This window comes from Daucus carota, chromosome 8, assembly GCF_001625215.2.
Source record: "Daucus carota subsp. sativus chromosome 8, DH1 v3.0, whole genome shotgun sequence".
Taxonomy (NCBI): Eukaryota; Viridiplantae; Streptophyta; class Magnoliopsida; order Apiales; family Apiaceae; genus Daucus; species Daucus carota.
Window position 1 is genome coordinate 22,915,202 of NC_030388.2, and position 236,370 is coordinate 23,151,571.

General features: G+C 35.2%; 28 protein-coding genes and 1 non-coding gene across 51 annotated transcripts; 15 read left to right on the forward strand and 14 right to left on the reverse strand.

The window, feature by feature from the left end:
* Positions 1 to 2,348: 2,348 nt before the first annotated feature.
* Positions 2,349 to 3,464, forward strand: LOC108198374 (glutathione S-transferase T3-like). The gene has a single exon (XM_017366127.1). The coding sequence runs from the start codon at positions 2,349 to 2,351 to the stop codon at positions 3,462 to 3,464; it is 1,116 nt and encodes a 371-aa protein (XP_017221616.1).
* A 276-nt stretch (positions 3,465 to 3,740) lies between these two features.
* LOC108198375 (uncharacterized) lies at positions 3,741 to 5,130 on the forward strand. Its single transcript, XM_017366128.2, has one exon. It carries the CDS (start codon positions 3,741 to 3,743, stop codon positions 5,031 to 5,033), a length of 1,293 nt encoding a protein of 430 aa, XP_017221617.1. The 3' UTR covers positions 5,034 to 5,130.
* Positions 5,131 to 14,463: 9,333 nt separating this feature from the next.
* LOC108197426 (E3 ubiquitin-protein ligase RDUF2) lies at positions 14,464 to 16,126 on the reverse strand. The gene has a single exon (XM_064083313.1). It carries the CDS (start codon positions 15,955 to 15,957, stop codon positions 14,866 to 14,868), a length of 1,092 nt encoding a protein of 363 aa, XP_063939383.1. The 5' UTR covers positions 15,958 to 16,126; the 3' UTR covers positions 14,464 to 14,865.
* Positions 16,127 to 26,246: 10,120 nt separating this feature from the next.
* Positions 26,247 to 34,397, forward strand: LOC108199187 (pumilio homolog 1). Its single transcript, XM_017366922.2, has 9 exons — positions 26,247 to 27,125; positions 28,254 to 29,749; positions 29,847 to 29,988; positions 30,126 to 30,233; positions 30,786 to 30,998; positions 31,114 to 31,224; positions 31,991 to 32,185; positions 33,288 to 33,462; positions 33,892 to 34,397. Exons 1-9 carry the CDS (start codon positions 26,574 to 26,576, stop codon positions 33,957 to 33,959), a joined length of 3,060 nt encoding a protein of 1,019 aa, XP_017222411.1. The 5' UTR covers positions 26,247 to 26,573; the 3' UTR covers positions 33,960 to 34,397.
* Positions 34,398 to 35,446: 1,049 nt separating this feature from the next.
* LOC108199191 (small ribosomal subunit protein uS10m-like) lies at positions 35,447 to 38,539 on the forward strand. Its single transcript, XM_017366926.2, has 2 exons — positions 35,447 to 35,697; positions 35,877 to 38,539. The coding sequence occupies exons 1-2, from the start codon at positions 35,547 to 35,549 to the stop codon at positions 36,452 to 36,454; spliced, it is 729 nt and encodes a 242-aa protein (XP_017222415.2). The 5' UTR covers positions 35,447 to 35,546; the 3' UTR covers positions 36,455 to 38,539.
* On the reverse strand, positions 37,013 to 38,992 carry LOC108203664 (S-norcoclaurine synthase 1-like). Its single transcript, XM_017372677.2, has 4 exons — positions 38,612 to 38,992; positions 38,288 to 38,535; positions 37,870 to 38,194; positions 37,013 to 37,381 (listed from the first exon to the last, which is right to left on the reverse strand). The coding sequence occupies exons 1-4, from the start codon at positions 38,885 to 38,887 to the stop codon at positions 37,127 to 37,129; spliced, it is 1,104 nt and encodes a 367-aa protein (XP_017228166.1). The 5' UTR covers positions 38,888 to 38,992; the 3' UTR covers positions 37,013 to 37,126.
* A 1,553-nt stretch (positions 38,993 to 40,545) lies between these two features.
* Positions 40,546 to 51,178, reverse strand: LOC108199190 (thaumatin-like protein). Of its 4 annotated transcripts, XM_064082899.1 has the most exons (4): positions 51,047 to 51,178; positions 50,751 to 50,942; positions 41,508 to 44,540; positions 40,546 to 41,421 (listed from the first exon to the last, which is right to left on the reverse strand). In XM_064082899.1, the coding sequence occupies exons 3-4, from the start codon at positions 41,575 to 41,577 to the stop codon at positions 40,748 to 40,750; spliced, it is 744 nt and encodes a 247-aa protein (XP_063938969.1). In that variant the 5' UTR covers positions 41,578 to 44,540; positions 50,751 to 50,942; positions 51,047 to 51,178; the 3' UTR covers positions 40,546 to 40,747. The 4 variants fall into 4 exon arrangements, with proteins under 4 accessions (XP_063938969.1, XP_063938968.1, XP_017222414.1 ...); XM_064082898.1 differs by lacking the exons at positions 50,751 to 50,942; positions 51,047 to 51,178 and adding an exon at positions 45,969 to 46,106 and having other exon boundaries at positions 41,508 to 44,168; XM_017366925.2 differs by lacking the exons at positions 50,751 to 50,942; positions 51,047 to 51,178 and having other exon boundaries at positions 41,508 to 42,733; positions 43,603 to 45,921.
* LOC108199189 (uncharacterized) lies at positions 46,285 to 50,042 on the forward strand. Of its 2 annotated transcripts, XM_017366924.2 has the most exons (5): positions 46,285 to 46,390; positions 46,486 to 48,364; positions 49,156 to 49,357; positions 49,439 to 49,635; positions 49,719 to 50,042. In XM_017366924.2, exons 2-5 carry the CDS (start codon positions 46,588 to 46,590, stop codon positions 49,808 to 49,810), a joined length of 2,268 nt encoding a protein of 755 aa, XP_017222413.1. In that variant the 5' UTR covers positions 46,285 to 46,390; positions 46,486 to 46,587; the 3' UTR covers positions 49,811 to 50,042. The 2 variants fall into 2 exon arrangements, with proteins under 2 accessions (XP_017222413.1, XP_017222412.1); XM_017366923.2 differs by having other exon boundaries at positions 46,301 to 48,364.
* Positions 50,186 to 50,258, forward strand: TRNAK-CUU (transfer RNA lysine (anticodon CUU)). The gene has a single exon. It is a non-coding gene; the product is annotated as a tRNA-Lys (tRNA).
* A 589-nt stretch (positions 51,179 to 51,767) lies between the features above and the next one.
* On the forward strand, positions 51,768 to 52,834 carry LOC108199107 (LOB domain-containing protein 33). The gene is made up of 2 exons (XM_017366851.2): positions 51,768 to 52,131; positions 52,222 to 52,834. Exons 1-2 carry the CDS (start codon positions 51,853 to 51,855, stop codon positions 52,588 to 52,590), a joined length of 648 nt encoding a protein of 215 aa, XP_017222340.1. The 5' UTR covers positions 51,768 to 51,852; the 3' UTR covers positions 52,591 to 52,834.
* A 1,925-nt stretch (positions 52,835 to 54,759) lies between these two features.
* LOC108198377 (probable transcriptional regulator RABBIT EARS) lies at positions 54,760 to 55,296 on the reverse strand. The gene has a single exon (XM_017366131.1). It carries the CDS (start codon positions 55,294 to 55,296, stop codon positions 54,760 to 54,762), a length of 537 nt encoding a protein of 178 aa, XP_017221620.1.
* Positions 55,297 to 81,468: 26,172 nt separating this feature from the next.
* On the forward strand, positions 81,469 to 83,980 carry LOC108200052 (protein phosphatase 2C 37). The gene is made up of 4 exons (XM_017368110.2): positions 81,469 to 82,021; positions 82,133 to 82,453; positions 82,546 to 82,651; positions 82,987 to 83,980. Exons 1-4 carry the CDS (start codon positions 81,608 to 81,610, stop codon positions 83,319 to 83,321), a joined length of 1,176 nt encoding a protein of 391 aa, XP_017223599.1. The 5' UTR covers positions 81,469 to 81,607; the 3' UTR covers positions 83,322 to 83,980.
* A 7,373-nt stretch (positions 83,981 to 91,353) lies between these two features.
* On the reverse strand, positions 91,354 to 97,224 carry LOC108199702 (probable methyltransferase PMT11). Its single transcript, XM_017367644.2, has 9 exons — positions 96,469 to 97,224; positions 96,080 to 96,229; positions 95,723 to 95,993; positions 95,170 to 95,280; positions 94,179 to 94,338; positions 93,116 to 93,373; positions 92,834 to 92,956; positions 92,273 to 92,350; positions 91,354 to 92,025 (listed from the first exon to the last, which is right to left on the reverse strand). Exons 1-9 carry the CDS (start codon positions 97,141 to 97,143, stop codon positions 91,824 to 91,826), a joined length of 2,028 nt encoding a protein of 675 aa, XP_017223133.1. The 5' UTR covers positions 97,144 to 97,224; the 3' UTR covers positions 91,354 to 91,823.
* Positions 97,225 to 98,384: 1,160 nt separating this feature from the next.
* LOC108199557 (phosphopantothenate--cysteine ligase 1) lies at positions 98,385 to 108,143 on the reverse strand. Of its 13 annotated transcripts, none has more exons than XM_064082704.1 (13): positions 107,820 to 108,143; positions 106,896 to 106,962; positions 106,518 to 106,614; positions 103,593 to 103,632; positions 101,450 to 101,606; positions 101,216 to 101,339; positions 101,083 to 101,127; positions 100,813 to 100,898; positions 100,065 to 100,117; positions 99,902 to 99,961; positions 99,709 to 99,810; positions 99,037 to 99,156; positions 98,385 to 98,940 (listed from the first exon to the last, which is right to left on the reverse strand). In XM_064082704.1, exons 5-13 carry the CDS (start codon positions 101,598 to 101,600, stop codon positions 98,695 to 98,697), a joined length of 987 nt encoding a protein of 328 aa, XP_063938774.1. In that variant the 5' UTR covers positions 101,601 to 101,606; positions 103,593 to 103,632; positions 106,518 to 106,614; positions 106,896 to 106,962; positions 107,820 to 108,143; the 3' UTR covers positions 98,385 to 98,694. The 13 variants fall into 13 exon arrangements, with proteins under 13 accessions (XP_063938774.1, XP_063938773.1, XP_017222915.1 ...); XM_064082703.1 differs by having other exon boundaries at positions 106,889 to 106,962; XM_017367426.2 differs by lacking the exon at positions 106,896 to 106,962.
* A 5,169-nt stretch (positions 108,144 to 113,312) lies between these two features.
* Positions 113,313 to 149,088, forward strand: LOC108199522 (calcium-transporting ATPase 3, endoplasmic reticulum-type). Its single transcript, XM_017367362.2, has 34 exons — positions 113,313 to 113,560; positions 114,045 to 114,095; positions 114,368 to 114,401; positions 116,088 to 116,105; positions 116,468 to 116,604; positions 117,371 to 117,445; positions 117,985 to 118,030; positions 125,016 to 125,075; positions 125,188 to 125,268; positions 126,918 to 127,003; positions 127,653 to 127,754; positions 127,848 to 127,901; positions 128,214 to 128,315; positions 128,878 to 128,936; positions 129,384 to 129,528; positions 131,035 to 131,142; positions 134,108 to 134,260; positions 134,390 to 134,494; positions 135,709 to 135,905; positions 136,788 to 136,899; positions 138,707 to 138,805; positions 138,905 to 139,050; positions 139,672 to 139,729; positions 140,718 to 140,810; positions 141,364 to 141,414; positions 141,526 to 141,657; positions 142,643 to 142,744; positions 143,952 to 144,006; positions 144,209 to 144,294; positions 145,194 to 145,342; positions 145,971 to 146,076; positions 146,301 to 146,354; positions 147,221 to 147,266; positions 148,565 to 149,088. The coding sequence occupies exons 1-34, from the start codon at positions 113,528 to 113,530 to the stop codon at positions 148,627 to 148,629; spliced, it is 3,000 nt and encodes a 999-aa protein (XP_017222851.1). The 5' UTR covers positions 113,313 to 113,527; the 3' UTR covers positions 148,630 to 149,088.
* Positions 149,089 to 153,362: 4,274 nt separating this feature from the next.
* On the forward strand, positions 153,363 to 157,646 carry LOC108199899 (mannose-1-phosphate guanylyltransferase 1). Its single transcript, XM_064082959.1, has 5 exons — positions 153,363 to 153,686; positions 155,895 to 156,026; positions 156,263 to 156,325; positions 156,414 to 156,653; positions 156,751 to 157,646. Exons 2-5 carry the CDS (start codon positions 155,916 to 155,918, stop codon positions 157,420 to 157,422), a joined length of 1,086 nt encoding a protein of 361 aa, XP_063939029.1. The 5' UTR covers positions 153,363 to 153,686; positions 155,895 to 155,915; the 3' UTR covers positions 157,423 to 157,646.
* A 2,091-nt stretch (positions 157,647 to 159,737) lies between these two features.
* LOC108197271 (short-chain dehydrogenase TIC 32, chloroplastic) lies at positions 159,738 to 162,287 on the reverse strand. Its single transcript, XM_017364847.2, has 7 exons — positions 162,069 to 162,287; positions 161,157 to 161,388; positions 160,944 to 161,026; positions 160,683 to 160,839; positions 160,488 to 160,578; positions 160,271 to 160,358; positions 159,738 to 160,180 (listed from the first exon to the last, which is right to left on the reverse strand). The coding sequence occupies exons 1-7, from the start codon at positions 162,169 to 162,171 to the stop codon at positions 159,966 to 159,968; spliced, it is 969 nt and encodes a 322-aa protein (XP_017220336.1). The 5' UTR covers positions 162,172 to 162,287; the 3' UTR covers positions 159,738 to 159,965.
* Positions 162,288 to 168,044: 5,757 nt separating this feature from the next.
* Positions 168,045 to 169,873, forward strand: LOC108197296 (uncharacterized protein At2g39795, mitochondrial). The gene is made up of 3 exons (XM_017364874.2): positions 168,045 to 168,413; positions 169,078 to 169,418; positions 169,530 to 169,873. The coding sequence occupies exons 1-3, from the start codon at positions 168,138 to 168,140 to the stop codon at positions 169,687 to 169,689; spliced, it is 777 nt and encodes a 258-aa protein (XP_017220363.1). The 5' UTR covers positions 168,045 to 168,137; the 3' UTR covers positions 169,690 to 169,873.
* Positions 169,874 to 170,373: 500 nt separating this feature from the next.
* LOC108199525 (delta-1-pyrroline-5-carboxylate synthase) lies at positions 170,374 to 180,772 on the reverse strand. 2 transcript variants are annotated; one of them, XM_017367367.2, is made up of 20 exons: positions 180,409 to 180,772; positions 180,047 to 180,118; positions 179,843 to 179,946; positions 179,419 to 179,521; positions 179,109 to 179,270; positions 178,497 to 178,774; positions 177,254 to 177,404; positions 176,896 to 177,060; positions 176,647 to 176,724; positions 175,895 to 175,984; positions 175,122 to 175,208; positions 174,930 to 175,016; positions 174,741 to 174,837; positions 174,534 to 174,637; positions 174,301 to 174,376; positions 172,260 to 172,410; positions 172,073 to 172,141; positions 171,809 to 171,875; positions 171,659 to 171,729; positions 170,374 to 170,838 (listed from the first exon to the last, which is right to left on the reverse strand). In XM_017367367.2, exons 1-20 carry the CDS (start codon positions 180,466 to 180,468, stop codon positions 170,757 to 170,759), a joined length of 2,154 nt encoding a protein of 717 aa, XP_017222856.1. In that variant the 5' UTR covers positions 180,469 to 180,772; the 3' UTR covers positions 170,374 to 170,756. The 2 variants fall into 2 exon arrangements, with proteins under 2 accessions (XP_017222856.1, XP_063939525.1); XM_064083455.1 differs by lacking the exons at positions 180,047 to 180,118; positions 180,409 to 180,772 and having other exon boundaries at positions 170,521 to 170,838; positions 179,826 to 179,951.
* A 2,396-nt stretch (positions 180,773 to 183,168) lies between these two features.
* Positions 183,169 to 188,495, reverse strand: LOC108197132 (uncharacterized). Of its 2 annotated transcripts, XR_001801936.2 has the most exons (7): positions 188,247 to 188,495; positions 187,283 to 187,322; positions 187,110 to 187,190; positions 185,535 to 185,697; positions 184,812 to 185,085; positions 183,551 to 183,821; positions 183,169 to 183,486 (listed from the first exon to the last, which is right to left on the reverse strand). XR_001801936.2 is itself a non-coding variant. In XM_017364644.2 (6 exons), exons 1-6 carry the CDS (start codon positions 188,304 to 188,306, stop codon positions 183,630 to 183,632), a joined length of 810 nt encoding a protein of 269 aa, XP_017220133.1. In that variant the 5' UTR covers positions 188,307 to 188,458; the 3' UTR covers positions 183,169 to 183,629. The 2 variants fall into 2 exon arrangements, 1 of the variants encoding a protein (XP_017220133.1); XM_017364644.2 differs by having other exon boundaries at positions 183,169 to 183,821; positions 188,247 to 188,458.
* Positions 188,496 to 190,019: 1,524 nt separating this feature from the next.
* On the reverse strand, positions 190,020 to 202,060 carry LOC135148200 (uncharacterized). 3 transcript variants are annotated; one of them, XM_064082405.1, is made up of 5 exons: positions 201,137 to 202,058; positions 200,996 to 201,037; positions 200,861 to 200,890; positions 194,997 to 195,040; positions 190,020 to 190,293 (listed from the first exon to the last, which is right to left on the reverse strand). In XM_064082405.1, the coding sequence occupies exons 1-4, from the start codon at positions 201,972 to 201,974 to the stop codon at positions 195,018 to 195,020; spliced, it is 933 nt and encodes a 310-aa protein (XP_063938475.1). In that variant the 5' UTR covers positions 201,975 to 202,058; the 3' UTR covers positions 190,020 to 190,293; positions 194,997 to 195,017. The 3 variants fall into 3 exon arrangements, with proteins under 3 accessions (XP_063938475.1, XP_063938473.1, XP_063938474.1); XM_064082403.1 differs by lacking the exon at positions 194,997 to 195,040 and having other exon boundaries at positions 190,021 to 190,293; positions 201,137 to 202,060; XM_064082404.1 differs by lacking the exon at positions 190,020 to 190,293 and having other exon boundaries at positions 194,849 to 195,040.
* Positions 192,726 to 193,281, forward strand: LOC108198986 (17.1 kDa class II heat shock protein-like). Its single transcript, XM_017366757.2, has one exon. It carries the CDS (start codon positions 192,727 to 192,729, stop codon positions 193,279 to 193,281), a length of 555 nt encoding a protein of 184 aa, XP_017222246.2. The 5' UTR covers position 192,726.
* LOC135148201 (rust resistance kinase Lr10-like) lies at positions 195,062 to 195,809 on the reverse strand. Its single transcript, XM_064082406.1, has one exon. It carries the CDS (start codon positions 195,795 to 195,797, stop codon positions 195,231 to 195,233), a length of 567 nt encoding a protein of 188 aa, XP_063938476.1. The 5' UTR covers positions 195,798 to 195,809; the 3' UTR covers positions 195,062 to 195,230.
* On the reverse strand, positions 200,244 to 200,813 carry LOC135148314 (rust resistance kinase Lr10-like; the record flags this gene model as incomplete). The annotated part of the gene is made up of 1 exon (XM_064082958.1): positions 200,244 to 200,813. A coding segment is annotated over one exon (570 nt), but the record flags the coding sequence as incomplete, so codon positions are not given.
* A 357-nt stretch (positions 202,061 to 202,417) lies between the features above and the next one.
* LOC108199372 (rust resistance kinase Lr10) lies at positions 202,418 to 205,096 on the forward strand. The gene is made up of 3 exons (XM_017367156.2): positions 202,418 to 203,361; positions 203,484 to 203,513; positions 203,819 to 205,096. The coding sequence occupies exons 1-3, from the start codon at positions 202,485 to 202,487 to the stop codon at positions 204,922 to 204,924; spliced, it is 2,013 nt and encodes a 670-aa protein (XP_017222645.1). The 5' UTR covers positions 202,418 to 202,484; the 3' UTR covers positions 204,925 to 205,096.
* Positions 205,097 to 206,167: 1,071 nt separating this feature from the next.
* LOC108199375 (delta(12)-fatty-acid desaturase FAD2) lies at positions 206,168 to 207,619 on the reverse strand. Its single transcript, XM_017367160.2, has one exon. It carries the CDS (start codon positions 207,554 to 207,556, stop codon positions 206,327 to 206,329), a length of 1,230 nt encoding a protein of 409 aa, XP_017222649.2. The 5' UTR covers positions 207,557 to 207,619; the 3' UTR covers positions 206,168 to 206,326.
* A 1,161-nt stretch (positions 207,620 to 208,780) lies between these two features.
* Positions 208,781 to 210,087, reverse strand: LOC108199376 (heat shock 22 kDa protein, mitochondrial). The gene is made up of 2 exons (XM_017367161.2): positions 209,824 to 210,087; positions 208,781 to 209,641 (listed from the first exon to the last, which is right to left on the reverse strand). Exons 1-2 carry the CDS (start codon positions 209,975 to 209,977, stop codon positions 209,100 to 209,102), a joined length of 696 nt encoding a protein of 231 aa, XP_017222650.1. The 5' UTR covers positions 209,978 to 210,087; the 3' UTR covers positions 208,781 to 209,099.
* Positions 210,006 to 212,969, forward strand: LOC108198379 (uncharacterized). 3 transcript variants are annotated; one of them, XM_064083279.1, is made up of 12 exons: positions 210,006 to 210,556; positions 210,666 to 210,723; positions 210,816 to 210,941; positions 211,050 to 211,141; positions 211,234 to 211,285; positions 211,432 to 211,506; positions 211,581 to 211,769; positions 211,847 to 211,903; positions 212,038 to 212,226; positions 212,335 to 212,391; positions 212,475 to 212,531; positions 212,614 to 212,969. In XM_064083279.1, exons 1-12 carry the CDS (start codon positions 210,548 to 210,550, stop codon positions 212,967 to 212,969), a joined length of 1,317 nt encoding a protein of 438 aa, XP_063939349.1. In that variant the 5' UTR covers positions 210,006 to 210,547. The 3 variants fall into 3 exon arrangements, with proteins under 3 accessions (XP_063939349.1, XP_063939347.1, XP_063939348.1); XM_064083277.1 differs by having other exon boundaries at positions 210,816 to 211,141; XM_064083278.1 differs by lacking the exon at positions 212,475 to 212,531 and having other exon boundaries at positions 210,816 to 211,141.
* A 74-nt stretch (positions 212,970 to 213,043) lies between these two features.
* LOC135148359 (uncharacterized) lies at positions 213,044 to 217,367 on the forward strand. The gene is made up of 5 exons (XM_064083275.1): positions 213,044 to 213,524; positions 213,602 to 214,060; positions 214,147 to 214,399; positions 214,497 to 215,512; positions 215,591 to 217,367. The coding sequence occupies exons 1-5, from the start codon at positions 213,044 to 213,046 to the stop codon at positions 217,222 to 217,224; spliced, it is 3,843 nt and encodes a 1,280-aa protein (XP_063939345.1). The 3' UTR covers positions 217,225 to 217,367.
* Positions 217,368 to 236,370: the final 19,003 nt, after the last annotated feature.

A 236,370-nucleotide genomic window follows, 5' to 3' on the forward strand; every position in this document is an offset into this window, starting at 1 on the left:
TCGTGCTTTGAATCATTTGCATCCAGATTTTTATTTTCATTTTTCCACTCATGAATTATAGTCCAATTTTACAATTTTATATATTAATATTGGTATTGTATCGAGATGTTTATAATATAAATTTATTTTTATTCTATAAATATTAATTTTAAATCATTAATATAATTTTTATAAGTTGCCTCAAATTTATTTTATTTTATAAATATTAATATTAAATTGTTAATATAATTTTTTATAACCCGCCGCAACGCGCGGCTTCTCAACTAGTTTGAATAAACAGAAGATGAGATCCGTAATATTAATCAACTACTAAAGTTCAAGTATTTGGACTATCAAATTTTTAACATTTTAAATTTAATATATAATATAAATTTAAACATCAAACGTTTTATTTACTTATAAGCATATATTAAAAATATTAATTCACTACTCTGTGATTTATTTGTCATGTTCATTTATTTGAATGCTTTCTATATAATATCAGAGTTTGAAATTTTCTTTTTAAATAAAAAATGAGAATACTATTATTTTATTCAATTTATCAATTTATTGGCCTTATATGTTTATACATTAAAATTTGAATTTATTCACTTAATTTTATTTCTTTGGTGACACATACGGGTACACCAATATAAGTTATACCTTGTATAATAAAATTATGTATAAATATTTAAATATTCCATATTAATCTTGTGAGAAGTTAAATATGCATATTTTCGCCCAAACCTCTTAGATATTTTGCGTCATTTAAAAAAATAAAAATAAATTTTGATGCATGGCTTGTTTAATGTTCCCACACTTCACATGTGAGTAGTGAGTGCAAGATCTACTGGTTACAAACTTGATCATTCTTGTCTTCACTCCTGTCTTGTGAAAAGAATCCGTCAAGTAATTCAATTAAAACATGTTATTTATATAATAAATGAGGCAAAACATCACGCCAAGGGCCCTAACCTTAATTATTGAATCATTGAAATCATGGGTATAGGATTCTATTGTCAATGCTCATGCTCATCCTGTGCCCATGGACCCATTTCTGTTGTCACTCACCAAACCAAACCAAGGGCATGAACCTGTCGACCATCATCTACTACAAAAATGGGAGAGTAAAGCTCGGAATCAGAATTTCGAAACATCCGAGTCAGGATATTTAATTTCCACAATTTTATCAAATACCCAAAAATAGTAGAACTAAAAAAATAAAGGGTCCGTTTGGTTGAGAGAAGCAGAAGCTGCTTCTGGTTTCTACTTCTCTTGACCCGTTTGTGTAAAGAATTAGAAGCATTTTTAAGAAGCTGAGAAGAATAGTTTCTGCTTTTTTTCCAAACAATTTATTAACTTATTTACTTCTCACTTCTACTTCACTTCTTTATTATAAGTAAGAAATTACTTTTTTTAAGCTAACCCAAACGGTCCCAAAATTTACTCACTTTTTAAAGACGAGAAATATTATACTAAATTTGGATTTTAGCTGATCGGTCGAGATTTGAGTTCAGTTTATGACATTAAGTTAGCCCCTCTCTAGTTGGTCTACTGGGCATCAATAACAATGTTCATTCATACTACCCCGTAAGATTTTTTGTTTTTACCTAGCTCCCGAATGTTACTACTCGGTTAACATTAGTACTTGTAGTAAAAGAAGAATGACCAGAGTGGTCAGTGGAGAAAGGAGGAAAATAAATGTCAGTTACTACATTACTAATGAAGGGTGTGTTTGTTTATGAAGTTGGTTTCAATTGACATATTGAGGAAGCTGTTGGCCTCTATGTTCTCTGTACTCAAAGTGGGGCTGTGTCCTAAAAGATGCAAGAGAGAAGGCCAGTGGTTGTCCTGTCACATGGCAGGTACCTATCAAACAAGAAACTTATTTTATCTCTTTTCTTGGACGCAAGCATTTTCTTCACTATATTATCAACACATTATGCATAATAATAGATATCCTGCAAGACTGCAGCTTCATTTCATTTAACCCCGCAGAGATCATACTTAGACCATCTACAATGCAGGGACACATTGTGCCTCGGGGCATGCAAAAAAGAAGTGGGCACCTCATATACACATGTTTAGCATTGGAGAGAAGTTAAAAAAAGCGGCCATGGACAGCATGGTGTCCCTGGACAACTTCTGTAAAACCTGCTTATTTATATTATTTTATTACAAAAACTGAAAAATGCTGCAGCTACTTTATACACATACATCAACAATTGAAATGAGGAAACGGTAATATTAACGTTACGAATGTAACGTTAATATATTAACGGTAAGATTTTTTTTTTATAAATACCTAAAAATTCACATTTTATTATTCACACTCTTACTTCTTGAAAAATTAAAATTTCTCTCAAAAGATGAATCCAAATAATCCCCCACCTCCAAATTCTACAAATCCGAACCCTCAATTTCCATATCCATATCCAAATTCTTATTTCCCAAATCCACAAAATTTTAATTCTCAAACCCCAAATTCTCAATACCCATTTCCACATTCTCAAAATTCTCAATATCCATTTTCATATCCTCAAAATTCTCCATATCAGTATCCATTTCCTACATTTTCAAATTCACAATTTGAAACTCAACAATCACCTCCTAATTTCGAAAATTCTCCACACTCACAAGTGCCCGCCTTTAATAATAGAAATTTTATTGATCTAAATGATGATTTTGAGGAAACTGAAGAAGTACGAGAAATTACTGGACAGTGGAAGTGGGCTGAAGATAAGCTTTTAATAAGTGCATGGTTGAATGTGTCAATTGATCCCCTAGTGGGCACTGATCAAAAAGCCGACGCATTTTGGGACCGAATTCAACAATATTGCGAGGAAGATAATCCCGGTGTCATCAAGAGAGGAGCTGCAGCTATGAGAAAAAGGTGGCAACGCATAAATGAAGGTGCTCAGAAATTTGGATCATGTTATGAAGACGCTTATAAGAAAATGGGGAGTGGTGCAAATTTGGATGACGTAAATGAGAAAGCTCATATTTTGCATTCTGCCAAATACAAAAAGAAGTCTAACTTTGATAAGCATTGGTTTGAGCTTCGTAGACAACCCAAGTGGAGAACTCCTTCAACCACTGACAGTTCGAAAAGAACTAAAATAAGCAGCTCTGGAGCTTACTCATCATCGGGAAATAACGATACACCAACAAGTGAGAATGTTGCTGAATCTCCTGTTCGTCCTAAAGGTAGGGAAGCGGCTAAAAGAAAGGGAAAGGGAAAGGCAAGAGCGGTACAAGCGTCCGATGAGTGGGAAGAATTACGAGCTAGTACATGTCGAAAGCTAAATCTAATGGAAGCAATAAATGAAACTCGTCAAAAGGAAATTGAGACTCGAGAAAAAGAGATTGAGGCAAAGCAAACTGAAATGGATTTACAAGTCATTTTGGCAGATACTACTAAAATGAATGATATTCAGCGGATGGCTCATTCAAAATTGCTTGAAAAAATTATGGCAAGGAACTAGTTTGTTTTTATTTGTTTGTAATGTAGCCGTTGGAGGCTAGTGTTTGTTTTCATTTGTTTGTAATATAGCCGTTGGAGTCTAGTGTTTGTTTTCATTTGTTTGTAATATAGCCGTTGGAGTCTAGTGTTTGTTTTCATTTGTTTGTAATATAGCCGTTGGAGTCTAGTGTTTGTTTTCATTTGTTTGTAATGTAGCCGTTGGAGGCTAGTGTTAGAATATATTCGTTTTTTTCTTCTATATAAACTACTTGTGTTAGTTTGTTCAATTCACTTTACAATGGATCAAACACCTTCACTAGAAAAGTTTACTGAAGAATTCATCGATGAGTTTTGTTTCGATGATGCTGAAGACAATCGTCGTCTTGAGTTGTATCATGAAATATACGGACAGAGCTCACGATCCAAGCCTCGAAAAAGTATATTCAGAGACCGTGAATCAGGTCATCAGCGTCTCATGAATGATTACTTTTCACCGAATCCAGTATATCCTGAACAAATCTTCCGCCGAAGATTTCGTATGGGAAGACATGTTTTTCTGCGTATTGTGGATGCTCTTTCAAATTCTGATCCATACTTTCAACAAAGAATCGATGCAGTGGGAAGAAAAGGCTTATCACCTTTACAAAAATGCACTGCAGCAATACGTATGTTGGCGTATGGAGTATCTGCTGACGCTGTTGATGATTATGTTCGTATTGGAGAGACTACGGCGATTGAATGCTTAAAGAAATTTGTCTCTAATATCATTATGATATTTGAGAGTGAATACTTGCGCAAGCCGAACTCCAATGATGTAGAACGTCTACTACAGATGGGCGAGGCTCGTGGATTTCCTGGTATGATGGGCAGCATTGACTGCATGCACTGGCAGTGGAAAAATTGTCCTAAAGCGTGGAAGGGAATGTTCATGAGTGGTCACAAAGGAGTTGCAACAATTTTACTAGAAGCTGTTGCTTCATCTGATCTATGGATATGGCATGCATTTTTTGGAGTTGCTGGATCAAATAATGACATAAATGTATTAGACCGATCACCAGTATTTGATGAAGTGTTACAAGGTCGTGCTCCAGAGGTAAATTATACTATCAATGGGAACAATTATAATATGGGCTACTACTTGACAGATGGAATATATCCTGAATGGGCAACATTTGTGAAAACAATATCACGTCCACAAGGTGAGAAAAGAAAATTATTTTCGAAATATCAAGAAAGTCAGCGAAAAGATGTTGAACGAGCGTTTGGTGTGTTGCAGTCTCGTTTCGCAATTGTTCGTGGTCCTTCACGTTTTTGGGACAAAGCGGATCTTGGGAGAATTATGAGAGCATGCATCATAATACATAACATGATTGTTGAAGACGAGAGGGACACGTACGCCACTCAATTTGGTCCTTTACCAACTTATGATGATGCAACAAATGGCTTAATGCAACCAAATTTAGGTGAAGAACCTTTTATCCCGTATGAAACGTATATTCAAAATATCATACAGCTGCGTGATAAACGGACACATCGTCAGCTCCAAAATGACTTGATTGAGCATATCTCGCAGTTTCACAACAATCGTTAATTTTTATATTGTAATTTTTAAATTTAATGCTTTCCTGTGTGATGTTTATGTAACATTTTATCATTTAAGTTTTTAATAATATGATGCATTTTAATTACATGATATGTTTTTTATTTTAATAAAATTTTTTAAAAAATAAACACAGAATATGAGAATTAGAAAAATTAAGTTAAATTGTAACGACATAGCATACGTAAATTTACTACAAATATGAGACAATAAAATAATTAAAATGGGTCCTACAAAAATAAAGCAAATGGGCTGTACATTGCATGAGCTTGGATAGTTTTGGACGGTGGACAGTTTTGTGATGAGGTGGTATCCAAATGGGGCCCATTGAAGAAAAACTTGTCCACAGCATTGTGGATGGTCTTACTACATTGATTTCTGCAATTAGTCACAGGTACTGCTGGCCAAATGAGAGGTTTCGAACCACTCGTGCAGAACCAGACTGTTAATTATTCGTTTAAATTTAATCAAGTAGCGGTTTGAACCGGTCCGGCCCGAATTGTTAAAAATAACGAATCGAATACAGGTCGTTAAGTTTAAAATCACAATCGCCCGCAAATCCGACAAGTTGGGCATATTTGGGAATCAACAAATTATTCGTGAATTATTCAGCCCGCGAATCAACTCCTGTTGTTCGGTTACGTGCTTGTTTTTCGGTGCACCATGGTTAACGTGTGTTAACACTTGTTTGAATTTATTTATTTGATTTTTATAATTAAATTAATGTAACGATGCGGTCTGTTCCATTTTTTTAAAGAGGATAATGGTCAGTCAAAGGTTGTCCTCTACTCATTCGAACTGTTGCCAAGTCGACCCAGGTCGATTGCCCTAGTGGCCAAGACCAGTTACAAAGACCAAGTCCACCACAACGTTATCTTCTTATCACTCGTTGTAACTGGCAACGCTTCTTTTATATGAATACGTTTATTCGCTATAATGCCGTTGTAACTGGCAACGCTTCTTTTATATGAATACGTTTATCCACAATAATGTTCATGTTATTCGTTATACTTAGTAATAATTTTATTATACGAATACAATTATTCAGTGCAACGCTTTTTTATCCGTTATAATAATAACACTTATGAACAAAACTTGTGATTTTTTTTAATCTTATCACGCTTTTTATTCGCAGAAAAATATGTCACAAACTGACCCAATTGTTGATGAATTATTGGCGATTCATTATAAAGGACCCTGTCTAGATTGTTATTATCGGTTATAACTAGTAACGCTTCTTTTATATGAATACAAGAATACTCCGTCCGTTCCTTAGTTGTTTACACGAGGCGACGGGGGCGCAACATGTACTTTAATGCTTTCATAAAATATAATTTGACAAATTATTTTGAATTTTATTTTTTTGACTAAAAGTTTAATATTTTTATTTTTGGGAAAAAATTTAAAATAATTTATGAAATTCTATTTTATATATATTTTAAAGTACGTGTTAAACAATGTAAAAAGACCGTAAAAAAAAGAGGGATAAAGGAAGTAACACTTTCTTTTGTATCTATACAATTATCCGTGTAAAGTTTTTTTACCCATTATATATAGTAACACTTTGATTTATATGAACAAAATCTATGATTCTTTTTAATCTTATCAAATTTTTTATTCTTCAAAATATGTCATACATTGACCTAATTATAAACGAGTGAGCTCTGCAATATTTAATCATGAGAGACATAGTCTACAACATTTACGTTTTTATTATCCGTTATAACTAGTAACATTTTTATTTATGTGAATACGCTTGTTTAATATAATGTTTGTATATCCGTTATAAGTAGTAATATTTTCTTTCTATATGGATACGATCACTCATTATAACATTTTTTTTACCCGTTACAAATAACAACACTAAATTTATATGAACGAAACTTGTGAATATATTCGTCATCCCACTTCTAATATAATTCACAAAAAATATATCACGAACTGACCCAATTATGAATTAGTTTATGTTACTATGTTTATATGATCACCAGAATGCAGAAACAATACAAAGAGGAAGAGAGAAATGTAAAAAAATCATAAAGAAATGAGAGGAACAAATGAAGCAACACTTTTTTGTATATGTATACAATTATCTGGTGTAAAGTTTTTTACCCATTATAGATAGCAACACTTGATTGATATGAATAAAATCTATAAATTTTTTTTTTAATCCTATCTCATTTTTTATTCGCCAAAATATGTCACATATTGACCCAATTATAAATGTGTGAGATCTGCAATTAGTCATATGAGACATAGTCTACGACATTTACGTTTATTATCGGTTATAACTAGTAACGCTTCTTTTACATGAACATGCTCGTTCAATATAACGTCTATACATCCGTTATAACTAGTAATTTTTTTTTATATGAAAACGATTACTAATTGTAACGTTCTTTTATCCGTTATAAATAACAACACTAAATTTATAAGAACGCTTGTGAATTTTTTCGTTATCACACTTTTAATTCACGAATAATATATCACGAACTGATCCAATTATAAATGAGTTTATGTTACTATATATGTTTATATGATCGCCAGAATGCAGAAACAATACAGAGAGGAAGAGTGTAGAAAGTGATAGCTCCAGAAGTTGAGTAAATATTCATTCCATTGTAATAAATAAAACATACATATCTCCTCATTAATGAAATTGAAAACCGAACTAACTATATACTCCCTGTCCCATTTTAACTGATGTTTGACTTTTTGACACGTATATTGAGATGCAAAAAACCTATATCTACACTTAATAAAAAAATTCAATTTTTATATCAAATTAAAGTTTAGATTCTAAACTTTTATTTGATATAAATTATACAAAGAATAATTATGTTTAGATATGATTTTTTTAACACCTTAAAATACGTATAAAAAAGTCAAAAGCAGTTAAAATGGGACGGAGGGAGTATAAACACTGTCCGTATGTATGCATCCTTTTAACTCAGAACAGATTCTGTTAATACATTTCCTCAAATGTCCATGACAATTCATATTACTTTAATCTTCAACTTCATAACCTGCTATTTCAGTTTTAACCTCTCTCACTGGAACTTTAACAGTGACATCACTCTTACAGGCTCAGTGAGATTTACTTTACTTGCATTTAGTGCCTGCCTTTATTCTTAAGTGATCAACCCATTTATTGTGTTATTTATTTATGTAGAAAAAAACTGACATTTTATTTAAGTTTCATTGGGATTTGTAGTGCTAACTCTCTCCGCATGATTCTGAGTTCATCACTTCAAGCAACAAAAACACATTTTCCTGGTTAAAAGATCTAAACCCTTTATTTGTTTGATTTATAATTTATAGTATAACTTTATATAAGAAAAATATCGGGTCATTCTGAGCTCAACCAGTGTTCTGAAGATCTCCGATTAATTTTGATTATTTTTTTAAGGTATTTTTACGCGGCATGGATTGGTCGATTGACTAATCTTGGCTTGTTAACCCGCCGATCGATTTATCGACTACACTATGATTTAATTGAAAATTAATTCATAAAATCTACTACAAATCCTGAATTCATATATCAACTGATCCGTTCTGATTTTTGATTTTTATAACCATGAATTTCAATCTATAAAATTATTCGAGTTGATTAAATAAAAGAAAGGGAGTGCTAGTAAATAGAAAAAGGTGAGTCTGCTGTAAACATACAAGGCCCCAGCCCCCAGGTGATAACCACTGCCATACGTACCCATCTACTTTAAACTTCTCTTTTCTCTTATAAATACTCCCCCTTACTCATTTCATCTCTCTCAGTCTCTTTCCTCACAATTATCATCTTCAACAAACCCAATCACACAGAACCACAGTTTAACTCTCTCTCTCTCTCACCTTTGTGTAGTCCCAAAAAGAAACCCAAAAGTTGCTCGAGATTTTACTCCAACATGGCTGCAACAACAGCTCCTAGTGTGCCTAGTACAAGTGGTGGAGGATCAAGAAACACAGAGCTCTGTCTAGATGAGAAGTGGAAGCTCTCCAAGAAAGAAGGCTCATTCTCCTCAAGAAACTCAGCATCCATGAACCAATCCAGCTCAAGAACTCATCACTCATCTTCTAGAAGAAGATGTGCATTCACAAGAAAGTGTGCTAGGCTTGTCAAAGAACAGAGAGCCAGATTCTACATCATGAGGCGCTGTGTCACCATGCTCATCTGCTGGCGTGACAATTTCTCTGATTCCTGATCTTTTTCAACTTTTTTCGAGATTTTATCTTGTGGGTCAGTTTTTTTTTTCTTGGTTAGGAGGATTCAAGAAGACCCTTTATATGTAAATACATATGTGATATGGCTATAGATTTTTGTTTTTTGAGGTCTAAATCTCTGTAAGAGACACAGATTCTTTATGTTTATGTAGGATTTATTAATGTTATGAAATACAAACATCAACTCAATATATAGGTGATGCCTTTATAAATTTCAGTCTTGATGATTGACTTGAATTGATGGTGCTTCTTGAAATCTCTCCGGGAGAGATAGGGAGAGAGAGAGAGAGAGATTCCCATTGAAGCATAGCAGTGGGCAGTGCAGCACTGTGTGGATCCGGTGTGCTAGCCTGACACTAATCTTATTTTATTACAATAATTTACTATAGATTATCTTGTAGCTCTAAATTTTTTACCATTTTTTATTACTAGCGTAGAGTAGTTCAAAATATGTGGCAGTCTCGCAAAACTGGATCAACGTGGGAGAGAGAATTGACAACTTTACTTTCGTTTCTTCTTATACTAATGCCACTTAATAAAGATGCGATTTTTATATGTTACCATTACTGCTGATCAGTGATCAGTATTATATTGATTTGATTTCAACGGTGGTCATTTTAAGTTGAAAAAATTTGGGATAGTGGTGCATATGACTTTATTGTGTAAAATGTACGAGAATGGATTTTAATAGTTACCAAGAGAAAGTAAAAGGTTAAAAGTTTTACCAGGTTTTCTGCAACTAGTACCATCACTTTCATTAAACAGATTCCACAGCTGTACGTATATATCACAAGATTCACCGCGGTTAAAGTTCACTCTACCCGGTGTAACACCTCCACCTCTCGTTTAACTTATAAGTTACTTATAAACGGAAAAATCTAGCACCTTTTTGGCAACCAATATTTTCATAAAATAAGTCGTTCTTTTATTTAAAAAAAATTTTGTTTTAGAGTTATTTTGGATGTAGATGTTAAAGAAGTGTTTCATATTCGTTATTTGACAAAAATATAAAGACTTATTTTAGAAAAAAGTAAACTATTTTTTTATAAATAAGCTCTTGTTTTTGGAAAATAAGATTAACCTAATTGCATGTTAGTATTTTTGAAAAACTACTTATAAGTCATGGCCAAATAGTCATCGTACAAACTCGATTGCGAGATATTATGGGGCTGTTTGGCTGAACTTAAAAGAATTGATTTTTTATTGCTTAAACTATAGAAGTGAATTATAAGTGAAAAGTTGGCTTAAATTTATAAGTTATTATTAGCTGTTTTTAACCAGATCGAACCTAATTGGTTGTCACTTCCAATTATTTCACAAAATATTTACTGAAATGTAAAATTTACTGGAAAATATTGTTGGATGAGGATATGGATGAAGTCTGCAAGGGCAAGGAAAAAAAGACCATATGGCAGCTGCTACAACTGTTGCTTAAAATCTTTGACCACAACAGCTGCTGGACCACTCTCAGGCTTTGACTCTTTCCGTGGAGTGGAGTGGAGGCCATAACTTTGGGCTTTTTCACACTGCTGTGCTGCTCACTCTTTTTCACTTGTGAATAGGACTGGGTAAAACATAAAGTAAGGTTAAAGGCAAGTATGAGATTGATGGCCTCTGCTTTTCATACTTAATTCTTTTTGCTATTATTCAATTCTTGACCATTTTTATGTTTTCTAATTACCTGGATTACGGACTACTAATCAAACGGTGCAAGTCTAGTTTTATTTTATATTTCTCTATTTTCACACGAAGTAATATACAAAATTTCTCTTTGACCATTTAGGTGAGTTTAAAATAAGCTCTTCTTGATAAAGTAAAGAGTTGAAGTAGAAACAAGTTAAGAATTATAAGTGATTAAAGTGTTTAGGAAATAAGTAGAAGTTACGAAACAAAACTTTTTATAAATAATTTTTAACTTTACGGTACGAATAAGTGGTTATAACTTATAGAGTCCGACCAAACACTCCCAAAATAATAAATCATCCTCCCAGCATATATTGATGTTCTATCGATATTTAGAAGTGACACGTATTCAGAACTTAGAAGTATAGGTTAAAAATAAAATTCATGAGTAGCAATTTTTTTTATGTTTAGACGAGCTCAGATATTGAATTTGCCAACAAAATTGAGAATTTTCAACCATCAATCAAATAAGAATAAAGAACGGTTAAGATATCATCTGACTCATATATCATGCGTTAGTGTTTCGATTATGACATTAATCACTACTCTTATGATTGTTTTCACAAAGCGTGATTCTAATTGGGATCAGTGTAAGGGGTAATCTGTGTTTAAGAATTAAGAGATCCTCCTCAACATTTGTGCTCGATGTAGTTGGATTGTGTGGGTCATTGTGGCAATAATGGTAAATCGAATTAGATTTTGGGTGCCATATTTTCAATAATTGGATTTGCTTTAAACTGTTGAACTTGATTATTTTTCTCCTCGCAATCGACAGGTATATCACGCTGATATAAAGTTTGTGCATTAATCATTTCTAACCTTATCATTGCTAGGGCGTGCTTTTTCATTTTGATTTATTAGACTTCTATTCTACTGTAGCCAGATCTTCGTTCCCTCCCCGTTTTTCTTGGAATACCATCGCGATTTTACGAAGTGGCTGTTTGGCGGGGCTTTTAAGCCATGCTTCTGGACTTTTAAGTTAGAAGCACTTATTTCGTACCGTTTGTGTAAAAAATCGAGAAGCACTTATAAAAAGCTACGATTCCTAGCTTTTGTTTCATGACTTCTGCTTTTTTCCCAAACACTTTAATCACTTATAAGTCTTAACTAACTTCTAACTTCTACTTCACTTTTTTATTTTAAGCAAGAAGCACTTATTTTAAGCTCACCCAAACGGCCCCGAAATCTCACTCATTTATTGATGATGCAGATCTTGTAATTTGTTGTGATTATAAGGGGCTAGGTAGAAGCAAGAATCTAGGTTCCTAGAATGTCGAAGTTACCATGTCAAACTTGAAATTTAATGTAGACGTTCATCTGAAGTTGTTTACATAAGTGAGTTGCATGAAAAGCAAAAACGACTCTCGACATCATCTGGTGTCCGAAAAAGAGTTTTATGCATTTCGGGTAAAAACGTAAACAGAAATAAACATATTCAGTATATTTTACTCGAAATATCAAAATAAGAAGACTTTAAAATGCGTGTTACCGAGCACAATTGGATAACCCATGTGGTGGGTTTATCCTCTGTTGTCTCCGAAAATCCGGGTTCGACTCTGGCTCATCCGAATAGTATTAGAATGTGTTACCGTTACCACTAACCACTAAAACGCTAAAGTCTTGCAACACTATGGGTAAACCTATATGAAGGCTCTGCTTGCGTTGCAGAAAACATAAAAGCCAAAATAAATGCATTTTGTACTGAAAGCAGTCCAAAAAAACCATAAATACTCATCTTGACAAGTGCTAGGGTCAAATTCTCATATCTAATCTATAAGCACAAACTTTAATGCTCCTGTAAGGATAGTTCGAAATATTGTTCAGTAACTTATTTTTTAAGTACGTGTCAAGCAGTGCACGACAAAATTGAATGAGACAAAGAGAGTAAAAGGTAGTAAATATGTAATCTATACTATATTATTAAAACTAGACATACAAAAGGTAGTCCAGTACGGTGCATCATAAATATTGGATCACTTAAATCAAATTAATGAGAACCGTAATATTGAATTATATATATTTCACTAAAATGCTACTAAAGTTCTGATGTTCAAATTTCGTCAATAACATAATAATATATTAGAGGTGCCTCGCTTTCCCACCACTAATCACGGCCTTTTGAGTGCTGGAACATTTTCTAGTACGGGAGCTGATTCACTACATTAAGTTACACGGGAGAATCTGCTTTGAGAAATTGGCAAGAGTCAAAAAGGAAAGAACATAGGACGATTAAAGAGGGTCTCTATATTTTATAGTGAGGATTAGCGCTGTGTTAAAGATAACTTTTTTCTATATGCCACCAAGCACCAAATGGGACACATTTGGAGCTTAGGGGGATACCTGTCTCTCAGCTAGAACCACGGTTAACTAACAACAAAGGGTGAGCCGTAAAGAAAACGCATACTCAGTGAATGAGGTGGCCACACTATCCCATAGGTCTGCTCCAGCTCTTTTATCCCTCGTCCTAAGTCCATCTAAAACATGTACCATGTCCCATTGGTTTCAGAATTCAGAATGTACCAGTAACTAACAATATTTCCATCATGTTCAGCTGTGGCATGGCCTTATTCTACTCAACTACCACCATCGATTTAATCCCACCTTCAATTAATTCTCTGAAATTAATGTCTATTTACACTTACTTGAACATATGAATGATCTCTTCACAATGATACCACTCATCTTACAACTAAACTATTGATTTCAATTAACCAGTTAACTATCATTATATAATAGTAGACACCAGGAGAATTATTTTTTTAATATTCTCTCTCTTGAAGCAGAAAAGCAATTAGGTATATTTATCTTCAATCGCCTTATCTTCAAGTCTCTTCTCTCTAATTATGTTTCTTTCACTAAATTATTGCTAATACTAATCTACAACTTAGGGTATTTCAAAAATTTGACTTGTGCCATTCGCAAAAATTCATTACTATCGGAATTATTGTAACATCACAAGAAGTAAAGAGCACAACAGTGCCATTATGAATTCCCCATTAAATTATCGTGATTCAAGTTTCACCATGTTTGATCCAAATAGTCCCATAAAGATTCAACATGAGCTTTTATAATTCCTATATTTGCCCAAGCATTCATTTGATCTATTTTCAACTATCAATTATATGCAAATTAATTTAAGTTCCTTCATCAGTTTATACCTAGACACACAACAAGAATGTAATGACGTAACAGATTAACCATAAAGAAACATTTCTAGGATATTAAGGTACTTTGTGCCTACATATTCGAACATAAGAATATGAATACTATCTACTTTGTCAAAACATAATCCAAAAGGGCAATCTTAAATAATACCATAAGGTGTGATATTAAGCAATATGCTTCAACAATTAAGAGGGGTGTATAGTGCATACCTGAGGTACAAGATCTAATAAAGATGCACATGGGAGCACAGATCGTTTATTAAAGCAACTTGCAAAATCATATGGCATATTCACCAGCATATTCTCTAAAAGCCGTCATACGTAAATTTTCCCGGTTTACTTGGATAAAGAGGATATGGCATAAAATAATGAAACTTTACAAATTCAAAATCCGTAAAAACATCTTGCAAGGAAAAACTAAACATAGCTAACTACAAGTGGATAAACAGATTACAATCTAAGAAACCCTTCAGAAATGTCATATTTGCGCATTCTCAGTGTAAAAGAATCTGTGTACCTTATACTTCAAAGAAGTCAGCTCAGATAGTAATAAGGCTCTACCTTTTCAGCTAACCTTCTGCACAATAAGGTGCCGTAATATAATGAATTATTCCAGGGGAGTTCTGTTCATCAAGATTAAGTCGTCCTCTTTATTATGTACAAGATCCACAATCATGTATGTCTCCCAAAAACATAGAATGTTCATCTTTCTGAAAAGACAATTACTAGCATATTACACAAACATACTTGTATTCATGTTATCGTCGATCAAAAGGCATGTGTCTAGGTGAAGAAGAGTTGCTAAATACCGACGTCACCGAATTACTCCTAACATTCACCCTAGAATCAGAACTTGAACTAGCATCCAATGATCTTGAACCGCCAAAACAACTAAACAAATTCCCTAAAACTCGCCTGAACCCACCTCTTTCCCTACTCACATTCCCTCTAGAAGCCCAGGAAATCCTCCTCGGAGCCCCATTATTATTAAACCCGCCGTCCATCTCTGTAAACACAACAGGTAATTCTCGTTCACCTCTCCTACCACCTGAAAACCTCCCCACAGCAAATCCACCTCCCGGCAACCTCCATATCGTCAACCCAATACTTTCATCTTCATTATTCTGCTCCACATTTTCCTCATTCTCAACTCCACTAGACTCAATAGGCAATTCATATCGACAAACAGGACAAGAATTACGAATAGACAACCAAGGCACAATACAATCATAATGATAAATGTGCTTACAAGGCATTTCTCGAGCTTCGGTCCCAAACTCAAACAATTCAGTACAAACAGCACAATGCAGCTCACTACAAACATGATCATCACCAATCACCACACTGGGCATCGACTCAATCGCCACTTTCGAAGCCGGTGGATGATCAATCCTCCCAACTCCATTCGCTTCAATTTGCGATAGCTGATCCAACAACCGATCGAACCCCGAACCCAACAAAGACCCCGACACACTATTCGGCAACGGCCTCAAACCCGACCCGGCACCATCATCATAATACAACTCAAAACCCGACCCGGACACGGATCCGGAACCCGACCCGGAATCACCCATTTGCTCAGACCCATCACTATTTCCACGAAGAACAATGACAGGATTGAACGGAGACCGGTCGTCGCCGGTGCGGCGACTTCGGCGGATCGCCGGCGTGGAATTCTGATCTAAATTGGCGCGATTTCCGATCATGAACAAGCGGTTTCGGTTCGGGTTATCGATGGACTCCACAAACCCGGCGTTACAATCGGGGCAAGAGAGATTATTAAGAGATTGTTGATTTAAAACCCTAACGTATCGGCTGCATCTGTAGCACCAGTGAGAAGAAGAAGGCATGTTTGTGTGTGTGAAATGCAAACCGTAGAAATTTGTGTGTATATAGTGCGTGTAGATCTAGAGAGTTTAAAGATAGAAGTACAACTAGTGCGTGTGTGTGTCTGAAAATGAAAACTAAATTTTACAAGTAACTTGTGTGTGTGGTGTTTGATTGAGAATGTGAATTTGGGCAGGTCGAGGGGACTGAGCAAAAAATAGAATATAAATTAAAAAAATTTAAAACCGCATCGAACGGTGTCAAATCGAATCTGAAACTGAAATCGGAATTAAAAATTTAATTGTTCGATTCCGGTTATAATTAGAAATCTAGCCGAAAAAATTGTGTTGGTCTAATTTTTAAAATTAATATTATATATTTTATTATTTATAATTTATATAGAATGGCGATTGTGGCGGGGTCGCGGTAAAGAACGTTCATCCGGCGATTCAATCGGACCAAGAGCGGGGCGACCGTTGTGACGGAGCCGCGGCGGAAGACGTTCACTCGGCGATTCAATGAGAGCAAGAGCGGGGCGGTGAATTAATCCGACGATTATGTTGATGAAACTGTGAAAAAGGAGAAGAAGATAGAGAGGGAGGTGGAGAGATAAGTAATAAAGAAATGAAAAAGTGAATTAAAGAAAGTAGAATATTTGCAAATTTTAAAAAATTTTATATTTGAAAGATTTTAGAGAGAGTAGTACTCCCTTTGTTTTCTATCATTTGACGTTTTGACTTTCGGCACACATTTTTAAGTCATTTGACCGATAGTTAAAAATATTATTTTTGATTTATATTTTTTGTGATATAAATCAATACCTTCCATTTCATGCAAATTAATCACTCAACTTTACATCACCATTTTAATATTACACTAATATCACACTAATGATATAGTTTAAATGTATAGCAAATTAATCACTCAACTTTGTATCTATTTTCAATTAGGTCAACGGTTAATTTTAAATTTATAACTTTCAAAATTATGATTTGCATCTTAAATTTCTATCTTAAATTATGGTTTTAAAACTTCTATTTCTTCTCTCAAAAAAAAAAAAAAACTTCTATTTCTAATAACTTTCAAATTTAACTGATAATAAATCATGTAAAATATAATGTTAGAAAATTTGATTTCTCTCTCCGCCTCAACATTCTTTACTGGTTACTCCCTCCGTCCCTAAATACTTTTCCTGTTTGTACTTTTCACGTTTGCCAACACACATTTTTGATCGTTAATATCTTTCATTTCGTAGTAGCATTAAATATAAAAATTTCACCGTATTAAAGTACTCGTGAATACGAATCTAACAAGATCACTCATGACTATATTTAGTTTTATAGATTAGATGTAAATTAGTAATTTGTCTCATGTTATGAACAGTACCGACATCATAAACAAGAAAAGAAAAAAGAAACGGAGGGAGTATCGATTTTCTGTTGGCTCAGTTGGAAGGGAGAAGAAGAGGAGAGGAGAGGTAGAGCTGACAATTTCGGGTTTCGGATCGGGTTCGGGTCGGGTTGACTGTTGTGGGTCAAAAATTTTACTCAATCCGAACCCGATCTGAAATTTTAATGGGTCAGAATACCCAACCCCAACCCGAACCCGACCCGCACTACCCGCGAGTAACCCGAACTCGATCCGAAAAATAATATTAATTTATAAATATATTTTATAAATAATAAATAATTATTATTTTAATTGAAATAAATTAATTTTTATTAAATTAAATAATTTTTTATTAAATTTAACAGATAAATATTATAAAAATAATATAAATATATATAATATTTAATTATATATTACTTATCGGGTAATTTCGGGTCAATTTCGGGTAACCCGAATTCGACCCGTTTTTTCTGGGTTGATTTTGGGTCAACCCGAATTCGACCCGAACCCGAAAAACTCCAACCTGAATTCGTATTTTACGAGTCAAATTCGTGTCGGGTTGTCGGGTCGGGTCCAATATTGTCACACCTACCTCCTAAGGAGAGGGGGGCGGAAGGCTGTTGGTCGAAGGAGACAGGAGGTGATTGAAATCGACGAAGGGGAACGAAGGTAAGATAATTAATAGCGGTGAAATATTTTTAATATACAATGTCCCAGTTGAAAGTTATATCGAATTAAATAATTCGTCTGAAATATTTTTTGGATTGACGGCCCAAATAAATAATTTACTATATTACATTGATGGTTTAGTTATTTTTATTTTTTTTGACAAATGCAAGAAGATTTCATTAACTTGAATATAATACAGTCGGGACAAATCCCCAACTGCCGATACAACCAGGTGGTAAAACAAATAACATACTAAAAACAATTAGATGATTTGTTTCCTGATCGTTTAACACATAGAATTTAAAAATTCTTGAAACTAAAAACGAAATCAAAGACATCCCAAGTGATCCAAACTGCACCAACATCTCTCGAAATAGTACCATCGCAATTGACCATATCACGTAAAACCCATTGTTAGCCCAATGTTCAGAAACACCAATCGCATGAATTGAGATTGGAGAAACGGCACCACAGCTATCTACGTGCCGGACACCAGCTATAGACATGCCGAAGGCACCCCAGCTATCTACATGCCGGATACCAGCTATAGACATGCCGAAAGTGTAACCCCGTGAAGAATGAACAATCTTTTATTGTGAAAGGTGAGCTCTTACAATAATCACCACCGTCTCAGAATCAATACAGTCTTTGCAGATCACCAAAAATATCAATAAACTCGTTCTCAATATATCCAACATCAAATGAACCCAATCACAATTAGACAAAAACATAACAAAACACTCCAAAAGGAGAGACAAGACACACACTCCAAGAGGAGAGACACACAAACACCCAAAAGATTAGGTTTTATTGAAAGGAAATTAACGAGAATAAAGGAAAAATGAAGGGGTTGGGGCTTTCCACCGGAGAAAACCAGTGGAAGCCCCTTAATTTACTTGAAAATGCACAAACCCTAGATGAGAGGGAGAGAGGAGGGAGGCGGCTAAACCCTAGATGGTTTAGTTATTTAATCACATGGATAGACATTCAAAGTGCACGTTAGCGTTGAAGATAAGTTTGCATTGAGCAGATTGCAGATTAGTTGAACTTGATTTTGGGTATTTAGATTCTGCAGCGTGGCATTCGAGGAACTTAATTTAATGGTGTAGATTTGTCGACACAATTCACAGGCTCAACTAATACTCCCTCCGTCCCACCGGGTTGTTAACGTTCACTGTTTGCACGCATTTTGAGGCTTTTATAAAGTATAGTTCTATAATGTTTTTTAATTTATTTTTTTTCTGAATAAAAGTTTAAACATCAAACTTTTATTCAGAATTTTTTTTATAAAAAAAAACCTCATACAACTATATTTTATAGAAGTCTTAAAAAGCGTGTCATGTTAACAATTCAACGGGACGGAGGGAGTACTAAACATAAGATATTGGCAAATGGCAAGGTAGGTAACAATAATAGTGGTGAGAGCGGTGCAATTTTAATTTGATAAAGCAAAGAGAAAAATTCATCTTAATCGAAATTTATTTTTCTTTCAAAAGTAACACCAAAATATTTATCTTTAAGAATAATTTAGATTTTGTTTTCTATCATTTTCTGTTTTCTGTATTCAGAACTAACTATTTATTATTTTTATATTTAAAGACTGTTATCTTAGTATATATATTCTTAAAAAATTTTAGAAATAAAATCAAATATTAAAATATCTTTTAAAATTATTCTTTTGTCTTTTCAAAAAAATAATTTAATTACGAAATCAAATAATTAATATACTAATATATGTTTTTCTATAACTAAATTAATATCAAAATTTTAGTGAATATTTAATTTTTGAAAAAAAGAACGAGCATAAAGTGAGCCCTCAAGGTTGGTTGGAAATCAAAACAGAGTTTTCCCAATGCTAGGCTTCTATGCTTGACAAGGTGACGACGTGACGCTCGCACATATGAAAGTTTTCTATTTCGCCGAATTGTACAATTAAGTTAACCAATTTTAATTAAGTTAACAATTTTACTAAACACTAGCTTATAGCCCGTGCAAGACACAAGAGCTTTTTAATTATTTATAAATTTTTTAAATATATTTTAAATGGTGCGAAAAAAATTAATTTATAAATAATAAATCAAAATTTTCAATAAAATAAATTTTGAAATTATGATTTGTTTATAAGTTAGAACTGTTGTAAATACATCATCACAACCATTAATGACTTCAAATAAACTATTGTAATCAAGTCATTCCTTGTCTCGTATGTATCATGTCAAAGGTATTAAATTCTTTCTATCAAATTGTAATAAAATTTTGAGTTGAATATGTGAGGCCAACTTCTATTAGATTATATTTATAAATATATTTTATATTAAAATTATTATAATGTGATTTAAATATTTTTCTAAATTATGGTTCTAGATTAAAACTGATAAATATAATTTGTTTTGAATTAAGAAAAGGAATCATAAACATGCAATAAGAAGGTTGTTTTGGATTAAGAAAAAGTTTTTGTATTCGTTCCTCACATAAACCCGACTTATTAGTTTTAAAATATATATTTTATAAAAAATTATGACGGTGCGATTTATATATATATATATATATATTATATAGGCTCATGATCAAATAGAAACCACTTTTAAAATAAAAACTAGAAACCAATACAAGTTAGTGATATTCGCAGTACAATTTAATGATATTCTCTTTAGGATTTAGTGATCTGTGTTGCAAGAATTAGTGAAAACTTGCAGAACAGCCCGGAATCTCCATATATGTTCCAAAAACTGCTCAAATCTCCAGATCTGTTCACGTTTTCGATTCAGATGGTAGTGACGGTGGTGGAGATGGTGGAGGTGAAGGTGGAGATGGAGGAAGGATGATTGTAGCGAAAGTGTGGGTGGCTTGAAGTAGGTGGTTGGAGCTTTGCCGGAATAGTGGCGGCTCCGCCGCGTTTTGAAGTTGAGCCGAGGTGGAAAAAGAAGTATGAACGGGGCTGAAGAAGGTTGAAGCAGCGACCAAGACGGGGTTGGTGAAGATGGAGGTGGAGATTGTGTTGTCAGAGAAATAATGTAGGTGGAGATGGAGGGGGCGGGCGGCATAGAGGTGGTGGTGGTTATAGAGGAGGTGAGACGGAGGTGGTGGCAGTGGCGGATGTGGAGGTGGGGTTGGTGAAGATGGAGATGGAGATGGGGTTGTTTAAGAATTTAGTGGTATATGCTTTAGGATTTAGTGATATTTCAGTTTGGTTTTTAGTTTCTAGGCTAAGGAGGTTTCTATTGGAGTAAAACTCTATATATATTTTGAAACAGATGGTGCGATATAATTCTACAAATAAAACTGGTAGGAAATATTTATTTTACATTAAAGACAGAATTTGTTTTGAATTCAGAAAAGGAATCATAAACATGCAAATAGCTATCAGTTGCCTTACAGAACAAAAGTTAATTTTGTCTTAATTTAACGGTGCTTATTTGTTCAATATACGATCCAACGGATGATAAGCTTTTGGACCATGGAACCATGCGACCAAATTATCTCCCTTACGCTTATTATATATAAGTATATAATATGCAATGTTATGCAATTAAGTTAACATGTTTCATGTGTTTATTGTACTAGACGAAACTTGTAACACCTTTTTTTATAATCCTAAATTTTAAAAAAAATTAATCATCACATTTTTTTATAGATATGTAATTTTTAATTTTTATTTAATATTATTTTTTAAATATCCGAATTAGACCCGAACCCTAACCGAAACCCGAAAAAACCCTACGAATCGGATCTGGATCTTCATTTTCCAGATCCGGACCCGGACCGGAACTGACCCGAAATATAATAGATCGGGTCGGAATCTAAAGAAACCCGACCCGACCCGTTGCCAACCCTATTTAATGCGTAATATGAATTCAAGATGTGCGTTTGATATTGCAGCTTAATTAATTTGCTAACAATTATAATATTATATTATAAGAGTAGAGTTTGCTGTTTTGAGAGTCGACTTCCAAAATTAGGGTTCTAATTAGTCATCACTTTTTTTCTCTTCCACCTTCATCCTCTTTATTAATTAATCATCTTCCTTTTTTCATCTTCCGTCTTCTATCTTATTTATTGATTTTATTGATAAAATCATGATCTAACCCTTTTTGGGTGAGTCCTTGGTCAGTGCCTTGTCATCAAGGTTGTTAGTCGTGCTCATCTTTTTGGGATGTTTGTGTTTGTTTTGATATTTTGGTGTGTTTTGTTATGGGTTTCGATAACGCTTGTAAAAAAATTTTACATGGTACTTTGGGTGATCCGTAATGCTTGTATCAAATATGGCACGGTGGTGAATATCGTGAGAGCTCATCTTTCAAGATAAAAAATTGTTCATGTTTTAAGGTCATTTATTGATTCAATATCAGTTAATGTAACCGATAATTTTGAATATTACACTACAGATACAGATACTGTTACGTCCCTAGCTGATGTAAGCTCAATATTCGATTGTATATTTAGATATTCAAATATTTTAGTTATGATAAAATAGAACTCTACAGTTCTGAGGGGTAGTTAGTCTCTGGAGCGGGACGGGTCGTAATCAGAATCGAGTTTAAGGTATTATTTTTGATATGAATATGTTTAGTCGAGTGTTGTAACTTGTGATGAATGTGTACTTTCAAATATTATTTTGTTATTGATTCAATTATGTATTTTTAGATGAAAAAGCAAATACTTTTATTATTATTACCAACATTTATTTGTACATATGAATATTATTTTTATTATTAATATTTTTCGATGAATAAAAAAAATCATTAATAATGATACTCATACCCACATCTCACCCTATGTTTCGAGAAAAGTTCTAACCAAACACTAGGGGTGTATTTAACTAGGATTTCAATGAATTGTTTTTAATTTGTGAATTTCACTGAATTGTATTTGATTTTAATCTGGTGCGGATTCTTAATAAAATATCGTAGAATTGACATAGATTTTTTAGGATCTAAGTATAATGTTTCGAAATCTTATGAATTTTGGCTAGATTTCAAAAAACTTATAATACAATGAACAATCCTGCAAAATTCATCAATATATATATATAAAGGAGGATGCGAGCATCTCTAGAATTGTTCGATTCAGTCTTCTGATTTTTCTTAAATTTCAGAGAGAAAATATAATTATAATTCAGAAAATTAGGTTCAAGAATTCTAAAGGTAATATGACTCTTTTCTTATTAAATTCTAAAGGTAATACTCTAGAATCTAGAAAAAGAGTTCTAAACGTAATACAATTCTTTTTCTTATTTAGGAATCATAAGGTAATACAATTCTTATTGTTAATTGTATATTAATATAGAAATTATTAAAAAATTACAATTCTAAAAAATCTAGAAATCCATTTAATTTTTCCTAATTTTTTGTTTGTAAATTAATATACAAATTATTAAAGAAGTACAGTTCTTATTATAAGTAATCCACTAAATAGATCATCGTACATGTTACAAAAACTCATGTACATAAATGCTACCGCAATTTTAATAGAGGATGCAGGGCGGTGACGTGATGTCTCTAGAATTGTTTGATTCGGTGTTATATTTTTTTTTAAATTTTGAATAGAAAATAAAATTATAATCTAAAAATTATGTTCAAGTATTGTATAGATAAAAAGATTGCAAAGATAGTACAACTCTTTTAACTATTTAGGAATCATAAAAAAGTAGAATTATATTTATTCAAAATAACAATTATTGAACAAATATAATTGAAAAATACAATTCTTATTTTCAAAAGTTATAAAATTTATAATCTTATTTTATTAATTTTTTTCAAATTATATATCTAAAAATAAAAACCAGCATCTTCCATAATCTTAAATTGTCTAAACATGTTTGTAGCACTAAATTCACGTCGTTCCATCGTGACTAAAAAGATAACATCTCTATCATGAAAACATTCTTTTGAGATCTCCGCAACCTCATTCAAATAGTATGCATGGACTTACGACCGGTCTCAACAATAGTTCGATTCAGTCTTATAATTTTATTGAATTTTGAACAATAATTTTTTTTTCTTATAATTTCTTAAATTTTGGATTGAAAATATAATTATAATTTAAAAAATCAAGTTCAAGGATTCCAAAAGATAATACAATTTTTTTTTGATTCTAAAAGTAATACAATTCTTTTTTTATTTAGGAATCCTAAAAGGAATAGGGTTATATTTATATAAATTAACAATCATAGATAAAATACAATTTATATTTAATACTTGGAAAGTAATACGTACAATTTTTATTTTCGATTTAGTCTTATAATTTTCTTAAATTTCGAGTAGAAATAAGGATTGTAAAGATAATAATCATTAAAAAACTAATAGCAAAAAATTAGAACCATAAAAAAATAATAAATTTTAACTAATAAATAGAAATCATAAAATAAAAATAATTAATAAAATAAAATAGGATATATAAAATAGGAATCATATATTGATTTTATGATAATGTAAATGATTCTTGATTAGTATTGTATTTGACGGGCACGGGAGGCGGCCCAAACTAATTATTATCTAAAGAATAATAATTTTTCAATTAGTATTATGTTTGAAGTGAAAGTCGCTAAAATAATTTTTTTATCTATGTTATAATATTTTTTTTGTTAAAACAGGACCACGACTCAAAATAATTTTTATCTAATTATAATATTTAATTTTATCATAATTAGGATAATTTTTATATTTATTAAACTAACGATCATAGATAAAATACAATTTATATTTAAGATTTGTAAGGTAATAAATACAATTTTAGTTTCGATTTGGTCTTATAATTTTGTTAAATTTCAAGTAGAAAATAAAGGATTGTAATGATAATAATCATTAAAAAAACTAATAGCAAAAAAATTAGAACAATAAAAGAATAATAATTTTTAATTAATAAAAAGTAATCATAAAATGAAAATAATGAATAAAATAAAATAGGAATTATATATTATTTTTATGATAATGTAAATGATTCTTGATTAGTATTGTGTTTGACGGGAACGGGAAGCGGCCTAACCTAAATTTTATCTAAATAATAATAATTTTTCTATTAGTATTGTGTTTGACGGAAAAGTGGCTGAAATAATTTTTTATCTATGTTATAATATTTTTTTTGTTAAAACCGGACCACGATTCAAAATAATTTTTATCCAGTTATAGTCTTTAATTTTATCATAATTAGAATAATTTTTATTAGTATTGTGTTTGACAGTAAGGAGACTCAAACTAATATTCAAATTATAATGTTTTGTTATTAGTATTGTGTTTGACAAGAGAGCGGCTCAAACTAATTTTGATCTAAATTATAATATTTAATTTTATCGTAAAAATATTAATTATGGATTAATATTGTCTTTGACGGAAGGGCGGTTCAAACTAATTTTGTTATTAGTATTGTGTTTGACTGGATGACCACTTTAATAAATTTTTATAGTAATTATAATATTTTTTTTATTAGTGATATGTTTAACCGGAAGATGACTCAAAATAATTTTCATGTTATTATAATATTAATTCATATTAAAATTTATACAAAATTTATAACGCCGCCGCGAAGCGCGGCTTTATTCGCTAGTTATTTTATGAAGTTCAAAAAATCTATAAGTATTTGAATACTATCAAATTTTAATGGAATTTAAACAATCCCAATAGAATACTATTGGATTTTAAAACATAATTTAAAATCCTAATTGAATACTACAATATTTTGTAGAATAATTTTAAATCCCAACTGAATATTACAAAATTCTATTATATTTTTTTAAATCCGAGTTGAATATCCTCGAATTTTATGAATGAATTTTTTTCTTCTTAAATTCTCAATTAAATACATCCCGTAGATATGATTTCTTTGATTTCATATTCATTTTTTACTTCCGATACCAACCAACCAAATCACCCCAATATATGTTTTAAAATATTTATTATAAAAAAGGATGCATTTTTATAACACAACAAAAATACAAAATTGAAACAATATTTTATTTAGATGGCAACAAGAAAGGTATGAATCTAAATGATTCCAATTTAGCAAAACATAAAATCAAGAGTTAATTAGTGCCCCGTTTGTATAGTACTAAAATTAAAAATAACTAAAAGAATCTCAAAAAGGGAACGATATCCAAACCCATTAAAACAGCGTATCCTTGAAATAAAACCCTAACACAGTCCTGTAAGAACAATCACCTCTAACTCCATCTCTACCGTCCATATTATCAATCCAACGGTCCAGATCTCTTCTCAGATCACGCTTATCAGTCTCTGTCCTGAGCTCACTCCTCTTTTTCACACACACTCGCACACTCTTAACTCTTTTCTCTATATAAAAATGTCATCTTCAGTCGCCGATCATCGAGTATCCTCATCGCAAAATTAATGATATTACACACAAAATCAGCTGTATCTATATGTTTATGACACATTGTATCGATTCATGTATTTTGATCGGTGAACTAAGTGATTAAAGCTTAAAGTTTTGATTTTGATCGGTGAATTAAGTGATTTGAGGTTAAAGTTTTGATTTTGATCGGTGAATCAAGTGATTTGAGGTTAAAGTTTCGATCTTTGATCGATTTCTGTTAAATTTGAGGTGTTTGTGTTTGGGTTTAGGTGAAATGATTACGGATAGTTATTCGAAGATGATGTCGGATATCGGAATGCGATCGATGATGCAGAATGAGGATTTAGGGTTTATGTTGAGGAATCAGGAGATTAGTGATAGGGAAAGAGATAGAGAGATAGATTTGAGTATGTATCGAAGCGGTTCAGCTCCGCCGACGGTCGAAGGATCGTTGAATGCTGTAGGTGGATTGTTGAGTGGTGGCGGCAGTGGTGTTAGTGAGGAGGAAATTAGGTCTGATCCGGCTTACATTTCGTATTATTATGCGAATGTGAATATGAACCCTAGGTTGCCGCCGCCTTTGTTGTCGAAAGAGGATGGGAGGTTTGCGCAGCGGATGCAGGGGGCTGGGAGTTCAGCTGCTATAGGTGATAGGAGGAAGATTGGGAGGGAGGATGGTGGTGATGGGAGTAGGTCGTTGTTTTCGGTGCAGATGGAGAAAGGACAGCAGCAAGGGAGTAATGGAGAGTGGAGTGGTGATGGACTTATCGGATTGCCTGGTTTGGGATTAGGTGGCCGGCAGAAGAGTATTGCTGAACTTATTCAGGTGAATTTAGTTGGTAGTAATGAATTCTTTTATTTGTGATTTGTTTCGTTATGTTTATTTATGTTATACACTGTTATCGATTTGTAACGTTGCTGATTGTTTGCGTGTTGGATTGAATTTATTACTAAGCAGTGTTGATGTATTTTGGATCTGTCATACATTATGGTTTTGTTCTTCAGCAGGAAAGTGTGGACTGTTAAGTTCATCTTCCTTTAAGTTATTACTTACACATATAACATATGTATATATTATTTTGATTGAGATTAAAAGGAATATTCTTTACTGCTACTAATGTGATCTTTTCCTGATTTTCTTAAATAACCTGTTATAGATGTTTTTGATTCAAATGTTCATCATTGATGGTTGATCTTGTTTATTTTAATTGTTACTTGTTAGTTTGAATTTAATACTTAGCTTTGTTCATACTTTCGCTACATATTGAGTATATCAAATCCATGATATGTTATGTGCGAGTTTTGTTTGTGCTTAGCGGAATAGTGTGGTTTTTTGAGTTCCTTTTCTCTCAATTACTACTTACTAGTTTCTTAATGTAACATTTTTTATGTAAAGGTATATTTGAGATTAAAAAAAATTAATTTTCCATGACCGAGTTTTTACAAATTCAGTACTAAGACTCTAACTGGTCGTACTACACAATTAATATATTACTATCTAATTATATTCATTGTCAGGTTGTGGATGTTGCATAGATTTTGGGGCCTATAGGGTGGCTGTTTATATTGTTTTCTCCTATCCCTTTAGTTAAACATAAACTTTGAATCAGTTGGGATGATTTAGTTAATCAGATATGGGACTAATTAAACTTCAGTCCAAAATTGTTTATCTGTTTTTGCTGTAGAAACCATGGATTGAATTATTGTTTCTTGTAAATTCTGTTTGACAACTCCTCTTTCTACCACTCTCCATTTTTGTTATTTCATATTAAAAAGTTGTTTGTCATATGCTTTTATGGGATGCTTTACTTCTCTTTTGTCTCTCCATAACATCTTTACTTTCACCACCCTTGAAATTAACATGCTCTTCCATTCACAAGTTTAAAATCACTACAGTTTGCATATTATTATATACTTGAGGTTCCTTTAATCAAGAGGTTAAATCTTCATGCAGGATGATACTACTCATCAGACATCTGCTTCGGGGCACCCTTCTCGTCCAACAAGCCGTAATGCTTTTGACAATGGTGTTGAACCTTCTGAATCTCACTTTGCACAGTTTAAGCAGGACTTGGCTTCACTGGATGCTGTGCATGCTTCTGCAAACATTCAAGGCCTGTCTTCTACTCAGAATGTTAATTCCTCGGTTTCACATACTTATGCTGCTGCATTAGGTGCTTCCTTGTCAAGAAGTACGACTCCAGATCCGCAGCTTTTAGCTAGAGCTCCTAGTCCTCGAATCCCTTCTGCTAGAGGAGGCAGAAGCTCTCTGGATTTACAAAATGTTAATGGGTCAATTTCATTCAATGGTGCATCTGGGCGTGTGAGTCAGCAAGCAGATCTGGTTGCTGCTTTGTCAGAAATAACTCTATCAAACAACCTTCTGGATGAAGAGAACCATGCCAGGTCTAGAATTCAGCAAGAGATCGATGACCATCAAAATTTATTCCATCTGCAGGGTGATCAGTACAATAATAAACAACATCCATACTTAAACAGGTCCGAACCTGGGCATTTGCAATCTATATCCCAGTCAGGCAAAGGATCTTATGGCTATGGGGTAAGGGCGGAACTGAACAACTCTTCTTTATTATCTGATGTGCAAGTCAATCTTCACAAGCCTTCGCTGGCATCTGCAAACTCTTACTTGAAAGGGCCATCCACACCAACACACAATAGTGGAGGAAGTTCACCTTCTCAATATCGTAATGTTGGTAGTCCGAATTCATCATTTTTAAACTATGGTCTAAATGGGCACAACATCAATCCTGGATCGCCGTCCATGCTTGGAAATCAGTTTGCAAGTGGAAGTTTGCCACCTTTGTTCGAAAATGTTGCAGCTGCTACAGCTATGGGGGACTCCAGAAGAATGGGTGGCTTGGCCCTGGGGCCCAATTTAATAGCTGCGGCAGCAGAGTTGCAGAACCTCAGCAGAGCTGGAAATCAAAATGCATTGAATGGTCTTCAGGTTCCACTTGTAGACCCATTATATCTTCAGTACTTGCAATCAAATGAGTTTGCTGCTGGCGAGGGTTTGAATAATTACATGGATCTTGCTGGAATCCAGAAAGCCTACTTAGGGGGTGTCCTTTCACCCCCCAAATCACAATATGGTCTTCCTTACCTCGGAAGTCCATCCAGTCTGACTCATGGTTACTATGGTAACCAAGCATATGGACTCGGAATGTCATATCCTGGCAGCCCATTAGGTGGCTCCCTTCTACCAAACTCTCCCTTCGGACCAGGTAGTCCTATCAGACATGGCGACAGGAGCCTTCGCTTTCCCTCAGGAATAAGAAACTTTGGTGGGGGTGTAATGGGACCGTGGCACCCCGAAGCTGGTGGTATGTTAGATGAAACTTTTGCATCCTCTCTCCTGGATGAGTTCAAGAACAACAAGGCTAGGTGTTTTGAGCTTTCGGAAATTGCCGGGCATGTTGTGGAATTCAGGTATATCTCATTGTATGCTTTGAAGGTGATGCAATTGTATATATGTATATTTATGCTTTCTTCAGAGGGTCATTGGTTCTTAAAATTGTCTGAGCAGTGCGGATCAGTATGGGAGTCGCTTCATACAACAGAAACTTGAAACTGCCACAAGTGAGGAGAAGAACATGGTTTTTGATGAAATCACGCCACAAGCACTTTCACTGATGACTGATGTGTTTGGCAATTATGTCATTCAGAAGGTAACTTGCTTGCATAGTAATTTGCAAGTATTTTTTTTCTTCGTTTAGTTAATTTTTTATGTTTCCTTAATAATGTACCTAAAACAATCATCATTAAGTTTCAGCCTTAGTTGCAATTTTCTCCTTTTTTGATCTAGTTTTTCGAACATGGAACTGCAACACAAATAAGAGAACTGGCTGATCAACTCAATGGGCATGTTTTGAACCTCAGCCTTCAAATGTATGGTTGCCGAGTGATTCAGAAGGTAAATATACTTTGCAACGTAATCAACATTGGTCTAATATATGTTTCATTTTGGGACGTGGCTCTTGGGTTTCATATCATTATCTGCTAGCCTTTTTCATACACTAAATACAGCAGAATGCATAGGAATTCAGATACATAGCATATGGTGATAATCCTGAGAGGAATTTCATCCTCTCTAATATTTAGTGGATTGGTTTTATGTATTTCATTGAAAATATTACAAAACTATATCTCAACTGCAGACTATATTATTTACTTGCTAAGCTTCTAAGATTTATGAGCTTAGTAGAAAGGGGTGACTTTTAATATACTTTTAGGAGGTCTTTGCAGAAGGAAACTAACCAGTTAACTTCTATGTCAAAGATATGTAATCTATAAGCAGAGATATAACTATATCTACCACTTGCAATAGTTGGATTATCATCACTCATGTCGAAGGTTCTGAATACTGTTTTTTGTGAAAAATGTTCACTATGCTTAAACTTTTGTTTTGGTTTTAATTTGTCAATAGTTTTTCTGCTATGTGTGTAACCTTGCTGTATTTATCCAGGCCATTGAAGTTGTTGATCTGGACCAGCAAACTAAAATGGTTGCAGAACTTGATGGCCACATCATGCGCTGTGTACGAGATCAGAATGGAAATCATGTTATTCAGAAATGTATTGAATGCATCCCTGAAGATGCAATTCAGTTTATCATTTCTATATTTTATGATCAAGTGGTGACATTGTCCACCCATCCTTATGGTTGCCGTGTAATACAGGTATTTAAGCAAAACTTATCATAGCCACCTTTTTCATCAACTTTGAAATGCTTGAAACATGCAAATATGTGTATAAGTGTATTTGACTGTGTATATGTTTATTTTCATGTGACAGAGGGTTCTGGAGCATTGCAGTGACCCAAAAACTCAACAGGTAGTGATGGACGAAATTATGCGGTCTGTCTGCATGCTGGCTCAAGATCAGTATGGAAATTACGTTGTTCAGGTTTGTAAGCTTTTCAATAAACATTCCTTTTTCTTTCAGTTATTATTATTATTAATATATTTCTAAATGATATTGTAATCTTCGTATTTTAAATTTCAAATTGGCTATATGGAGTTCTTTTAAGAAAGAAAGTATGAGTATGCAAATTCTTGTTCACTCTACTAGATGCTAGCATATTTAGTCAACTTCTTCCAGCTCTTGTTTTTGTGGTGCATATGCAAACCACTCGAATTAGTTTTATTGCTGCAAAATATGTACAGTAATATTTACAAAGCAGTATTCTACTACAATGATTCTATTGACTAAAAAGTACCGTAGTTAGTCTTATGTTCCTCCCTTTACTTCTTGTGATTGCCCTTTAAACTAGGTATCTGGATTTGTGTTGTCTGCACATTCTACTTTAGTATTTCGGTTGTTGGCAATGTTTTATTAGATTTGTTTATCCATGGAACTTGCAGTATTTCCGTAGTTAGTCTTATGGAGCACCTTTCCTTGTTGATGGTTTTCTATTTTGCAGCGTATGGTTAGTGATGTATATTTGTTTCTCAAAGTAGTGAGTCATAAGATTTCTTTGTCCCAAGTCACGTATGCTTCTGGTTCAATACTATACTGGCGTTTAGCAGCTTGATTGTTCATCTTTGGCTGCTACGACATGCATGCAAGATATTACCACTGTATTGCATTGTTTTTGTTTCAATTTGTTTGTCATAAAGCTGTGGTGCAACCTCGTCTGTATGCTGACTAGTCTTTGTGATTCCCTTGGCAGCATGTGCTGGAGCATGGGAAGCCTCATGAACGTACTTGTATAATTAATAAATTGATAGGCCAGATAGTTCAGATGAGCCAGCAGAAATTTGCTTCCAATGTTGTGGAAAAGTGTTTGACTTTTGGTACTCCAGAAGAGCGCCAATCCCTAGTTGACGAGATGCTGGGAACCACTGATGAAAATGAGCCTCTCCAGGTTCGATCAGTTTCTCATTTCACTTATATAGTTAAAGAAGCTCAATCTAAGACTCGTTTTTTAATCTAGTACACGTAACATTCCTATTTCCTGGTGATCCTTTTCTACCTCTGGAATTTTCTTTGACTTGGAATAACATATCTACAGACTACAGTAATTGAGTTAATCTACCAGTTTCTGAATTTTTTCGCATGTACTGTAAAGCATCTTTTTTGTGCTTCTGTTGTCGTGGTATATTCCTGGTTTATTGTGTCATTGAACTTGATTTTGCAACATTTATAGAAATGTAGCGACATGCAATTAATTAAAGGAGTTTTTTTTTCGGGACAAACCAATCAACTAAAGGAGTTGCTCTGCATTTTTGTTCTTTTTACGTCAGTGCGAGGCAATATTCTACCGGCTCACCAAGTGAAGTTTATAAAATTTATTGGAACCTGTATCACTCTAGCTGATGATTTATGTATAGTGCACTAGAGAGAAGTTGGTTTTTTGTTGGGTCACTTGGATGCTCCTTTTTCACATGATGTGCAAGTATATCTGTATGAAGTGTAAATTAATGGTGTTTACAATTTAAGGAACACTATAAAAGTCATAGGTGTCCTGGAAACGACTGTAAAGTGTATTGTTCGTATATTATGACATTTAGAATCAAGCTTATTCATAATTTCGTACTAGGAACCCCAGTTTGGGGTTTGCACTGAGTGTCATGCTTTCCCTTATCACAAGTCCATACAGGAGAAATAATTAATCACATTTACAGAACGAAAAGTGTATCATTTGTATATTATGACATTTAGAATTAAGCTTATTCATTCTAGGAAACCCAGTTTGGAGTTTGCTAAACACCTTAGCACTGAGTGTCTTGCACTCGTGCTTTCCCTTATCGCCAGTCCATACAGGAGCAATAAAATAATCCATCACATCTACAAACTAAAAATAAGGATGGCACTATTCTCTGAATCATATATACATAAATAACTACAGGTAATGTTTTTGTTTGAAGTAGAGCTATAGTATTGGCAAGCTCTCTCATAGCTCCTGTTATATAATGACTTTAGTTATATATCTGAGATCTAATTATGTTTGCCATTTCTGACTTCAGGCAATGATGAAAGATCAGTTTGCAAACTACGTTGTACAGAAAGTGCTGGAGACTTGTGATGACCAGCAGCTTGAGCTTATACTTAACCGTATTAAGGTTCATCTTAATGCACTGAAAAAATATACATACGGAAAACATATAGTTGCGCGTGTAGAGAAACTCGTTGCTGCTGGAGGTATTTTAAATATCCCTTGATCCTACTTTTACTTTTTATACGTTTTTCTATGAGTTGGTCTTAATGAGCTGAAATTATTCAACTTGTCATATATAACAAAAATGTAAACTGTGCCTCGTATCTTGATCTTGTGTTAATAATTGCTTATAATCTGTATATACAGAATTGTATAATTTTACAAAGTTATGAAATTTGATATAATTATCTCCCACTTATTTACAATTTGTCATGCATAATGGTTGTATAACAATATTTTGATGGCTGAATTGTGAGTGGTTTATTGCATCATCAATAGAGTACAAAGAAATTTTTAGGGGTGATTATTATCCAGAATTTCTTGTTGTTGGTAAACTTGAGTCGGTTATGTATTTTACCCTTTCATATCTACTGCAAGACTTTTGACCCGTTTTAAAATTTAAAATCTTGCAGAAAGGAGAATTGGCGTGCTGGCTTCATATTCTGCTGCTGCCGCCGCAGCCGCCGCAGCCGCTACCTAGCCTACAAAGAAGCTGTACAGCTAACTTGGTTTAATATAATTGCCTTTCTAGTCTATGTTTTCACGTTTAGCTGTGTATTGGCTCAATTTATCTGTTTATTAAGATAAATAAGAGCCAGTTGCAAATAAAATCTGTTCTTTGTAAAATGTACATTGTTAGTTTTGAGGATATACCTAGAATCAGGGTGGCTTAGCTGAGGCTAAGATGGTGAAACACACCCAATGCCCCTGCAGAGGAGATTTAAAAAAGGGTCACTGTACACAGTGGTGTAAGAAAGTGGGAGAAAGATGTAGAAGTTTGTCATCGTGACTGTACAAATGTTGTTGGGTGCATAGCATAGCCTTTGATGTTTAGAAGTGGCCAGAATTTTTCCTTAATATATGTATGAATTTGTTTAAGTTTCCCTTAATTATAGAACCTTTTCCGGTTTTCCCTGAATGCCTTGATATTTCTGGCAATTGCCTGCTTGGTTGATTTACTGTCTATGGTTTGTTTCAGAGCTTGTGTTTTATTTCAAATTTTGGAACTGAATTCCAAATTCCATCATTACAAGCAGCCTTAAGTTGTTTTTGTTTGTCGTTTTTAAAGTTGCTCATGTCGGTGGAAAAGAAAGTTTCTTACAAAATGATGGAAAGGGACTAATTTTAGGCAGCAGACTTGATATAATTCAAATTCTGGAGTACTACTCTATGATATACAACTGTTTTCCTGAATCCAAGATTCATAAAAGAGATGCGCGGCATAATTTTCACAGATGACTCAGATTCAAAATCGAGTCGACTCGAATTCTTCGCAAGCGACTCGAACTCGGCTCGAATAGGGGATATTTGTTTATTTTAACGATCAAACTCTACTCGTTATTTATGATTTTTGACGAACTCAAGTTTGAACAATAAGAATTATTTGTTTCTTTTAACTATCAAACTCGACTCGTTTTTACTTCAACACGATTCAATTATGATTTTAGAAATAAATAAATAAAATGTCTCCCAATATCATTTAGTAACACCTGATAATTTACCGTTTTTAATTTGGGAATAAAACGCTAGATCGTGCAACGTTTGGTAATTTAACCCCAACAAAACGCTACACGAAGGAGCGTTCTGTTAGGATTTACCTAACGCTAGACGATATAGCGTCACAAAACGCTAGACGATGTAGCGTTTTATATGATTATCTAAAACACACGATGTAGTATTAATAACGGATATCTTGGATGATTTTTTCAGATACAGAGAGGGAAAAACATTGGCCCTGTTTGTTTCCGAGAAGCAGAAGCAGCTTCTGACTTTTGCTTCTCTTAAACCGTTTGTGTAAATAAGTAGAATCACTTTTAAGAAACTGAGAATGCTAGCTTTTCTCCCGGAGCTTCTGTTTTTTTTCCAAACACTTTATTAACTTATTTACTTTTAACTTTTAATCTGCCTCTATAATTTAAGTAATGAATCACTTTTTTTAAGTTTCCCCAAACAGCTCCATTGTTTAACTAAAGAGGACCTTTAATCCTTCATGTATCATCGGATGAATCTTCACAAATCAAAAGTAACATAAACCCTATACCACATTTCTAATTGCTACTGATCTGCAATGGCTGCTACCTCCTCGCTGAAGAAAATGTGGGCTTCTTCAACCCTCCTCGCTAAAACCCAATTCGCTTCTTCGCTAGCTGCCGCCTCTCCCTCTACACTCTTTACCACCAGCAATCTCTCCCCCATTCGCCGCGCCTTTCCTCTCTCAGGTTGTCATCTACCTCTCTCTCTCTCTCAGTCTCTCTTCCTTCCTCTCCCTCTCTCTGTATTTTCATCTTCAGTTTGGTGCTAATTATTCCTATACATATATTTTTCACTCTTCAAGGTATTGAAATTACATTTAGATTTAATCTGATTTGTGCTCTTTTCATTTGATTGATTGAAAAAGATGTGTTTGATCTGATTTCTGCGCCGACCAAGATCCGCCTTGCATCACCATTGTTCAATGGAATTGGTTCCAGTGTCAGGCCTGGCTGGGAGGCGGATCGTATTCGTAGCTATAGTACTTTGAATGGACTCGGCAATCAGGATATGATTCGACTCGCCAAAGAGGAGGATGTTAAGGTTCCGGTTAAAAAGAAGAGTTTCACCAAAATATGCATGGTTATTAAAACTTTTGACAACAAAAATGCGGAGGAACAAACTTATCCAGCTCACCAGAATAAAATTAGATTGCCAACAAAACGATCCCTGTTTACTGTTTTGCGATCGCCTCATGTTGATAAGAAGTCAAGAGAACAATTTTTTTTGACAACAAAGAAACAGCATCTGGTCATACAAGCGGAAAGGCATGAATTGGCCAAGAAGTACTTTTGGTTGAAGCGCCACCGTATAATGGGAGCTCAATTTGAAGTCAAGTTTTTTTGCAAGACCCGTTTTCAACTTGCAAGGGAAAGAGATGGATTAAGTAATAGCCCGGAGAGCGAATTGCAGATTGAGGCTGCTCCAGCCCTAGCTTCTATTTAATGATTGGAGTTTTAGGAGGTATTGTTGTCGGACTGATTTGCTGGAGAAGTAGTATAAGCTTTATGCAATTGAGGTGGGAGTGTTGCTGATTGTGGTTCCTAAGTTGAAATCATGTTGTTTTTAATTTTTGTTGCTAGTTTATTGCTGTCTCCCTACGATTTCTAATAGTGGTTTGTCAACCCTTTAGTTGCTGTTGGTGTTTGCTCCTCAGAGTCCTATTCCTGTGAACGTAATTTTACTTAGCGAAAAAAAGAAGAAAAGAGACTGATGTTTTTCATGTGTCTATTGATATCATATGTAATATTCTAATGTCTAGGAGCAAGTAGTGATCGTTGTTCTTAGTTTTAAGTGGTGAAATGCAATTGAATCCTTTGAGATGGTGAACATGTGAATATAGATGTTACTGTTAGAATTTTGATTTCACTATGTGAGTATTACTGTGAGCTCAAATTTTGTTATGTATAATCAATGTTGTGTATCCTTTATGGTTCTTTTATATCCTAATAGCTATTTCGTGGAAATCTAGCTGTGATGCAAGTTCTGTATATTACCTACCTGTGAAGCTAAATTGATAGACTTTTATTTGAAAATTTTGTAAGCAAGAGTGTAAAAGTTGAAGATCTAGACATTGGAAATGTCAAATCTCAGACTGTAAGCTGTTAAAACAAGACATTACATATTCTGTAACTTGAGGATATCAATGTGACTCTTTCCTTCCATTTTTCTTCCCAGAGTGTATCTCAGGTAATCAAGGTACTTGATTCTTTTGAACATTCTGGGCCGATGTTCTTCGTCCACCATTGAATCTAACGGTCCAATTTCCAGTTCGTCCTCTGGTATAAAAAATGTAGCTACTGATATTCTGGGAATTTGTTGGTTTGTAACAGCTCTATGCTCTACACTTTTGTACGCCCCATTACTTAGTACCTGCAATATCATGAATGCATACAAGTATTACACGAGGTCTTGGTACCAAAGCACATAAAGAAGATCCATTGCTAGCTAAACGTGCCCTGGTCCGTGTTTTTGTGATATTGTGGACAATGTACTTATAATCGTGTGTATTCGGATGATTTTAGCTGGTAGGAGTGTCAAACGATGCTAATAATAGGTCTGACTAAACAATTATCTCCTGCCAAGAGGTTTAAAGAGATGGAGGTTTCAGTTCCCCTTGCCAATATTAATATGTTGGTGGGTTGGTTCTGCTACTTGTGAGCATGTGCAGGTTCTTCTGCCTTACCCGTGGTGGCTCTGATGGGTAATGGGCGGTTTGTGCATTGGGGCAGATGCTAGTGCATGTTGTTCGTGGTGTCGTGCTAGGTTTGATTCTAGTTGTGGGATTGCAGATAGCTTATGTATATTACAAAATAACTATACTAATAGTTCTAAGTAAAGTTGTTTGTTAAATCATTTACCTCCAGAGCATCGCCTATGTTCACAACTAATGCATTCGGAATTGGCTTTACAGGTACCCAGATTTCCTTGTTCTTAATTTGGAGGCCAGTAATGTCATCATCTTGCAAGAGTAAAGTTAAGGAGCTGGCATCTGAATGTGGACTCACACCTAGAACAAGATCAGGCCTCGCACAAGCCGGATAGTAATTCATTCTAACACCGAGTTTCATCACACCATGAATATCTTTAAGACTCTCTCTTTCCATTCCCATCAGCACTGACAAATTCTCAAAAATTTCGTCACCCACTTTCTGTAATTCTGTCGAGTACTTTTCAACTGCCTCCCTGTCAGAAAACAAAGGACAATTTGATCATATCATGGAGTTGTAATACTGCACAAGTTACTGTTTACTATGCCTTGATATCAGAAATGAATACCTAAAGCCTGTTATAGTGGTCGGCCAGTGTTTCATATTCTTATACTTCGGTGGTGCAGTGATCAAGAACAGAAGGTCATTCCAATCAAGTTTTTGCTCATCTGAGACAACATAGCCTTGCCCATATCCTTGGAAATCATTTGCTGCCATGGAATACTTCTTCTTCTCTACCAGGGGGAGCTCGAAAAATTCTGCTACAGCAGCTTTCATTGCGTGTAAGACCTTGTCTGATACCCCGTGATCTATTACCTGAGGAACACATTTTTTTATTTTTTATTTTTTAAAATTCAAGTTTACAAAAGCATACACATATACAGAATCATACCTGAAAAAAGCCCCACTCTTTGCAAGCTGTGTCAAGATTTCTCCTTTCATCTTCATCTCCATTTGCAAGCTTAGATAAATTTATGACAGGGATTTCATTAAGAACTTCAGTGGTCACCGAGTGCAACGGTCTGTCCTCGGGTTCCTGTATGTACCTTTCAGGAACACACTGAGAATCATTTCTTGCTAATTCTTGAACACTAGGCACTGGTAAAGAACTACCCCAGCCTAACACTTCACTGTCCTCCACAATCTTAACTTCAGCCTCTGAGCTCATTTCAAGTTGTTGTTTGCTTAACAATGATCACTTAAATCTTAAACAACCAATGCATATAAGTTAAACAAATTACTAATGGAATCTTTATCTTACTCTTCTTTGATATACCCATTAGAAGCCGTTCAAACTTCAGACATTCCTCTTGTTTGACATGCAAAATTGCAATTTTAAATTCAACAAGTAGCCATAAAATATAGTGGTCTACTTCTCATTTGATGCAAAACAATAAGAATCACCAGAGAATATATTCGGCACGTCTAATTCGGGAGCAACGAACAACATAAGATTTGCCATTAAACAAATCACATATCGATATTCATAACTGTAGAGTGTATGTATCAAGGGAACCTGAAAAGGTTCCGGAAAGATCTCCAATGTCAAATGACGTGATTTAGTTCATGCTATCCATACACGGAGGAGTTTTTATTTTTAAGATACACATCCAATCAACTTTCGTCAACTAAACATGTAGTTCATGCTATCCACGTGCATACATGGGGGAGCTTTTATTTTTAAGATAAACATCTAATCAACTTTAGTCAACTAAGCATTTGAAAACAAATACTCCCTCCGTTTCTTTTTTCTTTTCTTGTTTATGATGTCGGTACTGTTCATAACATGAGACAAATTACTAATTTACATCTAATCTATAAAACTAAATATAGTCATGAGTGATCTTGTTAGATTCGTATTCACGAGTACTTTAATACGGTGAAATTTTTATATTTAATGCTACTACGAAATGAAAGATATTAACGATCAAAAATGTGTGTTGGCAAACGTGAAAAGTACAAACAGGAAAAGTATTTAGGGACGGAGGGAGTACTGAATATCCAATCAACTTTTGTCATCTAAGCATTAAAGAACGAATTTTGGAACGTGGTCCCTAGCATTTCTCGTATGGATTTGTTTAAGATTCCCTTAGATATAGAACCTTTTCCCTGAATTTATTAACTTTTGAAGTGATAAAAATTGGAATTTGGTCATCATTCTCTTCTCTTGAAATTCGATTAATCACTCCCTCTCTTCCTTTCTCTATCACTGCCTACTCAACAGTTCCGAAATTCTTGACAGTCATTCCAATTAAGTTTTTGCTCATCTGAGACATCATTGCATTGTCTATATCCTTGAAAGTCATTAACTTCCATGGAATACATCTTCTTCTCTGCTAGGAGAAGTGTGAAAAATTCTGCTACAACAGCTTTCATTCTGTGCAAAACCTTATCTGACATCCTATGATCTGTTACCTGATAAACACAATTTTGTTTTTTGTTATATTTTTTTAAAAGCACACACATATAAAGAATCATACCTGAAAAAGTCCCCACTCCTTGCAAGCAAAATCAAGAATTCTCCTTTGGCTTTCATCTCAATTTGCAAGCTTTGACAAATTTATGACAGGGATTCGTCTGAAACTTGACTGGTCTCGATGTGCAAAGGTCTGTCCTCGAGTTTCTTTATGTACCTTTCGGGAACACTCTGAGAATCATTTCTTGCTAGTTCTTGAACACTTGGTACTGATCAAGAACTTCCCAAACCTGACCCTTCACTGTCCTCCACAATCTTACTTTTAGCCTCTGAACTCATTTCAAGTTGTAGCTTTGCTTACCAGTGATGATACTCTTCTTTGATATACCCATTAAAAGCAGTTCAAATATTGCTTTTGTTTGACATGTCAAGTTTGCAATTACAAAATCAGCTAGTCATCAAATATTGTAGTGTACTTCTCATTTGACGCTAAAAAAACAAATCAGACAAACATATCCGGTATATCCAACTTGAAAGCAACAAAAATTACTACAAAACATCTGAAATCAAATTACAATAGATATTTTTAACAATCTCAGTGACATGTTTACATCACTTAGGAGGACAAAATGTAATAACATACCGGGAAGCCCTACAAGTCTTGAGCGCAGAGGAATCATCAAAAGCATAACTATAAGCCCTAGGGCACATGGCTTTGAACAGATGACCAAAAACACTAGGCTTACAAATTTTCGGATTAGCAAACTCCCCTGTACAGCAATACCTATCTGATCTTGCAGCCATGCAAGCACTCTTACAAGCCACCACTTTCCCATCCTTCTTCACCACCAAATTCGAAGGACAGAACACATTCAAGTCCTTTGCGCATGACACCATGTCACAGCCTGCACCACCTTCCGGTCTCATTGCCACTGGAACATTAAATCCATCAACCAACGACACGTCGTAGTAATGCAAAGCGGATTCACAGGTTCCAAATGTCATTTCCACCAGAGTTGTTGGTGGAGTTCCTCCTGTTCCATTGCAATGCAGAAAACCTCCACAATCTCCTGACTCACAGTAGCCTCTACCCGAGTTGTTGTCGAAGCAACAGCCTTGTCTAGCCCATATTCTCCCTGACCATCTTTCGGGGACATCAATTAGTACTTTCTCGGTGCTGTAGAGGCGGAAACCTCCATGGCTAGGCGTCTGGTGGCCCGTTGTCGCGAGGATTCCAGGCCATATGGTGTCCTTGCAGTTGTTTAGTATCTTGAGTTGAATCCCATCTGTAAAAACACATCAATAAGTAGTTACATTGCAAGCAAATCTTATCAAATAGCATTAAAAGAAGCGGAATAGAGATTGAACTTACTAGTAAAACAGAGAGTTATGAAGAAGAAGCAGAGGAAGAAAAGAGTGGAGGGAGACATTGTTGAGGACATGAAGAAAGTGCAGACAGAGATAATGACTTGGTGGTGGTTTTATAACTGCTCAATGCTCGTCACTGCATGACACCATGACTCCAGGAGTAGCGGTTTAAGAAATGGTGCATGCTATGCCTTTTTACGAATATAACCATATAAAATATTAATAAAATTATATGGTATACTGTGTACACATTTAAATGTGGGGTATTGGATTCACATATTTCAAAGTTAAATAAAATATAATTTAATGGTTACAATTTAATTTTTTGATAACATTTTTTAAACATGTGACAATCTGAATACCCCGTTAACTGATGTTTGTCTTTTTGACACGCATATTAAGGTGTAAAAAAAATAATATCTACACTCAATAAAAATATTCAATTCTCATATCAAATAAAAGTTTAGTATCTACTTTTATTTGATATAAATTTTGCAAAAAATAATTATATTTGGATCTGATTTTTTTAACACCTTAAAATACATGTAAACCGCACACGCACACTGAGTTTACTTACAATTACGGTTGAAATTTCACAATGTTTGCTGAAACTTAAAAAGTTATTTGGCTAAAAGTTCGAATTTGATATCCATTGGAGGCGATTTTGCTGTTTTATTAACACCAGTGTCAAGTACAGGATCCTCCTGACATGCTAAAGGGAAGATCCTCCTGATACCAATAGAGCCCTGTTAGGTTTTCATTATCCACTATAACACATAAGCTTATGTATTAAACTCTTCTCCTCGTACTTTGAAAAAACTAGTAACTTAACATGGTACCATAACTAATCCGACCTGCGATTTTGAGTGAAATTTGAAATATAGATATTCATGAACAAACCCGATACTTCATTTACAACTCCACTCACTCTAGTACATGATTACAACTTTAAAGTGAGGAACAGAGGACAACATATTAACAAATAAGCATTAAGTAGAGGTTAACACAATCCAGCAACTGTTCTCATCTCAGTTTCTTTAGAGTCTGACAGAATATTCCAGTCTCTTACTACATGAATGTCAGAAACAAGAGAAATGGATCTCAACTGGGAGGGATGCTACTAGGGGTGTAATCGAGCCGAGCCGAGTCGAACACTGTCAGGCTTGGCTCGAGCTCGATTGAAAACTTCGGGGCTCGAGCTCATTAACATGTGCTACTACTCGGTGCTTCCTGCTGAGTAGCTGAAAATTAGAGATTTAATCCTTGTATCTTCACATGGAGGAAAGGGAAAAAGAATCCTAAAAAAACTGACAAGACAGAATAAAGATACATGGCATACCCAAACTCACTAATATTTCAATTACATGCCCTGGAAAAACTTAAAAATTAGGCTCCAACAGTACACTGCTGGAGTGCTGGTAACTCCTTATTTATGCGGGGGTATGCTCGATGCTGATATTCATGACATCAAAAAATCAGCAACTATATCTGCTTCGAATAAGTATACTTCGGAAACAAATTACACAAAGGAATTGAGATCCGAGCATATGAAGAACTTGATGTTCATCGAAGAACTGCACTAGTAAAACTTACAAATCATGATGAGAAGTGTAATCATAAGTCATAACAATATCTTCATATTTGAGACCTAAAAATTCAATCTTCCATCACAAAAACTCTTGGTTGTAAATTATTTATAGTATGTGGTGGATATTAAAAGCTACCAAAGACTAAAAGTTATCATCAGGTAAGGGACCACAACTTCTCAGCATCTGGTGTATGTTTATGTGGACATATGCAGATCATTAAATTTCAAGAAAATCTGGTAAATAAGCTAGCTCTATCTATCTAATTATCTATGCCTTCCCATTGCAACACTAACAGAAAAGAAAACTTGAGTACTGTTTATACAAAAATTCGGCACTCAGGAGATTTTATGCATGATATCTTAGATTCTCAAGAAGATTCTAGGAGTTTGCATTCGAAGGCAAATGATGGTAAGAAACTGCAGGCTAATTAAGAAATAGCAAGAAGAGAGAATGGTAGTCTATGGTGTATCATCATGCGATTTCAGCAGATGCTCAATGCCATGTTCTTACCATAGAGTAAGCAGTGTCAAGTGTAGCTTGGATTACAACAGCAGCAAGGAAAGAGTAGTAGTAAACTCAGTGAGAACCAGCAATCGTGCAATGACAATTGGCTTAGTAGCAACAGCGGCGGCGGCATCAATGTTAATGTCGGTGATGGGATCAAACGCTGTAAACATTCAAAGCCAACTAGATGATGAGACTCTGTTAAACATACCACAAAGTCTCTCTGGGGCGTGTGTGGAGAGTAAAGACTGCAAAAAGGCCAGGATACAAAAACCCAAGTCGAGAAAAGCAGAGTCCTGCACTAGAAAGTGTGTTGCTACCTGCATCCGTGGTGGCGATGGTTCTCCTGGTGAAGGCCCTTTAAATGTAAGGAAACCATTAGTGGTTTTCAGGCCAGGATTCCGGACTCGTCAGTATTGTTTGGTGGAATGCTCTGATATATGTAACTTGATCAAAGACGGAGAAGATGGTCCCTGACTCATCTTCATACAAAAAACTTTCATTAACAATCTATAGATTTTGTTCCTGTTCTTTATAGGAGCTGCTCCTTTTATGTTTTTGGTCCAATTAAACTGTACAATGAAACAATCACTGAGTCAATTTTACTAAATTCTTCCAAGCCTCTTTCAAGTTTACTAATCTGAATAACACAATAACCATTTTCAATTTCAGTGACTATGCCAGAAAATGGAATTATATTGTACAACAAGTTACATGCTTTTTCAATAGGGATAATATATTCATACGTCCCTAAACTAATCCACTTTTATTCGATAGGTCCCTAAACAAAAGATTCCTCAAACCGGGTCATTAAACTTTTCCAAACGCTGGAATCTAGTCCTTCCGTTAAGTAGATACTAACAGAGTTAGAATCTTGCTGATGTGGTGACACATCACCCGCTGAATCATGCTGACATGGCGACACATCACCAGCTGATTTGTACCTACATTAAAAAAAGAAAAATGAAATTAAAATGAAACTAAAGTTAAAAGGATGATATAAAAAAACTCCTTCCCCCATCTCTCCTCTCTCCCTCATCTCCCTCACTAGCCGCTGCCACCGCCTGGCCGGAGAAATTTCCGGCGACCTCCCTCGTTGCTCTCTCTCTCTCCTGTACGCACACCTCACCTCCTCAATCTCCTCCCCGCACCAAGCTCACCACCGCCGCCTATCTCTCTCCCCTTCTGCCGCCGTGAGTCTCCGTCGCCGACGCGAGACTCCGGCCTCCTCCCCACATTTTCATGCCCTTCTCCTTTCACACACAACCAATCAACCACAATTAATTTACAAATTAAAAACCCCAATTTCCACTTATAAACCCTAACCCCGTTTTTGTTTTACAGATTATGGGGAAACAAGTTTTTGTATACATAAGAAAGGTGTGTGTATTGATAACCAAAACTTCAGTTCAGTAGAAGGGGGAAAAAAGTTATCTCTCTCTGTGCTCATCAACTTATCTCAGACTCCTTGCCCTTTCAAAAAGTATGATGGGAGTGATGGGAGTGAAGATTACCATAACATTTTCTGTTTTAAGTAAGAATGAACTTGAGTTGCTGTGCTTTACTAATTGTACAATTTCATTGTTTTAATGTCTGTAAGAATCAGCAGGTGAATTTCGTCATGTCACCATGATTCAGCGGGTGATGTGTCACCACATCAGCAAGATTCTAACTCTGTTAGTATCTACTTAACGGAAGGACTAGATTCCAGCATTTGGAAAAGTTTAATGACCCGGTTTGAGGAATCTTTTGTTTAGGGACCTATCGAATAAAAGTGAATTAGTTTAGGGGCGTATGAATATATTATCCCTTTTCAATACATTAGATTTTAATTATAAGAGGTAGCAAGGATACAATTGGACCAATGTATGCACGAAGATATCTGGCCAAAGAATTTTAAGGTGTAGGTCAAGTCGACAATGTTATAATGTGAACGACATTAATAATACGAGGCAGTAAGGATTCGATTAGGACCAAAGTATTATAGAGTTTTTAGTCCTTGACGATACTAGATACAAAATTAAGCATCACGGCCGGGAGAAAACCTAGTATTACAGGGAAATGTAAAATGTATAATGTACTCGAATTCAATTTCCGTCTGTCATCCTCCTGTATTGGAAGATAAAAAAGAACCTCTCAAACCTATTTCAAGTTTACTGAACTGACAAGGATACAACAAACGTTTTTTCTGCTACTATACAACAAATTCATTTTCAAGAGTTACACAAGAAAACGGATCATTTTCATTTTATTTTTTTTTTTTTTTTTGCTAAATATCATTTTCATTTTATTTCTTGCATACAAACAAATTTAAACACAGACAAAAACAAATAACAAGTAAAAATTACGAGAGGTTCATGTTTAATACTTACCTGATAAATCTCTACATTCATCCAGACATCAATCAAGATCTTATTTGGCAAGAAGAAAAAAAACAACCTTGAAGAATTCAATCCACCGGACAATCGAAGATGACGGTTTAATTTGCAAGCCTAAGCGGTCCATCCAGGTCAAAACCGGATCCGAAATAGGCAACCGAAACTCCTGGTTCTCCATCCCTCAAAACCGGCCCAACAAAAAAACTGACCACATATAGACCGGAACTTTAGGTAACCCGGATCCATTTTGGCTATTCACCACTTGCCTTAACCGGTTTATCCGGTAATCCACCCGATTCTTCTTCTCAATTACAATCCCTAACCCGGGTCTTTTATATCTCTATACAACTACACACACAAAATTCTCTCCCAAAATTCACATACAAGAAAACCCACAAAAATCAATCGAAGCCCAGGTAATATTTTTACCCCATGATTGTAAAGTTACCATCTTTGTTGCTGTTAAAGTTAAATTCTTGAAATTCATGTTACTTTTCTTGATTCTTGATAGAGATTGCATTATTAATTCAAGAAACAGTGTGGATTGTTGTATTTGGATGTGATTTTTGTTGGTTTTGTGTGTTTTGTGAAAAAGATTGTAAGTTTGTTAGAAATGTCATCTAGTATGGAACTTGTGCCAGTGACTTCACAAAAACATGACCCAGCATGGAAGCATTGCCAGATGTTTAAGAATGGGGATAGGGTTCAGCTTAAGTGTGTGTATTGTACTAAAATGTTTAAGGGTGGTGGGATTCATAGGATTAAGGAACATCTTGCGGGGCATAAGGGTAATGCCTCGACGTGCCTTAGAGTCCCGCCTGATGTTCAGCAGATTATGGAAGAGAGTTTGAGAGGTGTTGTGGCGAAAAAGAGGAAGAAGCAGAAGCTTGCGGAGGTTATTTCGGGGTTTGATCCTTCTACTAGTGAGGTTGATGGTTTGTCGGGTCAGTGTGATTTGAGTGGTGCTGTGAGTTTGATCCCGAATGTGGATGTGCTTGATCCGAATTCAGGTGTTTTAGAGGATGGTCCGAGGAAGAGAGGTAGGAAGAAGAGGGGAGCGAAGAAAGGTGCTGCTAATACAGGTTTGGATGTCATTCCGTTGGATGTTGTGGGAGGTGGTTCGAAGAGGGTGAATGATCAGGTTCATTTGGCGATAGGAAGGTTTTTTTATGATGTTGGTGTGCCTTTAGATGCAGTGAACTCCGTATATTTTCAACCGATGCTTGATGCGATTGCTTCACAAGGAGCAGTGTCTGTTGCTCCGAATTATCATGATCTTAGAAGTGGGATTCTGAAGAATTCAGTTCAAGAAGTAAGAAATGATATTAATCTATGCATGAGTCATTGGGGACATAGTGGATGCTCTGTTTTAGTTGATGAGTATGTTTCAGAAAAGGGTAAAACATTGATAAACTTTATGGTGTATTGTTCCGAGGGGACAATATTTTTGAGGTTTGTTGACGTGACTGACATAATGAATTCAGAAGATGCTCTCTTTGAATTGCTCAAGGAGGTGGTTGAGGAAGTTGGAGTGAGAAATGTCTTGCAAGTGATTACTAATACTGAAGATCGTTATGTTGTTACAGGAAAAAGGCTAAGTGATACCTTTCCTACTGTTTTCTGGACTCCTTGTGCAGCTCGCTGCATAGACCTGATGCTTGAGGATTTTGGAAAAGTCAAGTGGATCATTTCAATACTTGAAAAATCTAAATATATATCAAGATTTATCTACAATCATAGTGTAGTTTTAAATATGATGCGGAGGTATACATATGGAGTTGATCTAGTTGAACTTGGGGTTAGTAGCTCTGCAACAGACTTTGCAACTCTGAAGAGACTAGTGAATATCAAGCCCAACTTGCAATCCATGGTAACGTCAGAGGAGTGGATGGAATGCCCATATTCAAAAAAAACCGAGGGAATAACCATGTTGGACTATATCAGTAATCAGTCATTTTGGTCAACATGTTCATTTGTCACCCGTCTTACAGATCCATTATTGCGGCTTTTGAGAATAGTAAGTAGTGAGAAGAGACCTGCAATGGGGTATGTTAATGCTGGAATATATCGAGCAAAAGAAAGCATTAGAAAGGAATTTGAGGATAAGAAGGAATATGAAGTTTATTGGAATATTATAGATGGCAGGTGGGAACATCTTCAGCATCATCCACTTCATGCTGCAGGTTTTTATCTGAACCCCAAGTTCTTCTACGGTACTGAAGGATCTATACATCGCCACATTCCATCCTCAGTGTTTGATTGTGTAGAGAAGATGTTTCCTGATCCAAAAATCCAAGATAAAATAATGAAAGAAACAACATCATACCATAATGCTGCTGGAGATTTTGGCCGGAATATGGCAATGAGAGCTAGAGAAACATTACTTCCTGGTAATTGTAGTGTTCAGTGTTATTTTGCTCTTATCTATATTTTATGCACTGACCTTGCTTTTTTATTTTGTCACTACTCCCTCTCTCTGCTCCACAAGAGTGATCACTTAGAGCTCAGAAGTTAATCTACGAGATCTTTAAAATTCGGAAGTAATATGTTTTTTGCACAATCACCACACAACTATGGAGTAGGTTAGAAGTATTGCAAGTTGCAAGAAGCATTAGTCTAAATCTTTGTAGGAATCATTATGTACATTCATGTATTAGGATTTTTTAACTTAAAGGGTTGAAGAAAACGGTATTAGGTACCTTTAAGGAAGAACATCACACAAAAAAGGCCAAAGTTATCTAGTGTTTGAAGGAAGCGGCATCGTATGCTGACCAGTTTGCCCGCGGATATGCTATATAGTACGATCTGAGGTTGCTTGGCATGAACATCTTTTACTTCACAGCTCGGTCTATTAATAAGTACTTTGTAAGCAAGAAATCACATGAATGGGATTTTCCATTTGACCAGCAAGCTCATTGGTCTTTATTTGTGATTATATCAGTGTTTTAAATAGTTACTTTTCTCCAGTATAGTTCAATTTGTGATTTATAATATTATGTAGGTAGCGAGCTTTTTCTGGCTGTCTCGTAGGTTTTCTGTATTTTTAGTCATGCTTTTCAGAAACTTTTGGATCTTACTTGCTTCCTTCATGTGGCGACTGTTTTGAAGTTTTTTGTTAGATCTTGACACAGAAGTCATTTCTTCATCATCTGCTAATTGTTATAAGTTCTGTTTGCTTTAGCTGAGTGGTGGTCAACTTATGGAGGTGCTTGTCCAAATTTGTCGCGTTTGGCTCTCCGTGTCCTCAGTCAAACTTGCAGTTTGATGAGTTGTAAGCCAAACAGACATTACTTGGAACAGATAGACAAAACAAAGAACTGCTTAGAGCATCAGAGGCTTACTGACCTTGTATTTGTGCAGTACAATTTGCGGCTGAGGCAAATGTAAGTAAATGGAAGTTTGTATATGTTTTCAAAGGTTCACTTGTTTGTTAAAAGCCTATGTATAATTACTTTACCTTGCAGGGCTGTGAAGAATAGAGAACATGATGCTGCAGATCCTATTTCATGTGATATCATTAATACAAGCGAGGATTGGGTTACAGAGAATGAAGTAGGTATGGAGGACACTGGCAGCGCGGATTGGATGAATGTTGTCCCGCCTTTAGGCCACATGACACTCTTAGGATCAGAAATTGAGGATATAGAGGCCTTAGGTGCAGGTAATCACCATAGTTGCGTTTTATAAATCTAAAACTATTCCAAAATACAATGATCTTCTCTAACTTGATATATCCTCATGCAGCTGGATTTGATGATTATGAAGAGGTATTTAATGGAGTTAAAGATAGTGAAGGCGAAAATGGTGAAGACAGGGAAGAAGACAATACAGTGTAGTCAATATATTTGTTATGTTCCGATTGGCGGAAAAATTTTAGAGGATCTGTTTAAAGAGGTAGTTTATCGTTAAAGGTCAAGCAGCTTAAACTAGTGAAGACTAGCTGTGATATTGCTCAAACTTCTTGTTACTTGCAAATTAGTGTAGCAAGTTGAGATTGATGCACAAGTACATTAAAGCAAGATGATTTCTTTTCAAAATGAGAAGTGAAGCATTATATTTGAACCAGCATTAGTCATCTGCTAAGTATCACCCAATAATTTACTCTGATTTTTTCAGTACTGTATTGTTCTGTTGAATATGAATGTGAGCAGAAAAATGATAATATAGTGTCAGGAACCTGTCTTAATATTTATAAAGAAAACTAAACATCAGCCCGTCTAGCTCAGTTGGTAGAGCGCAAGGCTCTTAACCTTGTGGTCGTGGGTTCGAGCCCCACGGTGGGCGACCAATTTTTTCTTTTTTTTTGATTTAGAGTATGCACTTTGTCGCTGAGTATCTTATAGAAGAGCCTGTTGGTGTGTACGTTCAGGATTTTGTTTTTGCAAATCCATCTACCTCCCCTAAATCTGGGGTTCTCTAGGCCAAACTATCTTTAGCAAAATGGGCCTCGTTTCTTGTTTGGTTGCTCTAACAAAATAAGCTGAGCGGACATGCATGCTCTCAATGTATCAAGTGACCGGTTCTTCTAAAACCTCGAGATATTAGGACGGCTTAGCAGGATTTTATTGCATTCTAACCCAACGAAATTTCTCTTTGGGAATATGATCTCCTTTCAAAGCAAAATATAAGGGTATTTAATTAATACAGCCTATTAATAAGAATAGAGTTAGATGCAAAACTTGACAAATAGATCCAAAGATGAATTATAAACCATAATTAGAGAGGCCTAATATAACAGATTAGTTTAAAATAATTGTAGTTTGGTCCAGGGACTACCTCTAGAAAAAGGGGCCATGAGCTAACTAGCATCCCTACCACAGCACACCGAAGAAGACATGCATTACCAATACAACGATAGAGAAATCCATCTCCATCGTTTAACTCAAAAGTGAAAGACTGCTGCTCCACCATCCAATGACTCTGTTCTTTTCTCATGCATGCACTTTACTCGAAATCCAAATTTTCTAACTGCAGAAAGACGGAAAGCAAGAATTTCTGATAATGAAATTGTAGTTCACAGACATAAATCTAGAGCATTGGAGCAGTAAAAGAACAGTAGTTCAAGAACTTACAACTGTAGTTATCTGTAAGGACGGCCTGAGATTCTACCTCGCTGATGAGCAAACCAGATTAAGCAGTTTCGGGGGTTTTGTTTTGTGAGGCCGACAACAGAGGGCCCTGTTGTTGACACTTGACAGCCCTCCTATCCACCACCTACACTCGATTTAATAAGAAACAAACAATCGTTAAGAACCAGTCCATCTAAAACTTTAAAGTGTTAGAGGAATGCCCCAAATGGATCTTATACTATATTTCAACACTCCCCTCACTCAGGCGCCAGCCAAACCAGAGCTCTGATACCATATTGATAACCAGTCTATCTAAAACTCAAGGTGTTAGAGAAATGTCCCAAATGGATCTTATGCTATATTTCAACAGTATTCATACAAAATAATAAATCGGCATGAGTCATTCTCTCTACATCTATTAACTATCATTCTCTCTACATCTATTAACTATTCCAGATGAGTAATGTTAGCCATCACTGCCTTATTTCTAGGACCCAACTTGTAAATTACAGTACATTATCTATCAAGATACCATAACTAAAAGTACTCAAAATGGAACAAACCTTTTTGAGGTACAAATTAGGAACGTTAACCGAATTTCAGAATACAAATGTTTGCCATAAAGCAGACCTAAAAGAGATTTACTTTAGCTAAAGTGAGAATGTCTCTTGGCTACAGCAAAACCTACTGACCCTTCAAGTGTATATAAAAGAGTGAACTGAGTCGAAAGCTAATCAGAAAACAAAGACAAGATCACAAGATAGTATTGGTAGAAAGCTATTGAGGCAAACAAATAAAAGGTTAAAACAATGACAGGTCCTGGTTCTTCGTGTGGAGCATGCAAGTTCCTAAGGCGAAAGTGTACAAGTGAATGCGTTTTTGCTCCTTACTTCTCTTATGATCAGTCAGCTAACCACTTTGCAAAAGTTCACAGGGTGTTTGGAGCTAGCAAAGTTTCCAAGTTATTGCTACACCTTCCGGTGCACAGAAGAAGTGATGCAGCCGCCACCATAGCTTATGAAGCACTTGCTCGGATGCATGATCCTGTATATGGTTGTGTCTCTCATGTCTTCGCTCTACAACAGCAGGTTTTGTGTTGTCACTCGTCGTAAAATGCCTAATTTGTTATTCTTGAATTACATTACCAAATAATGAATTCTAATTCACCTACACTGCAGGTAGCATGCCTGCAACATGAGATCGACATTCTTAATAATCAAATGGCCAATCAAGCATTTCAAGCACGCAATAATGGAGCATTTGGAGCAACTAATAACCCAAGTGTTGGATTCCAGTTTGATTCACAGAACAACGAGAACATGACTAATTGTGCAACTCAAAGTCAGATGCTTTTAAACGGAGGGGTCACAGCAGATAACCAAGAATTCCATTGCCAGATAAATACCACTCTTCCTACTCTATATGGCTGTGAGGAACACATGTACAATGTTCCTTCTGATATAGACCTTCCTGAGTCAGTCTCTGGAGGGATGAATCAAGAGATTTATGTGCCATTTCTATGGACGGGCAGCAGTTGCAGCAGCTAAAGCTAAAGAATAAAATGTAAAGTTTAGCGGTGAAGGTTACAAGCAAAAAACCACATAAGCAGCAAAACCTTGAATCCCTGCATATGAAAACAAGCCTCATGATCATCGATACTTGCAGGCTAAGAATTAAGATTCATGAACAATGTACTTTTCATCCAACACCATCAATGTAACACCCCAACCCCCCACCACCAAAAAAAAAAAAAACAGTACACGCGCAGCTAAGTAAATCTTGTTCTATTAAGTCTCTTAAGCCTCAAAACTAAAGGCGAAAATTTGTTCTGATTTATTTGACTTCAACAATGAACAACTAAAATTGATTCAACCATAAACAATGAATCAGATAGATACTCATTGTCAGGGACGGAACCAGTAATTTGGGTTGGAGTGGGCTTGACAAGTGAATAACGAAGAAAAATCTACTTTCATTCATGCTAGGAATGAAAAAAAAAATGAGAACTGCACCCATTGAATCTACTTGATTATATTGATTTTGGACTTAGTTGATAGTGGGCTTGGACTTACTTGATTATATATAACTACTAAACTTTTTTTAGAAAAACTTCCTTGGGCTTAAGCCCAGGGAAGCCCTTCTGTACATCCGTCTCTGCTCATTGTTCCTCCCAAATTCAGACGACATTTGCAACAAACTATAACAAGATCCATAATATCCAAAATGGCAAGCATGATGTCCATCTTGACATGTCAAAAGTTATTCTCAAAAATTCGTTAATAGCCTGGTGAAAGGTCATGGGTAATTCCGAACTTCCGATCATGGATTTCATACAGATCGCCATTAAAAAATATTGCATGACAAACAGAAACGATTGAAAAGGTTAGCATTTGATTTATTAACCAATACAGTGCTATAGGTTCATCTTCCAACGTCGTGTTCCTCTCCACAGGCCAATTGATCTTTTTAAAATGATGAAAGAAATTGTAAATTTTTCAAGCTGCATCCGTCTGTAAAATACCATCTTCTTTCCAAAGAATACGTATGGTGCATACAGTCACAGTTGTTCTAGTAGTTCTGTTTGAAATTATCCGGCAAGCTTCCTTCTTGCACCATCTTACATAATATGTTACATTAACTTATCAATATTTACAACAAAAATCAAGACTAAGATATTCAAATACAAGGAGTATTGAAATAAGAGTTATTTGCAAATTACACCCCTGCACTTGAGCCCAAACACACTCTAGTATACATACTTTTAAAAATTGCATTTCGCATCCTCTTACTAGTGCAATTTGCAATTAACTCTTAAAATAGCCAGGGGATGCGAAATAGTAACGGACCCAAGTGTAGGAGTGCAATTTGCAATCTAACTCTTCAAAAAAAAATGTGCGCCCAGACTTGAAAAAAGTCATAATATTTAATATTTTTAATTTTTAAAAAATTAACAAAAGAGGCATTTAAATTGAGACACGTGGAGCGAGAAACATACATTAAAGATCATCGATGTGGTTTGAAAGGATGCCGCGACGGTATTCCAGCAAGGATGATACTAACAATGTTTTGAACTGCTAGATGATTCACGTCTCAACTAGATCTACACCCTTATGTGTGGCGGTGCACAAACGTAGTAATCCGTTTGGATAAACTTAAAAGAAGTGACTTCTTGGTTAAACTAGAAAAATGGAGCAGAAGTGAGAAGTAAATAAGTGAATAAAGTGTTTGGAGAAAAAAGCAAAAGCTGTGAAAGAGAAGTTAGGATTCTCAGTTTCTTAAAAGTGCTTCTACTTTTTTACACAAACGGGTCAAGAAACGCAGAAGCAGCTTCTGCTTCTGCCAAACAAACAGGCTCATCGTGTGCAAACTACATGCATATCCTTGGGTAATGATTGTTGATCATATACACGTGCATATTCGAACCGGACCCTTGATAACAGTTAGGACCAAAATAGTTGAAGGTTACCTTCTATATGGAATGAAACTCATTAGCAGTGGGAAAGAAACTCTTAAAAATGAGAACATATTAGATACTTTTAATGATTTTCATTAAAGATTAGTTCAAAGCTCGATCATCCTCAAATATTTTAACTTAAGAGCCAATATATAGAAGAGTTCTCGAAGATCATCTAAAAGAGAAATCGGGGAGAACCATACATGTATAGATTTAATTTTCCAGCATCGACTATATACATATCAGCCTACGCCTACCTCGACTAATTTAGCACCGTCGGTGAATCCCCGAGCCTAAGCTCAAGGTCAATGCCGTCCTTATCACTACTTGAACAATCTATATACAGTAAACAATCCGTCCTCCGCCTCTTAATATCACCACCGACACCGGTACGCTCAGCTCCTCGATTTCCTTCAACACAAAAATTTAATCCCACGGATAAGCCAGTCTCAACCGCTGATTCTTTCCTTAATATAGGGTTCCTGCATGCAAGTTTCTTCGTACCTTGAATTATTTTAACCGCCTCTGTTTCAGAATACAAGCTGTTTGGAGATTTCGAGTTAAAAAATTTATCAGCTCCACCAGTTTTTAAACAAAGAGGCTGATTTAACCTAGCTCTGTCTCTTCTATGAACATTCATGTGACCACCAAGCGCTTGAGCCGACTTAAATATTCTGTTGCAGAAACTGCAAGAATAACATCTTGGAGGCCATATGAATCCCCCTAGAAGCCCTTCTCCGACGTCTTCAGCGAAAGCTTGTTCTTCCCATGATCTCAAGTATTGTGAATAATGCTCCATGGAAGGTATACAAGGTTGATATATGTGGTGGTGAAGATGAAGAGTATAGAGGTAGTTAGAGGTTGGAATATATAATTGAGAAGAGATTGGATTGAGTGTAGGAAAAGATAAATAATGCAAAAGTCTATATTTTTCCATGATTTGGAAGGTGGTGTGTGCCCTCATTTGGATCTTTCACTGTAGTTATATCAGTGATGTTATATGATTTAGCATTTTGCTATCAATCTTTGTTTCTATTGCTGGTAGCCTGCTGCTTTATACTCTCGTTGTCCCATTATATTTTATACTTCTATTTTTGAATGATCGACATGCATTTTAAGATATATATAAAATCTGTTTCCATAATTTATTTTTCTTTTGAAGTTTAAACAATAAATTTTTATTTAAAAAGGTGAAAATAATTTATTAAATTATAATTTAACGGAATTTCAAAATACGGGTAGAATCCCATCAGCTAATGTATACATCTCAAGGAGACGGATCGGAAGTGTATTGCATTTGGGGGGCCCAAGTAAAGCAGCTCGTGTAATTGTCACCGTATTATGAGTTCCGACTTCACACTTACACAGTCACACACAGGAGCACTTCCTGACGTTTATCGGGCAGATTATTTGTCGGTCGAAAGCATTCGTCGGTTGTAAATATTGGCATATTGCAGTCATAATGCACGATAATAGTGCAGTTATGGTTGCTTTAATGGCTAGGGTTCCGTCGAAGACAAGATTACTCTTTGGTCTACGTTTGATCTGTTAGTGCTATAATGAAGATATAATTTGAAAACCTAATGTCATATACTGAATTGTCCTAAAGATGCGAACTCCTTGTTTTTGTTTGCTGGGGTAAACACCAGTTAGAAACTTTTTCTTAAAAGTCGGTGATTAATCACGATTAATCAATGATTAATTCATGTTCCGTAGCTCGCCGAACTGATTAAATCTTCGATTAATCACCGATCAATCCGATTAATCCCCAATCAATTCAATTAATCCCCGATTAATCCTTGTTCCGTAACTTCACCGATTAAGTCCGATTCCCGCTTTTTACAACACTGGTTAGAAAGCATAAAGATAAAAAAGAGTTTTTGTGAATATGTTTTTAGATAAAGGATGTTTTTAAACTTAAGAGCTCTTTAGAATATTGTTTAGATCAAAAATTAATGTTGTCAGGGAAGCAGTTTTCATATATTTTTTAAGGCAAAGAAAAAAAAAAGATATCTTCATGCTTTTGTGAGAGTTGTGTGGACTTCATTTTGGTTATAAGTAAAAATATTAATCTTTGAATTATATCAAATATCAAAACTTTAATCAGAATATCATTCATCTGTATGTTTTTCATCATATCATCTTTTTTTTTTTTAAAGAAAAGGAGATAATTTAATAAATAATAGTCAAACGGCATCTATAAGAATGATCGAGTCGAACAAACATAGAAAAAATTAACATGCCTGTCTTCATACCCAAGATGGGACAAATAAGCAATGTTGAAATTGACGATGGTACATGTATAGATTCTTGCCCTGTGTTGACTATCTTTTTCAAAAATTCTGTTTGAGCTATCAACCACAAATGCAATTCCGGAAAGCTTTTATCGATGAATCCAAATCAACTCTCACAAAAGAAGGAGAGAAAAATCACACACTCTCAACAGGGAGAGTCAAACTATAATCAAAACAAACTAGAGAAAATTCAACTACAAACTAAAACAATTAGTTCTGCACCACGACGCGTATAATATAATCGATCCACTCACAAATCCAAAAAGCCTTCTGGGAGCGAATAAGAACGAAAATTGAAAGTTTCGGTGATATAGATCTGAGAAAACTTTCCCCGAAAAGAGAGATTTATTAAGAAAATCAATGAAAAATTAAGAACAATCAAAGAACTAGCAATCAAACGGAAAGATTTGGGGTTTTCCACCAGAAAACCGATGAAAGCCCCGTCGGGGATGAAAAGAGGAAGGCGGCGGGGCAGAAGAGAGAAAAAAAAACTTCCATCATATCATCTTTTAACATCTCACAAATAAATTCTTTACATTAAGGTGAATTATCACACTAAATTAATAATAGCATTAATTAATTTATTATTCAATTTATTGCATATAATTATATAAATAATGACTAGTTAGCTAAATCATTTTCTTTGCCAAGGAGCTAATTATATATCATTTCTATACAAGAAGAGATCACGTTAGTCGAGCTAGAATTTTATTTCTTGCAGCCGCCATATCTCAGTAGTACTAAAGGGGTGTTAGGTTTATCCCATATAACAGGAATCGGAACATCAATATATCTATATAGATTAGTTATTTTAGAAACTCAAATCTATTTTGATGGTTAAATCATACATTTCTTTTTTCCCCAAGTAATAGTAAGATTTAAAATTGCAATTGAAAACAGATAAGGCTTCAAAAAAGAACTTTTTTTTTTTAGACAGAGGTTTCAAAAAAGAATTTATTTTTAAGAAAGATTAACATATGCTAACATTTTCTTTAAAAGTTTAAAAATATTGAGATTTTTTGTATTTGTCATTTTATTAGAATAAGTATTATTTTAGTAATAATATATATTTATGATAATGTTTGGCTGAACTTTTATTGTGAAAATAATTGAATATTTTTCGAAATAATTTACATTTACATATTATTTTTTGACATATAGTATTCAAGGAGAGTTCAACATTTTTTTACTTGCAATTTGCAAATATAAGTAATTATATCAGAAAAAACATATTATATTCTTTTTTCTCAGATATAAGTGCATATTAATGTGCTAATTAAAACTAAAACGGTTGCATTAGGGGATTTATATATAGTTTAATTTAATTTAATTAAGAGTCATGTCAATTTGCTAAAGTCAAATAATGCCTTAAATAAATCGGTGGTTGGATTGGATTTTTCCTCAGCTACGTTGCCATATACCCATTATTCGTCGTCAGCACACATTAGACCTTGACTGAACACAAACAAAGATATTAAATTAAGAGGATACAAAAGTTATTAGTATTTCTCAATCATGTTACTCCCTCGGTCCCGCCCAATTCTTTACATTGGGTTTGGGCACGGAGGTTAAGAAATATGTATAAAGTAGTGAAAAAGAGAAAGAAAAATGGGTGAAGTGGCGGGACCCACTGATTTTTAATATATAAAAGAGAGATAGTGGAGTAAAAGTTGTGTGAAAAGTAAGAAAAAGTAGGAAAGTGGTGGGACCCATTAACTATTTTAGGAAAGTTTTGTAATGTAAAGAAATGGATGGGACGGCCAAATGAGAAAACTGTAAAGAACCTGATGGGACGGAGGGAGTATATACTAGCAACTTCGAAATTTATGTCTCTTATGCTAACTTTTTATCGGTATGTTTATCAGTTCCAATTCCGAGCTACGTAGGTAAAGATTAAATCCAAAGTCCAAACCCATCTTATATTGTAAATCATATGCTTTAAATAAATTGTTTTTATAAGTTGCAATTATGTACAAGATACTAATTAGTCAAATTACTAGTCACGGGTATTAGAGTTGAACTTAAGTTTTAGTCGTCGGTCATAAAGAATAGAATAAGTATAATTAGGAATATATTCACAGTTAAACACCTGTATCTTTACCGGGATTTATCTTGTGTTTGATTGAGATGATAGACGACCCGATGAAATATAATCATTGAAAATAAAAAAGAAATAACAGAAAATACAAAGAAGTATCCTATAAAAATTGAAGATATATCCGAATTTTGTAAATTAAATGAAATTCTAAATATTCAACTAAACAAAAGTTCAAATTTTATTCCATCCATTTTCATTCATCCAAATCAAATACAATATTAGATAAATTTACTAATGAAATGAAATTTTCACTTAAACGGGTGTTTAGAAAAAATGTCTATAAATTTATTTTTTGAGAATGCGTTCTCGGATCCTTTTTTTTTAATCATTTCATTCATCAACTATTCGAACTAGAAATTTAATTCACATGTCGTGGAAAAAAATGCTCAGAAAACTCATTTTACTCATTATTATTTCATATTTTTCTTTTTTTTATAACTTTGATTCTATTTCATCCCCATTTCATTTCATTCAAGTTAACACAACCTTGTATAATTTTACTTCCGTTTAGAAATAGTAATTTATTTTGTACACTAAATAGTTTAAATTACCTATTCATCAGGCTTTCTTGACATATTCCTAAAATTATCCTTATTTTTTATTTTTAAGATTGAGTCTAATCTGCATATTATCATTCCACGTTTTTCAGGATATCATAGATACTGATATTCAATTAATATAATAAATATTGGTGTATATATATAAAAGATTATTTACATTAAAAAGTGGGCACTTATCTTAAAACAAAAAGTACCACGGGTGACTCAAGAGAGTGCTTGATAAATTAGGTCCGGGAAATAAGAATTTTTCCAAGAAATTATCACATTATATTTTATCATGTTTTCGAGACTGGAAAAAAATTACTACTCCATCCCAAATTAGATGACCCCGTTGACTTTGAGCACACAATTTAAGATTCATTGACCGCATAGATACGTGACTTATTTTTAAAATTTTATTTTTGCAAATAAAAATTAAAATATGAAATTTTCATTTATAAAAGAAAAAATAAAAAAATAAATTTCGGAAGTAGACGGTCAATGCACCTAAAGTTACGTGCCCAAAGTCAACGGGACATCTAATTTGGGATGGAGGTAGTATTTTTTAGTTAAGTCTTAAACACAATATTGTGAATCACCCCGAGGGAATCGTAATTAATGATGGAGAAACGGGGTCAAAGTGCATAACCGACTTTAAAAACAGAACTTAAGCATATACTAATAGTAATCTAGAAACGGGGTCTATAACTCTATATACGTATAAATCAGAATCGCATGCTATATGTGCTATTCAGTTTGATGGCATAATTACTTATTTTTACTAGTGACTGGGATCTCGAATCCACATGCTATAACAGTTTATCCGTGGGAAAGGCCATCCGTAGCTTATATACGTATAAATCAGAATCGCATGCTATATGTGCTATTGCTATATGTGCTATTCAGTTTGATGGCATAATTACTTATTTTTACTAGTGACTGGGATCTCGAATCCACATGCTATAACAGTTTATCCGTGGGAAAGGCCATCCGTAGCTTTCTTCAATAATTAATTGTTTAGATCTTAACTAATCTCATTATACTTCCATTATCAAACTTAATTGTATTGTATTACAAATTTTCTTATTAATTTACTGCTAAGTACCTTCTTATATTAATTAGATCTACGCATATTTTATCTGTCATTATCCGCAACTTGTTTGAAAAAAAGATTATACCCTCCTCCTTACGATGCATTAATACAAAGACGTGAATTCATGTTAGATTCTAATAGTGACTAAAATAATCTATATTATTTATATTTGACTTTTAGCATAAATGAATATATGGAAGGTATTATTTTTATCTTTAATTGCTAACTTCTTGTTTCTAGTCAAGAATGTTTTTAGAAATTTAATTTAACACCTATCAAATTTCAAATAACTTGTAAATTTGTTATAGTTTTAAATTTCTTTCCAAAAGTTTTGAATAGTTTTCAAATATCTTAAACAATTAGAAAAATAGAACTTACCAATTTTACAATTCGAAACTCCCTTCCAATAAGTCCGAAACTGAAAAAGATAGTTTTAAAAAAAAAATCCAATACTGAAAAAGACAGTTTTCGAACTTTCTTTCAATATATTCAAAACTGAAAAGGATGATTTAAAAACATTTTTATATTCATAATTCAAAATTTTCAGAAAATTATAAAAATAGAAATGAACTATCTGAGAGACGTTCACCTATATACCACTCGTTTCTCCTTTATATTTTATATGAGTACATTGATATTGATGCCATTAATTCCGGTTACCCATTTTTCTTTTTTTCTTTTTTGAGAGTAATTGCGATTATCGATTGATCGATAAAAGAATTCTAATACTCAGATTAAAAATTAATAATGAAAAGGTAGTATACTATAAATTTTATAACTTTTGAAAATAAGAATTCTATTTATTTAATAATTCCTTTATAAATATATAATTAAAATAAGAATTGTATTAGCGTGCAAATCTTAAATATGAACTGTATTTGTTTTATGATAATTATGTTGAATAAATAAAATCCTACTCCTTCTACGAATCTTAAATAAAAAAACGAATTGTATCACCTTTACGATCCTTGAACCTGATTTTTAGATTATAATATCTTTTCTTTTCAAAATTTAAGAAAATTATAAAAAAATCGAACAATCTTAAACACGCCAGCTCACCGCCCTCGTATCCTCCTTTATATTATACATTGATGATTAATTTCACCCGCCGCTTCCTCTCCCCCTCCTCCCTTTGCCTTACACTCAATTTAAATAACCCTAGTCACGGTAGGAGATTCATATTCACCTTTCTCTTGTCTTTTTAACTTTCTGTTATAATAATTTTCAATAATCTTCATCTTTTGGGTGAGATTTTTAATTCTTGCATCCATTATTTTGGATGTTTTATGTCTCTATTTTTGAAGTGGTTTGTGTTTTTTTTTTTGGAGTGGTTGGTGTGTTTTAGTATGTTTTGGTGTGTTTTATTTTATTATTTTTGTCAACTGATAATGATTCAATTGGTGGATTGAGAGATCTGGAAAACCCGCTTTGAATCTGAAATGGTGGTAATTATCACAAGAACACACCTTTCACAACGAAAAATTGTTCAATATATGTGGATATCTGTACCCCACCCTTAGTTGGCGTACCTGACGACTGACGGGTATGAACACAGGACTATCACCTGTTTTTTATGTGCGGAGGTCAATTGTGACGCTACTATTTTCAAGAATGTTGGTGTCGGCCGTATTGCTTTGGAAACTTTTATAATCATTTTTATTGTCAAGAATATTTATATTCTGTTTGTTAAGCAATCTGAAAATAAAATGACTAGTTATTTTGGCTCATTTTTATTTTTAAATCAACTTGTATTATCAGTTCGGGATTCTTCCTAACTGCGTTTCCATGTTTTCATAAACGCATTTTGTCAACAAAAAAAAAAACACGTACATATTAAATTATTATAAACGAGCATCTGAAATGTCAAATATATCTTTTTTCCTTTTTTTTTTTTTTTGAAATTGAGACTTCTCATTAATTAAAACACTAATGCGTCTTGAATTTTCAACAATCTTGGGTAGTGTTCTCGAGCTGGGCTACATTCGGCCCATAATGGTTTCAGTTTAAATGCAGGCCTTTTGATTTATTTTGTAGTTTCCGTTTGAATATCTTTTTTTTTTTAAGATGAGAATAAATCTCAACGAGGATCGGCAATTCACCGTGATAATTTTTTCATTTAAGAAAACTTATTATCTAACCGTCGGACATGCAAGATGACCGGGGAAATTTAGACAATAAAATTTTAATGTCCGAAAATAAAAACCGGTCTTCTTCCAAAAATCCTGAAAATAAGCAAGAGAAACAAGAACAATATAAGTCGATATATTTAACAGATTATTTTAAAATATTCCCACAATCATGATAACTCATTATTGAGACAATTAAGCTCTTAATTAAGGCATAATAATAAATCATTAACGTCCTTAATTAAGACACAATTAACGCCCTCAAAAAAGGCACAATTAACGCCCTGAATAAAGAGGTACAATTTACGCCCTCAATTAGGAGGCCCAATTTTTACGCCCTCAATAAGAGGCACAACTAATTAAGCAAACAAATTTAAGCATAATTGAAATGCTTTACTACACAAGCACAGATTTGGATCAAGACACAATTAAATACAAGTAGTAGGAGCTAAATACAGAGTAGTCACACTATACAAGAAATCAAAAGCAATCAGCACATAGCACATGTCATGACAATTACATATATAACAATACAATTTAACTAGTGAATCCTTACTTAAAAAATAATAAGATTTTAACCAACACACAGTTAAGAAATTCACAAAAATCAATACAATTTAGAGATCAAAGTTAAAACTGCCTTAATAATCCTGATACACTATTAAGCTTCTAATAAATAAACAAAGGACAAGTATTGTTTACTGTCAAATAGGTACATCTAAAAAATTATCACATAAGCAGTTGGCAATTAAACAAATAAAGAATAATAATATACAATTGATATGGGTCAGAAATAATATTTAATTGTTATTAGATATTAAAAGCCCAAGAATACTAAAGCCCAGTTAAACAAGGCCCGAGGCTCTTAAGTATTAATTAATTTCGTAGTTAATTAATAGAGGCCCAGTCAGAGGTCTAGTTACAAGTCCGAATTCTACAATACATCTGATTCTAGCAGATAAATATTCAGGAGTTCGGATAAACGTCAACAACAAGAATAAGAGTTCTATCTTATTTCATGCTTCGAGGCATACTTCGATGAGAAGTCTGATACACGGAATCGTACTTCCGTCCCACTTCTGACTCCGAAGCGCCTATATAAAGGGCTCTACCCCTCATAACTAGAACTACGTTTTGGACTTGATTCTTCTCCACGCAGAAGATACGTAGGCATCTCGCATTGAGACCAGTCCAAAGCACGAATCGCTCACCCCTTTGTTTTCTATTCTATAACATTTGGCGCCGTCTGTGGGAAAACAACAATAACCATGACGAACCCAACCGGAATACGTTCTGAAATCCATGTTCCACGCAGTCGGACCACCACCGGGGTCTCGACTGAGTCAAACCCTATAACTACCACCCTCCCGCTTGGTACGACCATTGCTCAAACTACTACTCCCCTGACTTTTGGCTCGCTGCCCCCTCTGACTCGAGTCATTGCAACCGTCACCGACGCCGGCACACATTACTCAACGGTCACTACAACCACCCGTGGAGGCACAAGAGATGACTATGTGCATGTCACTGACTACGACTCTTCCGAATCGGAGCAGGAGCATGATATACCCCCTCGAAGGAGGAGAGATGCTGATCGACATCGTCGACGCCGCCATAGGCAAGAAACTAATGAGCCCCGGGGGCCAATAACTTATGAGGAAAGGATCCGGGCCTATGAAGAGGAAATCGCACGGCTAAAAAGAGACCAGGCAAGGATGCAACCCCCAGAATCTAGGGATGAAAACCCTCGTCAAACCGTGATGAATCAAATTCACCTGTTACCAGCAGGCGATCCTGATAACCCGGTTCCCCCTTTTACGCAAGAAATCATGGGTGCAAGGATTTCCCGAAAATTCAAGCTCCCAACTATTAAAGCTTACGATGGCACGGGTGATCCCGCTAATCATGTTCGGACTTTCATGAACGCTCTGTTACTCCAGCCCGTCACTGAAGCAATCAAGTGCCGCGCTTTTCCCCAAACCTTAAGTGGGATGGCCCAACATTGGTATAGTCGCCTACCCCCTAATTCTATCTCCTGTTTCGCTGACTTGAGCAGGGCTTTCATAGGGCAATTTGTTGGAAGCAAAACACATGCCAAGAGCTCTGCCTCTCTAATGAATTTGCATCAAGGAAAGAACGAATCACTCAGGGAATATATGAATCGTTTTACCAAAGAAGCCTTGAAGGTCCCAGACCTTGATCAAAAGGTAGCCATGATTGCACTCCAACAAGGCACCACCGATGACAATTTTCGCCGATCTCTTGCCAAGAGGGCTCCGGACAATATGAACGATTTACAAGAGAGAGCCGGAAAGTATATAAAGGCGGAGGAAAGTCTGAGAAAATCCCAGAATAATCAGGGACCGAATACCAACTTCAAGAAGCGTGCGAATGATACGGAGTATAATGCTGAGAATAAGTACTCCCGGAAGGAAGATGATGAAAAATCGCCCGCTAAAAAGAAGATGGGACCGAGGTTTACTGAGTATGCCAGGCTTAACGCCCCGAGGAGTCAAATCCTGTTGGAAATTGAGAAGGATGAAAGTGTTAGATGGCCGAAGCCAATAAGGACCGATCCGGAGAAACGCAACAAAGATTTATACTGTCGATTCCACAAAGATACAGGACATAAGACCGATGATTGCCGGCAGTTGAAGGATGAGATTGAATTCTTGATACGAAGAGGAAAGTTATCCAAATTTACCAAAGATGGAGACAAGAATCATCGGGACAATGATAATCGCGGAAGAGACAACGATGACAAGAGAACTCAGCCTCGAGGGCCTGTTATTAATATAATCTCCGGAGGACCTACAGCCGCTGGTACTTCCAGTAACTCGAGAAAGGCTTATGCGAGAGAAGTAATGAGTATAGTTGGAGAACCCCCGAAGCGGGCAAAAATTGACTACACAATGGCATTCGATAACGTCGACCTCGAGAAGGTAAAGTTTCCCCATGACGACCCCTTAGTAGTTACACCAGTGATTGGCAACTCGTCCGTAAAGAGAGTGCTCATTGATAATGGAGCCTCGGTGGATATTTTGTTCTATGATGCCTATGAAAAGATGGGATACTCCGATAATCAACTTACACCCTCGGATATGCCTATATATGGCTTCAACAATGTGGAAACCAAGATTGAAGGCATGATCCAACTCCCTGTAACTATGGGTACCGAACCTAGACAAGCCACATGCATGATAAATTTTTTGGTTGTTAAAGCTTCGTCTACCTATAATGCCATCCTTGGAAGGACCGGGATACACGCTTTTAAGGCAATCCCGTCCACTTACCACATGAAGATTAAATTCCCGACTAGGAACGGAATTGGAGAGGAATTGGGAGATCAGAAAATGGCCCGAAGCTGTTATATTGGGGCATTAAGGTCTGGAGGAGCCGGGGGGCAAGTATTACCTATAGAGGACCTTGATGTCCGAGAAGAAGAGGAAAGGAGAGGCAAGCCTGCCGAAGATTTGGTTCCAATCCAATTGTATACAGAAGAGCCTGAAAAGGTCACCTATGTTGGAGCATTACTCCAGGAAGATTTGAAACAAGAGTTTGTGAGGTTCTTAAGGAACAACCGTGATGTTTTCGCTTGGACAGCGGCTGATATGCCAGGTATCGACCCCTCATTCATAACACATAAGTTGAATGTAAACCCCGCGAGGAAACCTATTAAACAGAAGAAAAGGAACTTCGCCCCTGAAAGGCAAGAAGCCATTAAACAGGAGGTCGATAAGTTGTTGGAAGCAGGTTTTATCGAAGAGATACAATTCCCAGAATGGTTGGCGAACCCTGTTATGGTCAAGAAGGCCAATGGAAAGTGGAGGATGTGTGTAGACTTCACTGATCTGAATGATGCTTGTCCCAAGGATTGTTTTCCTCTTCCAAGGATAGACACGTTAATAGATGCCACCGCTGGCCATGAGATGCTGAGCTTCATGGATGGCTTCAGCGGATATAATCAGATCCGGATGGACAAGGACGATGTACCCAAGGTATCGTTTATCACTGATTTTGGTGTATTTTGTTATTTGGTTATGGCCTTTGGACTTAAGAATGCAGGAGCAACGTATCAACGCCTTGCAAACAAGATGTTTAAACATCTGATTGGAAAGACTATGGAGGTATACGTAGACGATATGTTGGTGAAAAGCTTGAACAAAGCGGATCACCTTGAACACCTTAGAGAGGCCTTTGAAGTCCTGAGGACGCATAAGATGATGTTAAACCCAGCTAAGTGTGCCTTTGGGGTCGGTTCTGGGAAGTTTCTGGGTTTAATGGTCTCAAAGCGTGGTATTGAAGCCAACCCCGACAAGATAAAAGCTATCTTAGATATGGAACCCCCAAAGAGTGTGAGGGATGTTCAGAAACTGACAGGAAGAATTGCAGCTTTGGGAAGGTTTGTATCCAAGTCAGGAGACAAGTGCTTGCCTTTCTTCAAAGCATTAAAGAAGGTTAAGAACTTTGAGTGGACGGATGAGAGCCAAGTGGCCTTCGAACATCTAAAGAAATATATGGCAGAACCACCACTCTTATCGAAACCCGTGGAGGGCGAAACCCTATATGTATACTTAGCTGTCTCGGAACAAGCGCTAAGTGCCGTCTTGGTTCGGGAGGAATCCAAAGTCCAGAAACCAGTATACTATGTGAGCAAGGTTCTGCATGGAGCGGAGCTCAATTACTCAGTGATCGAAAAGTTTGCTTTGGCCATGATTACGGCCTCGAGGAAGTTGAGACCTTACTTTCAGTCTCATAAGATAGAAGTCCTGACAGACCAACCTCTCCGAAATATTATACATAGCCCTAAGGCTAGTGGAAGATTGATCAAGTGGGCCATTGAGCTTGGAGAATTTGATATCCGATACAAACCTCGAACGGCGATTAAAGCTCAGGCCTTAGCTGACTTCCTAGTTGAATGCACCATTAGCAACCAGGAAGTCGGGGGGCAAGGAGACAAGGTAGAAGAACCTACTAAGGAAGAAAAGCCTAAAGAATATTGGCTACTATTTTTTGACGGAGCTTCAAAAACAAAAGGTAGTGGTGCAGGACTTGTGCTCCAAAGCCCCGATGGCTTTACTGTGGAATATGCTATTAAGCTAGACTTTCCAACCACCAATAATGAGGCAGAATATGAGGCGTTGATAGCTGGGCTTGGCCTAGCCAGAACCTTGAGGGTAAAGAATTTGAAGGTCTGTGGTGACTCAAAGCTCGTAGTTTTCCAAGTAAATGGTGAGTTTGAAGCCCGTGAGGAGACTATGCTAAAATATCTAAGGATTGTAAAGACCCAGATGGCACTATTCGAAGAATGCTTGGTAGAGTATGTGCCAAGGGAGGAGAACACCAAGGCTGATGCCCTGTCACAATTTGCATCTTCCGACGATGAGGTATGCTCAGGGAGCGTTTACTATCAGGTTTTGAGAACCCCGAGTATCGAAGCAAAGTTAGTTGCCCCCATTGACGCAGGGGCCACTTGGATGGATGAAATTAAGTTGTACTTACGAAGCGGACATCTGCCACCTAATGCTGATGAAGCACGAAAGTTACAGGTACGGGCTCTTAAATATGTACTCATTGAGGGAATCTTATATAGAAAATCGTTTGTGATCCCTTACTTGAGATGTCTGAGGCCTGATGAGGCTCAGGAAGCCCTGAGGGAGGTACATGAAGGTGTATGTGGCCAGCACCTTGGAGGAAGGGCTTTGGCTCATAAAGTCACTCGTCTTGGATTTTATTGGCCTGATATGCTGAAACATGCTCAGGATTATGTGAAGAAGTGTGATCGCTGCCAAAGGTTCGCGCCTATAGTACGACAACCACCCGAGATGTTAACATCCATCAACACTCCAATCCCGTTTGCTATGTGGGGAATGGACATCCTTGGACCTTTCCCACTAGCTAGCGCGCAAAGGAAGTTTCTATTGGTAGCTATTGACTATTTCACTAAGTGGATTGAGGCCAAACCATTAGCCAAGATAACCACCAAGCAGGTTGCTCAGTTTGTATGGGAAAATATTATTTGCAGGTATGGGATACCCCGAATCATGGTTACGGACAACGGGACTCAGTTCAATAACGCTGAGTTTAAAAGTTATTGTGAGGATTACTCGATTGAGTTACGCTTTACTTCTGTTGCACACCCTCAAGCTAATGGACAAGCTGAGGTGGCAAATAGAATAATCCTCGATGGACTGAAAAAAAGAGTTGAGAAAGCCCAAGGAACATGGGCCGATGACATACTTCCTATACTATGGGCATATCGAACCACTTGCAAGGTTTCAACTGGGGCAACCCCCTTTCAACTGGCTTATGGAGCAGAGGCAGTGGTGCCACTTGAAATCACTCATACATCCTCCAGGGTCCAGCAGTATGAGCCAGAAGCCAATGAAGAGGGTATGAGGCTTGCCCTTGATATGATTGATGAAATCCGTGATGAGGCTCATGCTAAAATTGTGGAAAACCAGAAGCGAGCTTCCTACTACTACAACCTACGAGTTAAGGAACGATACTTTAGAGAAGGGGATCTGGTACTTAGAAAAGTTGAGGCTTCTGGGGTGGGCCCCAAGGGCAAGATGGCCCCGAACTGGGAAGGTCCCTATCAAGTTAAGGCTGTTACGGGCCATGGCTCATATAAGCTTCAGACCCTCGAAGGAATCGAAGTCCCAAGAAGTTGGCACGCGACCAACTTGAAAATATATTATGTTTAATACATGATAGTAGAAGTTAGTAGTTATCACAAGAATAAGGTCATGTTGACCATTGCCATGTAGTTGACTCCCGAAAGTAGTCTATCTCTTTTACTATGATATTAATAAAGTCCTGAGGATTATCTAACTTGTCTATTCAAGTTATTTTTACTTATGTTTCCACTTGTGTTTTCTTCAAATCCACGAGTCTCAAGCTTGAATTTACACGCGTAGAGCTGGAAATCCTAAGTACGAACCGCTTTGGACAGAATGCTCATAAAATAATATACAGACTCGTAAGAGTCAAACCCTGCAGGGTGATTACAAAAATCAGAAGATTATTCTGAGACTTGGCTCCCCAAGTTAAATTTTAATCCGAAGTTAAGGATATTTTATTGATAGGTTTGAAATCCTAGACTAAGTGCACGGTATGCAGAAAAGCAGATAAAAGCATAAGACAGAAATTAATAAAAGAATATTAAATGCACGATAAGCACAAAATACGAAGCAAAAGCGAACTTAAATAAATAAGTTAAAACCCCGAAGGGTATAAATATCCGAACAGATTAGATAATTACAGAAAACAAGCCTCGCAGGGCTGAAGGTAGACCTAGTCTAGGGAAGCCCATCGTCAAAAATATCTTCTTGGGCCTTCTCTTGCTCCTGGGTCTCCTCCTCCCGGGCCTCCTCATCTTGGGCCTCGACCTCCTCCTCGAGACCCTCCTCGATCTGCTTGGGATCCTCGATCACCAGAGTCTCAGTGGGGACCCCAATATCTTGGGAATCATATGGATGTGAGTCACCGAGGTCCTCTACCGCCATCGGAGAAGGGGTTTCTTCTCCGGGAAGTACAGGAACCGGGAACCGTTCCAGTGTGACCCCCTCGACTTGGGCCCCCACTTCGTCTATGATTCTCTCCCAGCAAGATTTGAAGGTCTCGTGGAAGGTAGAATCGTACTCCGCCGCAAGGAGGTCGGCAAACTCCGGCGACGCCTTATAGTCTGCGATCGCCTCCCGGCGCACCCTTTCCAACTCGGCCTCCAACGACCGCACCTTCTCTTGCTCGGCCACCAACTCGGCCTCCACCTTCCTGAACTGCTCGAAGTTGGCAGTTGAGGCTTCGAGGTAACGGTCACGGTCGCGTTCCGCGATCGCCTTCTCCGACCTCACTGCTTTCAGGTTGTGGACGGCCGCCTGGAGATAGGTGTTCATCTGCGAGAAAGTAAACAAAAAATCTCTTAAGTAAAACAAAACGAAAAGAATTTTCTAAGTGAAAGAATGACATGGAAAAAGATATGGGCCTTACTGTCGCTATAGCCTGGGCCCCCAACATCTCTATTTGGAGGTCTTCGGAGGACTCGACCACGTGAGCCCTGTCTCGAGGGGTCACGACATTCTTGGACCACTCCGCGGCGGCCCGAGCGTCCCCCACCACGGTGTCCTTGTTCAGGAGGCCCCACTGGACCACATAAGGACTTGGATCCTCGTCCACGGATTTGGGCCTCGGAGCCAGGAAGGCCGGAATCCGCTCCACTACTTCCTCGGCCCCACTCTTCCTGGGCCTCTTCACCCGTTGAACCTGGGTGGGCTCAACCTTCGCCGCGGCCTTCTCCCTCTTGGCGAATATTGTGTTCAGCCTCTCCTGGGCTGCAAACGCAAAGTCAAAAAATTTAATTAGAATGCGACAAATGAATATGCAAGGCCCAAATAACTAAGGGTAAAAGTAAATTACCCTCTAGGCCCAAATCACTTAGCCCATGTTCCTGGAGCGAAGCTTCAGAAACTAGAACGGAGCAATGGTGAAGGCAGTCTCCAGTCAAAATTTGGATGGCCGCCTCTTCCTCCACCCCCAATTTTAAAGTCCTAACAGGCCCATCTTCGGCCTTACTAAAATTTGAATAGAAGTATTCGGCCCAATCCCCTTCGTTCAAATACAAATAAAACCATTGTTTCTTCCAATGGGGAAGTGAGTCAGGGGCGGTCCCCGAGACAAAGATGCTACGGGCCAAGCTCCTATACTGGATCTTGACCCAACCCTCGTCGTGGGGTGCATTGACAAATTTAAAAAGATATCTAAAAACAGAGACGCTAGGCTCAATGCCGTGTTTTTTGCACTGGACCAAGAAACAGTAGATGAATTTCCAGCCATTGGGCTGGAGTTGGGTCGGGCAAATACGGGCTTCAGCTAAGAGTCTAAAAACAAATTCAGGAGGAGGTAACCTAAAGCCCGCATAAAAAGTTTCCTTATAAATACGAATGGCCCCAGGTTTTGGATAGCAGGCTCGATCATTTGGGCCTGGGGCCACGGCCCTGTAAGGCCCGTTGATGCCAAACAAATAAGCAATAGCATCAACGTCCTTTTGATCATACTTGGAAGGATACTTGTATGCATCTAAATGAAGAAGGTTCGGAAAAGCTTGACCGAACTCAGAAAGAAGGTCACGAAGAGAAAAAACACTGGCATGGACAAGGGATTTTTTACCTCGATTGGCCTTGACCTTGGCCGCAGGAGGCTGAGACAGCTGAGATTGTTGAGAAGATGAAGAATCCGCCATTGATATCCTTGTGATGGAGGTTTGAAGCCCAGAAATTGATGAAGAAAAGATGAAGATTGATCGGAATCTGGGAAAATCTTTGAAGATTGCCCGGAAACTGGGAAATGCCTTGAATATCGGCCGGAATACTGAAGAAAACTTGAAGATTGCCGAAAATACGCCTAAAAATTTGCCGAGAAACTAGAGAAACTTTGAGAGTGTTTGGGAGGGATTTTAGCTCTTAAACTTGGAAATTTTGGGTGAAATGAGAAATGAACTCCCAAGTCACACATTATATAGGAAGAGCTCCACCCGTTCACTTGCCGGTAAACCCTAAAATGGACAGGTTGCTACCGGTAAAGTGGGCTTTGGGCCGGTCATCAGGCCGTGTTAGAGGCGGGAAGCCCATGAATTTGAAAAGCTCGTACCTATTCTAGAAGGGTCTCGAGAATTCCTGAAGATGCACACAAAAATAAAAGAATAATAAGCTAAATAGGCCTGACAAGTTATAGACTAAGGCCCACAACATATAACGCCACGTGGCACCCAAAACGCATCCTCTGCGCGTGGCACCTGCCATGTCTCCTTGGCGTGGCATGCAACGCCTAGGGCACACTCACTCGTTGAACGAAAACATAGTTTATTGTTTAAAAAAAATAAATGATATATTCAACAAGGCTATAAAGTGACTATGTATTCCTGGCGTGGTTTCAAAACTATGTCTCTTAGGCGCGGCATAGCACGCCTAGGAAACAACTATTTCTTCAATCTTTGGCCAGTGACGCTCATCCACGCCCAGGAGACATATCTCCTAGGCCTCTGGAATAACATGTCTCCTTGGCGTGCCTACACACGCCAAGGAAGCATCGTCTGGATCAGCCAAGACAGGCCTTATCTATCAACGCCCAGAAACACCCAAAGTAAAAATGACTCCTTGGCGTGCCCACACACGCCAAGAAAGCATCCACTTGATGGGCCAAAGCATGTGTCAACCACACACGCCTAGGAGACATGTCTCCTAGGCGTCGTGTACGTCATGCCTCCTTGGCGTTGTTAAGCACGCCAAGAAAGCATCATGAACATCAGCCACGACTGGCTTAGCACATCCACGCCCAGGAGACATGTCTCCTTGGCGTGGCATGTAACATGCCTCCTTGGCGTGCATAGGCACGCCAAGGAAGCATCATCCTGGTTTGCCTTGGCTGGCTTAAAGCAACCACTCCCAGGAGACATGTCTCCTAGGCGTGGTAGCATACATGTCTCCTTGGCGTGGCAAGGCACGCCCAGGAGACACATCTCGCTCAAGGAGTGACTAATCGAATTAAAGAATTATTTAATTTTATTCTGAAAATTCCAGAAAATTGGAATTAATTCCAAAACTCTGGAAAATAGAATAAAATTGAGATTTAATTCTCAAAAATTATTTTGAAAATTATTTAAAGGCTCGAAATATTCTATAAAATTGGAATTTAATCACAAAAAATTCCAATTAAATTGAATTAAGCCCGGGGAAGATACGAAAGTGCTCGAAAGTGCCATTACGAACATAATTTTGAAGGACGCTTGTTATACCAATAAAAAGACTCGTAAGTGTCATAAAAACGACTCGTGAAGTCAAAAGAAAGATTTATGTCTTCCGGTACTCCAATCGAAAATGAAGTACGATCCCGAAGGATACGAAACAGAGCTATCTTTACTCTACAGTCAATTCAAGTCATCTCTCGAATTGCTTCAAGGTAGTCAAGATCGGTGAGATCCTTGCGCTATTTATGGAACTTCAGACCTTGGACGATGGGAATTTGCAGAAGTTAGCTTTCTCGCATGATATATGAATCAGGAGTTCAGAAAGCTGATAAGGTTTCAGCAACTTTTGAAAAGTTTCTACAAAACTTATCGAAAGTTGGGGGGCAAATGATATGGGTCAGAAATAATATTTAATTGTTATTAGATATTAAAAGCCCAAGAATACTAAAGCCCAGTTAAACAAGGCCCGAGGCTCTTAAGTATTAATTAATTTCGTAGTTAATTAATAGAGGCCCAGTCAGAGGTCTAGTTACAAGTCCGAATTCTACAATACATCTGATTCTAGCAGATAAATATTCAGGAGTTCGGATAAACGTCAACAACAAGAATAAGAGTTCTATCTTATTTCATGCTTCGAGGCATACTTCGATGAGAAGTCTGATACACGGAATCGTACTTCCGTCCCACTTCTGACTCCGAAGCGCCTATATAAAGGGCTCTACCCCTCATAACTAGAACTACGTTTTGGACTTGATTCTTCTCCACGCAGAAGATACGTAGGCATCTCGCATTGAGACCAGTCCAAAGCACGAATCGCTCACCCCTTTGTTTTCTATTCTATAACAACAATGCTGCAGAGATTATTGATCAAGGCAGACTATACACACACAATCCAAGCACATAGACATAACATATAACAAATAGTAATAAAGAATGCCAAACCAACAAGTGATCAAGTTTACTGCAAGAAACAAAACACACAACTTGTCCCAAGCCAATCTCAAGAAGTCTAACACCAAATCAGTATAACTTCATCAAACAAGAACACATTCTAATTACCAAAATCATAAAATTGAATATTAATACAAATTGATCAGTAGAACAGTAACTCTATCCACAAGCCACTAAGGGCTTAGAACCCCTCACCTAAGCCATGGCCTTGCAACGCATGAACTCACCTGTATTAGCCCTTCAAATGGCTAATAATCCAGTTGCGACTTGAAATTAAACCACCAGTGCGTGACTCGTCCGAGTTGCCGAGTTAACTCGGTGAATCGCCTTCGAGTTCGCCGGTTCTGAAATTACCACCTTCAGTTTGATCTTCGTGGTGGCTTGGAGAAGTAGGACTCATCGGTATTTGACTGAAAAACGTCGCCAGATATCCGCAATCGCCGTCGTCGGAGAATTGAACTCATTTCAATTCGTTTAGTGTTAATCACACAATCCATGAGGGAGAGTTGATATAGAGATCAAATCGAAAAAAAAGAAAAAAAGAAAGGCGGTTAGGGTTTTCGAGTTCGAATGATTTGGAAATGGATATATCGATATATGTATATCGATTGAAAGCTGAAAACACAAGGAACTGGAATCCATGAATGGATTGATGAAACAAATGAAAATAAAGCCTGAATTGTGATTAGAAGAATTAGGGTTTGAGTCCAACAAAGGAAGATTTGAGTTGGTTGATTTTTATATTATAAAATTTTATGACCGTTTGAATATCTTTAACTAGTATAATATAATATTTTCAAGATTTAATTACGTTTAATCTTTTCGAAGCTCTCCTTTTACATATACCCTTCCGTTCTAGCTGGTTATTTATGTTCATCGTTTAAACTGTCATAAAACATAGTTTCGTAATATTTTTCGAATAATTTTTTTAATAATAAAAGTTTGAATATCAAAAAAATTCCAGAAATATTTTTTACACAAACATTATGAAATAATAATTTATAAAAATTTTAAAATACCTGTCAAAAATAACGTAAACAAGAAGACCGGGAGGGCTGTGAATTTTACACCATCTCTGTCGATTTTAGACGACCATTTCCAGTACCGAAAATGTTGTGACTCTCGAGTTTGGAGAGATGAAGTGAGGGAACAAGTCATTTGCAAGCCAGCACACACAAATATACGTGTCTACTTTCTATTAGTAGTCCTTGTATACTTTATCTAATCAAATCTATGTGTGGGCCCATTGGATTTCATCGTACAGTACATTTTCTCTCTCATCTCATTTCATGTTCCCGCAGCTTCAAAAATATCGCATTTGGACCTACACGTGTCCGCGCCTATTTTCTACATCCCTTCATCCGTGATCTTTTTTCCTTATATTGAGAGCTTTTGAATTGTTTTTTCTGACGAGCCGGAACTTTTGAATTTTGATTGCTCTTTGATGGGAGTTAATGACAACGAAGATGAAGAGAAAAATGATAGGTTTAGACGAAGGAGTGCGGAAAAGATGCGATAGGGTTATTGCATTATTTTGAAAAAGTTCATTTCTTGAATGTAATACTAAAATTTACTCCATTAAGTATTTGAAAACAAAAATGACTATGCGGGTGTTTGGCACGGGCTCGACTTCTGAATTATAAGTTAGAAACACTTATTTGTACCGTTTGTGTAAAAAGTCAAGAAGTACTTAAAAAAAGCTACGATTACTAGTTTTTGTCTCATGGCTTCTACTTATTTACCAAACACTTTTATCACTTATAAGTTTTAACTTGCTTCTAACTTCTACTTCACTTTTTTACTTTAAGCAATAAGCATTTATTTTAAGCTCACCCAAACGGCCTCTATATATTTGTGATAATGATTTTTAGTTATTAGTTTAAACCTATATTTGAGATGGCATATGTTATATTATCATTAAGTTACAATTTCACTACAGTCATAGGAATTAATTACTAATCAAAACTAACTTTCAAAACTAACTTATACTCCCTCTGTCCTACAATATATGTCACTTTGACTTTTTTCACGTAATTTGAGGTACAAATAAAACATGTGTCTATATATTATTTTTCAAATTTTCTTTTATTAAATAAAAAATATGGATGTTATACTTTTACTCAGAAAAAAAAAATTTGAAAAATAATGTATAGAAGTACTCCCTCTGGTCCTTATTATAAGGCACTAAGACTTTTTGCACACAATTCTAAGTGCTTTGACCACACACTTAAAATTATTTTTAAATTTTTTTTTTCTGAATTAAAATATATATCACATATTTTAATTCAGAAAAAGAAAAATTTTTAAAAAGTAATTTTAAGTAGGTGGTCAAAGCACCCAAAATTGTGTGCAAAAAGTCTTGGTGCCTTATAATAAAGACCAAAAAGAGTATGTTTTATTTGCACATCAAATTACGTGCAAAAAGTCAAAGTGGCATGTATTTTGGGACGGAGGGAGTATATATCTTGTGACGTGCACGAATAACATAAAATATTTTTTATTTCAAAATATATTTTTAATTAATTTTATTGTGAACAAGATTATATTACGATAGTACATGTTTTTATTTGAAATAGATTTTTAATACTAAGAATTGTATTTTGATTAACATATTTTTATTTGACGTGTCATTTGATATGTTGGATACTTCTCACAAGTTAAATTTATTTAAAAAAAATTAAAAATTAGTCCCAACATGTTAAATTTATTTTCTTTATAAAAATATTTTTTTACTGTTAAAATCTTTTTATCTTCATCGTTATCATACTTATATTTTAGTTTATGTTTCTTTTGATGATATCGCAATTGTAAATTTATAAAAATTTATAAATTTCTGTTACAAAAGTTTCTTTTTAATACATATGATTTAAAATATATTTATATAGTCATTAAAAGTATTAATTATTTGAATGTATAAATCACATAAACCGCATCACAACACATCACATTTTAATGACATGATTTACGTGATTTTCATATTACGCCATGTGATTGTAGGTTTTCGAATTTTCTCACGCCGCACGCATGAGTGGTTCACAGTTTTAAGAAGAAATCGCACCTATGCACCATGAACATACCTAAAGTCCGCTGTCCGCAAGGTATACTTCTCACCAAAATGAAGGGGGAGGTAGTATATATTTTCATTTTCGTGTGTACTCAATAAGAAACTAAGAAATATTAAATAAAATTATGAAAATTCTGCGACTTAACATCATTTGACACGTTTAGGAGATATAAATAGGGAAGAATCCCGGGGTTTGCAAGCTGATAACACGTACATCAAGTGATCAACTAAATAAAACGAATCAGATAACCAAGCAAATGGGTAATATAAAACCAAACGGGTATAAAAAATCAAGGACGGCTGTCAAAAGGTGTAGAATATTAAAATGGTGAGAGAATAGGGTAGAAACGTGTCGTAAGGATAGGAAAGAGGGGGCTTGCATTATCATCACCACGTATGAGTTATAACACCTGTCCTTAACAAAGGCTGGACAGAGGCTAATGTACTGGGAAAGCGGTCAATCAATGTTTGAATTGTGGTCCCTCCATACGTGTCCCATCTTCGGCCCCACTTTCTGCTGTTGCTACTTCTCCTAACTCGCATTTCTATAAGTAACTCCTACTGCTTTATCTTACCCACTCACCTCATGTCAAGGTGTATATCACTCTCATTACAAGATGAATCAAACATTTATTAGCCTATATTTCAAAATCATATATTTCAAAAAATTTAAATTTATCTTAAAACCGATTTCATTTCAGATCCAATTCGGACGAACCCGGGTTTATCCAGGCACGTAATCCTCGCATATTTTAGCTTCGCCTCCGCGCGTGGCCTCGCAATTAACCAAGCGACACGTGTAGAGATAAAAACAGTGATATTTCCCGAAACACACAAAGGCAGGCAAGAGCATCTGCCTAAACACCACATGCGTGTCAGCAAACCAGCCCCCTTTGGGCTCCGTATCATTTGTAACCACTCTATTCAACCACTTTTCAAAAGTAACCAGTTTTTTTTCGAGCTTTCAAAACTAACCAGTCTAAATGAGGGGAGAAAACGCGACCCAAACCAAAAAGAATTTCCAGTAAGGGTCGCGCTTTGAAAGAGCGACCCAAACACAAAAAACCCCGTTGGGGTCGCTCTTTCAAAGAGAGACCCATGCTGCCATATTTCCATATGGGTCGCCCTTTGAAAGAGCGACCCATATGGGTTATTTTAAAAAAAAAAATTCAAAAATCGGAAAATATTATTTCAAAGGCGACCCATATTATTTATATTATAATATTTTATAATATTATTTATATAATGATATAATATAAAAATATTTTATATTATATAGTGATACATTATTTGTGATATTATATTTTATATTATTATATTATGTAATGATATAATATTATAGATTGTCATATTTAAATATTTAAGCTCATATAGATTGTACTTAAAAGGTAATTCGCATTACATAAACTTAAACGAAACAATACTCTTACATAAACTGAAGGGAAATTACATATGATTAAAATGAGAACATGACATAAGTTCTCAATCCTGAGTGAGGTCCACAATATAGTCGGAATCATATCCTTCATCATCATCTTCATCGTCCTCAGCGTGAGCATCATCGTCTCCACCATCATCAGCAACACCGCCTTCCACTTCATCTTCATCGACCCACGGGGTAGGCATTTGCACTCGACGGCACTGATAAGTTACATTGTCCACATCTCCCCACTCGGCCCAAAATCTGGCTTCCTGACTTCCCTCGAGTTTAGCCTGCAGTGCGGCGCACTCTTCATCGATTTTAGCCGCATAATACCTCATGCGAGAATCACCAAATGGGATATCCATCTCACCCATCTCACGATGGCGTTCAAAATAGAGTTTGTGAACTTCAGGGAATTTTCTGTTATGGATATCATCTTCCGCCTCCGTCATCACCCAATCTTTGCCCCTTCTAATCCTCCTATAAACATACCTGCAAATATAACGGAAGAGTTTGTTCCACTTCTTCACGTTCTTTTGATGTTCAACCTCGAGACGTCTCTCTTCTCTCGTCTCCTCTATCATTTTCTTGATGTCAAAGTCAGTGCGCATCCGTCCCAACGGTGGCCGAGTTTTCTTTTGTTGCACGACCGGTGGTGCCTTGCTTTTAGGAGCTGGTTTAGGTTGGTTGCTTCGGTTGTTGCGCATCCCTCCCAACACAAGCTCCGGCTGTCTCCTATCTTGTTGCTGTTTGAGGCGTTTTTCGCAGCCGGGGGTCATTGGTGCTTTCCCCTTATCCATTGGTGCCTTGCCCTTATCCATTTTCAGCTTAAGTGATGAGTGAATTTTGTGTTTGTTTAGTTGCTTGTATGTGTATCAACCATAATGAAGACCTATTTATAGGCGAATGGATTATTGTTTAGCTGAATATATTTAAAGGACTTGTCAATTTTTGAATTGACAAGTCCTTTAAATGAGCTGAATCTTTTCTTTCAATGCATGCTATGGTTTGGCAGTATGAAAACGTGGGTCTAATCTATAAAGTGGGAAACTTTGTACAGTCTAATCTTTACAGTGAGGCACTTTACTTTTGCAGAACCTTTACTTTATGACCTACTGTACACCATGTGACCCTCTGCATTATCAGATACTGCTGTTGATCATGTGAATATCAGCATTATGAGATACAACTGTTGATCATGTGAATATCAGCATTATGAGATACAACTGTTGATCATGTGAATATGAGCATTATTTCGTTGCTTGCTATGGTTTGCCAGTGTGTAGTCTAATCTATACAGCCTTTCTTTTCACATCACTTTACTTTATTATATATTGTCCTTTAACTGAGCAGAATCTTTTCTTTACAGCCTTTCTTTTGCCAGTGTGTAATATCTTGTCCCGAATGCTTCTGTTTCCTTGAAGTTTATTTATTGCTATGGTTTGCACACTGTTTAAAAACACATAATTGCATGACTTTAAACGAGCTCATAAGTGCAAACAGATGATGCACACTTTTCAAAAAATCATAATTGCAAACAGGCTTGAATATTTGATGCAGATTGCTTTCTCTACTTAATGGATTTGCAGAAAAACGTCCTCTCAGCAAAAAAGTGAATATTTGAGCAGTAACAACAGGCTGGCTTATTGAATTCTTGAATGATTTCAATGAAGTTGGCAGCTTTGTCCAGTGTTAAATCAATATTTTGTAATAAAAAGCTAAAAAACCTACTGCCTTAGATGTGACCATACAATCAAAATTATTTGCACACTCCTCAAAAAATAATTCTCTGCATCACATTTTAATATTAGGTAAATAAAACTTTAAATATTAGATAAATAATTAATAAACTATAAATATTAGGTAAATAAAAAAATATTAGGTAAAAATTAGATAAAGGAAAAAATATTTCCGAATTAAATTAAATTAAAAAATATAATATTACAATCTATAATATTATATTATATCATTACATAATATAATAATATAAAATATAATATCACAAATAATGTATCACTATATAATATAAAATATTTTTATATTATATCATTATATAAATTATATTATAAAATATTATAATATAAATAATATGGGTCGCCTTTGAAATAATATTTTCCGATTTTTGAATTTTTTTTTTAAAATAACCCATATGGGTCGCTCTTTCAAAGGGCGACCCATATGGAAATATGGCAGCATGGGTCTCTCTTTGAAAGAGCGACCCCAACGGGGTTTTTTGTGTTTGGGTCGCTCTTTCAAAGCGCGACCCTTACTGGAAATTCTTTTTGGTTTGGGTCGCGTTTTCTCCCCTCATTTAGACTGGTTAGTTTTGAAAGCTCGAAAAAAAACTGGTTAGTTTTGAAAAGTGGTTGAATAAATTGGTTAGAAATGAGAGGGAGCCGCCCCCTTTGTTATCTCTCTCGTGTTGTCTCCTCATTCGTCCACGTCTTTTACACAGCTAACATGCCCTACACGTGTACCTCATCACCCTTCTCAATCCTCTCATCCAACGGCCACCATCGCATCTCTCGTATTCAGAGTCTCTACGTCACACCAACTGCCTGCCCAGGACGGTGCGGGCACCTGCCCTCCCTGCCCGTCTCTCTTTACTTATATATTTTCATCTCTACAATCTCTCTCACTTCTTCATTTCATTTCATCTCGATTTCGCTTGATTTAATTATTAATCTTCGAACGATTAAATTGGATTTTATTTTTTTATTTCTCTGAGCAGATTTTCAGAGCTTGTTTTGTTTTGTTTTGTTTGTGTGAGTGTTATTAATGGCGAGTGTGTGCTATGGGGGAGAAACCAAGACGTCTACACCAGTAGAGCCGAGCTCTAAGTCGGCGAGGAAGAGGCGAATGGAGATTCACCAGTTCAATTTTGTTCCGGCGGATGTGGCGGTTATGTCGCCGGAGAGTGGCCGGAAAAGCCAGAAGCGGGAGGCGTCTAGTTTGGACGCGAATTCTCGGGAAGCGGAAGCTGAGGAGTTCCAGAAAAAATGTTTGAATGTGCTTGAATCGGACTCGGAAGGATCTAAATCGGATCCTGAGGTCAAATCGGCGGGTCCGAAGTTTGGATTAACGTCTGTTTGTGGACAGAGGCGTGATATGGAAGATGCGGTGGCGATTCATCCGTCGTTCTCCGGTGGAAGTCACTTTTACGGCGTTTACGACGGTCACGGCTGCTCACATGTAATTAAATTAATATAAAATTCGATTTGATTCGTCAAATTTGCTTAAATTTAATTTAATTTGTGCATGTATACGTTGTTAATTGAATTGAATTTGATTTGATTTGTGTAGGTTGCGATGAAGTGCAAAGAGCGAATGCACGAGATTGTGAAGCACGAAGTCGAGAATCGAACCAACGAAGAGGAGTGGCTCGAAACAATGACGAAGAGCTTCTCGAAAATGGACGAAGAAGTCACTGAATGGAGCCGAAATTCTGGACAGTTAAGTCCTAACTGTCGCTGCGAGCTTCAAACTCCTCAGTGTGACGCTGTTGGATCAACCGCTGTTGTTGCGCTTGTGACCGAGGACAAAATTATCGTGTCGAATTGCGGTGATTCGCGTGCGGTGATTTGCCGTGGTGGCGTTGTCACTCCTCTGTCTAATGATCATAAGGTGATTAGATCTGAAGTTTTGTTAGCAGAATTCGTTTGATAATTGAGATTTTACGAGATCTGATTTTATTTGTTGTTTCTTCGATTTTGTAGCCTGATAGACCGGACGAGTTGAAACGGATTGAGGATTCTGGCGGACGTGTTATATACTGGGATGGTGCTCGTGTTCTCGGCGTTTTGGCCATGTCTAGAGCAATCGGTACGTTTAGCAACAAAAATTGCACATATGCTTTTGTTACATGCTGAGAATTTGACTAAATCTGATAATTTTTACCATCATTATAATTTACACTTGATGATTTGTATCGTTAAAAGTTAGAACCAGTGACCTGATATCTCAGTTCTAAAAATTACGAGCTAAGTAGCTCGCCGAACTGATTAAATATCCGATTATTTGTCAAAAAAAATATCCGATTATTTAATTAATTCGCTGTTATTCCTCGCATGTAGACTCCGATTCCGGTTTTTACAGCACTACTTAATATAAGGAATTTCAAATTCGGAGATCTAATTAACATGTGTTTGTTTTGTCAGGTGATAATTATTTGAAGCCCTATGTGATCTCAGAACCGGAAGTAACCGTGATAGATCGAACCCCTGAGGACGAGTGTCTCGTATTAGCGAGCGACGGACTCTGGGACGTGGTGTCCAACGAGACCGCTTGCGGCGTGGCCCGAATGTGTCTAAGCGCCAAGAAGCCGAAGTCGCCGCCGCGGACACCAGGGAACGAAATAAGCGTATCCGCGGCGTGTGAGAGCTCTGATAAGGCATGCTCCGACGCATCAATTCTGTTGACCAAATTAGCCCTGGCGAGGCACACTGCAGATAATGTCAGTGTTGTGGTGGTGGATTTGAGGAAAGATTTGTAGCGAACATTGCAATTTAGTTTCGTTAATCAAAGAAAATTAAAATTAAGTTGACACCAGATAGAATGATATATCAGGACTTGGAGCGGGTACAAGTGATAGTTTTGGAGGCATTGAAAAATTGTTGAAAAGTATAAGAGCAAGTCCAAGAGTGCCCTAAATTGATGTCCTAAATCAAAATTTAAGGCATTTGAAGCAAAATGGTGCTCCAACAATGTCCTAGTGGTGCCTTAAAACACTAGGACATCTAACAAAAGCCTTATTTTTGAGGCACAATCATGCAATGCCCTAAACCAATTCTAGCAATAAAATATTAGCTTATTCTCATTCCAACACATCTCTCTCCTATCTTCTTTTCATTTCCCTCCAACAATAATTCAAATATATTATTACTTTAATAATAAGGCATAATAATAAGGCATATTGTTGGAGTTGGTATACTAAAATGATGTCCTAAATCACTAGGACACAATTTTTTATTATATTTATAGGGCATTGGCTAGGACATTGTTGGACTTGCTCTAAGTACTAGTCGAACACGATGCCTTGAATGCCATGCATTTGTATCTGTATCTAGCTTTAGATCAAGATCTGGTTGTTGAAAAAGTACATATATATGAAATCAATTCAGACACCTCAAAGATTGTTTGATTCATTTCCAAGTTTCGTATTTCAGTGGAACATGTGATCTTGATGGAGCAATCGAATCGTAGTGTAAATTTAGTATTCTATCTGTTTTTGTTTTTTTTATATGACGCTTTGATTTTTGGCACACACTTTTAGGATTAATTATCAAATTAGACACTCACTTCACATCAATATATCATCCGGAGCACTCTCGAATTTTCGTTCTCATTTGAAACACTGTTTTCAGAAATTGTATCAGTCTTAAAAATAAAAAGTTAAATTTGAAAACAAATTGACAGTTTGAGATGTGTTACTCATGGGGATTTAACACAGTAGGCTATAAAGATTATGTAGGTACAATTAATTGAATTTTCGCATCCAAAAAATGGGCAAAATTGATGGTGGAAGAGATGGGTTATGAAGAACCCTAATAATACATATATAGCCATTTTTTGGATGCGGAAATTCAATTAATTGTACCTACATAATCTCTATAGCCTACTGTGTTAAATCCCCATGAGTAACACATCTCAAACTGTCAATTTGTTTTCGAATTTAACTTTTTACTTTTAAGACTGATACAATTTCTGAAAACAGTGTTTCAAATGAGACCGAAAATTCGAGAGTGCCCTGGATGATATATTGATGTGAAGCGAGTGCCCAATTTGATAATTAACCCCACACTTTTAAGTGCTTTGACCTGGTAGTTTAAAAATATTATTTTTTGAATTTTCTTTTTCTGAATAAAATTTATGATTATATATTATTATTCAGAAAAAGAAATTTGAAAAAATAATATTTTAAACTACCGGTCAAAGCACTTAAAAGTGTGTGCCAAAAATTAAAGCGTCATATAAAATAAAAAGCGCAAATCGGTCCTAAGCGGTGAGGTGACCTTCTAGCGCTTAAGCGGATAAGCGGACGCTTAAGCGGAATTTTAAGCGGGTGATTAAGCGGATTAATAATATATATTTAAAATTTTATATATAATAATATTAAATATATAATTAAAATTATAAAATAATTAAGTAATAAGAATTTAAACATAAAATGTTTTTGATAAAAAAAAATATTTTTAATATTTTATTATAATCTTCATAATATTTATAAAAAAATATTTGTATTTAAATATAAAAAATTAGCAAGTCAAAATCATTCTGACCGCTTAATCCGCTTAATGTCCGCTTAATCCGCTTAACAGGCCGCTTAATGTTAAAAAACGCTTAATCTCCCGCTTAATGTAAAATCGAAGCGTTTTACCCTCCAGTTCCGCTTAAGCGCCCGCTTAGACGGCCGCTTAATGCGCTTTTTAGAACACTGAAAAAAACAGAGGGAGTAGTAGTACTGATCAGGACGGTTGCAAACAGCAACATAATATCTGATTAATTCTTAAATATATTAAAAGGTTTTTTTATTAATTTATTAGACTAATACTTAAATATTTTTAGGAAAATATTTTATTAATTTATCGATTATGGATCATATTTTGAGTGAACTAAAAATTTCAGGATTATAATATGTGATGTATCACAGATAAATTCTGTAATGATTGATGACTCAAACGGTTAATTTAAATTATCAAATTTTACAGTCGTGACAGCTAGAATTATATAGTCATGAGAGCACTTTATGTTAGAATATAAGATACTGGAAAGGGCCATTCTCTAACACCTTGAGATTTTAGAGTAACTGGTTCCTTGACATGGTATCAGAGCCAGGTTGGCAGAGGACTCAGGTTCGATCCCTGCCACCCCCAATATTCTCACAATTTATAGTGGCACGAATGGCAAATTAATGCTCCAAAGATGAAGGTTCGATCCCTGCCACCCCCAATATTCTCACAATTTATAGTGGCACGAATGGCAAATTAATGCTCCAAAGATGAGCGCCCGTGATCCACTCTTTGATCCATAAATAGGCTCTCACACTTTATACCGGTCTTCTGTACGAGTCTTCTAAAAATCATAAAATCGCAACAGCCTTCGGAAAATCGAATCGGATGATTCAGATGAGTTATTCGGATTTCGACAATTCGAGTTTACATTGAGATACCGATATAACTCTTGACACTTAATCAAATTTTGAGCCTGGTTAAAAATAGTTCACAACAAAAAATCTCGTATGCGCATCTGGACTGATAATTAGGTAACATAACAATACTTCGGAGGATCAAAGATTTCATAGAAACAGGGATTTTGAAAAATCAATAACTTTGGGTATCATATTTCAAATTTTGGAGTACAGATTATTTTTTGATATCTCCTCAACAGAAATTCAGGATTAATAATATAAGGTATCCTTATAGGCAGTGGCGGAACTAGAAATTCATGTAAGGAGGGGCGACATATAAATAATATATTATTATAATGATCTAACTTTCATTTTGCATGACAATTTATACTATTAATTAATCGACCTGTTTATATTTCAGTTTGTTTATGTTTTACTATGTGAATATAGTAGTGAGCCTGGGTCAGTTTTAATGGACCAATGAGTTTGGCTATACTTCTTAATATTTAAGCAGGGCAGCAAACAACTATCCACAAAAATAGACCTATAAAAAATTTGATTAAGCAGGGTCAGCGGACCCTCCAGTCACATGGCTGCTTCCGCCCCTGCTTATAGGACTTCCCAGGATTAGTAACTCCAGATAGTGTAATACTAATATTTGGTCTCATGTCTAAAATAGTTTGCTCAAAAATTTCTTGATTGATCTATGATAGCATTTTGAGTGGGTCGAAATTAAGAAACTAAGTTATCACCAAAGTTTGACGTGCAATCTCAAGATGCCTTGTCGCGAGCCAAGGTGTTTACGTGTCAGGCATCGGTGAGAATATGATGAATGTTAGAACTTGTTGCACTAATTCTAACAGACAATTTTAAACGGGACTTTAAGCAAACATTGGAACGGGACTTAAAGCAAGCATCTGAATGACTCCTCCAAGATGCTAGCATACAAGTTTATTTATTTTAAACTTTAGCAATTATGATTTTAGAAATCAGAAATCATGACTAATCAGTTAATCTGTCGTTCCAGAATTTTATTGAAATTTTTTAGATAAATCAAATTTTTTAATCAATTCAGAATATAATCGATTAATTGGTAAAAAATTAATAACTTATTCACAGGTTAATCAATTTTCTTTTAATAAATTATGAATTTTTCGAACACTTCACGGAACAAAATAGAAATATTAAATATACCGGGAGATGCGTCTGTGTGGATTTTTCCAAGCCTCGGATGATATTTTGTTTTGAATTATATCATATATCTAAACCTTTATGTACACGTAAATCCTCCTACATATTATAGTTATCTTTTAGAGAATTATAATATTGATCCATTACAAGTATGGTGGAGGAAGAACAAGATTAAAGAAAGTTTATTCTCGCTAACCCTTCTTAATATTTTGATTATAAATTACTAACTCTTGATAATGACTCTGTAATTATTATAAAATAATCACTAGTGTCAAAGATTAATGTGTACTTAGCTCAACAACGAACAACTACAACAAATTAGAAAACTGCTTTGCTAGAATTAGCAAGTGGTATTTATTTTGGTTAGTTATTGACTTCGTCACTAGCTAAAGCAGAATAGCAGATGCTTTCTCTATCCGGGAAGTTGACGGTTCACAAATTTCAATTTTGCCTAAATTTGAATATATTAGGATATTTACGACTAATCACCTTAAAATTGATAATAATTCTGATTTCAAACTCCCATGAAAGAAACCATGATTCAAGAGTATTATGATATTCAATCATATATCAATAAATATTATTTTATATATTCATTATATAATTTTTTATGTATAATAGCCTTTAACCCGTGCGAAGCACGGGCGGGTATATAGTTCGTAATTTATTATTTGTGAATTTAAATTTTAACATCATGTTATTTCAATGCTCTTATAAAATGTAGTTCCGTAACTTATTTTTGAGATTTTGTTTTTCTGAATAAAAATATAACATCCAAACTTTAATTCAGAAAAAGAAAATTTCAAAAATAAATTACACAACTAAACTTTACAGAAGCATTAAAATCCGTGCCGCGTCCCCGTCCCCCAATGTATACTACTCAGGGGGATGGAGGGAGTAGTATTTTAGTATTAGTGGATTAAATTTTAATTAAATTATATTATTCAACTGATTATATTTTCTCCCGATTACTTTAAAATGGACAAACCCTAATAAATATATATGTCAGGATTTTAGTACATTTAATCCGAATTTAGTACACGTAGATTTAAAAATAAAAAAAATTAGAAAATTCAAATCTTTTCTAAACATAGCCCATCGTGTAATACCTTTCGAATTTCAACGTAATTTTGTGATCTTAGTTTTTTTGACAACAATAACTTTTAAGAGTTATATGAAGGTTCTTATTAAAAAAAGTTATTCAAAATTGTATATTTATAATTTTATTTATAACATCATTATAATTTTTTAATGGAATTTTATATGATAATGAATTTTTATAATTTTATTTATAACATCATTATAATTTTTTAATGAAATTTTATATGATAATGAATTGTTATGAGTTTTTTTAGTATTTGAAACTGTTTAACAATATAATACTAATAGACTCCACATTTGTAGACTTGTAGTACCAAAAGGAGACTACCAAACCAAAAAATAATAGACTCCATATTTGTAGATTTGTAGTACCAAAAGGAGACTACCAAACCAAAAAATATAACTAAAATCTTGGAATACAAATTATACCCATGTTGGCTTATTATAATATAGTATAGATATGTAGTTGTCAAAAAAATTGTACCTAAATATTACTCTTTCTATTCCATGGGTTGTTTATATTGGGGGTGAGGTTTTGTATACATTTTGAGATACTTATGAAATATAATTTTATAAATTATATTTAAAAAAATTGTTATAAAATTTTTTATGTTTAAATATTTATGTAAAAACCAAAAATTTAAAAAATAAATTAGGAATCTACATTTATATGTATCTTAAAATTCGTGTCAAAACAATGAAAAAGAATTTATAAAAAAAAAGAGAAATGAAACTATATCTTACGAGAGGATTGAAATAAATTATAAACTATATCTTACGAGAACGAGAGCATTAAAAATGCTTGTCGAACAATAAAAAATTATATAAAACTGAATGTAATGGAAGAAATATCTTTTACCTCTTATCATGGCAAAAAGTCGAATATTAAAATATATTATAATAATAAAAATATCATGTATACAAATACATACTTTACATGATTGATACGATACGGTTTGATTCTAACAACAAGAAATTAGATTTTATTCGGGATATGATTGAAACGTGCAATTTAAGAGTGTCTTGGAATAAAATAATAGAAGACATGAATGAAAATAATGGGACCTCGAAAATGAGAGCTAAAAGAGATGGATAACTAAGGAGTTTCAGTGGGCGGTATTAGCATTGTGGTTTGGTCCACCCCCGGTTTTGAACTGGGCCACGGGCCCACCTTAAATAGCTGTTGATGAGATGACGTGAACAAAAGGCGGCCCAACTTATCAGATCGTGTTTAGTACTATGCTACGTGTACAGCCCAAGTTATGTCATCACCATCTCTGCTAGCTGGACTCCAACGACTTTTTCCGCTTTGGTCACTCTTGTCAAATTGTCTTACGTTCCGTATTAAATCATAGAAATTGCTCGGTTGAAGCAGGTACGGCAGAGCAAAACCGAACCGGAACTGAGTAACCAAATCGAACCATTATTTATTTACGTAATAAAATTTTAATGATGTTTATAGATTCGATTTCATATAGTTTAATCAATTTTAATTTACACTAAAATTAATTATGAATATGTAGTACATCTCATTTATAATAGTTGAGCAAAAAATATATCAAAGAAAACAATTAGTTTAAATGTTTAAATATTATAATCAAATTTTTATTAGTCAATCAGAAAAAGTTTATTGATTTAGTTAATTTACACAAACTATCATATACTTAAATAATATAGTAATGCTACGTGTCTCAAAAATATACTAGTGTACGTAGTTAATCAATTCCTGTATACGTCCACATATTCATGTAGATTAATTTGATTATTTAGATTTAGGAGGATACAAAGTTCAAATTTCAATAAATATACTCTTTCCGTCTCTTTTTAATTGTCATAATTATATTTTTCTTTGGTCAAATTGACTAATTTTTGACTAAAAATTATAAGTCACTCTTTCATTATTATAAAAAACTGAAAGTCACATCTCAAAATAGATTAAAAATTAATCCCAATAATATATATTTTTTAATTTTATCAATTGATAAAATATTAATAAATTTCAGTCAAATTTTGATAGGGGAGGGGCTATCCAGGGCTTGAGCCCGGACTGTTTTAGAGAAATTTTTAGAGCCGTAGAAGACTCATTAAAATATCTGTCACAGTCATCATAGTTTAGATTTTTGGTGTGAGCTATTAGTCATAAGATAGTTTCGCAAGACTCCAGCGTGAAGTACTATCAATTCCAGATATCTATTCCGAAACGTAAAATTTCACTCGACATTCATGCGAATTTCCCTTTTTTTTTTTGGATAGAGACACAATACAACTTTCAAACAGTTGGAAACAGCAATGAAACTGGAAACATGTACCAAACTCTTGGATATGTGTGTGTGAATCTATGCTGCATATGGGAGGGACACGTTGAGAATCATAAAAATTCCTGCAACTCGTTATTAAAGTATTGGAATTGTTGGAAGTGGTTATCACTTACATTTCACTTTATTGAAAAAATCTCATAAATTCCGGATAAATCCTGAATCAGTAGATTAATTGATTTGTTCTGATTCCCGATTTCGATTCATATAATCATATATTTTTTAAATGTACTGTGCATCCGTTTTCTTTTTAAACTATATGATGCTATACATTAGCTTGCTGGCAGAGACATAAGACATTGCATCTGGATTCTGGTGGAAGCAAGCCAGACAAACTAATTTTAGTAGACAATGCATCAACAACATAAAAGTGAAATAGCTAGCAGTAGTGATGAGAATTCTACTTAAATAATATTTACATGCACAGTTTGTGTTTATATTCTCCAAGAATGAAGTATTAGATTCCAGAATATCGATCTGAAATGTAAAAATCACAACGCAATGCAAATTTCAAACAGTAACGGAATGACAAAAAAACTGTACCTTTCAAACTATTAATGAAGTAAATTTACCATGATTTTAAGACCGGTATCCGAATTCACTGCGATGCTGCCATTGTTGAAGCCCGCAATAATGCCAAAGTAACTGTTAACGGAAAATTCACTCTGATCTTCTCCATGACAGGATTTAGCCAATTAGGGTTTCATATTTATTTATTTTTTTAAAATAAAAAATTCTTCGATGAGATGCACAGTTGGCCGAAGAAATGAGATATCCGATTCAGCAATACGTATACCAAACATCAAAAACATCTTTTAAAAAAAAAACATCAAAAACAACAGAAGCACTATAGAAAGCCATTTGATCTCCCTGGATTTGAGAAACAGAATGTAATGTTATAAACCCAGTGAAGACTTCAGATATCAGTTTAATCTTTACTATATTAAGAAATTAAATTAATTAAATATTACAAGAAAAGTAAATGGAAATATCTTATCTGCATTTCTTTTACTATACTGGTGCGTCCGTTTTTCTTTTAACACTGGATGATGCTATACATTTGCTTGATACATGCTGAACGCTGGGGAATCTCTCAAATGCTTGTACAACTTTCATACTGTCCTCCCTTGCTGCAGAACATTGGACTCCACTTGAACGTCGTTATCTCCATAAACCTCAAAGTAGTGCGCTGTCAAAACAAGCTCCACCATGCTTTGTCCATCTTAAAACAAATCGAACTACAATACCTAATTCAATTGATTTACTTCCGACGTTTATCACAAGTTAAGATCTTATAACTTGCATGAGGACCCTCGGATGTTTCACGCATACTTACATGCCAACCAATGGCATTTCCCACAGCTTGAAGTTCATCCATTACTGAAAGGGTATCACGGATATATACATGTCCACCAGGTCTCAGAATTCGATCCATCTCTAGCATAATGGTAGAGACATTGCATCTGGTAAAAGAAAGTCGAACAAACTAATTTAGAAGAAAATGCATCAAAAACATACAAGTGATATATATTGGACTTAAATTTCTATATCACAAGGACAACATGTGTTCATATTATCAAGTCCAAACAATTTTGTATTCTTTAGATTTTTGTTGACTCATCATTAGTTAGTAACATGCTTAGGGGGTGGGTTTGTGATCACCATCCATCAGATTCAGATATATACTCAAAATTAAGGAGGTAGAATTACCTCTTTTTCTCAACAGAGAAAAGTCCATTTGCATGCAAGAGATCATAGGTTCTCGGGTATGTATCAAAAGGTTCACACCTGGCAAGTGTTGTAAACATGATTAGCTTTAATTAATTAGAGCAGAAAATATATAATAGTGTATGTCTTTCATTATTTGCGACAATAACGGAGCGCACAATTGTTGTGCAAGGACTTTGACAGAGACAGACGCAAATTCCAGGCACTCAGATGGTCACAACCCCAAACCAAGGCCAGAGCCCATTGAAAATCAGATCCAATTACCTATTGCTTAAGATGTTACTTGTCCTATTATTTCCCAATAGTAGAAACCAATTCATAACTGTAGGACAAAATGCATTTTTCCAGCAAGCAGTAACGAACGACTGCACTGCATTTATTTTTACCCTCATCCCGAACAAAAAAGTGCACCTGATTTCGTGCTTGAACTATTGAACATGACTTCTAAACTGGGTGACCAACATTTTTGTAATGAAATATTCATGACACTGCATATATAACGTATTAAGACAACAAAATTGAGAGTGACATAATAATGCTCACCAGTCATGCATAACCCCCAGAAGTCCACGATCATAAATAACAGGCAAGGTATTAGACCCACTTACAGGAACAACATTCATAACCCAACAATCCAATTTGTTTTCTATTAATGCTGCTGCAAATCTGAAAAGCAAACCAAATGATTATAAGTAAACAACAGACTTTAGAGAACTGCAAAAGCAGTGCACTTATGATTAAGGAATCAGCTTTAGCTTATGTCCTAAATGGTGTTGTTTGTATTTAGGACTTATAAATTAGAGCAAATGAATACGAGTATCATACCCTCCAAAACCAGCTTTCATGTCCAGCACATTCCTAAGCTTGAAACTCTTCCAGTGCAAAGCACGTACGTAGCTTTCTATTATTTCATTCCAATATTTTGCTTCTGCCTTAAAGAGTTCTTTTCGTGATATATAAGCATCGAGTTGTATGCTTTGAAGCCTGTCAGGAGGATTCTGCAATCGTGCAGGCCAAGTTGTGACATTAACTCCATATCCAGTCTCAGGTAGCCGTGTGATGCATGCCTTCAAGTTCACATACCTAAAAGCAAACATACAAAGAACAGTACATGATGCTCTCTCCATTTACAGGTTATCTCATTTCAAATCGACTTAAACCAACATAAACATCCCTCTCGCGGATAATATTTTTACTCAACAAAAAAGTAATAGTACATCTCTGATACAAACCTCTTTATATACAAACTACTAACTAAAAATAAAAAAAAAATCTCAATCACGAAGAGTTATAGCACACATGGTATGCAAATTGATCGTTATGAGACGAAGAAAAATACAGCGAAATCAGATTTCAAAAAAAAAAACTCACCAATTAATGGGAAAAATGTAGAAGTAAAAGTAAAATTTCTTAAACCCCTTAAATGAGGTTGAGGACTCTGGTCACAAATGCACAAGTCGCATATACCGCAAGCACAAGCACACAGGATACCAACACAAATTTTGACAAAAATAATAGGCCATACTCAGTATTTAGAAAGAAAAAAGGAAAAAGCTGTGATAGAAATTTGGGTAGACTTGGAAGTGTGGACCTTTTAGCCGAATAAGGCACCAAGCCAGATTCCACCTGTGTCTACTGGAACTGCTGACCCTTTACCAAACCAAATAAGACAGGAAGTCTTATCCATATATTTGGCATCACATAGAACAAAATAGAAAAATGATATAGGAAACATCATATTTTTCACAAATGAAGATTTTGCAGACTCCTTGTTAAAAGCTACATTTAAGCATTATTACTATGATAGCTAGTGTGTCGTTTAGTTGTTTAAGACGAAGGGGCATTGTTTTGTTCCATTGAACAACATGCAAGTACATAGAAAGCTTACCAAACATTGTCCGGGTCGTCATTAGTTTCACACAATGGTGGTTGGGTCCCTGGCTCCCGCTCCAAATAGCAACTATTGTTCATAGGCTTTTGCCATATTGCAATATATCCCTCCTTCTTTACAAGATTCCAGCAAAGGCGGGTGGTAAGGTTAACCATTTCTGAAAACGGACAAAAGTCAATGAAAATATATGTGAATGAAAGAGCCAGACTTGTAGATTGAAATATTGCAAAAATGAATAAACCCTGCATTAAACAAAAATAACTGCAAATCTGTTCAAACCAATTATAGAAGAATACATGGCAAACATATGATAAACCAAAGTACATTTCGTTTCTCTTTTGTGTTCCTTCCTATTCATCATATGTTACCAATAAAAATTGTAATAATGTCATGAAAGATGTGCCCAACTGGACCAGGAAGCTGGGCTACAAGACATCTCATAGATGTTAGTAAAACACCCCTTCCTCACCCGTCATCAGGATTACTACTATTCTTTGAATTAAAATGAAACCACTTGGGGATGAGCACGGATCAAAAGATTGTGTTCGAGGTAAAACAGGATACAAACAGAACAATTAAAGCATCCAAATTCATTCAACAAAACAAGTTTGCAGTCACCTGGGAGAAAAGTTTTGCAACAGTTCTAGTGACCATCAATGTTTAATTTATTGTTATCCTATAGTGAGCCTTCATCATGAAACTAATAGGAAGTGATAAAAAAATGTGTTTCAGCTTAACAGGGAATGGGCACTGTTGATAGGTGCACAAGAACTACAAATGAATGTGGATTAGATTGAACTTAAGTATAGGGTACACAAACTAGACTTCAGGAAGTATCTCCGTGTCATTAATCCAAACATCAAGTGCATCTAAGTAGTCATTTTCTAGTCAGACACGAAGAAATAACAATACATCTATAAAAAAATATCTAAAACCCTATAAGATATCAAAACTATAAACATCACCAATAGACATTCAGTTTATTCACCTTCCCACTGTTGTTCTAAGAGTGGTTCATGCTTATAAACAGGCTGCGCTGCCCAAGCAAAGTATCCTCCTCCACGTAGCATTCTGTTGATCTCCAGAAGCAAGATGCCATCTTATTAAATGAACAAAAAAAGTAGCAGTTACAGTATGCTCAGATGCGAGTAAAAAAATCAATATCAGCGTGCAAGACAACTTGTTTATCCTTCTCCCCTGACTAATTTAAGTAAACTGATCTATAACACAATGAAGGGTTTTCCAGTAAGATTGGCATCTTGTAATGTATAAGGCGGCAATGTAACTAATATAATAAGTAATAGACAGAAAAGTATATGGCATAAGCTTCTTTGGTATTAATACTCCGCTTTCCAAGATTGGAGCTCTAATGCAATTAGTCAGAGCATTTCTTCATTGTCATTGCTAAAATTTTAGGAGTTCAGCCAGTTTGGTGGTGTCTCTACTTACATGTAACTAGAACAATACTGTCAGTAACCACTAGTATATAGCCAATAATGCTTCCTAGCAATTATATACATATGCTGGAAAAAAATTCATACCATCACGAGTCCAATTAATTCTACATCTCGAGCAATGTATTAGCTCAAAAGCCTGACTTGGATATAACAATCGGTGTGTTGCAAAAGCTGCCACCATTGCAGGTACGCCACGCTCAAGCGCAAATTGAATCTGATTCTCATGAACATCTTTTGGAGCTACAGACATAGTAAGCACATTCCGTGACATCAAATAAGCACCAAAACTCGCAACACCACATCCAACATCCAAAGCAACCCGTGTATTACGGCCAAATGCAATATCAGGGAGCATCTACGCATTCAAATGGAAAAAATAAGTAAGCACATATAAACAATTCAGCTTCAACAAATATAAAATCCAACAAAAAGCTAAACAACCTCTGAAATCTGATCCAAGTACTTATCAGCCCCATGTATGAACTGTGTTCCACCTCCTGGAAACTTAAACTTGTCTTTGTCCACTGTAATCCAATTCTGACCACCTTTATCTTCAGCCAAACGTGCATGTGGAACATTGCTAAACCATACCTGAATTGCATTTATACTCATAAATAATCTCTTCAAAAATTTTATATCAGATTAAAATTCAAATATCTAACAATGGCTATTTCCACAATTCAAGTATAATCACAATTTAAAAACATAACAAAAGCATAATATCTTAATTCCACCCCTACCAACACCTATATTTCTATCATTTAGAACACCTACTAACAAATCATTAGAACCTAAACATCGATAATTATAATAATAGCTTGAATTCGCACCTCATCCCGACTTCTAGGCCACGGAATAGGAGTCCGGTAACCTTTAGGTGACGGAACCAAACAATTCAATTCTTTCCCCTTCTCGGGACAATGCCTCTCAAACTTTTCCCCTTTCTCACTACTCTCTAAACTCCTGATCACCTCCACATTATCCAAACACGGAATATAATCGCGCATACTCATATCACACACCCCAAATTTCTTCACACTAATCTTTCCACCACTCTCCCCCTCCACACTCTCAGTCCTATTCTCACTCTCCCACTCCTCCACCGCACTCGAATCGAACTCACCCACCTCAAAAGTATCATTCATCACCCCATTCTCATCAATCACCCCCATCCTCTGCACCACCGGCGGCGCCGGAGCAGTCTCCGGCGGTGGCGAATTTTTCGCATCGGTGACTGAACCACCCGGAGCTGTTTCTGGCTCAGACCCAGAAACGGTGTCGTTTATTATAGACGAGATGTTGAATTGCTTGTTCAAGTTAGGAGAGAGAGTGACGGAGAAAGATAGAGGGGACTGTTTAGAACTGTAAAAAATGAGAGCTTGATTGTTGTTGTTGTCGGAATAATGCTTTCCCAGGTAAAAAAAAGTTACTGAGATGAAGAAGAAGAGTAAGAATTTGACGAAGGTTTGTGATTTGAAGAGATCGCCATTGTTGAGTGGCTTCATTTGTGTGATTGCGTTACTACCAGATCTCAGAGGCTGTCTGGCTCCTGAGAAGGCGTGATCTGTCTGTACATCTTATGTAGGAATCGGGATGTATACGTGTGTGTCTATATGTATTTTTGGATTTCCATTTATGCCCCTGTTTCTTTGCTTGCTTTTTTTCTTTTCTCTAATTTAATCATTAAGAAGTATAATATTTTTTTTGTTTCAAAAAGAGGTATAATATTTTTTAATTTTTTCTCTAAATAAAAATTTAACGCTTCAATATTTACTAAAAAAGAAATTGAAAGAATGTTACTCGTTTCGTCCCATAATACTTTTCATGTTTCACTTTATCACGCTGGCCAACATACACTTTTGTAATATTTTTAATTTCGTATTAGTAATAATATATAAAAATTTCACCATATTAAGGTATTCGTAAATACGAATCCAAGATCACTCATGAATATATTTAATCTTATTGATTAGACGTAAATGAGTAATTTATCTCATATCACGAACAGTCTCGAAATTTCAAACGAGAGAAGTAAATATAAATGAAGAGAATATGAAAGTATATTTTATAAGAATCTCAAAATACTCATAGTGAACGTAAATAAACTGCTATGAACTATTGGGAGTAATTGTTTTTACTTAAAGTAGGTGATGTTGGAAATGGTTGATATATGAAATTTAAACCAATTCCATTTGTAAGTTATATTTACATTTTACATCCCTTTAGTAGAATTATTATACAATAGTTTAATAGTTTATGTTAATAACCATTACTTGAATTTAAATTTTATTTTCTTGAATCATGTAAATACAAGTTTTTTTTTTTAGTTCAATAACCCAACTACAAATTTTGAGTCAATTCGATTATGATTTAGCTTATTAACCCGCAAATAAAATAATTAATGATATTTAATATACCAAATGAACTAACCAATAATATTTTTGTGATTATGTGATAAATGGGGTATACTCAACATTTTACACATAATTTATTATGTCCTTTTGTCATTGTTTTTCTTCTATATATAAGAGTGAATAGATTTTAAATAAAATTCATGAGATACCAATTAAGTAAGTTAGACATCTCCAACAATAAAAAATCCTGAGCTAATATATGAGTTGGCATACCAAAATTAAAAAAATTTAGCCAATGAAAAAACATTCCTTTTAAATTCATCTCCACCAATCGAAACACAAACATTACGCATTAGAGTCTATCATAATATATAAATGTCCAGTCACAATGCTGGAAAAGAATCTGAAATCTGAAATAAAAGAAAGCGCACTGATGGTGTCATGGTGATTGTCACCCTAAATACCTTACATAACAAACACAAGATTTTACCGCAACAAATCATTACTCAATGTCATTTAGAGTATCATAAAACCATCTAAAGAAAAGCACACTGCCCTAAATATTTGTATCCTGCTTACTTGTGATTATTGTTGTCGATCACTTGAAACAAAAACTAGACTAATGATTATTCGACAAAAACAGGTGCTACATTAACTTATATTCATACAATTGTTCATCACAGTTCCAAAGTTGTTGATTGCTTAGGAACATTTGATGGAATCCTCAATATGAGCCGAGTGCTTCTCTACAAGCAGTTTAATCAGTGGACCCTCCACATCTGTGACCCCTTTGGTCTTGTCACGACGGACTGAGATGTTTCCAGTAGGGGTAACAACAGTGACCTCCTCTTTACGTGTCAGAAGCTCATTCGCCACAACCACATGCATTTTATACTTTTTAAGGGCCATGTCAGCCTTCTTTAAGAGAATATCCCTATCTGTTTCCAACTGGAAGATAGAACATGGGGAAAAAACCAGGAAAGAATAAAATTTAGATACAATTCTGGACACTGCATAAATTTGATTTGTACAGATACACTTAACCTTGAATGATATGAAGAATGCCATTGGAGCCCAATCATTCCTCAGAACCGGTAGCATCTTCGGCACCTGAGCAAGTCGCATATCTAAAGGACCCGATGCAGATTGGATTTTATGCATTGCCTATACAGTTGAGTCGAAAAACCATAACAATATCAGAATATGGAGCAAGCAGCAAAAAGAGAAGAAGAGAAGATTCAATAACATACATGGTATCAACCATGCTATGTTTGTATCAAGTCAATAGGCATTCCTAAAAGACAAATATATATATATATATATATAGGGTCCTACTCTGGTACAAACCATCTTAGCGTACAAACTACAAACTAAAATTAAAAAATCTCTAAATCAAATCGAAATATAGCACATATGGTATGGAAATTGATCGTTGCGAGATGAACAAAAATACAGTGAAGTCGGATTTCAAAAAAAGTTCACCGATTAACGGGAAAATTCAAATTAAAAACGGAGGGGAATCTGCGGATCATGTGTGACAGGGTGTATATTAACTGGTGTGTGGTTGCCTCTGCGGGGCCATTGGATTAGATTCATCCAAGGGCTTATATTGAGTTTGTAGTTTGTACAGTAACTTAGTTTGTATTTGAGCACTTCCCTATATATATATATATATATATATATATGCTAAAATGGTATCAACCAATTTTGTCATACCATACTCTCCCAGGGAACATAGAAGTCGGACACTGCAGCTGCAAGATAATACATTGCATATGGCCCAAGATTCTTCATTGATGTCGCAATTAACTGTAAAATCTACTGATACTTTGCTCGCATTCAACTCTTCCAAAAAATGATTGGAGCGCATATCCTCAAAATCACAAATCAAAAATATAAGGGATATCACCTGAAGATACTCGAAAATGGTGCAGAAAGGAAGTTTCAGCAAATGGCCGCCTTTTACTGCCTGAAAGATGAACTAAAATTTAGGAAACTTTTGCTGCAACATGACATGCTTTAAAATCTTCAAAATACATGAACTTAACACAATATTGTTGCTCAATATTTACCGCTTGGTGATTACTGATAGCCTTTTTCACTGCATCAGAATGGGATGGATGCACTGTAAAGCAACAAAATATCTATTAAAAAATTAAGTCACGGGAGCTTAAGATACATAAAAAATAGTATGTGGTAGAATTTTATCATAGTAAGTCGATAATTTAATTCATTGCATAAGCCAATTAAAATAATAACTACCAATGTTTATTAAAATCATGCATTTAGGTCGCTTAGCCGAAAACCAAACTAAAATACCGATATATTTCAATTTGGTTTTCGGTAGTAAGTTTTTAGCAATCTGGTAGAAGTTTTATACAAATTACGGAAAGAAAAGAAAAGTGGTATTAGAGCTTAGGTTGCACAATAAATACCTAATATTTGACAATATTTTCAGGCTCTTTAGTACATGTCAGATATAGCAGTTGTGGTCATTGAAGTTAGATATTGTAATGCACCATGAAAATGGTTTTATAACTTGCGATTATTTATCAGGTAAGAATATGCCAAAAGTATAGCCAATACATGTTTTACCGATCCATAACATCAGTATCTCAAATAACCTTCACCCTTTTTCAACTTGTGATTATTTATCATGTAAGAATTTGCCTAAAATATAGCCAATATATGTTTTACCGACTCGTAACATCAGTATCTCAAGTAACCTTCCCCTTTTTCAACTAACCTGAAAACTGATAGAATTTGAAACAATTTTGCAAGACACATTAAAAAGCACAACAAAGATGTTGAATTTCAGACCTTGAACAAATGATTCATCGGTCATTTCGAAACACTCTAACAATGGATTATCCGGAAGAGATGTACAGTACGGTTGGTAGCTTTCTCTGCATAGACACAGACATTATCAGTTTAAAACTACAGTACGGTTGGTAGCTTTCTCTGCATAGACACAAAAATCATCAGTTTAAAATTACACAGTTCTCCAATAGTATTCAAAGGAAACCATAACAAAAAACAGAACACTTGAAACAAAAAGTGAACAAGAGAATGTAATAACAGACTGATCACCTCCGATAAAGGAATATGACAGAATACCCAGCCTTGAGGAAATATCTGCAGTACCAACATTAGCTCCAGGGAATTATATATATAAATATTTTTGGTAATTTATAAATCTATAAAACAGTTTCATTGGTTATACTCTGTGGATGTTGCTCCCCTATGACCTGAGCTAAAATTGTCAATAAAGCGAACACAGCGTTGTTCTAACGGAACTGTTGTACCGCCGGATGTGACACATACAACCCTCTTACTTCCACCATTTTCTAAGAAAACACATTAATCAAAGGCAACTCAGTCAGCAATACTTGGATAAGATCAAGGAATCAAAGGATCAAGTTATTCACACAATTGACATAATTATTAATATGGTTGCCTGTTGACGAAGAATTTGTCTCAAGAAATTCATGCAATTTTTTGCAGACGGTGTTGCCATCTCTTAGAGGAGGAGCAGAGTCAAAGAAGTCCTTAATTTCATCATAGGCAATTTCTTGAGGAGTCCCTGACTTTTTTTCCATCTCAGTCATCAAAACCTGTAAAAGTTCATGTTTTTTATTATGATTCATAAAGATTATTATAAGCAATAACACCTCTAAATAAACTTATAAGCTTAACTTGACCAACACCGCCATTTTACAAAAGATCTTACTTATATCATAATGATTTCTTCGATTCTCCTGTGTTTGAGGATTGTATATTTTTTTTAGTGGATAGGTCTAAAAAATGAAGGATGATATTAAAACTGTAAAAGGATGTAACTGTTTGTCAGGAACTCGACCCGAATCATTATCGAGTTCGAACGACAAAAATTGTTCGCCAAGAAAGTTTTATTAGTGTTCTAATTTGAACTCCACTCTTTAAACTCAAACTCGAGTTGGTTAAAGATAAAATAAATATTTTTTTATTTTATTTTTATACTGTATTTCTTGGATGCTTTTTTCCCCTTGCATTTGCTAATATTACATTGGAACTCGTCTAATAATGATTTTTTAAATTAATAATTTTTAATTAAAATTCTAGAAATAAAGTAAAAAAATAAAATATTTTTTTAACTTTATTTCTAGAAATTAATTCCCAAATAGATCACGAGCATATTATGAAATTTTATGTTGTATATGACCCTATATTTCTATTTGATGTGCTCGTATTTGCTTCTTAAAATTCAATTTAATCCTATATAGATGTTTGATTTTAGCGATACATCAAAAGAGTGCTTCTGATATTATGAAAGGATGATTTCAAGAGGCTAACAATTGAAGTACTATTATCAATCGATCTACACTAACAACTTTGTGGTGAACGGGTGAAATATTTCAGAGTGCGAACCCACTTTGTTTTGTGAATGGTAAAATTGGCCTTCATAAAATATCATCAAATTTGACTTGGACTGAATATTTATATGTTAATTTCTCTACTGGAGTGGATGGTTCAAGATGTTCAAAAGACTGCTAATTTGCAGCTTTGCATAGCTGTGATTGCAGTGTTCAAAGAAGACATCAAAAGGCAGGTACATGCTACCATTTGTTGACCAGGACCAACAAATGTAGCAATAAACATCAGCATAGTATATAAGTCAGAAAATTGTTTTTTTATTCAAAATTTTTGTAAGGATCCATTATTGACAATAGCTTGCTTATTGTGTGATATATGCAATTGTTATAACTTGACTTCAATTATAAATAACTCTTTCTACTATGTGTATCAATCAAAATGCTGTATTATATTTGTTTTTGTTATGCTGCTTGAAGGATGCGACCAATACAGGTCTTTGGTATCTTTGCCAAGCAGCTAGTGGCATTAAAGATAGGACAAAATCTAAACCTTCTCAGGTATATGGATGTTTGTGTTCAGAAGGTAAAGATACATGTGATATAGGAGAGTTCGCGCAATGAAATTCACTCTAAAGACACCTCTAGTTTATATAATATGCTAGATCTGTAGTGAGTGTGCCAAACTTGAGCAAGAATAAGTGATCAGTCTGCTAGCCTAGTTTTCCTCTGCAAAAAGTGTTTTGTAAATCGACGATGCCCATTGTAACACAATTCTCAACTATCAGTCCTCTCTTCTAAATTCTTAAATTCAATAATTACTGCTTTCCTAAACATCAATATATATATATATATATATATATATATAAGAGGATGCGGGCGTCTCTAGAATTGTTCGATTCAGTCTTGGAATTTTTCTTAAATTTTGGATTTAAAATGTTATTATATTTCAAAAAATCAGGTCCAAGAATTCTAAAGGTAATATAATTCTTTTCTTATTGGATTTTAAAAGTAATACAACTCTTTTCTTATATAATACTTATTGACTGCCGAGTTGTACGAGAAGCTATTTGAGGATGAGGAGCTCCCAATAGTATTCCACAAGTCCTGCATAGAACTGGGGAAAAATCCTCGCTGTACTGAATTGAACCCACACAGAGACCTCTTTTAGCGAATACAGGTCTCTTGGTAGTCATGCATACAGATGATAGATTATTGATCACTTAGTCTAAGTTGTATGAGATAGCAGACCGTTTGATGAAGGGGAGCTTCTGTCAGTTGTTCACGAGCCCTGCACATAATTAGGAGAAGAGTTTATTTCACTGTCTACTGAATTCAAACTCGCAACTTAGTTGTTCGATACCGATATCTTGGTGACAACTCTCAAAGGACTCTGGATTTATAATATAAACCGTCTCTAGAATTGTTCGATTCAGTCTTATAATTTTCTTAACTTTCGGATAGAAAATAAAATTATAATCTAAAAACCAAATTAAGTATTGTATAGATAAAAGGATTGCAAAGATAGTACAATTCTTTTACTTATTTAGGAATCATAAAAGAGTAGGATTCTATTTATTCAAAATAACATTTATAGAACAAATATAATTAAAAAATACAATTTTTATTTTCAAAAGTTATTAAATTTATAATCTTATTTTATTAGTTTTTCTCATAAAAAATAAAAACCAGCATCTTTCGGAATATAAAATTGTCTGAATAGGTTCGTAGGCTAAACTCACATCGTTCCATAATGATAAGAAGATAGCATCGCTATCATGAAAACATCTTTGAGATCTTCGCAACCTCATTCAAATATTATGCATGAACTTACAACCGATCTCAATAATAGTTCGAATCAGTCTTATAATTCTCTTGAATTTCGAATAGAAAATAAAATTATAATTTTAAAAAAATCAAGTTCAAGAAGCTTAAAGGTAATACAATTCTTTTTTTATTGGATTCTAAAAAGAATAAAATTCTTTTCTTATAATTTTCTTAAATTTCGGATAGAAAATATAATTATAATTTGAAAAATCAAGTTTAAGGATTCCAAAAGTTAATACAATTTTTATTTTTTTTGGATTCTAAAGATAATACAAATATTTTCTTATTTAGGAATCCTAAAAGGAATAGGATTATTTATTTAAATTAACAATCATAGATAAAATACAATTTATATTTAAGATTTGTAAGGTAATACATACAATTTTTATTTTTGATTTAGTCTTATAATTTTCTTAAATTTAGAATAGAAAATAAAGGACTGTAAAAATAATAATCATTAAAAATACTAATAGCACAAAAATTAGAACCATAAAAGAATAATAATTATTAACTAATAAATAGGAATCACGAAATAAAAATATTTAACAAATAAAATAGGTATATAAAATAGGAATCATATATTGATTTTATGATAATGTAAATGATTCTTGATTAGTATTGTGTTTGACGGGCACGGGAGGCGGACCAAACTAACTTTTATCTAAATAATAATAAATTTTCTATTAGTATTAGGTTTGACGGAAAAGTGGCTAAAATATTTTTTATCTATGTTATAATATATTTTTTTGTTAAAACAAGACCAAGGTTCAAAAAACTTTTTATCAAATCATAATCTTTAATTTTAACATAATTAGATTAGTACTGTGTTTGACAGTAAGGCGATTCAAACTAATATCTAATATAATGCTTTGTTATTAGTATCGTGTTTGACAAGAGAGCGGCTCAAACTAATTCTGATCTAAATTATAATATTTAATTTTATCATAAAAATAATAATTATGGACTAATATTGTCTTTGACGGGAGGGGGTTCGAACTAATTTTATTATTAGTATTGTGTTTGACAGGATGACCATTTAAACAAATTTTTATACTAATTATAATATTTTTTTTATTAGTGATATGTTTAACGGGAAGATAACTCAACATAATTCTTTTTATGCTATTATAATATTAATTCGTATCAAAATTTATAACGCCGCCGCGAAGCGCAGCTTTATTCACTAGTTAATAGAATAATATTAGAGTGATTAGTAAATAAACAAGTGTGAATTGAATTGGAATTGTAGGAGCACATTATTCTATTATTTGTTCTATTATATATTAAAAACAAATCTACTGTAGGCTTACTTGGTTCACGTGTGGACACTCTACCCTGCCTTGCCCCATTTTTGTTACTAAAGTCAAATATTTTAATGTTTGATGCCCTTTAAATTATCAATAAATAGTTATAAATCAAGATTTTAGTAGCGCTTCAATTCGATTTTCGGTTCCGTCACTAATACCCTTGGATCTCGGCTTTCATAGCGTTTGCCAAAAAGGATGTAAATTTGGTTATCATGCACATATCACAATTCCCTCTTTTTACAGAATGGCTCTGCTGCTGGAACTTCTGTTCTCTGTCCAAATCTCAAAGGAAAAAGTTTGAAAAGTGAGCCTCAAGAATTCTTGTCCTGAGAAAAATTTAAGCAATTTCAAGATTGTGGCAGAAGTTGACGAATAAAAGCAGAGCAGCAAGGACAGATGAAGAGGTCTCACGTTTGATATATCTGATGATCGACAGGACATTATCAGAGGAAAGGGAATGGCGCATTCGCTCTTTCAAGCTCCGACGAATTTTGGAACTCATGATGCAGTAATAAGTTTGTATGAGTTCTTAGAATAATAAATTATTATATGCATAATAATTGAAACCAAACTCAGACTCCACTTTTGTTGCTGCTGTAGTTCAAGTTTAGGTTGGTGACTATTGACTGTGTAGTTTTTATTTTCATTTTAACAGGGGCCCTAAAGAACTAGAAATAATGTAATAGGGAAATATTTACTGCAAGTAGGAGTAAGTGCCGTTGACGTTGAGTGCCAACTAGTTACTTAAAAGCTCAAAAACTAACATCACAGATGAACTATTAACAAGACTCTTAGCAAGGCAAGTATAGAGTCTCTTAAATATTGTTACATGCAGACATCAATCAGACTATAATCAACAAAGGCATTTTATTCAATTCTTGGTTTGCTGCTTAAGCTTTACTTTCAATTTTTTTTTGGGAGCAAAAACCATCATTAATTTCACTATTTTTATCGTGAACATATTTTTGTGGCAAAGATATTTTTTTATTTAAAATTTAGAGTTACACATAAAATTGAAACAAAAATCATAGAAAGACTTTACCTTAAAGAACGAGTAGTTCCAACGCAACTGCTGAGAAGCTAGAAAAATCAGGTGCTATGGACCTAACAGGCAGGTCAGTGACTTCTTCCTACGAGTCCTGAATAACAAAATTGAGAAAAAAATATGTGAACCAGCCAAACAATACTAAACAAATAATAATTACACTGTTCTTGTCTTCTCAATATAATTCACCTTGTAATACAGTTGTTAAACAGCATGATAATGAAAGTAAACGACTAACAAGTCAATTTGATAATAATTCTCCTGTTAAAAACGTTCTTCGGACTGCAGTGCCAGCACTAACAGATCCTGGTTGCTCCAATATTAATTTAGTGGCTTGTTTACAGTTTTGAGATAATAAATGTACTCACATCTCACCATTCTTGATTTGTTTAAGATCTCTAATTACATGAATCGTTCATCTGCTTGCACATTATCCCTTTTTCTGCAGATGGCGAATAAAGGCACTGGGCAACAAAATATAGGAAAAGAGACGGAAAGAAAAGATGCTAAAATTCCAAGCAAAGTTGAGAAATATGAGTAAATGGAAGAACTTCAGCAGAGCATAGCAGTACACACACTACTGCTACCCACACGCACACACATCACAGCCACATAATATGCTTACCACTACACACACCCAGACACGACAACACACACACAACAGCTACCTATACTCCAGACACACACACATCAACAACCTCCCTAACCTCGTTGCCTTCCTCTCGAACTCCTACAACACCACCAGTGACATAACTACCCCTGCACCCCTGTTTTCCTCAAACCAGCCACACAATCTCACCTTCTCAGCCCATACACACCCGCATATACAGCAACATACTCCCAAACTCACCAAAACACACACACATACAGAACTCACCATTCTCCCAAACTCACCAAAACACACACATATAAGGGGCAGATCTAGAAATATTTTCTTAGAGGGACTCTAAGCAAATTTTCGAAAAACCCCTATATATATATTTTCACTTTTTCAGGTGGCACTTATATAATTTTGTAAAATTTAGAATGATAAAAAAACGTCAAAAAAAATTTAAAGGGGCACGTGTCAGCCCATGCCTCTTACCAGATCCGCCCCTGCACACATACGCGAAAACACACACACCCGCGTGCTGTTACGCAGTAGCACACACACAGCAGGACACATGTATACAGCCCTGCTGCAACACTGCCCTATGTTCACCTCTGTACACGCACGCCAGACATACCCTCACCCTTAACTCTCTCCGTTCAAACTCGTGCTAACCATGCGAGAAACAAACAACATCGAATTCGAATTACCTTTGTGGTTTGCTTGAAATCGCCGACTGATTCCCAATCCCTGACCCCTGATTATGTGAATACCCTGCTGCTTGCTCTGACACGTGAAGAGAAAATAAACACAAACTATGCCCCTGTTCGGCCGAGGGAAGCAGCAACTTCTTGCCTGCTTTTACTAGTTTGCGTACAAAAACACTTTCAAACTTTACTCCTTCCGTTTCCAATTTGATCTCTGTTTTCTAGAAGAATGACAAAAAAAAATTGAGAAAGAAGGGTATTAAAATGATTAAGAGCATCTCCAATAGATTCTCAGAGCATTCCCATTGCCCCCCCGCCCCCCCCCCCCCCCTCCCCCTATGTTTCTCTATCCTCATAATTTAGAGAATTTCTTAATTTTTTATCAAAACTGAAGCTACATCCGAAATCCTAAAATAAAGTTTAGTTTTAGGGACCAAAGTGCAATTGATTAGATGATGAATGAAAGAAAGAGAAAGAAGTATTATAAAAGGGAATATAGGGATAGGATAAGATAGGATGGGGAATGAGATGTGGAAGATTTTTAAATTCATGAAGATAATTTTGGGAAATTACTAAATTTAGTAAGAATATAGGGACAGGGATGAGGTACCCAATGTGAATGCTCTTAGCAATTTATTTTACATTATTAAAAGTAGATTGAACTCAGAAAAAGACAAAAGAAAGAGAGTATATGAAACAAATTTATAATAAAATATTAGTTAAGAGTTATATAGTGGCTCCTATAATTGAGAAGAGAGAAGAGACTCTTTGCCTCTAGCATCTCCAATGGTCTCCTAACACACTCTTAAATATAATATAAAATATTAGACTCCTAATAAGTTAATACAAATTTAAAAGTTTCAACTCCAACAATCTATATTATGTATTAAAAGTTTGGCCGGTCGTTACTTGGGCCAAAATACGGGTCTATCTATATAATCAGTTATTTTGGGCCCATCGATATAACAAGTATTCTTTTTAATTTGGGTCAAAGTACATGCCTATCTATATAGCCAATTATTCTGGGTCTATCTATATAACCAATTATTCTTTTTAATTTGGGTCAAAATACGGGACTATCTATATAACCAATTAATCCTTTTAATTAAAATATATTACCTTTTTTTATATTTCTGAGTAAAAAATCCAATCTTCTAAAATAACATTGAGAAACATGGTAATTACTTTTTTTAACTAAAATATATTATCTTTTTATAAATTTTCTAACTAAAAAATCAATCTTTTACAATTAATAAGGACATGAGCGACATATTTATACGTAAAGATATGTGTCAAAAGTCTAAACGTCAAATAATGAAAAACAGAAAGAGTATTATTATATTGGTGGGGTGGGTGGTACTTGGGTCGAAGTATGGGCCTATATATATAACTAATTATTCTTTTTAACTGAAATAAATTATCTTTTATATATTTTTTAGCTAAAAAAAACTCAATCTTCTAAAATAATATCGAGCAACATAGTAATTGTCTTTTTAATCAAAACGCATTATTCATTTTAGATTTTCTAACTAAAAAAATCGAGTTTTTACAATTAACACGGGCGACATATATATAAAAATATAATATCATTGTTCATTCCTAAGCATCAAGTCCCACCGACAAGTTCATCTCCGGTCCTCGTAATCCTTCCGATTCTTCTGGTTTTCATTTAACTAAGTTTCTATTGTTTATCCGCTACGGATTATAAACTCGAGAAAGCTCTCGGCGATCACTTTCTCGAAGGCAAACGTTATTTTGTCTTGAGAATTTTGATAATACTTGCTATTGCAACTCTGTTTTTCAGGTATATCTTCGTTTTTTTCTTACTTTCATTTATTGATTTATTTTGAGTGGAATTGCGAAAAGGTGTTTGACTTTAATCTTGTTTGTTTGTGAGCATTTGTTTGTTTAATCCTTGTGTTTTGCTTGGTTTTTGGTGTTTTTGGCGATTTTTCGTGTCACAAATGAGACGCTTCGTAGTTCGCTTCGCATACGACGAGGCAACTTGACCGATAGCATAGCGGTGGTGGCCGATGGTGGCGGTGACAGTGGTTTCGGGACGGGATCCGGTTCCAGAAAGGAATGCGCTAATTGTGCCTCCTCTTTATTGAGGGCGTAAATTGCGACTCTTGGGTGTAAATTGTGCCTCTTTATTGAGGGCGTTAATTGTGCCTTATTTGAGGGCTTTAATTGTGTCTTAATTAAGGACATTAATATTTTATTATTATGCCTTAATTAAGAGCTTAATTGTCTCAATCATGAGTTTTCATGATTGTGGGAATATTTTGATATAATCTGTTAAATATATCGACTTATATTCTTCTTGTTTCTCTTGTTTTATTTTCAGGATTCTTGGAAGAAGACCGGTTTTCTTTTCGGACATTAAAGTTTTATTGTATAAATTTCCCCGGTCATCTTGCATGTCCGACGGTTAGATAATAAGCTTTCTTGAATGAAAGAATTATCACGGTGAATTGCCGATTCTCATTGAGATTTATTCTCATTTTCAAAAAAAAAACATAATATCATTAAGGGAAATCTACAAAACTACCTACCTTTTCTTTAATTATTTACAAAAATACTACCTTCCAGAATTCTTTTTAAAAATACCTTTTCATAAAATCTTTTTTTCAAAAATACTGTTTGCAACTTTTGCAACCTCATCTGCAACTCCAGGCGGCGCCAGCCGTGTTGCAACCTCTTTTGCAACTTCATATGCAACCAAATTCCTGATTTCAAGTTCCAGTTTTCAAATGTCGTTTTCGACCTCATTTTCGGAATCAGGATTTGTAATTGCATATATGGTTGCATATGGTTGTATTCAGTTGCATATGGTTGCATTCAGTTGATTCTATTGTAATCTATTGGCCCCGCCAGGGGCACACCATACATCTGTTGTTACTTACAGTTTTCAGTTGCATTTAGTTGCAACTGAGGTTGCAAAAGTTGCAACTGCAGTTGCAACTTCATTTGCAACCTCATTTGCAACTTTTGCAACCTCATTTGCAACTTTTGCAACTTACAGTTTTCAGTTGAACTAGTTGCAATTGCAGTTGCAACTGTTGCAACTTTCCATTTTTATTTGCAACTTTTGCAACCTCATTTGCAACTTTTGCAACCTCATTTCCATTTTTATTTGCAACTTTTGCAACCTCATTTGCAACTTTTACGGCTGCGCCGCCCAAGGTTGCAAATGAGGTTGCAAAGGTTGCAAATCGTATTTTTGAAAAAAAAATTTTATGAAAAGGTATTTTTAAAAACAATGAAAAAGATGGTAGTATTTTTAAAAAAATAATTTTACAGATGGGTATTTTTAAAAAGATCCCTATCATTAAATACAATTATTAATAATTCAACCGAAATACATTAATAACATTATTTTTAAATACTTTATTGATCTCACATTAAAAGAGATATTACAAATCTATCATATACTATATATTATTACACTATTAAAGCCGAAAATAAAAAGTTCAGTTGGTTGGTTAGTTAGTTGGGGTTGGTGAATCGGTTGGTATTCGACCCACGGTCCACGGAGCTCTTGAATTTATAACATGTTATAGGATACTTTTTATTATTTATTAAACCAAAACATTAAATTTAGGTTAGTATGATGGGTCGGTATTTGGTTTCATGCGTATCTTTTAAGTTATAATATGTTTTATATCATATTATTAAGTATTAATAACGAGATATTAAAAGGTTGATTGGTTAGTTTATATCTGAGTTTATAGGCTTCCTTAAATTATAACATGTAAAAAAAATATTTTAACATTCTCATTAAAATATATATGTTCGACCTAATTTTTAATTAGCCATTTGACAGACTTAACTATGAAGAATTTATCCAACTGTTAAATAAAATATTTATTCAACCACATTATTCCATCATAATTTTATTTTTACAATAAAATTAGGTAAATTTAAAATATATACGATAAAATAACAAATATGTTAACCGCCCGTGCATTGCACGGGTCATAAGCTAGTATTGTTTATACTTGCCCTTAATTAATATTTTATTTTTGTTTGGACTTGTATATGACACAAACTCAAATGTAATTGGAGGGAATGAAAATTTTATTATAAAAAATAAGTTAAGAGCTTTGTAGTGGCTCTTAACTTTGAGGAGAGAGATGAGAGAAACAAGATGCTCCTAGTGATATGAAGAGCTGCTAAGAGTCTTTTGACGCAAAAATTTCTCTCTCCCTCCTCAAATTTCAATTTAAGAGTTTTTTGGAGATGCTCTAAGAGTGTCTTGGAGCTCAAATTTTAGCATGACTTTTTATTTTTTAATTCAAGAGTTCAAATAAAGAGTTTATTGGAGATACTCTAATTGAACATAATACGTGGTGTATGGTTGATGTTGAAAATATAAATTAAAAATATGTGAAGTAGAGTTGATTTTAGAAATATAAATTTACATTAAAGTTGAAGTGGAAAAATATTTCGAAACAATTTTTTTCCGTTTAAAATGGACATATATTTTGAACAGAGAGAGTAATTATTAGTAATTTAGTTCTCATTTCTATTCAGCTTCTTTGTTTGAACCTACTTTAACGAAGAAGTTCAAGTTAACCCGTCCGGTCCCTATATCTTTATATTATTAAAACTTGTATCCCCGAATTTGCAAAAAAAAAAAAGTTGTTTTAATCATTGCATTAAATTTAGGTAGGGGCTTGCACGGGTCGGGTCGGTTTCTATCTAAAACTTGCATCGAATCGTGTATTTCGGTTTGGTTTTTAGTTAGGAACTGTAACCAAAATGTTTCGAACGTTTTTTTCACGTTCGGTTAACCGCTGTTAGGTGTCGGTTTTTACATAATTAGAAAGTAGTATACAAATTTAATACTATTATTAATTTTAGAAAAATAATTATATATTTGTAATATCAATTTTCTCTTACTAAACTATATAATTAATATATTGTAGCACATATATATAATATGTTACGTATAATATGTTACATGGGTTTGTCTAGTGTGTGCCCATGGGCACATGCTAAGCACTAAAATTTATAGAATTGGAGGGTTTTGATTGGTGTGGTTGTTGTAAATGCAGGGGGTCCATCATTATTAAAGAGGCTAAGCCAATAGAAACCATCCAAATTCATCAATTTTGGCGCTTAGTGTGTGCCCATGGGCACACCATAGAAAAACCGATGTTATATATAACAATATATAATAAATGTTATATTTTTGTTATATATTATATATACGGTTCGGTTTTTCGGTTTTAGGGGTAAAACCGTAACCGTCACCAAACCGTTGTCGGTTCGTTACGGTGTTTTTCAGTTTTTGTCGGTTACGGTCTTAAAATATAAGTCAAATTTTTGACCCGATAATATTATATTTAAAAATACATTGAACATCTTGATTATATATATTAAACTTTGAACATATTATTTCTAATCCAAATCTAATACCTTAAATTCTATAAATAAAAAAAAGTTTGAAAAATAAATAGTATAATATAGCATTATACTCGTGTTACTGTTACCCCTCCGGCACAAGAGGCTTTACCCACTTCCTCACTTGCACTTAACGTCTGTCTCCTCGGTGCTCTTAAACTCTAGATCCAACTTAACGTCCCCACACACTACACCCCCAAACTGAATCTTCACACTCACTCGCCTAAATAAATATTACTTGCTCACTCTCCGGCGCTAACAGCCTTATTTAATCTCTGCGATTCTCATTTTTCAAGTCCTCAATGGAGGACGCATACGCTAGATCCGCAACCGAGGTATCGTCATCTTATTTCACCTCTAATTTATCTACAAATTCAATTCAGATCATTTTTATTCTTAATTCTTGTTTATTATTTCGTTCAATTTTCAATTTATTGTGATCATGTAAATTTGAATGTGTATATGATGTTGTTTCAATTGGTTTTACGTAATTGTTGATTTGGTGATCAGTGAGCGTGTAGTTTGCTGGAAGATAGTTGTGCATATCAGTATATGTGTAACTTGTAAGATGCTTCCGTACTGTTCGGATCAAATAGATAGATAATTTTGCGGGAAGCGTATATATGTGCTGGTTGAGGGAGGGCAAGAGTGAGGATCAATTGGATTAATTGATATTGTGATTTTTTGTTTTGATAAAGAGTTGGTGATGTTTTGGAATGTATATGTGCGGTAGTGTGTGGGGGGATTGATTGGATTAATTGGCATTTGATGATGTTCCGGAGTGAGTGTATTTTAATGTTTTGATACTTTGTTTTGCAGGTTTTAGAATATTTCGGTGTGGATCCATCTAAAGGTTTGACAGATCGCCAGGTACGTTAGGATTTCCATTATCATTAATCGAATTTCAAAAATTATTATATTTGTGATATATGTCAAATGTGAATGACCAACTTTAGATTAGCTGATCATATATGTTTACAGTGGCAGTGTGTCACCCACCCACATTTGATGTTAAAGCTAATGCCGTGTGTTATAGTTTTGGACCAAAATTTGAGTTTCATTCCCTGCTTGATTTTCTGTTAAGTAATAAATGTTGTGGATTTTGAGTTTGATAATGGCTTTATTTACATGGTTGTTCACAGGTTGCTGAACATGCTAGAATTTATGGCCGAAATGGTAAGTGCTTTGGCATTGTAAGCATTCCAAATGTACTATACAGCTGTCTGCACAAGTAAATTATAAAATTTTGATTGTAAGAAGACATCACTTTCATCTGAACTTCGGTGGAATTAACACGTCTATTGCTGGTGCATTGACTTCATCCATTAATTTTTCTGTTCTTGACTAATTGAGTAACTGACCTTTACCCATGTACATAACCCCATTTATGAAATATCTGGGGTAATTGAAGCAATTAACTAATGAATATATGCTGCACATACACACTGGCGGAGCTAGGTTGATTGGCTAGGGAGTGCCAAAACTACTCTCATATATATATTTTTTATTACAACATACATTATAGATTTTTTCATAGAAAACGCACAAATTACAAATGTATGACTAAATTAATAAATAATAATGTTAGTGAGTAAAGTTCTATGGAGTACACAAAATATTGGAGTATTGGAGTACAAAGTTGGATAAAATGTAATCTATTCATCTAAATTTCAATTTTTTTGTTCAATAATATACGTAAACATTTAATAACCTGCGCATTATGTTCTACACAACATAAACATTGTAATCAAAAGGTAGAATAATGACTTTTATAAATTATAGGATTCTATGTTCTGCAATATAACTAATAAGCAGAACAATAATGTTAATACTTGTCAAAGTTGAAGGATGTTAACGATTGATAGACAATTATGTGCAAGACAACTTATAAATGATAGATTGTATATAAATTTGCATAATCAAATATATTATTTATGATTAAACTAAAAAATTAAGACTTGTACTCCAATACTCCAGTGTTTTTGTGTACTCCATGTAACTTAACTCTCTAATGTTAGTTATATATATATTATGCTTATATATACACTGAGCTTTAACATAATAATAAAGTAGATATATTATTTGTTTAATATTTGAACATATGAATAAATAACACGAAAAGAGGAAGAGTATTTGCATTAATAGGTAAAAGAAAACAAGCAAGCATACCAAAACATTGTAAAGTTTGTAAAACCTAACAAAAGTTACTGGATTAACACTCAAATAATAGCCATATATGGTCATTTCAATTATAAAAGACATATTGTAACCTTAAAAGTGAATAGGCTTACAACCAGCGAGCTTGGCAAACTACTACATGGCATTACTCTAAAAACCATAAACAAAAACTTGACACGGGCAAGCTGAGGATAGGCCCTGGCATATTCTACGCTTTTGTGGCCTTCTTCTCTGCACATACACATATCTCTAGAATTGAAAATACTGGGCATGGTGAATATAGTGTTGGTCAACTCTGGTTTGAAATGCATTCTAAAATGATAAACCCTAGTTAATCGGAAGAGCTTATCTCACACAATTCTATGTTGGGAAATCCAAGTCCGTAGTTATGTTTAGATTTGGATGATCAAGCTAGATTTTTGCAATGCTTTTAATAAATGGTTAAGTTGTAAGACAGAATGGAGGGGGATTGAAGTAGTTCTTTTGTCCACTATATTCTGTTTACCATATGGAACAATATGTAAACTTTAAAATTTGCAAGTGCTACTCTGAAAATGAAAAAAAATAATCTGTTCTTGTCACACATACTGTATCAGGGATTTTGTTTGTAATACTAATAAACTCGGTGTTCCATCTGCCTAATTCATTTCCTGTTTTTTCTGCATGGTTCACACATGGCTGCAGTCTTGCCTCAAGAGGGAAGTAAGTATATTGTAGTCTCTCTCTCTCTCTCTCACACACACACACGCACACACACACACAGAGGGACACCCTCATTTTCCAAATTTCTTATTATGTTGAATGTAATGGAAAGTATATTTGGTATTTATTAGAAGACAGATTTAATATTTCTTAAAAATGAAAATTGATATGCATTAAATCTGTGATAATTTATGAATATATTTTTAAGATGTTTTGATTGTAGTAAAGATATTAACATTTAACATTTTTATTATGCTAAGTATAGGATTATATTATTCATACTGAAGAAACTATTTAATGAAAACCGGAATTCTTAAAAGTAATTGCTCTAAAGTTTAAACTATAACATTTTCTGATTGCAGGTACTCCTTTCTGGAAACTAGTGCTGAAGCAGTTTGACGATTTGCTGGTCAAAATATTGATAGCAGCTGCTATCGTTTCTTTCTTTTTGGCACTGATTAATGGAGAGAGAGGCTTAACAGCATTTCTAGAGCCCTCGGTAAGATACAAATTTCTATTCTGTTACATTGATTTGTGTTAACTGCTATCAGAATTGCATTTTTAACAGTAAATAATACATTTGTTTTGTGGGCTGACTTTCTCTAGTATTTTCACGTAGACATATTGTACAAAATGAATGCTAACATTCGATATATGCGATGAAAAAGCAGGAAGAGATATGTGGCATGTGTTCCCTCTAGCTGTTTAGGTGCTACACAATAATCCATTTAGTTTTAAGAATAAGATTACTAACTAATTATATTGAAATCTAAGTTTGACCATGTAATATGAATTAGCTTTCTGCACAATTCGGTGCCAGGAGGTGGGTGCAACGGCATGTACAATATACTAATGCACCGTTGACTAAGGGAGTCAAAATATCCCCTTCTTTATATAAAACTGAGCTTTAAGGTTTTTGATAATTGGTCACCATAGGATCTCTTAAGCATACAAGGGTTGTCAAGTGGATCTTTGATATCTTCGTTGTTCTAATACATCTCCCAGGAAATGTGTGATGTATCAACTAGTTCAAATTGGTGTGTTTATGTCGGGTTTTAGCTTTGATCTAACCTTTCCACTGCCTGTGCATATCGTTTCCAGTCATAAGTAGGTTGTGCCAACGTGGGAACACGTCTCTTTTTCTGTATAAATTCCTACACTATTGTGGTAAAAAATTGTAGTATCATTATTTCTTTTTTAGCAGGTCCTCAAAAGTCATTCTTTGGCATAAAGTTTTCCCTGTACTAAATTAATTTATATGGCAGGTCATCCTCATGATATTAGCTGCAAATGCTGCTGTTGGAGTAATCACAGAAACAAATGCTGAAAAGGCACTGGAGGTATGTTGTCATGGGAGGTCTTTTTGTACTACAGAGCTGGTCATTTAATCGTGTAAGATTTGTTTAAGACAAGTTTACATTGTTTCACTTCTAATGCTCTGTTTTTTAACAAATTCAGAGCGGTCAATATTTCGCTAGTAAGGCTCTTGTTGTTTGTGTTCATCAGTGATACAGATTCATAGTAAAATTTTCTTTACCGGTATAATCAGTTAATGTTCAGCTATTTCCCTGTCCTCGAGGAATTTCTTATGTATCAAAGTGTACCAACAATCATTATTATCATCTTATCTGAAGCTGTGTTTTTAACTTTTGTTACTTTTTTCGACTGTTAATACATATTCATGTCCAATGATTAGAGAAAGGGTAACACTATTAACTCCAACTCTATCACTATATCGCAATGGGGTTGCATTATTTTCCATCTTCATGTACTTCGTTTTTATGATACGAGCCATTTTTCCAAGTTTTCTGAAACTTATGGCCTATCTGTATAGTCAGTTTGCACCATCATTGATATACTTGTTTCCTTTCCATTGTAGGAATTACGTGCCTACCAAGCTGATGTTGCAACTGTTCTACGGAATGGTAAGCAGATTTTTATTATAAAGTTGGTAAACATGAAAGCTTATAATTCTATGTTTCTGTGGTCAAATTATGCTGTTTAATAACTGTACAAGCCATCATTTGCATAATGCTGTAGGATGCTCTAATAAATACCTTCATAAATGCCCGAGTGCACCTATATGCCCCTTGAAGTTTTTCTTAGAATCCTCTCAGGCCCCTTATCTTTGCAGAGAACCTATGCACCCCTATACTTCATATTTTTATACATCTAAATTCTTTTTTTAATCATTATGCTATGACTTAAGTAATTGAGACAACGAGCCCAGCGAAACTCTACTGATTTGATTAATAGAAAAGCTACGAAGTACTGAAATTACAAGCTAAGTCGCCGTTCGAGACGCGACACTCTCCCAGAAACCCTAACTTTCAATACATCAATAATTGGATAAACCCTCCTCTATTCGTTCCTCTACTAATACCCTCCTGACCCACAACTCACATGGGCCTGCTTTCTTTACTTCTTGGGCTTGGGCCTCCGAGCATAAGTGATGGGCTGGGCTCTTGCATTACCCCGGCCCAAAGAACCACCTTGTCCTCAAGGTGAAATGCTGGAAACAGTTGTTCAGTAGAAGACTCCCAGGTAGACTCAAATTCCGGCATTCCTTCCCACTTGATCAGATTTTCCATTTCCTCTGCTCTGTCGCCTGACCCTTGCCTCACACCCAACACCCTTTCTGGATGGCCTCTGCAACTAAGGAATCATTGACAATTCTGGGCAGAGTGCTGGAAACAAATGACGAACCAACAGCCTTCTTCAACTGTGAAATATGGAACACTGGATGAATCTTGGAGTCCGAAGGCAACTCCGGTCGGTATACAACCTTCCCAACACGTTGCAAAACCGTAAACGGTCCATAGAACTTAGCTGCCAACTTGTTACTTGATCGTTGTTGCACTGTCTGTTGCCGGTAAGGTTGTAATTTGAGGAAAACTTTGTCCCCCACCTGAAATTCCAAATCACGACGCGAGGCGTCCTCCTGTTGTTTCATGCGGTGCTGAGCTCTAGTTAGATTCGCCTTAAGCTCATCTAAAATTGCATCTTTCTCCATTAACTGATCCTCCAAGGAAGATACAACAGTCTGATCCCGAGTGAGACGTTTCAGCGAAGGCGGGTCACGCCCATATAAAGCCTTAAATGGCGTGAACCCAGCTGATACGTGGTAAGAAGAGTTGTACCATAGTTCTGCCCATGGTACCCATTTTGCCCAGCTCCTCGGCTTCCCATTTACAAAACAACGAAGATACGTCTCAAGGCATTTGTTTACCACCTCTGTTTGGCCGTCGGACTGGGGGTGGTAAGCAGTACTTCGACACAAAGTTGTCCCCTGCAGTTTAAAGAGTTCCTTCCAGAATAAGCTCAAAAAAAATTTGTCACGATCCGACACAACCGTGGCTGGAAACCCATGTAGTCTGACCACTTCTTTAATAAACTTGTCAGCCACTACAGGAGCTGAGAACGGGTGGCGGAGTGTCAAGAAGTGTGCATATTTCGTGAGGCGATCCACCACCACTAAAATCGTGTCCACCCCTTCTAATTTCGGCAGTCCCTCAATGAAATCTAAAGAAATATCCTCCCATACTTGCTCTGGAATGGGCAAAGGTTGCAATAGTCCTGCAGGGCTAAGAGTGGAAGTCTTCTGCTGTTGATAGATTGTACAGGCCTGAACATAATCTGCTATCCCCTTACGCATTCCCGGCCAAAACCAGTCAGCTGCCAAATGCTTGTATGTTTTCAAACTGCCAGAATGCCGCCCAAGAGGTGAATCATGATACTCGTGCAGTAGTGTGTCTATTAACTCCCTTCGATTCGGAATCACCATTCGGCCTTTATACTTCAACACCCCTTGATCTAACCCATATCCCTTAGCAACCGGGACACCATTACATAAGTCACTGCTGAGTGAGTTTTGAGATGAAGGGATCTGCCTTGATTATCTTCTCAAACTCGTGCCACTTAGCCCAACTAACAGCCAACAACTCACAAAGCTCCACTGGACCTTGATTTTTCCGGGACAGGGCATCAGCCACGACATTAGAACGACCTACTCTGTACTGAATCTCAAAATGGTACCCAATCAGCTTGCTTACCCACTTCTGGTATGTTGGATTAATCTCCCTCTGTTCCATCAGATATTTAAGGCTCTGTTGATCCGTACGGATATGAAAATGACGGCCTAATAAGTAGTGTCTCCATTTCAAAACAGCAAATACAATAGCCATTAGCTCTTTTTCGTAGATAGCTTTTTGTTGAGGTCGAGGTCCCAATAGTTTGCTGAAATAAGCGAGGGGATGTCCCTCCTGCATCAACACCGCCCCAACCCCAAATCCAAAGGCATCCGTTTCCAGAACAAACTGCTTGTCAAAGTTTGGCATAGCCAAAACTGGTGTGTGCGTCATTGCATACTTAAGCTTGTTGAAGGCTAGGGCTGTGCATTCGGTTAACCGAAACTGAAACCGAATTTTTTTTCGGTTAACCGAAACCGAAATTCATGAAAAATTCCTACCGAAAACCGAACCGAAATTATTTCGGTTTTGTAACCGAACTGAATTTTAAATTTCGGTTAAAACCGAAAACCGAATTTATAAATCGAAATTCTTAAATAGTGTATGAAAATCTGAAGGCTAGCAACGACTCTAACAAGCAAGCAAGTGTACAGACAGTCGGCTAGTAGCCAAAACAGACAGGCTCTCTGTCTTCAGTCAATTACTTTGAAACATGAATTCACCGATGAATTCACCGATTGGCCTGACTCGTCTCTCCAGACTCCTGAGTGCTGAATTGGCTTGCTGCATCATGACTGGCAAGCTAAGCAGCTAACTGAAACCAGAGCACGCAGGTAGGAGGTCGAGCGATAGAAGTGTTAATGAACTGTTATTGAAGTGTCCGGTGTCTACTGTCTAATTAGGTATTTAGGTCACGCTTATAAGATACTGTATAAAATTATAATATATATATATATGTATATTATTACTAAAAATACTATTTTTTTTAATAAAATATATAAAAAATCGGTTAACCGTTCGGTTTTCGGTTAACCGCGGTTAAATAACCGAAAAACCGAAAAACCGAAAAATCAAAATTTGGCTACCGAAAACCGAACCGAAATTTAAATTTCGGTTAACCGAACCGAAATTATTTCGGTTTTTCGGTACGATTTTCGGTTAACCGAACCGAATGCACACCCCTATTGAAGGCCACTGTAGCTTCGGATCCCCACCCAAACTGATCCTTCTTAAGTTGGTCTGTCAAAGGCCTTGCAATTAATGCATACCCGGCGACGAATTTGCGATAGTACCCCGTGAGGCCCAGAAACCCTCGGAGTTCTTTCAACGAACTGGGAATCGCCCAGTCCTGCATAGCCTGGACCTTGTCCGCATCCACAGAAACCCCCTTGTCTGAAATTATATGGCCCAGATATGACAACTCCACTTGACCGAACTCGCATTTCTTGGCATTAACATACAGCTGATTGTCAACCAATAACTGAAGTACTGTGTCCACATGCTGCAGATGTTGTTGTGAGGACTGACTATAAATGAGGATATCATCGAAAAAGACTAGCACGAACTTGCGGAGCATTGGCTTGAAGATGGTGTTCATTAGAGCTTGAAATGTCGCCGGAGCGTTGGTTAATCCAAAGGGCATAACGTGAAATTCGTAGTGCCCTTCATGTGTGCGAAAAGCGGTTTTCGGAACATCTGCTGGCCTGACCCGTATCTGATGGTACCCGGACTTGAGGTCCAACTTCGTAAAGTATTTAGACCCATACAGCTCGTCCAACAGCTCATCAATGACCGGGATGGGATACTTGTCTGCCACTGTCACCTTGTTTAATGCGCGATAATCGACACAAAATCGCCAGGATCCGTCCTTTTTTTTAACAAGCAATACCGGACTGGAAAATGGACTCTGCGAGACCTGAATAACCCCTGCCAATAACATGTCACGAACCAGAGACTTGATTTCATTCTTCTTCACCTGAGAATATCGATATGGACGTACACTAACCGGATCTGACCCTTCTTTGAGGGTAATACCATGTTCAGAACCCCTGGTTGGTGGTAGGCCCGTAGGCATTGCAAACACCTGGGCATGTTTCTTGAGTACAGGCTGTAGAAACTCAGGGCTATTAGGAGGTACAATTCCCTCCTGCGACTCAGCTGCTTGCGAGGAAAGGTAGTTCAACTCAATTAAAAACCCCTGTTTCACCTTACAGAGTGTCTTGAGCATAGATTTAAGGGAAACCTGTGTCCTGTTTAGCGAAGGCTCTCCTTGCACCTTCACTGGTTGACCCTTTAAGGTAAATTGTAAGGCCTGTGTCTTCCAGTTAGCCGTCATAGTGCCCAGCTTCTCCAACCACTGGACACCAAGAATCACATCAGAGCTGCCCAGTTGAAGAGGAAGGAAGTCCTCTATTACAGTGACATTGGGTAGCTCCAACACCACTACTTTACACTCCCCTTGGCCCTGCACAGCATCGCCAGTACCCAGAGAAACCCCGAATTCTTTTGTAGATGTAATTGGAATCCCCAACTTCGCCACAGTGTCCGTGGAAATGAAATTGTGAGACGCCCTTGGGTCAATAAGAACCACCACCTCCTTGCCCAAAATGTTCCCCCGTAACTTCATAGTTTGAGGTGTGGTGAGGCGTACAACCGAATTAAGAGAAATAACAGAGTGTTCACAGCCCTGACCCTCCTCCGATTCACCCCCGTCCCTTCAGAATCAAACCTGGGCGAATCCTCTTCATCCCCACCATCTGCCTGCATCAAAATAACACTTAACTCCTTTTTTTTGCATTTATGTCCCACGGACCATTTTTCGTCGCAATAAAAGCACTCCCCTTTCTGTCGCTTCATTTGCAGTTCCTTATCTGTTAACTTTCGCACTTCTCCAAACGGTTTAGCAACTGGTAAGCTAGAAGGGCCCTTCGAAAACAACCCCGAAGGAGAAGTAGACGATTGGGATTGTACAGAAATTGATCTTGCAAATGGACTATATAAACTGGAATTAGACTTAGGGGAGCTGAGTGAAGTACCTGAATAGTAAGAAGGCAATCCCTTAAGACTCGACCCACCCTCCTTAATCAAACGACCCGTAGCTGAGCGCAACTTATCTCCCACTTTTACTGACAAATCCATGGCCTGGTCTAAACTGATAGGCCCCAATAAGCGGACCTCTGATTTAATTTCATCCTTCAATTCGTTTATATACTGGCCTTTAGCAATCTCCTCCGGCAAACCTTGAAGAGGGGCCATTAACTCGTTGAAACCCCGACGGTACTCGAACACACTATCAAGCTGGCTGTGATTCAACCATTGTTCGTACAAAGTACCAGCTGAGGAAGGTCGAAATTGTTTCAACAGCATCCCTTTTAATTCTTCCCAACGCCGCAGAGGCCGGCGCTGATATTCCCATTGGTACCATAAGAGGGCGTCGCCATCAAGCGAGACCACCGCTGCTTCCAACTTCTCATCCTCCCCTAAACGATAAAAACTAAAGTAACGCTCCGCCCGGAGTATCCAGCCATCAGGGTTGTGACCTTCAAACACAGGAAGGTCGAGCTTCTTCATACGCCAATTGCCTGGGTGCGAGCCCACACCCCCGTCGTTACGATTTCGACTCCCAAACGGAAAACCTCCACCCTCAGGGAAACCACGACCCGCCCCGAAAATGTGGGGACCGGTGTTGCGCTCCGAATCACCTCCTTGAAAAACCCTAGAATGACCCGACCCATGACCCTCGTCGTTGGGACCTTGATGTTTGGAACTCAATATCGCGTTGCGGATCTCGTCCTGGAACTGCAACTGATCAACGCGGAGCTGATTGAGGAGTGCATCTTGCATCTCCTTGGACTTGGTGACTCGTTCATCGAGCCGTTGAGATGTAAGCTCGAGAGACTTAGTCAAACGATCAAGTGTTGTAAATCCATGGTAGCTCTGTTGACAGCCGCTGAGATCTGGTTAACAATGGTGGAACGAAGCTCACCAAACCCTTTCTCAAGGACCTCGATTCGGTATTGGTTGGAAGGAGGGGCGCCCATGTTTGATTCCAGAACTGAGTCGCTCTGATACCACTTTGCTATGACTTAAGTAATTGAGACAACGAGCCCAGCGAAACTCTACTGATTTGATTAATAGAAAAGCTACGAAGTACTGAAATTACAAGCTAAGTCGCCGTTCGAGACGCGACACTCTCCCAGAAACCCTAACTTTCAATACATCAATAATTGGATAAACCCTCCTCTATTCGTTCATCTACTAATACCCTCCTGACCCACAACTCACTTGGGCCTGCTTTCTTTACTTCTTGGGCTTGGGCCTCCGAGCATTAGTGATGGGCTGGGCTCTTGCACATTAGTGTTCAAAACTCATTATCTTGGTTCTTCAGAATGGAAAAACACTTGCCATTCAGTGGCATCCTGGTCAGAGCAGGCATATTGTAAACGTAAACAACCCCCCCCCCCCCCCTCCCCTGCATAACATAAAGGTAAGGGGGCAGTAGAGGCTTATGAACCAAAGGTGAGGGGCATATATGTGCACTCAAAATCAGGCATTAAAAATACCCGTGAACGACACCATTCATTGATACTTCAGTTAGTTCTTTTTTTTTTTTTTTGGAAGAGTTCCATACCTTCTGTGTTCAATTTTATTTATTTTTTTGGTGGAAACATGTTAGGGCTTGTCATTGTGTTCTAGATCGTGTTACATTAGTTATCTAGAAACTGTTAGGCACTCCACCCACTTACATTATAGACGCTTTTGTGTACTGTCTTCCTTGTTTTGGCTTTGTTTACTGTCTTCCTTGTTTTGGATTTGTTTCCGGTACATTAACATCCTTTAAGTATCACGTGTTCGCAGTTTCTCCAATTTTTGTCACTCTAAATTTTACTATTGAAACTTGTCTAATTTTACTATATACTATTTGTCATAAATATTCATTTAGGTTGCTTCTCGATCTTACCTGCCACCGATCTTGTACCAGGGGATATTGTGGAAGTTAGTGGTGAGTAGAAATCAATTGAGCTTTAGCCTTGTATATATTGTACATTCTTCATTGCCTAGTTCAAAGTTACGATAATAAAATAGAGGTTTTTCTTTTTCTTTGGAGTATATAGTTGGTTGCCAAATTCCAGCAGATATGAGAATGGTTGAGATGCTGAGTGATCATTTACGTGTTGATCAAGCAATCCTCACAGGTAGTTTTTCATGCTATATTTGTACTGTAGGTAGTTAACTAACAATATGCTGACAATTTAGTTTACTAGCAAATGATAGTTTACTTTTGTATTAAGCTTCACGACTTGACATTAGGTGGCTCAAAGGTATCTCGTGGTTTCAGTTATATGCTTATGTACAACTCAAAGTCTCAAACAGCAGTTAAATTACTCAAAATCGATTTGCGGTTTTTTACTTTTATACTGAGGCTTGTCATCCCCGGTCAGTTTTATTGATATCTTAAACAATATTCTAAAACAAGGATAAAAATTCACATTCTCGCCCTTCTATAAACATCTAGCTGTTGAGATATACTTTTGGAGAAAAAGGAAGACAAGTTTGACAGAGCAGTTATAGAACTGCCTTGATCTGTAATAAGATCTAAATGACCTAGCTCTTGGAAAATAAAATCCGTGCACGAGAAATGAACGACATGTGAGAGTCAGAAAGTTCACAGAAGATGAGGGATCTAAGTATTTGAGGATAAACCAATTTGTACTGAGAATCAGTGGTGTAACTAGGTGTACAATCTATATCATTGTCCAAAATTTATGCACCTTTCATAACCTTACTGAGAAATAACCTTACCTTTGTGGATATAGTTGAAAACTCTATGTCGCTTGTTTCACTTTAAAGTTCAGGATCGTCACGAAGAAAAACGATACCGAATATATATGGCAGTGTCCAAGTTCTGGTAATCTAGGTACTAATAATTTGCAAGGTTTTGCGACTAATGGCACACAATTGAAATACATGGGAGTAGGAGAGGAACAAAATTAAAGATTTATATTTGCATAGGAAGTAAGAGACTGTACACTAATGTAGGGGAAAACCCCCAACAAGAAAATAGTAAATCTGTTGACGGAGATGGTAGTTGGGGTTTGGTAGACTAACCTGGAACTAGAAGATAGTGTAAAATGAAATTAAAAAAATGGCTAATCATTTTCCTTGTAGCCAAATATTTTTTTTTCCCAAATGTTACTTGCATACTTTAATTAGTCAAATATTTATTTCATCCTTTCCTGCATTGGAGGAGCCCATTTGGGTTCAAGCATGTTAAAAGATTTGATTTTTCCCATCACGAGAATGTGTAATACTGTAATCTTTACTTGGAGGCAATGCACTGTCTTCGTTACTTTTTTGGCTGTGTTACTCCTTATGAGAAGTACTACTACTTTCTTTACCGATTAACCCCTATTCCCTCCACCCCCCCAAGCTCTTGTATCATTTAGTTACACACAAGATTTTTCACTACTTTTTGCACTGTCAAGCTCATATGGGTATAAGCATTGGATGTGTTCTGATTATTCCTGACATAGGTTCGTAAGTTGGTAGTCTCTCGAGCAGATAAATATGACCTACTACTAGTTTAATTTTTAAAACTGGATCCATCATCTGTACTTCAGTTTCTAGTTTATTGACCTTAATGGGATACAGATTTGAAACATTAGATCTTAGCACATGAGGTTCCTACTGCTACAAATCTTTCTAGTACGTTATACACCAGGTCAATTGTACAGATAATAACAGTTATCCACTTATACTGTGCTATATTGGTGATTAACTGTTGTGCACTGTACTACCTCAAAATATATGTACTATTATTTCCTAATTCTTCCTCTAATAACAGGTGAGAGCTGTTCTGTGGAAAAAGAGCTTGATTCCACTTTGACAAACAATGCTGTATATCAAGACAAGACGAATACCCTATTCTCGGTAAAATGCTAATGTCATATGCCATAACTAATTGAATATCGATATACATAACTGTTCTGCGATGTATCGATTTCTTTCTATCTTTTGGTGTCATAAGCTGCACTTGAGTGAATGACGTCACCATCTTAATGTATTTTGACGTAAAATGGTAATATTTGAATATCTACCATTCTTAGACCTGTTCCAGAGGGTTGCATTATTTATAGGATTACAGAAGGGCCTGCCTAGATAGACTACTTGCAACTGCCTATAAACTGGAGGGCTAACTAGTTCTGGTCTTAGTCCTTGGACACTGATATACTTTTACTGCTTCCATACTACCATTAGCATTCTAAATCTGGCACTTAACAAATGGGTGAACTTGATAAAGTTGTTAGGGAGATTTATCTTCTCATTTTAAAAAACATATATGGGGCAATGTGATAAATTTGCTGATGAGGTCATGGGTTTTTGTTATTAATGGACTTCTGAGTTCTAAGTTATATGATAATATTTGAGTGGCCATGTTCTATTTTTGCCATTAAAAATACCTAGATGGAGAATTTCTGGAGAAGGTTCTGCTCTTCCAGCAGCATGCTATTGTAATTTTGCATATGTTCTTGCTGATTGATATTGTATTCTTCATTAACAAGTTTAATGTGCATGACAGGGAACAGTTGTGGTTGCAGGACGCGCAAGGGCCGTTGTTGTTGGAATTGGCTCTAGCACAGCAATGGGAAGCATACGTGATTCTATGCTTAAAACTGAAGATGTAAGAAACATGACTACAATTTTGGTTTGAGGGGTATATCAGTCCATCTGAATTTTATCGTAACTCATATATGACGTACAAACTTTGATGCAGGAAGCGACACCACTAAAAAGGAAGCTGGATGAATTTGGAACGTTTCTGGCGAAGGTAATATTACTAATATTCAGTGTTCAGTTATCATTTATTGTTTCTTTCTGGAATGTTTTTGTTTTTGTATTATCAATATTCTTAGTGAATTAAAAGAATTAAGAGAAGTATTGTACGGAAGAGCTCAGCAGATAGAGAAGCTTATGGAGAGGCATTTAGAAAACTCTATTTGAAGATATCTTTTGATCTTTTAATCTGTACAGTTACGCATTGTTAGTCACTGACCCCACGTCCTTCTTACTAGATCCTACATTTAGGAATCTTATCTATGTCGAATTCTTTGCAGTTCTTAATGTTTGTTTTCCTTCTTAGGTTATTGCAGGTATTTGTATATTGGTGTGGATTGTGAACATTGGTCACTTTCGAGATCCTGCTCATGGAGGCATCTTGCAAGGAGCTATACATTACTTTAAGGTGATCTTTCATGGATTAGGTTAATGATATATGTTATGCAGGATTGTAAGGTCACTGAAATGATTTTTCTTGTGGTATAGTTTCTCATTTCATTTTCAAATTATTTGTTTATACAACAAACACATTCTCAAAGTTTACACTTATTTTTATGGTGTGTGTATTAATAGATTAAATATGAAGCTATATTGAATCATCACTTGCTGTGTATGACGACCCTTGTAAATTGCTTGTCTCGCTGCGGTCTTCATTGCATGTTTCCTTAAATTATTGATCTTCATAGGTAGAGAAGAGAGGCATCAATAATCTCAGATTACAAGTGTGGTGACTGTTGTTTATGACCGTCTAAAACTAGGGTCCAAGATTTTACGTCCATTATGTATCTTACACTTGTTAATGCCTTTAGTTCTTTTCTATTCTCTTGGGTTTCTTACACTTTTTGATGCCTTTAGTTATTTTCTATTCTCTTGGGTTTGAACCCTGATGTTCTTGTTTCCTTCTGGTTGCTGCTTCCTTTGTCCAGATACATTCTTTCTGTCTCTGACATTATATCTTAATTGACTAGATTGCAGTTGCTCTTGCGGTTGCAGCCATTCCTGAGGGGCTTCCTGCTGTTGTTACAACGTGAGTGGGAGCTATGTATTGTGGATTATAAAGCTGAATATGTTATATCTGGTGTCTAGCAAGGACAAATGAATAGATTAAAGAAAAACAGTTGTACTGCACAAATATTGTGAACAGGAGATTAGTCATCTACCTTGGCCTCTCAACTGCAATCACCTGTATGCAATTAGGTTTGTATGTGGTCTATGTAGGTACAGTTGAAATGAGGAGAGGCTTTTTTAGAAGTGTCACTTGAGTTTGATGTAAACCATAGCAGTATGCTGCATACGCGTTTTACATGACAATCATAATTTTAAAATCACCTGGACACATGATTTTTTTAGGGATTTGGATGTATTGGTATATGTAACATGTGTACAATCCTGATTTATTGTGTCTGATGAGTAATCTTGAATAAGATCAGCCAGATCAAAGTTTGTTATTTTATGCTTCTATGACTGCTAATAGGTGTTTGGCTCTGGGAACAAAGAGAATGGCCCGACTGAACGCTATAGTGAGGTCTTTGCCGTCTGTAGAGACGTTGGGCTGCACAACAGTGATTTGCACTGACAAAACTGGTACATTGACGACAAACATGATGTCTGTTTCAAAGGTGATCTTTCTCTTCATATACTTTGTCATGAGGTACAAGTTAAATTGTGTCTAGATTTTGACTAAACAGATGATTAGAATTCGCCATGTATAAGAACCTATGACGCATGAGTGCGGGTGCGGGGATACGGGAATTTGGCAAAAAAAAGGGGGGGGGGGGGGGGGGGGGGTTCGGGTGCGGGGGATACGGCAATTTAAAATAAAAATATGTATTATATATATAATAAATTAATAAAATGAAGTGCATTCATATCGAACCAAATAGTCACCATGCCCACTGCACATTGCACTTATACATTATACATATAAAGACACCGACATACGGATCATTATCTCACCTAACGTGTACGAGTATATACATACATATATACATACAGACCCAACGATACATATATACAAATGGAACTAGGAAGAGAAGATGAGTGGTAGAGGAGAGAAGAGGAAGAGAAGATGACTGCAAAATTACAAAAAATGCCCTTACCGCATCCCCTTTGCTGCACCCCCATGATTCCCTGACCCGATACACTGGGATACGCCACGCAGCGCACCTGGTGCGCACCCTGCCGCACCTAGGCGCACCGCCGCACCAGTACCACACCCGGCGCCAGGTGCCGCACCCATGCTTCCTAGATAAGAACAAACATTTTCATTATCAGTGTTTATTTATCATATATTAAGCTTGATACTTTGTCAGTGTCTTGTATACAGTAAAATTTATTATGTCTAAACTTGGTGAAACATTTAAGAGACCTTACCAAGCAAACACCTGATCTGATTCTTAAGTGTTATTACACACACACACAAAAAAAAAAAAGGCTAGTTATATACGACTAGTAAATTTGCATTTGTATTTTGGTAATCCTATTTTAGTGGTACATCTTTTTGGCCTGCAACTCATTCCTAGTAAGTGCAATAGTTATGCTTACTTTCATAAGTAATCACTTGACTTGTTTTTTAACCCTTGCTATTATTTTAAGCATAGATACAAGGAAACGGGTACGCTGCCACGAACCGCGATCTAGATCGTTCGTACCCGATACGGTCGGAAACGCGAACGGAAACGTTCAGGGTCGCGACCCAGATCGCCGGAAGTGACGACCCGCAAGAACACACTTCATTCTTGTTTTGAACAATAGATCCATGTCTATGTCATATGATAAGTAATTTATTTTATCAATAAATGTGTACTTTTATTTGTTATTCAATATCTTTTTCTTTATAAAAAATTATAAATGTAAAAATTATCAACTAAAATTGTATATTATAATGGAATTTATATATATGATTATAGAATTCTTTTTAAAAGGACCAATCGTACCCATACGTTCCATCGTACCCATACGTTCCATCGTACCTATACGTTCCATCGTACCAGATTCACTAAAACTAATGTTCCACGTACCCGATTTCGTTCCCCGTTTCGAATCGAACCCAGTCCTATGTAACTATGATTTTAAGTCTATAAATGAATAAACAAATAATGTGTAGTTATCTGCTTCCATTGCAGATATGTGTGCTTCAATCTATAAATCATGGCCCTGTAGCTGCTGAGTACAATGTCAGTGGAACGACTTATGCACCAGAAGGCTTTATTTTTGATAGCTCAACAATGCAGGTTAGATTTATCTTTGCCCTACACTTTTTAATATGTGATAATCTCATGCATGAAGTTCTATTATGTAACAAATACTTCAATGGCATGTTTAGGAATTTGAATATCATTTAGAATTTTGGATTTGATCAAATAACAATTAGGATACATAAAAGAAATTGGAAATGAAATACATTTAAACACTAGTATAAACTTGAGAATTTGAACATTTGAAATGAAATACATGTTCCCAAACACAATCAGTTGTTTATATACAGAAGCTATGTTTGTGTTTTTTCATGAAAATGATGTTACCCAGCATATGATGAGTTTGGTTTTTCCGACCCAGAATCAATCAGTAACAATGAGTTGACTTGTATACTAGAATAGTAATAGACCATATCATTGGATGTGTTGTTTATCATGCTACAAATGACCACTATTCGAGCTTACAGTCCCATCATTTATTCCAAATAATACTTAAATTCCATAAATTTCTAAGTAAAAGCATACAATATCATAAAATAAACTCCCAAAAATCCAAAATCCAAACTAGAACATAAAATTAAATGTAATTATCACATCCATGGAGACACAAATCCTTAAATAAATGTCTAAATACTTCTCTAAGACACTCGATCACTTCAATAAAATCCAAAGTTGAGCGTGCGATAAACACATGAAATTTTGTAAGTCATGAGCTAAACAACCCAGTAAGAAAACTATTTCGAACTAACGGATCAAATAAAATTTTAAAATTTCGTTAGTGTTCACAATTCCAAAATTGTAACCCATAAATTCGTAATTCAATCAAAAATAAATATATTTCACAGTTTGCTAAGCGCACAAATATTTAGTGACACGGTATCGTAGGTTCATCGATGTGAATAATGCGCCCCTTGTTAAGGTATCATAAAATTGTGCTGGGCGCGTCTTAGTAAGGTATTGTAATCTAGTTTTGGAGCTATAGGCAATTACTAACGGGTTTATAAGTCATAGCTAACTGGGAAATTTCTTATATCTAAAATATTTTCTTGATCCAAATTTTCATGACAAAACAATATAAATCATTTCTGAATAATTCAGAATGTGCCAAAAGTAAACATACCTTATATGCAATAGCGAACTTTGAAAAATAAAAAAGCACGATTTTATCCTTAAATCAAATTAAACCAGAAAGAAATAGGTAGTCAATACCATGCTTATCGGATTTAAGTCAAGTACATGAACCCGGTTACTAAAACCATACCCACCACACCCACCGAGAGACATTCACTAATTTAGTACTAATATATATAAATATGGTCGCGCTCAAGAGAGAACCAGTTCTTAAAATAGAAGCAGAGAACCACCAAGGTTCTGCTGCAGAACCCTAAATTTTAAATAGATTTTTAGGATTTAAATCTAAATACATGTTTTTTTTCATGTTTTTTCATCGTTGTGTGTTCAAAAATAATTTTAAAATATAATACATAGATATTGACATTTTTTGCATGTAAAGTTTTGCTGCAGAACCCTAACTAATACTCCCTCCGTCCCAAAAAGAGTGAGCTGGTTTGACTTTCACGGAGATTAAGGAAAAGGTAGTAATAGAAACTAAATTTAGTTGGAAAGTGGGTAAAGTGGTGGGACCCATCAAAATTTAATAATAGATTTGAGATAGTGGAGGAAAGTAGTGGGTGTAATAGTGTTTATATTATTATAGAATGAAGATAGTGGAAGAAAGTAGTGGGTGTAATAGTGAAAAGTAGTGTTCAAAAATAGTAAGTATAATAGGTTCATTCCTTTTGGGACGTCCCAAAAAGGAATAAGGGTCGATTAAAATGGGACGGAGTACTAGAATTAAGGTAAAGGTTCTATCTCTAATAGTTCTCCCTTGAACATGACCCAAATATAAATATATATAAATGACTTATACAATTAATCTTACCATATTTTGACATCAAAAGAAAATGGAAAATTAACTAATAACACAATACAATGACCATGGATTAATACTTGACGCAACCCTTTAATGATTTCACATTTGAAAATAAAAAATAAACTTTTATATTAATAAATATACAATTAATAAGCACGATAATATGAGCATATATTATTAAGTGTTTTTTCATAAATAAGAAGCATGAGGACGAAACCTTACTTAACAAATATAATGCTATAACTAGTGCATAGACAGGGGGAATACTTGACTCGCACAACCTCGTACAAAGTGTAAACTAATGGTATTCTATCACCAGGCAAATGCATGCATGTGTGTATGTTAGCATAGTTACACAGTAAGAGTAATATAGTGTTAAAATTGTACCTTGAAGAGAAGGTCAGGAGCCTGTATTTTAATATAGTATTAAAATTGTACCTGTATCAAGTGAATATATACATGTTAGTCAACTGAACCAATTATCTTACGTAACTAGATTGATGTTGATCCATTTGCTTTAGACATATCTTATATTACAGTAATTCTACCTAAACTACTTTCCGAATCAAGACTTATCACACATTTAATACATATAAAGTAAGTACAATCAATATGTAATAAAATAAATAAATATCTGGAGAGCTAAAAATCTCACAATGCCAAACTGCACGTGATCATATACAAAATAAAATAGTAATAAATAAATTGTAAGGTAGAAAATGTGATAAAATAAATAACGTATAGCTAAATTACATATATTCCTTCATAAAATATTGGGGTATTACACCCCGCCCCATTGTTTATCATGCTACAAATGAAGGAATAGAATAATTCTGCCTCTGAATATGAATTTTAAGGATTCTGATATCTGGTTTAATGGTATCTATGTCACTGCTTCTAAGCGGTATAATGTGATATGTCTTAGTTGTTAACAGTCTGAATGTATTGTTTACAATTCGACAAGCATACATCTAAAATATATTTTTTGGCCAATCAGTCTGGTAGCAGGAATGCTACTAGCACTTTGGCTATTAGCATATACTAATTTTAGATTATGTAATTGTCCAGCTTGAATTTCCAGCTCAGCTCCCTTGTCTTCTTCACATAGCAATGTGTTCAGCTCTTTGCAATGAGTCAACTATACAATACAATCCTGATAAAAGGATGTACGAAAAGATTGGTGAATCAACTGAAGTAGCACTCCGTATATTGGCAGAAAAGGTAAATATCGGTAGCCTGGCCTTATCCACGCCTTCTATACACCTTTTCTTGTGTATTTTTCTCATTCATTATCAAAGCAATCTTTTGGTTTGATTCACATGACACATGCATGTTATATCTCTGTTACAGGTTGGTCTTCCTGGTTTTGATTCTATGCCTTCTGCACTGAATATGCTGAGCAAACATGAAAGAGCATCTTACTGTAATCGTTATTGGGAGAACGAATTTAAAAAGGTTTGTAAATAAATGTATCAATCTTGTTTCCACTCTAAATTTGGCATTCGTCGTCATTAGTGTTTTGTATGTTATTAATGTTCAGCCATGTGCTGGTCCATGTTGCTATTTTCACAGTTGCTACTCTAGTCTTCTTAAGTCTAATCATCCTCGCTTATGTGCTCTCTCTATTTTTCAAGGTACTTAGACAAATAAGTGTGTTTTATAGCATTTGTCAAATTGTCTAAGAAGATTTAAGTGCTAGAAGGTTCTTCAGTTCTCAATTCCTATGACTGTTTAGGATGTTTAGAACAGGTAGGAAGCAGTCTTAAAAGGAATAAGGACTAGGGTCTTTTTGACACTCAGTTCTACTTATGGTTCATACAACACTGGTAACTACACACAATCTAGTTTTTCTGTCTAGATCTGATTTGTAGGATAGTTTTTGAAACGACATAATATTGATTAGAAAAGTCATAAATTTGACATGGGTTGCATGTCACAAATAAAGACTAAAGACACATTTGTACGAATGTTCCATTCATTAATCAAATTTCTATTGTTTTGCATGGAACATAAAATAAATTTATTGTACACCCTGAGGAATGGGCCTGGGGCCGCTACTTGTTTTATAAATTCGTAGTACAGTTATTAGCTTTTGTGGAAGGCAGCTTGCTTAGCTTATATGGAGCAAGAATAGCAGAGCACTGCTTTTAGCCAGAAATGCTGAGAGATGTTTTTTGGGTTTAGGAAAGCATGCCAGATGTTTTCGTAGTTGCCATCTCTTATTTTGATTATGTCCTATGAATTAGGCCATGTTTGGGAATTAGCGGCCAACGGTTAGCAGTTAGTGGATTGAATTAGATGTTTTGACTAGCTGATTGAAATAGATGTTTTGACTAGCGGATTGAATTAGCGGTTTCTTGTAAAACTGTTTGATTAGCTTTTTGTGACACATACCAAAACCTCTAATCCAAAAACCTCCTCAAAGTAGCTTTTTGAAAATTAGTTTTTTGAGCCAAAACCTTTATTTCAATCCGCTAACTATCAAACACTAGCATTAGCGGATTGAAATGGTCAAACCTCTAAAACACCCCCAAACCTCTAATTTTACGCCAAACCTCTAACTTTCAAACACGACCTTAGTCAAACTGAGATTGATTCTGTGCTTGTCTATTTCTACAGTCCTTTTAGATATCGCTTCACCAACTCCTATTTTGGTTCAATGTCTGCAGATTTCTGTTTTGGAGTTCTCTCGTGATCGTAAAATGATGAGTGTCCTTTGTAATCGAAAGCAAATGGAAATTATGTTCTCGAAGGGGGCACCAGAGAGTATAATTTCTAGGTGTTCAAGTATCCTCTGCAATGATAATGGTTCCACTATACCTTTAACTGCAAGCATTAGAGCTGAGCTGGAATCAAGATTTCACAGGTCAGAACAGATCTATATTGATCCATAGTTGCACACAAGGCCTGTATGTATTGAGAGACGCGCACAAACACACACACATGAGTTCCAGTGCATAAACTTGGGGCATAAATGATGCATGCATGCAAGTCTGTATGGTGGACCTGTGGTGTATTGTTTGGGTTGGAGGTTACCTGTCATTTCATACCTACATATTCAATTGATACTGACTCTTGAACAGGAAACTGTGGTTTCAACTTTATTTTGCAGTTGCAAGCTAATGTGCTATGATTTTTCTAATGCTGTAAATAGTAGGCAGAAAGCAAGATGTTCTATGCCAGATAGTTATTCATTTTCCATCTTGTGTTGAAAGATAAAATCTTGCCACTTACTGGTATATGAGCCTCATGGTGCATATAGGAAATCTCTTCACTGTTCAACTGTGATCTATGTAAAGATCAAGGAGATGTCTTACACTTTCTTCTTGTCTTACAAGACTATTGAAGATCTATGACAAAAGATTGTAAAATAGAATCTATCCCATTGTAAATAATATGAATGAAGCACGAAATTAAAATATTAATTGTATTTGTTTATGTTATTAATTAGAAATAAAGCTAATCATAATTTATATTAGAGATGAATTCAGTGAACTGTTGTGTTTTTTTTAAACAAAATTTGCGTGTTAATGGGTTTTCGAGCTGATTTTCTATGAAGGTAGGTATTTTACCCTTTTACCCCATTGTCTTACATAATGGTTTAATCACGGTTTATCCCTGCGTTAATATCAAAACTTAATAGATGCATTTTCTCGTATGAGAAGCAAATATGCTCTTCAATGTACATTGATTAATTTATTATAATTATTGGCCCCTTTCATTGAGGTATATATCCTTTAATTTTCAGTTTTGCAGGAAAAGAAGCATTAAGATGTCTGGCTTTAGCATTGAAGAGAATACCAATAGGCCAACAGGCTATATCTTTTAATGATGAGCAAGACCTGACCTTTATTGGGCTGGTATGGCTTATTATCTTAACATAATATGCTCCATCTGTCTTATAGGCATTATAATTTATGCAATAACTTTTGAGGTGCATTTGCTTGGTCATTTTGGTGTTCTCCCTGACCTGTAAATTTGGAGGTCAATAGGTCATTGCCGCTTATGTTCTATGAGATAGATAGATTGATTCACACACACACACACGTGCCTGTGCCCCACTCACACATATATGAAAGCCATTATTTTACCTATGGTGCAAGTTCTGTTTAAGTGTAACTGTCTAGTAGAAACCTACAGGGGTCTGAAATGTGTTTTTGGTGTTCCTATAAGAAATTAATTGAAAGAGATTTCACTTGCTTCTGGACTTCAGTTCATAGTAAAATTTGCCGTAGAATGATGGTTTTCTATACTGCTGTATTACTGGCTTACTGCATAATTTTTGATAAGATAAACTAATATGAATTGGAATATAAACTGCAACCACTATCATGCAAACGTTTAAATGTTAAGATCCTAATGTAGGTTGCACCCTTAAGATATAATATGATCCGGGTAAACCCAAAACAACTTAACATGGTATCAGAAACTATGGTTGTGGAGGGACTCAAACTCGATTCCCTGTGACCCCCAATATTCTTATATATTAAAATATTGCATATTGTTGGGACCGAAAAACGGGACGAAATCCCCACCCAGTATATGAAATTTTATGCTCTCTAGGCTCATAAATGGGACAAGAACAATGTTACATAGGTCGGGGTTCGATTTGAAACGGGGGATGAAATCGGATACGCGGAACATTAGTTTTAGTGAATCCGGTATGACGGAACATTTGGGTACGACAGAGTGTTTGGGTACGATGAGTTTTTCTGAAAAATAATAATATATAATTATATATGTTTTTCAGGTAAATATATAATTTTTATCAAAAACTTAAACATTTATTAGAATAATTTCGAAATTTCATTAAATTAAATTTTTCTGACTTGAGTATTATAAATATATCAATTATTTTGTGGTTTATAATATGATTGAACCTGAAAATGAACTGATTTATTAAACTCAACTTTTTGCAACGCTAGAAGTTAAATTACACGAAAAGTTAGCTGGCCTGGAGATTAATGGGCACAAATAGAAGTATGCTTTGGTACCCACACCGTTTGTATTACATATAGATACACATGTACACACAACCAGCCGCCATCCTTTTTCTTCGTTTTTCTTTCCATCATTCTGCAGAATATCTGTTGAACACAAAATCGATTTGCATCATCTAAATCACAGATCGGTTTATTCTCAACAAGAACCATGTGCGTTCTTATGGAACACTGCTTCCGACGTTTCCAGTCGCGTCTCTCAATGTTTCCGGTTGTGTTTGTTCTGGGATCGGGGAAGAATGAACCGGGTCTCCGTACGTGACCACATCCCGCGTTCCTTGTTTACATGGATGAGAACCTCACTAAGTAATTAAAAATTGTGTGCTATTATGGGCCCAAAATGGGATGAGATCCTTACATAACAAATAAAAATTCGACCGGACACTAGGGTCAAAAAAGGCACGAACCGCCTAGTGATTCACTCTTCGACCCGTGAATTCACTTGACATGCACCCACCCCTATTGATCCCAATCTTTATCACCATTGTACAATCAAACTATCAGTCTTGATTCACACTGCTCTCCTTTGTCAGTTCTATGCATATATCTTATATATATCTTGTAAATTTTTTGAGATAACCTAAATGTGTTTATAGAATTAGAACTAATAATCTTTAAGCATCTATGAACAAAACAGTCCCTTAATATTCCTTTCTTCGATGTTTAGGTTGGAATGCTCGATCCTCCAAGAGAGGAGGTAAACAAGGCAATACTGTCGTGCATGACTGCTGGCATACGTCTTATAGTTGTGACCGGCGATAATAAGGTAATTTAACAATAGATGTTTTTTTTTGTAAGTTTTGATTTCTGGTGAGTGCTGCATATAAGCTGGTAATTTTTTTTCTTCTTCTGATGCTATCTCTAGGTCACTGCTGAAGCACTGTGCCGCAAGATAGGGGCTTTTAGTCACTTGGCAGATTTTTCAGGACAGTCTTATACTGCTTCTGAATTTGAAGAACTTCCAGCTTTGCAGAAGTCAATAGCATTGCAACGCATGACACTTTTTACAAGGTATACCTATATTATTGTCCTCTTATAAATTTTATCTTATAATTAAAGGGGATAATATTGTGAAAATACATACAAGGAGAGAGATTCTGAAAGGTATAGAACTTGATTAAGCTAGTTGTGCACAGTAACACTTCGTCAAACCAGGATGGTGGAGGAAGAAGGCTGAATCAGTTGATCATGTTAGAAATTCTTTAGAATTCGCAAGCTACTGGAAATAATTTGATATTTTCAAATTTAAAAGATATATGGTTTCTCTTGAAGATATGTATATTAAACCGTTTAGCAGTTGGAGGATTGAATTCTAATCTGTGCATCTGAAATAAATAACATATGTGATGCTGTGTCTGAAAGTCAATCGAGGAATCTTAAATTACTAGTGAGACATGATAATATTTATTAGTGCAAAATTTGACTATTTAAGTACAATTGGTCAGGCTATTAGCCGCACAGCTTGACAACCAGTATGCCTGACTGTTAGCATGCGAGCATTCTTTTCAAAATTGTTTCTGCCACCAACTGCTTATTGATGATGTATTGTACTTGTATATATTTACCTGCAGCTCTTGTAAGGTTCTTTTGCGAAACATTATTGCTTACATGCACTTTCTCACCCAATTTTAGGGTTGAACCAGCCCACAAGAGGATGCTGGTTGAAGCATTACAACACCAAAATGAAGTGGTCAGTATGTTTTAACTTTCATATTTATGATGATAAGTTTTACAAATCTAACCACATTAACTTTCATACTGCTAATTTTTGGAGCCTTATTCTGTTAATGAGATGATTTTTGATCTTTGATTCTATCAAGCTGTCTTTTTTGTCTCATCAAAGAATGCAACTTCTGCTAATATAGTTTTTTGTTGATCTTCCTTAGAAAATCTGTTATACAAACTCCAGAGATAACCACATCTTGAATACCTAGCACCACCAGTTTGCAAAGTTTGACACTAAGACCATCATGCACAATGCTATCTATGCACAGTCCCATTTAAACATACATTTCTTTGTCATCTTCCCGTTTCTGGGAACCAGGTTGGGACACACAGAGACTATGCGGTCCTAGCCACCCCCAACTTTTCCAAACTTGTTACTATACCTAGCACCACCAGTTTGCAAAGTGTGACACTAAAACCATCATGCACAATGCTTTCTATGCACAGTGCCATTTAAACATACATTTCTTTCTCATCTTCCCCTTTTTGGGAACCAGGTTGGGACACACAGAGACTATGCGGTCCTAGCCACCCCTAACTTTTCCAAACCTGTTACTGTACCCAGCACCACCAGTTTGCAAAGTGTGACACTAAAACCATCATGCACAATGCTCTCTATGCCTGTGCATCACCTTCCCCTTTCCGGGAGCCAGAGCGGAACACACAGAGACTGTGCGTGGTCCTAGCCACCCCCAACTTTTCCAAACTTGTTACTGTAATATTGATCTATGAGACATTTTGATTTCAGCAAAGTCCAAAAACCCAAACTTAAGCATTTAAACTTGTACTTGCTGACTACTAAAACACTAATAAAAGAAGAAATAATTGTCTGTCACGCTTGTGTATAGGGCCATAGTCTCATACGTACTGTGTGTGTGTGTGTATAATTAACTTACGATATCGAAAAAATTGGTATAGCACATATGACATATTAATGTTCTATTAATATACAGGTCGCCATGACTGGCGATGGGGTAAACGATGCCCCTGCGCTAAAAAAAGCAGACATAGGGATTGCCATGGGATCTGGAACAGCAGTTGCCAAGGTATTTTTGTGTGCCCCTTTTTGGTCATTTTGGAGTATTATCCAAGTAGCTTTCTTCACTCTGCACTTGCTATACATGTTTAACATTCAACCTAATTGATTACTTGAGCATTATACACTACACATGATGCATAGTTTCTAGTCCAATTAACTATACTTTGCGGAATGCTCACTATAAATTCCTAGTCCAACTCTCCTATCTGATGATATATTGGGGCAATTTGGATTTGAGAATTTCTGTGAAGCTTTAATCTTGTTTAGTGGTGGGCTATGTGCAATTGCATTACCCATTATTCTGTTTTAGGGATATATTATACTACCAGACCACCGGAACATGGTAAGTGCATAGAAAGCAAGTTTGTCAATGAATTTGCTATTGCAGCCAATAATTAGTTATTCGACTGATTTTGAGTATCTGCTTTTAATATATTTCTATTTTCTAGTGTGTTATATGTTGGATCTAATAAAAATTCTGAGCTGTATCGATTGTCCCTTTCCAGACCCAAGGGTAAAATCATCTACTAATTGGCTTTATTCTGTCTTTTGATTGTCAGAGTGCTTCTGATATGGTTTTGGCTGATGACAATTTTGCTTCCATTGTTGCCGTAAGCTTCTCGTGTACATTTTTCTACAAGTCTTGTATCTAATTAAAGAGAATCTTGAATCTATTTCATTTATGTCTCAATTCATCTGAAGATGACTGTTTATACAAGCAGGCTGTTGCAGAGGGAAGGGCCATATACAATAACACAAAGCAGTTCATTAGATATATGATATCTTCAAACATTGGCGAAGTAGTTTGTATATTTGTGGCAGCTGTACTTGGGATACCTGATACACTTGTGCCAGTGAGTTTCTTGGATTAGAATATTACGATTAATAAACTCTCGTAGTTGTATATTCTACTTCTGATACAACTGGCTGTCAGTAGCAGCACTTGTCTTCTAACCCTCTTCTTTATTTAATAATTATGTCAGATGAAAATGTGTAGGATTATGAACTATGTTTAAATAATATATGTTTGTGTTACTTGGGGCGTATGTACCCAGAAAGTCATAAGAAAAGTCATCTATGAGCCCACGTTATGCAAATCTTTCTGTATATGCCACTTACTTTCTCTTATAAAGGGGGGCTTCTTTTCATCCCTCAATACCTGTGTTAATACGTAGGCTCTGTTGGGATACCATGCTCCAGCTAAAAATCAAGTTATCTCCCATTTGACCATTTCTGGTTAATCGACTGGTTTCAAAGTCACAGTATGCATAATTTAAACCCTGGCATGAAACTAGATGATGTAGCGTTTTGATTACTAATCCAAAACGTTACAAGATCCAGCGTGAAAATGGTATTGGGGGCCATTTTTTGGGATCGTGATATGCAGGGCATTAATTCCTGAAATTGTGTTAATGAGGGCCAACAGCCAGCTAGCTCCACCTATTCTATTTCAATCATTTATTGTTCATTAAATATAGAAATCCGTGCTTCGGTGTATAATCTACTTGCCATCTGGTTGGATTCTAGCACCTCATGTATATCTCTACTGGCCTTGGATACCTAAAAATAGACAGTCATGTACCTACTTAATGACGAGAATCAGATTAATATAGTGAATGTTTCGTTTCCATATAACATCAACAAGTCAGAAAAGATTTGATGTAGGTTGCTGGATGAAGTACATAAGCAATGAAAATGGAATCTAGCTTTTGATATTGACACTTGAAAATTTAAGCAACTGACATGAAACATAAATCTTATTACTGTATTAGTTATGTAGTATAATAATTTTGAAAAGTATGTAATTTTGTTTGTGTTTCTTTGTTTATTTTATTTCAGGTCCAGCTTTTATGGGTAAATTTAGTCACTGACGGATTGCCTGCCACTGCTATTGGTTTTAATAAGCAAGATTCAGATGTGATGAAAGTCAAGCCTCGCAAGGTATTTGCTTATAAGTGATTTCTCAAACTTGTATAAAGAGATACTTATATATGATATGATGGTGAAAACTTATTATGTGGGGAGGTGCCTTAGATAGGTTTGAGCCTTAATCCATCTTTTTTAATGTTATATCCTTATGGGCCTCGTTTGTTTTAACTTTTAAATTAACTTAAGTATGCAAGTGTAAATTCCATGAGAGTAGCATATTTTATTGTGTTTGGTTTCATAGAATTAAAATGGTCCGAACAGAAGTCAACTTTATGGTGTAAATACAAGTTATCCTAAACACTGTAACTTGCTGACCTACCCTTCCCATTGTAAGACCAACTTATGGCATTTATTTATGATTTTTTTAATATAAATATTCTACTTGTGTCAAGGTTAGCCAAATACATTACAGTATAGCTTTGTTCGTTGGAAGTTTAAATGTGCCTCAAGTTCTAGAAGGTTCAAATTTAGTAAATTAACTCATTACTAAACCAAATGAAGCTAAAAATTATTGTTATAGGTGATATTTCTTCTTCTTTTTGTAAACATGTCTAGAACAGATTGATATTTTAAATATGTATAGAATAGATTGATAGTGATTTCTGTCATTAGAAATAAATTTGAATTTTTGTGGATTTATATTTACCTCTGTTAAGAAGAGATGTCAACTTTACTGCTGGAGAGACAGACATATATAATGTGAAGTGATAAACGAAATGTTTTCCACATGAATACACTCACCCATAAAACATATACCAATATGATCACAGAATCAGACACTATCTGAAAATTTCATTCTGGGGTCCTAACTGACGTTCACCATTTGCATAGATGAGAAGCCTACTTTGACATTACAATATTCCTTGATAGAATTTAGCCTTTTTATGTTCCTTGAACTAGAACTATCCACACTTCTTGTAGTAATGGTTGTGCAATTGCTATTTTTGTTATCAAGATATAGAGGGAGAGTCCTGTATATCAAACTTTGACTTTCTTGATGGATGTAACACCTAATTAATTAATTAATTAATTAATTACTTAGGTAGAGGTTTATAATTTTTGAGTCGTTAAACTACTCGAGGCTTGCAAAATTCATCTCTGTACTTGCCGACTCAAATTGGTTGGCACCCAAATAAATCAACTACTGCATATGTTATTCAGTTGGTAGAAGTCACCTCTTGGTTTTTTTTTAATCTACTCCTCTTGTCTGATGGCGCAGGTTAATGAAGCTGTGGTCACTGGGTGGCTCTTTTTTCGCTATCTAGTCATTGGAGGTAGGTACATATGATATTATGATTTTTTTACACGCCAATTGCTGGTGTGGTGTCCATAAATTCTAAGCATTGTACATTCGACATGGATGGAATCCATAGTAATAGTGGCTGTATGTGTATTAATTTCGACTTATCATTTTTTCATGTTATTGATATAGTGTTTAATGCCTAATTTTTACTTTACACTTTTTTTTTTTAATAGCTTATGTTGGACTTGCTACTGTTATGGGGTTCATATGGTGGTTTCTCTACTCGGATAGTGGGCCAAAGCTTCCATATAGTGAGTTGGTAAGTGTTACTTTCAATTTAGTTTGTGTAGGAACGTTGTTGTTTTTTGAACTGCATTCTATTAGGGTCTTATATTAGCGGGCTGAAGGCATATATTCAGTAATATATTTCTGTCATTCTCTTCCCACTTATATTATACTTTTCTTTGTCCAAATAAAGTTGCAATAGACATTTTGTGTGAAAGTTTGAAGTACTTGTATGACACAGTAACATGGATGACACTTTAACTAATTAACTTGTTATAAAATGAATTTATTCGTCTGTATCATTGGCATAGGACTAATGTGGTACTTCCTTGTAACACTCCAATTGACTAAATTAAGAACAGACATCACCTAGGACATGAACAATATAAATAACTGGGGTTTGATTTAGAAGATTTTTTTTTAAAGGCATAGACAATTAAATCTGGTCTGTAAACTTTTGCATACATATTTCTAATTACTCCCATGAGTCCCACCCACTACTTCCCTCCACTTCTCCAAATCTGTTAATTAAACATTGATGGTTCCCATCACTTTACCCGCTTCTCTTATTCTTTCCCACTATTTCATATTATACAATTTTCTTGAATTTCGAGCCCCACCCAAATGTAAACAAATGGGTGGACGGATAGAGTAATGTTTAGGGAATGTTATCTGCTAGCTATCAAGTCCTTATTCTTTTTAAATTAGTTAGAGTAATGTCTGTGCAATTCTGTGTAATTTTGGTTTAAATTATTGACTCAATCTGTTGGTTCAAAATAAGTGTTTTTCCGACATCTTTTACTAACTGGATCTCTGGAGTTCTGTAGGAATAATAAACAGGCTGTTTTTGGACTTTCTAGCCGTATGCATACTAATATCGGTGTTTTGCCCTTGTACAATTCTGGAATACTGATTGGTTGCATTTCTTTTCAGATAAATTTTGACAGTTGTTCAACTAGGGAAACGTTGTATCCTTGCAGCATATTCGATGATCGGCACCCGTCAACTGTGTCAATGACGGTGTTGGTTGTTGTTGAGATGTTTAATGCATTAAACAATTTAAGTGAAAATCAATCTCTTTGGTGAGTATTCAATATTCCGAGTGGTTCTGCCATATTTGACTGTGAAGAATTATTAAGTATGGATATTGTTAAATGTCATCAAAAATGATACGGATTTGCACAATTTACAAACCCCCTCTGAACTTCTTTTAGTTAGCTATGTAGATGTATATACAACTTCTAAGATTACAATATGTCTGCATTTGTAGTTTTTTTTGTTTGGGACATATTATTTAGGTTATAGTAATTTATATCGAACAAAGATATGAAATGAACGCATAAGAAAGAAGACTTGGCTATATCTTTTGAGAAAATAAAGCATAAATCCAGCCAGTTATTGCAGGTCTGAGAGTAGTTAATCCCCAACAATGTAAAATTGTAGATGCGAAGTGCTAACAGCTACTCTATAGTCAATAGTGTATCAATATGAAATTGCTTACCCATAATTATCTAAAGCGTGTTCGTAGCGCATCAACTATAGTACTTAACCCACATGATAAGTTAATATAATAAGATTCAAGATTATGTTTTTGTATGCTGCTGATAACATTATACTTTTCCTACTATTTCTGATAAAAATAAACACTAGAGAAGCAATTTGGGATGATTTTTATGTCTGACAATATATTCTTTTTTACTATTTTTTCAGTGTTATCCCTCCTTGGACTAATATGTGGCTTGTTGGTTCGATCGTTCTCACTATGCTCCTGCACATGCTAATTTTATATGTAGAACCACTATCTATCCTTTTCTCAGTAAGTACACTGTTTTTTTATAATTGCAAATAATGGAAAAGTAAACTAGTATACTTTTGGAGCCCCATGAGATAGCTCAAGTGGTAAGGGCTCATCTCTTGTCGTTCCTAGTTTTTGATATAAGTGTAATTATTCAAAAAAAAAAATAGTATACTTTTAGGGCAATTAATGTGTCACTCTTGTTTCTTCATTCCACGGGTTTACAATTACCAATTTTTTTCCAGGTGACACCCTTAACTTGGGCTGAGTGGACTGTTGTGTTGTATCTTTCATTTCCCGTAAGTTGTTTCTATTTGAAGCTTTATTTCAAATCTTAATTTTTTCTGTTTTAGTATACTTTTATAAATAGTACCTAGCTGAGAATACTTTTTGTTACTTTCTGCTTTTACATGCCATGTGAGAACTTCTATTACCAAATATATATAGGAATTAGTTACATAAGAAAAAGGAATTAGTTGACTATAAAATGGTGTGAGTGGAACATAAGCTCATAGCGTTATATTGATAGGTTTTCCTTCTCCCATCCAATTGTTTACAAACAACATGCAGGGGGATGCACCCTCATGTATTACTTTTAAACAACACAAATGAGATCATGATCTTTAAAGTGGGTGGTTCATTAATCAAGTGGGTCTGGCACTATGTTTGTTATAAGCAATTGAATTCCTTTTGAGATACTTTCACCCCCCTACTTTAAAAGTAAGATTTTTGTTTTAAGTGAATTTGTCCATCCATTCCAAGTTCCAAGTGAAATGTTTCTGGTCAGAACATATAGAAGACTTTGGAGTGCAACTCTGAATATGATTATCTTGCATGAGCATGATATTATATTTAAACCTATGTTACCCGGACCTGGCTCATAGTGTCCAACATGGATAAGTATCCGCGGCATTATGAAAATTTTACATGTTTTTGGCCTGAAACAAGCGTAGGAATGTCCATACTCATGTTCAAGTGTCGAGTGTCTGACATGGGTACTAATGGCAATTTAAACCAGAATAAGTATTTGGGCTCCTAGCCGGGCAAGGCTTCCTTCAGACAATTTTAATAATATTTTTCTGATCTGAAGTTTGTTTTAGTAATTCTTCTTCTATCATAGTAATTGTTTATATTTGATGATATATTTTTATCTAATTTCATGCAGGTAATCATTATTGATGAAATATTAAAGTTCTTCTCGAGAAATAGCGGTAAGTTTTTTTTGTTTTTTTTTTGAGAAAGTATACCCTTTTTTTTGGGGTGGGGGGTGGGGAGGCTTGTCAATGGAACAAATTTCTGATCCGACAAGAACAATCCGAATAATAAAGCGATCGAATATGGATTTGGTTTGATTCGATATGTTTATATCCACGACCTGATCCGTTCAATTATATACATACATATATATGGTGTGTATATATATATATGTATATTAGTATATTAGTCTGTATTTTATACTATTAAAGCTGAAATATTAAAAGTTTGATTGGTCGGTATTTGGGCATGTAGGCCTCCTTAATTTATAATGTGGTAATGTGTTTTTCGAATAATTTTAAATCATATTTTTCATTTCGTAAGGGATTTTTTATATTAATTATCATGTATTGGCGTGTTGTTTGTCTTGGAGTAGACAATGTTAGAGTTAAAAAGACATGATGGTTCGTGTTTGTCTTGAAGGCGAACACGTGAGAGTTAAAGAAGAGTTATTGATGATTCGTGTTTGTTTTCAAGCAGAACACATTATAATTTAGAAGAGAGTCTCTCATTGTTTATATTTGTTTTTTAAAAAGATATTCAAAATTTAATATTTATAATTTTATTTTTAACGTCATTATATTCTTTTTTGATATGGGAAATTATATGATAATGTATCAAAATTTGATAAAATATTATTGACAAATTGATTATGTTTTATTTTAGAGATTTAGCTTCTACAATATTTATTTATATATTGTAAATGGGTAGTAGAAATAATAATATTTTTAATCATCTAATTATAAGTATTTTTTTAAATATTAATATATGTTATTGATAGTAGTTAACTTTTTTTTACTTTTTAAAATAATTTTAAATTATATTTTTCATCATTTTTTTTATTTTTTCGTTTATAAAAACTATATATTATTTATCTCATATCAATTACATGATAATTTGCTGTTTATTTTGGAGTAGAAGGCATTAGAATAAGAAGATTCACGCTTATTTATATAATTTTTTTTATTGACTTCCGGTTTGTCTTTATAAGTTAAACATCTATTTATAAGTATTTTTTAAGGATACTTTTATGGATTTTGTGTGCGGTTTGGCACTGTCTAGTCCCTTATATTAAGTTGGAGCAATGTAGTCTTATTCTCAGCTTACCCTCTGAAACAAACACAGCCTGAGGATTATATAGTAGTCTTTACTCATACCTAAACTTCACGTGCACTGTTAACGTCTGAAAGAGACTATATAGTAGCAGGAGTGTACAAGTATTGATTGTCCCTCTGCTGGTGTAATATGATTACAGGATGGAGGTTCAACATTAGATTCAGGCGAGGTGATTTACTCCCCAAAGAGGCACGAGATAAATGAATCGGGAGCCATGCGAACAAAATTTTCAGATGGAGCCTTTGCATTTCCAGATATTAGATTAGATTATGAGAATGATAGTTTGACTTCTCTTCAACTCCATATGCAATCAAAGAGAGGCCTAGCAAATGCTTCACTGAGAAGAAATACTAAAAGATGAAGGCCCTGTCAGTCTCAGAATTTTACAGAAGTTTGTCCATTACACAATAGAAATTCTAACCATTAAAGCTGCAGCAATAGCCAATAGGTTCTATTTCTTTTTGCCCATATATAGAAATTAATTCTGGCGATGTATATTTGGATGTTTTACCGCTAGTAACTTTGTAACAAAAGAAAGTCTTTATCCACATAAGTTAAAGAAAGAGATTGTAGCTTAGAGCAACAAAAAGAAAAGAAACAGATTGTTTGTACACCAGCCTTGATACCTTTTGAAATTATTGCAGAATCAGATTTGTTCGTTAATTCACTCTGATCCTCTTCTTTACTTATTTATTCATTATTACAATACTCTAATAATTTATATATCTATCATTTATTAGGAGTGATCAGAAAACCGTGCAAACCGCCCGTACCGCACCAAACCGCACCACAAAACACGGTTTTTAATTTTCGTGGTGCGGTTCGGTTTTTAATTTTCGTGGTGCGGTTGCGGTTTGAGGTTTTGACAAACCGCGCGGTGCGGTGCGGGTTGCGGTTTTAGCTTGCTTCAATGCGGTTCAAACCGTACCGCACCGCCATATTTAATATATATTATAAAAATAATAATTATATATATTATAAATATTATATGTTAAATGTAAGATAGTAATTTTTTTTTAATCTTTTCAAGGTGAATCTCTTTAAATTTGAAATTTGAAATTCAAATTGGATATACATTAAATGATTGAGAATCTATTTAAAGATGATATTAATGTGGGAATGATTTGGTATATATTTATGTTACAAAATTACCTTATATACGTTTAGATTTGATTGACATAATTAATTACTCCCTCCGTCCCATTTTAGTTGTCACATTTGGTATTGTGCCAGTCAAATTGACCAAAATTTGATTGAAATTTATTAATATTTTATCAATTGAAAAAATAAAAAAAAATAAGTTACCGAAAATTACTTTTAATCTACTTTAAGATGTAATTTTCAGTTTTTTAGAATAATGAAGGAGTGACTTGTAATTTTTGGTCAAAAATTAGTAAATTTGACCAACACAAAAGGAAACGTGACAACTAAAATGGGACGGAGGGAGTATTACAATACAGTACAATACAATATATCATTAAACACACGTATATGATCAACGGTGATTAGAAGGGTTTCTCGGTTTTGTTGATAAGCTGAGTTTTTTTAGGATCCCCCATATATATATATATATATATGAGGAAAGTTCTATGGAGACCGTTATTTCATCGGAGACCTCGAAAACCACGTATGTTCTGCAATCAAAACACTATAAAATACATTATTATATAACATATGTTCTACAAATATCATGTATTCATTAAAATTGTTGAAAATCATCTATGTTTAATAAGTATATAATATATGTTCTGCAAGTTGAACATATGTTCTGCAAACTAAATATATTTCATAGAACAAAACATTTTCTAATGTTCCACATGTAAGACTTATATGATATTCAAGATTTTAAATGAAATAATGATTTCGTAGAACATGATTTGCAAAACTATACGTTTTGCAATGTTTTTATGAAATATTTTACTTGCAGAACATAAGTGGTCTCCGGGTCTCCAGAAAAAATGTGGTCTCCATTGAACTTAACTCATATATATATATATGTGTGTGTGATAATTGTTTATTACTTTCAGCCCACTAAATTTAAGCCCAGGAGGCTCAATAGTCAGTAAGCCCAGGAGGTAGGAGCCCAAACTTCAGTTAGGTTAAAACTTCAAATCCCTACTACTCTCCATTATTTTAGCCGATAGCCGTACAAATACAAAACCCTATCATTTATTCACTCTAATCCACTTATTTAACTTTCTTAAGTTTAGGCAAATGAACATTCTATATCAATCAAAAGGAGAAATAATAACGTGAAAATTTTAAGGATTTTTCTCTGAGAAAAAGTTTCTTCAGACTTTCGGAATAATTTATTAAGATTTCTTTTAAAACAAATGTATGGGAAACACAAATTCCTAAGAAAATTTGACTCTGTGAAGTTTTGTGAATGTATCCGGAACAGGTTTTAAAAAACTTTCCCAGAATTTCACAAGAAATTTTCTGAGGATTTTATCGAGAACTTTTCGAATAAATATCTTATTTTCTTTTCTTTTCTTTTCTTCCATATTAACCTAATCTTATATCTTTTCTTCTTCCAAATTAACATACAGAGACATCTTTTCTTCTTTTGTGAAAAATTAATTACTTGAGAACACTGAATTTTCTAATTAAGACTTGTTTCCTATTCTTTCTCTCTACTTTATGACTGGGGTGCGCAAAGGCCATGTAAAAACACATATTTGCAGTAAAAAGCAAGACTTTTCTTGTGTGTGACCTACTCTCAGAGTTGCTATTCACATTACATCATTTCTGCATTTCTGCTACACTTGTGTATCCTTGCAGTATAATATTGTAGTAATTACGAATACGACAAATTAAAACTGCATGTTTCTTTTGTCAACAAAAAGAAAAAAACTGCATGTTTCTGCCGGTTGCTCTGAAATCACCATCTACCTTAAAATTTGCATGCATTAATCATGCAGCCAGTGTTCTCCTGAGACCGCCAATAGATTTCGATAGTTAAGAAAACACTATTGTTTCTTATGGTGTCTTAATCAAATAACTAACAAATTTTCAACTGCGCATAGGAGAGAGCTAGTTGCATGCCTCCGTACCATTATTTAGGGTCACCGGTCAGGTCACTGTTCCTAACAGTTTATAGATGATGTTGGATTGTTGGACCGTTGGACGTGTCCCCATTTAACGGTTAAAAAGTGCTAGATATATCAAAAAAATTTATAATCTCAGACGTTGAATATTCATCTAACAACTCAAAATTCATAAACCATGCTCCGTGACAATCATATGTGATCGTTACCCTATTAATTATTATTTACGCACAACACATGAATTATAACTGCATTGCCATTTCAACAAGTTATCTTCGCATGGTTCATGTATACTTCATACAATTCTTTGCCCAACTTAATTCCATTAACAAGCAACTTAAATTTAGGTAGAATATCATTTATTTTTGGTCAACAATTTTGACCACACACTTAAAAGTTTTGCTCTTTTAAAAAAGAAAATTGTAAACGAAAATGTTAATGTCATAACTTTATTCACAATGAAAATTGTATTTTAAGAATATCATTTTTTAAATATTGGTGAAAATTATAAAGAACATACATTAAAGAGACGGAAAAAATTAAACGTCTCACATATTTGAGAGTATAATTTAAGGTCAAGGTTGAGATCGAAGTCAACTACAATCCGTTATACAGGGTTTTTGAACGCATCTAAATACGACTTATTACCTGATATCAGAAAATATGACTTGCAAATTCAACCAAGATGATCATGGTATGGACCGTATGGTATCTATCGTATGATTAAATCGGACCCCATTTTGATCCAATCCAAACTGAAATCGAGATGTGATTCGTTTTTTTATTATTTCAAGTTTGACCTTAAACCCTATCACGCATACATGCATACAAAAATACATATATATGTATGTAAATACGTATACGTTATAATATATTATAATTATACATACATACATATATATATATATATATATATATATATATATATATATATGTATTATCATGTATTATCTTATTAATTATAAACATAAGATATATCAATGACTTTCGTATTGTCTATTTCCGTAATAATATTGAAATTTATTATATTATTATTAAATTAACTAAAATCTTATTACAATGTACGCAATAATCATTCAATTTAAGTGCACTATCTTACTAATAATTAAATTATGATAATATCATAAACTGCAAAATTCACTGATTCGAAACATTTGGATTTAATGTAGATCGATTATGATTACAAATTTATTTGATATTTTGAAAGCTCTACTAAAATGAATTTATTACTGTTGACTACAGACTTCACCGCGATCATCTCTAAATTCGATAATACCTGGACTTGTGAACAAGCTCACACAATTAATCCACTTTTTTTCCAAGATGGTTCCAATTCAATTGAAACTAAGAATAGTTTATAATTAAAACTTCACGTAATTTATATTAGCATATGATTAACCATATTTTCCATGGTGTCCGTGATACTATTTTGTTAATTCTTTTTTTTTTTAATTGGTGCAAAACTACCATACACACATAATTCACCTTATCCATCACCTTCATTATTCAGTCTTTCCATTCCCTTATCCAAGTCGGGTCCCTCTTCGTCCACACCAACCCCAATCATGTATTCTCCCCCAATTCAATTTACTTGCCCTATTTTCCCAAGCATTTCGTATTCACATTGTTCACTAAATATTTATACAAATCAAAATAATCCACTTATTTCGCGAAAAAAATATCATAATCTCGATCAGAATGGTTTACAAATTTTGATAAAACTAAATTTTTATTCTAAAACACAATTCATAATCTCGTAAAATACTATTCATTCCGAAATAATTCTCGACTTAAGACAGATTTATCCCGATCCAACGATTATTAAAACAATAAAAGGAAAAAAGAAAAAGCCTAAACTAAATGATACGGGACAGGATTACTTAAAAGAGCACAAAAGGAAAAATAAATCCAGCTCATTTCTCACAAATACAGAACACAGAGACCTCCATGTCCACCACCGACCATGTGTGTAAACACGCACATAATGTACAGTTTACATGTACTTACAAACACTTGTGTCTATTTATAACATCATAACATCTTTAGTTCCAGTAGTTTAAACACAAACATAAATACACAGAGCTTAAACCTGACAATCAAACGGTTGGGGTTTGGCTCTCCTTTACATTTTTTCATATTCAACAAAAAGCGAGGGAAAATTCTGTTATTTGGCCGTTGAAAGTCAACATCCAGATCTGCTGCCTTCTCTCTTTGGTAAGTCTATTTGTTTTTGATATTGGATCTGTGGTTTAATGCATAATTGAATGTTGGTGTTTGTTTATTTAGCAGTTTTGTTGTGTGATTTGGATCTGGGCTCGATCATGCTGTGTTTTTTATGACGATTTGTTGCCATTTTTGATTGTTTGTGTTGGAATTCTTCGCTGAATTATTGAATTTGTGCGTATGTTAAGATATAGGTTGTGGTCTAATCAGATTACGGGTGCACGGAGTTCTTGAACTTTAGCATTGATATCAATAGAATGAAGGACTATAATTGAGCTTTTTTAGTTTGTTATTGTGTATTGGAACATGTTACCGCTAATCGGTCTGTCGTGTCATTGCTCAGTTTTGTGTTTCGTTATATGTTGCACCATAGCCCGCACACATTAGAGATCACTGCTTGCTAATAAAGGTTTTTCCCTAATTTTGTTCTTCGAAAACATGTGGAATTTGGTTTTTCTGATTCTTAAGTCTCGGTGATTGGCATGTATATGGACTAGGGAGTGACCGTACTTACCATGCCAGTGTTGGTACTACACATTATTTACATATATTTAGGTTGGCCAACATTTCAGAGAGAACCCTCCTATATAGAGTTCCATAGCATCCCATCAAAAATAATTGATTCTATTAAAGATTCTGTTATAGAATACACATAGAATGTGATGTAAAATACTACGATAATACATTTATAAATAATTTAACACTTAATTTGAACCAAAAAGTTGGTTTTTAAAACTGGTTTTACAATGAAATTATTCTGGATGATTATGATTCTTGGAAGATAAAGTTGTATAAATTTGTTTTTGATGTACTAATTAGAATTTATAATTATATTTCGTAAAAAATATGATAAATATATGTATTGCACAAATTTTGTTAATGGTATGTTACCTATGTTATTCTGACTCTTCAGTCTAGGTAGTCGTATCCGTATCCGACACTTGGACACTCAGACACGACACTTATTCCGTGTCGTATCCTTTGACTGATAGGCGGACACTTTGACCAACTAAAAGACCGCATTTAAGTTAATATACAATGCAAACGAGAAAAAAAAAATACGAAGAAGCAAAATAAAATCCAAGCATAGGAGATCCTTAATTTACAAAATTCCTTATAAATTTGTGTTTTATCATAACTTGACGGTTACTTTTCGTTAAGGTATCTACTTACCATGCATGTTTATTAGTGTATTATGTTGTGTCCTCATATGCTCGTCCAAAAAGTATGACAGTGTCCCCTTGTCCTAATTTTAAGATTTTTCAAGTCCGACTCTTGGATATGTGTCGTATCTGACATTTCGTACCCGAGTCAGAGTAACATATACGGAACTCTATATCAATAGCTCCTCCCTAAAGTGTCACCCACGTTTCCTGATTGGAGCCAAAGCAATTTTTTGTAAGAAATCTATTGCTTTTGATCAGACATCTTGGTTGATTGCAGTACAAGTATTTAAACAGTTGCTGGTTCTTAATCTTTTGGGTGCTTTGAGGTAATTTGGATCTGGTTCTGTATTGAGCATTTTATCCTAACAGTCCAGATTTGACAGTGAGCAAGCGTTGGTATTTCTTTTAACTATCGTGCAACAAAAAGTGGAACAATCTTTTTACGTTAGATATTTCTTTCTTAAGATATTCTCCATTTTGATTTAAGAAAAAATTTAATTACTAGAGATTCCTACCTAGATCGACCTTTAAAGAAAACTAATAAGCAGAATAGTTTACATCGTGATACTTTACACAATTTGATTTTGCATAATATGCGGGCCAAGCTTAGAAAGCATCCCCTGGATCAGTTATTGTAGATCAGAATCCGAGCCTGTTCTGTGATTGTTATTTATATCTTCTTCTAGGTAAAATATTTGGACGAGATCCTATAACATCATATATATATATCCATCTTTGTTGTGTGTCTTCCAACTCTGGTTTTTTATTTTTTTTCTGGTAACTTGCGTTATATTTTGAAACTACGCTTTCCTTCTAAGAATGACACCTGTTATCTACGTGTCAGTTTCGGTAACACTTGTCACAACCTCGCTTAATACTATTAGATAAGATTGACAGCTGACAGATCCGTGAATGTACATCCTTCTTTGCGTTCAATATATATGGAGGGGGCAGTAACCTTTCTGCATACAGTGTTTTATTTTGCAATTCATCTGCTTTCGAAGTTGCTCAGATTCCAACATCTTCGTAACAGGTTTAATAAAAGCATACCAGGATGAAGGCTCTTATTCTCGTTGGAGGGTTTGGAACTCGTTTGAGGCCATTAACTCTCAGCTTCCCCAAGCCCCTTGTTGATTTCGCCAACAAACCAATGATTCTGCATCAGGTATGGATTGTTATATGGTCGACTCTTTAACTATCATACTCTTTGGTGGTCTTTTGTATCTCTAGAGGTCCTGAAGTTGTTTTGGGCTAAATGCTATTGTTTTTCTCAGATACCCTTTTTGTTTCCATTCAAAGCTTATATAGACACTTTGTCTATTATGAATTTCTAATTCTGTGGGTGTTTATATGCATCCATGAAACGATGGTCTAATATGCTAATGCTTTATGACACATCAGATTGAGGCACTTAAGGCTATCGGAGTAAGTGAAGTAGTTTTGGCTATCAATTACCAACCAGAGGTATTTATCTGAGGTTCTATAACATAAATATGGGTCTCTTTGGTTATTATTTGGGAATTAGTGATCAGTTGGACCATTGTTATGACAGGTGATGCTGAACTTTTTGAAGGATTTCGAGACTAAGATTGGTATCAAGATTACGTGCTCACAAGAGACTGAACCACTCGGCACTGCAGGTCCCCTGGCTCTAGCAAGAGATAAACTAGTTGATGAGACTGGCGAGCCATTTTTTGTGCTAAACAGTGATGTGATCAGTGAGTACCCCCTCAAGCAGATGATTGAGTTCCACAAATCTCATGGGGGTGAGGCTTCTATAATGGTCACCAAGGTAGTATGGATGTATGATTTTATTAGTTGATGTTATTATATATATTTTCCTCACTCATACGATATTAATATTGGCTAATAATTGTTAATTTTTATAGGTGGATGAGCCCTCAAAATATGGTGTGATTGTAATGGAAGAATCAACAGGACAAGTTGAACGTTTTGTTGAGAAACCTAAATTATTTGTTGGTAACAAGATCAATGCTGGAATTTACCTGCTGAACCCATCTACACTCGATCGAATTGAACTAAGACCAACATCAATTGAAAAAGAGGTCTTCCCCCAAATTGCAGCAGAAAAGAAGCTGTTTGCAATGGTCCTACCAGGGTTTTGGATGGACATTGGACAGCCAAAGGATTATATTACGGGCCTGAGACTCTACCTGGACTCTTTGAGGAAGAACTCTCCTTCTAAACTGACCACAGGATCTCATATTGTGGGAAATGTTCTAGTTGATGAGAGTGCAAAAATTGGAGAGGGATGTTTGATTGGCCCTGACGTTGCTATTGGGCCTGGCTGCGTGATCGAGTCAGGAGTTAGACTCTCTCGCTGTACTGTGATGCGTGGTGTTCGTGTCAAGAAACATGCCTGCATTTCCAGTAGTATCATTGGTTGGCACTCAACTGTTGGACAGTGGGCTCGTGTTGAAAACATGACGATTCTGGGAGAGGATGTTCATGTTTGTGATGAAATATACAGTAACGGTGGTGTCGTTTTGCCTCACAAGGAAATCAAGTCTAGCATTTTGAAGCCAGAGATTGTGATGTGAACGTACTCTGCAAGAAGTGTGTTTGTAGGTGATTTAGCAAGTCATGGGAGATGTTTCTTGAGTTCCTTTCCTTTATCAGTTAAAGTCTCGTCTCTACAAGTTGTATGAGTTGTTATGTAGTGTCTGTTTCTCTTGCAAAGTTCATTTTGATGATTGCTGTAAAATTGTGTGGTGTCTGGTGTAAAAAAATAAATAAACATGTTCAGTTTCTCTCTTTTTTCCTATGCTATTGCTTTTGAGACCCGTACATGGTAAATTATACTATACTATTCCAAAACTTTGGGTTGGGTTATCGATCTAAAAGAAACTTTCACATACATGACTAATGTTAAGGTGTTAATTGTAACATTGTGGTGAAAAATAATTTTTTTCCATTGTGTATTATTGTTTACTCAATCATTACATAATAAATCAATTAATACATTTTTCAAATTGATGAATACATATATTTCTAGTTTATATTTTGCTTATGATTTAAACTTTTGGTTTAAATATAAACCGAACCAAAGACGGATATTCGAGTTTGGTTTCTGAACTTCGGGTTTCAATTTGTTTTGCTTCGTGTTTGGTTTTGATGTTTGAAATATGATCTTCGGTTTGGATTTGATTTTTGTCAAAATCGAACCATACCGACCAAATATCATCGTTATCGATAGATGACCTTTTATGAAACATGTAATTCAGATACTGCCTGGCTACACCTCCTAATCGGTTTTAACTCTGTGGAAAGTGCATCAAGATTAAGCAACAAGCTTGAAGTTATTTCAGAATTAGAGTGACAGCTATTGGAAGAAAGAACATAAATATATTATGCATCTTTAATGAGATGATATACATTAAAATCATATTTTGCTGGAAAGGATTATCATGCCGGAATAGCTTATATTATCTTCTTTCAGTTGAAGGGATTATAATTACATGAGATTGTATTGTATTGCAATCACTTTTTTATTTATTTCCACGAGCGCATAATATCTTCTCTCGTAGGATATTATAATCTCATGAAAATGTACTAAACCAGGGATCGAGATATGTAATGGCGGAGCCAAAGCTTTTTTACACCGAGGCACAACAAAAGTTTTTTTTTTTTTTTGAAATAAACGCACTTGCATTAAAACTTATCAGAATCAAGGGTACAGATGATAAACTCCGGAGCATTACAAAGCCACTCCGTCGGGCTTGACATAGAATATGCAGCTTTTGCTAACTCGTGAGCTACCCTATTCGCAGACCTAAACGCAAACAAAACTAACACTTCATCAAAGTGTTTTAGGATGTCAATGCAATCCTCAACCATTGCATGAAAATAAGTGTTACCCCGAGCACCATTAACTGCGTCGACAAGAAGTTTAGCATCACACTCAAAGATGCACTTCCTGGTCCTCCAATTCTTCATCCAGATTAGAGCTTCTTAAGTCCAATAGCCTCCGCTTCTCGTGGCTGGAACCGGCCTTGCACTACGGAGTTTCTGGCACGCAGAAAGTTTCCCTCCTCATCTCGAGCAACACCGCCTACCCCCACCTGGCCTGCGTTCTGTATACAAGCCGCGTCAACATTAACCTTTATCCATTGTGCAGGTGGTTTGCACCACGTTCGAACCACGGGTTGTTGTTGTCCTCTAGTCGTGAGGTTCATCTCTCGAGCTCGGTTCCATTCAGCAAGCATACTACACGCTCTCGATCGTATACCAAAGGATGAGGCACTTACATGGTTCCATAACCAATCATTCCTCCTCTGCCAAATATTCCAACAGAGCATACTAACCATCAAAATCTGGTCCATGTGAGTGAAAAACTCGTTTCATTACTGTCAGGGTTGTGTCATTTGGCCGTATCTCAACCAGATTATTCAAACAAAAGTTTTAGTTGAACATAACTGTAGGATAAAGGATAAGTTCATCATCATCAGTATAGTCAAGAATACTCTTTCCAAGCCACTTGGTCTTCACGATATGCATTCCCCGAAATAGAATTTCACAGTCCAATATGATTACGCAACTTGGTTTTAACGATATGCATTCCTGAATATACTCTTTCCACAGTAATAATAGCCACTGGCAAGATAAATGACAATGTTGCTAACTTGTAGACCATAGGATATACTATACTCTGTTCCTTCCTAATTTAACCATCTTTCTCGCAAGAATGCTTATCCCCTTCAGATCAGAAACTTCAGTACTTCAATGCATATCAATGATGTAATTCTGCTATGATTTGCCTCGAGATCGACCTCGAGGTATGAATATAGAATTCATGTCAGGAATATAAAAAACCAATATAGATAAAATTGTTTCAGGTTTGTAATAGACAAAAAGGTTAAAGACAGAATACAAATTGAATTAAATTTTATAATTGAAAAGTTTACACCCCAATACAAATTTTGACATATCATGCAATACCTTAATGTTCTGCAGAAATCTCACACAAAGTAACACAATGCCGCAAGTATGTCTCAGACTCACAGCAATACGAAATTTATACACGGACAATCAAGAATCACAATTTAATGGAAATTTAAAGATAATGGATCCATGAAGTTGGCTCCTAATTCTTGGCCTCTGTCAAGTTCACACTGTAGTCCCATAGTTTCTTGGCCACCTCGGGATCTCTAGCCATTTTGCTTGGTGTCAATATGTTGTTGTCCCTGAAATATTTTCCGCTCACTCCAGTAACTTTCGGATTCAATGCCACATAGAGTGAAGTCGATGCTCCCTGCTCAATATTTTTAAGTATGTATACCATAACCTTGGTCATTATCCCTGCATTCGACATTGGAATAGAATTATTAACATCGGAAATGCATAGTGCACAGGCTTATGTAGAGCCACTGCGAAGGCTTAGATACTTACAGTTTACTGCTCCACCGTTGGATGAAAAGAGATTGGTGGCTATAAGTCCCGGATGAACCGAGTTTGCAGTGATATTAACTCCCTCTTCCTGTTACAAAAGAAAAAAACTACTTAATGCTCAACTCAATTACAAATTAACTTGGACTATTGTATGGAGAATTTGTCATTTTTGAAAGTTTTGCAACCTAGGAACGGATATTTTAACGAGGATGAGTACCTGAAAGCGCCTAGTAAGCTCATTGGTGTGCAGAATGTTGCAGAGCTTTGACATTCCATAAGGAGACACGCTAAAGGTAGAGTTGCTATAGCTGAAATACAACAAGAAACCAATGGAATAGTTAATATTTATGTTTTTTTTAGGCAAAAGAGTTTATTTTAACATTTAATTAGATGAACTACAAACGGCTCACACCTTTGCTCATCGTTGATCTTGTCAAAAATGATTCCTTCTTTGCCAACACCCCGTCTGTGCAAATCGGATGACAGATTAACAATTCTTCCTTCTATCCCGGTTTCACGTGCTGTCTTCTTCATGGTGTCCACCAAAAGGTTCGTCAAAAGAAATTGGCCTGAGGAAATTATACAAGAAAGGGTGACATTTGTTAAGAGGCCATGATCATAGAAGTCATAATATCTACGCGATGTCTGCAATTATAACCAGTACTTAACATACCCAAATGGTTGACTGCAAAGACTTGTTCATAACCGTCTTTTGAAAGTGTGAATTTGGGAGGAGGCAAAATCCCTGCATTGTTACTGCCAAATACCAACAACAAAAGATAAATGTTCAGTAATGGTCTGTCAGTAATAATTTTTCGAATGTTTCTGATGGTATGGAAGAGGGGTATGATTCGATAGATTAAAAGCACAAGGCCCTTCTTCTTACATGAGAATGTTGAGAGGAAGACCACGGGAAACATAGGCTGAAGCAAATTTCCTAACGGAATCCAGTGAATTGAGATCAATCTCCATGACATCAATTCTAGCATTGGGCATCTTCTGCAGGAACTCTTCCTTGATTTTTCCACCAGCATTAACATTTCTCACCCCCATCACCACATGAACACCGCGCAAAGCAAGGACACGTGCAGTCTCTTTTCCGATACCATTAGTTGATCCTGTAATTAGAAAGGAGATGAGCACATACTCTTTTACAGGAAAAAATGTCATATGACATCTCACATGATCAGAGTGGCATCACTTTAAACAGCTAGCTTTAAGTTTTAAAGAGTTGACTTTTAATAAATAATATTGAAACAAGATGCATGGACTGTTTAGCTTAGTTTATAAGTGACTTATAAGATTTGAATTATGAGTATTTTTGACTTATAATTAAGCAGCTTACTTACTGTCTTAACTATATGTATCACCCTTAGCTCTTTTATAGTCCATAAATATTTATCGACTAATTTTAATTTTCATTTCAAATGATAAGATTTCAAGTTAGACGTACGAGACAATATTGATAACAATACTTTTTCTATTTCAATATAATAGACCTGATATATGAATACGAGACAACGTCGATAAATTAGTACTTCTCCCTGTTACGCTATAATAGACCAACTATACATCACTAAACTATTCTCGATCTTGACAAATTAATAAAACTTTCCAATCTCAAGACTAATAAGTTGCAGATATTTTTAAGCAGCCCTTCTAACTCAAGTTACAGTACAGAGATAATAATGTAAATCTGGATCACCATCAAGAAGTTTCAGAAACAGAAAGCTACTACATCCATGCATAACACATGCACAAACAAAGAGAAAAGACCCAAAAGAAGCAAAGAAAGAACCTGTAATAATGCAAGTGAGAGCACTTCCATCAACTCCCTCAGTCACCTTCTCTCCAGTGGCACCGGCAGAGAAACCAGACTCTCCTTTAAATCCACACCACATGATTCTTCTTTCTTCTTTTAATACTACTAACTTCTCTTTGTGTTTTGTTAAAAATGTGTAAGCAAATAATTTAGCTGTGAATATTATGCAAAGGTGGAGAGGTATATATATAGACAAGTCTAAGTTCATTCAGATATGAATTTTTAGAATATAATAATGTCAAGCTGATCTCACTTGTGAGGTGTGGTGAGAAAATTCTAGTCAAAGCAAACAAGCCAGCCCATGACAAGCCTACAACACATTAATTTGAATATAAAAGTCATTCAACAGCTTGTGGAACTCGTTCAATTCCTCTGCCTTGATTAATAATCTTGACAAAGTCAACTAGAATGCCATATCAAATCACGGTAATCTGTATAATAATTTGCTGATGATTTTTTAAATAAATTACACTTTCACACCCGGATTTTTTTGGAACAAAATCCAAATCATCAACATATTGCGAGAGCAGCCAGGTAAAGACAGTTGGACCATTAAACTGGTTATTAATTTATGATGATAAATTTGACAAAACTACAAATAATATATGACATCTGTTAATTAATAGAATATATATCACGAATGTGAGAATAATTTAAATATGATAACACTGAAAATAATTATTATTCACATTCCAAAAATACAGAATAATTGTTTGTGATTTTAATATTATATTATTTTATAACAAAAAATAGTGTTCATCATATGTTGTGCACCTCCTAAGCTCTGTTCTAAAAGTCGGTGATTAATCACGATTAATCCCTGTTCCGTAACTTCACTAATTAAATCTGATTCCCGTTTTTCACAACACTCCTCCTAAGACATAAATATATGAAATATGTTTTACTTTTTTTTTTACAAAAGCTTTAATATGTTATTAGAGAATCTGTAATTGTATTGGTTAAAAATAGTTGTTAGACCAGCAAGATATTATCTTAATTTGTAAACTATCATTGATTCCGTGATACTGTATATCGATTGATAATATCTTAAAAATTGTATACCATTATCATTTCAAGTCATTATAAATAAAATATATTATTTTAATATGATATGAAACCTTGAATTCCCGTGAGATTGTTCGAATATAACCAGCAAGCTGGTTAAAATTATAGATAACAATAATATCTTATTGAATTGTGATTTTTACATAATTTTTATAACATTTTTGTAATATATATTAATTACTTTTAATTAAGTATTCTATGGATTGAGATAGCTGTTATATACCTTTTCAGAAATACTTTGCATCATAGATATTTTCTTATATTTTTCTATTTATAGCTTATCTTCATGAAGTAATACAACATACAATTGTAAACCATACCTCGGATTCTGGCGCTCCGCTGGAACAACATGGCAGTGATCGCATGTATCTATTTTTGTCAACAATAACAAAAAAAACATCAATTTTCATAATTCAATAATTCTAGTGGAATACATACGAACCATGTGGAGGTATTTTATATTAATGAATTCGATCGTAATCTTCTTAGCTTAAATTTCCCGTAAGTTATGGATCTACTGAGTAATGAACGTTAATATTATACGTGTTAATATTTTTTTTTAACACACATATACGTGTTAATTAATACAGAAGGTTGGATGCACTACAGACATGTGCATCAGTGATCCGTCCATGCCTATATGCCTGATAATATCTTATTATGTATAAAATTGTTAAATTTTAATTGTTAAATGATGCAAATAATTTAAGCTTTGAAAAAATTTAAAAGGTTTCATGAATAATATTAAAATATGACATACATATAGACAATTCAATAGATTATCCGAAATATAAAGCGAATTCCTATAAAATATTTTGGTTATAAATATATAATCAGATTCTATCGACGATATTCACAAAATTTAGTCATGTATATTCAAATTATTTTTGTTGCCTTAATCATAATATTTATACATATTCTTTCTCGGTCTATGTCATATATATTTTTATATCATATTTAAACAATTTCAAATAAATAAATAAACATATATATTATTTTTCAAAATCATACCAATATTTTTGCAAAAATTAAGAGTTTTGGTCAACTTAGCGAGACTTTGGAATAGTTGATAGCGAAGGTGTTGATATGGTTGATCATAATATCCTGCATGGTCATTTAATCAAAGCAAGAATCTTTCTATTATAATTTGTCAACTTAAACACCATTATATCAGTCATACAATATTGACCATGTTAATTGTAGTATATTTTTCATATTAATTTATTTAATTTTGGAAAAAAATAAAATATATTTATCCTTTTTTAAACAGAAAGGAAATTATTTTTATAAATAAAAAATATTAAAAAATTATTAAATGCTCAATATTAGGAAGTATCGAATAAATTTAAATTTTTTTCTCCAAATAAGTTCTTATTTTTATAAGGCAAACATGTCCAATACAACATCCTCTTTGCAAAAAATATCTGAAAAGTAAATAGTACTAAAACACAAATCTATTAATGAAGGCTAGAAAAGTAAATTGATATCATGAGTCAGAACCTTGGAAATTCAGTATCCGGAAATAATATTAACAACAAACCAAGGATCTAATTTCTCTAGAAATATACACATCACAAGCAACACGATGCACAATTATCACACAACTTGCTTAAATATATACAGGCTTAGAGCAAGTCCAAGAGTGTCTCAAATTGTTGTCCTAAGTTAAAATTTAAGGCATTTGATAAAAAAACTGCTCCAACAATGTCCTAGTGATGCTTTATATCACTAGGACAACTCCATCAAGCCTTATTTTTGAGGCACTCTCTCTCCTTGCCCTATCTCATATTTTATAATAAATATCTATCTACACCCTATTTCTCTCTCTACTTTCTATTATGTTTTAATGAAGAAAGTGAACTTTCAATAATAAAATATTAAACAAATAGAGAAAATAAGGCACATTGTTGGAGTTGAAGTTGGTTGAATATGTCCTAAACTATTAGGACATAATTTTTTATATTATATTTAGGGCTTCAACTAGGACACTGTTGGACATGCTCTTAGGCAATTAAAAAGTAGACAAGAATGAGATTTGAAGACAACGGCCACAAAACTGAGCTGCGCGACTACTTCATCCGTTAAGTCCAAGCTGTAGTCGGGGACGAAATAATATTGTGAGGGGCATATAATTGATTCGTTCCATGTAATTGGATTTTGTAAATTTTGATATTTTAGATTTCAATCTAAGTTTTAATTTTGGAAATTATTAGATTTGAAAATTAAAATTGATTTTATTATCGGGTGGAATCATATTTCTGCATGAACTAGATTCAGTCGGGAATAATGAGAGAAAAATGTGAGATTGATCTTAACATTCATCTTCTGTACGAGAGTAAGTTAATCTAATTTTAAAATAAGTAATTACGAAAGTAAAATTGGTGGTTTTAAAAAAAAGAAAGTAAAATTAAAATCAAACCAAACAAACCAGTATATCCCGCTTAGAGCAGGATCGGTAAAATGTACGCAGACCAGACCTCTACTCATTCAGAGTAAGTAGCATGTTTCCGTGAGACCCCCGACTTAATACAAGACAAGTTTTTGTGTGAAATATAAGTAGATTGTATCTTGGTCATGATTTCTAATACATGGGATTCACCTCCATCGACAATGCATCTGTCCATGAATGATCTGAACCGTTGCGTCAAAACATAACACCAAAACACTCAAAATCTCTTCGCCGCTAATTCGTCTATCAATAAATGACCCGAGCCTTGTCTTAAAAGTATAACACCGGAACAGTCAAAACCCCTGTAAGCCATTAAACCGAGTCTAAACTACTCTGATACGCCGTTGCCAATCATTCTTATCTAATGTCATATCTCCCGTGAGATTTAGGGCTCCCAAGTCCAAACTCAATTGATCAGACCACGTCCGACGGGGCCGACCTCTCTTTCTCTTTCCCCGAACCGATATGCGTTCAACCCTTTGAACCGGGGCTGAGTTACATTTACGCCGAACATGTCCATGTTAACGTAAACGCCCCTTCTTTATTTAGAGGGGTGTATTGGATTGAGATTTTAAAGCATTTTTTTGCATTCATGAAATCCGAGGGTATTCGATTGAGATTGTTTGAGATATTCAATTGGGATTTTAAATTATGCTATAAAATCTAGTGGTATTCAATTGGGATTTTAAATTATGCTTTAAAATCCGATGGTATTCAATTGGGATTGTTTAAAATCCTTTAAAATCTGATGGTATTCAAATGCTGATGGATTTTTTTTAATTTCATAAAATGATGGATTTTGTGGCATTCTTCAGTTTATTTTAAGTTTTTTGAAATCTCACCAAAATCAATGTGATTTTGAAGCATTGTAGCTAAATCTTATCAACTCTGCGACATTTTATCAAGAATCCGCACAAAATCAAAATCTCATGCAATCCATTAAAATCCATAGACTAAAAACAATCCATTAAAATCCTAATCAAATACACCTCGTTAATATATAAAGAAAGTAAAATTGTTTTTAATATATAATGTGTATATCTTATAAACAAAACAGCGTGGAACAAGACGAGAAAAATAGCGGTCGTGCTTTCTCAACATTCATTCTGATCCTGTTCGAATTCCTTGACAATAATTGTTAGGATTAGATTACACAGTATGCCCAAATGGACTTGTGCACGTTGGGCCCAGAATAATGGACTTGGTGAAACGGACCTTGTCCTAATACTCGGGCTTTGACCGGGTCATTCTCGAACAATGAGCATTGCTTCGCTTCTCTTGAGTCAAGACAAGCGAAGCACGCTCTTGAGTCGGAAACTTCGTTGTACAGTTTGATAAAGGTAGAATTCCTTAACCCATCCACAAGTGAAAATCAGATGTTATATCTCAACGATTTCCGTCGTAAATTTCGACGGACGGGGTATTCTTCACCAAAGAAGTCTCTGAATAAGCTTTGTTTTATCAGCCCGCCGCTCTCCCTACTCGAGCAAATGGCATAGTCCTAGACCAATTTCATCCTATATTTTTTTAAATAAAAACCAATTTCATCCTATTTTAAAAACAATTTTTTTATTGTGTGCTCATTGACACATGTTAAACATTACAATTTATATAAGTTGGTTCTTACTTTTTTATAATGATGAGAGTTTTGCATATGCACATACAAACCCTTTTAAAAAAGTTTGAGATAAAAGAAGAATGATATAAGTTTTTAATTTTATTTTACTAAATAAATTACCAATTTTTTCATTCCATTATAAGATCTTGCATTTCAAGTACTCCCTTCGTCCCATTTTAAATGCGTTTTTAGAGAGATGCACACAAATCAATTTTTACATTTATTGAGATGTTTATTTGAAAATTTTTACCTAGCTACCCCTAATAAAGTCAAACTAAACCAGTAGTATTTGTATTGCATGGAAAATATAAGTTGCATTAATGAGAGGTAAAATGAAAATTCACCTATCAAATAATGCATGAAAACAAGAAAAAATCACTTATTTTGGGACAACAATTTATTCTAAAAAGGCAATTAAAATGGGACAGAGGGAATAGAACGGTAGAAAGAGAGAATTTTTTTTGAATCAAAATATTTAATTTCGTAGAGAATTTGAAGTTACTCCCTCCGTCCCATTTTAACTGCTTTTGACTTTTTTACACGTATTTTAAGATGTTAAAAAAATCACACCTAAACATAATTATTTTGTATAAAATTTATATCAAATAAAAGTTTGAAATCTAAACTTTTACTTGAGATAAGAATTGAAATTTTTTATTGAGTGTAGATATTATTTTTTTACACCTCAATATACGTGTTAAAAAGTCAAACATCAGTTAAAATGGGACAAAGGGAGTATTATTATTTTTCTTTGAATAATTAATTTTGCATTTTATCCATTTTCCTTTAAAATAAAGAATAAAGATAACACACACTCCGAAAACCCAAAAAACACAACAAACATAAAGCCCAATTTGATAAACCCTAAGCCTAAACCCCAAAACCCTCGTCTCCCATTTCAATCTTCACACTCATGGCTCTCCCTTCACTTCTCCGCCGATCTGCTTCACGCGCCGCCCCTCTCGCCGCCCGATATTTCAGCGGCCAGAGTAATCTCCACACCTACACACCCATTCTTTACTCTGTTGTGAAGTCTAATTTGGCCTCCAATATCGTGGTCCCCACTCCTGTCCGAAGCTACTCTGCCTCCTCGGCCGCTGTTAAGACCACTAACACTTCTGATCAGACACTTGTTAAGGTTATCGATGCGGAGATCGTGTGCGCTGAGGAGTCTGATGAGAACCCTGAGGTTGTTTTTATTATCTGGTTACATATTTGTTTTTATGTTATATTATGTTGTATTCTCTCGTGTTTATTCTCAGTTTATTAGCTGGCTCCGATATATTGATGAAGTAAATTGCTTTATATTGATGAATTTTAAGTAGAATTGAAACAAATTACTTGTCAGAATCGGTTATGTTTGCTTTGTTTGTACCGTGGTAACTTATAAGACTAGGGATTTGTGTATTACAATAAAACCATGTATATGGGTTTTTTTTAATGAAAAAGCCCGTGTTGGTTATTTAAAATTATAGGATTAGGAATTAGGATCGAGTTTGAAATGAATTTTGTGCTTGTATATATGAAACTTCTCTAATGATAATCAGATAAATAATACATGGTCTTTGCATAAGAAATGTATTGTAGGGTTCCCAGTTTCCAGCCAGCTTCTTTGTAGATAATTATTGATTTGTGTTCCGCTACCAGCCGGGGAAGACACCAGACTGCCCATTTTCCGTCGCCCTAAATGGAGTGGGGTTCTAGATATTGATGTTTATAATATACCTTAACATCCAAGTACAATTTCGTATTGTATTTGCTTATGAATTAAAAGGAGCATTGTTTTGTGAATAAATTGTCGATAGGATATATTTGTCTACGACATATAATGGTCTCCTTGATTTTGTATTTAGGTCATTGAGGCTCCTGAAGGTTTCCCTTTTAAAATTGAGGATATACCTGGGCAACAAACAATTACTTTGTCCAGAAAGTATCAGGATGAGACCATCACAGTTGAGGTTCACATGCCTGATCTTGTAACCGGTGAGGATGATAATGAGGATGATGATGATGTAGATGATGACAAGCCTGCCCAATCTCACGTCCCGCTGGCGGTTAAAGTTTCCAAAAGTCACAAGTTCATATTGGAATTTAACTGTACTGCATATCCTGATGAGATATCCATTGACAGCATGTCAGTTAAGAAGCCTGATAGTGCTGAAGATGAAATTGCCTATGAAGGGCCTGATTTCTCGTGAGTGTCAATTTGCGTAGATTTGTTTATTGATTCCTCTTGATACTAGTTCCTACTTTAGAGATGCAGTCTATTAACAGTTATTCATCATTGTTTTTGTTTCTTTTTTAGGGACTTGGATGAGAATCTGCAGAAGGCTTTCCATAAGTATCTGGAAATCAGGGGTATTAAGCCTAGCACTACCAATTTCCTTCACGAGTACATGATAAACAAAGATTCCAGAGAATACATGATGTGGTTGAAGAACCTCAAGAACTTCGTGCAGGCATAAGCACGTCTTTGTTCGAAACTGAGTATTATGGATCTACTTAATCCCTGTCTATTAATACGAATTCCAAATCTGATTACTCAGACACTGCTATGGTTTGTTTCGAAGTTAGTATTAGGTGCTATTTGTTGGTTGGCCTTCTGTGACATGTACGATACTCAGCATCAATTATTAAGTTTTTGTGGCATGTGCTGAACTTATTATCTATCATAAAGTTTGGAATTCAACAATTTACCACATTTTCCTTTCCCTTTATTTGGCGACGGCCCTATACTACTACTAGATGTGTTAACTGTGAACTCGAAGAAAAGACAGTTATGGTGGCTGCATTGCTGGAGATTTTCAACATGGAGTACTTGTGAACAAGCATGTTTCACACAATAAAGATGTGTATGCGGGTGAATCACGATCCTGTTGCTAGAAAGTGAACAAGAAAGTGAACAACAAAAGAAGAGATTAACATTACGATTGAATACAATTCCTGTGGATAGTAAAGAAATACTAACACAAGTGTTGAGACTGGTGGTATATAATCAAATGAAATTAGAAAAGATAATTGCTTTATGCTGATGAATCTCACAAGCTAATCCTCTTTGTTATTATTTATTTAATACAAAAGTAATTGCTTTGTACTGATGAATATCACAGGTGAATCCTCTCTACTATAATTATATTAAATACAAGTGCTCTACAAAAGATAATTGCTGATTCATTTCTTATTACACTACAAACGTATTACAAGTGATAGATTTCAAGGAAAAAGCTTAATGGTTTCTACAGCTCTACATGAGTGCATATATTACACTAATATTCAATGAATATTATCCGCAGATCTGACCTAATTCTTGAAGATTACAGTAAAAGCGCTTTCTTCAAGCTCAAAGAGTCATAGTGATTTAAATATTTTTTTCCAATTACATTACAATACATGTCGTGACAACAAGAAGAACCATCTACGAGTTCCCCAGCTGTGAAGGGCATCTCAACGAGTTGAATACGTAAGCCTCTACATAATATGAGGCTTCCCAGTTCAGACTAGATTATCCTTCAATAGTTCCACTGATATAAATCTAAGCTTTCTGAGTGAGGTCCTTGTGAGTGTAAACAACCCCCTTATCACCATTCACGATTTGACCAGTTCCCCTAGCAATCCTGCAAACATAATAGGGATCCAAGGAAAATATATCAGTAGTGTTTTTCTGTGAGACAGCTAGCTCAACAGATTTCATGAGGATACAAGAGAATATTTCTAAGGTGCTTGTTGCAAAGTTTAACCAGACTAAGGGTACTACTATCTGGATTTACCAAGTTACAATCACTAAATAATCTTTTATGTCCACCACATTAAAAAATTGCAAACTGAAGCACAAAATGATAGGAATATCAAACATAGCAACTATTTGTAATTTGTAATTAGAATACCACTTTATGAGAATCATAATATTTGTCAATCTAACACAGAATGAGGATAAGTAATTGACAGTATAATCTCTCATATTTGGGATTAGCCACTTTTATCACTACTCAATAGTGCTACTCCCGTGAACATATCATTACTTAGTCCTGTCCCATAAAATACCCTCACAATATGCCAAGCGACGGAGTGAGGATTACATGAAGTTCTTGCTATTTGCAGATACCAAGTGCTTTACTAGTGATAATAAATATGAAACATCTAATCCAGATTCCTGTAGACTCAACTACCACCCGTGATTAAAGGGAAACACTATATTCTAGATCTGCCTGATTTCTAAGGTGCCAAATTAAATGATTAATAGCTGCAGAAAAGGTCTACGCCTGATCTAAAGGGAACCATAAGAATTCAAAATTCGCTTTTAAGTTCAAAGTTGCGGAAATAAAATAATAATGGCTGGAAAAAGTGTCCAACTGAAACCAAACATAAGACGTGAAAGAAAGTAACATCAAAACATAACAAGTGAAGCAACAATCACAACAGGTGACATGGCCATACCATCGAGTCGTTAGTAAACCCTCCACTCCTACAGGACCACGAGCATGAATCCTGCTTGTACTGATGCCGACCTGTTAAACATACCAAGTAGTATATAAGAAAAAATATACAGGCATCTCAGTACACCAGAACTAGTTATTAACCATATACCTCTGCTCCTAGTCCAAAACGAAATCCATCACTGAACCTTGTGCTAGCGTTGCGAAATACAGAAGCACTGCCAGTTCAAATGATTATCCAAATTACTTATGTTGTGGATCGGAATAAAATACAAGTTGGTCCAAACAGGTTATAAAAATATCACCCAATCATTTTGATGGTCTTGTGACAAGATAAATAGTGCACCAGAAGATGATTGCATAATCAAATTACATGTCATACAATAATGAACAAAAAGGTAACAAAACACAACACCTGTTGACCAGATGTAGAAAGACTTCTGCAACCTCTGAGTCTTCTGCTACTATGCAATCAGTATGCTCACTGCAAAATGAGGGAATAAAACTAAGTCTCATCTTGCCATTTACATAATTCTCTAAGCTACCAACTGCATAGCCACACACAAGCATCAACAGGTTTAGTAGAAAATCCCACTATATACCTTCCATGACGATGTATATGCTCAATCGCAGCATATACATCCTCCACAAGTACAACAGTACAAGCCAGCGAGCTGTACTCATGACGATATGATTGTGCCTCTGGAACATTCAGTAAAGTACTCACCTTTTCACCACCATATATATCAACACCTGCATCACCGATGTGGAAAGTATGCTGTTAGTTCACTTAACATTTTTCGGGGGATTAATACCCACCACTTTATAGCGTTGAAATTAAAAGTCTTATATATGTTAGTTAGACAATTGGCAATGGTTAGAGACGATATTAGACAATTGATAGCTTAACCTAATCGTTGTACTCAATATGGAACCTGTCCGGCATAGCAGAGACTGCAATGAATATTGATAAGTATATAGAGCGAAAGTGAAAACTAATCTAGAATTTCACAATCAAATACGCAAGAAAAAGGCAATTTTTTGCTCCCGAGCTGTTTATAATTCATTTTGGGTCCTGTACAGTTATTATACCACAGAAACCCCATATATTTTTAATCTGGACAACAAAGTCATGAGGACCAATTATAACAGAGATGAAAGTTGTATCCACATGACAATGTTAACCCCAGAGCTCCGGGAATTGGGAAAGTTCCGTTGCACAGCCTTACCTTGATTTTTTACATAAAGAGGCTGTTTCCAGGGTCCAAACTCATGACTTAACGGATAGCAAGTAGCCACTTGGCTAACAAGACTTAATCCGCCAGCCACATTCTTGTAATACATAAAAAGGGACCACATTGTCCTTGTAATACATAAAAGGCACACAGTTCCACACAAAGAAGGGTGTAATCCTTCATAATATTTGTCCATTTTACAAGTTTTTTTTTTCTAAAACAGTCCGTTTTTAACTGAAATTCTTTGTACCTGTGATCTAAGAAAAATGCTCAAGGAGTAACCTCCTGCTATCTTATTTATATTGATGAATTAATATCCAATTTTCCCTTGGAGAAAGCGACATTAATTAAGACATTATTCATAACATAGTAACATTGGGATATTATTCTACTATGTAGACATTTTTATCCGCTACATAGTGAATTTCTTATGATAATATCAGGATCTCCAAAAATAATGTTTACCATGACATCACGCGAATCAGTAAATACATGTATACCTTCTTTTTAGGGAATATTCTCAACTACTCTCCTACTTTTGACTACTCTAAATGGTTTCCTTTTTATTTCTGACAAATGAGTGGTACCTTTGTATTTTAAGTTTCGTATATCATATGCTATTCTGTTAATTAAAACTTCAAAATTTAAGTAAATGACTTAATTGCCCATTTAAACTTCAACTTTTTTGCACTTTTAACACCCGTAACAATTTACTACTTAAAAAATATAATCATAAAAATATTTGAAAAAAACGTAGTTTAGAACTTCAGAAAGTGTTTCAAAATTATTCTTTATAACACCCTTGTGCTATCAACTTTTCCAAAAAATACTTCCTTTTTTTTTTTTTTGACTTCTATGTGTGGTACCCTTACAATTTAAGGTTTGACTAACATTTGGGTAACAACGGGTATTATGTGTATGAAACTTAAAATACAAGGCTACCACTTAAAAATCAAAAATACGAAATGACACCATTTGAAACAGTCAAAAGCAGAAGGGTACTGTTGAGAATTTCCCTTTTTGTAATTGTAATATAGAATTTTCACATAAAAGTTTGGCTGCCCCTAACAAAATCTATTTTACATGGAGATCAGTGTGTTGGGACCTAGCTGTGTAACAAAGTGGAATCTGAGCTAATAATGTGCAGAACCGGCAACAGCTTGATTCAAATTGTTTGCAGTTAATCTACATGCCACAAGACATTTGTAGCGAACAAAATGTGACTAGGATACAGATTGAGAGAAGAACATGAATCTCATGGTAACTGATAGATGCATGAAAGGAACAAAATGTGACTAGGATACAGATCGCGAGAGGAACATGAATCTCGTGGTAACTGATAGATGCATAAAAGCCTGAATTTGTTATTGTATTTTGTCCTTTTGGTTTCCAGTAAAAAAAACCCTACCTTTGATTTGAAGCTCCATGATAAGCTCGTTAAGAGCACCACTCTGCATCAAATCCTTGTGAACAATAAGTGTTTCCTGCCCACATAAAAAAAACCCGCAGTAAGTGACTAGTTCATACTGAGGAAGAGAACATGACTGAAGAGAGCATAAAAATTAAAATTTGTCATCCAAGTTCTTACTAAAAGGGCGAGTAAGCCAATTTACAGGGAAAGGACATCAAGATATAATATACCATTGCATTACAGGCTGCAGGATAATCCGTTTTAGCATCCAAAACAATTTGCTTTGCCATTTCGATATTGGCAGATTTATCAACATAAACATGACAAATTCCATCTGGAAGCAAGGACAGAAGCTTTACAACATCACCCAGTATCTGCATACATGCTCATCATAAAGCATGTAGTACAGATGGCAAATAAAGTAAAATATAACTAACCGGCATGGCCCAGAACCGGAATTTTAGTTGAAGCCTTGATTTGAGATACTAGTTTATTGCTGCCTCTTGGAATCACCAGATCAATCATTTCATCAAGCTGGAGCAAAAGAATACAAAAAAGTAATTAACAATTAAAATTCCACTGAACAGGATGTGGTAGATAATGAGGTAGAATTCTGATATTAGCACCTTGAGCAACTCAGGAATTTCTTCTCTGGAGGTCACAAGTCCAATTAGTTTTTCACCAACACTTTGTGGAATAGCTGAAGTTATAATCTGAAAAGAATGGTCAAATCTTATTTATTATAACTACAGAGAAGATCAGATGCTCATAATTTTTTTCCCGAAATAATAGAATAATGAGAGCCTAAGCAATCAGACCTTGTGCAAGATAGTATTTGACCGCTTGGCTTCCTTTCCTCCTTTTAGAAGGAGTCCATTTCCAGAGCGGATTGCCAGTGAAGAAATCTATTAAAATAAAATAACATTCAACAACTTCTATGATTACTTGATTAGCAAAACAAAATAGACCAACACAAAGAAGTGTAAGCTTAATCTGTAAAGGAACCAGGAAACTATTATAAACTGTAGCCAACACTAATATTAGAATATAGTCAAACTTAACTCAGATATGTTAAAATCTATTTGGCTCTGTAAGCAAGTAAGAACAGTGTTAATCTCACATGGTACAAAGCCAGTAAATATATAATACTTCTGTCTGACTACTGTCACTTTCAAGATCTGAGTACAAGAGGGTGGAAGAGTGGAGAACGATTATCTCCAGTTAAGAATTTAGACCTCTCAGTTACTAGCCATTGCTTTTATCATGCTATTAATAGTTCATGGCTTGAAAATCTATCTGATCATGGTAAACTCCACTATGGCTAGGATCTGCGATACTGCAGGGAAGGTTTTTAACACTTCAAAAAGTTATGCACCCCTCTGACCAAGCTTATGTGTCGATATATAGAAGTTTGCTTTTAATGTATTCAAATACAAAGCCAGTTTTCAAATATTGAAAGATGAAAGAAGGCATCATGCACTAGGGATTAAACATCTTAAAGCATTATAACCAAACAGTATTACTAATAATTCAAATAATTGCAATCATTTTTACCACTAATACTAGCTCAAACATTTTTATATCTGACTACCTGTACTAATGCTTCTGGTCGAGACTCAAAGATAATCAGAAGGACACCCAAGGGAGAGGCAGTCTTCTCTAAGACGAGACCATCTGCAAGCTGACAAGATAATAGTTATTAGAGACATTACAGCATTAAACACATGATCCCATCAACATACAAAACTCAAGTATATTAAAACCCCTACAAGTTGTAGCAGAAATTATAATGGATATAAATATATATACATACAGTAGAAAATTGCTCAAATACCAACCAAATTAAAGTGCAAACTACAAACTTGATAACCCTTAAATGAATCTAATTTAATGTCCCTAGATGTCAAATAGTCAATACACCCCCTCACACATGATCCACATAATCACCTCCCTTTTTAATTTAATTTTCCCCGTTAATCAGTGAGCTTTTTTTGAAATATGATTTCCCTGAATTTTTTTTTTCATCTCCCAACGATCAATTTACATACCATATGTGCTATATTTCGATGTGATTTTAAAAAAATAAAATAAATTAGTTTGTATTTTGTATTTTAAGAAGATTTGTATTGAAGTAAGACCCTGATTTTTGTAATTTGAAATCATTTTATATGAAATCCTGATTATATACTTGTCACATTATTTCTGATTCAAGATGTTAACATACATAGCTTTAAGTTTACATATAATATGTTCACAGAAGACTAATTTGGTTTTCGTCTCTGTTTTGTTCACAATTTTGTTTGACAGAACCGAAAGTGTGATTCGAATCCTATAGTCCCTTACCTCAGTCCTATTCAAAACATGACCAATTGGATCCTTCATGTTCGCGAGCACACGAATAGCATTTGCAAGACTTGATATCTGTCAGTCATTACATAATAAATAATTAGAGAGTAGGCTTGCTGTTGATTTAAGAATATATCTCGGAAAAAACCCGACAATGTATTGTTTCATGTAAAAGCTGAAGAGCATAACAGGGTGAAATATTATTATTTATTAAGCAAATAAATATTAATTATGCTACACCCTTGCCTTCTCAGAACTCATTTCCAACCGTGAAACTAGTGATTTTTCGTATCCAGCCTGTTGCGCAACAGCTACATCAGCTTCATTTTCAGCCAAGATTTGTTTTTCATTTGCTTGCAGGGCATCAGCTATGTCCAGCAAAATCTTGCTCCTCTCTTTTGAGGAGATAGCCTGCACAAAGTAACAACAAATTCAAATACCAAGAACATGCCTTTAAATCTAACCATAAATTAGTGTGTCATTTTATATTTAATTGTGGATTAAAAGTCCATGCAGGAAAAAGACCATCCGCCAAGATCCTGACATAAATATAGAATATTTATATACAGAGATTACAGCACATCAATATGTATGTGACTGGTACCTGAAGACGTCTAGAACTCTCTCTTGCAGCAACAGCCATCTCACGTACACCAATATGTTCAACTGGGACCCATTTGTGAGCATCTCGGTGAAAAAGAGTACCTATACGCTCTCCTCGAAGAATCTTGATAATATTGCTACCGGCTAAGCCACTTCCATTTGAGAGAGAGAAAAAACGCTTTTCAAAACTAAGGTCTAGTGTTTGCTTTTCTTAAGAAACATTTCTAATAACATTAGAAAATAGAGAAGTAGTGCCAGGCACTAACATGCATAGCCATCCAAAATGTGCCATGCCCTTTATAGTTTCCACTTTCCACTACTGTTGTACTACTGGTTAATTCACCAGCTAAACTGATTTCTAAGCTTTCTTTACATCCAACTTTGTTCAGTTATAGGCACCTACCTATTCTTGTGTTAACAACTAAAAATTGAATCTATTTCCTAAAATATATTATACTATATATATGGTTCGTTCCATAGGATGCTAGTATTATCTTAATACAAGTGACCCCTTAACGAAATTTTCCTTTTTAGTCCAAGCTAGTGTTCGCCAGCATAAGCTGACTATATATGGCATAATTGCACAACTTACTTTCTGGACCTTTCTATCCTTTCAGCGATTACATGGGTGAGACTCAGGAGGATCTAGGATTTAACTACTATTATAAAGAGAACCTAATTGAGAAGCGATCTGATGTTGAGGATGTCGCCCGTATAGTGATTAATCTCCCTACATATTAAGTAGAATAATGAAATTTGGATCTTATGTTACGGTAATAGAGTAATATATTTATTTTCCTTGTGTTTTTGCTTATATTCCGATTACAAAGTTTTTTAAAAAAAACTTCCAAGTCTTCATTGCTATGCCTAATATATACAACATGGTTCAGAAATAAAGTAACGTGCTTCATAGTGTTACTCAGTTTTGGAAATAAATTTGAACACCAAATATTTAATCTTTTCTTCAACTGTAATGTTTTATAACTCAATTACTATGCTGTAATAACTTTGACCCTAAAGGTTAACACATTGTTTCATGAGTTTCCAATTATTCGTACCTACATCACAAGCCCAATAAAGACTAAAGCCACTCGATGTGCTCCATGTTTATAGTTTTATATGATTACATCTCATAATATCACATTGCATATCATTTTGTAAAATAAATGGTTAAAAATTATAATGATCTTTAAAATCAAACCAATTAATAATTTAAATTTCATATTTCTGTTAATGACGTATACCTGGTGATAACAACTGGGATGCCAGCATCAGCTGCACAAACAGCAGATTTTACTTTTGCAGTCATGCCCCCTCTTCCCAACCTTGACTTCTCACCAAATGTAATTACTCCCTCAAGCCTCTCTTTAACATATGTATGAATCAGCTTTGATTTGGGATCGCTAGGAGGGCCGCTGTAAAGCCCATCGACATCACTCAACAGAACAAGAAGGTCAGCTTTAAGCTCCAAGGCTAGAAGAGCTGCCAAACTGTCATTGTCCCAGAATATACCAGAAGAGTCCTAGAAAGATTGTGCACAGTCAGGGTTACTGTTCGTAATGAAGTTACTTGCAAAAAAATTCTAAATAACCACCAAGTACATCAAGGGCCTAGCATTACACTAGACACGTATTAACATTCTTAACCAAACCTACCCAAATACAGCTTCTTTCTTTTTTAAAACAAAGATAGAAAAACAATATTTATGCAATAGAACAATACTGAAGTTGAGACTTCTTAGCTTGTAGATGTAGAAACAAATGCACCAATTTTAGCAGAAGACAGAAACAAATACGTGAAAGCATAAGCTTTCGCATGATCATGATGTATATAACATTTTAAGAAGTGAAGCATACCTCGTATGGAGCTCTCCTGGTGCTAATAGCATCATTTTCATTAAAAATAGGAACCACTTTTAAAGACAACAATGATTTTACTGTTTCAGTCAGCTGCTTTCTGAAATTTGGGTCCCTGAAATCGTTATCAGTCACAAGAAGTTGTGCTGAAGTCACATCCAGCTGCCAAAAAAGAAAATTTATTGAAACAAAAAAATGTTTTGGTAAGAATCTTTTGATTTAAGAAGGGGAAAATACTACATTACATCATTAAGTAAAAAAGCATGTTTAACAAATGTAAATCCTTAATGTGAAAATATAATTACAATACCTGACTGAACAATGTGTCATATATGGCCATGAGACCATTTTGTCCAACAGCTGCACAAGCCTTCCCATCCAGCTCAACTTGTGGTTTTTGGAGTTCAGCAAAGCTTCAAAAAATAAGCAGACGTTTATCAATCAATTAATTTATTAAACAACCGAGGATCTAACTACACATCGTACACAAAAATCATTTACACCAGTGCTAAGTTTATCGAAAAATGGCACACAACTCCACCTTGAACACACACAACCAGATCCACTTCAACAACATATAGGTCGAAAAACTGCTTGCTTTGAACAGCACAACCACAACTAGCAGTTCTATGTTAATGACAAAACACTCGACAACAAGAACAAGTACATATCCATAGTTACAAACTATTTCTCTCCACGCATCAAGTTAGTAAATACCAGAAACAGAATTGAACCTGCTGTTTACTAATCTCCTGTATCTCAGCCGCTGCCGCCCAACCCCCACCGCACCCGATGCCACCAAAATAATTTCATATCCCTGATAATTCAGCTCTTCAATCTGCTCACCACCAAAACCCCAATTTAACAAGTCCACACACACTAAACATAAATTCTAAGAACAAAAATGCAACTAAATTCTTCTTGTTCTCTAACATCACCTGCTCACAAAGCGCTCCTAGTCGCCCAACCGCCAATCTCCCATCAGCACGTGTCACAACAGCTGTCCCAACCTTTGTTCATCAAAAATCATCAGCTTATTACACAATCAGTTCTTACATGAACAAAGTAACACACATTAAACTCATCCATTAAACTAAACACAAATCAAAACTCATCCACTGTAATAAACATCAGTAACCCTAAAAAAATAAAAAAATAAAAAACCTTTTTAGTCCATTTTTTTTTCCCTATATAACATTTTTTTGTCGAAGAAATTAATACAAATATACATCAATTCAACGAAAATTTCAACAAATAATTCTCAAAACACAACATGCAGAATGTTAATTAACATGCAGACCTTGATAACAATACGCTTGACATTTCTGAGGAAAGCACGAGTTGAATCGAGTCCTTCCATTTCTTCTGAGTCGACTCGGAGATGCTCTTTCAACGAGAATAATTATGCTTGTAGTAGCGAGGTGAGGATTGTATGGCCATGTACAATATATGTGTAATATATATATACACAGAAGGTGTTATGCGCGAGAAGAGAAAGATTAAAATAATATTAAATTGGTTTTCAACATGGAGAGATGTGGCGAAGAGAGCATGTGTAGGCGCCCATTGTTGATTGATTGCATTACACGGAGATTAATAGTGTGCTTTTGTGGAATTGTGGTGTTTCGATCACTTACGACTCTTCGTGCTTTTTTTTTCGAGCTGGGGATCTCGTGATTGTGGCATGTCACGGTTTTGCTTTGTTTTTCAAAAAGATAATCGTTAATTCGGTACAGGGGTAGTTTTGATGAGTTTAAAATAAGTGCTTTTTGTTTAAAATAAAAAAGAGAAGTAGAAGTTAGAACCAAGTTAACACTTATAAATGATTAAAGTGTTTGTGAAATAAGCAGAAGCCTGAAACAAAAAGTAACATTCCTAACTTTTTATGAGTGCTTCCCGACTTTTTATAAAAACGGTACGTATTTTTAACTTATAAACCAGAAACCCGGCTTTTAAGCCGAAAATAAACCGCCCCATACTCCATAGTAGGGATATTCGTTCAGTTTAATTTTATCTGCGCAAATATTTTGAATCGCTTGTTTTGTTTGTTATAAAAAGTTTTGAAACAAAAATCTACTTTTTTAATATTTGAATATATTTATTTTATATATTAGTCGAACCATGAAAATTGAGATAAAAGAGGACAAACTTGTAGTTGAGTTATTCACAGGTTGTTCACATAATTGTATGGACTTTGAGTCTTTAACATTTTTTATTTTAAATTAAAGAAAATTGTTTGGATACTTTATGAAATCATCTAAGACAAACAACTTAAATCGATAATAACACATTGCATTCCATAATCGAAAATCATAATAAGTCATCATTTTTAAACGAACTCCTGATCACACTTTAAAATTTTCAACAATTCGCCATTGTAACCATCAGTGGGCGCGACAATGAGGCAACGTTACGTGAAAAATCGTACTACTAACGACTCCCGTGAACAACACTTGTGCGAATTCAGACCAATAATCCAGTTCCCTCATCGATGCATTATCGTATTATACAACAGACGTTAGGCAGAGAATTGGTTACAAATACTATTGATTTGTTTTTTTCTTAGTAAAATTAAGTTGCTATACTGTGTAGCAAGGACAAGAAGTCAGAAACAGATGTCAAGTATCTTACGAGAAGTTGTGTGTTTGAAATCGATTGGTAATAGAAAAGTACATGTTGTCTTTTGTAGATGTGGCCTTTTCGTTAAAGCATGAAGAGTAGCATGTGCAAATTATCTTTAATCTCTTGTCGTCGTTCACTGTGTTCGATACCATCAATCAATCAATCATGTTCCGAGTGAGAAATCCGATTAAATCATATTATTAAATTCGGGGATGTTCGGGACAAGTGTCATGCGGTTTCCGTTTCTATGCATGTTATATGTGCCCTGTATTTGGCGTTTTTATTGTAAAAGATTCAGAGTTTTCGAGATTGGACAAATGGATTCGATAAATATGGTTAGACACTTGATTATTCATAAAAAGATTTGATTGAACAATATCGAGTACAGTAAAATGATGGACCGAGATTAGTAATAATAGACACTTAACTATTGACTCATATTGGGGCCGTTTGGGTGAGATTAAAATAAGTGTTTCTTGTTTAAAATAAAGAAATGGAGTAGAAGTTAGAAGCTAGTTAAGACTTATAAGTGATTAAAGTGTTTGGCAAAAAGCAGAAGTGCTGAGACAAAAGTTAGCATTCCTAACTTTTTATAAGTGCTTCTTGACTTATTACACAAACGATACAAATAAGTGTTTATAACTTATAACCGAGAAGCTGGGCTTGTAAGAGCATCTCCAACGGCGTTAGCTATAATCGTTGGCTAAATTAGACATGCAAGACATTATGTAAAATTTGCTGAACCTGTAAGACATTTTGCTTCAATGGTACTGGCTATATTGGTTGGCTATAATTTAAAAATAGTATGTTATTAATATTTTAAATTGTTAAAATAGAATATATCAGTTCAATATGGTAATAAATGATGTACAATCTTCCTACAGATTTTCTTACAGACCTGTAGAGGTTCGACAAATTTAGCCATCCATAGGAGGTTGGCTAAATTTAAAGACAACAGGTGAGCATGGTTGGAGTTGAGTTTTTGGAACTCTTGGCTAAATTTTTTTATTTTAAGTAAGCCAACTCACTTTTTAGCCAAAGGTTTTAGATGGTTGGAGATGCTCTAAGGAGGTAAACAAACACCCACATTATTGCGATGACATCTAGCAACTAACTGGTAAATACTCTGGTTTTCAGAACTAAATTGATAAAATAATTTAATCAAAACACTCATCTGTATGCTCACTGATATATGTTACTTAAATTTTAATATTTAATAATTATTATAGTGTTAAAATTTTAATTAGTTAATTTAAATTATCAAATACTTGACTAACTCTGTATAATCATTCGAGCAATTAAATTGTTTAATCTATTTATAAACCAATGTTTACTTATCATTTATAAGTTATTTCTTCACTATATCTTTTTGTTGCTCATGTGAATGAAAAGCTTGGTAACTACACATAACACTGAACTCCCGGATCATCAGAATACATTGAATGAAGGCAAAATGCAGTTTTGCCATTATTGCTTCATTTAGATAACAAGAAATTCCTAACATGTATTGTGTAAAAAGAAATGTCTCCTATTTTTTATATGTAAGCATTTTTATGTACACAGCGAAAATGCAACAAAAGCCCGCACTCTCCAACATACAAGTCTTAGACAACAGAGTCGCATTTATCTAACATTGGTCTTCTAATTCTCACAATAGATGAACCCAAATCAAACACCAGAACCAGCTTCATGAAGTCACTAGTCGAATTCAAGAATGTCTTAGAAATTCCTTGCATTACAATGACTGACCACCTCACTGCAATCAAACCTAGTAAGAATAGATAGTAACAGTAACAGGACATAAACCAAAACAACGATACCTTCTATATTAGTTGGTCAAATATACTTTGACAGAAATAGAAGCTGGCTCATGTGTGTATCAATCCTACTGCCTAAAGCTTAGGCAAAAAACCACATCTTGATGAAAAATGCCAACCCATATTGCAAGACACATGCAGCAACCAGCACCACTGTTAGATCATTCATTTGTGAATAGGACCGCAGATTTAAAGTCACAAAGCTAGCTGATGCTGCACCAGCAATGAGAATGATGGTCCACCGGATAAATTCCACAGGTATAACCAATAGAAACTGCATGTAACATACGGAGAATATATTAGGGTAATAAGGACTTCAAATCTTACATACACCTCATGTAAAATTTTCTAGCCCAGAATCTGTAAGGTTTTGTATCTTGCGGAAACAGGAACAGTAGACTAATTAAGTAACAAGGGTATAATGTAATAATCTATTTGTATCTGGAAGGATTGATTCACAGTGGTCTCATTAGCAGAGAATAAAAAGATAGGAGAATATGCGTGAGCGGCTTGATAAGATTATCATACGCATACAATAAAGGTATGTGATGTAGACCAATGGCCCAGCAGCGCCGCACAGGCTTGACCATCCAGATCGAGAACAAGAATTTAGAATCATATTCTATACTTTACACCAACAGTGTTTATATACAGACGCAAGTTACTGAATTCTAGATATGTAGCATATTGACCTAAAACGACAACAATATTTACGAGGTGAAGGCAGCAAAAAGGGTCAATAATGAGTTAATTTCAGTTTTTCCCTAACAAACCTTGTTGGTTTTGAGTGTATTAAGTGTAAAATTCTTGGGTTCTCTCAATAATTAAGCTACTTCTATTACCAATTACTATCACAACGACATGAACTATACAACACAGTCCATACTCCATACTCCTTGCTAATATTTGTTCTCTATTACTTGGATATTAACAATTTTGATTTATAGTTTTTCATTGTTTCTTTTGAAAAAATCACTTCGTTGAAAAAATCCCTTACTGATGCCCTCCATAATTCCAATATAATTACACCTACTTCAGCAATAAGGTATTAAGAGGTTCTAACAACATGAACATAACTTAATCACATGGAAAGGAAAATCTGAAGGCGACTTGCAAGCAGCATTCAATGATGAAGCATATGCAAACTATAGGCTCTACCATACAACTTTAATGCTTGAAGCCAAATCCATCCTTGTCAATAGAGGGTCAATATACTACTTGTCAAAGAAAAAAACACCAAGAAACGGGTACAGTTGAAACTTACAGAGCTGAGGATAAATATGAAGAGCGAGTATCCCCACATGCACCAAAAGCGTACAAGGCTGACATTTGAACCCAGATACTGAAGCAAGAAGTAGAATACCATTGGCACGAGAAGGGCATAACCATATACCGCGCCTGCTGCCATATTGATATAGCTGACATCAAAGCTCCAAGGATTATTGCTGATACTTCTTTTTTGCATCAGATATGTCCCACAGTTTCCAAGGGAAGCAATCAAAAATACCAGCGTAGTAGATATCCAGACAAGCCCATAGCTGTTACGTAAAATATTCAGCACCACAACACAAAATTTTTAATTTTTAAAATAATTGTTACTTAAGTACTGGGACATACAGAATGCGTGAAGAGCAATCTAGATAATAATTCTAAAGCCACTTCTGGTCACAAATTGCACATTTAAATCTACCTGTCACAACAGTTCTGACTTTCTCCTAGTATTTTAAGTTTATAATTCCATATTATCGTTCAATCATATGACTCAATCCTGTCCGTTTTGCCTACTTCAACAAACACAAAATGAATATGTTTGTGTTTGATTTTAACAAAATGTCTCATTCCATGAACATGCCGATGAAGGATGTTTTTGTGTGCCATCCACAGCAGAAGTGCTTTGAAACGGGGTTCTCTCAAGACAACCGAAGTACTGTTTTTTATTCTATAGGCTATAGTATACAGGGGTACAAATTGTGAGTGCAGAACTTACAGATCAGGATTTGCGTCGATCTTACTGAAAAAATCTCCACTTGGAAACAAAGAACTAGTCAATCTGTTCAAGACAACATCTGTATCTACATTGAAGTACTGTGTGTATGATGAGATGCTAAATACTCCTTTCCAGCTATTTGGATATTGCTGTCCATCACCCTCTGCACATACAAGCCATAACAGTGAGAATTATGTTCAGATATATATATCAGGTCTTTAGGTCAACAAACTAGTGGAACTTGTAAGAACTTATAATGTGTAGTATTAGCTTTGAACTATTAATTACACAAAAAAAGAAGATGCTGATATTAATTAGTTTGGCACTAGAACTGATGGCAATACCCATCGTAGCTGAAGTGTTAAATATTATTTAATTTTATTTATTCATCAAAAATATAAGTAGAAGTCTAATAAGTTCACAGGAAGTGCTAAAAACTAAACGAACCAAAATTTTCTAGCACAACATAAAGCTTAAATATATTAATGAAATCAAATTAGTTTATCCCGCTTGCCCCCGTCATCATCATCATCAGAAGCAACAACTTGGAGCATAAGAGTTCTATGGTGAAACTTTAAAGATGACCAGGAGGTTTGTTAATTCTGATATTAAACACCTAACACACTTCTCTTATTTTTTCATTCTCTTTTCACCAAGATAAATCTTCGTACAGCACATACCACACCCACACATGTTCCTGTATAAGACCCTTTTAAATGTTAAAGGTTTAAGAATTTATATACCAATTGGTCTTGAATTAATTATATAAACCATCATCTTCAATAACTATGTAGGACATGTAGCTTTATTTACAAAAACAATATCGTGACATTGCATTACGTAGAGTGAATGGACGTGCCAAATATAACAATGATGCTTAAAAAAACAAACCAACAAATATCATCATGCATGGAGCTAAAACTATCATCCTGGGTGATTGGCAGGGACTCCTTTCTAAGGCATCTTCATATTTCTCCATAATGAGCCTATTTATATTCTCTATATCATCAGTCTAAAGTTAGAAAAACCACCAAAAAAATTAGACCTGCCTCAGCTGTAATAAGTCTACTAATCTGCGAAGGAATGCTTCTTCAAACACTAAAACCCTAATTGTACTGAAAAGGGAAGGTGAAAGCCTATCTGTAACTTCAGACAGCCAAGCCAGAATTCAATCAACAATAGGCCAATTGCTGATTCTCTTTGTCAAGACATTTCAAAAGCGCAGTTTACGGGGTGCATGATTTGGATGCTATGCCTTCTGGAGGCACTTCTAGATGCTAAAAATCTAAAAAAGCTACTTATAATAAGAACAATAATCATTGACAATCATTTTTTTTGGTAATGTTATGGTAACTTAGAAACAAATGTACAGGGAATTTGAATTTATCATCATCAGTTATGATGCAGCCTTTCTGCTGCTATTGGGCACACTTGAACACTGTAGAATACCATAACATACTTCCAAGTGCCCGCTCTACTCAAGAGTACAGAGTCCAAAAGAAAACATAATCTCAGTAAACACTTCATAACTATCAAAATGGCCACGAATAGTAATTAAAATATTTAATGACATACCGCTAGGACTAGCCATGGTTTGATATCCTTGCCGCCCTCCATTATTGTTCGGTGGAAATATTTGCAAATTTGCTTCAGGAACTGCAATAAAGAAATATAGCCATAAATGTTAACATACTTGATCACAATCAACAAACACTCAATAAAAATGGCTAGACAAACAGTGCCCTTACTGTGAGCTGCAGAGGTGACCTTTTCTTCACTGATGACAGCCTGCAAGCAAATATCAGGTCAAAGAACATATACTCTGGAGTCTACTAATAAGTATAAACTATCTATTACAACCCATACATCAAGGAGCACCATGCATTAAATCACGATCCTACCCCACAACTTTTTCAGACATATTATGGACGTGGAAAGTATAACAAATCATTACCCCAAAGATTGGTGCCAAGTGATCAACCTTTTGACCCAAATTACGCTATTAGGTGGGGGGGGGGGGGGGGGGGGGGGGGAGTGTTAAACCATAAAAGGAGCCTATTAAACCCTTCTCTTTGAGGTTTTAGGACCGTCATGCTTAAGAGAGTGGATCCCCCTATTACAAAATTAGCATTAATTTTCATTGTCATTTACTGCATTAGCTAGTGCATCATATGATTTCATTTCATAGTAATAAAATTTTTTCCAAGTCCCTTAAAAAAAGAATCACATTAATTACAGATTCTAATCTAAAAAAAACATAATCTAATTAATAACTCCAACAATATACCGCACGAATGGAATCATCATCAAACATATATTTATAGCACAAACAAGCAGTAACATATAATCTAGCAACACGCAATTGGCTCCAAGTCTAACAATCGTACTCCTACAAAATGACTGTAACAATAAAACAAATAATGAAGAAGTGTAAACTTAAATTAGATACATATAGAGCTCAGTTAATTCATCATAAACACATATATCACCTCAATTTAGCAATCAAACTCAAAACCAACTCATCATTCACAAATCAAATTACTCAATCTGATGCAGCAAGTACTATAACAAATTATCAATTACATATAGCTCACACACATAGAGAAGGGAGAGAGGGAGAGAGAGAGGGAGAGAGGGAGAGAGAGAGAGAGGGGGAGAGGGAGAGAGAGAGAGAGAGGGAGGGAGGGAGGGAGGGAGGGAGAGAGAGAGTACAGGAACAGAACCAAGCAAGTGGCTAGTAGGAAGACTAGTATATGATTCATCAGAAGACATTGTGAAGAACAAGATCTGTTACTTTTATACAGCACTCACTGAATTGCATAGACTCTCACAGTTGAAAAAAATTACAGATGATGAATTTGAAAATCAGAGAAGAGACCCAAATATAAAGATCTGCTCCTCGTTTCTGCAGTCGTGTTCATTTATTTTTGCTTAATGTACAAGTTTATTTTAGAGCTGCTCAAGACGTTGACCGGTAAAGTTATTTTTATTTACCGCGAAGCTCAGCTGGACTTGGGCTATGTGCATTGATTTTTGTTGGGCCTTTTCTGTTCGAAGTATTCTCGACTTGGATGGGTTAGGCCGGTGTCTCCATCCAAGCCATTAATGGTCGACATCCAAAATTCTTCTTACTCATTAATTTCACTCCGGTGTGAAGTTTGTAAATTCGTAGTTTTTGTTAGAGAAAATAGATTTTTTCGTCACTCAATTTACTGTTTATTTAAAAATTTGCCGTTGAATTATAATTTTTTTTTTGTCACTAATGTTAGGTTCGGATTTTTTTTAGTCACTAAACTTAGGTTCAGATTTGATTATTAACATTATGTTATTTTTTTTTATTATTAAAATATAGTGATAGTCTGCACTATATTACGAAGATTTGATATGTGTCCATATCTTTGTATATAGTACTTCATATGTCCCCTAGATAGTTCAGCTTGGAGGACGAGAGTTTGACATGTATTTTAAGAATTCTAAAAGATTTAGTTTCATATTTTTTTTTTATTTTTTTGCTAAATAAAATTTATGATTGTCTATTTGTCTATATTATGGGCCTGTTTGGTTGGAAGAAGCAGAAGCTGCTTCTGGCTTCTGCTTCTTTTGACCCGTTTGTGTAAAAAAGTAGAAGCACTTTTAAAAAGCTGAGAATGTCAGCTTCTCTCTCACAGCTTCTACTTCTTTTCCAAACACTTTATTAACCTATTTACTTCTCACTTCTAATCCACTTCTTTACTTTAAGCAAAGAATCACTTTTTTTAAGTTTGTCCAAACGGCCCCTATATATAGTTTCATAAAAATCAAGGTTAGATGTCATCTAAAATTATTATACTATTGTACAAAAATAAGGACGAATACTATAAAAAAAAGTAGACAATATATATATACAATTATTCCCGATTTTACCGCTCATTTATGTTATTATTACTCCATCCGCTCTCCTATTTTTTTTTTTTTTTTATAGTTCTTTCCGCTGCTTGACACGTATTTTAAGATTCCCACTTCTTATAAAACAAATTTTCATAATTTAATTTTGAGATTTTCATTTTTGTGTATATAAATTCGAATGTAAAATTTTTATTCGGGAAAAAAATTAAAAAAAATTATGAAAAATTGTGAAACTAAATCTTTTAGAAGCCTTAAAATAGGTGTCAAATTCTCGTCCTCTAAGGTAAACTACTTAGGGAACATATGAAGTACTACATATAAAAATATGACACACATCATATCACTATAATATTGCGGACCACCATTATGTTTCGATAATGCTAAAAAGAATAATATAATGTTAATAATAAAATCCAAACCTAACGTTAGTGACAGATAAAATAAATCTGAACCTAATATTAGTGGCACAAAGGAAAAAAATTATAGTTCGGTGGCAAATTTCTAAACCAACAATAAGTTGTGTGGCGAAAAAATCTATTTTCCATTTTTGTTAATAAAGTTTTGAAGTTATTTTTTATATTAAAAATTTAATAAAAACATATTTTCCTAGTGCAATTCACTTCGCAAAATCTATCTTTTCATTTATCCACTTGATTGATACGGTGCGTGTAAATTCTTTTTTTTTTTTTTTTGAATGGTCTACATAATCGTAGATGAATTGTATCGAAATACAATAAACCGCAACTGGGATTTCTTTCTTTCAAGAAAGTTTATCATCTAACCGAAAGCCATGCAAGCATAACTCCGGACGTTTAGACAATAAAGCTTAAATGAATGAGAAAAGAATACCCATACAGCTCGCTTCCACAGTATCCTGAGAAAAAACAGTCAAACAAAATATAAATTAATATACAAGAAAATCTAATAAAAACAAAAACAAAAGAGTTTATATATAAAAAAAATAGAGAGGAAATATATATATATATATATATAGGGTCAAGTTCGAGATAGAACCACATTATACTTAGAACTTAGACCCTATAAATTACCATTAGATATAAATAGGATGTGTGGTTAAGATTATCATTGGTATTAATCACATGTTATATATTTAGGTGACATTTATATGTATGCACATTTAATAAATGAGAGTTAATAACCAGATTTATTACTTTCCATGATTAATACAAATCTCAATTAAATTTTATGTATATAAATCAGTATAACAAAATTAAATATATCAAATATTTTGTTTTCATACATAACAAATTTGTGTGATTTAATTCTATATGTGTAAATGTATAACAAATTTACGTGATACTGTTGCAGCACTTGTACTAATATAAAAGATGGTGTTATAATGCAATATTTTTCTAAAAAGATGGAAATACTGCTATAGTACATCAAATATCATACTTATATTATTTAATAATTATACCGATACTATTGCAATACATATTTTTTTAAAAAAATAAAATAAAAGTACTGCTATAGTACACCAAATACTAATATAAAAGATGGTGTTATAATGCAATATTTTTCTTAAAAAAATAGAAATACTGCAATAGTACGTCAAATATCATAGTTATATTATTTAATAATTATACCGATACTATTGCAACACATATTTTTTTTTAAAATAAAAGTACTGCTATAGTACATCAAATATCAAACTTATATTATTTAATAATTATACCGATACTACTGCAGTACATTGAAAATATAATATCAATACACCAGCCATTTAATTATAGAAGGTAAATTTAAATTTTGCCACATAATTATTGAAGTTAATGCATGCATTAATTACCTCCAATCATATATAAAAGACAAAAGTACATAGCCAATTTTAAATGCATTATTTGATCTTGGCCATTAGTTTAATCAGAATCTAATGACTTTATATGAGTTCTAAGTTCTAACTTTAAAACTGGTTCTAATTTGAACCTCACCCTATATATATATATATATATATATAATATAGAATTATTAATAAATATCTAACCAAAGGAAAATCCTTTGGTTAGACACATTAAAATTTAATAATTTAACTGAAGAATAAAAATTGAGTTTAACACGTAATTAAATATATTAAATGCAATGACCATCAAAATGGTAAAATAAGCCATAAAAATGGCACTCAAAGCCATTAAAGGCATAAAATGTCATCAATAATGACCCCCATAAATGGTACTAAATATTCATAAAGAATATTTATTCAATCACAATTTAAAACGTAACTGATACAATTAAAACTAATAAAGATAAATAATGAACAGCCAATAAGAGAGATCCCGTAATTAAAGTCAGTCCAAATTAAAATTAAATTATTGCCTAAAAATCATACAATCATGATAAATTATGAATTCATAAAATTTAAAATTTAAACCTTAAGAAGATAAATAAAGACCATCATAAATGTTATTAAATATTCATAAAGAATATTTAACAAGATATATTCCTTTCTAAAATTAACCGAAAAAATTGAATACTTGCATTTTAAAAAATTTGCACATAAATATACATACAAATATAATATATAAAAGCAACGCCATAATTCAAAATAAATTGATATCGAAACACTCAACAATATTACATGCACCTAAAAACATGTTAAAAAACTAAAAAGATTAATCTAGAAGATCAAATCACACACTTAACAAACACATACAATCAAGAACACCTATCGAAAATCTATATCGAGAATCTATAACAGACCTAATTTCAAACCGATATTCCGGTCAACCATCACAAATCCGGCTAAGATAAAACATGTCAGAAAAACGGGGAAAAAATGGATACATAACTCGACTTGATCTACAAAACTAATCAAACAAAATTCTAAAACAGATACGAATCCATGATTTCAATCAACTCAAAATTCTATACAACCTTAAAATTAGAAGAGGAAAAGCATAAAATGATTTCTATGATGTAGATATGTTATCGTAATTCATAAGATATACAAAACAAAAAGAACAAGCAAAAACACATAGCAAGCATTTATTTTGGATCATAACAATATAATCAAAAGAAGATGAAAGAATCATACCTTTTCAAAGAGACGGAGATATTTTGAAAAACTATAAAATTGAGAGAATAAACATACCGAATCCGAAAATAAAATTCATAAATTGTCACGAGCAAAATCATCTTTTGATCCATCAAAATCTTTTAAATATTACATCACCTTGTTTTCTTTGGTCGCTCAGTACCTTCTTTCTTGATTGGCGGCGGTTCGTTGTTCGGATCTACATAGTATGCCACATCCCTTTTTTGGGGTCTCAATTTGTTGGCAATGTGTAAAATGAAGAAGATCCCCATCACTAGGATTATACTTATTTATGAATTATTATGCACCAGTAAGTTGGGTATCGATCATCCACTCCTCAACACTTTCTACCACATTCTAGACGATCATCCACTCCTCAACACTTTCTACCACATTCTAGACGATCAGCACGAGAGCAACAACAAGAACAAGTCTGAACAGGCGAGGAGCTATGTTCGCGACGCGAAAGCCATGGCGACGACTCCAGCTGATGTTAAAGAGTATCCGAATGCCTATGTGTTTGTGGTGGATATGCCTGGATTGAAATCAGGAGATATTAAGGTCCAGGTGGAGGATGAGAATGTGCTGGTGGTTTGCGGTGAGCGGAAGAGAGAAGAGGAAGAAGGCGTCAAGTATGTGCGGATGGAGAGGAAGGTGGGGAGGTTTATGAGGAAGTTTGTGTTGCCTGAGAATGCTGATTTGGAGAATATTAAGGCGGTTTGTCAGGACGGTGTGTTGAGTGTTACGGTGGAGAAGTTGCCGCCTCCAGAGCCTAAGAAGCCTAAGACTATTGAGGTTCAGATTGCTTGAGTGAGGTGCGTGTAAATTCTTGATGCATTTTTATACATCATAATTAAACATGGCTATATTTTTTGAGATATTGTGTCAAAAAATAATCGAGATTCGGAATTAATTTTAATATCATTGTATTAATAATTGGTGTATATACATGTACATATACTAATTATAACTCTTGTTCGGTTGTTATTAGTTATAACTTTTAGATAATAATAATTTTATATTATTTTGATAAATTTGTTGTCAACGATATTAAAATCAAATGTGATAAAAACATTGGGATTTTTTTATAAATAACCAAATTTAAAAAAAATTCACAAACATGCTGTCACTTTTTAAAACAAATTGCAAAAATACTATGTTCCTGAAAATATTTGCAAAAATACGGTGATTGCATGTGCAGCCATAACTGCAACTCTTGTCAACCAGAAATGCAACTTTAAAGAAATTGGTTAAAAATTACATTTAATTACATAACAAATTTCAAGTAGTTGCAAATGGCGAAAATAAATGCCCCTACGAGGTCCGGTAGCTAATATTAACATCACAAAAGCAGGTACAAAATCAACTAAAAACAACTCAGAAATCAACACTCAACAATATAAACACACAAATTGGTATGCTCAGCATGTCGGTAACATTTCAATGTCACCCTACAGGAGAAACCTACGCACGATCCAGATCTAACAACTCAGTTCAAAATCCTAACTCGATGAGCGATTTCAATCTCGCTCTCCTACTCATAGCGATCGGCAATCAGCAAGCTTGTAAACACGCTGTTTACAATGGAGCTTGTAATTTCACGCTGCCTATGAAGAATTTGTGGCTCGCGATTTATATTGTTGATGTCGTGCTCGTGTTTTTCTTCGTTCTATTTGCGATGTTTTTATTACGAGGGTGATTGGTACCGGAGCTCAGCGTGTCGGTACCGGAGCTCCGGTGTATCTCGCCGCCGTTATCGATTGGCAGTGTTTGAATAAATACTAAGAGAGAGAAAAGAGTGAGTGAGTGAGGAAAGAGAAAAGAGTTAGAGAAGAGATAAGTAATAGAATAAAGTAAAGATGTATTTTGATAATTTATGTTATAAAATAAAAGATATTACATTAGAAAGATTTTAGAAAAGGTGATGTATTTTGCAAATAAAATCCAAAAAATAATACATTTGGTAAATTTCTTAAGATATTCTACTTATATTTTAAAAAATAAATAATTTATATAGTTGAACGAATCATATATAGCTGACCTCTTCCTGCTCAAAAACTTGAATGATCAGTTTAGCTCCTACACAAAGCCAGCTACGGCCATGTGTATTATTGTGATTTTTTTTTATAATTTATGGATTAGCTATTTTATATATAATATTCGCATGGAGTTACTAAATTTATTCTTTCACTGTTTATTAATTTATTTGATAAACTCTTCTTATAGTATTTTTTCTTAAAATTTATGTAATAATTATCATATTTATTTAATAGCATAATAATAATAGTTGAAGAATATTTATAGCTCAAACAAATTTATCTAGTTAAAGAAGCAAAATTGAGAAAAAATATCATTCAACACTATTAAAATTTATATGCCAAACAATATTTATTATTCATCATTAGATATTTTATTAATTCAGATATATTAATCAATAGGATGTAATTCATTCAAATTTGCCAAATCACTCCTTAATGTTCCAGAAAATATAGTCATTGTGCACCAACGTTTGGTTGTCACATTACCTTATTTCTCAAGTTCTCCGGCTAACAATAAGCTCCAACAAAAGCTGTGCCAGAGAGATAAAATTATTATTACTGATCCAGAAAACATATGTGTTGCTACTGAATTGCTCTACAAATTATTTGGGCTACAGAATATCACAATTTAAAGACATCTAGTTGTGATTCTTAAATAAACTACGATATCACACAAAAGTTTGAAGACATTTGACGGAGTTATGGATCCTCGATTGGAGTCTATTGTGGACAGATTAAAGGTTTAGGAGGCATCACCAGAAGTCCAGTGTCTCCTTCCAGCATTTCGAGAACTTTGTTCATTGAAGGACGGTCACTTGGTTTCATTTGTATACACCACATTGCTACAATGATCATCTTCTTTGCCAACTTCCTTTCATCCTTACTGGCATCTTCCATTTCGATCTCCTTTCCGTTGCTTATTTGATCATAGATCCATGAAAGATAGTATATCTGGCTAATTTGGTCCACCATTGGCTTCAAATTTTTCCTTTGCCCTGCCATTTCCAGCAGCAACATCCCGAAACTATACACATCTGCTTTATTTGAAACACCGCCAATATTTTTGTAAAACAATTCGGGAGCCATGTAACCCAAAGTTCCCCTTGCAGCAGTCATAGTCACAATACTATCATCAGCAGCACGTAATTTTGCAAGGCCAAAATCAGAAATTTTGGGATTGAAATTTTCATCGAGAAGAATATTATGAGGCTTGATATCAAAGTGCAAGATTTGGATGTCACAACCTCGATGTAAATACTGAATTCTGTTATACGCAAAAATCACCATGAAGACCCCGGCCCATGAAAGAAGACTATGATGGGCTCAAGATTGGACCAAGCCCAAACTAGCCATGTCAACCAGAAGAACCCACTTCAAGAAGATTGGGCGCGCCCAATCTTCAGGGCGCGCCAAGTTGAAGCTTACAGAGAAAGATCGTCATTTGAAGGGCAGAAGATGACATATTTTACCTAGGGGGACGCCCTTGGGTGTGTATAGATCCTACTGTTAATTTGTCGAAGACTCTACCTTGTAGTCTGAGGAGTTGCCCTCCTTGGGAGATAGAGAATGAAGATTAGAGGAGGCCTTGCTCTGTAGTCTGGCGAGTTGTCCTTGTCGGGGAGCATGTGGAACCTTCTCGAAGGCGCGCCCTGAAAGGCTCTATCTCTGTAGTCTGGCGGGTTGTCCCTGTCGGGGAGTAGAGAAGCGTCCTTGCATTTGGGGTAAGCCTTGGGTGCTCGAGAGTCTACAAGGCCCAAGGCTAGGCCTCATCGTATTGGACCCCTTTCGGGAGGAAGATTCTAGAAGGGGAGGCCCAGCCCGCTTGGGTCTCTTAGGAGAAAGAACTACGTACCGGCTTGATCCCCTATAAATAGGGGTACGTAGGCACATCGTGGGCATATGTAGCTCTTGGGAACGAGAGGCCGGTGAATAGACCCCTAGTTTTCTTCGCGATCTTGAACCCTATGCCTACGATCTCAGCCACATCCAAACACAACCAATCACCACCCCCTATTCCGACGAACAACCGCCGCGACAAATCTTGATTCACGCCGCGAACCTCATCTTTGTTAACCTACCAGTTTTCTCCGTTAACAAATTGGCGCTAGAAGGAGGGGCTTTCAAGATTTTCCATCGAGGAGAAAGATGTCGAACCGCGGCGATACAACCCCTAGCGGTAGTCAACAACCCGATCCAAGATCAAGAAGAGACAACGTCGGAAAGACAAGCAAAACCGGACGGACGGACAACACCACAGTCGGGAACACCACTTGGGACCAGGCAGTTGTGATGACAGATGAAGACAATGTCAATCTACGACGGCCGATCGCCTAGTCGCCGCCAATCATGGTGAGTAACGACGAGTTATCTGAAAAGACCGATTATAAGGGATTGAAGACGGGTTCGATGGAGAAGTCCGTTCAGAGGGGACATATAATGGAGGAGAAGTCCGTTATGAGGGAGAAGAAGAGAGGATCGGAGGAGAAGTCCGGTATGAAGGAGAAGAAGACGCGATCGAAGGAGAAGACCATTATGAAGGAAAAGAGACGGGTTCGACGGAGGAGTATGATCGGAGAGGAAAGACGACGGTAAGCCTGGTTGTTTGTTATCAATATTGAACGAGGCAAGGTTGTGAGGGCGAAAGATAACGGCAAGATCGGGACGGAGGTTCCAAAGGCCAACACACAAGGGACGCGAGATTTTCGGATCTGGAATCTGGAGACTTTCTTAGGGTTTTGGAAGGAAGCAAGTCCCACGGCTGGCACAATGTATCAAGGAGCGCGCCTTCCCCTGACTGGGCGCGCTTAAGGTAAATATTCTTCTTGCACTTGCATACGGTATATTGTGTTAGTCAGGTCCTTTGCAGAAAGGAAGAATGTTAGTTTAGGCGCGCCTTCCCCTGACTGGGCGCGCCCTGAGGTAAATACTCTTCTTGACACTGTATATAGTATATTGTGTTGGTTGTATTTCTTGTAGGAAGGAAGAATATGTCAAAGCGCGCCTCCCCCTGGCTAGGCGCGCCTAAGCTAAATATTCTTCCTAATACCTGTATGCAATATATTGTATTAGTTGTGTCCTTTGCAGGAGGAAGAATGTTAGGAAGCGCGTCTCCCCCTGATTGGGCGCGTCTTAAGGTAAATGTTCCTCCTGATACTCATATACGATATGTTGTATTATTTGTATTGTTTTGTACTCTTTGAAGCGAGGAAGAATGTTAGAAAGCACGCCTCCCCCTGACTAGGCGCGCCTTGAGGAAAACATTCGCCCTATTACTCGTATACGATATGTTGTGTTAGTTGTATTCTTTGCAGGGAGGAAGAATATATCGAGTAGCGCGCCTCCCCTTGACTGGGCGCGCCTCCAGGTAAATATCCTTCCTGATACTTGCATACCGTATATTGTGTTGGTTCCATCCCTTGCAGGAAGGAATAATATATCGAGAAGCGCGCCTGCCCCTAACAGGGTGCGCCTTAAAGAAAGAAGAATAATCGAAGCGCGCCTCCCCCTGACAGGGCGCGCCCTAAGGCTTGCTTCACTTCAATTTCATGGATGCTCAGATCAACCACGTAACTCGACAACAAACGTCAGCAAATCCTCCTGCTCCAACATCGTCAACTCCTCTTGCCTCTCCATCAGCAAATCATCTTGCTCCGACAACTCTTCTCGCATCTCCATCAGCAAAATCATCTTGCTCCGACAACTCTTCTCGCATATTCATCAGCAAATCCTCTTGCTCCGAGGAACACTCCGTCTACAATGATCCTTCAACCCAACAAGGATCAGGTACAATTAACATCAACAAATCTCAGGAGGATCTTTGACACATCACTCCCAATCAAGTCCTCTCGCCATTCTTTGCCAAAGTAATCAAGACTCCTCATTCGCTAAGAATGCAACATAAGATCAGAAGTCTCAAAGAGGAAGCATATAAGGAGGTGGAACAAAAATCCTTGGCCGAAAGCAAAGGAAGGAGCTAGGAATAATGAAAAGGAAATAGAACTGGGCACACCTTCCCCTAACAGGGCGCGCCATAAGGTAAATACTAACCTTACTATTTTGCTAATATAATTTTGTATATATATGCAATTCTGTACAGGGGTGTGCCCAACGTTTAAGTCTTCAAGCTTTGACACATCTTGGGAACTCCATCTTCATAACACCGTCTTCTTCAACCTACATCTTCAAGACAAGTCGGAACCGGGGGGGTAGTAGCTGTTACACCCAAAATCCAACATTAGGCGCGCCTAAACATAGGGCGCGCCCAGTTCGATTATAACTCAAACGTCTCTAGAACTGAGAGCCTAGTCAACAACAATTGGAAGAATTTGCTTCACCATCAGGGCGCACCTCATCCTCATCTAAGACATGGTAGAAGGCACGCTCGTCTCCTTCCACCTCGGCTTCCGCGGCCTCTCCTCCAGCCTCGGCTTCCGCAGCCTCATCTCTCCTTCCGCCTTGGCTTCCGCGGCCTCTCCTCCAGCCTCGGCTTCCGCGGCCTCATCTCTCCTTCCGCCTCGGCTTCCGCGGCCTCTCCTTGAACCTCGGCTTCCGCAGCCTCATCTTCATCGACTCAGTCTCGGCTTTCGCGGCCTCATCTTCATCGACTCAGTCTCGGCTTTCGCGGCCTCATCCTCAGCAACCTCGTCATCGTCTCTATCAAGCAAGCACTACTTACATATCCATCAAGCAAGCACTGCCTTCACCTCCGTCAAGCATAATCATCATCATCTTCAAACAACTTCTTCAACATCGGCTTCAAAGGAATCTCCTTCAACATATGGCGCGCCTAGTTAATGACCGTCAACATCTTCTGCATCAACGAAGAACAACCAAGATAGGACATCTCAGGGGTTGAAGGACATCAAGATCTCGTCGACATTTTCAATGCCACCAAGATCTGGGGGGTATCTGTTATACGCAAAAATCACCATGAAGACCCGGCCCATGAAAGAAGACTATGATGGGCTCAAGATTGGACCAAGCCCAAACTAGCCATGTCAACCAGAAGAACCCACTTCAAGAAGATTGGGCGCGCCCAATCTTCAGGGCGCGCCAAGTTGAAGCTTACAGAGAAAGATCGTCATTTGAAGGGCAGAAGAGGACATATTTTACCTAGGGGGACGCCCTTGGGTGTGTATAGATCCTACTGTTAATTTGTCGAAGACTCTACCTTGTAGTCTGAGGAGTTGCCCTCCTTGGGAGATAGAGAATGAAGATTAGAGGAGGCCTTGCTCTGTAGTCTGGCGAGTTGTCCTTGTCGGGGAACATGTGGAACCTTCTCGAAGGCGCGCCCTGAAAGGCTCTATCTCTGTAGTCTGGCGGGTTGTCCCTGTCGGGGAGTAGAGAAGCGTCCTTGCATTTGGGGTAAGCCTTGGGTGCTCGAGAGTCTACAAGGCCCAAGGCTAGGCCTCATCGTATTGGACCCCTTTCGGGAGGAAGATTCTAGAAGGGGAGGCCCAGCCCGCTTGGGTCTCTTAGGAGAAAGAACTACGTACCGGCTTGATCCCCTATAAATAGGGGTACGTAGGCACATCGTGGGCATAGGTAGCTCTTGGGAACGAGAGGCCGGTGAATAGACCCCTAGTTTTCTTCGCGATCTTGAACCCTATGCCTACAATCTCAGCCACATCCAAACACAACCAATCACCACCCCCTATTCCGACGAACAACCGCCGCGACAAATCTTGATTTACGCCGCGAACCTCATCTTTGTTAACCTACCAGTTTTCTCCGTTAACAAATTCCACATGCCACTTTGTATGAAATATCATAAATCTTATCACTTCTCAATGTGATTGTATCCCCTGCTTCAGGGAAAATGTATTTGTCGAGAGATCCATTAGGCATAAACTCGTATATCAGTGCACGTTTTCGATTCTCAAAGCAAAAGCCGACAAGTTTTACAATGTTAACATGGTGGATTCTACCAATAGTGCCAACTTCATTGATGAAATCATGGCTGCTAGCGTTGGAGTTGCCTAATACCTTAACAGCTACTACCAGGCCGCTTCTAAGTTTTCCTTTATATACCGTGCCAAATCCACCTTCACCCAATTTATCATTGAATCCGTTGGTGATTTTCTTTATATGTGAATAAGTGTACCTAATAGGCATGAGATCATTTTGACCTTGCAGGAAGTTTTCAATGGTGTCATCCACTGACAAATGTCGTCTTCTTAATTTATATACCAGAAACACAAATAGTAATGCTATTCCGCAAAGAAATCTTATACCAAGAGCAATTCCTAAAATATGACATCGCCAAGAAAGATAAGATGAGTGCAAAGTGATGGCCTTCTTTCTAAATATTTATAAGAGTATGAAAACTAATGCAGGGTATAACATCTCACCAGTGTTCTTGTATACAGATGAATCATTGTCTGCGCGACAGTAAAAATTAAGAGTGAAGACAGAGGAAAATGGTTAATACTGTATCGACAAATGTGGAGTAGCCAGTAAATTCTGCATATATTTAAATAACTTACCCTCAAACCACCTTGAGAAAGCTTGCAAGTTGTCCCCTAGGCCTAGAAAGATTAATCATATTAAGTTTTCAAGTCCTCGAGGCAGATGATTATGAGAAGCTTGTAATTAACTTACAAAATATTTGAATTATTTTCTCCTACCGCATTTAAATGAGATGCCACGGATATCATCACAATAAGTGTACACGGTTGTCGGACAGACGTAATACGAAAGTTCTTCCTTGACTCGGGCACAGTATGACTTATAAGGAGCAGAACAATTTAGGCAATAAAAATAATGAAATGGAAGCTCAATTCCGTAGAAATTCTCGGGAGTGTCTTGTGATTCAAATAAGGATGTTTGATGAATTTTCTGCCAAGCGGATGACACCAAAGTTGTCCACCGAATCCTACAGTTGTTCTCCACTTCTGATGAATTCAAAGGTCCAAAAATAATGTACGAGGAGACTGATGACGGTGATGAGCATGGAGGGGAAGGTATATATCGAGCTGAAGAATTCACAGGAGCTGGACAATCAATATATGTTATTGGCGTATTAAATTGTCGACTGGCTGTAGACGGATAGATTAGCAGTCCCCTGGAAAAGCGATATGAATTCCTTCGGAAAGGATAAGTACTACGGATGTTGTTGGAGGAACATAAATAGTTATCTCCACCCAGCACTGAATCAACAATCCGAATCAAAGAGGTTTCATAATTGATAGCCTCCACATAGAATACATGCTTCGTATAGGTGTCCAAAGATAATGAAGTACGGTTATTGTGGCAGAAGAGTTCATAGCTGAAATCGCTACAATTAGGCTCAAGGCCTCTGAGATAAAAGGGGCAGCTTATGTTATGTATATCACCACAAGAAGACGATGAAGGCAAATTGTCTGATTTGCTGTAGTCGTCGCAGCTACCTACTGATATGAACAACGCAATAACAATTAAATGAAAAGACATTATTTGGTGTGGATGAAAGTTGCATTTCACCATATATTAGTAGCAGACTTGTAAAGGAGCTTCTTTGCTGAAAGCAAGAACTTTCTTAGTAATTATCAGCAAGAAAATATTGTAATACTACAGTATGTAAGAAAGTCAGAGCTTGTAGTCATTTTCCTTAATATAATGTTTTCAAGAGAAAATGTAGTAATTTATTTACTGCAAATTTTTGTCATGAATGTGAGAGCCTAGACATGACAGGCCTGACAGGCAACTGAAATATAGGAGTCGATTTGATAAGTATAAAATGTTCCTCTTAGTTGGTGATAATTACTCATGTTCTACAGGTTAACGCGTTTTAAAACCAGATAGTGACTGAGATGATTCATTAATTTAAGTATTCTTGATTGAGCTGAATGATTCAGGGTCAACTGGTCGACTAATATTATATGACTGGCGTGATACATTGGTGAGGCGATGTAGTAGATATACTGTAACAATATTCCTTGTTTCTGACTTGAGAGTTTGTTGATCAATAAAAAGTATATACTGTAATAGGGAATAATGAGCTTCAACATGGTAATGGTTCATTATCATATGTTCAATTTGGCTGTATATGTAATTGTTTGTAATAGTATCATTATGAGGATGGAATGCAAAGAAGTGCAAAACGACGTGTGCAGCAGGGTAACAAGGTGTGGAGCAACTGAAATTCGCTTCCCTTTTAATCTCAGAGACGCTGATGAGGAGCAGCATAAGAAAGACCACTGTGTCTTCCCACCTGGATTTCAACTTACTTGCCACGATCCATCTGAGTTTTCTCCTGTAAATGATTTTCTTCCGATGTTGGAGTTTGAATACCAGGTTAACACCTCTCTTCCCGGGCTCTACCTGTCCTTCTCTGTTAAGGCTGTTGTCATTTCTATTGACTACAAATCACAGCAGCTCCAGTTCATATATTCATCTGCTTTTGTATCTTCCTACCGAGTTATCAGACAACATTACCACTACTCTCACAGCAACCAGCATGATGACAACCTGCCTAATTATCCTTTCAAGCCTTTTACATTGACTCACTCCTCATTATATCCTATTCAGCATAATGGTCCTATTGATTTCTATTATCACTTTACCAGCTACATGAATGACTATACATTTTACAACTGTTCATCAACAAGCGAAATAGATATTGGCATTTATGTAATAGAACCCGTCACTTCTATGAGAGGACATGGTTATCAAGTCTATGCTGTCTATTCTTATGCAGAAATATTGGAAGTCCTCATAACATCTTGCACCAAGATGTACAACATTTCGGATGTCCCCTTTATCATGGGAGGACTGACTTGGTTTGAGCCCAATTGTAATGATTGTGAAGACGAAGGTCAGTATTGCAAATTCAAACCAAACAGCACTACTCTCACCCAGTGCTACCCCAAAGGTATATGAACTGTGCTACACAAGATAAAATTATTGATTCGTCTTAGTTTTCACAAATATCAGCATCTCTTTACTTTACTATCTTCAGGAAATAAGCATACATCTTCCTTTTTTATTTTGCAGGTACTTCACCACTGAATGTTCCTTTAATAGGTGAACTTCTGAACTGGCACCTTCTCCCCTCTCAAATCTCTCTGTACACATTGGATATTTTTTTCTATTGTATAGTTAGTTATAACTCAGAAAGGTCGTCTAACAACTCAATAATCTCTGGTTCACAATTTACACTCCTTTTAATTTTGAGCTTTGTACGTCCATGACATTTATATTTCTGTCTCGACAAAAGTATTAGTATTGTTTCAAATCAGGTGAATTAGGTAAGTAATTTTCACATTGAGTGGCATTATAAATCTGCATTTGTTTCTGATATTACTTGTTAACCCTCTGTTACATGATAGGTAAAGTTGGGGGTATCACTTTCGTGTTGCTCAGTTTTGTAGCACTGTATTATGCTACCAAGTCATATAAACAGAAGAAAAGATATCACTTGAAGATTGAAACGTTCTTGGAGGACTACAGAGCTCTAAAGCCTTCAAGATACTCTTATGCTGACATTAAAAAGATGAGCAATCAATTCAAAGTCAAATTAGGGGAGGAAGGTTATGGATCAGTGTACAAGGGACAACTTTCAAATGATGTTGTTGTTGCAGTTAAGGTTCTCAATGATAAGGTGGACGCCAAAGAAAGTGGAGAAGATTTCATAAATGAAGTTAGTACCATAGGCTTGATCCACCATGTTAATGTGGTCCGTCTGGTTGGATATTGCGCTGATGGCTGTAGAAGAGCTCTTGTTTATGAGTTCCTGCCAAACAATTCACTCGATAAGTTTGTCTACTCGAGAGAAAAGAAGAATAAAAGATTCCTAGGATGGGAAAAGATGCAAGATATTGCTCTAGGCACAGCCAGAGGTATTGAGTATCTCCACCAAGGTTGTGCCCAACCAATCCTCCACTTTGATATTAAACCTCACAACATCTTGTTGGACCAAAATTTTAATCCAAAAGTCTCAGACTTCGGTTTAGCAAAGTTGTGCACCAGAGGACAGAGTATGGTCTCCTTGACTATGGCTAGGGGGACAATAGGCTATATTGCCCCAGAAGTATTTTCCAGGAATTTTGGTAAAGTATCAGCCAAATCCGACGTTTATAGTTTTGGTATGTTGTTGCTTGAAATGGTTGGAGTAAGGAATCATTCTTCAGTAGGAAGAGAAGGCGCAAGCGAAGTATATTTCCCAGAATGGATTTACCATCAACTTGAACAAGAGAGGGAAACAGGAAGCCAGATTGAGCAAGAAGCAAACAGCACAATAGCAAAAAAGCTAACTATAGTTGGACTATGGTGCATAAATTGGCATCCAGCAGAACGACCTTCTATGAAACATGTGATTCAGATGCTCCAGGAAGAAAACTGCCCAGCCATACCTCCTAACCCATTTTTCTCAGCAAATTCCAAAAATGCATCCACATTTAGCAACAAAGTTGAAGTTATTTCAGAATCAGACTGAATATTATGAGCTGTCTCTAGACTCTAGTGAATGTTGTTCAATTAGAACCTCTAATATGTGATATGTTTATGGTATGTTTTAATGTTTGCATCAGTATAAAAAATTTGTCCTCAGGACTTAAACTAATGAATAACTCTAGTTCATAGTGACCAAATATTGATGGCCTGAGGCCGAGCCTTCGATTCACAACTGTAATAAAATACAAATACACATCACCTGCATATCTCACTTGTTCAACATTACAGGCTTCAATTCAGGGAGCCTAATCGATGGAGAAAGTAAGACTGCTGATTTATATATTAGCTAGATCAATAATTGATTTCTTAGAAAGATAGAGTTGTTCAAGTCGTCGTAAATATTAAGAAAAATGACTAAATTCCGATGGCAGGTCAATTAAAAGGTGCAGAAATACTAGTGATGACACTGCAGACTTATATACACTGCAAGAAAATAATTTAAAAAGTAAAAGATTTGATTAATAGGTGTGATATGAATCTAAGAAGTTAATTATTAAGTTTTTGGCACATGTGGAATGTGATAAACTGGCTTAGTAAAGCTCTGTAAGGATCTCAAAGGAACTAAGATGACAAGTATAGTTCTCTTGCTGGCATTAAATTCAAATTTAGTTTCAACAATATTTTTGACGCATCTTCTTCTTTAACTGATGATCGATTGATGCAATAATCCACCAGTTGTGGACATGTGGTACCACAAACAACATGTGATTTCATGGAGGTTCTACTTGCCAACTTTATTTAAAGTAACTTAGTCTGATTCAGAAAAAACTTCAGACTTGTTGCTAGAAATGAATGCATTCTTGGAAATTAACCAAATTTACTTCCCTTCACAGATTAATGATCAGACTGGCAAAGGAAAGGAGATTGAACTGGAAGATGCTGCTGAGGATGAACATAAATTGGTACAGAAGATGATAATAGTAGCCGTGTGGTGTATACAGATGAAACCAAGTGAGCGTCCGTCAATGAGCAAAGTTATTGAAATGCTTGAAGGAGACGCGGATCTGGTGATGCCACCTAAACCTTTAATTTGTAAACAAGAGGCTCCCATCAAGGAACATGAAGTTTGTCAAATTCTCCAAACAGATGATCTGAGATTATGAAATGCAAGTTAATATCAAGTCCAGTGTCTTTTAGGTCGATAGTTCAATACTCTTTCTTTATTGTTTGAGATGACCTATAGACCCAGATGACTTGTATGAGAAAAATTGTTTGAGATTGCTATAATTCTGAAAATTCTCTGTATTGCATTGAAAATTTGTTTTCAACTTCTTATCCTTATTGTACAACATCACATTTAGACAATCTAAAGTTACTAGGAATAAACAAAGACAATGCAGAAATAAGTGAAAGAATTAAATCGAGGTAATCTCTAACACAATGAGCTAAATATCCTTTCTGTACCAGTAGACTCCTTTGGTCTCGCCTTCATCCTTCTCCACGTAAATGCATTCCTTCATTTCTCTGTACATTGCCTTAAGAATAGGAGTTCCATCATACTGATAATAATCACCCAATACAGGCTTCATGGCCTCTGTGGCTTCAAGTCCGTGGTAATGTGGGATCATGGAGAAAATGTGGTGACAGACATGAGCATTGCAGACATTGTGGAACACCTTGTTCAATATTCCATAGTCTCTGTCAACAGTGCATAGAGCTCCCCTCAACCAGTCCCATTCAGTTGAATCGTAGTAAGGCACAGAAGGATGAGTATGGTTGAGGATGGTGATCAATGTGAACCATCCGTTGACAACGAGCAGTGGACCTCCATAAACACAGAAAACCCAGACAAATCCTTTGGCTAATACTAGATTGTACAGCCCATAGATAACAGCAAGAATGGCAAGATCAGACACAATGATCTGCTTGCGCTCACGTTCTGTGTAAAGTGGGCTATGGGGATCATAGTGGGAAGTCCACCTCTCATACTTGTGTCCAGAAACATTAAACATCAAATATAAAGGGAAACCTATGAGAAGTGTGGTAACCCAGACAAGTACACGACCGGGTGGGTTGTTGAGAATTTTGTAGTAGTTCCTGATGTTGGACTTGAATCTGGGAACATAAACTTCATCATTCTCAAGCGACTGGGTGTTGGCGTGGTGACGTCTGTGGCTAATTTTCCAAGAGAAATAAGGGACCATGAGAGAAGAGTGGACAATAAGGCCAACAAGGTCGTTCACCCAACCATAATCGCTAAAGGCGTCATGATCACATTCATGGCCTACAACCCAAGCTCCCGTCAAGACACACCCCTGGACAGCAATGTAAGCAGCCCAACCCAAGTAGTTGATTGGATGGGGAAGATACTGGTCAATGTAATTAGTAGCAACAAAGTAGAGGGCATAGGCCATGAGGAGATCTTGAATGAGGTAACGAAAAGAAGTTATGAGTGATTTTTCAAAGCAATGGGCAGGAATGGCTTTCTTGAGGTCACCAATGGTAAAAGGAGGTTTCTCATGAGGAGCGCGTCGAAGTGCTTCTGTTTCAGTTTTTTTGGCTGTAGGAGGATCCGACATTCGCCCACCTGCACCCATTGTTCCCTCACTCTTGGTTTTTGTTGTGTGTTTAGTTGAAGTTGCTCTGTATTTCCTTAGAACACCTCGCATGTACATTTATAGGGATATCTGATATGAACATGTTCGTAGATAGAAGTGTGGTGAAGCTTAAAGCGCCCGCCAGCCCGCCAGCCAGGGAAAAGTTTGAATAAACAACTTTGAAAAGAGTAGGAAAATGCACTAGTACAGTCATTTTCAATGTGTGTTTTCTCTACATTTCGAGGTCTCCCTCGGCGGCTGTACTTTTATAAATTATGCAGTAGTACTCTCTTTTAACATGCATATCTCTTCTTCTTTTTCTTTTTTTCCTGATTTTATTCTTTTAGTTATTGCAATAACAGATATGGTGGCTGACGTTAGACTAGAAAACGAAAATTGAGTCATACATATATCTCAGTTATATTTGCAGATAATAAAGTTTCATATGTAAAAAGCTGGGGGAAACTGCAAGCATATAATTTGAACTGATGACGTTTCACTGGTTTAACATTCAGAACCAATAGCTTCTGACATGTTCGCTGTTATGGATACGCATATATAAACTTCCTAAATGTTGTAAGAACAGACATTGGACCTCAAAATTAACGAATTAGATAGTTTTATCGATAGTAGTTTATGCATTTCTGGAAGCATTTGCTTCAATTATTCTATTTAATGTTTTTATAGCAATAGCTAGTATAAAGTATACTCAATATACATAGAATACACGGTAAAGTGAATGGCATATTAAGTAGTGTATAACATAAAAGTGAAGGGTGGAAAGATCAAAAAAGATTAAATCAGTCATCAAATATTATAATTTACATAGATACTCACCCAAGAGGCTACAATCAAGGAATAGGAGCCCGCCAAATCTCTTCAAACAGGTAATGTGAGATGACAAGAGGATCATGAACTCAAACATATGTAATACTAGTTAGTATCATCAACAAAATCAGTATATTCACAACATTCATAAATGACATAGAATGTTCTCATCAAAGAGCACTTTTACTTCTAGTAAGTCACTTCTATGCCATGGCCCATGGACTTAAAATCAAACAAGTATCATCCATCGACAATCTATAAAATCTGCTTTTCTCATCAGAATTCTATGAACCGACTAGAGAAGATAAAAGAACCATAAAGTATACACAACATTGATTATAAGTAACAAGATTTGAACTCACAAATAAACTCACATAGTAACATCTATATCAACATTTTCACCATTTCAAAGGATTCAATTGCATTTCACCAGTTAAAACTTAAAATCACAATCACTACTGCTCCGAGACCAACTACATTAGAAAATTATATATAAAATCAATAGAAACATGGAAAACATCAGTCCTCTTTTCTTCTTTTTTGCCAAGTAAAATTGTGTTCACAGGAAAGCGACTCTGAAAAGTAAACACCAACAACAACACAAAGGTTGACAAACCACCATTAGAAATTGTAGGGAGACAGCAATAAACTAGCAACAAAAATTAAAAGCGGCATGCATACAACTCAGGAACCGCAACCTGCAACACTCCCGCCTTAAGTGCATCAAGTTTATACTACTTCTCCAGCAAATTCATCCGACAGTCATATCTCCTAAGTCCCAACACTTTCAATTTCAAATAGAAGCTAGGGCTGGAGCAGGTTCGCTCTCCCTGCTATCACTTAACCCATCTCTTCCCCTTGCACGTTGAAAACGGGTCTTGCAAAAAAACTTGACTTCAAATTGAGCTCCCATTATACGGTGGCGCTTCAACCAAAAGTACTTTTTGGCCAATTCATGCCTTTCCGCTTGTATGACCAGATGTTGTTTCTTTGTTGTCAAAAAAAATTGTTCTCTAGACTTCTTATCAACATGAGGCGATCGCAAAACAGTAAACAAGGATCGTTTAGTAGGCAATCTAATTTTATTTTGGTGAGCTGGATAAGTTTGTTCCTCCGCATTTTTATTGTCGAAAGTTTTAATAACCATGCATATTTTGGTGAAACTCTTCTTCCTAACCGGAGCCTTAACATCCTCCTCTTTGCCGAGTCCAAGCAAAGTACTATAACTACGATTCACCTCCCAGCCACGCCTGCCACCAATTCCATTGGATAATGGTGACGCAAGGGGGATCTGGCTGAGGCTTCGAGTCGCAGACATCGGATCCAACACATCATCTTTTTTATTCAATCAAATCAAAATAGCACAAATCACAAATCAGATTAAACCTTACTATAGTCATTCATTCAATATTTAGCTAAAAATATACGTATAGAAAAAATTAGCGACAAACTTAGATTGAAGAGAGGGAGGGGGGGGGAGAGAGAGAGAGAGAGAGAGAGAGAGAGAGAGAGGGAACCTGAGAGAGGAAAGGCGCGGCGAACGGGGGAGAGATTGTTGGTGTTAAAGAGTGTCGACGGAGAGGCGGCAGTAAAGAGACTTGAAGCAAATTGGGATTTAGAGAGGACAGTTGAAGAACTTAGCAGTTTCTTCACACAAAGGGAAGTAGCCATTGTTGTTGATTGGCAATTAGAAATGTAGTCTAGGGTTTATGCAATTGTGAATTGTGAACGTGAGAGAGATGATGCTTTTTCATTTAATTGCAAGTGTTCGATAAAATGTCTTTTCGTGTTTGAATACATTTTTTTATGAATATTTTTAACATTTTTATACGTATTTTAAAATATCTATAAATAGATAGATACTCCTCCCATTTTAGTTGGTAGATTACACCCATTGCCCCTCTTCAGCATTCTATTCACGCCTCATGCCATTCAGATTTAGCTATTTTTTCCCAAGACTCACGTGTCATGCCAGCACCCACGTGCCTTACTTTCAAAACTGCGGAGGCTTGCTACTTTTTTGTTTTTAATATGTTTAAATTTGGCGGGTGGAACTGCTGGGTAACGTAGCGAACCAATGGCTAATGCTTCTATTCAGATGGACCTCAATCTTTATGTATATCTAATCATAATGCAGCATATTTGCATTTTGAATTTCAAATTCAAAAGCACGAGCTTCTTTTTTCTCTCCATTTTTCTTCGCCGAGTCAGTGAAAGTCGACACTTCAGCTGGAGAAATTCATGGACGATGTAAGTTTCATTGTAATGTTATTATTCAAGTTGCTTTGCCGTTTTCCCTTAAGGCGTCAACTCTCATAAGGATTATTTTATTATACAAAACCTGTGTTCGGTTTTTCAGCTTAAAAGGGGATGCCGTCATTATTCTGATGTTGCTTCTGATAACAGGGATGGAAAAGGTTACAGATTTAACTTCATTCTGCTACATTTTTTTATGTCCCCCATGTGTTTGATTTTATTTCAGAGTTAATTTCTTTGCACTCATTTACAGGAAAAGCGCCTAGGACGCCCTTCACTGATCTGACAAACTTAACAAACTGCTCTTCTCTCAAATCGTCTTTCGATGCCATACACTCAGATCACCGGGGTGCTGTCTCAGCCAATGTGTCTAAAAAAGGTATGATTCTTATGTTTTCCACGTACATCGACCTTTTAAATTGTTATGCGTTTCACTCAGGTATAAAGCATAGGCCTCACACCGTCTTTTTTTTGTCCACTATAAAAGTCAACATTATTGTTAGTACTAAAAAGGGATTGGCTGCTGCATGCGCTGATTGTGTTTCTAGATCTCCTGGTTCCATTGATTTATTCCACAAGGTTTGTTCCTTGCTGTTTTCAAACATGTGCACTCACTTAACATTCCATAAGATTTAGAGTTCAGAAATAACGTTCAGATTGTTGTTTGCTAGGCCAATGTTCATCTGCCTAGCAGAGGTCTTTTCTCTTCTGAAAACAATAATGGTAAACAGCTCCTTATTCATAATTAAATCAAATTGGTATTATGCATAATTAATTTGTTAAATCGTGGAGCTCCTTATGAATCACATAATTATGCTCATGCATCTGTACCAATTAACCTATTATTTGAGTCCTTTTTTATGATTCAGTCAACAGCACAGCTACTCCTCTGCAAAGTTGCTTGAGTGATGATATTCAGCGGTTTAATACTAAACCAAATTCCAGTACGAACTTCTTGATCCTCTCTTTATTTCCTCAGTTTAGATTACTTTTGTTAGAGAACCATATTATTTCCCAGGTGTGCAGCCTAAGAGAAGGAAGGCAGCTGATGATGAGCATAATGTTCATCCGCAGCAGATTTTTAAACCAAGAGGAAAGAAATCTAAACTTCACATGGCCAAGGATCTTAGTTGTTTTACCACAAACATTCCAGGCAACCAGACATATCCAGTTCATGCTTCTGTTTTGTCCACTCATCTTGATGACGGTATTTGCGACACTGAGAAATGAAATAAATATATACATACTTGATCTAAGCTTAACATTCTTATGCTTTATATTCAGGAGAATCCTCATTCATTGCAGATGACCAAATGTGTGACCACTTTATTACCGATCATGGTGTTTACATAATCTTTTACTCTGAATTTATCCTTGGATTAATATAAGGCCACACTCCAGTACAGTTTTTTATGTTTCTGTGATTCTTTGGCTCAATGTAGATAACTTTTCTTACATCATATATTATTGTACAGCTGTGCCGGGTAAGAGAAGGGAGCCAGCTGATGATCAGCTGGGTGTTCATTCGCAACAGATGCCTAAACAAAGAACAAACAAATCTAAACTCCACGTGGCTGAGGATCTTAGTTGTATAACCAGAAACATTTTAACCAATCAGACAAATCCACTTGATGATTCTGTTTTGTGTACTCATCTTGATGACGGTGTGTGATTCTCTTACCAGAAAATAATAAATTGCTTATACATAAATACTACTCCCAATTTAGATGCATAAATGCAGTAAACTGAACATTGTTATGGTTTATATTCAGGAGAATCCTCATTCATTGCAGATCATCAAGTGTATGATGACTTCCTTGGCGATGATGGTATTGTCTGTTTTTCTTGGACTATTGTTTTCTTACTGTTACATAATATTTCAACTCTCTCTAACGCTGTGCATTTAAATTAGATTATTCCGAACATGACGAGGAATTTAACTCCAGATATGATAAAAATCTAAAACCTGGTATCAATTTCCAAAAAACTAATCTATTTTTTTTCAAATTTTTTAGATTTCAATTAAGTAACACCATCCCAATGTTATGCAGTTCCAGAAGGGTATGGTTTCCTAGGTCCACCTACGGGGAAATGTGTCAAATGTCAATCTATAATGTGGCCTGAGGAGAGATCTAATAAAGGTGTCAAAAAGGCTTTGTTCAAGTACACTATATGCTGTGGCAATGGTAAAGTCAAGCTTCCACCGGCCCCAAGAACACCATCATATCTTTGGCAACTTTACAATGATCCAATCAAAGGTCCTCACTTTCACCGTAATACACGGGTATATAATACTATGTTTGCCTTCACATCAACTGGTGGCAATGTCGATACATCTATAAATAGAGGTGGATCGCCTTACATTTATAAGTTGAATGGTCAAACCATCACCTTTTTGGTTCCTTGATTCCAGATGAAGGGAAGGATCCCAAATTCTCACAACTATATATCTACGACACTGCTAATGAGGTTCAAAACAGAATGAGGTGGATTGAGGTTGATCGTTCTGATGAAATTGATCAAGAAATTGTGAGCGGTCTGATTGTAATGTTGGATGAAAAGAATGAACTTGTGAAGAAATTCCGAACTGCCCGTGACAGGTTTGAAAAGGATAATGTTGTTGAATTGGATATCTTTCTGAAGGTATCTAAAGCAACTGATGGGAGGGAAAATCGACCTGGACCTTCAAACGAAGTAGCTGGAATCTTGGTCGGCGATCAAGAGGAGACTGATCAGAGCCGTGATGTGATAGTTGATGAAATCAAATTAGGATTACAAAGGATTCCCAACATTCACCCTAAATTAATGGCGTTGCAATATCCTTTACTTTTTCCTAATGGTGAAGATGGGTTCCACCTAGGATTAAAATATGAGGCAACTGAAGAGCAGCGTGGTAAAACAAGAGAAAGCATCACCTTGAAGGATTATTATGCATACAGACTTCAGGTCAGGCACAATGAAGGTATGTATTTTATAATATTTCCCAACTTTTGTTATTCTTTGTATACTTGCCTATTCATATCTATTTTGGTTCTGTAGGCATGTCGCCAAGACTTGGTGGACGACTGTTTCAACAGTATATTGTAGATGCATTTTCTACAATTGAGCAGGCCCGTCTATGGTGGTACAGAACTCATCAGACCACTCTAAGGAGTGAGTTGTACAGTCACATATGCGATACTATACGATCTGGTGATCTAGATAAAACTAATCTTGGAAAGAGTTTCATTCTACCAGCGGGCTATGTTGGATCAAAGCGATATATGCAACAGAATTTCCAGGATGCTCTCGCTGTATGTCGACACATTGGTCACCCAGATATTTTCCTTACAATGACATCAAATCCTATGTGGCCAGAGGTTATTGAGATGATGAAGCTGATTCCATATGGTACCCCTGTCGACAATCCAGATATCATTGCTAGAGTATTTAAGCTAAAACTTAATCAGCTGCTCCATGATATACGACAAGAAAGTTTCTTTGGAACATGCATTGGAGGTATAATGTTCAGAGCATACATTAGTTTCTAAACATGTGCTCTATTTATCATTAAATTTCTTTGCCTTTGCTTATTTTGCTTTCAGTTATGTATGTTGTTGAATTCCAAAAGCGCGGTCTGCCTCACGTTCATATGCTGATATGGCTTGATTCAGAATCGAAGGTAAAATTGAAAAGAGATGTTGACAAATTCGTTTCAGCTGAAATACCTGATCCACAGATTGATCCAGCTGGTTATGAAGCTGTCAAACAGTTTATGATCCATGGCCCGTGTGGTCCTGAATTCCCAAAATCTCCCTGCATGGTTAATCACAAGTGTTCTAGGCATTTTCCCAAAAAGTGAGTACAAATTTTAGATTACCACTTCCCAACTAACAAAACCTGCATTACTCGAATGTTATTACCTAACTTTTTCTGACTAACCATAATCAAACAGGTATGCAAATAGCACAACTTTTGATGATTCCGGTTTCCCCGTGTACAAGAGGACGAATTCTGGGATTACAGTTAAAGTTAGAAACGCGCAGCTGGATAATCAATGGGTTGTCCCATATAACAGAGATCTTCTGGTAAAATACCAGTGTCATATCAATATCGAAATATGCTGTCATGCTCGCAACATAAAATATTTGTTTAAATATTGTTTGAAAGGTCCTGACAGAGCAACTATTGAAATTCGTGGTTCCAGAGTGACCCAAAAAACAAAGCCAGATGACCCTGTAGACGAGATTCAACAATATTTTGATGGAAGATATATATGTGGAGCTGAATCTGCATATCGTACCTTTGGTTTTGACATACATTATAGGTCAATATCCGTTGAGCGTTTACCTTTCCACCTTCCAGGAAAACGTTCGTGCACATGGAGATCAGATGAACCTTTGAAGAAGGTTGTAAACAGAGAAAAATCACGCAGAAGCAAGTTGGAGGCATTCTTTCATCTCAATACCATTGACCCTAATGCCAGGGAGTATACATACGATGAAATTCCAAAACATTATGTCTGGCACGATTCTCTGTGTTCTTGGAACCCCCGTAAAAAGGGATTCCAAATAGGGCGATTGACCTACTGCCACCATAGTAGCGGCGATGTCTGGTATTTGCGTATGCTTCTCTCCCGGATAAAAGGACCAGTTTCATTCGAGGCTCTAAGGACAATAGATGGAAAACTGTACAATTCATTTCAGGAAGCTGCTAACCATTATGGTTTTCTCAATGATGATAATGAATGGCATGAGGTTATTGCAGAGTGTGCAAAATGTGGGTTTGCAGCCCAGATCAGACAACTTTTTGTTCACATCATTGTCAATAGCCAGGTGAACGATATTTTCAAACTATGGTCTTCACATATTGAATCTTTGACTGATGATATATTACAGCAACGGCGGAAAAGCACTGGCAATCCCTTACTCATTCTCAGTGACGAGGAGATTCAAAACCATGCTCTTGCAGGTATAAAATAAAAACTACATTTCATTAAATGCCCCGGATGATATTATGCCTCATAACTTCTTCTGTTCTCATTTTCAGATGTTCATAAGTTGTTAAAGGCTGTTGGAAAGAGTTTGTCTGATTATCCAATGCTACCACAACCTCCGCCGATTTATCTGAATATAGGAACAAATAATCTCATACTGGATGAGACAAACTATGATGTTGTTGCCATGCAGAACGAATTTGACAAACTGATTGAGAATTGCAATGAAGATCAGATGAAAGTTTTTGAAGAAATAATTACTGCTGTCGAGAAAGAACAGGGTGGTGTTTTTTTTGTTTATGGTAGTGGTGGCTGTGGGAAGACATTTCTGTGGAGAACTCTGATACACAAGTTACGATCACAGCGTAAAATTGTGTTGCCAGTAGCATCATCTGGAATAGCTGCAACTCTTCTTCCAGGTGGCCGTACTGCTCATTCGCGCTTCAAAATTCCTATCATTCTTGATGATTTTTCTGTCTGCAATATAGCACACGACTCTGATATTGCTGCACTTATTAAAGAAACAAGTTTGATTATATGGGATGAAGCACCAATGACTCATCGCTACGCGTTTGAATGTTTGGATCGTACACTACGTGATTTGATGAAATCAGTTGATCCACAAAGATATCATCAACCTTTTGGTGGAATAACAATAGTTTTTGGTGGTGATTTCAGACAAGTCCTTCCCGTAATTCCATTTGCCTCTCGTGCAGATGTTGTCAATGCCAGCATCACCCGATCTCGGGTATGGAAATTTTGCAAGGTATTTACACTGAATCGTAACATGCGCTTAGGCCAATCAGATAGTGAAGAGAGGAATGAGGTTCTGAGGCAGTTTGCCAAATGGGTTTTATCTATTGGTGATGGTTCATTTTCAAATGTAGATAAATCAAAAGATGGCATCACTGAGTTTGATATTGATCTGCCTGATGGCTATTGCAACATGTCAGATTCAAACTCCGTTGAAAAAATTGTTGATGCGGTGTTTCCTGACCTTCAAAAAATGTACCATTCTCCACAGTATCTTGCCGAAAGAGCAATCCTTACGCCAACAAACAAAACTGCTGCTGAGATAAACTCTGTGATTGTGGATAAATTGCCAGGGGAAGCAGTATCATACTACAGCCGAGATGAAGCTCAGGAGTTTGGTGGATCTGAATCTGATTTTCCTATGTGTTTTCCATCCGAGTACTTGCACAATTTTAATATGCCTGGTGTTCCTGCTCATGAGCTGATACTGAAGGAAGGTGCAATGGTAATGTTAATGAGGAATCTTGATCAAACAGTGGGGCTGTGCAACGGAACCCGGATGGTAGTCACAAAATGCCTCAAACATTCTGTGCAGTGTGAGGTTATATGTGGATCCTCTGCTGGCCTGCGTTTTTTTATTCCAAGAATCGAGTGTTGTCCCAGTGATACCAAGCTCCCTTTCAAATTTATTCGGAATCAGCTCCCGCTACAAATTTGTTATGCAATGACAATCAACAAATCACAAGGACAATCCCTTTCATTTGTTGGTTTATATCTTCCGAAACCTGTTTTCAGTCATGGCCAATTATATGTTGCCATCAGCCGTGTTACTTCTCCTGAAGGGCTACGAATTTTCATAGATGACGATCTGGGCAGATGTAGTCGCAGAACAGAAAATGTTGTGTATCCGGAGGTATTTTATAGTTTAAGATAGAATGACCCTATGAAACACCTCCTAATTGGAGACTATGTTTTTCATACTGCAAGCAGCTTACTTGCAGAGTATGGCTATCCTATTTTTCGATGTACTCCTACTTTTGTTTATTTGAAAAAGTAATGCATTGTGTCAAAAGGATAACTCACAAAGAATAAAACACGTGACAAAATATTTTTCCATGCACTAAATGTTTTATTCGTTACTGAATATATTATATAACAACTAACAAATATAAATTCACAAAGTTTAAGTTGAAAATATTTAACATTAACAATCTAAATTAAACATTTGCATAAAGTGACTATTTTTAATATTTAACTTAATCCGTAACTAAATTAATTTGGTTCAATCGTCAACTTCTATAGCACTGTTTCTTTAACACCGCTCCATCTGTTTCTTTTCATTTTATGGCAGACTTTTGCACACACATTTTTAAGTGCGGTAACTGGGTGCTCAATTTTTTAATTTCCTAATTTATTTTGTTTTCATAAAAGTACATCATCAAACCATTCAATCACATAATTTACCAATCACAAAAAAAATGAAAAGATGCACATCTCAAAACTAAAATATAAAAAACAGAAAAAAGTTGTATAATTAAATCAATTATCCATGTTTCTTAGAAAGAATTTTCAGCAATATGTTTAAACATCTTCGATTAACTGTTATGTAAATGCTGAACTCGCTACAGATATAATACAAATAGTGAAATATAAACAACACGGGATGCACGCGATTTTATGAGGCTTTTGATAATATGACCACAAATAACTTTTCATTTATTAAAAATTTAAAATGATACATGGTCGTCTGTTTATTTGTCCCTTCATTTATTCATGTTGCAACTTTATATGTCCCTTCATAACCATTGTCTGATTTGTACATATAACCAGACTTCTTTCAGAAAGCCATACGCCCATCTTAACCAAAATGAATGAACTCCAAAACTCACCTCCAACCAAGAAGCGGAAGATTTGTACTTCGATGTCACCGCTGATTTTGCTTGATGTTGATATCATTCTGAAAATATGTTCTCTGCTGCAAGAAGATGGTTTCATTGATCTGTTCTTCTTCATTCAGGTCTGGTTCCCTTTTCAAACTTCGGAGACTCTGGCGACCCTGCTCAACAATTTAGATTGGAGTAGAGTTCATGAGGTAGTTGAACCGTTTAAAAATCTCGAATGTAGGGTTTTCAACAACTTTGTCAAGCACAGTGCAGAGATTGGTGTCAAAGGCGCTATGTGCTATGTCTCCTGTAAGAACCTGATTAAAGCAAAAAATCCTCAACATCACCTACAAATCTTGAAAAGCATATCAGCTCATGACAGTATGTCCTTCCTTGCTTACCACATTTTCCACACTCTCTATCACCCATCCACACTCCGTGAAAACGCTGTCATTCTGCATGCCAAGTGTGCTACTGATTCAGAATTTAGGGCCAAAGTTGAAAAGAACTGCACTACTCTGAAAGGACGTTACAGAAAGTACAATTGCAACCGGTATTATCGCCCAGACATCTTCCCCCAGAATGGTGTATGCTCCTCTTTTGTTTCTGGGGAGGATCATAATATGGATGTTTTTGGTCTTGGTTGTTCATACAAGGAGATTGTCAACTCCTCTTGCTCGGAATGCATGATTCTCATGATGAACTTCAAGATTTTCCGAGGTTATTAAGCAGATGAAATTTGTAATCTAAAGTTTTTTAACTATATCTCATCTTATATATTATTATTGAAATTTCATATGAATGTGTTTGTCTCTCTGCTATCGTAGATAATTTTTACCTGCATCTTAATGCTGATATCATTGATTGGTTCATCACGCACGCTCGGTTTCTTCTGCATGTACTTTATACAGTGATAGATTTTCCACCATTATTTAATTCATAGGTTTAATACAGTATTGGGAGCACAGAATACGAATAGGTTAAATAACCGAGCAGACCTACTTGCCGTGTAATGCTATAAATATCTTATAGGCTAATACTAGGCACTGCAAGTCACTTGATTTAAAAAATCCATTAAATCAAATTATGGAAATGAACTCCACCAGAATTCATAATTTTTATGTAATACGCCGTCATCCCACCAGCTAATTGACGATAATTCGTGGCACGTATCCCAATGCTTTATAAGAAATGCTGTGTTATGTTCAAAGTTCGTTCGGGTAAAAAAATCATATCCAGTTATAGCTAATCCTAAAAATTTGAGCGCTACAAACTGTGTACTGAATAATTTCTTTCGACGGATTCAATTTTTTCATATATTCAATCATACAGTCTACAAATAGGAAATTTTTTTCCGTATAAATAAATGATCAACTACGGTTTTCTCTTCAATATTATTCTAATAAAAAAATCACATAATGTGAAAGTCGACGTTAAAAAATTCCCAACTTTTTTTATTTATATAATTTCAATTTCATTTGCTATTTTCAACTGACAAATTTATAGAAAATTTATTATATTTATTGAATCTTAAAAATCTTATTTTACAAATTAAATAAACTACCTTATGCAGTTGTTTGATATGTTGTCTACCCTGTTTAGTATATATGGAAATATTAAAACATCGAAAGTAGATCTAATTTACTTAAGTTAAAGCTTAGACGACTGACAAATGTTAAAAAATAAAATCATTACGCAATACAAACAACAACGATAAGAGTTAAAGTAGTTGAAATTGAGCACAAGATGATCTATCTCACAAACACAAATTCAACACCTGTTCAAATCAATGCCACAGTTTAAGAACTCAAACATTACAATTTATAAGGTTAATGGAAAACAGATTGGTATTCAATTTGTTTTCATATATCTTCGTCCCCTTCCAAAACTCTGATTCTGAATTGATCATAAGATAATGCTGGGCATTCAAAGATACATATATTTCCAACACTCAACTCCAAACCATCACACAGCATTTTCCACCCATCTTCAATTGTCGCACAGTGATGGTCGTCCCGTTTCCTTATTAGAAGTCTCCAACAGCAAGTTCCCGAATAGATGTTAATGTACTGAAAGTTGTGCCAATCCTCGAACAAGTCCTTGAATTCATTCGAGATCTCCTGTGGAAATACAAAACCGTATAAAGACGTAATACCAGAAATATTTTCAAAGGCTAATTTCAAATAGAAATTACACATAAGATCTACTTACAACAGCAAAGCAGTCATCGCGCAGGTGCTTATTTTCAACAGTAATTTGAAAATAATTGCTCAACAACGGATACGAACCATTTGCATCTAAAAAGAATAATTGTCAAGAAAAATAAATGCATGAAATAACATAAATCGGTTACAAGAATCACGTCAAGGCAATGAACGGGCTTACCCATGCAAAGTGGTGTCCCTGGGAAGAGTATCTCATTTTTCTCGTGATCAAATGCAGAAATGAAAATCATTTCACACCCATCATAGGTGAACAAAAAAAACTGCAAAGAACTCATACTATGGGTTCCTAATATATCAAACATTTTTCGCAGACCACTGAGTCGACAACTTTGTGAATTATATGAACCAACAATTTTTTTCCCATTACGAAGAACAAATATGATACGATCAGGTAGGGATTTCCCGCAGCAATCAATAAATCCCTCAGGAGGATCCTAAAATATAAAGCAACATGGTTACATACCATAATTCCTAACTACATTTGGGGAAAGTTATACATAGGCTTACAATTTCATCAAAAACCATTTCCCCAGAAATATAATTGCTGACAAATCTCCAGCCACCATCTACCAGGTTTACTGCAAAATAAGACACAATAATATAATTACTTTACTTTCATATGTCTAAGAAATATACCAGGCTTCTAAAGGCAGTTAACCTCTTCTCGGCAAACACTGTTGAAGACAATGTACTCTGCTTGGGTACTCAATCTCTGAACCATTAGCCCCAATTATGTAAACGTTAAAGTTCAAACGTCCAAAATATTCAAAAAGAAGCAACTCCCCCCCCTTTAAGCTCCAAGTCCTTATAAAACCACAAAAAACCCTTTATTTCACATTTCAGTAAATCAAGTTGAACGCGTAGAACATATCCATTGCGCATTTTTACTTCCATTGATTCTTCCAATAATTCAACATATTTCGAGCAGAACTGCGCCGGAATTTTCTGTAATAAATTAGGTTAGTTTTTTTCGAAAAAAACATGTTACAACTATAAGCAGAACAAGTACGATAATCTGCTCAAATTTTATAAAAATTACCAGTGTATTTGACGAAGTGTCTTTGCGATTCAACAGAATGAGGAATTTATCAGCTACTATACCGCTACACTCAATAGACCTAAACATGTTATAACAGCACAATAATTAATTTTTTAGATGAACAATAACAAATCAAGAATAACTAAGATCTGTCTACTTACAAACAAACGACTCTTACCTCATAATTTGATAAAAGAGGGTGATACTTCCACTAAGCGATGAACAACTTTCTCAACTGTTTGTACCAAACGCCCTGCTTTGATTTCTGCCTTCGACGAAATGTTCTCCCCTAATTTTGTTTCGATTCAATTAAAGAGAACGCAATCTTTGATGAACAAGCCCATCAAAACGAGCAACTGGGCTTTATCTTATATTGGGCTTCATATCAAGATGGACATTAAATTATCAAGGAAATTAGTTAGTATGAATTAAAAAAATATTATTTGCAAACTTTTAACAAATTATTTTAAAAAATTTATTTTAAAATTAAACTAAAATGTTGTCCAATGGTATCTAACAAACTTTTTAATATTAACTATATTATAAAAGAAACTATATTATTCAAACCCAATATAAGATATTATACAATAAATTTGCAGGAAACATATAAAAAATATCGCTTACGGAAGTATGTAATAAAATTTAAAATTTTAAGGATTAAATATTACAAAAGAGAAAATTTAATACCTCGGGTTTTATTTATTTAACGTCTGACCTAATTCAATATTATATCAGAACAGAGGCAAACACATATTTTTAATATCAATTCTAAATTAAACAGTAACATAAGTATTTTACATATAATACCTTACATAACTTTAAATTTTCAAGTATTAGTTAAAAAAAATTTCATTACGACACAAATTTAGAAATTTGTTCTTTATAATACTTCAAAAAATTTTGATATTTAAGAGCAATATAATTCATAGTCCCGTATACTCATGCGAAAGATATAAGAATCGTAATATGAACAAGAATAAATTTCTATATGATGTTGTGGTTAATCAAATATAGACATTTTTTCAAGAAGAATTTGTCGTTTATATTTTCTTAAAATTTTATAGAGACCACCAAAAATATATGACAACATCGTCCAATTTTCTTCAAATTTCCCACAATACATTTCCACAAATTGACCATTTTCCCTTTCTGCACATCACTGGGTGTTAAAAACAAAAAACCCCTACACATTTTCAACCACGTTATCATAATTGCATCAAACAGAATGTAGCAACGTAGTCAACATTACAAACTCAGAATACAATAAAAACAACAATCAACCAACTACATGCAAAGACACTAACTGGTCTCCTACACTTCAGCCAGATTCATCTGACTCATCTGAATCGATCCCTGGAATAAAGCCATAGAGCACACTCCTGAATTGATTAACGTTCTTTCGATTCTGTCTTCTGTTGTTTGCGATTGCATTAGCCTCCTGCTTCAACTCTTCACACCTTTTGTTCCACATATTAACACCCTCATTAAACTTTTTGATTAGATTGTCCACTTCTTTAGCTGTTTTCTCATTGTGCCTCTCTAGAGAGCTTTCAGAATCATCAAGAAATCTACGTGTACTTTTACAATAACTCATTGGCAAAGTTTCGAACGACGAGGAGGTTTCTCCAATTTTTGGCCTTTTCTTTTCTTCAACAAGATCCGCAATGCTCCTGCCAATTTTAGTTGACCAACATATAATATCCATTAAATCAAACAGACAAACAAATCTTAAGAAAAGATAATTATTTACCCATATCTTTTGTTGATTAAGACTGCTTGCTTGATCAGCTCGCTCTGACGCTTCTCCATGTTCTGGAAGAGAGAACTGAGTTCTTCCGTCGCAGTTTCAACTTCTGTCACAAAAGCATCTGAAGCAATAACTAGATTATAAATTTCATCCACAACATTGTTCTTCATATCTTCATATCTCTTCCTCTTTGCAGCCTGGTTTGCAGCATCGGCGGAAGCCATTTTCTCACGTTAAAAACTATCTTTATCCTCCACTATTTCAATCCTTTAATACTACAGATGACAACCCTTTTACAACTGACCAAAAAACTGAATTAAACTGCATGACTTTTGGTTTTCCATAAACTGCTTCAGTCGATAATCACAATTTAAAAAAATAACTGTCTGAAAGAGTAAACCGTTTTAATAATATTTCTTGCCTTTTCCCTCGATTTTCCAGGTACCAATATAAAAACAATATGCCAGCGCGGTAAAAAAACATTTTTTAAAAACAAAAGTAAAAGTTAATATGTACCTGAGAGAATAATGGCAGAGGTGTGGAATACATGCCACAAGATAATCAAATTTAACAGGGCTTAAGTTTCATTTTTTTTATTCAAAAGTTGAAATATTACAACTATTTCACAGAAGACCATTGTACAATAAAATCCATGTTACAGTACTTTTTTTTTGGAGAATCTGAAAAAATCTACATACAACAGGGAAAGCTGGTGAAATCACGTGAAGCGGCATGAGTCTGTACGTATCTGCAATAATAGTCATAAACTTTATATTATTAGACCACACAGGCTTCAAACAACTGAGGAGTTCTTTCAGTGTTAAACATGGCTCTGAACAAATTTTATGGTATTGAAGAGTTACTAGATCCGGGTATATACACACAGAGAATCAAAGTTAAGGTTTCAAGGAAATGGAAAGACAGTCCACCACAAACACAATCTTTGGGAGGTATCAGCGTGTTCCTCACAGACAATTCAGTAAGATTTCTCCATTCTTATTTCTATAATTTATCTACAAATGTACGATTTTTCATGTAACATTATTATTTTCCTGTTTCCCATTCTAGAATACTCGAATATACTGCTGGATTCCTTCTAATCTGGCAGAGTTTTACGGTGAAAGTTTGGAAGAAGATGAATGCTATGAAATAACAAACTTTATGATCAGCAGATATGTATCAAACTGTAGGTGGTCTGACGATGATAATTTTTTAATATTCATGAATACAACCATTGTTCTCCCCCTCCAAAGAGAAGATTATTTTACAGTAAGAGAAACATTCAAATTCACCAAGCTTTCAATGTTAGATGTTCAACATTTCCAGGAAAATCATTGTATAGGTAAATACAAGTACATCTTATAACTCTAACTATCTTTCCATTAACAAAATGATATTATGCTTACACATTAAACTACTTGATTCAATCACATTTAGACATCATTGGCATACTTGGGAAAAAAGCATCTTTGGATATATTCATCAACAAACACGGTGAAGAGGAAGTATACCTAGACTTTGAGATAATGGACAACATGTAAGCAGTTTCATGTATTTGTTTTTTAACAAACAAGAAATTTTTATTTCTTGAGATTTTTTTAAATATGAGGATGCAGAAATAAGAAGACAGTAAGATTCAGAAATGGAATGGCTCAGCTTTGCAACAGTGCTTTCAACAGATGCACTGAAAATGATTTGGAACCAACAACAATTTCAATATCATGCTGCCGGATGCAATACAATCAGTATACTAACAAAATTTTATTGATTGACTCTCCAGCAACAAAATTTTTTATCAACTACCGCTCTGCACAACACAATCAGCTCTGCAAAAGGTAAAATTCTGCTACATAATACAAATCACAATAACACTCCCATGTTAACAGATATCTTATCCTGTTTTCAGGTATCGTGCACTGACGAATAATGTGGACTAACTATGTAGAACAAATCTTTATTGTAAGATGCATTTCGAAAAATTATTTGTGCTTCCAAAATATCTGGAAAGTTATAGCATTTGTCGTAATAGCAGCTCTACTAACAGAACATTTCATTACCTAACAACTAACATAATCAGGAAAACAATCAATTTCTTGGCAGTAAAGAAATTAGACCTGAACAATTTTCCTCACTTCAAAGGTGGTTTTTTCAATCAGAGTGAATTGTAGTTGTTCTCCTTCATCAGGTTGAGTCCCCTGTGTTAATTCATTCCAACCAACTCCAAAACTGCAGGTCTTCTTTCCCCTCAACACTTTCAGTTCATAAGTGTTACCATCCGTAGTAACTTTTACCTTTGTTCATTCATTCCACTTTTTATAAACGTCTTGCATATACCGTGGCAGAAACTATAATACAAAAAAAATTCTTACTTGCATTTATAAAGTAGTAGTCATACTTTTCGTTGTGAAAGATTTTGACGGGATTTCCTATGTATAAGACTTCACATGAAAACTTAATTAGCTGGCCATCACTTTTCCAACAAAATAAAATTTCAAACACACTAAATTTCATTGACAACTTAGCTCACCACTTCACCGGTATGAGCACTTATCCAGTTCCACAGAACCTAATGCTTATATAATATATAATATAACATACATGTATATATCAAACAAATTCAGCAGAAGTTCAATCATTTTTATTGAACAAAACTCTGTGATGAAGAATATACCACTTTTGTAAACATTATTGAATTGTTCTTTATGAAGTACTGCAATTTCAAATCTATGTTCTCCAGCTGTGCTTAAAAGAGTGCATTTGTCACCAATTTGGAGCTCGCAAACTCTGGCAAATTTACACCATTCATGATCGAAGAACAAGCTTTTCCTATGACATTGGAGTTTAATTTTGCATACAAAGTTTTTAAAACCCAACTCAATTGTTTCAGTTTCTTCATCAATACCAATGCCGACAGCTTCCTCACATGAGAATACCTGGAACAAATAATACATCTTACCCAATAATCACATAACAACTCAGAAATTCAAGTTCTCCACAAGGTGTTTTCCATTGATTACAAATTCAAGTTCTCCATCAAAAGCTGATCAAGCATTCTAAAAAAAATGTCAACTGCAGCTTATCCTTCTGTAATTCACTTATGGCAAATACACTTTCACTATCAGTTGAGCTGATTGTATTTAGATCAACATTGTTTTCGCCACATTACATAGTTTTTTTGTAATCTACCTCTACTGCATACTGATTAAAAATTTCTAATTTGAATTCTGTGCAACCGATATACTATAACAAAAAAACATAGCACGAATTTTCAAGATAAACTTTGACTAAAGTCTCTATTCCTTCAACAATCCCTGAATCACTAACAAAGCGTGCAATCCATGTATTTTTTAAGGGTACATGCAACCGTATATTATCAAGACCAAATGAACTAAAAGATGCTGCAAAGACGGTCGGCAATTTGTGAAAAAAAATGCCTCAAAATTAAAAAAAAACTATATGATGTAGAAGTACATAAAAGCTACCAAAAAGATTTGCAAGAGTTGAGCCCATACCAACACAGCTTTCTTATTCAGCTGTTCCACAATCTGACATATAAAAAAATTTCTACCGCACGATTCTGTTAATGGCACAGAAGCTGTTGACGTAGATTTCGTAGGAACTAATTAGATTAACAAAGTAGGACAATAATGTCAACACAACAAACAAATCCCAAATCTATTACCTTTTCTAGGGCTTGCAGACATCCTGTTCAATTACGTATAACAATAATTACAGCTAAGATTTAAGCACAATACGTGATACTGAAAATATATTCATTTCAATACCTCATCGTCAAAGGCTGGAAAATGGATTCATAACCGAATAAAGCTCCTTTCCAGTTCTTCCCTAGAGAAAGAGTTAACTTCAAAATCTTCAATGTTCGAATACAATTATTTAATGGTTTTTACTACTCGTGAATACAGAAATACCAAAATCAGTAATGACTATATTTACTTTTATATATGAAATATAAATTACTAAATTGTCTGATGTTATAAACAAGACCCAACTAAAAATAGGAAAAGATAAATTAAAAAACGAATCTATTAGTCAATCGTTTGCTAGCAATTTAAATACTACCTCCATTTTTAACAATATGTCTCTTTACTCTCATGCATAAAATATAAAATTTGTTGTCATTTTATTAACAACAAAATGACAACTCTTCCCTCAATTTTTTTTTAAATTCTCTCCTATAAAAAAATAAAATACCTTTAACTTACTTTTCTTTTGCCTATAATTGCTTCAAATTTGAATAACTCTAACCATGAGGCATTTATTTTACTTTAACCATTAACCTTTTTTTTTGTTCTTTTGTAACAGCAAAATATGCAAATTAAATATATAATACATTGTTCTAATTACAAAATCAATTGCGAATGTTAGTGATATCACCCTTAACGATTTCAACCCTAAATTGATGATAAGATTCATTAATCCATCTAAAATAACATTTATCTCCAACACTTAGATTCAAACTATCGCGGAAATCATTCCATCCATCATGTATTGTAGTCCTTCTCTCCCTGCGCCGTTTCTTGATTTCAAGTTCCCATGACAAAGCTCCTTTGTAGACTAATATTTGATCTTTGTTCTTCCACTGATTAGTTAATCGACTAAAATCAACTGATACCGTCTGCATAAAATGAAAACTAAATTAAAAAATTTCTAAAATATATTACAATGAAGTATTAAATCATTTATTATTTTTTATCAACACACCACACCAGGGGAATGCTTTAACATGTGACATGGCATAACATGGATTTCGAAGTCACAAGGATAACGAAAATTCATAGATAAATAACCTGCAAAAATACAAAACAAATTAGCTTCTTACTAAAAATATTAATAGTAAAACAATTTCAGACAAAACTAACCATAGCTGATTGCCTGAACATCAAGACATACTTCTACACTGCATCCATCAAAGAGACTAAGATTAAACAGGCGACCACCATCATAACTAAATACCATTAGCTCCAACTTTTGAAAGCTGGACAATCTCAACCCATGGCATATATTTCTAAGCCCAGATATTTTACGGCCAAGAAAATCGAAGTGACCCCCAAATCTGAAATTATTCTTTAGCACATAGGTGAACTACTCTGGTATTTTTGAACCGCAGATACGCATGAATGATCTCGGCAGCCACTAATAAACCAAAAAATATCAAATATTAACAGGGGACCCATGGTATATAATCTTCACAAAACGACACGTAATTATAATATAATAATGTAAATATCAGACTTACGATTTCATCATCTGTTATATGAGCATTACTAATAAATTTCACAAACTTCCAGTTTTCCTGTTCTTTGGCATCTGAAATACAAGAACCGAAAATTTTAGATCTATAAATCAAAAAACAATAAAACAAGAAATGCAGTGCTCTAAAACATTTCACAACTAACCTGTTGCCAAAAAGGAAGTTTCCGATGTATTCACAAATGCAGCATAGTCAATCTCATTTCCATCTTCAGCAAATATATTCACGCTGAAATCTTTCCCGTCGACGTATTCAAAAAGTAGGATCTCACCACCAACAAGTCCAAAATCTTTGAAGAAATCACCCAAACCTTCCAAACGACGGTTACTTTCATCGTAAGACACATGCATTCTGTAACTAACCATTCCTGAACTTCAAATTCCATCTATCTTGAAGATTTTTTCGCTGCATGTCACAGAACTTTTGAGGAAGTACCTGAAATGTATAGGCATAGTTACGAACTACAACCAATATGCATAGAATGAAGCTTTGAAAAAGTGAATGGATTTAACAAACCAGATAAATCGAAGAACAATCAGCCGGAGTGAGATATATGAAAAATTCGGCGACGAAAGATTGGAAGTCCATTTTTATCATGGTAGATTTCGACGATCTGATAAAATGATCTAACAGAGCATAACAAAAACTGATCGACAGATATATAGAAGAAAAAATAATAAAAACGGTTTCAAATAGAAAAGAAAAAAATAAAATCTTCTGCGGTGCATTTTTCGAAATCTTTGAATTGCTTTTTAATAATTATCTTAGATCAGATAGTTTTAAATTTAATAATGTAACAATTTCAACATATCATAAATACCAACATTACCGTCTATTAGAACTTTTGTTTCAGCTGAATTAAATGTTCTTCGAAACAAGAAAAACATTAACATAATGATGAAAAAACTTTTTCCAATCTCATTTTTATTATTTTAAAATAATTATTATTAATCCATAAGTTGCTTACAAAAATTGTCCTACAACGTTAATCCAAGTGTTTTTTATTTGTTATCGAGATCCTATTTCAAACATTTATCATATGATGATGCTTATGATTGAAAACTTCTTTTTCAAATTATTGTTATGTATAAGTAATTCATTAGAATAAAATACTCATAAAACTGAATTTAAAATGATAACTCATTAACATTGTCTTTAAATAGGGATTTGAATTTAGTTGTCAAATGTACCACATAGATATTATTTGGATAATCCTTCCATCATCAATATCTATAGACCACATAGATATTATTCAAGGGATGTTTCATGAAATTTGTTATAACAAATTAACACTTAATCAATGCTCTTGGCGAGCAAAAATTTTTTGGCTGGAAGTTACCTCCGATAAATAGCCGCCCTAATAGATACTATTTCATTACTGCTCATAACTATGTTTCGTGTAACACTGCTAAAGTTAATTATATTTCTGTACTGATATCAATAATCCAAACATTTCAAATGATAATTATTTTAAAAACAAAAGCAGTGCATCACAGCAATACAACATTACAAATCTAACGCAACCTACCTATGATTTGTACATCAGTCATAACAGGTTTTTATGCACACTGTTTCCTACACACTTCGCCAAAAAAAAACCTCGGGAATTTAAAAGATTAGTAATAATATATTAACACATACACAGCATCACTACTACTCTATCCTATAGGTACTGATTGTTTAGGCTCCATTAGCATACACACAACCATAACTTCTCCCCACACTTCCTCTTCATTGTCACACCCTGCTTTCATCACAAAATGAAAAGATATCCTCTTCCTGAAGAGTATCTCCTAAATCTTAACATGGATATCATGTTGACCATATGTTCTTTCCTTCTCCGAGACAATTTTCTTGCATTTACTAATTTCTTTCAAGTTTTTGTTATGTACAAGAATGATGAGGAGATTTTCAGTCTTCTTCATCATCTTGACTGGACAAACATGCATGTTCACAAACTATCATGGAATGAAGTTGTTACCTCTCGATTCAGTGGTTTCTTACAAACATCTACTGAGAAGATGGTTATTCATGCCATTGCTTACAATGCATGCAACAATCTAATCCTGAGAATTCAAATAAACCAAAATATGTCTCTTCTTCAAATTCTAGCACATCATGATCACTTTTCATTTCTTGCTTTTAACATCTTCAGACCATTTTTCGATAATAATGTTTTCAAGATGTCGGCAAAAGCAGTTCACTTTATGTTCAAGAATAACCAAATTTTCAATGAACAGCTGCAGAGTTTAACAGAGGCATTCACTGGCAGGTTAAGACTGTGCACCGGAGGATGGGATGCAAGACAAGTTATGAAGCCTTCGTTTCCCATGTGTGAATCTTACAAAACACAACCCGCTGATCATTTCTCACCATATGGTTGGCCAGCTCATATCGACAGGGTCAGAAATTGCCAATGCAGCTATTGTTTTCTTCAGATGTTGTTCGAGATTATTTTCGACTAGCTTAATCGGAGAAGCAGCAGCTTAACAATTACGTATATGCCCTTATTATTAGTGTTTTCATCATTTCGTAGAACTGGGCTTTGTATTTTTATTAGGTCACTATGATATTTTGACTATAATACAATCCTACATTTTCAATTATGCTTAAAAATATATATTCCTTGCAATTTCATAGGGAAATTACATAATTAAATGGACCTAATTTTCACAACTATATTTAATTAATTACGGGTTAGGCATAAAACATAATTCTTTATTGAATGTATCATAGAACTAAACATTTTAAATAAATCATTAATATAAAACTGAAAATATTTAGAAGGCGCAACAAAAACAACGGTAATGGTCTTTAAATCTGGACCCAAAAGTTCAAGTAAAAGTATAAGAAGAAACTATTTCACGAACAACTACATTGATTCTTTTTTTCAACAAATTTTAGATACCTAAAATAAAATAATTTCTACCCACATGTTGCTTTCAATGCAGCCAAAAACCATTTTGGAAGTCATTCAAAAATTTAAAAACAAAAAAACAATAGCAACAGATACATAATAATGAATACTATTGAATATATCGCTTGAACTACTAATTCAGATTTAACTCAAACCAACCATATTACGGGGCCGTTTGGCTGAGCTTAAAATAAGTGCTTCTTGCTTAAAATAAATAAGTGGAGTAGAAGTTAGAAGTCAGACAAGACTTATAAGTGATTAAAGTGTTTGGCAAATAAGCAGAAGTTCTGAAACAGAAGCTAGCATTCCTAGCTTTTTATAAGTGCTTCTTGACTTATTACAGAAACAGTACGAAATAAGTGCTTCCAACTTATAAGCCCAGAAGTCGGCTTAAAAGCCGTAGCCGAACACCACCTACATGACCCCATTGACTTTGGAAAAAATATTAGATAGTTCATTCACTACATAGCTACATGACACGTTTTAAAATTTTTTGTCATGAAAATCTAAATTAAATAATATAAAGAACATATAAAACAAATTAATAAAAATTCAGAAGTACAAGGGCAATGCACCTAAAGTTGCTTGCCTGGATTAAAATAACTCATCTGATTTCAGATAAAAATAGTATACAACATAAGAATAACTATCTATCCACAGTGTTACAAAAATCGGGGATCGGACCTAATCGGTTGAGCTACCGATTCAGGGATTAATCAGAAATCGGGGATTAATCAGAAGGATTAATCAGAGTGAAAATCGGATTTATTTTTATATTAAAATATTATTTAATATTCAGTTATCATTATCTTAGCTATTTAGTAACTAATATATTTACTATATTCATAAACTCTATAATTATTCATATTTAAAGTAATATAGTATTTTAATTTTAATAATTTTTCATATATACTTCTATTAAGAAATATATATAAGGATTAATCGAATTTCAAAAATCGAATCGGTGGCCGACCTTTCAGGGGATTAATCGGGAATTTATCGGTTAAATCGGGGATTTTTAGAACACCGTCTATCCATTGTAAATACTTCAAGTACTATAAGATATTTAATGTGGATATATTTTACATGCAGGCTATATTAATTCCATACCAACAAACTGAAAAGGTGGAAAGCATTCATTACGTCCACTTACCATGCAGCACTTTATGAACTGCTCTTAAAGGGAAACACCCAACAACAACATAAGGCATTTATCAGATATGGAGATGACCTATCTTCATGATCTACACTTGCACCAAGATTCCAACTTAAACATTCAAGTTGCAGTAACAAGAAAATGGACGGAGACTGATTCAGCTGAACGTGTTCAAGGGATCAACCTAATCGTCGTTGACAAATATGTAACCACTTCTTTTGTTCAATAGCTAAATATTAGACAGATCTTTTGTATTTCCAAACTATGTCTGATTTCATGTGGTTTCAGGATAATCGCCTGCACTGCTGGATACCTTCGGAACTTGTGAATACTTTCATAGACAAGTTTGTCGAAGGATGTCATTATGTCATCAACAACTTTTCAGTCGAGCAATTCAACCAGAAAGATCGTTGTTTTGAGGCGGAAATTCATATTGTTCTACATAGCGAGACTGCTATAACAGAAATGCCAACAAGCTACAGTCAAATTCCTAAAGACATTTTCTGTTTCAAAAATTTGAAAACAATCCTCGAATCTACTCAAGCACATGACTACTTAATCGGTGAGTAAATATTCCATTAAACTTGGTTAGTCATAAGTTACTTCTCAATATTTAACCTGTATTTTCCTAAAAAAGTTTATTCCTATTCTTACCAAAGATTTAGTAGGTATTGTTGAAGATCTCAAACCTATGGAGCCAGTGAATGGTCCTGCTTTTGAAAAACATTTCTACATAGAATTTGTTTTGACTGATCTAATGTAAGTCCTCTTCCGCCTTTATCAAAATTGCATTTTTCGATATTTATATGTTAGTTTCTAAAAAAATGCTTCCATATATATCATAACAATAGTGATCGTGTACGGGTGCGTCTGTGGGACCGTTGTGCACTCCAATTCCAAAAACAAGTCAATGATAACAGGGGCAAGCCTTCAATTATCACTATTTCAAGCTGTAAGATCATAAAAAATCAGTACAATGGAGAAACAACCATAAGGACCGTTAAAGCAACACGGACTTTCCTCAACTATCAAACTGAAAGAGAGGTTGTTCTCAGGAAAAGGTAATTTTCTCATAATTGAATACATCAAATTTTCGTTCATTATAATTATGTTCATGCTCATTTTTTCTAATCCTTATAGGTTCTGGGAGATAAATGGATTTCAGTAGCAGTCCAATATGAAAAGATCGTTCAACAGATGACGTTCATCATATTATGCTTTCATTCTGTAATCTATGATTATCATGTCAAATGTTGGTTGTTATGTTCATCGAAATTATTTTGCTTTAAGATTATTGTAATTTCATCACTTACAATATATTCATAAAGGAAGAACACGGCTGATAAAAAACGCAATGACACTAAGCCATACGGTAAAAGTATAATAAAAAATGCATACACTCCGGATCTTAAATGAAAAAACAGATTGCATTTCCAACACTTTACAACAGTTGAAAGGTAATGAAGCGAAAGGACAGTATGTATCAGAAAATTAGCTGTAAACCTGTGAACACGCCTTAGTTTATAAGCTTTCTGCGGAGGCGCGAAAAAAATGAAGCTTTACTGTCAAAGCTTGGTAAGACAACTCAGTTTTTAGTTCTGATCATTCACCAACCACGGAGTTCATTAAATGCGTATTGTAAAATAACACTCCATGCATGAGACATTACACATAAACTCAATATCAAAAATATATTCAAAGATACTTCCACTGCACTGAACTGCATTCTCACAGAAATAAACTCTTATCAAGATCAAGAAAATGGGGTTCATCAGCCACACACCGATCACAAGTTTGAATTCTTCTACCATAAAATGGACTATAAAGGCAAGAGCGCAAGCTGTTTGGAAAGGAATCACTAGAGAAACTAAAGAATTCAGAGGCTTAAACATTTTGTTGGTTGATGACTCTGTAAGTGCATTAATTTCTTCAAAAGTTCTTTACATCTTAGTCGTACATGAACTACTATCCACAGATATATACATGATTTGTAATTTTTACCTCCAGCGTACCCGTATTCATGCGTTTATTGCCGCCAAGTTGGCACCACTTTTTGAAAAGGAAATCGTCGAAGGAGAAATCTATCAGCTAACAAATTTCATAGTTCAAGATTATACCGGAATGGAATTTAACAGATGCGTTCGTTTTGATAAACATATCTTCTTCTCTCATTACACAAAAATGGAACAATGCGCATCAACAACTTTAACTATACCAAATCCGGTCGTGGATCTCTTCTCTTTGAAAGATCTTCAAACAATGGAAGAAGATAAGCGTTTCCTTTGTGGTACTTTCTGCAAAACTGAAACTCTTTAACTCAATGCATGGTAAACTGTAGACCTGTTTTAGGTCACACAAATATGATAACTCATTTTAAATATATAAAAATAATGAAGATGTCTGCGGAGTTCTTAAAGATCCTCAGGATTTTAGAGACTACATGAATGATAGCGACGAGGCAAAACAACAGAAGAAATTTACGTTAACAGATGGAAGGTCTGGCTATTACTGCATGCAAAATTTGTTAGCTTTCATGTTTATATATGTTCCAATAACATTATGATGAATTCTAAACAATTTTTATCCATGTCACAGCACGGACGTAGGCGTTACACTATTTGATGATCTGGCTAAGATGTTTGAAGAAGCCATCAAGAATATAACTACTGGAAATATTGTGGTGATTCTCAGTAGTGCAAAGATTGGGAAGTTTCAAGGTAACATTTTCCCTAACAGACTGCGTACATTAAGGATATTTATTCAGCGTAGAACACTATTACAAAATTATTCACTAATTGTTTTGGATTGTTAGAAGCAAAACCTGATCAATATATTATCTGTTATTTAGGTGATGTTAACCTAACAAATTATCCAGCAACAAGATTTTATATTAATGCTGATCACCCAGCAGTGAAGAGATTGCAAACAAGGTTTTGAACATGCTTCTCAACAATGCCATTCGAATTCAAATCCTTAACAATTTATTATGTTTTGAATATTTTCTTTACGACATATTTTTTCCACAACATACAACTAACAGGTCCAAAGATAAGACTTTTTTGGTAGAAAAGGAAGTCACACTCACTCAGTTAGAAAAAGTTGTTATCGAAGATATGTCGATTGCCGCTATAAAAAAAATGAACAAAGAGGTACAACATATTTCCAAAATTTTACGTGTGCTCAGCTAATGTTCATATAATGTTATTATACTATTGATTGTGGACATGCAGGCCAAGGTTAATTGCAAAGTTACTGTTAAAAAAATTGAAGAGCATTTAAATTGGTTCTTCTACATCTGCATAAAATGCAACTTAGAGCTCGAACTCATTGATGGAAGATACAAATGCAGTGGATGCAGTCGTTTCTTTCCTTGGCCACAAAAAAGGTATTTTTTAATTTAAACATTTAATTCAATATTTAGTTTTTATGATACAAACTACAATTTGACGTGTCCATTATTACAGATTTAGAGTCTTTGCCCTTTGCTGTGATAAAACTGGTGTCTTGCCTTTAATGCTAGCTGATCGCGAGATAAGACGTCTAACGGGGAAGATGGTTTTCGACGTAGAGTTGGATCTAACTGAGGTTTGACTAATTTCCTAATAATTATAAATTTAAATTGCTGCTTGCTTGATTATTTTTCATTAATATCTTTGAGGTCGGGAAAAAATTTAGGAGCCAGGCGGGAATTTCCCGCTTATACTAAAAAATATGCTGAACAAGGAATACAATTTGACATTATCAATTAATCAAGATAATATATCCAAAATGAGTGAAGTTTATGAAGTCTGTGACATACTAATGGATGCTCAAGATAATGTTGGAAATATCAAACATATGG

Excerpts from the sequence above, each read along its gene's own strand:
- LOC108198374 (XM_017366127.1), top strand. The coding sequence starts at position 2,349 with ATGAATCCAAATAATCCCCCACCTCCAAATTCTACAAATCCGAACCCT.
- LOC108198375 (XM_017366128.2), top strand. The coding sequence starts at position 3,741 with ATGGATCAAACACCTTCACTAGAAAAGTTTACTGAAGAATTCATCGAT.
- LOC108197426 (XM_064083313.1), bottom strand. The coding sequence starts at position 15,957 with ATGCCTTCTTCTTCTCACTGGTGCTACAGATGCAGCCGATACGTTAGG.
- LOC108199187 (XM_017366922.2), top strand. The coding sequence starts at position 26,574 with ATGATTACGGATAGTTATTCGAAGATGATGTCGGATATCGGAATGCGA. Across the intron at positions 29,750-29,846 it reads GGGCATGTTGTGGAATTCAG|TGCGGATCAGTATGGGAGTC; the intron begins GTATATCTCATT and ends TTGTCTGAGCAG. Across the intron at positions 30,999-31,113 it reads ATGGTTGCCGTGTAATACAG|AGGGTTCTGGAGCATTGCAG; the intron begins GTATTTAAGCAA and ends TTCATGTGACAG.
- LOC108199191 (XM_017366926.2), top strand. The coding sequence starts at position 35,547 with ATGGCTGCTACCTCCTCGCTGAAGAAAATGTGGGCTTCTTCAACCCTC. Across the intron at positions 35,698-35,876 it reads CCGCGCCTTTCCTCTCTCAG|ATGTGTTTGATCTGATTTCT; the intron begins GTTGTCATCTAC and ends TGATTGAAAAAG.
- LOC108203664 (XM_017372677.2), bottom strand. The coding sequence starts at position 38,887 with ATGAGCTCAGAGGCTGAAGTTAAGATTGTGGAGGACAGTGAAGTGTTA. Across the intron at positions 38,536-38,611 it reads AAGAGTGGGGCTTTTTTCAG|GTAATAGATCACGGGGTATC; the intron begins GTATGATTCTGT and ends TGTGTTCCTCAG. Across the intron at positions 38,195-38,287 it reads ACCACTATAACAGGCTTTAG|GGAGGCAGTTGAAAAGTACT; the intron begins GTATTCATTTCT and ends GTTTTCTGACAG.
- LOC108199190 (XM_064082899.1), bottom strand. The coding sequence starts at position 41,577 with ATGTCCTCAACAATGTCTCCCTCCACTCTTTTCTTCCTCTGCTTCTTC. Across the intron at positions 41,422-41,507 it reads CATAACTCTCTGTTTTACTA|ATGGGATTCAACTCAAGATA; the intron begins GTAAGTTCAATC and ends GTGTTTTTACAG.
- LOC108199189 (XM_017366924.2), top strand. The coding sequence starts at position 46,588 with ATGTCATCTAGTATGGAACTTGTGCCAGTGACTTCACAAAAACATGAC. Across the intron at positions 49,358-49,438 it reads AATTTGCGGCTGAGGCAAAT|GGCTGTGAAGAATAGAGAAC; the intron begins GTAAGTAAATGG and ends TTTACCTTGCAG. Across the intron at positions 49,636-49,718 it reads TATAGAGGCCTTAGGTGCAG|CTGGATTTGATGATTATGAA; the intron begins GTAATCACCATA and ends ATCCTCATGCAG.
- LOC108199107 (XM_017366851.2), top strand. The coding sequence starts at position 51,853 with ATGACAGGTCCTGGTTCTTCGTGTGGAGCATGCAAGTTCCTAAGGCGA. Across the intron at positions 52,132-52,221 it reads TCTTCGCTCTACAACAGCAG|GTAGCATGCCTGCAACATGA; the intron begins GTTTTGTGTTGT and ends CCTACACTGCAG.
- LOC108198377 (XM_017366131.1), bottom strand. The coding sequence starts at position 55,296 with ATGGAGCATTATTCACAATACTTGAGATCATGGGAAGAACAAGCTTTC.
- LOC108200052 (XM_017368110.2), top strand. The coding sequence starts at position 81,608 with ATGGCGAGTGTGTGCTATGGGGGAGAAACCAAGACGTCTACACCAGTA. Across the intron at positions 82,454-82,545 it reads CTCTGTCTAATGATCATAAG|CCTGATAGACCGGACGAGTT; the intron begins GTGATTAGATCT and ends TCGATTTTGTAG. Across the intron at positions 82,652-82,986 it reads GGCCATGTCTAGAGCAATCG|GTGATAATTATTTGAAGCCC; the intron begins GTACGTTTAGCA and ends TTGTTTTGTCAG.
- LOC108199702 (XM_017367644.2), bottom strand. The coding sequence starts at position 97,143 with ATGAAGCCACTCAACAATGGCGATCTCTTCAAATCACAAACCTTCGTC. Across the intron at positions 95,281-95,722 it reads AATTAATTGGACTCGTGATG|ATGGCATCTTGCTTCTGGAG; the intron begins GTATGAATTTTT and ends TCATTTAATAAG. Across the intron at positions 92,026-92,272 it reads TTCTCTGTTGAGAAAAAGAG|ATGCAATGTCTCTACCATTA; the intron begins GTAATTCTACCT and ends TTCTTTTACCAG.
- LOC108199557 (XM_017367422.2), bottom strand. The coding sequence starts at position 105,695 with ATGTGCATGATAACCAAATTTACATCCTTTTTGGCAAACGCTATGAAA. Across the intron at positions 101,607-103,592 it reads AAGCTCCCCTTCATCAAACG|GTTTTGATGACTGAGATGGA; the intron begins GTCTGCTATCTC and ends GAACTTTTACAG. Across the intron at positions 101,128-101,215 it reads AGGGGAGCAACATCCACAGA|ATATTTCCTCAAGGCTGGGT; the intron begins GTATAACCAATG and ends TTGGTACTGCAG.
- LOC108199522 (XM_017367362.2), top strand. The coding sequence starts at position 113,528 with ATGGAGGACGCATACGCTAGATCCGCAACCGAG. Across the intron at positions 116,605-117,370 it reads CAGCATTTCTAGAGCCCTCG|GTCATCCTCATGATATTAGC; the intron begins GTAAGATACAAA and ends TTTATATGGCAG. Across the intron at positions 144,007-144,208 it reads TCGCTATCTAGTCATTGGAG|CTTATGTTGGACTTGCTACT; the intron begins GTAGGTACATAT and ends TTTTTTTAATAG.
- LOC108199899 (XM_064082959.1), top strand. The coding sequence starts at position 155,916 with ATGAAGGCTCTTATTCTCGTTGGAGGGTTTGGAACTCGTTTGAGGCCA. Across the intron at positions 156,027-156,262 it reads AACCAATGATTCTGCATCAG|ATTGAGGCACTTAAGGCTAT; the intron begins GTATGGATTGTT and ends ATGACACATCAG. Across the intron at positions 156,654-156,750 it reads CTTCTATAATGGTCACCAAG|GTGGATGAGCCCTCAAAATA; the intron begins GTAGTATGGATG and ends TAATTTTTATAG.
- LOC108197271 (XM_017364847.2), bottom strand. The coding sequence starts at position 162,171 with ATGTGGTGTGGATTTAAAGGAGAGTCTGGTTTCTCTGCCGGTGCCACT. Across the intron at positions 161,389-162,068 it reads TCTCACTTGCATTATTACAG|GATCAACTAATGGTATCGGA; the intron begins GTTCTTTCTTTG and ends TTCTAATTACAG. Across the intron at positions 160,840-160,943 it reads CTTTGCAGTCAACCATTTGG|GCCAATTTCTTTTGACGAAC; the intron begins GTATGTTAAGTA and ends TAATTTCCTCAG.
- LOC108197296 (XM_017364874.2), top strand. The coding sequence starts at position 168,138 with ATGGCTCTCCCTTCACTTCTCCGCCGATCTGCTTCACGCGCCGCCCCT. Across the intron at positions 168,414-169,077 it reads AGTCTGATGAGAACCCTGAG|GTCATTGAGGCTCCTGAAGG; the intron begins GTTGTTTTTATT and ends TTTTGTATTTAG. Across the intron at positions 169,419-169,529 it reads TATGAAGGGCCTGATTTCTC|GGACTTGGATGAGAATCTGC; the intron begins GTGAGTGTCAAT and ends TTTCTTTTTTAG.
- LOC108199525 (XM_017367367.2), bottom strand. The coding sequence starts at position 180,468 with ATGGAAGGACTCGATTCAACTCGTGCTTTCCTCAGAAATGTCAAGCGT. Across the intron at positions 174,377-174,533 it reads CTGCAGCCTGTAATGCAATG|GAAACACTTATTGTTCACAA; the intron begins GTATATTATATC and ends TTATGTGGGCAG. Across the intron at positions 170,839-171,658 it reads GGTTTACTAACGACTCGATG|GATTGCTAGGGGAACTGGTC; the intron begins GTATGGCCATGT and ends TTATGTTTGCAG.
- LOC108197132 (XM_017364644.2), bottom strand. The coding sequence starts at position 188,306 with ATGTCTTCTGATGAATCATATACTAGTCTTCCTACTAGCCACTTGCTT. Across the intron at positions 185,086-185,534 it reads ATCGACGCAAATCCTGATCT|CTATGGGCTTGTCTGGATAT; the intron begins GTAAGTTCTGCA and ends TTTACGTAACAG. Across the intron at positions 183,822-184,811 it reads TCATATTTATCCTCAGCTCT|TTTCTATTGGTTATACCTGT; the intron begins GTAAGTTTCAAC and ends TGTTACATGCAG.
- LOC108198986 (XM_017366757.2), top strand. The coding sequence starts at position 192,727 with ATGAAGAAGATCCCCATCACTAGGATTATACTTATTTATGAATTATTA.
- LOC135148201 (XM_064082406.1), bottom strand. The coding sequence starts at position 195,797 with ATGGTGATTTTTGCGTATAACAGAATTCAGTATTTACATCGAGGTTGT.
- LOC135148200 (XM_064082403.1), bottom strand. The coding sequence starts at position 201,974 with ATGGTGAAATGCAACTTTCATCCACACCAAATAATGTCTTTTCATTTA. Across the intron at positions 201,038-201,136 it reads TGGCATCTCATTTAAATGCG|GCCTAGGGGACAACTTGCAA; the intron begins GTAGGAGAAAAT and ends TAATCTTTCTAG. Across the intron at positions 190,294-200,860 it reads ATCTGTATACAAGAACACTG|GATACTGTGGAAGCGAGCTG; the intron begins GTGAGATGTTAT and ends GTTTTTTCTCAG.
- LOC108199372 (XM_017367156.2), top strand. The coding sequence starts at position 202,485 with ATGAGCTTCAACATGGTAATGGTTCATTATCATATGTTCAATTTGGCT. Across the intron at positions 203,362-203,483 it reads CACCCAGTGCTACCCCAAAG|GTACTTCACCACTGAATGTT; the intron begins GTATATGAACTG and ends TTTATTTTGCAG. Across the intron at positions 203,514-203,818 it reads ACTGAATGTTCCTTTAATAG|GTAAAGTTGGGGGTATCACT; the intron begins GTGAACTTCTGA and ends GTTACATGATAG.
- LOC108199375 (XM_017367160.2), bottom strand. The coding sequence starts at position 207,556 with ATGTACATGCGAGGTGTTCTAAGGAAATACAGAGCAACTTCAACTAAA.
- LOC108199376 (XM_017367161.2), bottom strand. The coding sequence starts at position 209,977 with ATGGCTACTTCCCTTTGTGTGAAGAAACTGCTAAGTTCTTCAACTGTC. Across the intron at positions 209,642-209,823 it reads CCGCGCCTTTCCTCTCTCAG|ATGATGTGTTGGATCCGATG; the intron begins GTTCCCTCTCTC and ends TGAATAAAAAAG.
- LOC108198379 (XM_064083277.1), top strand. Across the intron at positions 212,227-212,334 it reads GTGTACTCATCTTGATGACG|GAGAATCCTCATTCATTGCA; the intron begins GTGTGTGATTCT and ends GTTTATATTCAG. Across the intron at positions 212,532-212,613 it reads TGATAAAAATCTAAAACCTG|TTCCAGAAGGGTATGGTTTC; the intron begins GTATCAATTTCC and ends AATGTTATGCAG.
- LOC135148359 (XM_064083275.1), top strand. The coding sequence starts at position 213,044 with ATGAGGTGGATTGAGGTTGATCGTTCTGATGAAATTGATCAAGAAATT. Across the intron at positions 213,525-213,601 it reads TCAGGTCAGGCACAATGAAG|GCATGTCGCCAAGACTTGGT; the intron begins GTATGTATTTTA and ends TTGGTTCTGTAG. Across the intron at positions 214,061-214,146 it reads CTTTGGAACATGCATTGGAG|TTATGTATGTTGTTGAATTC; the intron begins GTATAATGTTCA and ends TTTTGCTTTCAG.